The 288,358-nt window shown below is 38.7% G+C and overlaps 3 protein-coding genes and 1 long non-coding RNA gene across 9 annotated transcripts; 3 read left to right on the forward strand and 1 right to left on the reverse strand.

Moving 5' to 3' along the window:
* Positions 1-17,138: 17,138 nt before the first annotated feature.
* On the forward strand, positions 17,139-160,506 carry LOC134530659 (kinesin-like protein KIF11). 3 transcript variants are annotated; one of them, XM_063365693.1, is made up of 11 exons: positions 17,139-17,333; positions 137,430-137,612; positions 139,252-139,457; positions 142,028-142,167; positions 142,827-142,942; positions 143,941-144,126; positions 145,596-145,763; positions 150,227-150,475; positions 150,993-151,395; positions 156,550-156,665; positions 160,091-160,506. In XM_063365693.1, exons 1-11 carry the CDS (start codon positions 17,247-17,249, stop codon positions 160,184-160,186), a joined length of 1,950 nt encoding a protein of 649 aa, XP_063221763.1. In that variant the 5' UTR covers positions 17,139-17,246; the 3' UTR covers positions 160,187-160,506. The 3 variants fall into 3 exon arrangements, with proteins under 3 accessions (XP_063221763.1, XP_063221764.1, XP_063221765.1); XM_063365694.1 differs by having other exon boundaries at positions 145,617-145,763; XM_063365695.1 differs by lacking the exon at positions 17,139-17,333 and adding an exon at positions 85,774-85,853.
* A 79,717-nt stretch (positions 160,507-240,223) lies between these two features.
* Positions 240,224-243,284, forward strand: LOC134531442 (uncharacterized). Its single transcript, XR_010074996.1, has 2 exons — positions 240,224-240,397; positions 242,997-243,284. It is a non-coding gene; the product is annotated as an uncharacterized LOC134531442 (long non-coding RNA).
* A 4,055-nt stretch (positions 243,285-247,339) lies between these two features.
* Positions 247,340-255,753, reverse strand: LOC134530660 (uncharacterized). Of its 3 annotated transcripts, none has more exons than XM_063365697.1 (5): positions 255,312-255,753; positions 253,537-253,670; positions 251,356-251,530; positions 249,831-249,912; positions 247,340-247,959 (listed from the first exon to the last, which is right to left on the reverse strand). In XM_063365697.1, exons 1-5 carry the CDS (start codon positions 255,403-255,405, stop codon positions 247,869-247,871), a joined length of 576 nt encoding a protein of 191 aa, XP_063221767.1. In that variant the 5' UTR covers positions 255,406-255,753; the 3' UTR covers positions 247,340-247,868. The 3 variants fall into 3 exon arrangements, with proteins under 3 accessions (XP_063221767.1, XP_063221768.1, XP_063221769.1); XM_063365698.1 differs by having other exon boundaries at positions 251,356-251,470; positions 255,312-255,486; XM_063365699.1 differs by lacking the exon at positions 255,312-255,753 and adding an exon at positions 254,867-255,298.
* A 10,189-nt stretch (positions 255,754-265,942) lies between these two features.
* LOC134530662 (phospholipid phosphatase 5) lies at positions 265,943-288,016 on the forward strand. 2 transcript variants are annotated; one of them, XM_063365700.1, is made up of 6 exons: positions 265,943-266,342; positions 274,365-274,470; positions 280,885-281,032; positions 284,284-284,412; positions 285,112-285,282; positions 286,827-288,016. In XM_063365700.1, the coding sequence occupies exons 1-6, from the start codon at positions 266,266-266,268 to the stop codon at positions 287,003-287,005; spliced, it is 810 nt and encodes a 269-aa protein (XP_063221770.1). In that variant the 5' UTR covers positions 265,943-266,265; the 3' UTR covers positions 287,006-288,016. The 2 variants fall into 2 exon arrangements, with proteins under 2 accessions (XP_063221770.1, XP_063221771.1); XM_063365701.1 differs by lacking the exons at positions 265,943-266,342; positions 274,365-274,470 and adding an exon at positions 275,793-275,936.
* Positions 288,017-288,358: the final 342 nt, after the last annotated feature.

Below are 288,358 nucleotides of genomic sequence, written 5' to 3' on the forward strand. Positions count from 1 at the left end.
TCCATCCTTTCTGCTAGCGACTCTTCGTGAAACCGCGGGCATCCCTCTCTTCTACACCCAATCTTCCTGCTAGCTACTCGTCAGCACGTCCTCGGTCAGCTGCACTGGGCCGAACGGTCCACTCTCGCCTCAGAGTGTGAGGCTGCTCTACCCAAGAGCTGGCGGCGGGCAAACAACACAACAACTGAACGACCGAGCGATGTCCACCCCGTCTCCACAGCTTCACCAGAGACGAGGCCGCGACATTTGGCGCCCGAACGTGTGGCACTTCATCATCGAGACTACCAGAGTTCACGAACAGCCAGCAGCATTCGGCGACTCGAACTGTATATTTTCTAAACAAGTGTAGAAGAATGGGTGCAGGACAGAACGTGTAGAAATTCGTGACACAATGCTACCACACAGACTGACAACCACATGCGAAACAGGTCAACCACCAATGGACTTTGACCTAATGACAGGAGAGGGACCGTGGCACAACACATCTGAGGGCAAACCAGTGAGATCAGAGTTACCAACTGGTACATTGGTTTGGGATACAATAGCAACACCAAGGCCCACACAGGCACCAACACAGAAGGCAGGGGCAAACCTCATAGACTGGGAGGTACTTGCAAGCCCAGCAGTGCAACCAAACGTGCATATGGGGCGGACAGCTACCGCAACAGGACGCATAATGCTACCAGAGTTCAGTGGGCTAGCGCATGAGGACCCATGCGAGTTTGTGCAGTGGTGTCAGGGACGGTTGACACAATGCGGGGTGCAGATTGAAGAATGGACACAACGCACGAGTGAGCAATTACGCGGGCAAGCTCGTGAGTGGTGGAACCTGTGGGGACGCTATGACATGAAGTGGCAGGAGTTCGCTACCCGCTTAACACGGCGCTTCGACGACCGCATGGCAGTCATGAGCTGTAAGTCTCGCTTCTACGGCGAGTCCCAAAGGGACTCAGAGTCAGTAGAGCAGTTCGTCGCAAACAAGCTGAAGCTGTACCGGCGCATAGCTCCAGGATAAGACCCCGAGCAAGCTTTGCCAGAAGTTACTGCATTAATGCGAGAGGAATTGCAACCATTCCTCAGGCCATACTGCAATGGAACAGTAGAGGACTATGTACGACAGGCAACAGCTACAGAAGGCAACCTACAACACCTCCTAAGACGTCGGACCAGGACAACTATCCCCGAACGAGGACCCAGACATCAGGTTGGAGCACCTGCAGGGACAAGCAGGGCCATACCCCAGGAACGTCCATGGCGGACAGCAACACAGGCGATCGAGGGCCCACCTGGTGGGACAGACCAAAACACATCTCCAGGATGGCGGAATGCAGGCAATCGGCGCTATGGAGGCCGACCACCACAGTGCCGTCTTGGATGCCCACAGGGCACGTATCACTGGCATCAGGACTGCCAGAGACACCAACAGCAACAACAACCGGCGGGAAAATGGGCAGTAGGGGGTGTAGGACCTACAGACTTAACCCCCGTACCAGCCAATCCCCTGCCGCAAGCCACAGAGAACAACATTGAACAACTGGGGCAGCTCACCACTCTAGAAAACCGACTGATGCGGATCCCCATCACCCTGAACGGGAGACAGACTGCCGCACTTATAGACACAGGGGCGAGCCATGTATTCGTCGCCCAGCACTGTGTACCACCCGCAGATATCACACCCAGACGCTGTGCCCTGCGCCTTGCTATGAACACTGGAACCGGGACAGCCATTGGAGATGCCATCATCACTGTGGGTATACGGGAGATGGTGACCCAAACTTCAGCAGTCGTGGTAGAAGGACTCAGAGAAGATTTGGTACTCGGACAGCCATGGTTGGTAGAGCAGGATGCCTTTATTTCACCAGCATCAGGCCTGGTAAATTTAGGTAAACGTGAGCGCCTGGCAGTATATACACTAGGAAGCATACCACCTTCCCACAGGTCACACGACCACAGGCCAAGAGACATGACCTGTCGCCAGCTCATTGTGGGAGATGATGACCCACCTCCAACGGACCTGATCGAACTAAAACAACGAGTTCTCGACACCCAACGCACTTCCTCAGATGCTGAGCGTCGACGAGCAAAGCAAGCAGAAGGACTGGATGAGATATGGACCATGCCCAGCGAATGGACGGCCCACGGAGTGACAGATGAAGTGGAAGACCCCGAGGATCGATGTCGGCGGCAAGCGATTGAGCTGACAACAGCGCGAGAACACCAGAGGGCCTACACTCAGCAGATAACCCTGCAGACCACACGACAACTACCGGAGCTACAGCCCGGTGACCACGTGTATGTCCGCACACATCCCCTGTCCAATGCAATTAGGAACTACTGTGCTGGACTGAGCCCCAGGTGGTCGGGACCACACCACATCCTGAAGCAGCTATGTCAAAGTACGTATTTGGTGTGCCGGGGTAGGCAAAGGCGAAAAGTACACCGGGACCACATCCGGAAAACAGCACTCCCAGAAGGGGGCAATGCCATGGAGGATCCTACTCCAGATGTGATAGGACCGATACTGGACAACCACCAATCTGTCACACCCCAAGGGATGCAGCATCTGTTCCAGGGAACACCGAGCCCAAGGACAAGAATGGAGAGGCCTGCAGAAGCCCCTGCCACGACCCCGAGGCGACAGCACCGGAGGCACCCAGCACGAATTCAGATCTTTGATGTCACAGGGACAACAGAGGCGGGCGTAAACACCACAGAGGAGCAGCCCCTGGTGACAGAACCGGAAGACATTGAGACAACAGAACCACCCTCCCCTACCCGAGGCGGATGGGGGCATGGAGCCTCCCTCGCCGATGCCGAATTCCGGGTCAACGTGGAGGAACCAGCTGAGGACAACCAGAGACACCACCGACGACGCCGCGGGCCCCCACTGTACCTGGCAGATTACGTCACAGGCAGCGAACTGGACACACTGGTGAATGGCGACCCAGGGAGTCCGGAACCAGCAGGCCCGTCCTGACGCTCGCAACTACGAGGAGAGAAGGCATCATGCGCCTGCTGAAGGGCGCGCAGACGGCCTAGACCCGGGCTTTTCCAGGGGGGGGGGGGGCGTCTGACATCGTACCTCCTCTTTATTAAATAAAAAACCCGGGTCACAGTGCCATCCGCGGCGCAACACTCCAGCCATGGCCCTGGTAGTGCCACCACTCGTCACCAGATGGCAGTTGTAAATATAAAGAGACAATGTATTATAGTTATTTTATATATGTTATTATTGTAAATATTTAGGTAGATTATTAAGTGTATATTGTAAGTATGTTGTGTAGATGTGGAAATAATATTGTTAAATGCAAAAGATCAAAAGAGATAGAAATATGTAAAACTTTAACACAAATGATTGTAGACGAAACGTGTATAAACTGTGCGGGCTAACAAGCCTAGACAGCGTCGGTGGTCGTCTCTCGGGGCGTGCGCATCTCTCTCGCGGGCCGTTGGCTGGGAGTTCCCTGCGACCTATTGGGGAACCGAAGGCTGGCAGTGCGTGTTGATTTTGTGTGCGTGCTGGGGGCGGCCTAGCAGCGCCAACTGCTACCGACCGCGTCCCGCGGGTGGCGGATACGGGAGCCCAGCTCGAGAGTTGCAATCTCGCTGGGGTGGCTGTGAATAACCAATAGCAGTCCGCGGACCAATGGCCGGCCTGTGGAGTCGTTATCACGGCTGTCGGGGAGAAAGGTAGCCTGAATGTAGCTCGGCGCGCGGCAGAAAGCAGCTTCGTCGGCGAAGGCACCGCAGGGGAGCTCGATGTGCCCTGGATGCGAAGTGTAGACGAACTGCGGGCTGGAACTTGCGGAGCTGTGGACTGCCGCGCGCGCAACGGAACTGAACAGCATCGGAATTCTGAAGGAAGAGATGGCGGCGCCTTCAAGTTGGGGCCCTGTTGGAGCCAGTGGTAGCCTGGGCGGCGCGACCTTCAACCGACCCGGGAATTTGGGGGGCAAGAGGAACCGACTCGCAAGATACTTCATTCGCCTGAACGACTTACCCCCACCCTGGCTTGAAAGGTCGTTGGCTGTTGACTGGAAGAAGGAAGATGAAGATGGCACAATGTCAGGCTGCCTTTCGCTCCGAGAGCCAGCAGTTCGAGCCGGTTTACTGGCTCGTCTGCCCACTCTGTCTTAACTGTGGCTGCCTGGGCAGCTGTGGCTGGGCTGACGTGAAGTCGCCCGCCCCTGGGGGCGCATGCGCCCCTGGCTAATAATAACCCAGGAGCTCCCAACTTTAAATGCGGGCCGCAAGGCCCAAGCACCCAACTCCACCAAGGTTGATTTTTCAGCCCCTCCAACTCTTCTTGCCTGGACCCTTCTTCCTCTTGTCCAGTAGTTACCTGCTTGCTTAATGCATGTTAATTGATCCCCGCATGAACTGGCCCAGGGTTTTCCCTGTGTCTATGCAGGTTTTACCTGGGCCACACTTAGCTAGCTTTTAAGCTAGGCGACCAATGGGGCGTCAGTCATGGCGCCAATCGCAGCCATGGCTGGCCAATAAACCCCAATAAGCACATGATGCACGCGCCCTTGTCCTGCATGGTTAAAAACCCGCATGGTAGAGTGTATAGGCTTCGGCCTGAGACACACTTAGGTCCTCCCCTAACCTGGACCCTCCCCTACACACTTAGAATTAACTTAGGCTAGGAAAAAAAAAAATCGCCTAGACAGCTCTCATCTCCCAGACAACCTGGGAGAATATTTACCATTGTGAACTTTCCTCTCTCCCAGCCAATCTGGAAGAATAAATATTACCTCAGGCAAAAGTGGTATCATTGGCTTGAATTCCTCATCTTCCTTTCCTCTTTCCAACTTCCATCCTTTCTGCTAGCGACTCTTCGTGAGACCGCGGGCAATCCTCTGCTAGCGACTCTTAGTGAGACCGCGGGCATCCCTCTCTTCTACACCCAATCTTCCTGCTAGCTACTCCTTGTCAGCACGTCCTCGGTCAGCTGCACTGGGCCGAACGGTCCACTCCCGCCTCAGAGTGTGAGGCTGCTCTACCCAAGAGCTGGCGCCGGGCAAACAACACAACAACTGAACGACCGAGCGACGTCCACCCCGTCTCCACAGCTTCACCAGAGACGAGGCCGCGACAAGTTTAAATGGCTACTTGCAGAGTCGGCAAGTAAAAGTTAAGAAAAACTTTGCAGGTTAATCAAATTCTTGTAATGACTGTGCAAGTCAACTCTAGAGATTCGTTTTCACTCGGCACAATTCTGATTAGCTTCTGTTAACGAAACCTCGCATGGCTGGGTTACCTAGGCTAGGCTGGGCTGGGTTAATAAAAATAATGAAAATAATAAAAATTAATAAAAAATTTCAAAAACATCTACTACCAGTTTGTGAGCTTCTTGTTTGTTGAATAAGGGTAGAGTTCCAGCACAAGCCATATTTTTTTGTTATTTTTTTTTAAATTTATTTCTTTTTTATTTTAATTTTATTATTTTAATTTTTTTCTCTGATTTTCAGATATTAAGGAAAACGTGCGTTAATTTTCTTTGTATGCTCCTGATTTTTGCTGCCAATATTTTGATGGTAGTCGTGCTCATTATTCCTGTCGAGACTTCTACCCATACTTTCCTAGTGTTTTTGTTTATTTTTGAGAAATCGATCTCTGCATGAAAAAATTTGTTTTTACCTAATGAATCACGCAGTTACATTTAAATTGTGTAATTCTGGCACCAAATTATCACTAAAAATATTTTTTATCAGGTGGAATTCAAACAAAATATCCATTAGTCAAATAATATGCTTTGAGACAGCTGAGAAGCACTATCATGCAAGAAGAACTTCTCCTTGATTTCTAGCGAAGTTTTCCTTCTCTTGCGATCGTTATAGTGAGCGTCCCTCATCCCACATAAAATAAAAATAATTTTTACCTCAACATAACGAACACGTGGTGGATCTGTTGACAAGAATCGGGACTACTTACAACAAGTTCTTTTGCATGAGATAAATTAAATCTCGCAGATGAATGGAGTCAAAAACAATTAGAGCCAAGGAGTCTCGTCATCGTAAAGTTGTAGCCATGTAGTCATGTAGCCTCATAGACATATAGCCTGTCGACTTTGTCGCCGACCGCCAATGCTCCTCTATGTCGCATAGACCGCTATGCCACATCAATGCATCACGAAATAGTGTGCACCGAACGCGCTCGGGCGCGCACCGTAGTGTAGAAAGTGCAACGAGGCGAATGCCACGCAATTAGGGCCACATCGGCGGAGGAGACCGGCCGGGTGTGGCATATCCCTCCGCCGAACTATAACAGTGTTTATGTAATTATTCCACAGGAACATATTAGACTTTATTTTCATTCTTTAATAATTTGACGTCGTACCGACCATGGCCTTTAAGGCCGTGCTCCGCACCGCCAGTACCGTATCCCGTTTTCGGAGCGCGCCCCTTGCCCAGCCGGATTGAGTCAGGCGAGCGCCCCGGGCGTGACCCAAATAGACAACAAACCTCATTAACAGTTACCGCGGCCACTGGCCTTAATTAAAATGCCCGTGACTATGATCGTGTCAGATTAGAAGAAATCCAACTAAAACAGCTCACAGTGAGACAATATGGTGATAAATTTACAGTCGCCAACTTGATGCCACAATTCAAATAATTAAATACTACTATAAAACAGTTGTTAAGCCTTAAGCACACAATTACCAGATGCTACCTTTTAATTGAGCACCTGGAACGTGTTTTTAGCTTATAATAGAGCAAATTAAGTTAATATAAGTTTTTTGACGCCGACTCACAAAGAAGAGAAAGTTTCACTTCCTTGCGAGGCGGCCATGTCCGGCAGTCTCGAACCACTCCGCGCCGGGAACAGACGTGTGTCCGTGGGCAGCATCCAAGTTTTCTTTCTGTGATTATTTTATTCTGTATTAAATATTTAAATTTAAACCTCTTATTAATTCATAGCTGCCCACATCGACTCGGCGCGTATTTTACGGAACCGAGCCTATCCCGACCATCTTCATCGTGATACCGCGCTGCAGATCGTATCACTCACGTAAGTGTTTCGCCGAATTTAGGAGCCCGCTCATAGAGCCCCCCCTGCACCCGTTAATGTTCGGCACTGGCCGTCTCCAGCGAGCATCGACCCACGTCCCGCGAGACTGCCGCGGTAACCATTAGTGTCGCGTAGTGTTATGTTTTTTCTGTGTTAATTGTGTAACGGCTAGACGTCGCCAAGTGTTGGTGAGAGTGTTTTGTAGCGGGACTAGATTAAAGGTAATTCTCACCAACTCGTGTACACTAATTTTCCGGAGTCTCCCGTCCTCCACACGGCCGAGCGGCCTTCACAGTCAAGGGAGAGCCATTCAGGGTAGATTCAAGCCGTGTACCTGGCGGGGCACGCGGGGGCAGAGTACCAACGACCCAACACCAACGGCCTAGCAGCCCGCTAGCCTGGCGCCCCTCCGGACAACAAGAGCACCGCGACGCCCGTAGCACCCGTCAGGTACCCCCCGGGCCTTTCACATAGGTCGGGTGACGGCAAATTTATATTTTCCAAAATTATGTTTCATCGTGCGCCTTGTCCCGAACCTGGCCGGTTCAGTTTCCCGCGAAAATCACGCGTTTTGCGCGGGAGAGCTGGCGGGGAGGGGGGTCGCGCGTGGTGAGAAAGGCAGTATCCTTCCGGAGCTCACAGAGGCCGGCAGCCTCCGCGCGACACAGGACCAGCATATCTTATTTTCACTGATATGTAGTTTTCAATAGTTGTATAATTCCGTAAACCTTTTCTTCCAGTCCCGTGGTCGGCCTCGACTTACCGAGTGGTATGTAACCTAATTATTCAGTGCTCCAGGACGAGCATTCGATGTGATACTGAAAGATTATCTATAAGCGAAGAGGGGCCATAGCATGGCATGGACTAAGGAAATGTTGACGCCGACCGCCGGTGCTCCCTCTGGTTCGCACAGGCCGTTATGCCACAACAACACCTCTTAAGTGCGCCGAACACGCCCGAGCGTGATGTCCGCCGAGTGTGTGAAAGTGCGCCACAACGAACACCAAAGCGACGTCAGCGCCCGGCCGGGTGTGGCAATGTGCCTAATTAATTATATAATTATTCTGTCAAATTAAAACAACTAAATTAATAACAATTTAAAAGAGGATTCATGTAAGGGAAATTATGTCTAATTGTCTTATAAGCATATATTGTGTAACTTGTCTTTAAGTCCAAAACTGGCCGGGTCGGTTTTCCCGCGCTCCACGCGTTTAGGCGCGAGACCGCGGGGCGGTCTCGAACTCAGTTACCGTCGGGAGCTCGCAGGGGTCGGGCGCTCCGCGAACGTCGGGCCATCAACTTTCGCGCTTCATCTCCATATCAGCAATAGTGTAAGTCATTTAAAATCCTTTAACTTGCTCGGCGCCGACCCCACCTCAGTCGCACGATATTCCGTGCGACTCGTAACTTATTAATTTTTATCCCGACAGGGAATTTTCTCATGTGCTACGTAATATCATGTCCAGTTTAAGGACAGCGTATAGTGTTACGCAGTTTTCGGCTTCATAGCCGGTTAATCGTTATTACCGTAGGCTCTTTGTAACGAGTGTTGAATGCTACTGACTAACTTTCGCCTTTTAATTATCATCATTCTAAACGTGTAATTTGTAACGTGTGTTTTAACTAAATAACTTTCATTTCCAAGATACTTTAACGTGTACGTCTCCAGCTGGCGTATCCACGTAATTTTAGAGATATTAATATTTCGTCGCAGGCTAGACTGCAAACAATCCTGAACATAGGAACTTCTCTACGTATTTACATGTCAGCCTAAGTTGTGGCAACACCAGTTCCGTGACTATCTGCCAAACCTTTCATAGGGATGAGTATCCACCGTTTCAGCTTGTCGATATTACTTTGCAATCTATCTTGGTCGCGCGCGCCGTTACGTTCAGAGATACGCGTGTCACAGCAGTCCGACAACGGACGCGGCCAGTATCGGGACGAATAAGTGTATCAATACTGAATAAAGTGCAGTGTCCTGTAACTCGTTTACCATTCATTTACAAGGTGTCCTGGGTGGTCTGAACAGCCCAGGTAATTTCCGAACCGAGACGCGCTCCTGCCTGCAGCCACGAGGCCGAACCCCCGTTAAAACCCCTGAGATTCTTTCCAACGCTAATATTTAATTAAAAAACTAAAACAGGCAGCAGGAGTGGCGTCAATGTATCTGTGAACAGGGACTGCAAAGGGACAGATTATTTCAATTACATAAAGCATTTAAACAGTTATCATTTAATTAGGTGAGAAGCCTACTTAAGGTACACAATACATAATACTGACGGTAATACAATAACAATAAGTTGTGTTGTCTGTGAATATTAATACATATAAATTTGGTATACAGACTTCAGAAAATATGTTTGCCTTATGACACAATGGATACACACGAATTATTTAGGTAGACGAGCATTACAACTATCAAGGCCATGAACAACGCAAGTCACATCTGCATAACAGTGGTATGGTCCCTATACGGACAATCAAAAGGGCCGTTGTGTCCACACAAGGCAGACGCCACGAATACATTACATTGAATCTGAAGGCAAAGAAAATACGTGAACCACAAATTAATACGCGCGAGAAAGTTTACATACTGTTACAAGTTTACAACGACGATGTCTCGGGGGAAAACAGTTACTACCTGATAGAAATTACTGAACACACAAAAGGATAAACTGCAGAGAAGTTAATCGAAACATAATTTTCTAGGTGGCGACCGAAAGAGAATTTAAACAAGACAGCCAAAACGTTCAAGTAACATTAAGGCAAGGGCCACCGCCTCACTCACAAGAAAGAATACACGTACATGCTTTCCCCTGCCCTCCCCCCGAGGTCGCTCTCGCTCGTCGTTAAAAAAGATGACTAGCTGACTACATGCTAGTGACTGACAAAAGAACCTAATGAAGCTGGAGAACTAGGATCGACAAGACCGAATAAAACCCTGCCAGCTGCTTATATTAAATCGGCGTGGCACAGCGCGCATGCGCCAACCCCAAGAGGGGAGGCGAGGAGAAACAATACACAACACTAGGAGGGGAAAGGAGGGAGGGGAAGATGCGCCGACGCCCGCGGCAAAGCGTGAAGTTTGAAGGCAGCGGACCTGACCGCTGCAATACGTAAGTACTATGTACGAACTGCGAGATGGTATGTCGGCGCCTCACGCGATATCCTAGCCAATCGGCTAATTAGTTTCAGCCTGCACAGGGCAGCCAGTAGGCAACACGTAACAAACAATCTTACTAACGCGTCAATTTCTGGGACAGTCCTAAGATTCATGTAGCGTCGCCGGAGTTACGGGCCTACGCGTTCCTAGCCCAGTGTACTATGTAATTATAATTGTGAAGTGTAATTTTGCTCAGGATTCTAGTGCGTTATGTTAGGGTTTGTTTTTGTAATCATCGCATCATGTCCAAAGTGAATGACCTTACCGGGTAGTAAAATCGTGAGCCGCCACTGAGTGAGTGGTCGCGCGTGTGACGATTCGATTCGGGACAACCGTTATGACCAGGACGGGCAGCACTAAGTATAAGGCTGTGCCGGAATAAATTAATAAGAAATCAGCCGGTACTTTCTTGTTCTTTTCAGGCGTCCCGAGTGGCCGAAACAGCTCTGGGGGCCCTACTGTGACGAACCACTGCCTTTAGCCACAAGGCCGAACCTACCCTGAGATTCCGAACTATACTTAAGTCACTTAATTTCACATAGAGGTAGCGGGGTTCGCATCACATATTTAAAGTCGTTGTATGATGAACATTCTGTACGAGAAGTTACTGCATGTTTAGTGTTCAATGCTGATGAAAGTGGCTTTCCCTCTGATCCATCTCGGCTTAGAGCAATCGGTGCCAAAGGCCAAGCTCTTAATAGAGTGTCAGATGGTTCAGGGCGAGAATCAACCACAGTGCTTGCCTGTGTTGCAGCAAATGGGGACTGCCTCCCTCCTCTAACTGTTTTTAAAGGTATCTCGGTGCAACCACGTTGGGTTTCTGTAAAACATTTCCCAGGCACGATGTATGCCGCAACTTCGAATGGCTGGATGGAGGAAGCCGCCTTTTTTCAGTGGTTTTCCTGTTTGTTCATCACACATGTCGAAAAAACTCGAATGGAAAATGAACTGGATGATGAAACCACTGTGTTACTTTTTGATGGCCAAGCGAGTCACATAAGTGTGAGAATAATTCACTTAGCTATCGAGAAAAATGTGCAGTTAGTCAAACTCCTTAACAGACCGCCTACAGCCTTTGGACAAAACAGTGTTTGGTCCTCTTAAAAAAGTTTGGGAAAAAGTGCTTGTTGACCACGGAAAACCTCAAATGGGGAAAGGACCTAGTCGGTTGAAGAAAGATCAATTTTCTGAGCTTCTGGGGAAAGTTTGGGGTTCTATTTCAAACAAAATTATTTTAAGTGGATTTGTGTCTACTGGACTCTTTCCTTTGAACCAAGACAAAATTCCCAAAGACCTTTTCGATCCTGACGATCTTGAGCGCTTCAAGAAACGACTTAAAATAGCCTAAGAAACAATAGAGAAGATCGAAAACCCTTCTTTACCAATTGTACCTACATGAAGAACCAGAAAATCCTTGCAACATTTTTATTTATGTGGGGAAATATTCCCTACCGATGAAATGTCGTTTGGTGTCTTTGATTTGAGTTAAAAAAAAGATGCTGATATAAATAAGGCCAGTGGAACAAAAACTCATAATGTAGACTTGATAGACATCTTTTCTAAAAGGATCACCAAAACCACTGCAGCCTCAACCTCATCTGGAAGCCCCATAAAAAAAAGCAGTGACTCGGCTGAAACACCACACGTACGGGGAAGTTTTAACTTCTGAAGATGTGTTGAAAAGACTCAAAGAAGCTGAGCATAAAAAAACAACCAAGAGATCAAATACGGTACCGAAAAAACTAAAGAACCATTCAAGAAAGGCAATGCACCAGACAAGAAACACAAAAACCATAAGATAAATAACAGCTAAACTGAAGATGAGGAACAGACCGAAGAGATAAATCAACTATGATGACAATAGTGATGATGATTTAGATGCATTTCGTGAGAATATGGAGAACGAAATACTAGAAGAAGTTACCTACTTGGCACCAACTGCTTCAGAAATAGTTCCATCCATGTACGTGCTCAGGAAGAAAACTCATTTCTGTTATGCCTGTAGAGTGGATGCAGTAGTAGCTGGAGAGTTGGAGGTTATTGGTCTAAAAAGTACTGATGGATCCAAATCTAAGTTCGCATTGGTAGAAAATGACAAATTCTCCATCAACATGGAGCAAGTAAAAGCTGTTTTGCCTACTCCATCATGCATTACAGAAGGTAGAAAAAAACTGTACAACTTCAACGGTCATGTCAGTGTGAAGGAAATGTAAATTTATGTATGATAATTTAATGTAATTTGAAGAGTTGATTATGTGTTCCTCAGAATATCCTAGTCTTACAAACATTTCGTTTTTTCTTTGCACATTACTTTCATGTTACTTTTGTATACCCAATAAATATTCTGTTGAACATTATTGTAACTTATTGTTTCTCATCAAAGTGTGCATAATTTTCCCGTTTTCGCAGTCAAGTTTATGTGGTAACCTCTTGATGAGTAGATGAGTTGGGGTAATTATGAACATTACTTGGGGTAATTGTGAACAAAGAGCTAAATTGTTCTAAGTAGGTTAGAGACATAACAGACTTTCAAATCATTCTTAATGAGGATTTTGATTCATTTAATAGCTCTAGGGGAAAAGGTAACCATTCCCAACTACCCTCTACCCTATGGGGTAATTGGGAATTTTTGGGGTAATTGTGAACATGAAAAATAAGGCAATCAGAAAAACCGATTTCTATTTTAGACATGTAGGAAAGTTAAATAAGATGTTGACGACAGTCGTCGTACCCTCCCAGATACAGAGGCCATACCTGGCCACCGACGCGGGCCTGAGGGGGCCTGTTCCCCCCCCCCCCAGTGAACCCCAGTGTGTGCATCGGCTAGGGACGCACCCGCGTGTGCCCTAGCACGCCAGTGAACCAGTGTCAATATGTAAATGTTTCTGTGTGTATATATTTCTTTCCAAATGACAGTGACTTTGTTTTAAGTGCGTAAGTAATGTAATTGTCATGTATCAACTATCGTGTAGTAATTGTGTAATTCTTGTAAACGTGTCGCAGTGTCTGTATGTAAGCGCGGCCTGGCGCTCATCCGCGTCGCGAGGGGTGGCGCTCTCCCACGCCGGCCGATTTCCCCTCCCCTCCCCCGCAGCCCGCGCGCGACGGCCCGCGGACGGGCGGGGGAGAGTAGTTGAACTCAGGACTCGAGCAGTGGCGGACGTGCGCTCCGCTCCGCGCTGATCGCGAGACGGGTGTCGAGCTCACGGTCCGGCGACTCTGCCATAGGACGAGCATCTTTCGCAGCAGCCGTGCTGCCTACGACGTGCCGCCCACGCGATTGGGGGCCCGAGCTGCGAGTACGTAAGTTACGTCACGAGTCGGTCATTACGGGACGCGTAAGCTTCGTTACGCATCGCTGAACTTTCGCCGACGTTACGAGTCAGTACGTAAGAACCGCGCACGCATCACGTGTCTTTGTGAGGGACATAGTTACTCTCTGCCGAACCATCGCCGACGTTACGAGTCAGTACGTAGGGACCGCGCACGCGTCACGTGCCTTTACGAAACAGTTGACTATCAGGAACTTTGTTACGTAGGAGAACCGTCAGTACGCGTCGGGACAAGTGGGCCGTACGAGACGGTTACCGGGAGTCCGGGTCATCGTGGGAGAGGCGCGCAACCCGCGACGGATCCGCCAGGCCGCGGCAAGCTCTCTGAACGCAATAAAAAAGCTCGTGAACCGATTAACAGCGAGTGGTCCTTTCGATCTACCTGTCACTCTACCTCACCATCCCTCCAGGTCCCGCATTTCCAGGTCCCGGCCACGTCGGCCTGGACCCACACCTCTCCGACGAGAGCAGTACGGGCATAACGAACATTTCTAGCAAACAGGGAAATAGGGACCAGAAGCCGGGGGACGTCAATGTGTATTAACAAGTGTATGCATAAAATTAAGGCGTTAACATGGTTTGCATGGTCATGGTGTTAACGATAAGGTAAAACATTCCAATGGACTTTGAATGAAAATGGAAGATTTCTCCTCGCATATCAAATGTATGCCAAGTTTCAGAAAGCATACTATGGTCATGGACAATCACCGATACTGAGTCCCGACAGTTTCAAGAATGGTGTTTGATGTTTCAAAATAACATGCTCGAATAAATTCAAACAGCATCGACTGTAGGATCGAGTTATCGAGAAGTGGTAATATTCCACCAAATACATTTTCTTTTTGTCTAATACTTCACGATCGGCTTTCATCGATCAATTGCCTATGCAAGCTTGTGAAAATTCTCTCATAAATACTGTTTCGTTTGCGATAATAATTTAGTTACGACTAAGCATTGTTAGCAGCTATATGTACTGCAAGCTGCAAGGTTTCCAGAGCCAAACTGTATTCGTGCTCAAGGAAATTGCCGTTACCTATGGGGTCGATGGCAGTACTCAAACCTGCACCTTCCGGCCTCTGTATCCCTGGAAATTATTGGACGAAAAAAAAAAAAAAAAAAAAGCTCAAACGAATGGTTATGCGAATACTACCATGGCCTGGAGTGGGACGAAGGTAAAATTGCGTACCACCAAGTGAAAAACACTCTATACGATTTGCTACTGCATAATCCGCCTAGCATCATTTATGTCGTCGGACCTGAGCAGAAGAAATGGCTGAGAAAATGTGTGAAGCACCAGTTTAAATTGTAGACCTGCAAACTGACTACAGCTGTCCTTCCCTTCACAAGCTTAGTGAAATGTATGGTGTGCAGCTGCACAACAAGTTTGAACGAGTTTGTGCACTAACTCACAGGTAATGCGGAAATGGCACTCGCAGTGTGAGTAGAAGCCTGCATACATAGAAGGCGTGCAACCATTTGTGCCTTTAGTTGTCCTCCGACCTGCAAGAAGATGTTTTCGTTTCATCCTGCAAACATGTACGTGAGTGTTAAGACATAGCTTCAGCAGTGTCGAGTACAGCTACTGGGATGCTGGGTATCTGCACATAAATATGGAAACCTTTGATGGAGGCACTCAGCATTGGCTGGTTTTGTACTTTCCTGTGTCCTATGAACTGACTCAGCAGCTGCTAGATTGATGCGAACGTGGAAACTTGTTCGTCTATCACATGAGACCGCACACAATCCTTCCAGCCAGCATCGTCGAGGTAGTCGCCTCGTCTGCATGTGCAATACCAAAAATGGATGTGTTGCAAAATGTTGCGACCTGCGATGCATCCACGCAAATGTCCAAACCATATGCGTCTATACATCTCAGTTCAGTCAGTGAACCTGTCTCAACAAGCACCCATGCAAATACAACTCGCAGCTGTGGTCACAGACATCGTCGTCCATGTCTCACCGAAGCAGTTGTTGCTGAATATATCCAGTCGAAAACCTGTGTTCCTGAGCCCGTGACCTGCGAACCAGTTGGAACTGGAATTGATGATCCAGATGAACCGGATTCGACGAGACAGCACCCACAGTCGACATGGCAGTTCATGCCGCATTAAAGACTTTGCTTACGAAAATGCTTAATGCCTTAAGTTAATATGTATAGGTGTATTTTTAATAAATTTGTAAAATTTTAACTTGTGTGTTTTTATATCTAGAGTTTTGAGGTGCCTGCATTTTAACCTTTTAAAATGAACAATTAAACAAGTTGTAGTTTTCACTCACATAGTGTAATACCAGTAGACCGTGGGTATATATGTGAGGTCCAGACTACAGGACCATCAATCCACCTCTGGCCCTGGTGCAGTACGGATCGGCTCTCTTCAGTAAGTTTCGTGAGATTTAGTTGCTGTTCCAATGTCGACTTTGATGGACTGTCTATCATCGGCAGTGGGGATCACGATGACAGTAACGTTGATGGAGTCGGAGATCCCAATATCGGGATGACACAATAGGGGCTGTTCCATCGGTTCAAGTTCCACCAGCAACTTCAGAGACTTCAATGGATGGTGGACTTTCATCGCGGTTTTTAAAGATGGCAGAACGAAAATTGCAATGGTGATGTCATAATTCAAAATGTCAGAAAGTTCTAGGAAACAAAATGGCGGATTTAGAATTGGCAGAAATTTTGAGAAAACAAAATGTCGCAATCAAAATTGCGTCGACAATCCTCAATCCTCAGCCTGAAGCCTGGTGCAGGATCTGCTATTATATACTACTCCTTTACCTGCCTTCTCGTATTCAACATTTTCCGAAATATCCCCTTTTAAGTTGTAATGGGGGTTAATATTATTTAAAAAAAAAAATGGAATCTACTAATCATTATTGACAAAATTAATCTTAACTTAATATAAATATAAGTTTATTATATTTTATTTTGGACTTAACATCTGCGGTAAAAATAAAGAAAAGAGTTGAGTTTGGTTTTTGTTTGGTTAATATTTACTCAGTTACTAATTTTTACAATGGCAGGCCGACCTCCGTAGCGTAGTCGGATGCACACCGGCTTACGGTGCGAGGGGTCCTGGGTTCGAGTCCCGGGTAAGGCATGGGTGTAAAATATATATTTTCATCTTTGATAACGACTAGAATATAAGATTCACGCTGCATTTAATGACCCTTTGACTATGGGCGAAAGCTGTAGGCCACTTAACTATATATAAAAATTAATACATTGGCAACCCTGCTACCTGGATCCGCCACTGTATACTCTATGTCAATAAAATGTTCAACCGACCTCCGTAGCGTAATCGGATGCACACCGGTCTACGTTGCGAGGGGTTCTGGGTTCGAGCCCCGGATAAGGCATGGGTTTTAAGCTACGTACGGCAATTTGATCGATGAATTGATAATAAAAGACTTCGAATAAGAGAGAAATGACCCTATGGCCGGTGGCGCACAGCTGAAGACCACACCATATATAAAACAAAGGAAAAAAATGGCTTGTTCCGGACCTCCCCCACGCGCCACGGCCGGTTTTTTTTTTTTTTTGAACGGTGAGTAAGGAGTTGAGGTGGATGATGGTGGGAGGAGGAGCGCCGCCCGTGGAGCCATCTAGCGGCGCGGGGGCCAGTCGCGCTCGTGCGGCGGGCGAGTGCGGGAGCCGGTCAGTCGCGCGCGGATGTCGTGGGGCGGAGCTGCTCGCGGCCGGCGGGGTCGGCAGCCATGGCAGCGGCGCTAGCATGGGCCCTGCGTGCGGCGTCCTGGGCACGGCGGCCGTGGTGGCGCTCGCTACGCTGCTGGTCACTCTCGACAGGCTGGCGCACAAGGTCAGCTCTCCAATCTCTATACCCAGCACCTTTCGTTCTGCTCCGCTGTCTTCGGAGATACGATCAACTATGTAAAACCATACTTTTAACCACCAAGGGGTGGAATTTCGTAACGACAAAAAGCCTAGTGTTAAGTTAGCCAAAAGCCTTATTATAAAAAAAAATTTCATAAAATCGTTCAGTAATTTACAACTGATACCGGTGCCGGTACAAACATAGTAAAAACAGTATTTCGGGCGACCGCGGCGCTTACGTTAAAGCGCCAACCATCTTCTGTGCAATGGGTTCTTGGTTCGCATCCCCATTATTTTCATGGACGTATCGAGTGGGAAGGGGAAGCTGCTTCCCCACCCAATTTTCTGAAGTAGAAAAAGTGAATAAAACAAGGTGCAATGCCCTGTAGTTAGAAATTTTTTTAACTAAGCCTCACAAATTATTGTTAATTGTATATATACTGTTATTGATTATTATTGTATGGTTTATGAATTCAGGAAAATTCCGAATATTCTCTCTCACACACACACACACACATCTCTAGGTGTTGGTTTTCAGTTTTGATATCGAAGTAGGATAGTTCAGTTATTCAGACAGCCTTAAAGCGGGCCGGTTATGTTTCGCTCCTGCGATCACATACGAGAAAAACGTCGCAAAGTGTTCCGAAATAGTGTCAACATATGGTAAGGGATTAATTTTTAAACTGGGGTTATAAGTATTGTAAGGAGGTGCAAGTGTTATACGAAACGATTTGGCGAAATCCCCTCCTATCATTTTGAGTTCCCTTTATTTTTTAATGGTGTAAGTGTCGCCATATAATCTTGTTTCCCGTTCCTCTGCATCATGTCGCTGCTCCATGATACAGTTTCACCTCGTCTTACCTCTAGATGTCGACGAGACTTTCAATCCAAAATCATTATTAGGTGAGAAAGGAACCGAAATGCGCCAAATCAGTTAAAGCAGTTTTTTGCACCATACCTTATATTTTAGCTTTCAGTATTGAAAATTTGTCTTCGTCAAGGCAGATATCACAGGATATGCAAAGACCATAACACAGTAGCTTATTTACAGTATCATTACAGTTTGTCATTCCCAATAATGAACTTAATACCAAACGCCAATGACTTCTCAGGGGAAGCTACTTAAAGCAGCCAGTCAATATTGAATTCAGGCATTCCTCTTAATTATAACGCTGAAAGTAAGAACATAGTTATGGCCCAGAAAACTGTTGAAACCAAGATTGCATTTCTCGGTTCCTGTCCTTTCCCTTTAGGAGCGTTGGGAAATGAAAGGAGCAGTGAAACCTTTAATTAACCCGCCTGCCGTCGTACCTGCTTTGCGAAAGATAAACCGTCGGGTGAAGTGCTCCCACCTTCCTCATAAAGCTCACCGGGGCGCTTACAGTCCGGACGTAGTTTCCTCAACACTAACATTGCAGCTGACGGATCGACATTGCCCAGGCGATAGGCGCAAGGCAGCCAGTAGGATCTGCGTGTCTGGCTGGTGCACAGTCGCGAAACTTCCCGTTGACAACCCCTGAGATTACATATAGAGGGCGTATCAACATGTAACGCACACGTCGATTTTCAAGTAGCAAAAATGAAATTATTTACTAAAATGATAACCAGAGGACGCTACTGACCTGGACGCAATGCAAGATCTTGTGATTCCACGCACCGATAGCGTTCGTCAGCCACCGATAAAATGACGTTAGTGATTGCATCGTCAACTGTGGAGAAGGAACGAGCTGTGATAAGATTTCTTTGTGCAAAAGGAAAGGGTGTTGGAGAGATACGTTCTGAAATGATGGAAGTCTACGGAAAAGACTGCATAGGTTTATGTCTAGCAGTTTATTTCTTTAGTTGGACCTAAGTTCTCGAAGGGCCGGCTGCAGGGCAGGGCAGCCCGGGTAATCGCCCATGACCCTGCGTCGGTTACTTTTCATTTTAAACATCTTAGCTGGAATATAAGTCCATGAACGGAAATGTCACATAAATGGTGGACACACGTGTAGCAACATAAACCTGTATATGTTAGTCACTTTCGTAAAAATTAAGGGACATGGGCGTAAATCCGGGGGGGGGGGGGAAGCAGGTGGGCCCACCCCCCTGAAATAAAAAAGCCCCTCTCTGAAGGGGCCCGCTTGCACTTTCAAACTCGTAACTATGAAATGGGAATGATAAACTTTACCACCCCCCCCCCCCCCTTCACGGAAATCCTACAGTTCTCCCTTCGCCCATGTTAGGGGACATAACCAAACATACTGGTGTCCGAAATGAAACTTTATGATAGTAAAACTTTTGATAAATTAAAATAGGGTAAAAATTAATTCTAAGTTTTAAAATATGTAAGCAAATTGGCATTACACACATTATAACACATTTCCTGCTTTTAAATTCGCAAGAGGCTTACTAGCGCAGTGATAGAGCGCGCGCTTGTAGCAATGTTCAAATCTCGTCACTGGAACTTTTTTTTTACCTTTTTTTAAATAGCATTGTAATATAATAATGTAATAATAATGTTAAATTAGCTTAGTAAAGTTTGTCTGCAGAACACTAAATTACTGATTTTAGTCGTTTAAACAAAAACAAATATACAAACATATATATATATATATATATATATATATATATATATATACTGCGTGTTTTAAAATATTTCAGGTTGATATTTTAGTAATAACTGTTTAGTGAATTTTAACAAAATAGCCAGTATTTGAATAAAACTCATTGTCGAAAATCAGGTCCAAAACCGGTGTTTTATCGGAGCCGTTTCTAATTTAAAATTTCCTGTTTCGTACTGTTAGTTGATATGTGGCTTTTGCGATTCAGTCATCGAATTATAGCGGCGGGAACAGAAAATATATGTGTGATTCGCATCCAGAAATACTGGCAATTGTAAAGCGACAATTTTATTTATCACTTTATTTATCAGCTAATTGTGATCGAATTAAATATTTGTTAGGGCTTCATATTTCATATAAATATATAATGGTTTGGTTAGACGTGTGTTCCAGAGATAATTAGAGACAATAGGGGGCGTATCTGTAGTAATTGAACTAACCGGGGAATGTTTTTTGCATAAGCTAATATTTTTATTTTCTTGAGGGAGGTTGCGATGTTACAAATATATATTTTTTTTACCTCATAGTGAATAGTGATGAAAACTATGAAGTGAAGGGGTCCTTAATTTGTGACCGCACGCGCGGGCGCGACCCACGCTACGGGAGGAAGGCAGCGCCCCGGCTGGAGTGGGACTGGAAGCCGGGCTATCCGCCCACTGCGCCACCTCGCTGCGTGCCGGCGGGCTTGACTCTGGGCGCGGCGGTGCTGATGCCTTGTCCCGACCATAGGCGTGCCTACAGGGGGAGGGGGGGGGGCAGGTGGGCCATGCGCCCCCCCCCCCCCCTAATGTAATCACTCAGATCGGCATTTTCTCTCATGCGTTCGTTAATATTCGTATATTCCTGGCACTGTGACACTCAAACTGTTTTTCAGCAGTGTTGCAGCGTGCTAATTAACAATATATTTAAACATTTTATCGTTCTGGAAATACAGCCGCCTTAGTTTTTTTAAAACACGAGGTCATGGCCAAGCAAAAAAAAAAAAATATTAACAGGTTTGTGAAAGTTCTGTTTGTCTGAATTGCTGTGTTTGCATTCACTAAAAAGAAGTTCATTTCAAGGTAGATCTGGACCAAGCTATTGGAAAATTCGAGGGGGGAAAATGTGTAAGTACCTTTTAAACATTGTCTATGGAAAAAAAAAAAACATATTTTCAAGATTGTTAAAATTATACGGATATAAATATTAACTAGTAAACATATCTCGTTGGTACTGCACAAAAATATAAACACGGCAATGAGTGAATGTATTTAGGCTATTTAACATTCTAAATTCAGCTTCTGATTACCTAATGGAAATGTCTGGGCACGCCTATGGCCCCGATGTCATGCATGTGAAGTGCACCAGGTCGCATGAACGCCGCGAGCTCGAGGCGACTGTTCCACGCAGTGTTATAGCAGGAACATAGGTTGGATGCGCGGAGCGGAAGGTACTCCACACTTATTTGGATCACAAGTTAACCAGGAACGTATCCCCTCATCACCCTCCCCCCCCCCCTCCCTATACGAACGTCCCTGCAAGTTACACGGAGCAAAAGGAAGTTTCCTGAGAGGAAACATAGGAAAAAAAAAGTTCTTACTATGAGCATTGTCGCCTTTACCATACCCTTTGCAGTATTATATATAAATATATATATAATGTGCCGCGGAAGCATAAGCACTTTTTGCCATAAACCTGACCACAGTTTGACGTTATTTCTAGGGCATACAACCCTAAAATCTACATGTCAAAATTTACATATTTAGGGTAGAAAATAGTTGATTAAATAAGCGAGGTACTCTTTAAACCCCTTGAAACAGCTCTCATGAAAAAAATTTGTTTTTTGACATAGCGTCTCATGCCTCAGATACAGACACACACACATATATGTAACTAGTCCTAGTTAGTGTCTGTGACGAGTGTCTCTCAACTAAGGGTGCAACAAAATAAGGCTGTGTTGTCGCACGAGACTAGGCGCAAGCTCTGCATCCTCCGGCGAGGATTCCTGCGTGGTGCGAGCAGCGCCCTCGCCTGGGGCGTGCCTGAGGGTCACGTGCGGCGTGATGGATGGTCGTCGCCGGCCGGGGTAGAGGCGCGCTTGACTTCCATCCCCCCCCCCCCCCCTCGACAACCACCTTGTCGTAAATACCTTCAACAGAAGATGTTTATTACGAGCAACATATCGGGCATGGGCGTCGCAACCGCGGGGGACGGGGGGGGGGGGGGGGGGGGGGGACACGTCCCCCCAATAATATGTCTTCAATTTCGTCCCCTCCAATAATATATTTAGTTTCGTAGTTATATTATTAATATGATTTCTGTGATACAACCCATATGTTGCGCATGGTGCATTTAGTCCAATCGTGCTAATGTGAGCACTTTTTAATTCGATCTTCGTGTAAAATCAAAATCAGGTCCGATACCGAATACAGATAAATGTTAATTGTGTTTTTAAAAATTTGTTCTCTGAAAATATTTTTTATAAAAAATAAATAATATATTGCAATCAACTATAATTAGAATATTTAGGAAAGAAAAATGGCTAAAAACCACCTTTTTGCACTTTCAAACCCCAAATTTTCCCGGAGGAGGACCCCTGGACCCCAGCTTTTTTCCAGGGGATGGATATTCCTCAACACTAAATCAATTGAAGTCCCCCCCCCCCCAAAAAAAAAATATATATCCTTGCGACGCCCATGTATCGGGTGTTCAAAGTCGCGCAAGTGGTGGTTGCAAACATCCCCGTTGTATCGCACCTTAGAGCGAAGTGGAATTATCAACTAACTTGCCGTGTGGTACCGAGTCTTGACCGTAAAGTGAACTTAACTTAGGGCAGTTTTTTTTTTTTTTTACCAAATTGGCGTCAGTAGCGCCGGGCAGACAGTAGGTACTCTTGAGACCGCTTCCACTAGGATTCCAACCCGTGTTCCCAAACCCCGCTGCACGTGACTCTCCGTCCACGATGTCTGGGGGGCTGCCCTCGGGACAGCGCTGGCCTGATCGCGAGCCCGCGGGCTCTGTAGGATTCATCGCCCAGTTTTACAGTCACCGTCTCATTAATCAAACTGCGATCAGTCCCTATTACGGCTCTTTCATGAGTCTGAATTTGACCGACCAATTTCGGCTGCAGGTTCAACACGAAATACGTCTTGTGATCAAAAATGCTTCCCATGGTTAGAATACGCCTTTAAAGTTAATTGTAAACAAAACTTATTTTTATTTCTAGTAAAAATTTTTTAACATAGAACAATGAGCGTCGGGATTTTTCACTAAACAAATTTCTACACCCACCGCAAAATTTGTTCCTGTTGGAAAAATTGCCTTGAAATAATTCTGGGTAAAAATTTAGTTCCCATGAAATATTATGAAGATTTATTTGCGTGAATTAAATAACTTTTTCAATTAAACATCCAGACGCATGGTGCTCCGTCCTGTAATAAAAAAATATTGTCCAAATCCAACATTAATGGCATATACCAGCTTTGGGAAGCACGTTAGACCATAAGTTGTAAAATGTTTTCAACTTCTTTTGTTGTTGTGATAAACATGCAGCTGAAGTTTGTTGGTCGAATTCAGACTCATCCTGTTGGGCGGCATTTTGTCTTTTTCCTACATATCAGCGATTAAAATTTAACGGAACGCCCGCACCGAATCTCGAACTGAGTTGTTGTGTAGAGGACTGTTTTGTAAGTATGATTGACACGGTGGTGTTTATAGTGTTAGTGCTGGCTGTTTTTGTCGCTCTCTCGATTTACTTGCAAACAAAGCCTCCAACCTTTAAAGGATGATACTACAAATTAATGTAACAAGAAACTACTGTTGCACTGTTCGAAATTATAGTGAATTTTTTTAACTAAGAGTTTACTTGAAATAACCGAAGAGTTCTTCGTAATTTTATAAACTTATACTTATTCTGAAATCCGAGTAGTGAGATTCGTTTTAAACCAGGTAAACACCCGTGTGAAAGAAAGAAGAATGATTTTGTTTTGTACTTAAAAAGGTTTTTGGATGGTTTTGTTAAAATACTGAGATTATTCGTCTGGTTTCATGATCAAACTAAGTGATCTCAATACCCGTATATCGACAAAGATCCATGTATAATTTGTAACCAGAGTTATTAGTAAATTTAAGGTGAAAATATTTAATAGTGTGGCAGAAGAGCCATGGTGACAATAGTTCTGAATGTGATGGTTTCATGCGATTATGTACTACAAGCATAGTCCTCTAGGAAATTGATAATTTCGCTGTTTTTCAGTCGGTAAAGTTTTGGTGGTATTCCGAATATATTAACGAGGGATAATAAAACAGATCCCATTTGACTGCACGTCTCGCAAATGCACACAGTACCGAGCTGCCGGACAGCCACCCTCTTATTTATCAGCTACCGTTTTGACTAATTGGACCACTACACGTGAGCGATGATGTTGAATATGTTCAGCTACACCGCAGCGACTTCACTCTTTTAGACGCCAGCGAGTGAAAGTAGCCCACCTAATAGTGTGCACCCGACCTTAGTTTTTTTTAATGTGTACGTAACCTTTTGGCTCTCGGTATACGGCATTTGGTGGGAGTAATTTCGTGAATGCAGCCGAAGTCAAGGAATAGAAATGTGTAACAATCGCGGTGCTACCATCTGTTGCGGGTGGCGCAAACCATAGTTCACAAAGACAAAAATTACAGTACTGTTTAGTGAGTTTTAACAAGATGGGCAGTATTTTAATAACATTCCTTGTCGAAAATCATTCCCAAAGCCAGGATTTAGTATTTTCTCGAGTATTTTTTTCGCTTTTATCGCAGCCATTTCATTATGAAATTTAAAATTTCGGTCTGCTAATCAAATTATTCGATAGTCGACGTAGCTGCTCCTGCAATGAATTCTAGCGGCGGGTGCAGAAACTATGTGTAATTCGCGTCCAGGAAGGTAGTAAAAAAACAAGTATGTATATTTATCACGCTCGTCATTATTTTGAAGAATTCTACGTTAAATTTAGTGTCGGATTTTCGTATTATCAGTTTATTTGCAACATTTTAACACATGCATTTGCTTGTTACCATGGTTACATGTTACACATCACTCACTTTTTTTTTTTTTTTTAGTTCCAAGCGTAGTCCTAGAGTCTCCGGAACGAAAGGACGCTCGACGCGAGGTAAGAGGTCTCAGGTGTGCACACTCCTTGAGCAGTAGAGGGTCCCACTTCTCCGTGTAGTGCCTACGTGACCGTACATCGGGAAACTCGTAGGGTCAGCTGGTTGAACACCACAACCACCGCCTGCAGCTTGCCATGGTTCATTTACACGTTTTGTGAGTTAAGGTAAATGACAAGCATAATTACTTCGCGTGATTTACAGCAGTAGAGAAAACGCGACAATTTATTTATACGGTTAGGAGTGAGATTTTAATATGCGCCTAGCAGCACTGAAATCAGTAGGCGTACGGTCTTCAACGTGTAATGAAATTTCTAAGTCTATACTCGTAAGCAATGACCGAGGTAAAATACGAAACCAATGTGTAATTGGAAAGAAAAAACAACTTTAAAATCAGTGGGTTTTGACTGCAAACATTTCAAATATATTTTTTTTACCCTGAACAGTTTTAAGTTTTTAGTCGAATCTCACTGATTTGAAAATTTTTTTACAATCTAATGTTTAAAATAAATATTGCGCCTTAGAAATAATGTCTTCTCTCCTACTGCAAAGAATATATGCTACATATGACTCTTAATCAACATTTAAAATTTGGCTTTTGTTATGTATAGTATCGAAAAGTTAAATACATAAAATCGACTGTTTGAGTTAAATTGAAACAGAGTCGGTCATATTGTAGAAAATTTGTAGTATAGCAGATGACATATGTACTATGGTTGGGTTAGATTTGTAGGTACATCAAGTATCAAATTTTCTGGACGCGAATCACACACTTACTTTCTTCACCTGTCGCTAGAATTCGCTGCCTGAATCGTAAGCGTTGATTGCCACCATCACGTTAACATAGCATCACGATACAGATGAAAATTTTAAACTATTAGAAACTGCTCCGATTAAAAAAAAACTTTGAAAAAAAAATCCTAAACCCAGGTTTTGGACATGATTTTTTGACAAGGAATGTTATTAAAATAGTGTCAGTCTTATTAATTAAAATTCATTAAACAGTTAATACTATTGATGCATACGTCGGAAGATACGGGTGACCAAGTACAAGTTTACAGTAAGGCATACGAGGCGACAAAATTTATTTGACTCAAGGCGAACGATGCAAATAATATAGACCAAGAATATTCACAATAACTGCATTGAAGTCGTTATTCTATAGCGTAGTGGTTTCCATGAGGCCCCCAGCCGGAATGTGTCGCGGTGTGGAAGCTCCGTCAGGGAGGCCAAACTGTGGCGCGAGCCACCGAACAGTGCGCGGGAATCGGCAACGCCAGGGAGGCCAAAGAGCGGTGCTGCTAGGACGCCTTGTTTACGTGCTTACGCCAATGATGTGTCAACATCTAACCTTGGTAACGAGCAAATTCATTTTTTTTCTCACGTTAAATTTATAAATCTATACTTCTATACTAATATTATAAAGATGAAGAGTTTGTTTGTTTGTTTGAACGCGCTAATCTCAGGAACCACTGGTCCGATTTGAAAAATTCTTTCATTGTTGGATAGTACATTTATCTAGGAAGGCTATAGGCTATAATATATTATCAATAACATTAGGGATCCTTACTAAAAGTCCAATTTAGAATCAAATGCGTTGGAGGAGGTTAGATACAACATGCAGTACACGTACGAATTGTGTGTTGACAATGCCGCAGGCGCATAGAAGTTTATTTCCTATTGCCTATTAACATTGTTGCCACGCACTAGATGCCTTATCATTCTTAATTTTCCGATACAATAAAAAACACCCGTGTGATATTAACAACGAAGCAATCAGTACCCTCATAAGAGTTCAATTAGTATTTAATTACTTTTTATCACTTTAAATCGCAAACCTAAACTATTGTTTTTTTTCCTCTCTCTGTGTTTAATTTGTTTTTATTGCCTTTTTTTTCAAGTATATATATTTTACAGACTTGAAACTTCACAGTAATGTTCCTTATGTTACGCAGGATGACATTTTCCGAAAATTAGATCCCATGGGTGGTTAAAACCAGGCAACAGTGGGTACTTTGTCTGCATGAGAACAGGATTTTGCATTGTTCATGCCTTCTGCGTCTCCATGGCAACGGGCATCGCGCGGCAGTGGCGTACCCACAAGGAGGGGCATGTATAATGAGGGGCGCAAGAGTGATCTGCCTGTAGACTGCCGTAGCGAAGTACCGGTACATCAGTTGTACGTTGCGTGCACGAGTCGGGAAACAATCGGTGCTATTCATTTTCTCTCCGGTACATTATACAGCATTGTAATAAATTTTCACTGAATTTTTTTATTTACCATTACTGTAAATGGGAGATGTGGCTTAATTTTTTTCCATTAGTATAGCCGTGCGAAGCCGGGTCGGGCAGCTAGTAAACTTATAATACGATACTCTGACACTATAGAGATACCATATGTAAGAAGTTATACTTTTATGACATTACTGAAATACTAACCGAAAACATTTTAAAACACATTATAACATTAAGTTTATGTTTGTTTATTTGTTTTTGCCTAAACGACTGAAATAATTTTGTAAATACTTCCTGCAAACAAACCTTACCTTATTGAGCTGATTCAACATTATTATACAATAGATTATTAGTTAATTAAAAAAGTAATTTTTTTTTCTTACGACTAGGTTTGTACAATGTTAAAAATTCGTCCTTTGAATTTACAAGCGCACGCCCTCTATCGCTGTGTTACCGAGGCTATTGGGTCTTTAAAAGGGGAATGTGTGTTACCATCATTGTAACGTAGTTTCATTGCGTATTTTACAGCTTGTGATTACTTTTTAGTATTAATATTTTAGTTTACCAAATATATTCCAGGGTAGTTTCACTATCATAAAGTTTCGTTTGGCACACCAATACGTTTGGTATGTCCCCTAACCTTTAAGAAAGTGACTACACCGGTTTAATGTTGCTGCACGTGGGTCTACCATCTTTGTATAACATTTACGTTCATCGACTTCCGTTCCATTTTCACGAAATTACTTTTTAATTAATTAGTTTTTAAATTTATTTATTTCAGCAATAAAATACATATTTACAAAGAAAATAGCACGCTCCAGCTGACTCAGATCTTTCGTGCTTAAAAATAAATACATGATAAAGAAAAACAACACAAAAGTACAATAAATATCATCATTACAAATTCCAGGAAAAAGTATAAAAAACCCAGAACACAGCAAATAAATAGTGAACAGTAATGAATTAAAAAACGACCCGAAGTAATGAAAGAAAGATGGAGAGTCGGAAAATTCACGAAATTACTCCTACCAAATGCCGTATACCGAGTGCACACGTGTGTACACGTCAACAAAAAAAATCACAAACGGTCAAATAATGTCACGTTTCCGTACCACGAGCGCATGGGACGCAAGGCTCGGACGATGATACCGGCATCACAGTGATGGCTGTGCGTGCGACAGTTCTGGCGGACGCGAAATGTTTTGGGAAGGCGAAGGTCGCCGCTCGGGGCAATAATTATTCATCCGCCCGGACAGCGCCCCCCGGCCGCTGTGGCGCGGGCGAGCTCTTATTTCGCTCTGCGTCGGGAAGTGTGACGAATGGCGCGGCCTTTCGCTCTTCGCCGTCCCGAGCGTGCGGCCGGGTGGACGGCCGCGGCACGAGTCGAGTAGTCGAGTAGTCGAGTCGAGCACGCCGACTTCTCCGAGGCGTCGACGTCACCGGAGCGTGAAGACAGGGGACGCACCACAACGCCGAACGTACAATAACGCCGAATACCATAACGCCGAATGTCAACACAACGCCGACAGCTAGAAAACTGCTGTGTACCACAACACCGAATTACCACAACGCCGAAAAATGTCATTGCAGGACTGCCACAAAGGTTACGTTAGGTAAGGTTAGCACAAAAATTCGTTCAGTTTTTCCATTTTGCTCCTGTGGTCCCCCCCTCCCTGCAAAATCATTTTTCGGCGTTGTCGTTCACAGTAGTTTTCTAGCTGTCGGCGTTGTGGTCAATTTTGACATTCGGCGTTATGGTATTCGGCGTTATTGTACGTTCGGCGTTGTATTTCGGCGTTGCGGTAACGACCCGTGAAGACACGCGTGGCGGTCAGAGGGCAGCGGCAAGTGCATGCTTCAGCTACCCAGTTACCTGCCGAACACACAGGCGGCGGCGTTCCCATGGCATGTTTGCTTCTGCACTCGGAAACTTGCGCGCAATCTTGTGCACTCACCTGTACTCTTGTATACATTCTTAGAAACCACAGTAAATTTACTGTCTTTACAGCGAAGAATTCGTCGGTTTAAATATAGAGTTCTTCGTAATTTCTTATAGCTGAAAATTCGTGGAAACTGCGCCGTATAGGTATAAACTTCCAATTCTGTTTTTTTTTTTTGACGGGATAACGTCTTATAAATCGATTAACGTCGGCTGCGCGCACGAAAAATTGTCACGTTCCGCCTGAGCCGAGTGTGCAAGAACCGGCCAACCACCGTGCGAGAAAATCTTCTATAATATCAAACAGGTTAAGGCGGGCTTTTTAACTAATTGTTCATGATTATATAAAAAAAAATATTTAAATTAAATTTGCAAAAAATGTAAATAATATTTGAAAATTAAAAAGTAAAAAAGTATGCAATTTTTCATCAATGTTTTCTTATGACGTTATTACGTAAAATTATCGTCCGTAAACTGACTTTACAGGCGAACCCCCCCCCCCTTTTTTTTTAAGGAAACACATTTATAGAAAAAAAAATAAGAATGATTTTGCAGAGATATTAAGTTTTTTAATGTTTTGCTAGTATTCTAAATATTTTCGTGGATTCATAACCAAAGTAAATGAATAATAATAATATTAATAATATTATATATTAATAATAATTGTCCGCAAATTCACGAAGATAACGGTAATTTTAAGAAGATCCTTGAAGAAGTTGCAACCAGCGTTCTTCGAAATTTTAAGGTGAAAATTTTTAACAGTGTACTTGCACACTATATGTGAAGTAACACTTCAAACTTAAAAATGATAAAAAATTTATAGTCGATTATCTGCACAGGTCAGAAAAACTGTAGGCTAAATGGCACTGTCAATTTACTGGCTGTTTTACGAGTCATTTTCCTCTGATAAACGATGTGTTCTTCGTAGTTCCAGATAGCTGCATGCTGCATTTATGTTGTAAACAAACTGGAGTCCCAACTTCCAGCGCGCTGTGTTTCGATGTACAAAATGTAAACACGCCCATGGGAGAAGGAAAGGTCACGTGCCATGGACAATAATGTTTTGTTAACACTGCGAAAATGATCATCATGAGTTCGCGTTCAAAGACTCGAAGAAAGTAAACTCGGCACTCGTATATTTACGAAGATAGTCATAAACCCCTGGAAAAATGGTAACAAATATGATTGAAGTGATAGGATAATGACCCGGAAAAAAAACTGGAATGGCAGTATGAGCTTCGTTCCATAAAAAACAATATAATCTACATTCATGGAGCCAGGTGGCGCAGTTGCAATGCACTGGACTCGCACTCCAGACCTCGCTGGTGAAGAAGTAAAGGCAAAGTAAAAACGTATTATGTAACCTAAATCGGTCTATGGTTTCGCTTATGGTATGAATTCGAACGCTTCTGAAGTTTGCAATGCCGTATTTACAAGTAAAATGATTCCTAGGATCTATTTCAGCATGATTTTATCTTCATTTGCTATTGCGGACACGCACTTAGAAGTAATTTATAGTACGTATGTGTGAAACTTAATTAACTGATAATATTGAGTCGTCAGTATGGACCCATTTTCCGACTGTCATTTGCAAAGCAACACGAGAAGTTTATAAACACTGTGGACTGAACACCAGAGGCAGTATTACGTAGACTGTAAGTACTACTTTTGATAACTGTTAGATTTGACAAAAGTTATGTGACGCACACTATACCTAGCGAGAATTATTGCGGACTGAATGTATTCTTTAGGAAGTCCCGTACCTGGGTCCATATGAAGTGCAGAGCTTCGCAAAAAATATTCCACAGGATTTCAAACTGCTCAAGATATCCGAGTGGGATATGTTTACAGAAAGCATCTAAGAATTCGCTGAAGGCAGATAAGTAGTTCTAGGTCTGTATTATTTCATATTTAAACTGCATTTTCACAACAAAAACAAATTACTACAACGCGTATTTTCATAATAGTTTTCACCCTTGAAAAATTCCGTACAGATTCTTGATTCTTGAATTCACTCAACGGACTTGCATTACACCTTTATCTTAAAATCTCCGTCATATAATGTTATGGGTACAGCTCAAATCTCATAGTTGCCTCATGCACGACGAAAAGACTGCGTGCCAGTCCACAGACTTGCGCTTTAGGGGCTCGCCTATGGAGGGGTGTATTTGTGTTAGTGAGGTGGGATGAACAGCGTGACTATCGCTGGTGCTTCTAGCGCGGCATCGCCTCAAAAGCGCAAGGCTCTGAACTGGCGCGCAGTCTTCTCGTGCGTAGAGCAACAACTGTGAGATATGGTTGGTAACCATAATATTATATGGTAGCGAGATGATGATAAAAGTGTACTGCAAGTCCCTTAAGGGGCCCGCCTCGTCAGCGGTGTATGTGTGTTAGTGAGGCGGGATGATAAGCGTGACACTCGCTGGTATTTCTAGCACGGTATCGCCTCTAAGCGCAAGTCTCTGAACTGGCGCGCATTCGTCTCGTCGTCACAGGATAACTGTGAAATTTGAGCGGTGACCGTAACATTATATGGCGGAGAAATTAAGATAAAGGTGTTATGCAAGCCCCTTAAGTGCTTTCAAGAATCTGTACTGATTGTTTTATGCCTAAAAATTACTCTGAAAACACGCGTTTTAGGCATTTTAACGCTTCTAAAAATACAGTTTAAAAACTTAATCCGAAATTAAAAGTACTTTTCGGTCCTCAGCGAACTCTTAAATGCTATTCGTAAATAGGCCCCACTCGGATATCTTGAGTAGTTTAGAAATCGCGTTGTTTTTCCTGAAGCTCTGCACACCGTATGTGTGCCCAGGTAGGCGGGCCCCTTAAATGCTTTCAAGAATCTTCACCGGGTTTCTCATGCCTGAAAAGTATTCTGAAAACACGCGTTTTTAGCCGTTTATCACTCCTCTAAAAATGAATTTAGATGATTACGGAAACGTATTCTCGAATGCTTTTCGTGAACAGACCGTGCCGAGCGCGCCAGATGGCGGCGCTGCAGAGTTGCAGCGAGATGCGACCAGTCCCTCGACGCTGCGCTCCAAAACACTTTTTGGCCAGTGTGTCAGTGAACCGCCGAAGGTCGGTCGGTTTGCCGCGCGGGTGCGGGGCGCTCGCCGCGAGTTGCCCGTGTCTCCCGCCAGTCCGCGCTGCCGTCGCGTCCCACGCGCCAGGTACAGTCGCTCCACAATTACAACGTTTGCGGCGCGGCGGAACGTTGCTGTTGGAGTCGCTGTCGCGATTGCGCGCGGTTAGGACGTTCGTGGGCCGACCACTGAACGGCTCGCCAGCCAAAATAACTGTCGAAACCATGTGTTATGGCGTGCACGGTTGTCACATTGTGGAGGTTACAAAATCTTATGTCGCTTTATGTAGCCTATCAGTATTTAAAAAAAAAAGTGTTTGAAAGCTTGTAAGTAGTACATTAAAATATATAGCGTATCAAATTGCTACTCTGTGTTAAGTAATTTGAACAAAAGCGTGATCATCTTATTCCGTTTGAATATTAAATGTAAACAAACATGCGTCGTTGTTTACTTTAGCTGATTTGACAACAAATTCGTAAGGGCTAGTTGAGTTAGATTACGTAAGAATTTACATTATAAATTCATCCTGTCCTTAAAATATAACTCTGTATACGAGTGTAATAGCTTGTGAATGTCGTTGAGTCGTATGTATATCGTAAATGGGTTTGTGGTGTGCACTTAATGTGCGAATGGAGTGGAGTTCGATGTAAATCGAAGTATGATACTTTCTTCTCAGTAATACACGATTATGTTGTCTACGTACTTTACATAACTGATAAACAAAAGTAATTAATACCAATTTTAATTACACTCAATGGATAATTTAATATAGCATGAACATAACTCGATTCTCAAGAAAATTACACAAAACTCTACAATGAATATGCGTTACATTAATGCTCTAATACTGTAAGACAATGGCAAGCCAGTGGAATGTCATGAAAGTGATGACTCAATTAAACCCAATACTATACACAGTTCTATAGTAAATATTTGACTAAACTCACGGTGTACATCATATCATAAAAAAAAAAAACTAATATTCTAGTTTGATTGCATTTCACAAAGTAAAATAAAGTTCTTTTCGTCGATACAATGTTACAATTTACAAAAGTTCAAATGCAACTCAACTTATCTCTCGTAGTCTATATATTAACAAACATTCGAATGGCTTCAGTTTTTTTTTTAGACAGGCAGACATAATTAACCAATATATAAATATATTTTAGGGAAGACTTCAATAATATCAATTAATTTAATCACTAAAATACAGCCTAAAATCAGAACAATCAAAGGCTCTGATACCGATAGCAAATCACATTAAATTTCGTGATGCAGAATATGTACCTAAAATCAAACGATTGCAGTTCCCGTTGCCTAAGTGGCAGTGTATTAGTAGGACCAACTCACTCGGCGGAATACTTATATATAGAGCGATAGTTTAAAATAGCATTTCCTACTAATTCCACTATTTTAATTTCAACATCGTTAAAAACACTAACTTCAAAGTTTACTAACTGAAAATTCACAAAATAGTTCATAGATCTAAACTGAATGTTAACGTTACTCGTAAAACATCACTGACGTAAAATAAACATTGTTAAATTATTTTTCAAACAAGTTTAAGGCAGGTCTGCATGGTTGTGCCTCGAAGCAATGAAAAGTATTTCTCATTTTATTAACCTGCAAAGTTTTTGGTTAGACTTTACTTATTTGACTTTTCAAGTGGTTTTTTTAGATTCCAAAAGATCTCGAAGTTCGTAGAGGCTGCAGAATATAGAAGGAAAAAAGAAAAAGCAAGTACCAAAATTACGTAGAAATAATCACAAATCATATAAATACACACTAAAATTAAAAATTAAACAATACATCTGATACGTACCTATCTATGCCTACAGAGTATTCGTCATTCAGGCCATTATGACTTATGCATGGTATTGTGCCTAAATTCGTTTTCGAAACTTCCATTTGGGAATTTAGGCTATTGGGAGTTACGATAGCCGAATTCTAACCAAAGCTAGCTAGCAGTGGCAAACTTAAAAATATCGTATGCGTGATTATTTTGATTTTATAAAATGAAACCTTTTTACAGCCGTAGAGTAATATCAGAATCGGATCCGATGTTAGCATTATAATTATGACAATTCGTATAGACATGTCCAATATGGTTATGTATCATATTTTAGCTATCATATACACATTAATTCGTTCTTAAATTCCATCGAAGACGTGGACAGACACTAGTAAAAATAATGGTTTAACTTCAACGCATGGTTACACGTGTTTCAAATATTAGTGTACCATAAAAATGTCCTTACTCTCTTACGTGTGAAATTTCACTTCTAACATACATGGCGGCCAAGCAGCACATCTAGTGATTTGTGCGTTATTTTAATTACTAACTAATTGAAAGAAAAATGTAGGTAAATTTATTCATTAAGCTTTTTATCTTTCAAGGATAATGGATCAAACACACTTTGCAACTGTGTAAACAAATATGTTACAAACAAAAATAAATCGTCATAAATGCTGAAATTTTTGCTTTTCCTGCTAAAAGTTGCTTGGTACCATTTACGTGAAAATTGGCGCGAAATTGATACCTTCGAGTTATTTTTGTGCGGTATTAAACGAATTAGTGTAATTTGCCAGATTCTTTAATTTGCATTTTAAATCCATAAATGTATAAGCTGAAACGTGGTACTTTGTGACTTCAGAGCTTAAATGGCGAATTAGGTACAAGACTTAAACGAATAATAAACGCGTTCGTCTCGGCATTTATCACGACATTTAAAGTTCTTGTCCAAAACCTGAAATAAAGTAAAGCATGTTATATTTTACCGTGAACACGCTATTACATAGTATATAAAACACCTAAAACAATTTCTGCTTTCTTCATTACTGAGGTGAGCACTATATCATTATTAATTTCCTGCAGAAGTGACTCTCGGAAAACCTTTTAGGTTGCATTAGAAAACTTAACAAAAAAAAGCAAGAGCCCAAGGAATTTACACGCAACAGATACAATTAAACTACGTTAGTTTATAAAACACGCAAGTTCCAAGATAACACCAACCCCGCAACTGCTGATGAAATTTTCATCTAAATTTTTTCATTGTTATTTTTTTTCTTCAAAAAACCTGTTAATTTATTTTAATTTGAATCAAAGGCATTATTTCCGTTCACTGTGCATAGTTGTTTTTAAAAATGTAAACGTGATAAGTGTGATGAAAATAAAATTCTAGCCTTCTATAGGCCTACATATTTCGTCTACATTGAAAGTTTTCGGAACACTTTATTTAAAATATACAGTCATTTTCGCAACTTTCGGGGCATAAATTTAACGAGTGACATGAATGCCAAGACAAGAATTTGTTTAAAGGTTAATATGTCAGATAAAGAATCCCTACAAAGTTACAGGCACAAACAGTAGCGCGCAAATTTTAATTTTGCATGTTTCAAGGCTGAAAGGGCGCGCAAATTTGAATTTGGTGGGTTTCAAGGCTGAAAGGGAGCGCGATCATATTTCCTGCCATCTATTAAATTTATGTCACGCAATTTGCGATCATCCTGTAGAAGGCGGAAATGCAAGCAGTTTGAAAGTTTGCTGATTCGTGCATTGCGTTTTTCCCGTTTTATTTAGTTTATAACTGACCTTCGAAAACATCTTTATTGAAATTTTTGTGTATAGATTTTATTGTGTTCTTGCATTTATTGTGTAGACTATGAACCTGGCCTTTAACTCCATGGGAAATCAGCTTAAAATAATTCTACAAGAGTTTAGCAGCACTTTAATAATTTTTGGGGGATACCATGTGCTAAGTGTTTTTGCTGTAATATTATTAAAACCTTAGAACGAACTATAATTCAATGCTTTTCTTTTATAATTGAAATAAAATATAAACTACTGTATTGAATATTTTTGTAGGTACATTCTGGTCTCCGTAGTGAAAATGGCTAGTCGACATTCAATGCGCGATGCGCCCTTTCCAATCCTCTTAAGGTTAGTTTAAGTCTCAGTGAATTATCCACACAGTTAGAAATTACAGTAAATTTACGCACTTCTCAACCCAGAAATATCCTGAAATAAACGGAGAGTTCTTCGTAGGCTCAGATAACTACATCTTCGAGGAAAAACTACAGTTTCCACATTCAGAACTCTGTGTTCCGTTGTAAACAAGGTAAACACATACAGTAGCGGATACAGAGGGGGGGCTAAGGGGCTCAAGCCCCCTCCAAAAGCATCTGGGTCCACTATTGTTTTAGTGTTTGCCTTGATAAAACCTAGTTTTAGCTGGGTCAAGCCCCTCCCAAACCAAAATCCTAGATCCGCCACTGAACACATACACGGAAGTAAAATTTTTTTTCGGTAGGCTCTAAGCGTTTTTTGATGCTTTGATAATGTAATAAGGTAATTATTTTTGATTCTTGTTCAAAGTAAGTGATCTCACCACCATAAACTTACGAAGATAGCTGGCGTGGTGGTAAAACAGCAAGTACCTGGCATTTTGGATGTTTGGGGTTCAAATCCTAGTTAAGCCATCTTCAGTTGCAAGGTTTTCCCATCTTTCCGAGAAAAAAAAAATACAAGCAAAAGCTTAGAAAATTCGTTGTCATGGTCCGTGGCTAGGGGTAGGTATTTTAAGCGAAAAAAAAAAATTCAACGTCCATCAGACTACAATATGGTATGCTCGAGCGAATTAGTTTCCTTCCTTGCAATTAGTGGCCGTCTGCGAGAGAGGCCATTGCTTTATTTTGGCTGGGCCAGTCAGGACACGTTTGCTTTCGCAATTAATTACTGTAATTAGTGTGCTGGCAGTAGACGGGTACCTGAAATAAACTCACTCAAATCACGAAGCACAGAGAACGCTACATCGTTTTTTTTTTTTTTTTTTTTTAGCTCGCAGCTAGTCTCGAAATCTTTCCGCGAAAAATAAACACCACTAGTCATTAGTCACGGCTAATTCCTTCCCCAATTTCCCCGACTGCGTTCACTGCACGTGTCTTACCGTCTCGCTGCAGACTAGGAGTAGAACCCGAGTGAAATAGACAGACGACCGATGAAGGCATGTCAAACCAGGAGAGTGCTAAAAACATAATTTGAAAAAACATAAATTCAGCTATATAAGGTTGCAAATATATTTTGGAAATATTATTGCAATCCTTGGTGGGCAACATTAGTGTGTTTCCTCCACATTCCAGCCCTTTACACAGAAACTGCAGGAATTGTGTTCCCAAGTGCAGTCTATATTTCATGCCATTATGCTCATGTTTAAGTATGTCCTTCATACAAACTTGACATGTGTGTTTCATGTATTTATTAACATTAATATATAATTTATGTATGACTTGTCTTAACGTAATCAAACAATTGGCTTAGAAATAAAGTATTAAAACAGTCAAATAAAAATAAACAAAACATATGTCCAGTTTTATTTTCTCAAGCAAAATCATTACATAAATGTGTAAACGTTGGAGTACTGAAATTCAACTATTCCCTGAGATTATGGAGTCACAAACAATTTTCATTTTAAAATTCGAATATAAAGAATACTTGATTGTAAAAAAAAATATGTAATGGTTATCTTTCACAAATTCCTGGGAAATATACTTTGCTCATTAGATGGGACAGTGGTAGGGTGTGGTCGATATCATGTTAGGCTTGCTTCAGTTACTAACATGGCAGAGATCGCACGCAGCCGCTCTGACATATTGCTTGCACGGTGATGACACAGTCCGCGCCTGCGAGGCTGTGGCAGCTATGCTCCTGGACCCAAACCCCTCCCCTCCCCCGGACAAACAGTGAAAAGTATGCTGGAACCAGCGGGGCGCCAGTTGAGTTTCGAGGATTTTTTTCCAATGCTTGGGTTTAGCCTGACAGAAAGGAAATTACAAGTCTGTTGCTAATGTGATTCATCGGAAACGTTACAAGTAATGAGGTACATGCAGATCGCCTTTGCATTAAGTATTTGTTTATTTTTAAATTGTGGGGCTTTAAAAAGTTGTTCATTAGGTAATAAGAGGAGGCACTTGGGGCAATATTCTATGACGTTTGGGTAAGATAGCGAATAACAACTGCCTTGTTGGGAGACAAACCTAACCTAACTCGCGGTTCGTATGCCATAACGTGTCCAAAAGGAATCCTGTATAGGAAACAAATCGGCAACCGTTTTAAAGAATATGCCCTTCGAGAGGCTGTAAGCAGGAAGCAGGTTTCAACGCATTCTAGCGTACATTTCAGATCCATGGATACTTTTGCTACAGCTAAATATTAGTGATTGCGGCACCATTGCCCAAAAATAGAATGACATTTCTGATTATCTTGTTATTACCATTTAAGTGAACAAAATGTATTCCAGGATAGTTTTCGCTATCATAAAGTTTCATTTGGCACACCAACCAACACGCTTGGTACTTACGTCTCTCAATGTTCATGAAAACGACTATACAAGAGTTAATGGCGCCTGACGCGGGTCTGCCATCTGAACGAAATCAACGAAAAAGTGAGCTCTGCTCATGCGTGGAATTTGGACAGCAAAGCAGCAAAGGATGGAACACTTAAAATGAGGGACTGGCCGTGTCTTATCGTGCACTAGGAATACGGTTAGGATACAGGTGTAGCATATTCCAACACCTAAATCCTTATTTCGTGTCTTGGAATACCGGCCTTAGAGTCATTCTCTCGACGGCCCAGCGCGTGGCCCGGAGAGAGGCATAGGGCTATCGGCGCCTCGCGCTTTTTTGGGAACGCCATGTTTTGTAAACGCCCGTCGGAGCGGCTCTTCCGCGTGCTATCCGCACGTCCGAGCGTAAACTGACGGATCCGTATTGTCGCAGTGGCCCAGGCCGCATTCCGTAGCGCCGTCGGATGCGCGACTGCTTTCGGCGCGAGAAGTTCCAGGGTTCGAGTCCTGGGCAAGCGCGGCTCCAGAGTGTTTGGGAAAAGGGGGGAGGATGCTTGGGGCTTTAGCCCCTCCCGAGGCAAAATTTATTTACAGCCGGTAGAGTGATATCAGAATCATGAGGGTAACGGAAGGTAGTTGGTAAAGGAGCTAACGTGTGTAACGTATGTAAAGAATACCAATCGATGACGGGGGTTAAAAAAAAAAGTTTTCAATTTGAAACTTCTTAACAGACGGTTACAGATGACAGCACCAGCGTATGACTTTGTGTACTTTCCAATAATTTTGTAAACGTTTTCACGCTTCTGCAACCCGTAATTCGCAGCTCTAAACTCTAAACTCTGAGGTTTGATCCGGTTTTAGCATTAGAATTGTGACAATTTGTATTGAGATTTCCAATAGGGTTAAATATCAAGGTTTAGCTATTGTAAATCCATTAGATTCCTTCTTAGATTAAATTTTAATCGTAGACACACTAGTAAATAAAATGTTTATTTTCATTGCATGATTACGCGTGCTTAAAATATTAGAGTAGCTTAAAAAAATCCATATCCCTCATATCTGTTAAGTATCACTTCTAATGCACTTAACGGTTCCGGACCTTTTTAATTTTTTATTTTTATGGTACATTTATGTTAAATTCTAAAATTCATTTGTTTTACTTTTATTTCATCAAAGGTTGTGTTTAACTATTAAGCTGGAATCACAATGCCCCGACGGGTCCGACACGACAGGCCCGACAAACTGTCGTGCAGCATCTCAGCATGACAAGATTTAAAAGCGTAGGGTCACAATACCTCGACAAAATTAACCCGACAATTTTCAATTTGGCCTTCGGCAAATCGTGCCAAGCTAATTACTTCAATTAAAATGCATTATAGAATGCGCTAAAAACAAAGTAGGCTCTTTTATTTATTATTGACAGTTGAAGTGCAAAAAAAAAAAAAAAACATTTAGTCGTCTGCGATACGAAATAAGGTTGCCCACTTTTCGTTTTCGCTGCTCTCTTTTCTCTAAGATAGGAATCTCTAAGATGCCGCCATTTAGTTTTGCAGAATGATGCTGTTAAAGGGAAACATAATTACTAGTAACAGCTATCAGTAGTATGTAAATGACGGAACTGGCACTGGGTCCTGGGTCCGGAGCTGTGTGTCCGATCCACCATATTGGATTGTGACGTCACGGCGGCCATCTCGGAGGAGTGTAACGGGACATAGCGTAACGGGACAAGTTTGACCTTGACCCCGGCGGCCATTTTGGATCCGCCATCCTTGATCCGCCATTTTGGATGACGTCATTGTGTTCTCGAAAATTCCGGCATTGTGTTTTCCGCCATATTGGATGATGACGTCACCGTTGCAATTTTCGTTACGGCCGCCATCTTTAACTTTTTTATTAATTATCCGATTTTAATGAAAAAATTTTTAAAAATTATAAAAAAATTCAAATAATAAAATTTTAATAAAATACTTATACAAATATACTTTTACGACACGGAGGTCAGAGTCCTCGGTTCGAACCCGACTAGTGCAAAAAAAATTAAAAATGGCGACAGGCTCCTTCCTCAATGGTGGTTGTAGGCAGACTGACTCCCACCACTTTTTTCAAAGCATATTTATCGTCACCTAGTATGACGTCATGTCCGCCATCTTGAAATTTTGGACACCATCTTGAAAATCTTTATTTATTATCCGATTTTAATGAAAAAAATTCCAAAATTCATAAAAAAATTAACGTAATTGAATTCTGTTTGATTATATCGATGTACGTCCTTGGTTCGATTCCCGGCGAGAGTAAACGGTCGATCCTTCCTCCATGAAAGCTACCTAGACTGATCTACCACCACCAGTACCAAGGTATATATCATCAACTGGTATGACATCATGTCCGCCATCTTGTCTCCATCCGCTGGAGACCACCATCTTGTTTTCGTCTGCTAGAGTGTGCCGATACCATGTAGTATAATTATCTGGTCACCATACTTTTGTCCTCAACTGTTGACATTGAACATTGACCTTGACCTTGAAATTTGACCTTGACCTTGAAATTTGTCCCTGACCTTGAAATTTGACCTTGAAATTTGACCTTGAAATTTGACCTTGACCTTGAAATTTGACTTTGTCCTTGAAATTTGACTTTGTCCTTGTCGACCATCATGGATCCGACATTTTATGTTCAGTACATGCTACCAGGAGCTACCACCTGCTGGAGTACGCCATCTTGTGTGTGTACTTGTATTATAGAGTACATTTCCATCCGGATAATTTTATTCTAACCCGCTACAGTGCAGTAATCATTTATTATGGAAGTGCCCCCCGCCATCTTGAAATTCGGCCACCATCTTGAAATCATGTAATAATGTAGCTAGAAAAGCGGGAAAAAATCCAAAATTCATTAAATAAATTAGTAATCCATATAATGATTGATTGGATCGACTAAGGTCCTTGGTTCGATCCCTGGCCGATACAAAACAACTTTAATTTTAAAAAAATACTAAAAAAGTGTTAGGTTTGAAAAATTAAAAACACCACAAGTTCTTTTAAAAAAAATTTATTACATAAATTCAATACACTACTACAAGTACAAAAAAATACACAGACAAATTACCAAAGCCTTTTGGATTCCTCGATTCAAACAGTCTTCTTATTGTACGGACTAGGCCTTTTACATGACTTTAAATGTCTATCCGATCCGTTCATCACCACAGCCAGAGACGGACTGAAGTTCATAGCACTTATATATAGTCTTATTAGCCGGTACAACACATGAGTCAAATCAATAACCATGTTCATTATACGTCTCGGAGCATTTTTTATAATGACGATGTAAACTATCGAGACGCGAAATTAGTTTATTGCACTTATTGCACTGAAATTGTATTCTTTGAACATTATTAGAACAACCGCTTCTTTCATGTCTGCGAGCATTTGAGGTGATAGTAAATGATGCACCACAGTATTTGCACTGATGCGAAGTACGCTCTTCATTAATTGAAGTATTCAATGCTGATGAAACTTCAGCTGATGGTGGAACAGCACATATCGAAGTCTCCTCCAGTGTTGTCAGAGGCGTTGCCAACGGGATCTGCTCCAACATCGTCGGCGCCGAGGTCATGATTCCCGTAGTCGATGGTACATCCTCCATCGAGTACGACGTTAAAGTCGGTAAAGATGCCATCGAAGTCTCAAGAACAGGCAATTACGCGACTTATGAACCAGAAGAAACAAACTAGGTGATCCGTACACCGTCGACGACAGTAACAAACTGAGCGTCCTGCTGTCTAGGACTCGTTTATATACATTAACCGGTTTGAATAATACGCTAGTCAAATCAAGAACAATTTACTAAAATACTAGAGTCAAAACAACATTGAAAAAATAGAAGCACCATCAAAAAAAAAAGGAAGCACATTTGGAAGCACCTTCAAAAAAGTAAAAACAATAGGAAGCACCGACTACGAAAAAACAGCACATTTGGAAGCACCGTCATCGAAAAGGCAGCACATTTGGAAGCACCGACTACGAAAAGGCAGCACATTCGGAAGCACCGACTACGAAAAGGCAGCACATTTGGAAGCACCGACAACGAAAAGGCAGCACATTTGGAAGCACCGACTACGAAAAGGCAGCACATTTGGCAGCACCGACAACGAAAAGGCAGCACATTTGCAAGCACCGACTACGAAAAGGCAGCACATTTGGAAGCACCGACAACGAAAAGGCAGCACATTTGGCAGCACCGATAACGAAAAGGCAGCACATTTGGCAGCACCGACAACGAAAAGGCAGCACATTTGGCAGCACCGACAACGAAAAGGCAGCACATTTGGAAGCACCGACTACGAAAAGGCAGCACATTTGGAAGCACCGACAACGAAAAGACAGCACATTTGGAAGCACCGACTACGAAAAGGCAGCACATTTGGCAGCACCGACAACGAAAAGGCAGCACATTTGGCAGCACCGACAACGAAAAGGCAGCACATTTGGAAGCACCGACAACGAAAAGGCAGCACATTTGGAAGCACCGACTACGAAAAGACAGCACATTCGGAAGCACCGACAACGAAAAGGCAGCACATTTGGAAGCACCATCATCGAAAAGGCAGCACATTTGGAAGCTCCATCAACAAAAAAAAAGGCAAAGAGGAAGCACAAGTTACGAGATCTAAGTCTTAGTTAGAAATAAGAATACAAGAAATAAAAACATTAAATTCGTATAATTTAAAATATTTATTTTATTGCTTTACATTATACAAATGCAAGTAAAACAAGCCATTATTGTATGTAGCCAGCATTCCTCAGTTCCTTGAGTATGAAGGATATTTCTTTGATGCACGAATAGTTTCCTGCACAAAGCGAACCATGTAGAAGTCTTAGCCGGTCAACCAATATGTTTGGATCTTTCCACGATGTGTAATCAATCTCTTCTACCACCATCTTCCTTGCACCTTTATAAATATTATGATCTCTGGTGTCTTCCGTTTTACCACCAACCTCAGGGTAACTTTCATGTTTGAGACGGTGATCATCACAAGCTTGATCAGATTTATTTAATATATCACGTCGTTTCCATCGTTTCGGTCTCAGGACACCGCCACATTCTTCGATCTTGGCAGCTTTAGGTGCTTCATCATAGTCTATGTCTTTGTCAAGAGCCTCAGAGTCACTGTAACAATCACCGTAGAAGGAATCGTCTTCACCCAATTTACCGTAATAATTCGATGTTGATGATGTTGAAGTGTCTTCATCGTCTTCATGCTTCCTTTTTAGGAGTCCATCATTTTTACAAAGTAGGAAAGATCTACTTGAATTCGGCTGGAATATATTCTCACTTTTCACGTTAAGGATTCTTCCATTGTCTTCATTCTTCCGTAAATCATCAACCTCCTTCAATTTAAGTTCTTTGTCAAGATCGGAAGAGCCAAGAAAATTATTGTCGTAATGCAGATCACTCTTCCTTAGGCTAGTAGATTCATCGTTGTCCTCTAGCTTGTACGCAGGCTTGGCGCTACAAGTTCTGCCATGTCTTTTTAGGCTCTCTCTCCGCGTAAACGACTTGCTACATCGAACACAACTTATCATATTGCGCAGTGGATTTTTAACACAGTCATTCTTCTCGTGTTGTCTTTTATTCTTTCTCAAGATAAACTCTTTACTGCAAAACTTACACCTATGTTCTTTCGATACAGCGTCAGATCCCAAATCAGAATTCATATTAGTTACTGAGACTAATGCCAGATACCAATTGAGTGTTTTAAATTAGATCCAATACTTAAATAGAAATTTTTTCATATTTCATCAGCGAGAATTAATATATCTCATGCAAAAGTACTTTATGCATGTAGTTCTGCTTTTCAACAACAGATGTCGCCACATGTTGCTTGCAGGTAAATAATATTTAGTTCTTTTATGCGGGATGCGGGATGCTCACTAACGATCGCAAAAGAAGGATGGCTTCGTTAGACTCCAAGGAAAAGGAAGTTCGTCTTGCATGTTGGTGCTCCACAGATGTCTCATGGCATAATATTAATTTGACTGTGTAATTATATGTGTTAATTCCACCTTATAAAAATATTGCAAGTTTTGATTTAGTAGCAGAAATTATCGAATTAAATGTAACTCCAAATAAAATGACATGTCTCATTAGACAAAAAAAATCCATGCAGAGAGCGGTTTCTCAGAATAGTCAGAAACACTTGAAGAAACCACAGGAATGATTGCAAGAACACGGGAAAACCCATCAAAATATTGACAAGAATAATCAGGAGCACACGGAGAAAACCATCAAAATATTGACAAGAATATTCAGGAGCACTCGGAGAAATCCATCAGATGTCTAGTTAGGTATAATCAGAAGCACCCGGAGAAAACAACCATAATATTGTCAAGAATAATCAGGAGCACACGGAGAAAACCACCATAATATTAACAATAATAATCGGAAGCACACGGAGAAAACCACCATAATATCGACAAGAATAATCGGAAGCACACAGAGAAAACCACCACAAGTTTTCTTTGATATCATAAAAATACAGAAAAATAAAAATATTTAAAAATAAAAATAAATTAATAAAAAATTTAAAATGACAAAAAAAAATTTAAAAAATAAATAAACTGATTCTGCTAGCTTGTGAACTTCTCATTGTTGAGCAAAGATATAGTTCTAACACAAGCCAGAATTTTATTTATTTTTTTAATTTTTTTTTGTCATTTTAAATTTTTTATTAATTTATTTTTATTTTTAAATATTTTTATTTTTCTGTATTTTTATGATATCAAAGAAAACTTGTGGTGGTTTTCTCTGTGTGCTTCCGATTATTCTTGTCGATATTATGGTGGTTTTCTCCGTGTGCTTCCGATTATTATTGTTAATATTATGGTGGTTTTCTCCGTGTGCTACCGATTATTATTGTTAATATTATGGTGGTTTTCTCCGTGTGCTCCTGATTATTCTTGACAATATTATGGTTGTTTTCTCCGGGTGCTTCTGATTATACCTAACTAGACATCTGATGGATTTCTCCGAGTGCTCCTGAATATTCTTGTCAATATTTTGATGGTTTTCTCCGTGTGCTCCTGATTATTCTTGCCAATATTTTGATGGGTTTTCCCGTGTTCTTGCAATCATTCCTGTGGTTTCTTCAAGTGTTTCTGACTATTCTGAGAAACCGCTCTCTGCATGGATTTTTTTTGTCTAATGAGACATGTCATTTTATTTGGAGTTACATTTAATTCGATAATTTCTGCTACTAAATCAAAACTTGCAATATTTTTATAAGGTGGAATTAACACATATAATTACACAGTCAAATTAATATTATGCCATGAGACATCTGTGGAGCACCAACATGCAAGACGAACTTCCTTTTCCTTGGAGTCTAACGAAGCCATCCTTCTTTTGCGATCGTTAGTGAGCATCCCGCATCCCGCATAAAAGAACTAAATATTATTTACCTGCAAGTAACATGTGGCGACATCTGTTGTTGAAAAGCAGAACTACATGCATAAAGTACTTTTGCATGAGATATATTAATTCTCGCTGATGAAATATGAAAAAATTTCTATTTAAGTATTGGATCTAATTTAAAACACTCAATTGGTATCTGGCATTAGTCTCAGTAACTAATATGAATTCTGATTTGGGATCTGACGCTGTATCGAAAGAACATAGGTGTAAGTTTTGCAGTAAAGAGTTTATCTTGAGAAAGAATAAAAGACAACACGAGAAGAATGACTGTGTTAAAAATCCACTGCGCAATATGATAAGTTGTGTTCGATGTAGCAAGTCGTTTACGCGGAGAGAGAGCCTAAAAAGACATGGCAGAACTTGTAGCGCCAAGCCTGCGTACAAGCTAGAGGACAACGATGAATCTACTAGCCTAAGGAAGAGTGATCTGCATTACGACAATAATTTTCTTGGCTCTTCCGATTTTGACAAAGAACTTAAATTGAAGGAGGTTGATGATTTACGGAAGAATGAAGACAATGGAAGAATCCTTAACGTGAAAAGTGAGAATATATTCCAGCCGAATTCAAGTAGATCTTTCCTACTTTGTAAAAATGATGGACTCCTAAAAAGGAAGCATGAAGACGATGAAGACACTTCAACATCATCAACATCGAATTATTACGGTAAATTGGGTGAAGACGATTCCTTCTACGGTGATTGTTACAGTGACTCTGAGGCTGTTGACAAAGACATAGACTATGATGAAGCACCTAAAGCTGCCAAGATCGAAGAATGTGGCGGTGTCCTGAGACCGAAACGATGGAAACGACGTGATATATTAAATAAATCTGATCAAGCTTGTGATGATCACCGTCTCAAACATGAAAGTTACCCTGAGGTTGGTGGTAAAACGGAAGACACCAGAGATCATAATATTTATAAAGGTGCAAGGAAGATGGTGGTAGAAGAGATTGATTACACATCGTGGAAAGATCCAAACATATTGGTTGACCGGCTAAGACTTCTACATGGTTCGCTTTGTGCAGGAAACTATTCGTGCATCAAAGAAATATCCTTCATACTCAAGGAACTGAGGAATGCTGGCTACATACAATAATGGCTTGTTTTACTTGCATTTGTATAATGTAAAGCAATAAAATAAATATTTTAAATTATACGAATTTAATGTTTTTATTTCTTGTATTCTTATTTCTAACTAAGACTTAGATCTCGTAACTTGTGCTTCCTCTTTGCCTTTTTTTTTGTTGATGGAGCTTCCAAATGTGCTGCCTTTTCGATGATGGTGCTTCCAAATGTGCTGCCTTTTCGTTGTCGGTGCTTCCGAATGTGCTGTCTTTACGTAGTCGGTGCTTCCAAATGTGCTGCCTTTTCGTTGTCGGTGCTTCCAAATGTGCTGCCTTTTCGTTGTCGGTGCTGCCAAATGTGCTGCCTTTTCGTTGTCGGTGCTGCCAAATGTGCTGCCTTTTCGTAGTCGGTGCTTCCAAATGTGCTGTCTTTTCGTTGTCGGTGCTTCCAAATGTGCTGCCTTTTCGTTGTCGGTGCTTCCAAATGTGCTGCCTTTTCGTTGTCGGTGCTGCCAAATGTGCTGCCTTTTCGTTGTCGGTGCTGCCAAATGTGCTGCCTTTTCGTTGTCGGTGCTGCCAAATGTGCTGCCTTTTCGTTGTCGGTGCTTCCAAATGTGCTGCCTTTTCGTAGTCGGTGCTTGCAAATGTGCTGCCTTTTCGTTGTCGGTGCTGCCAAATGTGCTGCCTTTTCGTAGTCGGTGCTTCCAAATGTGCTGCCTTTTCGTTGTCGGTGCTTCCGAATGTGCTGCCTTTTCGTAGTCGGTGCTTCCGAATGTGCTGCCTTTTCGTAGTCGGTGCTTCCGAATGTGCTGCCTTTTCGTAGTCGGTGCTTCCGAATGTGCTGCCTTTTCGTAGTCGGTGCTTCCAAATGTGCTGCCTTTTCGATGACGGTGCTTCCAAATGTGCTGTTTTTTCGTAGTCGGTGCTTCCTATTGTTTTTCCTTTTTTGAAGGTGCTTCCAAATGTGCTTCCTTTTTTTTTTGATGGTGCTTCTATTTTTTCAATGTTGTTTTGACTCTAGTATTTTAGTAAATTGTTCTTGATTTGACTAGCGTATTATTCAAACCGGTTAATGTATATAAACGAGTCCTAGACAGCAGGACGCTCAGTTTGTTACTGTCGTCGACGGTGTACAGATCACCTAGTTTGTTTCTTCTGGTGCATAAGTCGCGTAATTGCCTTTGAGACTTCGATGGCATCTTTACCGACTTTAACGTCGTACTCGATGGAGAATGTACCATCGACTACGGGAATCATGACCTCGGCGCCGACGATGTTGGAGCAGATCCCGTTGGCAACGCCTCTGACAACACTGGAGGAGACTTCGATATGTGCTGTTCCACCATCAGCTGAAGTTTCATCAGCATTGAATACTTCAATTAATGAAGAGCGTACTTCGCATCAGTGCAAATACTGTGGTGCATCATTTACTATCACCTCAAATGCTCGCAGACATGAAAGAAGCGGTTGTTATAATAATGTTCAAAGAATACAATTTCAGTGCAATAAGTGCAATAAACTAATTTCGCGTCTCGATAGTTTACATCGTCATTATAAAAAATGCTCCGAGACGTATAATGAACATGGTTATTGATTTGACTCATGTGTTGTACCGGCTAATAAGACTATATATAAGTGCTATGAACTTCAGTCCGTCTCTGGCTGTGGTGATGAACGGATCGGATAGACATTTAAAGTCATGTAAAAGGCCTAGTCCGTACAATAAGAAGACTGTTTGAATCGAGGAATCCAAAAGGCTTTGGTAATTTGTCTGTGTATTTTTTTGTACTTGTAGTAGTGTATTTAATTTATGTAATAAATTTTTTTTAAAAGAACTTGTGGTGTTTTTAATTTCTCAAACCTAACACTTTTTTAGTATTTTTTTAAAATTAAAGTTGTTTTGTATCGGCCAGGGATCGAACCAAGGACCTTAGTCGATCCAATCAATCATTATATGGATTACTAATTTATTTAATGAATTTTGGATTTTTTCCCGCTTTTCTAGCTACATTATTACATGATTTCAAGATGGTGGCCGAATTTCAAGATGGCGGGGGGCACTTCCATAATAAATGATTACTGCACTGTAGCGGGTTAGAATAAAATTATCCGGATGGAAATGTACTCTATAATACAAGTACACACACAAGATGGCGTACTCCAGCAGGTGGTAGCTCCTGGTAGCATGTACTGAACATAAAATGTCGGATCCATGATGGTCGACAAGGACAAAGTCAAATTTCAAGGACAAAGTCAAATTTCAAGGTCAAGGTCAAATTTCAAGGTCAAGGTCAAATTTCAAGGTCAAGGTCAAATTTCAAGGTCAGGGACAAATTTCAAGGTCAAGGTCAAATTTCAAGGTCAAGGTCAATGTTCAATGTCAACAGTTGAGGACAAAAGTATGGTGACCAGATAATTATACTACATGGTATCGGCACTCTCTAGCAGACGAAAACAAGATGGTGGTCTCCAGCGGATGGAGACAAGATGGCGGACATGATGTCATACCAGTTGATGATATATACCTTGGTACTGGTGGTGGTAGATCAGTCTAGGTAGCTTTCATGGAGGAAGGATCGACCGTTTACTCTCGCCGGGAATCGAACCAAGGACGTACATCGATATAATCAAACAGAATTCAATTATGTTAATTTTTTTATGAATTTTGGAATTTTTTTCATTAAAATCGGATAATAAATAAAGATTTTCAAGATGGTGTCCAAAATTTCAAGATGGCGGACATGACGTCATACTAGGTGACGATAAATATGCTTTGAAAAAAGTGGTGGGAGTCAGTCTGCCTACAACCACCATTGAGGAAGGAGCCTGTCGCCATTTTTAATTTTTTTTGCACTAGTCGGGTTCGAACCGAGGACTCTGACCTCCGTGTCGTAAAAGTATATTTGTATAAGTATTTTATTAAAATTTTATTATTTGAATTTTTTTATAATTTTTAAATTTTTTTTCATTAAAATCGGATAATTAATAAAAAAGTTAAAGATGGCGGCCGTAACGAAAATTGCAACGGTGACGTCATCATCCAATATGGCGGAAAACACAATGCCGGAATTTTCGAGAACACAATGACGTCATCCAAAATGGCGGATCCAGGATGGCGGATCCAAAATGGCCGCCGGGGTCAAGGTCAAACTTGTCCCGTTACGCTATGTCCCGTTACACTCCACCGAGATGGCCGCCGTGACGTCACAATCCAATATGGTGGATCGGACACACAGCTCCGGACCCAGGACCCAGTGCCAGTTCCTTCATTTACATACTACTGCTATCCATAAAATACTATCATAATTATCTTGAAATAATGAAAAACAAGGCATTTATTTGGATTACTTTTTTTTCACAGGTTTATTTTTAAAAACGAACCCTTTATTTTACTACTTCCAATACCTCATTATTAATACAGAAATATAAATTATTAACTTCACTTCGTAAAATGGAGCGAAATAATTTAGTTAGCTGGTTTTACATTTGCTTTAAACATACCATTCACATCTTCATCAACAAATTGGTTGGCAATTTTCTGTCCACGCCTTATCTTCTTTTTTTTTTTTTGTTGATTTTTAAAGTCCTTTCCACGAATGTCATAGAGCTCTGGATATCTCTGTACTTTATAAATTTACTCTTCTTAAGTAAAACTTTCCATTTCTTTATTTACAATAATACAATACACCAGACCTGAACCACCTAATGCAAAGTTTACAAACAAGTAAAATTTCGTTTTTCTCTGTTTGACTACAATGTACCACAATAGGGACATTTGAGCGAAATTTCATTTTATTCAGTTCACATTTCTTTCGTGGCATGCGTCGTACACACCCCGACACGACGCAGAATAGAAATATTCTACTTTTGTCGGGCTGTCGGAACTGCGTTTTCGTCGGGCTGACGTCACTACAGCCTTGTTTCTCATTGGTCGCTGCTTAAATTCTGTCGTTGTCGGGTTGTCGTGTCGGACCCGTCGGGGCATTGTGATTCCAGCTTTACAGTTCAGTACCTATTTTAGGCCATGAATTTGTAAACTTTTCAAGCCTCTCTCTTGACGTATTAATTTTGTCTCTATATGAGTTATAACTTACGCTTACAACGTTTTAAACTATGTAATCTAATGCCAAAAATCTGAAGTAATATTGTATACACACAAAAAAAAACACGATGACGAAGCTGATGGATGAAAGAAAGCACCAGTGGATGCGAGATGTCGCATTCCTATAAATCTAAAGTTTAGTGGACGCATGGAAGGGCTGCATCGACAACATCCCTTGTGAGCATTCGGAAGCAACGCGAAGATGGCCGGCGTCCACTACGTTGCACTTTCAGCGGGAGCCTTAGCTAAGGGATCCGTTAGTTAGGCTAGTATCCGGATGCAGCTTTGGTAACCTCACGATGGTATCGCGCTCGCCTTCGACTCGTGCGAACCTCGCGGGGCCGTGAAGAGTCGTCCCGGCCTTCCTGCAGAACAATGCACCAAAGAACAAACGAATCGCGCGGGGCGGCGGGGCTCGACGCGACAACTGCACAACGCCGGTACTTCCACGAAGTTTGAACCGAACGAATCGTCCAGAATTATATTCCCCTGCAATATTTCCTTTTGCTTCTAAAATGCTCCAAATTGGTGAATCGTGCAGTATTTTTTTTTGTTTGTAACTATTGTTTTTGTTACCACTTCTCTCCCGAGAACATTCAAGAATAATGAAACCCACTGTTTCCACGGGCCCACAAGTGCAAGCTAGTGCTTGTCCTCCGCCTAGAGCAATAAGCACGAAACATGAACGTTCAGTTACTTTGTAAATAGTGCATACCTAAATTCATGCTCAAGAAAAATGTTCATGATCCTGTAGGTACTAACTACAGAGCCGTCGATAGTAACTTAATGTACAATTTTTCAAACCCCACAGTTATATACATATATTCAAATAGGTATGTATATAAATACTAAGTCACTATGGCCATAATTACTGTAAACATGATCTGGAAAAATCACATAGCTTGTAAGTTTTCCAATGAATTTCGTTAGCAGTAGAATTGTAATCCTACTATCCTACACAAGTATAAGAAATATCTCAGATCTCAAATGAAACCTGGGGATTCCCAATCCCCTCTTTTGGCCTTCTGCCCTTCCCCCCCCCCCCCCCCCCCCTTCTTTTTCCTTTACAGACGGCCCTGACTAACTGCGCTATATTCACGCAATAGCAATGAATATAAATTGAAAAAAATTTGCAATAAAGAATAGACAAAACATGTCCAACCAACACGAGGTTTACAAATAATGCAATTAGTAGAGAGACGGCGGTGGAAGTAATAACTTTTGAAGTGACCGCGGGACCGCTCCTCAGCCAATCACGCCCCACGTAGGTGGGCTGCCACGGCGCGGAGCCATCTGTCTCCCGCGGGCCGCGTCGGCGCTGGCGAGCAGCTGCAACGAGTCGGACCACGCCGAGATTGGAGAATAACACTGCCTCCTCGCCTCGCGCAGACCTCGGAGCGAATAGCGGGTAGGCGGCGCAGCGTTTCTGCTCAAGCGTCGAGCGGCTTGTTCGCCATGTCACGGCTCGGCTCCTACACCGCGAAGGATGTGAACAAATGCCCGCATCGTAGTTCAGATCGCGTGATTTTGGCATTTCTATGAAGAAAAAAAAATCGAGAGTCGAAGGTGTTGGGTAGGTCTAAATTTCAATTATGGACCTAGGCATACATGTATTAGTCTATGGAAGGGATATCTGGTATAAAGTGGAAGCCATTCTGGCTAGCAATTAGTTGGCAAAACAAGGTGTAGCAGCATAAAGGCTAATGCTACTAGTTTGTCCAATAGCTTTAAAGGAACTCGCTAGGAAGAATCGCAATACTGGCATCATGAAGTTAGTAGTGTTTAAAAAAGCTCTTAACACCGCACCAGCAATGCATTCGCATTTAACTTCATTATATAAAAAAAAAAATTGGTTGTCTGTAAAGTCGGTTTACGGACGATAGTTTAACGTGACGTCATAACAAAAAATTGATGAAATGATTGCATCCTTTTATGAATAAAATTGAATCATTTTTATTGAATTATCACTATTTTGTATGGATACACAGAAGGAGTGAATGGAATCTACAAATTAATTGATAAATTTACTTTTATTTGCACTCATTAATTCAAATATGTTTATTACTTTAACGAAGAGATTAATTTAACGATAACTTTTATACATGTTTGCTATTTAACTTCAAGATCGTCGAGAATGTTTTACGCTTTTCGCAATTACACATTTAACGACGAAGTTTGTTCGTCGTGAAATTAAACGTCGAATTTAATAAAAATGCCATTGCAGTTAATGAAATAAATATTAGTAAGTTTAAGATAGAATTTCGGCTTTAATCTCCAACCCAGACGCTTGTGATGCGCTGGGGCCGAGATTAAAATTCGTCGAGAATATTTTACGTTTTTATGTCTTCCAGTGGCCCCGGGAACGAAATTTTATTTATATTATAATCCATTAATAATAACGCCCCTCGCGATAAACAAAGGGAAATATGTATTAACGAGTGCCTGGTTTCCGCGGTAGCGGCTAGATAGCGCGATTCGTTCGGTTCCCGTCCGTCACCGTTGATGACAGCACCGTAGAGGAATAATATTATTTCGTTTTTATAATACGATTTTATAACAAATACGCATCCCAAATACACCAAACGTATTTAAAATGTGTTACAATATTTTTTCAAACATTGTGCAAAATATCCCGGATGTAATTTGAATTATTATGTGTAACTGTAAAACACCATTGTTCGTACAAAAATGTATTTGAAAATTCATCATTACTTTTAAATAACCGTACCGATTATGCTGAAAATCGGTGGACGATTGTTAAATTACATAATATTAATAATAATAATAATAATTCAAACGACGAAAACATGATTGAAAAGTCAAATCGATGGTTGTTCCAATCGAGTAGAAGAGAGATGCGGCGCAAGCGTACAATGAGCGTAACGGGACACATAGTAGTGGGACAATGTGCGTTACGGGACACTCTTTCGAGCGTGCAGCCGGCGTTCATCGATTTTTTAGACGTCACGTCAAAAAAATTCCATCCAGGTGAGAAACGGAATGTGGGTTCGTTTTCGTTTTGACTTCAATTCTTCAATTATTAACATGTCAAATGTTGCACACTCAATATGTTTTAACCTTCAGGGTCCTTGAAGCAGTTGTTTTAGGAATGGGCGTGGAGATAGGTTTGGGGATGTTTAGCAAGGACGAATCCTGTTTCTAGAAATTGTGGTGAATTATAATTTCTGAGGAAAAATTCTGGATTTGATAATCTAGGATCATACGTTGGAGAGAAGTCCAGGGTGCGGTTTATTATTTTATTATTCCTCATGAGGATATGAACGTTTAGGGGCAACCATCCCTGAGGCCAGTGGCTGATACATTAATTTATTTCAGGACGGAATTTAAAAATTAGTAATGTTTGTATTAAAAAAACTTACCGCCTTAGTGATTTGTGATTCCAAATGTTGTTACAGTTCACCTTGCATCACCAAAAGTAACATAATGCCTTCATCGATAACTTAAATTTTTTTTCCTAACTTCAGATGGGATATCTCCCCCATATCCCCCCCCCCCCCCTTGTTTACGCCACTGCCCAAGGCGAGACACGAAATCGAAACCCCTGGGTTATCAGTAGGTACAGTTACCACACCACCAAGGTCGGTTAATACGAAAATAAACTTCAACGAACATTAAAGTAAATTAAACGATTTGCACGTGACTCTTGGCTTCTGCGTTGAGGCCACCTCCATGACGACGCCTTGTTGCAACCATCTTCTAGAGCAATCAACATATATTAACCGTAAACTGAAGAGTGTTGCGACGAGGCACGCCGAAACGTCGGGCACGGACATGACGTCAACCCAGAACCCAAGAAGTAGTTGATTCTGCCACGAAAACCTACTATCTAGAGTTCTCGACATCACGCGTAGCTTGAACGTTTCTTGAAATGCTATTCTCGAAGCCATACATACTCGAGGGCAAAATGTTGGGTAGTTTTGCAACGGACGAATTTCGGAAGTTCTAAGTGCCTCTTCAAGCCACTAGTTGACGGGTTCGCTTAAGGCCCTGCCAACACTGTAAAATTTACTTCAAACACCTGCCTATATGTTTGGTCAAATAATGTTAGAGAGTTAGTGATGAATAAATTCGAAAAATGTGTTATTTCGCGAGCTTATTCACCACTCAACTCATTAGTGAATAAAGTGTAGTATAGGAAAGTGTAAAAAGTGATTTTTTTTCTGATATATATTTATAAACTTTTTAAAGAAAGAAAATTAAGTCATATAGAGTTTGGTACTCTATTAATGTCACTAGTGCAGCCATATTTGTTTGACAAGTTGGATGAATTGCTGTTCCATAAAATATTTTGAACATAGAACGGGTTCTAAAATATGTTGAATGTTGGCTGCAATAAGCCTAGTTAAAACGGAAATGACCCCCGTTTCCGTCACAACGAATCCTTAAAATGGCGAAGAACGCATGGGCTATTTATGATGTTACAAAGGCGAAATAACAAAAATAATATTAATGTGAATGTCGAATACGAAATTATTATTTATGTAAAAAGCATAACATATAAATGTAACATTTATAAATCACCCAACATTTAATTTACTATGCAACGAGAATAAATGGGAGTTGAATTCATAGATATTTTAAAAGATAACGATAAACAAAAAGCATAACAAGTTAAAAAAAAAATCCTTCCAGCACTGTGATGCATTATTTAATTTCAAAAAGAGATTAAAATTTAAAAAAGGTTTTACATGACTCAGATCAAATATAAAATTTGATAATGTGACATGATTTTAAAACATTTGAGGGTATCTATCAAAATTTATTTGACGGACAACATTTTACGCAATTTACCGTGGGTGTATAAAGTCGCGCGTCTAATTGTTTTCACTTGCCCGACTTTTTTTACAGCAATTATATCACATTTAGTAATAATCTAATGATCATATTTTGTGACAACTAATGAAAGAGAGGTATGTTAAATTTGGAGATATAACCCTTAACTTATAGTGTTGACTATATAAAAAAATCCGCACTGCGTCTGAGACCCCGCCTTGAGACAAGGTCTGCTGCTGCGCACTGCAAAACAGCCGTTGTAACTCTGAGCCTATCTTTAGCCTCCGGGGTAGCGAGCCGTTTGCTCTTGTTCGCGTCACTGGTGGAAGACTTAGGGGGGAGATTAACAATTGCGTTGGCGCGGATACACTTTTAGCTGTGCAGAAAATAGAGGACGGCTTTCTTCTCGCAAGCGTAAATAACTTGTTAGCGTAATAACTGTCGTCACACCTATTTTCAAATAAACCTATTCTACGCCAACGATCGCAGGCCGTTAAAAAGAGTACTTTAAGGAGGTTCCAATTAGGCCTGCAAAAATCGGGCCAGACAGCTGAACGCATCCCATCTTGTAAAAAATAAAATACATGCCAAGATATTTAATTCAAGTAGCAGCTGCATCGCTCTGTAGCGCCTCGAAGGTTAGCCAGAAATTTTAAACAAACAAGAGGAAACACTTAACCAAACCTTACATTTAGAAAAGTTACAGGTATTGTTTTGTTATTCTTAACTTCCCAGATCATTACACCAGTCGATTTAACTCGAAACTAAGTAGAAGTACTGTAATTTTGACGTGTGTGGACTAATAATTTGAAGCCTTTTGCGGCATTCTGTAAAATCAGAAGTACGGTATACTTAATTAATTTTTACGTGAGCGCTCAATACAACCTAATTATCGATGTTCTAATTAAAAAAAACATATAACTGCAGAAAACACTAACGCACAATAATTATGTAGTCATACAATATTGCAATAGTAAACGACCTATATATTAACACCCAGCAGTTTATCTACAATTTATCTACAGTTTATCTACAATAAAATAACAGAATCTTCCGGATGGAATGACATTTACGTTAACAATACTCTTTAATGTAGAAATTAAAGTCAAAGTATGTTAAATCATTTTCCTGATGACAATTATTCATATTATAGCTTCGACTGCTAAAATATTTTCAGTCACACACAACACAGTACTGAAAGATTTTTCAAACCAGCTTCTGCAACCACTAATGATATTATTATTTATTATTATTATTATTTTCAGCTGTTCAATGTTGAGCTCAAACTAAAATGTTAGCAGTAGCCTATATGAAATGCTGTGTATTATATTCAGTGTGTGATTGTATGTGTGTACTTATAAGTTATACATATATAAATATTATGTATAAACAAAAAAATTTATTACATATAGTTAATATTTATATTTATACATAATTTTTATTTACTTCTTTTTATAGTTTTAATTAGTCAAACTTACATTTAAGTTTCTATATTTTTAAAGTAGTAAAAGTGGTTTGTGTCGTTGCATCGCTGCAACACTACGTATTAAACAAGTCTTATGAAAAATTAAGAATATTGTAATCCCGCTTACAGTTTTATGATGTTTTTACAATCATTAATTTTTTTAAGTAACTACATTAATGAGTTACAGTACAATGCGCGTCAGTTATTTTTCATTGCAGTTATTTATTAACGTACTACGTGGTTGAATGAATAATGTATTTTAAAAAAGATACAAAAACTTATCCTGTCAACAATGGGTACGTATGCAAATTTTTAGGGCATACGTCTGTTAAGAACGTTGGCAGCAATTGCTAGAAAAAATATAAATAGAAAGCCAAAGTTAATAACTGTTATTTTAAACTACCTAGCATATAATTTTTAGTTTGAAATAGTTTTAAGAAATCGTATTCAGCCCAATTGGAAAGCTTAAGGGGGTAGTGTCCTACAATACGTTTCTTGTATTATTTCGTATTTTCATGCATGATTTTAAATAAACTCACAATATAACCATAATCAATTTTTTATAAATTTCCTTTTCAAGCAATTTAGTCCCTATTTAATGGATTTTGTGAATTAATAGGCAATTTTCTATGTCAGTTCTAGTATGTACAGTATACAGTTTTGGATTAGCCATTGATATGCAGCCTTCGTCTTAAAATATATTTTTGGTATATCATTCATTTAATTAATAAAAAAATAGGTTTTACTAAAACCATTTAAACCTGAGTTCAGCTTTTTTTAATGACGCTTTGAAATTTATGATATCTGCTTAAACTGTTTATGATTAAGACCGTTAAGTGATAAGAAAATTTTGCAGTGTCCCGAGAAAAGCCATAAGCCAATGGTTACATCTGCCACAAATTTCTTGCTCTAAACCAAATTCGCATTTAACCATTCTGGTAATGAAACCCTTATTATCCTAGTATAATGTAAATTGTCGCACTACAAAATCATAGAGACCCCTATTAAGCCTATGTAGTGTGAAGTTCGAACAAACTACCGGTTGTACACTGGATATAATTGTTTATGTTAATATTGCTTTATTCTTTGACTTCAGAACAACTAAAATGGGAACATATAACTCGATTCAGAAAAATAGGAAAGTAATCCGGTATTGCGTTATAATCGAACCCTGTATTCGATAGGAAAAATTTTGGGAAACTACGAAAAACTGTGGTGTTTAGAGGTTAGGGCGGTTCTAAACGTCTAAGTACTTAAGAGGCGAAGAAATTGATATGAATTGGATTGTAACCTTGCCTAAGTATTAAACCACGTGTTAAAAATATTCACCTGCAGGTATAATGAGAAACGTTTATTCAATCAAATCTAAGACCTTTGAAAAACAAGCAAAGTAATTTTTGAATGACTAAAATAGTGTTATTCTGTTATTGTTTCAGGCTGTGATTATTGCAGAAAGAACAGGCCAGTTATTATTATTGGGAGTCAGGAATAAATATTGTTGCATATGTGACAGAGCAACAAAGATTGGCATGGAAGCGAAACCTCATCTGTGTTACAAAAAATGGGATGAAAACAAACTCTCGACAGCAATAGAACAGGACATTATTGTCGAAGGTTTTAAAATGAGTGAGAAAATGCATGGTGTGAGATACAAATACTTTGTTGGGGATGGGGATTCGAGTGTTTATGCGAAGTTAGTCCAAAATGTTTCGTATGGTCGTACGATTCAAAAACTAGAGTGTGCCAAGCACTGCATAAAAAATTACGCTGGGCATTTGCACAAGCTGGCAGCTGACAAAACATTTACACCAGATTCAAGAAAGCTTCTCAAGCAGTCAATACCACGGTTAACTGCAGCAGCTCGAGGTGCCATTCGACACTATGCCGATAAAGGAGAAACAGTTGATGATCTAATCTGTGACTTAAAAAATGGGCCATATCATGTTTTTGGAGAGCATGCCCAGTGCAGAAATTATTTCCGTCAAAAGGTTGAAAGTAATGAGAATTTTAAAATTATTACAAATGCAAAATTATTGGATGAAATAACAGCACTGGTCAGTCGTCCAGAACAGAAGGCCCCAAGATTGATCAAGAACAAAACAAGCAATGCAACAGAGTTCTACATGAGCTTGCTGGCAAAATACAATTGTGGGAAAAGGATAAACTTAGGTCAGCGAGGGTCATTTCAGCGTAGGTGTTATGTTGCTGGGCTGCAGTTTCAGAAAGGTCATGTTTGGGAACAAAGCCCATTTAAAGCACTGACAGGCCATAGTCCAGGACAAACCCACAATAAGTTGATACTGCAGAAAACTCATCGACGCGAAGCAAAAAAATGCAGACGACTTGAGTACCCAGATGTCAGACCAACTAATCGATCCAGATTATCTTTCCCACCTGATGCCGATTATGGACCCGATGCCGAAGAACCAGAAGATACCGAATTATTGCAACAGAGATGCTGTGACTTTACTGGTTTCTTACAAGTTACTCCAGAAGAACGGGTTAAGTGTGTGAAGGATACCTGCTCACAAAGAGAGTCAATTGTGGCATGATATGAGACGCTCTCGACTAACGGCGAGCAATTTCGGAGCTGTGTGCAAACGAAAAGACACAACACCCTGCACAAATTTGGTTAAGAAATTGCTGTACCAACCACACGTAATAACACCAACTATGGAGTAGGTACGGACTTCGCAACGAGTATCTTGCCATTAAACGGTTTGAAAAGGACACTGGCTTAACTGTGGCCAAGTGTGGCTTATTTGTAGACCTGTAAAATGGATTTTTGGCAGCAAGTCCTGATGGATTGATACAAGAAGAAAACGCAGTGCTGGAGGTAAAATGTGTTCCTTCAGCTAGGCAACAGGGACTGATAACGACTGCTAAAGAGAAAAAAAGGATTTTTTTTGGAAGTAACTACAAAAAATAGCGTGAAACTTAGGAGGAACCATAACTATTTTTACCAAGTACAAGGTGTTCTCAACATAACTGACCGTGTTTTGTGTTATCTTGTTGTGATGACTGATAAAAATGAAAGCTTGTTCATTGAAAAAATATATAGAAACGAAAGATTTTGGAAAGATGAAATGCTACCTAAACTGTAAAAAATTTACAAGCACTGTCTTCTACCAGAACTTGTTTTGCCAATTTTGCCAACAAGATTTGCAATTTGAGAACCTGGTACATTTTAGAAGCACAAAAGGTGGCAGAGAAAATAAAAATTAAGAAGAAAACCCGGAAATAATATGAAATTGGAGTGAAAATGGCCAGACGTTTTGCATGACTTTTGTTGCAGTTTTCAAGGGGGGAAAAATGCTTGAAGTTGTATATTAATGACAATTCTTTCAGACGAAAACACATAATTTTTAAATTGTTCATAAGGTCTCGTCGACAGCGCGGAACTCGCACGCAAATCTCGCACCACAAGATGGCTTCCAACAGGAAGATAATTTTAGTTTGTTACTAAAGTGCCGGTACAACAATAAACTGGAAATTAAGATAATGTTAGTTATTTGTATATTGCTTGTTAATTTTAACGTCGTCGAACTAGATAAGCAAATCAGACAGGCAAACCATGTTCTAAACGTGTATGTACTAACTATTACTTTTAAGACCATTCTTAGTGTGCAATTTTTACGGTGGTTTCAAACACAGCTACAAAATATTATTTTTGGAATGTTTATGATATTTAACTACCTACATAGTCTCGATGCATAAATCAATTGTATTAAAAAAATTCCTATTCAATTTAATAAGGTAAATAATGTTGGCAGCTTTATTGCACATATGGCATGCACAATTAAATAATTTCAGTTCATTACATCTGCACAGTTTATTTGACAGTATATTCTCTTCTTTGTTATTACATCTTATTGTACACAATCATACTATGATTGGAGTAAATTAAATGTATTAGGCCTATCATTCTTGCAAGTAGCCTATCTTATCTGAAATGTATGATTTTAAACATTTGTGATTTATTTGTTTATTTCTGTTATTCTATGAGTTTCCATAATTAACTAGGCAGTGAAAGATACAGGATTTCAGTTTTGTAATCATGCACATTTTGATTGTTTTATTTTGTAAAATGTAAATATTTTTATTGTTGGTACATGTTTCACAGATTACATATTTAAACATATATAATTGTAATATGTTTTTGATATTTTTAAAGTGTACTATGTTTGGTGCATTATTACTAATTTGCTAGGCTTATGGCAATAACATTTTTTACATTTAGAGGAAAAATAAACAAAATACCAGAAAGTATAAAGTTTTGCAGTTTAAACATAAAATCTAGAAATAAATAAAAAATACGAGCAACAGATCTATCAGATCCAGGGAATTTCAAATACAACAAAAAAAAATTTATGTTATTTAATTGTCATGACTGATACTAAACAAGATTTGTTTGTTGAAAAAGTTCAGCGAAATGAAGATTTTTGGAAAACTGAGATGCTGCCCAAACTCACGCAATTCTATAAAGAGTGTTTACTTCCCGAAATTGTTGAATCACGAGTAATTAGAGGAAAACAAGCGAGAGAGCCAGAGTAGGTATATTTCAAAGGCAAAAGAGGAAATGGATGCAAGAAAGTCCAAGAAATCTTCGCTACGAATCTTTCATAACATATGAAGTTAATATGAATACACTTTTATTCTGTTCATCGCGAAAACTTAATATTTTTAAATATTTTGATGCTTAGATATATACTTAGTAAATTTGCCGTTTTTTCGTTTGTAATTTACAACAAAAATATTATCTAATACGTTATAAATACGCTAGAGAATAATAGAAACTCATATATGATATTCGTTAAACCGAATGTAACTGTAGTTATGATAACTTGGAAATTAATGTTACAAATAAATGAAACTAGGTATCTTTGTAATCAAAGTCGTTTGATTACTAATGCAATGTAAATATAATATACTGTTATTTTAAACCCTTTGATACAGATTTTTTTTTTAAATTAAGGTAATAAAAATTCTAGCTTATCGCGGAATCAAACCGCGTATTGTTCCGGTCTTTATCTATAAAGTGTGCGGTGATTTTTAATAGTAATAGGTACCTCTAATTAGACAATTTACTGTTGCAATAATTGATCTAAATTACTCAGTGAAGATTTTATTTTACATTTGTGCTAATCATTATTTATAAATTTGTTCTGTCATTATGATTTCTATTTATTTTACTCTTTAAGTATCAAGTATAAATTACGTCTCATAACTTCAGGCCTTCCCAAATTGAGTCAACCGTAAGAAAATTTTTAATTATGATATGTTGATAGAGCATGTTTTGAACGTCTCAATTCAAAATATATGTTTGAAATGTTAGTGAAAATGATAGTAAAATATATTTGAAATGTATATTATGATTTTATCTTGAACCATAGTTAACATCGAATAATATGTACAACACGTAAATGCTCCCAGCTCGCAGGTACTTATACTGACCGGGCGGAGTAGTCGGCTAGTTGATTTCGAAGGTTTTATTCAGATTTTACCAAAATTATCACGATTTAGAAGAGTAGCGATTTTTAGTCTCTGAACCCCCTTAACGAATATACTGGCGTGTTGGTGGACCTATGTGGAAAATACATTTTGAGCAAAATGGCCCTAGGGGCATAATTTTGATTGTTATATGTTTTATTAAGTTTTACCGAAATTTTACCTCTTAAACCCCAAAGCTTTTTTGTCAAATGCTTTAGGTTTGAATTTTTTTTATTTACGTTTGGTCGCTGATGCATCCTACGTCCATGCAAGCCAGTGTTATTTTCAAAGAACCACTAAAGAATTAGTTTTGAACTCATAAAGTCAGAAAAATGGAAAGAAAAAGGCAAAATTTCAACTTTAACTTGACTGAATAAGACTAATCGCGTTCAAGAATTTAAAATGCTTTAAAAAACCTTCGTAGTTTTTTTATTACACTGTTGTTCTAAATAGGTATTAAACTCTTCTATCAGCTTGGGTAAAAATATGAGATGGATACAAAAGAAAAATTAAGTGCAAACAATAACAATAAAATAATAATTTATTAAATAAAAAGTCACAAAGACTGTTCAAATACATCTATTCTGTTTCTTACGCTCGGCACCTTCGAGTCAGATTTGTAACATTTTGATCAACAAATAACAAATAATTCGTTATACAATAAAACTCAATTTTCTCCTTACGTCTAATTTTTTTTTACACAAACTGATATAGTTTTGTACGAATTAAGTACGCCGTTGTAATAAACAACAACTGGGGAAGTTTCTAAAAGCATTTTAACTTCTTTAACGCATTTAGTATTTTAAAATTAAGTTTAAGCTGACGTTTGTGCCTATTTGTTTCAATTATCTGACTTTGAGTTAAAAACTAATTCTTTAGTCGTTTGTGGATCAAAGACCAAACGTAAATAAAATTATCAAACCTAAAACACGTGACAAAAAAACTATAAGAGTTATGAGGTCAAATTTATGTAAATTAAGAAAAATATATAACATTAAAAAATTGTACCCTAGGGCCTTTTTGTGCAAAATGTATTTTTCTAACTGGGTCCACCAACACAACCGTTCAGTTTGTTTAACCCTCAACAAATCATCCTGTATAATTGTTAAAGGCATAAAAAATAGTAGAAACCATGTTGCGTCTTCCGTTTCCTATCACTTCCATTTAATTTCTATTACGTAAAGGCCTAAAGGTTCCGGGTTACGACAGAGTAATCTTTGCTGCACTTGTTTCACATCTATAGGTGCTGACATTGCTGGCGACGTGGTAAGTCTTTACTTCAATGAAAACAACTGATTGCCAAATAATTATTTACTATCGTCTTTATTGGTGGCGAAGTTAAGGCGACACACCTTTTCTTAAACTTAACCACACTGTCTGCTATTACATCATACATTTAAATTCTATAAAAAAATGAGCTCAACATAAACATACATTATAAAAATAAGTCCTAAGATAAAAAGCAAAACTAAACTTCAATAAAATGTTCAAAGATAAGAGGAAAACGTTAAAAAATTTTACCCTAAAAGCTAATTTATAGGAAAATTAAAAATGAAGCATAAGCGTACATGTGCTGGAAGGTAATTAACATTTAAAAAACAAGGTGGTAATAATAAGTAGTGTTGCATATCGACAAAAGGTCTATACGCAAGTTATTCCCTGACAAGGTTTATCGTCATTTTAAATGGTTTTGCTTCGTGGATAAACTGCGCGCCCTACAATCGCACGCGGAATCCCGCTTTACGAAGGAGGGGAAAGAAAAAAGCACGCCGCGCTGACGAGCGCGGAGCTGGAGCGAAGCTCGTTCCTAATCTGCACCGCGGCATCTCGTGCACCACGTGACCTGCCGTCCTCCTCGGCTGGTGCGCGTCTCCTCGGTCTCGAAGACATTCCCGGGTCCACTGGGTGGCTCCTAGGGACAACATCTTATTGCCGCATCCCGATATAAAAAAAAAAATTGGTTGTCTGTAAAGTCGGTTTACGGACGATAGTTTAACGTGACAACGTCATAACAAAACATTGATGAAATGATTGCATCCTTTATGAATAAAATTAATAATTTTTATTGAATTATCACTATTTTGTATGGCTGCAAAGAAGGAGTGAAATGAAATCTACAATTTAATTGGTAAATTTACTTTTATTTGCACTCATTAATTCAAATATGTTTATTACTTTAACGAAGAGATTATTTTAACTATAACTTTTGTACATGTTTGCTATTTAACTTCTTCCAATCTGTGTTATTCTGTTAAGGATAGGACGATGATAGGAAAAGTAGGAAACGAATGGGAGTGTTTCAAGTTTAATGTGCCTCGAAAAAGTCAAATCGATGGTTGTTCCAATTGAGTGGAAGAGAGAGAGAGAGAGAGAGAGATGCGGCGCAAGCGTACAATGAGCGTAACGGGACATAGCGTAACGGGACAATGTGCGTAACGGGACACTTCGTGCGTGCAGCCGGCTTTCATCGATTTATTAGACGTTATCACGTCAAAAAAATATATTCGCCAGTGACGTGAAACGTCTAACCTCGGTAACGATCAAATTCATGTGTTTTTTCATGTTGCAAATACACTCACAATACGAAACACGCACACGAAATTTAACGTAGAATCCATTAAAATAATTCCGAGCGAGATAAATAAACTACATTTCTTGAAGCAAATCACGCGTAGTTTCCGCACCCGCAGCTAGAATTCGTTGCCAGAAGCAGCTACGTCAACTATTGAATCATTCGATTAGCAGACCAAAATTTTAAACTCTGTAATCAAGACTTCGATAAAAGCGAGAAAAAAAAAAGACTCGATAAAATACTGAACCCCGGCTTTGGACCTGATTTTTACAAGGAACTTTATTAAAATACTGCCAAAAATGTTATAATTCATTAAACACTTAGTACTATAAGTTTTGTTTAACCTTGTGATCATTGGTTTGCTCTTTCCGCTGCTGTGGTTACACATTTCCGTTTCATGCGACTTCCATCCCATTCCCGAAATAACTTCTACAAAATGCAGTATACTGAGAGCTAATATGTTACACATTAAAACAAGAATTGAAACAAAACACTACTCTCAACACATAAATTTTAATTTTTAATATTTGAAAGTCAATAAAAGCCATTATTTTAGTACTTTGTTTGTAACAAAATACACGGACTAAGTAAATTATGAACATTAAGCTCCCAGGTTAATAACGCTTATTGATATACCTTGCAGATTATTGAAGTGACAACGTCTAATAAATCGATGAACGCCGGCTGCACGCACGAAAAAGTGTCCCGTTACGCACATTGTCCCGTTTCGCTGTGTCCCGTTACGCTCATTTTATATTGTTCTTTGCTAACCTGAACCTCCTAGCATTGGGACCGAGTCCGTTGCGTAATTTTGTTTTCATGCATTTCTATGTAACATATTCATTGCTCTTTGCTAACCCGTTATTCCTAGCATTGCTGCAGAGTCCGTGGCGCAAATATATTATTTTTGACTGCATTTTGGTGTTGGATAAGCAATTTTCCTTCACATCAGCCTTGAAACATTCCCATTCGTTTCCTACTTTTCCTATCATCGTCCTATCCTTAACAGAATATCACAGATTGGAAGAAGTTAAATAGCAAACATGTATAAAAGTTATAGTTAAAACAATCTCTTCGTTAAAGTAATAAACATATTTGAATTATTGAGTGCAAATAAAAGTAAATTTATTAATTAAATTGTAGATTTCATTTCACTCCTTCTTTGTATCCATACAAAATAGTGATAATCCAATACAAATGATTCAATTTTATTCATAAAAGTATGCAATCATTTCATCAATGTTTTGTAATGACGTCACGTTAAACTATCGTCCGTAAACCGACTTTACAGACAACCAATTTTTTTTATGTGTATGTAGTTTAAATACTCAAATAATTGGCAATATACATATTTTATTTTCTCTTAGCAACTATTTTATTTTAAAATGCGTTTTGTATTTCAGTCAAAAATTTAATATTTTCATGAAAATAGTTTTGATAAATATTTTGTCTGATATATTTAACAATCCTCCATCTTTATAAATAAAAGCTTTAGAAAATTAAGGATAATAAAAATGAAATTGAGAAAACACGGTAAAATCTTGACTTTACACAAAATATCATTTTAAGCTTCTTTTAAAACACTAAGATCATTTGGTTATTTCAAGGCCAGGAGCCAGACACAACTTTAATGTTTGACCACAGCTGTAGTGACAGTTGCGTTTGACGATTGAAACAGACAAGGAGGTGTAACAAAGTAAATAAAATACAGCATACAAGTATTCACAGAAAAAAGATTGTTTATTTTTTATTTTCATTTTCAAAATGCAACAATCTGAATCCTAAAAAATAATAAAAAAAACTATTTTCTACCGACGCCCTTGTTTCGAAACCTGGGAATGATAAACGTGTAATTTTACTTTAGGAAATACCTCAAATACATCTTAAACAAACTTATTTTATGAAACCCGGTAAATCGATAAGAGAAACATAAGCAAGTGTTTTTTTATGTTAGATCCTAACGAGTGTTAAAATCCAAAAACGAAACCAATAAATAATGATCGCTTGCTTACTTAACCCCCGGCCGAAAAGACACAGTACAGGTTGTAAGGTAACCGGTTACAGTGAACTGGGGAACGCCTCGCAGGTAGGCAATATGTGAAGCGTGTTTGCCTCCTTGGCGGCGTACAGCGCAGTGCCAAGCTTTGAGGAGGAAGCAAGTATGACAAGATCGTATGGTCTAGTCTTGAGTGAAGTGGCCGCATTAGTGAGGCGGGACGATACAACGAGCGACGCTCGCTAGCATCGCCTCCAAGCGCAAGGCTGTGGACTGGCGCGCAGTCTTCTCGTCGTGCATGGGGCAACGGTAACAGTAACATTATATGGCGGAGAAACTAAAGATAAATGTGTAATGCAAGTCCCTTTAGTTCTTTGAAGAACCTGCTCAGACTGTTTGCTTATCAGACAACACTGCGACACAGTGTGCCGCAAACTGTATTGTCATCATAGCAGTTGCGGGCCTCGTGGTCCGTATGCCAGAACAAAGCATCGAACCAAGGGCCCGCGAAGAGTTCCAGGCCGCGGATTGCCGCCCACTACCTCTTGTTTTAAAATAGAGTTTATGTGTGGATGTCTGTGAAAATATGATGCTGAGTTACTTCTATAGTGTTGTTTAACTTGTATCCTTTGGTGGGGGCGGTCGGGGCTTTAAAAACCTTCCCCCTGCTGGGGGCTATTTGTGGATAAGAAAGTGGGAAGAGGGAAAAAAAAAAAAAAAAAAAAAAAAAAAAAGAATGAGCTTTAGAAACGGGTTCGAGTCCCAATGTGAGCAGTAACGGGTTTTTACTGTCTAAAAATTATCCTGAAAACACCCATTTCCACTCTCCTAAAAATACAGTTTGAAACAGGAATACGGAAACAAAACTACTCGTCCACCCTTACCGTATTATTAAATGATTTTCGTATACAGACACCGCACTATATCTTGATCAGTTTTCTGATTGCGTGGTTATTTTTTACTGAAGATCTTAACACAATAGGTGGGACGGAGGGGGGAGGGGGGGGCTTGAGATAAATTACAAAAAAACAATAACACAAGTGTCTACCGACACTATATCCACGGTTGTAATCATTCCCAACATTGTGTTAAATTCTAAACGCCATGACTACACATCGTAAACAATTTTTAGCAGCGAGTTATTCTCAACCTCAGGCGTTCCACTAAATTAACGAAACCAAATTGTGAAAATCAATCAAAAGACAAAAAAAAATGGTTGTCTGTAAAGTCGATTTACGTACGATAGTTTAACGTGACAACGTCATAACAAAACATTGATGAAATGACGGCATACTTTTATGAATAAAATTGAATCATTTTTATTGAATTATCACTATTTTGTATGGATACAAAGAAGGAGTGAAATGAAATCTACAATTTAATTGATAAATTTACTTTTATTTGCACTCATTAATTAAAATATGTTTATTACTTTAACGAAGAGATTATTTTAACTATATATTTTATATATGTTTGCTATTTAACTTCTTCCAATCTATGTTATTTTGTTAAGGATAGGACGATGATAGGAAAAGTAGGAAACGAATGGGAGTGTTTCAAGTTTAATGTGCCTCGAAAAAATCAAATCGATGGTTGTTCCAATCGAGTGGAAGAGAGATAAATGCTGCGCAAGCGTACAATGAGCGTAACGGGACAATGTGCGTAACGGGACACTTTTTCGTGGGTGCAGCCGGCGTTCATCGATTTATTAGACGTTGTCACGTCAAAAATATATTTCTCTTGGCCTGAAAGCTGTTGAAACCAAGATGGAGTGTCTCGGCTCTAGCGCCGCGGCGGCGGATGGCTGTGCCGTCTTGCGGCCAGGCGCGGGCTCGTCGGGTCGCGAACCCACTTGCCGACTCCCGGCCGCGTGACGTCACCGGCCTCGTTCAGGAGCGGCGCAGACCGCCCGACCGGGCATTGCTTCCCTCAGACTGTTTGAAGTGCAGTAGGTAGAGTAATATTAGAATGAGTAGGTAATGTTTGTGAGTTGGTAACAAGAGTTCCGCGTGAAACGTTTGAAACGAGTTTTAAAATAAATATTCTGAATTGAAACATCTTAACAGCCGGTTACAGACGGCAGCAGTAGTGCATGATTTCTTATACTTACCAATACTTTTGTAAACGTTTACATACGTTCACATAAGTTTGCATTTTTTTTCTTACTTTTCCTTACGTTAGCATTATTTTGCCTACTTTCGTTACTCGTAATTCGCAACGTCAAAGTTTGAACTTTGTAGTTGGACCCGGTGTAAACATTACAGCTTAAGAAAATTTGTATAGAGATTTCCAATTGGGCTATGTATGCTAATTTAACTATAACAAACCCATTGATTCATGCTTCAATTCCATTGAAGACATGGCCAGACACTAGAAATTGATGAAGCATGATTACTCTGTTTCAAATATTAAGAGTTCCATAAATATTTCCTAGCCCTTTTATATGTGAATTATCTGTTCTAACGTGCGTGGCTACCACGCAATAGTGTAATAATTTTTTAAGTAATTGAACATCCAGTAGTTTGTAAGTTGAGCGATGACTTCATTACACAGTAACGGAACTGAGTATACGTAACTGAGGAAACTGAAATTGCTCAATTGCGCTGGGTTTGAAAATAAAGTTTTTGGAAAGGATGAGGAGGGAGAGAACAACGAATTAAGTAAAGAGTAAGATAATTGTATAACTCGGCAGATTTTTCGTTGAAATGTTTGATACAATATTGTGAACATTCATTCTGTTATTTGATTAATTTCATTGTTCAATTAATTTGAATATTTTCAAATGAAACGTTTTCATAACCGGTAAGACAGAGGTTTTTCGTCACTTTTGTTATAATAATTGTGAACCTACACTGTGTATTTTATAATGGAATTTTCAGGCTAAGCATAGTGCATATCTGTAATTAATAGTGACAAGCTTGTACAAAAATGTTTGTTTTTTTTGTAAAGTAGTGACTATATATTTTTTAGGATTAATGCAATTGTAATAATACATTCCTTGTAACTATTTTATAGCTTCAGAAAATCTGTTAAAGTTGTGATCTCTGTATTAACGAAGAGTAATTTTAAATGCTAAACGATAATAATTGATATGACAATAAAACTGTTGAAATCAAGATTACGTCTTTCTGTTTCTATTTCTAATTAAAAAAAACTCAAATTTTGCGGTAGGCGTTTTAACACAATTTCTCATCATGTCGTAATGTTTAAACACTTGAGATGTATTAAACAATCTCACCACAGTTTTGCTGGAATAATTGTTATGTAAGTAGAGAGTTTATAAATTATCTAACATGTAGTGATTAACAGGAGATAATGGCGTTTAATTGGCGACTTAAACCCTTTAGCTTGATAACGTACAGCAGCGGCAACGATTCTATGTCCGAACACGGGCTGCACTTCAAGTAACGAATGTTTGCTCACTAACTTCTGAATTCGTTGTTTGTTCAAACGTTGTAAAAAAAACAATCTCACATTCTGCCATCTGAAATACGAAAGGGTAGTGGGAAGAGGGAAGTGTTATCGGAAGGTATATACGCGAACGTGACTGTGTGAAATATCTTGTTACGCGGCACAGACAGGGTCAGTGACATGACACACCGGATATATATCTCTCTATCTCTCTCGAGGTATCCCTCTACTGTTACAGATAAGATTCTCGTATGCTTGTTCTTCGATCTGGCTAAACTTTCATGTGAGCGTTTTAAATTTCGAGCATGCGATCCTCGAGTCACGCGATGTTTGTTTAGAATCAATGACGTAACCATGGTTGGAAAGGTGAAAGAGGGGGGGGGGGGAGATCAGTAATCCTCCCTTCCAGGATTTAAAAACTAGCGAGCAAAGACGCAATAAGAAAATTATAACACTAAGCTATATAAGGTTACAGAGAAATTATTTTATAATAATTATTGTAATCCATAAAGGGATACTATACTATATTGTAATTCATCCATTTAATAATGATATATTTATGAATTGTTTTAAAGAAAACATCAAACAATTAATTTAATAACAAATAATTTAAAAATATATAAACGAAAATATAATATGTTCAGTTTTCGTTTCTCAAGTAAAATCATGACTTCAATTTCTTTGTGTAAAGGTTGTAAATCTAAAATAATACTATTCCGTGAGATTATAGTGTGACAATGTTTTAAGATCCAATGATAAAGAAAAATTACTCATAAAAATATCATGTTTATACTGAACCTCCTCCACAAAATCCTGGCTACGGCCTTGTTACAACACGTAGGCACGATGGCCAAAAACCTAGTTGTGCTACAAATATATAGTATGAAAATTTTCTCGTTTAAATTTATAATTTTAACGGCACGTTGGTGAAACTCGGAGCTGGATATAGTATCTCTCACAAAGTGGCTACTTAAAAATTAGCGGGTAAAACTGCAGCTACCCAATAAATCACACTGGTCACTGGCAACACCAAACACTTTTATTTAATGCGAAAATCCTTCTTGGACACGACAAAGACGCGAACCCGGTTCTCCTTGGCTGCAAAGGCGGATTAAGACACTAATAAAAAAGGAGGCCGAGGGGGGCTATTTCACACATCACATGATTATATTTTATTACGAGGCTACTAGAGGCGAGTGCCAGCCAGCCTGGTGGGATTCTCAGGAGAAACCCCACCTCCTCCTGGAGCGGGTGCGACACAAGTAGCACCCATCCCTTCCCCCACAACTACACGGACTTCCCATTAGCGAGCATCTCTCTGACAACTGCGGCAACTGCGCCCCCCCTCCATTGGCCCGGCCGCCCGACTGTCTGGAGAGTTCAACAGGTTCCTAGAGCAGCATCAAGAAGTGGCGTAACTAGGACGCCATTTTTATCGCAGCTTCGAGTGTTAAGTCGGGGAACTTTGGTGACGTGACGCTTCGTAGGACTAAGTCCTTTCCGAAATGTAAAAAAAGGGAAATAAAAAAAATTGGTTGTCTGTAAAGTCGGTTTACGGATGATAGTTTTTAACGTGACGTCATAACAAAACATTAATGAAATTATTGCATACTTTTATGAATACAATTGAATAATTTTTATTGAATTATCACTATTTTGTATGGATACAAATTTAATACAATTTAATTGATAGATTTACTTTTATTTGCACTCATTAATTCAAATATGTTTATTACTTTAACGAACAGATTATTTTAACTATAACGTTTATACATGTTTGCTATTTAACTTCTTCCAATCTGTGTTATTCTGTTAAGGATAGGACGATGATAGGAAAAGTAGGAAACGAATGGGAGTGTTTAAAGTTTAATGTGCCTCGAAAAAGTCAAATCGATGGTTGTTCGAATCGAGTGGAAGAGAGATAGATGCAGCGCAAGCGTACAATGAGCGTAACGGGACAATGAGTCATCGTTTTTCGTGCGTGCAGCCGGCGTTCATCGATTTATTAGACGTCACGTCAAAAATTACAAAAAATATATAATTATAAGTATCAAAGGCAGGGCTGACCTGCGGTGAACGGAGGAGGGGAGGGACTGGTGGCGATACCGGCGGATCCTCGGAGCGACACGAGAGCGAAGTCAAGAGGGCGAGTGATCCCTGTGGCGAGCGATAGCGGGCGACGAGAGATGGACTGCGTGTGCGAAGCTGGGACCAAGGTGCGAGATAAGATACGTAAAGTAGAGAACTGTTGAGCTGAGATTCAATGGGGAGAGTAAATAGTAGACTTATTGAATTGTGATTAATTTGTGGACAGTCATTCAGAATGTTGTAATTTAGGAAATTGTGTAAATGTTGGTAATAAATAAAACTCTAGTTAATTAATTTGTACTATCATTTTCGGACCTGTATTCCCACATGTTTGTAACTTATATGTGTAGCATTATGCATATATTTTGCACAAATTATATTTTATGTGTGTGTATTTTCATGGTTACCCAACATAGTAACAACGGAAGTTTTCTCATAATCAAAGCTTTAAAAAAAGTTTTGGAGGGGGGGGGAGGAGGGGGAATGTCTACACATGTATTCGCCGCTACCGCGGTGAGTGGCGCGTATCTTTTTTGCGTATGATTGGCTCTACCGATGACTGACATTCACGATTATGAGTCAATGGAAAAACATTTTGTTTTTTGACTTGCCGAGCTCCCCGCGTCCTACCCGAGCATGACGTAAACCTAGAAGAAGTTAAGAAGCCCAGTCAATAACTGAAAAGTCCTCTGGTATGCACACGACTGCGGAAGTTGGCCCGCAATTGAAATATGCTGGGAGATTGAAGGGCCGGACTAGCCGCCAAACGGCGTGTATAGGCTCTGGATGTTAAATCATAATTTGCAAACCGCTCAAGATTTAATGAAGGTCTCTGATTAAGTATAGCACCATTGAATATATATAACTTATAGAAGTCGCGAGGGGATAGGATTTATTATTCCAATTTTCGGATCCAAAACTGAGGTAGTTGTTAGCTCCGCCGCTAGACAGCTCTTCTTTCCACAAGAGGGTACTCGTAGTTACCAGCTTCCACGCCAGAGCGCTGTAGCGTCGCTTTTTTCAAGGTCGTGCGCGTAATTCTCTGTTTCACCATTGAATATATATAATGTATAGAAGTCGCGAGCCCAGGTTAAATTTTCTGTCCGGTTTACTTAGAAGAATTGTTGTAGTTCCAAGCTCCGCCGCTGCGATCGCTTTCATCGCTGGGTATCGGCCGTATACGCCCCTGGCGGTATTTGGCAGAACTAGGTTAACCAGCCCAGTCGTGACATCATCCTTCACCCCCCCCCCCCCCCCCCCTCATCGAAAATCCCAGACCAACGATTCAAATTACCCGGCAGGTCTTATCAGCATCGTTAGGCGACCTTGAAGAGGAGCTTCCCTTACCGTCGTTTGAGAATGATGAAATCCCAAAAGAAGCTAGCCACGGAAATCACTGAATGATGGAATTCTGTTCCCGAGTGAAGTGAAAATTAGCTATTAAAACTTTGTATTGGGCCAATAGTCAGTGTTACGTTCAAAATATGGTTTTATTTTAAAAGTAAAATACTTATTTAAACTATATTTCGCGTTTGTACAAATTTACTTTTAGATATTGGTAAGGAAAATCAAAATACCTTAAACAACCTTCTCTTATTCAACGTTATCTATTAAGTAGTAAAAGGGGTAGATATTATTTATAAAAAAAAAAATATGTAACCCACTAAATCAGTATTGGCAAGATATATATAAATTCAATTAACTTTTATAAATTCAATTAAATAAATTATATAAATTCAATTATATAAATTCAATTAACTTTTTTCGGTAATAAAAATTCAGGATGATTTTGGTTTAATTGGTTTACGTATATTGCTATATTTTCTAAATCACATAGAAAAGGGAAAACAGTGCATCAGTGAAAATTCAAAAATTTAGTTTAAGTAATACTAGCCATACCAAAAGATCAAAATGCGAGACAAGAAATTTGGTAACTGCTCTACATTTCAAATTAAAATGCATTGGTTTCATGAATACTGAAATGTATGCGTAATAAAGCATATTATGTTATTATACTAAGCATGACTATAACTAAAAAAATTACAGTAATTTAAAACGATGGCAGTCTTAACATACAATAAGTGCGCGAGTCTTAGTTTATTTTTTAATTGGCTTCTTCGTCAGATGGAAAAGAGTTAAGATTTCATCAAGGAAAAATATATTCTCAAAGTCACTAAACCGGGAGATAGAAAATAAGGTAGGTACTTAATTTTAAATAAAAGTTAAAATAGACTTACGCTAAACCAATTAAAAATAAGACGTAAAAATATTTTTATTTATTAAATATGTTCTATACTTGACAGTTCTTTGTGTATAATTCTTCAAAAATCTTTGAAATTTAATACATATTTTCTTAAAATGGTAGAATATCAGCAATACCCGGAAATTACGTGAGCAAAGCCACGGGTTATTAGATACACTTTTATTATAAAATAAAAACAATTATGCATTTGTAGTTCACGAATGTGATATTTTGTTTATTGCTTCACAACATTCATTTGCCAGTCTCAAATTTCATCGTACCACTTGTCAGAAATGTCACCAAAAATGAGAGATAGTTTTTTTTGACGAATTTCAATTACGAGGAAACCTTTCGCAAGACTTTTTTCTTCGCAGTAGTCACTGGGACACCATTAATTTAAATCCACTAAGATAATAAAATTGTATGTATAATTATTTGTTTTTGTATATTTATATAACTTCCCAACCAATTTTTAATGATTTTCATGTGAATAAAAACTTGTAAAGCAATTTAATTAACTGTGTCATAATAGGTACTTCTGATTAGATGGAAATACAATTTTTCATCAGTAATATACGATGATAACAATATTTATTATTGCAAAATAATATTCACTGTTCAAATGCAAATTTAAATAGATTATTCATACATGTTTCCTGCTAATTAATGGTTTAAAATAATAATTTTTTAGTATAAAATCATTTTTCTCTTGTGTTAAAATGGGTTGCTAAAATGAGGAATTATAAATATGTCACTTACTAAGTCCGTGCACAGATTTACACAAAACAGCAATGTAAACAATCTTTTTTGGTAGTTTCTAATTTTGTGCCCTGGATAACATGCATTTGGTTTAATTCATACCAAAGTGAATTTTTTGAACAACTTAAATTGATGTCATAAATAAATATTTATTTTATATTAAAAATCCACAAACAGTTTTTAAAATATAATATTTATCACGCCAGATGGAATAATAAACAAAAAATAGCTCTTATATGTTGTCTGTGTTTAAAGAATTGTATTATATTTCATGAAAATAATATTTACCTTTCGGTTATTAAAAGAAAATATATTTGTATTCAAAATACTTGCGCATCGTTTTTACGAGCATAAAGGCCGGGATACATTCGCAATAGCACGCAAACAGCACACAGATAGCACACACGCACAGAGATAGCACAGAGCTTGATGCTACATTCACGCACAACACAACACAAAATAATACCGGAAGCATTCAAAAAAGTTTTTTAAATGTAAAACTCCCGTTCACAATTTTGGTCACTGAAGTTGGCATACGTGACGTTTGTTTAGATTCGTGTGTTGTTATTGTGGTACGGTTTTCGTTAAACCCAGAAATATTTTAAATATTTCAAAGTTTACGTACAAAACACAATGAGCATTCAAAAATATATATCACTGTTTATTTCAAATCCGGCTTCTTTAACACATTCAGACACAGACTTCCAAGCATTTAATTTAGCTTCTTCATTTTTGTATCCTGCGGATCCCCTGTCATACAAAATATTTTTACTTTCTATTACAACTATAAAAAAGATATCAAATGTGCCTTCCATTTTTATGTTATCGTGTGTTTGAAAACAATAACAAACTACTCAAGTCAACAGCACCAATACTTTCGTGACAATTGTTCTTTATAAGCCCACTAGAGTAGTACTTAAACTGTTTGCTGATTGGCTACCTCCATGGTCGCGCACAGAAAATAACCTAAAAGTTAAAAGTTAATGAACTTTCTGTGCGCCGATCCTGTGCTATTTTTCTGTGCGCGTGCTATTTGCCAATGTGGCAGCTCATATCTAATAGTGTATGTTGAACTTCTGTGCGTTTGTGCTGTTTGCTTGCTATTGCGAATGTAGCCCGGGCTTAACAGGTGTATCTAACCTCAAATCAAGGAATATAAAGAGTGGGAACTCAATGCTATAACAAACACTCTTATTTTCTTTGGAGATCCGGGAAATGTGCGTTATTTATAAGCAACTTAACATAGTAAATCGTTAACTTTTCAGATCTATGTTGGCAAAATTGATTTTTTTTGTGGTCATTCGCTACTGGGAATATTCACCATATAACGTTTAAGATTATTTATTTTGAATTACGAAACAACCAAAACATTATGTAAAAATGCTTCATCTTATGTTAAAAAAATTATAAACTGCATAGCCACAAAGTATGACATCATACCATTAGTTTCAGTTACTAATAACAACACGTGCACGCGTTTGAACAGTCATCGCAGCCATAGTTGTTTCATAGCTACCAAAATCATTCAACGTTGTCAAGAATATTATTCCAAATTATGTTTTGCCATTTTACTCAATGCGCCACTCCGTTAACACAACATTTTATAAATTCTGAACTACGAATGTCAGTGGGAATGTACACTATACTGTACATTCCAATCTGATACGCTTTAAGAAATTTCTGTAGTTTTCTTATTATTAAAACTTAATTTTTGATGTTGGCATCTTTTAACCGCACTTTTTTTTTTTTTTTTTTTTTTTTTTTCGGTGGCCGTACTCCTCCAATTCAGTTGCGCCCGCCGGTATCTAAGCGCTCGGATTTCAACAAAGGGCACCGCCTCTCGATAGAGTGAAACAGAGAATTACGCGCACGACCTTGAAAAAAGCGACGCTACAGCGCTCTGGCGTGGAAGCTGGTAACTACGAGTACCCTCTTGTGGAAAGAAGAGCTGTCTAGCGGCGGAGCTAACAACTACCTCAGTTTTGGATCCGAAAATTGGAATAATAAATCCTATCCCCTCGCGACTTCTATAAGTTATATATATTCAATGGTTTCACTCTATCCAGAGGCGGTGCCTTTTGTTGAAATCCGAGCGCTTAGATACCGGCGGGCGCAACTGTATTGGAGGAGTACGGCCACCGAAAAAAAAAAGTGCGGTTAAAAGATGCCAACATCAAAAATTAAGTTTTAATAATAAGAAAACTACAGAAATTTCTTAAAGCGTATTAGATTGGAATGTACAGTATAGTGTACATTCCCACTGACATTCGTAGTTCAGAATTTATAAAATGTTGTGTTAACGGAGTGGCGCATTGAGTAAAATGGCAAAACATAATTTGGAATAATTCTTGACAACGTTGAATGATTTTGGTAGCTATGAAACAACTATGGCTGCGATGACTGTTCAAACGCGTGCACGTGTTGTTATTAGTAACTGAAACTAATGGTATGATGTCATACTTTGTGGCTATGCAGTTTATAATTTTTTTAACATAAAATGAAGCATTTTTACATAATGTTTTGGTTGTTTCGTAATTCAAAATAAATAATCTTAAACGTTATATGGTGAATATTCCCAGTAGCGAATGACCACAAAAAAAAATCAATTTTGCCAACATAGATCTGAAAAGTTAACGATTTACTATGTTAAGTTGCTTATAAATAACGCACATTTCCCCGATCTCCAAAGAAAATAAGTGTTTGTTATAGCATTGAGTTCCCACTCTTTACATTCCTTGCTTTGAGGTTAGATGCACAAGTTAAGCCCGGGCTACATTCGCAATAGCAAGCAAACAGCACAGACGCACAGAAGTTCAACATACACTATTAGATATGAGCTGCCACATTGGCAAATAGCACGCGCACAGAAAAATAGCACAGGATCGGCGCACAGAAAGTTCATTAACTTTTAACTTTTAGGTTATTTTCTGTGCGCGACCATGGTGGTAGCCAATCAGCAAACAGTTTTAAGTACTACTCGAGTGGGCTTATAAAAGAACAATTGTCACGAAAGTATTGGTGCTCTTGACTTGAGTAGTTTGTTATTGTTTTCAAACACGCGATAACATAAAAATGGAAGGCACATTTGATAGCTTTTTGATAGCTGTAATAGAAAGTAAAAATATTTTGTATGACAGGGGATCCGCAGGATACAAAAATGAAGAAGCTAAATTAAATGCTTGGAAGTCTGTGTCTGAATGTGTTAAGGAAGCCGGATTTGAAATAAACAGTGATATATATTTTTGAATGCTCATTGTGTTTTGTACGTAAACTTTGAAATATTTAAAATATTTCTGGCTTTAACGAAAACCGTACCACAATAACAACACACGAATCTAAACAAACGTCACGTATGCCAACTTCAGTGACCAAAATTGTGAACGGGAGTTTTATATTTAAAAAACTTTTTTGAATGCTTTCGGTATTATTTTGTGTTGTGTTGTGCGTGAATGTAGCATCAAGCTCTCTGCTATCTCTGTGCGTGTGTGCTATCTGTGTGCTGTTTGCGTGCTATTGCGAATGTATCCCGGCCTTTATGCTCGTAAAAACGATGCGCAAGTATTTTGAATACAAATATATTTTCTTTTAATAACCGAAAGGTAAATATTATTTCCATGAAATATAATACAATTCTTTAAACACAGACAACATATAAGAGCTATTTTTTGTTTATTATTCCATCTGGCGTGATAAATATTATATTTTAAAAACTGTTTGTGGATTTTTAATATAAAATAAATATTTATTTATGACATCAATTTAAATTGTTCAAAAAATTCACTTTGGTATGAATTAAACCAAATTCATGTTATCCAGGGCACAAAATTAGAAACTACCAAAAAAGATTATTTACATTGCTGTTTTGTGTAAATCTGTGCACGGACTTAGTAAGTGACATATTTATAATTCCTCATTTTAGCAACCCATTTTAACACAAGAGAAAAATGCTTTTATACTAAAAAATTATTATTTTAAACCATTAATTAGCAGGAAACATGTATGAATAATCTATTTAAATTTGCATTTGAACAGTGAATATTATTTTGCAATAATAAATATTTTTATCATCGTATATTACTGATGAAAAGTTTGTATTTCCATCTAATCAGAAGTATTATGACACAGTTAATTAAATTGCTTTACAAGTTTTTATTCACATGAAAATCATTAAAAATTGGTTGGGAAGTTATATAAATATACCAAAACAAATCATTATACATACAATTTTATTATCTTAGTGGATTTAAATTAATGGTGTCCCAGTGACAACTGCGAAGAAAAAAGTCTTGCGAAAGGTTTCCTCGTAATTGAAATTCGTCAAAAAAAACTATCTCTCATTTTTGGTGACATTTCTGACAAGTGGTACGATGAAATTTGAAACTGGTAAATGAATGTTGTGAAGCAATAAACAAAATATCACATTCGTTAACTAAAAATGCATAATTGTTTTTATTTTATAATAAAAGTGTATCTAATAACCCGTGGCTTTGCTCACGTAATTTCCGGGTATTGCTGATATTCTACCATTTTAAGAAAATATGTATTAAATTTCAAAGATTTTTGAAGAATTATACACAAAGAACTGTCAAGTATAGAACATATTTAATAAATAAAAATATTTTTACGACTTATTTTTAATTGGTTTAGCGTAAGTCTATTTTAACTTTTATTTAAAATTAAGTACCTACCTTATTTTCTATCTCCCGGTTTAGTGACTTTGAGAATATATTTTTCCTTAATGAAATCTTAACTCTTTTCCATCCGACGAAGAAGCCAATTAAAAAATAAACTAAGACCCCCACGCACTTATTGTATGTTAAGACTGCCATCGTTTTAAATTACTTTAATTTTTTTAGTTATAGTCATGCTTAGTATAATAACATAATATGCCTTATTACGCATACATTTCAGTATTCATGAAACCAATGCATTTTTATTTGAAATGTAGAGCAGTTACCAAATTTCTTATCTCGCATATTGATCTTTTGGTATGGCTAGTATTACTTAAACTAAATTTTTGAATTTTCACTGATGCACTGTTTTCCCTTTTCTATGTGATTTAGAAAATATAGCAATATACGTAAACCAATTAAACTAAAATCATCCTGAATTTTTATTACCGAAAAAAGTTAATAAAAAATTTTAATGTGCGTATTTTAATATTGAATTTATATATATATATATATATATATATATATCTTGCCAATACTGATTTAGTGGGTTACATTTTTTTTTTATTTTTAAAAATAATATCTACCCCTTTTACTACTTAATAGATAACGTTGAATAAGAAAAGATTGTTTAAGGTATGTTGATTTTCCTTGCCAATATCTAAAAGTAAATTTTTACAAACGCGAAATATAGTTTAAATAAGTATTTTACTTTTAAAATAAAACCATATTTTGAACGTAACACTGACTATTGGCCCAATACAAAGTTTTAATAGCTAATTTTCACTTCACTCGGGTACAGAATCCCATCATTCAGTGATTTCCGTGGCTAGCTTCTTTTGGGATTTCATCATTCTCAAACGACGGTAAGGGAAGCTCCTCTTCAAGGTCGCCTAACGATGCTGATAAGACCTGCCGGGTAATTTGAATCGTTGGTCTGGGATTTTCGAGGGGGGGGGGGGGGGTGAAGGATGATGTCACGACTGGGCTGGTTAACCTAGTTCTGCCAAATACCGCCAGGGGCGTATACGGCCGATACACAGCGATGAAAGCGATCGCAGCGGCGGAGCTTGGAACTACAACAATTCTTCTAAGAAACCGGACAGAAAATTTAACCTGGCCTCGCGACTTCTATACATTATATATATTCAATGATAGCACTTAAGAGTCAATATACCTTTCTATGGTAGTTTGGTTTCATGGTTCCTTTTTTTAATGTGTTTTTTTATAACGTTAAATGCTAGTTGGGGTGTTTTCACGAAATATGAAAAAGTATGGTACATTGTGTGTGGTAAGTGGAATAGATACTGCAGGATACCTTTATCTTTAACTTCCCAGCATCAGTTGATAATAAAGATTCGTTACCGACGCGACGTGAAGACGGCACGCCAGTTCGGTGTCTGACGCGTACAGGCTGGGAGGTGTGTAATGAGTGAAAACGCGATGCGTGTGATAAAAATAAAGCCCTTAGCCTTCTATACACATCACACTGCATCTTTAAAAGTTGTACTAACACTACACTTCAAGTGTAGAAGGTGTAAACTCCAGCTGAAAATCAAGAAGTTGAAAACTGGTTGATGCATAAGTTTAATTTTTGCGTTTTGCATAATTTATAAACGGGTATTCGGAAACGTTGGTATCCAGAATTTTGCTTCATGCGCAGTTAATAAATACAGCCTTACTGTTTCCCCGCTGCGCTTTTAGGCGGCCACCATAGGTTTTGGTTGCAATTAAGTTCTTCATCAATCAGCTTCATTCATATGAACATGGACTTATGTGGGGGGGGGGGGGAGGCATGGAATTTAAAAGCCCTTTACTGTGAAAGAAATCGTACCTTTGAAACGGAGATGATGAACTTAATAATAACGCAAAAAACTGTGTCCTGAGGAAATTTTTTTTTGAATATTATAGTTTTAGGTGATATTTAAATGCATTTAGGCCTACAGCGATTATGAACTTAATGTAACTCCACGCGTAAAGACCTTGAGCCTCCCCTGCAAGTCTTGCAGATTTGCGCCCTTGAATATGAAGCAAAAGGAATAAATTGCCGACGGAATATTTAGGTTTCGGCGTTGCTGCATGTTATCCCATTGCCGTCCGTAGAATGCCATTCTTCGACTCAGCCTCAGTTCACGCTGTAGAACGAGATGTCCGTGGCTGTTGGAGCACATCGGAGAAAAACGATCTCTTATTGGCCTCTTGTCTGTGATTCTAGAGGCCAGGCAGGGCATCTGTAGATCCAGAGCGATTGATGCGGGGAGGGTGCGGGGGTTGGGGGGGAAGGGGGACCGGAGGAGGAGAGGGTAGGGAATTATTTTTGGCCAATGTCAGGGTCGTAACCTGGATTTATTCCGGCCAAGGACTCCGGACCGCGGCATAGCGGCGCGGGTTCACGACACTCGTGTCAAGAGACTGACGCGCTCTCGTCTACCAGCGCGCGGTGGGCCGGGTGACGCGGAGATTTGTCGCGCCGCGCCGCGCCGCGCCGTACTCATCACAAACATATGGCTCCTTTTTGTCCGTCATTAAGTGAAGCAAACCAGCAGCGAACTAAACTAAACTGGACTGTCGATGGTCCGCCATCAGTCTGTCCGTCAAAAAGCCCAGAGATTCTCAATGATCCGCACTGCAAACTGTCAAGAATGCTCGCATTTTTTGAGACAATTTCTTTTGTAAAGTTTTTTTTTTTTAGTTTGACGCTAGGCTCATGAAAATCACTAAACATTTTTTCTCGCTCTTAATATTTATTTTTATATAGTTTAAGTTAACATTGAGTCATTTATTACGCTTTTGTGTCTCGTTCATTTTTTTTGTTCCTCCCCCCCCCCCCCCCCCCCCCCCCCTTCAAATATGAAAATTTAAAACTTGTTCAAACGCAAGTTAAAACATAATATGAATTAGCTAAGCATATAAACACACTAAAAAACATTTCAAATAAACATAATACTTTTCAAATATATTTGACGTTAAAATTTCATTCATCCGTTGGTCGAAGGATGAAGCTTGGAAAGGTTTTGACAGACGGACGGATGGGATTTATCGGGCTATCTGATTGGCTACAGGTTTCGTGGTTGACGGACGGATGAAACGTATCATTGTAACGCAGCTTTAGTTGAAAAAGTAAAAAGTATTTTTCAGTGGCCTGGATTTTGCGTGATTTTTTAAATCTTATTTACCTGTTTAGTGAAAAACAGTGTGTCCACGTTCTGGAAAGTCAGAGAAAATCAGGAAAACGTCAGGAATGTAGGTAATGGCCAGGGACAGCCAGGGAATTTACTTGAAATCCTGGAAAATTTCTCAGTTATTATTTGAAAGGAAATTGTATTCTTCAGTTTACCATCAACCAAACTATGTATGAAAACAGTTTTCCCCAGAGGATGTTTTAGTGCATCGTAAAACACATAATAAAATGGCGTATCAAGGTTCTGTTAGAAATAAAGAAAGTGAAGAAAAAACTATGCAAGTTATGGAAATGGTGGAGAAAGGATTTTCTTGACTTAGTTTTTCCCAGAAAATTTGAAGCTGTGCAAGTTATTACAAACAAAACAGGGAAATTTGCAGTTTTTGTCAATGTAACTAAGGGAAATTTTATTACAGATTTGTGTCGACTCCCTGTTAAAGTAATAAAAATATATAAAAAATTATATAATAAAAACAGTAAGAATATATATTAAGACAATTAACTAAAAAATATTAAAATAGGTATTAAAATCCATTCAAACACTTTTACTGATACTAGGAGTTTTTAATAGTTTAATTATTACTAAAATAAATTAACGTGTTGTTAAATTTTTACTTTAGTCTTTCTCGTAGCGATTATTCCAGTACGGTACGTGCTTCGTTTTATTTTTTATTTTTTTACTTGCAAACCTAAAGAACAGTAAAATTGTGGTTTTGATTTTTAACTAATCGGGGACTGTTTGCAGTAAAGTTTCACGGTTTACTGCACCTTCCTCTGTTCTAGCCCGAGTGCACGAGCAAGCCCTTGTTTGAAGTAAGGATGTGCTGCTAAAGAGATTGCTTGCCATTTGATGATTTACGTCCTGCGAGTCGTACCACAGCAGGTTAAATCTTCAACGTCACGGTATTTAATGTGATTTATGTGCGTGTTTCTCGGTACCGTGGCGCAAAACGGCATTCCACCGAGTTTTACGAGCTCGTAACACTGGCTTTGATAGGCGTAATTACTCTTTGCACGTCAGTACTTTCTCATGACCTCGTCGGTGCTCTTGAACCAGGTAACGCAATTTTCAACACTCTGAAAGACACACGATTAGGGGAAAAATGGAACCCGGGAGCTTTTTATCAGTTAATTCAGCGACCTGACTGATAGCTGGACTGAGCGGTGAGACTTTCAAAGGTTCTGCGCATGCGTTACCCGCCTAGTCAGGACGGCTGTTTGTGTTGGTAAGGCGCGACGCCCGCTGGTGCTTCTAGCGCGGTATCGCCTCTATGGACTGGTATCTATTCTTCTCGTCGTACATGGGACAACTACGAGATTTGAGCGGTGACCATAACATTATATGGAGGAGAAAACAAGATGCTACCTTGAGTGCTTTCAAGAATCTGTACAGGATGTTTCACGCCAAAAAAAAAAAACATTCTGAAATCACGAGTTAAAGCTATTTTAACTCTCCTAAAAATTAATTTTTAAAACTTATTACGGAATCAGAACTATTTGCTCCCCCTCACTGTATGCTTAAAAGTTTTTTTTTCGTAATCTGACATCACTCTCATATATTGAGCAGTTTTAAAATAGCGTGGTTTTCCTGAAGCTGTGCACACCGTGTGTGTGACCGGGTGGGCAGGGGCCTTAAGGGCTCAGTTGTTATACAGGGCGAGTCTTCTAAACCCGGCTCCATGGAACTGGTTTTGTTCTGAAGTAATTTGAGTGTGTGAGAATTGTTGCTATACAAACGTCCATTTAGAGTTCCCCACAAGAAGAAATAACACGGAGATAAGTCTGGAGAACGAGGTGGCCAAGGTTGTTTTACGTCAAGGCTGATGACGGGGCCTCTTGCAAAAGACCCACTCTTTAACTTCTGGACGGTGAGTTAAAGGTCCCGCGTTCGATGTCCGACCGGAATCTATATTTCACTTGTTGAAAAATTTCTCCGCGGTTCCGATTCTATGTGATGCGTTGTTGTAATTTCACCTCGCCTAGTACGCCCCACTCACGTGACAATTCAGAACCATGAGATTTGAAAACTGCTCAAGATATCTGAGTGGTGTCTGTTTACGAAAATCATTTAAGAATACGCTGGGGTTTTTAAACTATTTTAGGAGAGTGAATATATAATTTTTTTTAGAATAATATTTAGACATGAAACAGCTGGTATAGATTCTTGAAAGCACTCGAGGGACTTACAATACACATTTATCTTCATTTATCCGACATTATACTGGTTACCGCTCATATCTCATAGTTGTCCTATGCACGACGAGAAGACTGCGCGCCAGTTCACAGCCTCACGGTTAGAAGTAAAGCGATACCGCGCTAGATGCACCAGCGAGCATCACACTTATCATCCCGCCTCACTGACAAATACACCGTTGACTAGGCGGGTCCCTTTATTTGAAAAAAAAAAAAAAAAAAAATCTGGTGAGAAACTTGCAAGCACACCTAGTGAAGGGACGGGCTTGTGAAACTCTATAAATAGCCAGCTTGCTAAACGCGAGGCGTTTAGGAGCCATCTCGTAGACGCGCCCAAGAGAAACGTAGTCTTGTCTCGCGGAGGCGAATGCTGACGTGTCTCGCACGCAGATTTGAACCAACTGGCTCACGTCACCGCCCCTGCTCTTAACAATGACACTACGCGTTTCTTTTTTATTTCTCTCTCTGAACACACCTACAACCAACCAAGGATCTCACTCATGCTGGGGAAAACCGTGCATTCAGCCTTTGTAATACTAACGACCGTTATTTTAATTCAGTTTTTTTTTTTTACTCCTACAGATACGCCGCGCGCAAGAATTTTTTTTTTGTTTTAAATTAGTCTAGTAGTTTGAGTTCTCATTTCAGCTAAAAAGTTACCTAAATATACTTTTGAACGTTCTAGAATTTTATATAGTAATGTTTTTTTTGTTATAAAAATTAAAATTATGATTCTAAAACGGCGTAAAAAGGGCGAGAACGAAATGTGTATGAACTGAAATGTGCAGAATTTTCGTGGACTTTTAAGTAATCGTGCATCCCGTGACGTTAGACTTTAAAGCGTAGTACTTACTTGACATAAATAATACCTCAAGAGTTTTCTGTTGGAATTTTGTCTCTGTGTATTAGTACAAAGTATAAAACAATTGTCTAAAAATACTAAACTTTTTTAAGGAACTAAAATCAACACTTACCGATGGTGGCTGTCCCCGGGAAAAAAAGAGGGGGGGGGGGGGGGGGAGAAGAGAGAGGAGATAAAAAGGGGAGGGGGGGGAGATGATTTGGAAATCAAATAGTGAAAAAAATATTGCGTCACCATCAAGGTGTTAAAATATTATATTATCATTCTCAACATGTCATTTTTCTGTGTAGTTTGTAGTTCCAGGTTTTGTAACAGCGTTCCTTGCATCACGAAAAATAAGTCTTCAATGTAATAACGCGAATGTTCTCATAACATCCCCCTCCAAACGATCGTCACTACTTATTTAGGCTTCAAGCGAACGTATGACGTGATTGTAGACACTGAGATGTGGCCGCCAAAATTCTTTACTGCTCAGCCCCTGTCTAAACGCTTCCTCTGCAGTCACTATGTAAGGGCAGTCGTTAGGGGCAGGCATTATTCGTGAAAAAAAAATCTGAATGCTTATTAGACTGCAACAATGTGTACCTGCACCAGCAGTTTCTTCCTAGTGATTGCCAGCCGTCTGCGAGAGAAGTCGTTGCCTTATTTGCCAGAGCCATTCAAGACGCGTTTTTTCCGCACTGAATTACTGTGACTGGTGTTGTAACAATCGACACGTACCTGAAATAAACTCACCCCATCACGAAATGCAGGCGTTGCTACAGACTTTCAGCTAGTCTCTGAATTTTTTCGCGAAATATGTATGCCCCTAATAATCTTCTATTTGAACCGATCACAATTAAATGGCCTGGTGCCTTGTTCATTTAAAATGTTTGAACGTCCACAAGATATATAGAAATTACATAAATCCGTAAGAGATACTTATAGTATTGTTACGAACGTGAGCAGGGCCGCGGTGCGCGCGGCCCAGCACAACCACTGACGCCATGTGGCCGCTGCAACGTGAGGCGTGCCTGGTGGATTACACGGGTCGCCGCTTCAACCCCCCCCCCCCCCCAACCCTCATTCCTACGCTCACCGTGAGACGCTCTGTCTCGGCGCCGTTAATCTGACACCTGGCAGCTGTCGCGCGAGCTACCGACGTCTTTCTCGATAAATCTGGCGTCGGGTCGGCGCGGAATGACGCGACTGGCCCCAGCTACACTCGTGAATTCTAGAAGTGGCACCTGGGCCTATATAAGCCCAGGACGCCGGCCTCTGAGTTAGTTGGGAGTGGAGTTTTTCCCGTGGTGATAGTGCCGCGGGAGCGGCGGAGTTCCGGGGCGAGAGAGTCTGCGCGATAGTGTCGCGGGTACGGCGGTGGTCCTAAGCGAGGAGTTCCTCGGCGAGCGAGTTTCTCGGCTATAGTTGGGTGTCGAGAGTGCCGCGGGTGTGGCGAGAGTCCCAAGCGAAGTTCCGAGCGAAGCATCGAGCGGATTATCGGCGAAGGGAAGTGCGAAGGCGGCGGCGGAGTCCCGCGACGGAAGTTCACGAGGGGTGCTGCGGCGAGAGTTGCGCCAGAGGTGTGTCCCAGCGAGGTGTGCGGTGTGTAAAAACCGAGTGACTGGGGAATAAACATATTTTATGTGTAATTGATTATAAGGCATTTTTGGAGGATTATTTGTAGTTTTTACTAAATATTGGCAATCAATAAAACTGTGTAGTAAAATATTTAATTGTGCTATCCATTTACGAACCCAGTAGTTTCCCACACGACGAATTATTATTTTCATTATAATAATTCGTAACAGTATTTACTTTATTCCGTAACAGATATAGCAGTTACTTGATTCTATCACTTTTTGAGCTGATGGCATGAAATCTGGTACTTATTTCGAAAATTGGTAATCATTTAGGAAAGAGGGCTTTAAAAATTTACATTCTTAAGATTTTTTTTACTTTGTAATATTGTAACTAAACCTTTAATTGTGTCATTTAAACCTGAGACAGAATTATTTTTCAGTTTAATGTTTTGGAAGGATATGATTATCTCTGTTCAATAATTGGAACTATATTAGCATGTCGTTTGAAACGTGAATGCTGAAAACGGCTGGAAGTCGTTGCGAAGTTGAGTTTCTTCTTGTTTCTTAGTATGCCATACACATTTGTAATTGTTTGATTTCATTAATTTATGTTTCCAATATAACATTTTCGTACTAGTTGCTGTATTAGTAAAAAAAAAAAGAAGAGTTTGTGGAGTTAGGTGAGTTATATTAAGTAAACGTAGTGAATTCGTGGTATGTAGCTGAACTAACCGTTCACACAAATTTAAAGTAGTTTAAATGTAGCTAAAATAACCTAACCAACCGTTAAAAAGTTAAATACAGGGAAACTACGTGAAATATCGCAACAATTCCCATTAAAAATGCTTGACAAGAAAAATAAAACAATAAATGTTGTGTCAATCCACGTTGTACGCGACTAACTTGAAATACGTATTGCGGGGACCGACCATCGCTCAACCCTACTCTTGACTTTATTCGTCGCCATGGAAGTTTTTCATTCTGGAGCCCTTCCCCTGCTCTGTTGTCATAGTCTTGCAGTGACGGGCTGTCGCCCCGACGAGGGCCTGGAGCTATTTATACCAGGTGCCACGTGCGCCGCCATTGTGGAGCTGGAACTGTCATTACCCGGCGTGCATTGTTCGCTGAAGAACGTCGCTCGCGGCGCGATGCCCGCAGAGTCGGGCCGTGGTCGTCTGTCCCTCTAGACCGGTCCCACGCTTGGATGGCAGTACAGAGTGCCAGGCTGGTACGACTTCAATTGTTAGCATTCAAAATATTATTTTGTATACCATCTTCAGTTGTAATCATTATTTTTTAAATTAAAGTATTTACTAAGACCATAAACAGTATTATTAGGGACCGGAAAAATTCGCGGGTTCGTTGACCTCTCTAGGTAGAAACCGGAAAATTCTGCGGATTCATTTCGCGGTAGCCCAACATCCAAACAAGTATACCTTCGTAACGCTTCTGCTTCTCGCTTCTGCCCCACATTTTATCTGGGGAACTGTGAGCCAATGGGAAACTCTAAACTAAGAAAGTGCCGAATTACGGACAACCTAGCTGAGACGTCTCACGAGTCAGCAGCCAATGAACAGGTGGCATTTTCCCGAGTACGTGAAGGACTGTGGAGTCTATCATAGAGGTCAACTATCCCGCGAATTTTTTCCGGTCCCTACCGCTAGGATAGACTCCACAGTCTCTAGAAAATGTCACCTGTTCATTGGCTGCTGACTCGTGAGATGTCTCAACTAGATTGTCCGTAATTGGGCACTTTCTTGGTTTAGGATTTCCCATTAGCTCACAGTTTCCCAGATAAAATGGCGAGCCAATCGCAGAAGCGGTACGAAGGTATGCTTGTTTGATGTTAGGCTATCGCGAAATGAATCCGCGAATTTTTCCGGTCTCTAAGTATTATTACTAGAGACCCGAAAATTTCGCGGATTCGTCTGGTCTCAAGGTAGATTTATACAACATGTGTCTCAACCGATGTTTGTTTTCCCATTGGTTGACTTCTCTTAGCGAGAAAATTTTTATCCTTGTTAATCGACACGACCCGATTCGCTTACTTCTCTCCTAGCTGGGAAATAACTGGCTTCACGGTCGTGGAGGGGCGTGTCCAACAATGAACACAGTGCGAGAGTTGTGAAGGTTTGCATTCCAACTTGCGACTAAATGAATGCACGAAATTTCCGTATCTTTAATTATTTCAGTTGCTGTCAATTTGACAAGAGATACTCAATGCCAAAAACCAATTATTTTTTCACACGAAAAAATATTTGTAGCAGGTGGTCACTATTATTAACAAGGCATTCCTTGCAGTTATGTGCTGTGCTCAAAAGAGAAAAAAATTCAAAATTAAAAGATATAAAAAATTACTAACAAACAGTTGAAACCAAGGTGGCGTCTTTCAATTAAGTCTCCTCATAAATAAAAATTCAATATTATCAGATGTTCTTGATGAAATATAACAATAAAATGTATTTAAAAAAATGGTCCTTAAATTTTTTACTTTACAAAATAGAATGTTTCAGATACATTATAAAAAATGAATTAAATAGCAAAGTTGTGTCTAAATATTTTGAGCTCTATGATATATATCTGGCAACAGAACACCCTGAAGTAAAGAAAATCGCTAATGGTAGAAATCGTGAATTGAAAAGAAAGAGCTAAATGCCCATTTAAATGCCCACTTAAAACTAACGATGAGACGCGCTATAGACGGCCAGCTGCGTGCCGAGATCTACTGGTGAATTCAGCCACAACTACATATTTTGTAGCTTCATTGGGTAGCAAAGTAGACTTGCAGAACACAGACATCTGCTTCACGTTGATCATTGGACTACAGTGCTCTTGGCAGACCCTCGATGACCCCTGGACGGTTGTAACAACTACTTGTAACCCGCCGAAGGATCTGACCTTGGATCGACCAATGGAAATTCTAAGGCGGCTTGATTATACGTGTATGGGCAAATTGAGTCCGACAGTGAAGTGAAACCACGAAATAATCCTGGCTCTACTGATGAACCTTTTTTAATTAACTAAAGATTTACAGCCGTGACATGAACAATGAATAACTTCAACAAAATCCCTCCCAGTTGTATTTAGAATCGCATAACTTCTTGCAAAAAATGTGTTTTCAAAAGAGACAGCCGATTAAGCACCTTTTATTCTCTCTTATTTCAGGGCCAAACGGTCTGTCCAGCAGTAAAATCAAAGACATTAGAGTCTAGTGACTAGACACTTATACCGGACAGCGTCATGATTTTTGTGTGAAAAATGTGCCATTGTTTTCACACCGCTCCATTATATGGCAGCATGCATGTGCAGTTTTAACACTGTATTTGTTAGAAATATACGATACCAACTTTATTTTGATGAAAAAAAAAAACTCTTATTTTCTTATACAAATTTACTTTAAAACTGCGTTGCTCGAAATTACGAAATATAATTTTAAAAAATCAATAAAAAAAACATTTCTTAACTAACTAAAACTATTGTAATGTCACGGTTTGCCACCAGGTTATTTTCCACGCTGTCCTCTGTGTTGATAGTATAAAGCTGCCCGGAATTATTCTCTAGTGTATTTGATAATATATTGTAAGAAGTGTTGTGGGGATGCACAACACGCCTTCGTCTTTTTTGTTGACGCGAAAAGCGAGTAGCAAGAGCAAAGTCCGCTCGCCAGTTTAGCGACGCGCTAATTCGCCACGCTTCCGCGTTCCCCGACCTCTAGAACATACACCCCCCTGGCTGTGTATGCTCGGCCAAACAGGTGCAGGTAGATTTCTAAGTTCATATTTCTGTTCGTTGCCACAAGACAAAAAGTTAGTCCATTTTAATTATGAAACACCATCACTTGGCCGTATCAAAAATTCTTCCAGGATAAAAGTTTTCGATAATATTTAGAAGGTTTATAATAACTTGGAACGGACACGACACTAAATGCCCACCAAGGGATTTATGAAATTATTTGTCCTTCAACCCCTATTTTTTTTTTTTCCGTCCCTTGAGCTATCGTTTGGTGTTATAAAAAATTTTAATGAATGTTTTTTGGTAATACCCTCGGATTCATTTTGTCAAAATTATGTTTATTTTTTATTTTTAAGGGAGTTCCGGTGACTTTTTTTTTTCAAACACCTTCCCAATTTCTACCACCTTGGTATTGGCACGCAGATTTCTCGTTGTGCATTGGGCAACTATGATATATGAGAGGTAACAATAACATTACGTCGCAGAGAAATTAAGATAAAGCTGTTATGCAAGTCCCTTTAGGGCTTCCAAGATTTTCCATCAGGGGTTTCATATCTAAAAACTACATAAACACGTGTTTTAGTCATTTCCACTATTCTAAAAATACACTTGAAAAAACAAAATACGGGAACAGAACTACTCATCCGCCCTCGGCTCTTAAATGTTTTTCTCAAACAGACTCTACTCTGGCATCTTGAGTGTTTAAATAGCTTGTTTTTTTTTTTTCTGAAGCGCTGCACACCGTGTGTGTACACCCAGGCTCATGGCTGAGAGAGACTGTTAGCGTGATGGACTGAAAGAGACGCTGATTGCTCGCACTGTCCTTCACCGAGCGAGCAGCACCAGCCTTGCCCTCTCTTTCTCTTCTCTTTTTTTTTCTCTTTCTTCCTCTTCCGCTTTCTCTTTCTCTGCGATGTGGGTTACATAGATTTTCGGCTGGCTCTTTCGCGACCTGAGATCAACATAGGCCTACTGATTTTTTTGAAAAAAGAAACACTGTGCAAAGTACATTAATTATTACTTAAGTCGATCGAACTTGATAAAATCTTTATACACAGACACCATAATCGCCGCGCTACCACGTCTGGATCTTGAGTTGCACTAGAAAAGGAAAGAACCGAGAGCGTCGGTTTGGTTTGGATCGATTTACTGCATTATCCCCCCCCCCCCCCTAAAGCTCGCCCAGGTCATACTAGCGAGCTGATCATATAGTTATGCTAATAAACGACACTGACTCGCGTCTCCGACGCTTATGTATGAGTTGTTAAGGCGAGACTATATTGTTACGATTTACCAGGTTCGTAAAGGATAGCCCAATTAAAGATTTTTATCACACACAGTTTTATTGATGGCCACTACTTATGTCACAAATAATCTTATAAAATGGCAAATAATCAATTGTACTTAAAAATGTTGCTTCCCCAGTCACTTCAGTTTCCACACACCGCACACCTCGCTGGGCCGCACCTCTGGCGCAACTCTCGCCTCAGCAACCCTCGTGGATCTCCGCCGCGGGACTCCGTAGCCGCACTCCGCCGCCGTCGACGCACTTGCCTTCGCCGAGGATCCGCTCGACGCCTCGCTCGGAACTTCGCTCGGGACTCCGCCGCGCCCGCGACACTATCGCCCGGAACTGAACCCTCTGCCCTGGAACCTTCGTCCAGGGACTTTGCCGCTTTATCGCCAGGAAACTCCGCCGCGGGAAAGCTCCCGCATGAACTCTTAATCAACTCCACTAAAACTCTCCATGAGGCCGGCGTCCTCCGGATTTTATATCAGCCCAGGCGCTTTCCAGAAATCACGAGCGCGGCTGGGGCCAGTCGCGTCATTCCGCGCCGGCCCGACGGCAGAAATCTCTCGAAACACGTGTCGGCGGCTGCCAGCTGCGAGGTGTCAGATGTCTAGCTATCAGCGCCGCGCGGGTAGTAGTGGTCTGCAGGGAGGGGAAGTTGCGACCCAGGTGCGCACGGCACATCTCATGTTGCGGCGGCAGCCTGTCAGCCAGCTAGTGTTGCACCAGCGCGTGACGCGGCCTTGCTCACGTTCGTAACAACATAAACGTTTTCGTTATGCTTAATCGTTCTATCTTGGTACCCTTGTGTTTCGGTCTGATTTTAGAGACTCTCCTCTCAAAACGTAGATTAAAATTGAGTTAACGAGCTTTTGTAGCTTTGGGTAAGTTTTAGTGCTGCTGTGTATTAATGTATAGTTAATTATGCAGGACCGTGAAGGAAAAAAAAAAAAGAGGCCCGAAGAAACGCCATAGACGTGAACGCTGCCTGACAAAGGCGCGCTGGGAGATGTCAGTGGCCGCTGGCGAGATGTGAATGGTGTGCGCATGCGCGCGCGTGTCGGGAGCGTGCCGCGCGCCTGGTGCCAGTTTAGCGAACTAAACGGCGGGGCTGACGTCAGCGTCTGTGTTTCGCCGCCGCTCGGCGCGTGGGTAGCATCTCGATGGGAGTTCACGTGAAGGTCGATCCGCAGGCGTACAATGGGAAGGTTTTGTTGTATGTAGGATGTGATACACACACACACACACACATATATAGTTGCAAATGTAGAAGAATGCAGAAAATAACAACTGTGTATTATTATCGAGCGGGCGTGGTTATTTTGTGTCATTTTTCGGAATTTATTTTCTTCCACGGGTGATGAGGATCTTATGACTTCTCACAGATTGCTGAGTCTCTATACCTAGTTATAACATCGGGCAGCAGTAATTAAATTCCAAACACACACTCTTTCTTTCTTTCTCTATCGAAATTATTATCTTTGAAAGATTTGTGCAATGGGAGTGCATGACTTGATGTAAGTTTTTGGACATACGCCATTGCTAAGAACTTTTTCTGTTGAAGAAAACTAAAAACTAAAATAAAAATAAATAAATAAATAAATAAATAAAAATACCCAAAAGAGAGAAAACACAGATTAAGCAAAAATTTCTGTAGTCAACAGGATATAAACACCACAAAATATTCCGTAACAGGAATATGGTCAACAAACAAAGAAAAACAAAGAAAAATGTACTAAGAGAACGAAAAAAACAACCACATGAGGAACCCAAAAATATTGAACCCAAAAAAAAATCAGCACAACGGTTGAAACGAGATAAAAACACGACAAAACGAAAAGACGAAACAAACACAATAGTTTTCCAAAACAGAATATAACGATAAAAAAAAATTCACAAATGATGACAGCACAAAAATATTGAACCCAAAATAATTCAGCACAACAGTTGAAACGAGACAAAACACGACTAAACGAAAAGACGAAACAAACACAATAGTTCTTCAAAACAGAAACAAGCGACGTTTCGGGAACTGCTATCTGCTCCCGTCCTCAGGCCGTTCTTAGCAATGGCGTATGTCCAAAACTTACATGAAGTCTATCGAAATTAATTTATTTCTAAGTGTTAAACACCAACAACCAACATGATACTAAATTAATTTTAATTTGTTTGTATATATTTCTATTTTATTTTTCACTTGTAAACGATTTGACAGTTACAGTGTTTATAGGCTACGTCTGTAATTCCTGTCACCAGTGTACTTAACAGAAACATATGCTGCGTTTGCATGGTGAAGTTAAAATATTAAATGTATTTTATTTGTGTAGCTGTCAAAATTTTATATAATTCATTAAAAATTTACATAAAAATTAAACAAGGAAGTAAAAATTAAACAAGGAAGTAAACTAACTTCAAAGTTTCCGTCGTTATGTGGCTGTAGAAAAATTTCTATTCACAAGAACCTCGAGTAGCTGTAATTTTGGACGATGAAACTGTGCTACCAAGGGCAGAAAACATTAACAGAAACTGTTCAGTGTGAAGATCTCAGAGAAATAAACGACGGCGAAATCTAATTGGGTAACATTCCTGTGTGACTTGTCAGCTGTGCTCTGCAACTCTTCTTTCCCGAGTACACACACACGTTCAGACGAAGACACGGAGACAGAGCGATGAGAGGACGCTCCACAGTTTATTTTCTTTCCTTCTCCTTCGGCCCTTTCCCGTTTCTTGTGTCTTCTTTCTGCGTCACCATTTGAAGTGTTTTCAAAGGTCACGGAATTATAACGTGTCGCGCTATTGTGCTTCCAGCATCACTGTACGTTAAAGTGAACTTTTATTATTCACATTCAGGGTGGAAGTGGACAATTCTTTAAGGTAGCTTATCTAGTTTTCGAAACACACACGATCTTACGTCACCGGGACAGTGCATCTTTTGGCTGTCTCGATTGCTCGGAAAACGAAAGTGTGAAAGTACCTACAGTGATATCAAACATTTCTCTTTTCGACGCGCGCTCTATTGCATTCTGGCATCAGTAAATGCAGACTCAAGACGCATTAAATTATACAGGTACTTATTATGTAAACACAAGAACGGCTTATAAGTGATATATTTACATAATAGCCGAATGTATGGGCATGCAACATTTTATGGCACTGTGGATTTTGATTAAACACGCAAAGATAATTTGGTCGGACTCTAATCAAATTTATATAAACGTCCATAAATACAAAATGAGAAGCAGCGAAATTTGTAACCGTTATTTTCTCTTTCTTCAGAAGTGTCGGCAAAGATTATGAACTATTAACACCTGAATGAAATAGAGAGAGGATTAAGGAGAACGAGAAAATGAGAGAGATTAAGATGAGAGAAACTTTGAGAGAACGGGGAAGATAGAGAAAGAAAGAAAGAGTGTGTGTGTTTGGAATTTTATTACTTCTGCCCGATGTTGTAACTAGGTAAGTTACCCCTGCACTTCATCCACAAAATCTGGGAAAATTATTGTAAACGTTTGCCGAAAACATATACATTCCGAAGGGTTTTAACCATCTTAATTTGTATTTAATCTATGCGCATAGTTCATCATCATACCACGTACATGGAATCGTTTAAATTTTGGTGGTTTAAGTAGAAAGTGAGATATTTTTTTTGCTAGCGCACTCCGATGACGTAACTGCGTGACTGACGTTAGATGATGTCCAAGGCTGCCTCGATGTAGATAACTTGTTGCGCTCTGCCTGGAAGATAAGTAACTCTGGTGTCGACAGTGGTTCGCGCCTCTTCGCCTGCAGAGGTCGGTGATCCTCGTGGTCAGATCGCGCGCCTTCCGGAGGGTTTCTCGCAAATTGGGAAACTTAGGTGACGTTGCCGCGAGTCGGTGGTGTTTTCTCGGAGTACTCCAGCTTCTCCCACCCATCCACTCCTTGAATCACTCATCGCCTTGATGTCAACCCGTTTCATTTAATTTGGCATCCACAAGCAATGCACTAAATTGTTATTTCTTAGGTAAAGTATCTATTCGGTGGTAATTATATAATTTTACAGCGACATAGTAAATGAAAACTTTTCAATAATAACCTATGCCACTTACAATATTTCGTATCAAATGTCCCATACTTAAACACGACTGCAAAAAAAAAACTCGAAGAAAACGATAAAATGAAACTTGTAAGGCAAGTCTGAGACTCTTAACAGATAAACCAGGCGCCATAAAACAGTCTTAACAGTTTGTATAAGCTCCAAAACACGCGAAGATCTGTCAGGCAGTTTAATTTGAGGCGTAAAGTTAAACGGGAATTCACTGGCTGTTAAATAAAAATAATCTGCTGTGTTACGATAGAAGTTTACTGGCCGTTTTCCTGGACATTCTTGTTTTTGTCCGTACGCAATTTTCTTTTGGAGGTTCCAATAAATTTGAAAATTTAACCATTCGGGTCTAAAGGGCTTGTATTTTGTTGCTCCTAGAGATAGAGATATGCTATCGCTAGACCGATGAGTGTTTTTAAATAAGGAAAATGTGCTCTGTATAATATATATCATTTTTATATAAAGTTAATCATAATATTTATGATTTGACTCTTTATGGATGAGATTACGAATTTACACCAAAATCAAACTCGACAAGTTGCATAAACGAATTTTACAGGAGCTGTGAGTGAAATATCGTGTTTTATATTAGCCATGGAAACATATTGATAGATGTTTGCATGCGGAAAGTATACTTTTTATTGACCCCTAATCAGTTCGAACAAAAAGTTTTTGTGAGAATTAGTATATTTTCACGATTTTAGAATATTTAAAAATTTTCCTACCTAACATAACCAACATTTTATTTTAGTTACGATCACCTAGACGTGCGAAAACATAAACAAAAAAAACTTTTTTTTTTTAAATTATTTTTATACAGAAATACCCTAATCTAAGTTAAACTCGAAGATGCACGAACGCGGATTGTTGGAGCGACTGACTGAGTTAATGAATAGTGGGCCCACACGACGGCTCTGGGAGAAGTTGTGTTGGACGATGTTAGCTGGGTCTGTACTGCACCTCCCATTGTGGCTCACGGACTTCATAGTCCTCCGAGCCCCTAGGGGTTTCATTGCACCGATGCTCCGTTCCCGCTTGTAAGATCGATCGAACCACTCTGAGCGAGGCAGATGTAACCGACAAAGAATTCAAGGAAGAGCGGCTACAGTGGACGAGATTCCCGAAACCTATACGCTAGAGACTCATTCCTTACAGCTCCAAGATTCTTGTGTGAAAACCTGGCGTTGTAGTCGCGTCAGTCCGATAGATGGCAGCCGGTATGCCCAGTATGAACAATGTATATGTTTAATACCAACATTATGACAACGAAAATTATTATTTTTTTCTCTTTAATAAAGCTTTTTTGATGTGTAAACACTTACCTCTCGGTATACTGCATTTGGTAGGAGTAATTTTGTAAATGGAACGGAAGTGTCATGGAACGGGAATGTGTAACCAGGGTTCTGCCATCAGTAGCGGATGGCGCAAACAAAAAAGTTCAGAGGCAAGGAAAAACTTTATAGTATTAACTATTTAATGCATTTTAACAGGTTGGGCAGTATTTTAATACAAGAGACATTACGAAAGTTAGTTTCGTAATTTTTATTTTACATGGAAACTTTATTGCCAAAAAAATACACCATGACGTCATGAACTATACACCTTGCACTATTTTTCGACATTATCGCCACCGGCATTGAGACATTTGTCGTAGCGTGCAATCAGTTCGAAGAAACCACTCTGGTAAAACTCGGTGGCCTGCCATGCAAGGAATTGTCGCACAGACTGCTCCACCTTAGCCTCGTATTTGAAGAGACGTCCCGCAACTGCGGCTTTCAATGCAGGGATAACAGCACGCACTTCCATTTGCGACCACGTTGTCAGCACACGTCTGTCCGCCTCGTGATGTGTACTCGAATAACCTCGGGCACGCCGGTCTGCTGCTACTCTCTCTTCTTTGGCTTCATTCCTCCTCGGCTGACGCTACTTCCGTCGTTGAACCAGAAACGGGTGTGAATTATTATGGCAATATATATATATATTTTTTTTTTTCACCTGGTGTGCCATCTGCTTTTCCAAAAAAAATGATGAACCATACTTTCGGAACGTCCCTTGTAAAATTCTTTGTTGAAAATCGGGTTCAAAGCCAGAATTTAATATTTTTTCAAGTCTTTATCGCTTTTATCGGGGCTCTGTTTCATTAAATATTTTAACCTTTAGCTCTGCAAATCAAATGATTCTATAGTTGACGTAGCTGCTCCGGCAACGAATTCTAGCGGCGGGTGCAGAAACTGTGTGATTTTCGTCCAGAAACGTAGTTGCAAACACAATTTCGTATATTTATCACGCTCGGCATTATTTTAAATAATTCTACGTTAAATTTCTTGTCTTTTTTTTTTTGTAATATAATTGTATTTGCAACATGAGAACACATGAATCGGCTCGTTACCAAAGTTAGATGTTTACATATTAGTGGCGAGTACTGAAAGAGTAGCTCACATTTATTTTTAATCATTATAGATATTTTGAGAAAATTAAATCTCCAGCGCTTCATTTTTCTTAAAAAAAAGTTAATCATGTTTGACACCAGATAGTAAATTTATATAATTTAACACTTTATTTACACAATATTTGTGTAATCACACCTCTCGCCTTTGTTGTTAGTATGCGGAGCTGCCCGGTATCAAGTCTCTAGTGTACTTGCCCGAAGGTTTCTGGGTCTACACGTAATACATCATTAAACGCTTTAATCAATGCACATGATGCTGCGCGAGACGTGGTCATTATAGCATGAGTAGCTGCTGGTCATTTCCCGATAGTCAATTGCAGGGCAGTGTTTCATTTCACTCAGTAATCTTGATGACACTGATGGCGCAACCACGGGGAAAAAAAAAAGAAGCTTTGTATTTTACTTTTAACATAATATCTTGGACATATACCATTTCTGGCAGTTTGTCATTTTGGAAGTTAAAAATATGGAAATTGGGGTTTAGGGTTCTGTTTGTATAAGAGTCAGTTTTACCAACGTTTCTAGTAACAAAAAAAATGAGGATCAAATATTTCCCCATCAAACACACGTCAAGTTTATTTTAAACTTGATGTTCAGCTCCAACTTCAAAGACGTATACCAGCCTTGGGAAGCAGGGTGTCCAACATTTCATCCTAAGGGCCGGACTGACTCCTCCACTAAGCTCAAGGGCCACGACCTAGCTAGCTCGTCATACCAACATACCGTGAAACTGTGGCGGGCCGGATACCTGGCATGTAATTGTGGTGCTCGCGGCCAGTAGTTTGCAGACCCCTGCTTTAGACCATGAGTCGTATAGATGTTTTCAACTTATTTCGCCGAGTAATCGTGCAGCCAAAGTCTGTCGGTAGGATTAAGACTCACACTGTGAAGGCATTATTCTTTGTTCTGTGGTCATTTTTATCTTCAGATACATGTTACTTGATTGTAAAAATTCAACCAATCTATGATAGTTAAAATCGTTAACTGACTTATTAATTTACGGTTACTCACTGTACGTTTATTACCTCTGTTTCATTCAGCAGGGTAACGCATACAACATCAATCCTATTATCCCAGTTTAGAAATATTTCTTCATGAATATTCTGGCTTGTCTTACTACTCGTTTCTCGTACTATGCAAGTCATGCCGGATAATAGGTTCTTACCATAATCTGCCTTTATTAATTCTCATGGTATTTTATTGGCCATTATATTTCACATAATATTCTTCTTCGGATGTTTTCCGCTATTGGTTCCGCCTAGGTCATTCCACAATTACTACTTGGTTACTGGGTTGAAGTCCCGTTCGTGGAAACGATGGCTTGCCCGACGTTTCGGCTTGCATTGATGCAAGCCATCGTCAAGGGCGATTAACAACTGAAGGCTTGGTGTTCTGGCACAGTATTTATGTAGGGCCATTCACGGCCGAGTTATGATTGGTCCCTGTGTAGACGGCTGTGATTGGACTTGTTATACTCCCAGTGTTGTGGTGTGAGTCAAAGGAGAGTATATCTCCATGGGATACACTCGTAACTTAAAAACAAACAACTTAGTACAGTCTTAACTTAGAAGTATCGTAGAAATCCACATTACGTAGTACTGTCATAAGTTATAACGATCATAAATTAGAAAAACGTAACATGCAAACATGTAACTCAAACAAACAACTCAGATTGTCGTAACTTATAAATAATAGAAACATACCACGCCGAATCATCCAACTTAGAAACATCGTATCTTAGAAAATAATAACGTAGCTCTATCATAACTTAGAAACACTTAACTTAAAACTATCATAACTTAGAAACACAGAATTGTAACTGTCATAACTTAGAAATGTGTAACCAGATACACAACGCAAAACTACACAACTTAGAACTATCATAATTTAGGAAAACAACTTAGAAATGTCATAACTCAGAACTCATAACTCGTAACTTAGAAACACACAAGCCGAACCACACAACTTAGATTCGTCATAACCTAAAATCACGCAATTAAAAATTGGCATAACTTAGAAAATTCTATCGTGTGTGTTATTAGTTATGACAGCAACCCTTCCTCCATTTGATTAACTGTAGGGTCACGAAAGCCTACGATCTAGATTCATGCCATAATGTTTTCAATTAATTTCACAATCTGTATTTTAAGTATCGTTTACATATTGTGCTTGTACTGTTTGGTTTCTCATGACAAATGATCGCACGGTTTATTTGAACTGAAAGGAAATACTTCCGTCTCCCCTTTCCCCTGGAGATTAATGTTTCTAACCAAACAGGTTGATTCGTCATGCAACCTTCCCTGACATCAGCAGCTTGCGCTAAGAAAAAAGAGAGAGAGGAATGAGGAAGGGTGGCTTACCAGCTGAAGAGATGATATAAAACCTAATTGGTGTTTACGAGCGTGTTTACGCATAGAGCGCCGCGCTGCAATGCTGCCGCTGGCGCTGGCGGGCCTGTCGGAGCGAGCGTGCCTCGGCGGGCTCGCGCCTACAGCGAACCTGGCGGCTCGTCCAGCAACTAGGAGCTGCCGAGGACTAGCGAGGCCCGCCTCTGGTCGGTAGGCTGCCCATGCGTATTGCAACTTCCGGGACGTGAAGTGCGATCATGAAAAAAATACCTCAAAATTATATGTATTAATATTTAAGTCTACATTCACCCTGTAAAAAACAATGTTTGTCATGTATGATATTTAAGAGTGAGCAAGAGAAGGCGAGAAAGAAAAATGGGTGAGGGGGGGGAAGAAAAAAAAACGCTACATAATATACTATATTCGTTTGTTCCCGGGAGATCGATTTATTTGGTTTTGTTGTAACTTCTACTTAACATATTTATTGATGCTCGTTGTTAAACTTTCCGAACACATAACAAAGATCAACACTATACCACGGACTCTTCAGTCACGTGGTAAAGACACTTCAAGGATTTTCCAGGAACTGAGTGTACTTGTTCTGAGGATAAACTCACTTTTTAACTCCGCAACAGATCCACTTTATCCATCTGCGTGCATGTTTATTTACTCTGTTCAATACAAGGCACGTCATTTTATGAATAGTTACTTGACTGGCACCACGAAAGAATTATTGGAGATGCATTGATAGTTGAAGTCTGTAATTTTACTGGAATTAAAAAAAAAAAAGCAAGCGAACCGTGACCACAGGAGTTTTAAGCGCTCATTTTCATTGCAACAGAACACGCAAGGACCGTGTCGTTTCTAATTTATTATTTTTTGTTTATACTTTTGAAGATGATTTAAGTTTCATTTGACACACCAATACGTCTGGCATGTCCCGTAATGTTAAAGAAAGTGGCTATGTACGGGTTCATGTAGCTACAGGTGGGTCCGCTCCGGCACCGTGGTAGCACATTTCCGTTCCATTCACGAACTTTCTTCGACCGAATGCCGTGTACCGAGAGCTAAGATGTTGCCACGTGAGAGAGGGGACTTGAACCAGTCACGGGAGATTGCGCGCCTCTGCGCGGCCACCCATGGCGGGGTGGAGGTGCGTGCGTGCGTGCGTGCGTGCGTGCGCGCGTGCGTGCGTGCGGCGGACCAGCGGGGACTGACGGCGGCCCGCCGTGGGCGACCTAGGAGCCCGCACGGGAGCCGAGACGAAGAGTCACGCTCGCCCCATTACCTCCGGGAGGCGGTGGGTGGAGGGTTCAGCTGTCAGTTTTCTTTCGTTCCGTTCCCACTAAACCTGCAGGGCTCACATCACGATGCCCCCCACTCCCAGTACCCCCACTTCTCAGACTTTTTTCACTTCCCGCGGCGCCCCTAGTGAGAGAGCGTCGGTGATTCAGTCTAGTGAAATCATCATAAGGTGCAACGTTCTCCGTCCTTGTGTTTATAATAGTGCTCCTTCTTGATAATTCTCATCAATTCTTACTTGTCCTCGTTTGAACAACAGTTTTCTTGTTATCATTTAATAACATACTTCGTTAATGTAAGCGGGAGTTTTTATGCTACTTTTCCCTGCATTTAGATAGTATAGTAACCGTTTGGACTACAAGCATGACGTTCAATAATAGTGGAAGAAACCGTAAGGTATTTTATCATGTAGTTTCTAAAAGTAACAAATCTTTTATCATTAACGAATAAAGAGTTATTTTAAAATAAAAATCAAATCAACTGCCACATCACTGGCATTCCGCCAAGGCGACAGGGGTTCATTTCTCGGCGAGGTCGAACAAGGATGTTTTTTTTTTTTTTCGCAAAATAGAAACTAGATGGAAACTTGACGGACGTTTCCCTAACCAATTCCATCTCGCCACCGTTCATCGTCTCTAATGACCTCGCTGTGGACAAGACTTCAAGCCAATTGATTGATTTATTCATGTTGGTTTGTCTTTTGTTTCTAGGGTGCAACGTCAAATTGCCGTCAGGAAATTATTACCCTTTTGTTTTCACCCTGACCTTAGTTTTTTGGTTGATGCCTCCCATTGGACCGCCAGGATTATATTGTGTTTCGAACCACGTGGTTGTCAAATCGGTTATCTTGTTATCGGAACCTGGTACCTGGGAGCGAGTTTTAGTCAGCCTTGTTAAAATAATAGAAGCTTTTTCTAATTGTGTCTGGTTTAAAATATAATACTCGGCAAGGTGACACTGAACACGCATTCCGAACGGTTTCTAATCCCGGTCCGTGGTTTTCCAAAATAATTTATGGTATATGCTGGGAATTCTGGGACGGTTGTGTTATATAGGTCATGGCCCAATCCTTACCACAATATCCTTGAATTGTGTCGTGTGATGCCGTCTCTAATGACATTGCTGTCGTGACGTCAAGAACTACTTATTAAATGATAATTACATATATACTATTGTGAAATTACATCTAACATACATTTAGAATCGCTGAAGTAAAAAAAAAAAATTAATGTGGACAATAAATACAACCAATGAAATTGTCCACTTTCCTAGGTTTCTCCCCTACTCTTCAGGTGGGTGATACGTGGTATGTTATCCGTTGCGTGTATCGTTACTTATAACCCTGTAACATGACACGGTGAAGCGATGTTAGAATTCCCACCGTGTCATTCATCCGTTACAGCTTATCCGTAATAAACAAAAATGTTACATCCCGTAGATACACCAGAAGGGCAGTTTATCATTAGCCATGAGCGCAGGCCAACTTGCAGAGGCCGCTTTCGTTTTTATACATCTCTCGCTTAAAAGAAGAAAGAAGAAAAATCACCTCTTTGGTGGATGTCAAAAGTATTTACTGTGCGATGGTTCGAGTTTGTTGGCTGATATAAATTTATCAGTAAGTGGACTGTACAAAAAACGTTAAAGAGAATGAACCCGACGGAATTCGAATTTTCGCTGTGTTCAATTGGACAGAAAAAAATGCAGAAAAATAACACGCCACTCGTCCACACTGTTTTTTTCGTCGAGCCGTTACTTCCTTTTATGTGGCGGCGAAGTGACAAAACCCCCCCCCCCCCCCCCCCCCCCCCCCCAGAGTGGCGTAGCCAGGATTTGTGTATGGGGGGTGTTAAGAAGCATGCCCCCCCCCCCCCCGTAGTAAAGCGGTCCTCCCCGGAAAAATTTGGATTTTAAGGTGTAAAATAGTGCTATTTTAGCAGTTTTCGGTTCTTAAATTTAAATATTGTAATGGTAAAAATTTTATTAATTTTAATATGAAATTTGTTGAGTGATGAATAGGAAATTAATTAAATATTTGGTGCTAAAGGGGGGGGGTTGAACCCCTAACCCCCCCCCCCCCCTGGCTACGCCCCTGCCCCTCACCACCACCATGGTTGCGTATCTTCGTGTCAAGTTTTGACACGCAACGCTGCAACGAGCCCCGACCACATATGTACATTTTGGTTACGCAACGGTCGTTTGCAACTTTTACAATTCTCACTGTTTTAAAACGCAAGACCCTGGCAAAGAACAGGTTGGTATCTTCGCCACGTCATCACGGCGGTCAAGGACGGACCTGCCCGCCCGGCGCGGCGTCTGGAGTTCGTCGCCACGACTTGTTTACCCGGTGCGAGGCTTGACGTCTCCTCTTGTCGACGCCCTATGGCAGTGCTCGCCGTCTCCTGTTCCACCGCTGTCTCCGGCGGCACAGCGAGCCATTGTTACTACAACTCTCTCTCCCTCGCCTCGCCCGCATGCCGTCTTCCTCGTAACGAGGTGGCCACGCGTGCGATAGCGACGTTCTGTGCTGTGAAACTACGTTGTCTGCTAACAAGTGACACTAATAGCTTTGAATATATATACTGTATAGAAGTCGCCAGCCCAGGTTAAAATTTCTAATACGGTTTGAGGAAGTTGGTTAATTCACCGCCGCAATCGCCACCATCTCTAGGGCATCGACTTGTGGTGGTCCCTAGCGGACAAGTGTCGAACTCTTCAAACACCACTTCCCCACCCTCCCTCAAACATGCGTTGTCCTCCACACACCCTCTGCCCCACCTCTCATCCCTGCAGTTAGGTGACGCACAAACTCCCGTTGAACGACCTTGAGCTGCAGTGAATGTTGGGTGGAGGGTGCGGGGGAATGACAGCGGGCGACAGTGCTGCGCTCTAACGTGTAAATAACAACCTAAGACGATACAGGGCGTTACGGCAGCGCCCTGCAGCGGTGAAGTTCCCAAGCTGCTAGCATACGCTCCTCAAAAACGTAGAGTAAATCCTATCCACTCGCGACTTCTATACAGTATATATATTCAAAGCTAATAGTGTTCGCAGGCTTTCGCGGCCATTGCCTGAGGTAGCCGCGTCCTTGGCGAATAATTCACCGACGTTTTCGGTCGACATTGCAGTCGCCATCGTCAGGGAGCGAATTATTCGCCAAGGACGCGGCTACAACCCAGAAGCCAAGCTACTTCCAACAAGTGACACGTTAGCGCAAGGGTTCGGTTCACGTCCGAGCCAGCTAACTTGCAGGATAGGGATTTATATGTTTTACCATAAATGCACGCGATTCGGTCACTTTTTTATTATAGAATGTTCAAATAATCGTCAAATTGTAGATATTGTAAGCACGCAGGTCACTTCGTGGACAAGCTTAATTTTTATTTTATTTTTAATGATTGATAATGCGATGTTTGGTTTTATTTTCGTCACAAATTTCAGGCAATATGTTCATATCTTAATCTAAAAAAAAAAAAAAAGGCGTTGGCGATGGCATTGTATCTCTTTAAATATACAGTAGAACCTCGATTATCAGTTACTCGATTAACCAGTGATTCAGTTAACCGGGTCGGGGTGTGGTTGAGGGAGATTTTTGGTCGATATAGTATACCTCCCGGTTGAATGCTGGTTCTGCGATTTCGAAAACTATTAACCCCTCTAAAAGATTGTTGTAACGCATCTCTGACGTCTTGAGAAGTCATTATCAAAACTATGGTTTTATATATTTTTTTTAGAGTTATAAAGTTTAAAAAATATTACACATAGTATAAAAGCACTAAAAATATAAAATAACACATTTATCAAATAGAATAGAGGTCAGGTGCCGCCTGGACTCGATTACTTTTCGTTAACGATCGAGTATTCTTAGTTTTATGGGGAAATTGCAAGGAGTGGGAAGGGCTACGCTGCCATCGCCCCTCCCGTAGCGCTACCACTTGTGTGTCGTAGTTTGTGTCACGCAATTGTTCAAGGACGCCGTAGCTTTTTGCTACGGGTTCCGTGTTACCGGCTGACTTAACATTATCCGTCTCGCTTGGTTCATGCTAATCTCGTAATTACACGTTACTGATAATTGCACGCCTACGGGGTTATTTCACGCATAACAATTCTCTCGGAGTGTTGCGAATGCTAATAACATCCAATGTTAAAAACATTATAGCCTCATTTCTGCGAAGACGTGAAAAATCACGTTTGGTTAGTGTTTGCTATTATAAGTTATTTTATGACGCCCAACAACCGAATACACAGGCGTTGGTTAAAAAAAAAGTTGATATTCTTATTGCCAACATATATTGAATAAAGGAACGTGACTAGTTTGCAGCAATATGGTGTGGTGTGATGTCTCATTTTCAGCGGAAAGTTAGACACTCAAAATAAACCCCCAGGTTGGCAAACAAATGTAATCAAGTGTCAAATAAGTTCTCCGCTATGGAGCTGAACTGCTGATATCGACTCACAGCTGTTCATTTTAACTGAAATAAATCACTGCAAAGTCAGCGAAAATGTATAATTATTAATTATTTACTTAAGTAGAAAAGAGTGTCGTCTCTGCCTTTCAACTGTAAAGCTCACAGACTATCGTATCCAAATGCTCGTGGTACGACTGGAATCAAAACGCCCCAGATCTGGAAGCAAGAAAGGCTGCCCACAGAGGCTGGCTACTGCAATGTTTATAAAATAATTTTTAACTGGTTGGTGGTTAATGTGACAGTTTTAAAGGCATTTATAAATTATAAATCTAATGCCAATATGTAAGAAGCAATCAACAAATCAGTGATGGTTTTTTTTACTAGTATGTAAAGTAAAAAAAAAAAAACTTTATTTAAAAGAATTACACTTAAATTCATTTTAACTAGACTATTTTTTACTAAAGTTTGAAATAGAATACCAAATAACCAAACATAAATACGCTCTTATTGCCGAGCTTACTGTGCTGTTTTAAAAATGGTTATATTTAATAGTATTAAGCATTCAGTATCAATAAATATAGCTCAGTGGTTAGATGATTGCATGTTGTGGTATAGGTACTGCAGAGTGATATTATTTTGGGTTCGGTTCTCCAACGAATTGAAATTTTTTAACTCTTGAAAAAACCATTTAGTATTAATTTTTAGCCACAATAATAAGGGAAAAAATATATGTTTTTTAATTACGTGAGATTATAGACTATGATTTAAGTTTGTCGTGCCTTAGTAAATACTTATCGCATGCTTTGTCACCCATTGTCTGGAGTGGCTTGGCTTGTGGGTTGTAGCCGCGTCCAAGGCGAAGGTATCACTGACGTTTCGGTCGACGTTGCAGTCCGATTGGCCAAACCAACGGGTCAACCAGGAGAAAGGAAGACTTGATTGGCTCACAGCTGCAGTCAATCGAGAAACACTCCCCTCTCAGGCGAGAGTATTAAAAGGCAGGAGAACTTTTAACAACCTCGGTAGGTAACTGCTCCCTGATGATGGCGACAGCAACGTCGACCGAAACGTCGGTGATATCTTAGCCTTCGACGCGGCTACAACCCAGAAGACAAGCAACTCTTGTCGTGCCTTACTTTATTAGTGCAATCTCCTGTAATCTCGCATGACCGAATGAAACCTTATAACTTATTTGTTCCCTATTTGTTTGAATAAAAATGAATTTTTTAGAGCATAGTCTAAAAACAAAGAATATTTAATATTGTATGTCTTGAAAACGTTAGTTATAATATCAAGTAAGAAAATAATAATATAAAATAATATCTTAGTATGCTGATAAATCTGTGCAAGACAAGTTAATTAGTCTAGGTATCTTAAAAAAAGGGTAGTGTCTCATGATACTATTTCTTATGAGTTTCACCATTCCATTACATAATCCACTTAATAATTTATACCTTTCTTAAGCAAAGTGAGAAAACCGTATTATAAAATCTTGTAGCATATACTAGACTAATGTAGTTAAACACAAATTACGTAAATGTGTTTTAATTTACTTTAAAAATAATAGTGTCTAAACAGTGAATGCAAAAATATCCAGCTTATACTTAACTGTGGCCACCGCGCTTCCAAGTCGCCATGTTTGAAAGCGAGTTCGTGAAGTCAGCTTCCGACAGCCCAGTAGCAGTCGGGCTCTCCCGATAGGTGGCCAGCGAGAATCGAGACGCCACACGCAGCTAAGAATACCGAACACATGAAATCATCTGATAATCGTCATTTTTCGATCGGGAACGCTTTTCCGAGTAACTTAGAATAAACTTCCCAGAGCTCGTGAATTTCACAAAAAAAAAAAAAAAAAAAATCTTTTGCATGTGGGAACGTAATTAGAATGAAAACTCGAATGCGTCTCGTTCGAGTCGAGTTGTCGATACCCAAGAAGCCGCTGTGGCTCTGCCTATCGCCTGCGTAAGGATCCCGAAAGGGAGGTTGGGAGAAATTGTCAGATTTTTAACGACGGACGTAAAAAAACTCGTGCCTCGAATTTCGATAACGCATCCCTCGAACAGAGACAGGTTTACACGAAGTAAGAGAAATGACATAAACCCAAACAAGTTCCCTCCGCCCTGCTGTTTGCTTGTTCACGCGCAGCTGGTCTGCTTGGCTCAAAACCCAGCATGATCAGCCGTAAAGGCTTCGGCCTGGGACGCACCTAGTCTTCCCTAACCCAGACCCCTCCCAAACAAATAACTGGGTTTCAGGTTAGGAAATAAAACACGATGTCTGCCTCGTCTATGATGCACCTCATTGCCGTCTTCCCTTTCTCTCTCTCGGCTGTTCCTACTTACACGTGAAGCCAAGTACACACGAGTCTTATTTCTCGTACAAGAAAGAGTATGAACTCATTCTTGTGACGAACTTGGGCCTTGTGAACGGCCTGCCGTGTATGCTAGCGACTAGTTTACAAGGACTTACACAATGCCTGTATCTAGTACGATGGAGGCATATCTGTTTTTCTTGTTCATATTATTTCTAGTCCGTTTTATGTAATGCAATGGCCTACGTGCATACATGAAATAAATTTTATTTGAAAATTGTAAATCCAGCCAAAGACAGCAAGTACAGGATGAGCACAAAAGAAGTATACAAAATCAAAAATTCATAAAATCTAAACGGTACAACATACAGGCTTCGAACATTATATAGTTCATAGAGAATCTCTGGAAGTTTTTTTAACATATTACAGGGACTCGATGTGTGCTCCTCTTGTCACACGGCAAACGTCGAGACGATATTCGAACTCATCCCACACCCTGCACAACTTATCGGTAGTGATGGACTACCGCAACTGCAATTCGCTGTCTTAGCTGTGGCAAGGATTGTGGTAGGGTGTCTTTGATGTAACCCCACAATAAGAAATCACAAGGGGTTAGGTCTGGTGATCGTGGTGGCCACCTGCACCACACGTCATCACCAGCACCTGCTCGACCAAACCATCACCCAGACAGATGTGTGTTGAGGTGTTCCCGTACAGCCAGGTGGACGTGTGGAGGTGCACCATCTTGTTGAAAGATAAAGTTGTCGGAGTCGTCTTGCAATTGAGGCAGCAACCACAAAGAAAGCATGTCGAGGTACGTAGTGCCTGTGACAGTCTTCTCCAAGAAAAAGAAGGGGCCGTAAATCTTCTCCCTCGACACAGCGCAGAAGACATTGACCTTTGGCGAATCTCGTTCATGTGCGATGGTTTCATGGGGGTGTTGTGTTCCCCAAACATGAACATTCTGACGATTAACTCTACCGTTTGTGTGAAATGTTGCTTCATCGCTAAAAATTAACCTCTTTGATAGGTTTTCGCCATTCTCCATTCTTGCCAACATTTCGATGCAGAATTCCGATCGTGCTGCATAATCGGCGGGAGTGAGTGCCTGGACCATCTGCAATCTGTAAGGTTTCATGCGCAAGCGTTTACATAAGATTTTGGAAATTGTTGTTTGTGGGATCTGCAGCTCACGACTTGCGCGACGTGTTGATTTTTGTGGGCTTCGCAGGAATGCAGCTCGAACACGATCCACAGCTTGCTTTGGCGCAGGAGGGCGACCAGGACTCTTGCCTTTGCAAATGCAGCCGTTTTATTCAAAGTTTTTGTACCAGGCTGATATGGATACTCTGGTGGGTGGTTCTTGACGAAAGTTTGTGCGAAACGCTCGTTGCACAGCGGTTACACACCCCGTTTTTGCTAACTGCAGGACACACCAGCTCTACTGTTACGGTGTAGGAGCCATTTTCTACGCTAGTACTGTCTGGCGGCGGCAGTCTGCAATAAAAGAAGTGCGTCTATACGTCAAAAAAACTTCCAGAGATTCTCTATGAACTATATAAGGTTTGAAGCCCGTATGTTGTACCGTTTAGATTTTATGAATTTTCGAATTTGTATACTTTTTTTGTGCTCATCCTGTACATAAACTTCTGTCGTGTGTATTGCCCACGATTTTTGTTGCACGCTAGCTATAATTAAAAATAGCGTTTACTTTCTTGCTCACCTCCCATTTTATCTTTCATGTTCGAGGAAGATGTCCGTGTATACTGGGCTCTTACAATTGGTAACGCTTCGCTTTTGGCGAGAATTATCTTCTCACCGTCTTGATGATACGGACTTTACAGGTAAGAAACGGCTTATTATTTCCAGGAACTCTACGTGCACGTGTAGCTATGTTTTAGGCTGCGGTTGCAGCAGCTTCAATTTGAAATAGGTAGTTAAACATTTCGTGCCACTATATCCTGTTACACCGGTATGAGTTCAGACTATTCAGTTGTAAGCTTCGTAGGATGGATTTTGTGCGTCTTCAGGTAAATTCTTATGCACCAAGGTTGTGGTTTAGTTATTTTTTAATTGTTAATGAGTTATGAATATGAAAAACAAAATTAATTACGTACGCTTATTTAATATATGGGCGTAAATCCGGGAAAGGGGAGGGGCAAAATCAAAAAGCTCCTCACTGTGTGGGCCCGGCTTGTGCTTGCAAATAGTAACTGTGAAATTTGAATAATGAACGTAATTCTGCGCCCTCACCCTTTCCCTAGGAATCGTACAGTTCCACCCCTGCTTAGCAGTGAAAAGCACTTTATTACCTCTACTATAAACATATTTTTTAGTACAGATGGCAAAAAAAGGCAATATAAGTTTATTTTTGAAATTAATTGCACTTAATTAGATTTAAAAAATACAAAGTATAAACCTCACAGTTTCATATTTAATAATTAAAAAAAATAATATCACAAGGAAAGTAACTACAAATTAAAGTTGGCGTTTCTCGCCGCTCAGATGCCCAAAGCTATGTAAGTAAGGTTGTATGGTCTTATTTCAGGTTACTCTTCTCAAATTTGAAAGTTCTCAGAAGTAGTATGAATGGTCTGCGTGTTCTTCCGCCACTGTTGTTCTGTAAATAGGTTTCGTAAACGAACATCATGTGATGCTTTGTTGGTGACAGTTGGGATATAAGCACCATTGGTACAACTTTCGGAAACTGTCAGATTTTTAAACAGACAAGTTACTCGATGCAGATACTATGCATTGCCCATTTTGCTGTTCTTCCATTTTGAGACCCAGCGGCAAGGGCGCAAGTCTGTAGGATTTGCCGCAGATGGGGAACAAAAAGGGGGCAGGGGTCCGCGGAATCTGCGCCTCAAGATTTTTTTCCTTGGGGGTTGCCGACACAGGTCATCTCAGTAGGCGGTCTGGGCCAATGTTTTTGGCTTGATGATCGCATCCAAAGCGAGGGGATTTTTAAATGGAAGGGGGAGGGGGTGTCTGGGCCCCTCTCCTCCCGGGATACCACCACCTGTATGCTCAATAGTGCTGTACTTCATCGAAACACTCACCGGCCTGGCAATGTGTATCTCCGGCGTAGATTCCACTGATTTCACGTTGTGGTTCCATGCTATTATAGCAACTTTTTCTACTGTAAACATTAATAAATCCAAAATCGGTCCAATTTCACTGAGGACAAGAGAAGAATATAAAAAAAGAAGTATCACTCCTTTGATGAGTGTCAATATACACAACTCAAATAAAAGGTCACATGCTCTGAATTATATTGCAAGCATGATGCGTACGATTTCCAGATTCATGGCTCTGTTTTGTTAGTTTTTTTTTTTACATTAACGTGTGTGTTCTGGCGTCAAAGGAATGTGTTCTTCAGTTCAGTGTTCGCCGTTAACTTGTTTGTAGTGTACAAATAAAGCCGACATGAATTTATTTCCAGCGAATTCCAGCGCTTCGGTCGAAGACGTAGGTTTTTGGTCGTACTTTGTTTGCTTTTTTCCCTCCATAGTCGTTAGCATGTTAACAATGAATACTCAGTGGTTAAGTCCACATACTGAAATAACTGATTTCGGTGTAGTGTTAAGTGGCGGAAGAACATGCACGATGTGAAAGCAGATCTTTGTTTTAGGACTCAATAAACACTGGGTCCAGAAAAAAAAGTGGTCTTTATTTTTTTGAGAGAGAAAATGAGTTATATTGCTCTCCACCACTGAAAGTGGTGCCATCTTTTGCGAGTGTGCTCTTCTTCTAGACAGCCCTCAAAACACTTTAAAATGGCAAATGTACACGACGCTACACAGAAAACATTTGTCTATACTTTTACAAAAGATTTCTTTGGAAACCAATTGCCAAAATATAGTTTGTCATGCTACAAGAAATATATTTTAACTTTGTATACAACACATGGCTATGGTTATGTTTACATATATGCGATACGTTTTTCGAGATAATGATGATTATTTCTTACGAAATTTGGCGCATAATTTTTCATTTTAATTGATGTTTAATTCAATCATAATTTTTAAACCATGGAAAGATAGATTAATATTTAATAATACAATTTTATTTTGTTCTATATTTATTGATTATTGTGCGCAGTTTATACTGGATAGCTATTCAGGGAACGGTTTACAAATAACTTTTTAACTATTGGAGGAGCTGGGACAACACAAAGCATAAAAGCCCGGGTAAGAATCCGGACCCAGTATTACTGCGAACACTATTTTTGCAGCCGATACAGTTTTTTTTTCATGTAAAATATACAAATTTACATACATCTGTATTCGTACGTGAATATTTCTGTTACATTTACAAAAAAAAAAAAAATTACCGTGTAGACCCCGCAGAAGTCGGGTGGCAATAAAAGCGCGTGTTTCCTGTGTGGCAGCCGCGCCCTCGTACATTGCGCGTCTTTGTGCGAGCCGTCGGTCGTCGGTGGCCGTTCAAAGCCATTAAAGCGCGTTCGCTTTATTACCCTGGAGATGAAGTCCACTCTTGTTTGAGTGCGAAAAAAACGCGACCTTCGTGTAGCGCATTTGACCCCTGAACCGTCGGGTCCCAGTTATGGCAGAAGCTGTGCTGCATTTTAGATTGCAAGTTTTTTGTCCACTGATAGCATATACGCTGGTCGTTGTTTCAAAAATAATATTAAAATAGTTTATAAAAGTACGCATATTACATGAAAATTTATATTGGGGAGACAACAAAAATAGTCAAATTATTAATCATCGAACACCTCAGTCACGTACAATATTCTATAGCATGCGATAGATAAATAGTAAGGATTAGAAGAAATGTTTGTCGTTGAGAAAACTTACACAACAGTTCACATAGTTTGCAGTGCAATAAAATTGTTAGTAACTTAAGTGAACTATTAATGTATCAATTATCTATTGCATGCGCCCAAGTTTTTTGTTTGAAATGTTACTAGTATTGTACTCTAATTATTCACCTTAAGATTACGGAGAAAACTGGTTACAGATATAGGGGTAGTTGTAAATTTACGTATTATCTTCGTAAAATTATGAGCTCTGCGTCAATTCACAAGAATCGTCTTGTACACAGTCAACACATTCTTAAACCTTACACGTGCGTTTTCGCCCCTTTTTACCACGTTTTTATTAACTCGCTTTCTCGTCTGTCTGTTTTTCTGTTCGGTACAAATTTAGCAATTTAAAAATAGCTCAGAACTTGTTGACAATGCACACACATAAATAAAAAGCAGGAATAATTATTTAAATAAAATGGTGATGCAAGATGAGTTGTTACAACACCTGTAATCACAAACCACTAAGACAGTGATGCATGTTGAGAAAGATATGGTAACTGTCCAAATCCCTTGTTTTTGAGTTATATTTTTGAATACAAAAATTCTTATTATTTTTTTATCTCCTCCCGAAATGAGTTCCTGTACCTGTCGGAATCTGTTGTGATTTCTACAAAGATACAATTTTTATGGAACTTCGCGCTTTTTTATTTCATGTGCGTTCTTCGTTGAAAAGTCCGTGTATGAACTGGAATTTACAATCGTGTAATTAGAAGATTAAAATGAAAAAAAAAAAAAAAAAACTTTTTTCTCTCCTTTACAAGTTTTCTCAAGATGTAATACAGCAATTGTCGGTGAAATCAAAACATCTATGACGGACGGGTGTGACTGTAAGTCATCTTACTTTTTTAGATTTTAGAGGTAACCTCGTAGAAATGCTAACAGGGACACCAGGTAGGGTTGTGAACTGTTTGCGCCAACACAGGGTCGAATTACCCGCGCAAACACTTGCAAGTACTTCGAAGTACGGCTGTATGCATTTCTCAAACATGGGGACACCACCTGTTCAGGGACATTTTTTACTGAGGGAATAATTGCTACTAATTGCCCAACTTATTTTTAAAAAAGATCATATTTCTCGCAGAATATATCGAGCGCAGAAATGAATGGAAAAAAAAAATATTTCTGTGATGCTTATTTAGTAAAATAACGGTAATTATTGTTAAAATAAAAATAAATTAATGACGCAAAAAATGCAGTAGCACAACATGAAGGGTGAGGCCGGGCCTTAAAAGTCAGGAAGGTAAACGTAAGTTTACTAACTTGATAAAAATAAGGGGGGGGGGGGGGCGCGCCCCTTCGTGGAAGTCCTAAAAGCCCGCCGGAACGCGTCGTGTAAACATCCTCTGCCTCTGAGGGAAGTGGCGGGGACCCTCCAAGTTTACAGCTTCCTGAAGCTGGGCGCCAGTTAACACCTCTCTTCACTCACGTACACTGTCTGTGCCCTCGGTCCAGACGCCTGCAGAATCTCCTCCCCTCCCCTTCCTTCTACCCTCATTTTCCTTTATAGACGTGTCTGCGACCTCCGAGTGCCCGCTGGCGCTGAGTTCCGTCCGGGCGAGCGGCGAGCGAGTGCCCTTGGTCAGTGGTGGATATGAAGAAAAAAAAAGTACTATAAATTTAAGTTTGTGTTTTTAGAAAAAACTTAACGTCTATAAGTGGCTTGGACAGCTACAGTGTCATACCTAACATGAGTATTGAAACAGCTCACCCCTATATCACACAAAATAACAAATATACCGTCTACAACGAAATCTCAAAACATTTTTCATAACTGGGTGGGGGGGGGGGGGAGGAGGAATTTATACTACTATCACCTTATTCCTCTTTGTGTCCACCACTGCCCTTGGTTATCTGATCTTGAATTAGGGTTATTTCCAACGGAAGCTGGGCGTGAACTGTCGTCTTAAGCTTTAACCTTAGGGTCCCAAAATTTACTTAAGATCTCTACCAGTTTTAGTCAGCCTGACGAGAATTAAAGCTTTTCCCAACCTGTTCTATTAAAATACGGAGGAGATAGTGCAGTGGTAATACACTTTGGGGACTTAAAACCGTGACCTATTATTTTGCGCTGCACTTCCTATACAAATTAACAATACTGTTTTTAGTATGTTTCATACCTAAAAACATCCGTGAAAACACCTGTTTAAGCCTTTTTCATTGTCCAAAAAATAAATTTCAAGGACGAAGCCATGAAACGAAAGTGCAAATGCAATGGCTCTTAAAGGATAAGACCGTTAAAAAAAATGGCGCGTAACAGCCGGAACTCTGCACTCTGTTGATGCAGCCAACCCTTAGTCAGAGATGTGTTCGTATCAGTGAGGCGGTATACGTGCGACGCTCGCTGGTGTTTCTAGCGCGTATTCGCCTCTAAGCGCAAGATTCTGAACTGGCGCACGGTCTTTATGTCGTGCGTGGGGCAGCTGTGAGGTTTGTGCGGTAACCAATAACATTATATGGTGGAAAAATGAAGATTAAGGGGAAATGTAAATTCCTTGAATCAAGAATCTGTACCGGATGTTTCATGCCTAAATATTCTGAAATTACGTGTTTTAGCCATTTTCACTCTTTTAAAATTACATTTTTAACACATAATACAGAAACAGAACTACTCATCCGCCTTCAGCATATTCTTGAATGTTTTTTCACAAGCAGACTTCACTCGCATATCTTGAGCAGTTTTTTTTAAATCGCGTTTTTTTTTTAAATGACACTATTTGGTAACGGAGCCAATGTGTGTAACGCATATACTGGAGTGACGTGTGTAACGTATGTAACAAAAAGGGCTCGATAGTGAAATAACTTTACAGCCAGTTACAGTCGGCATCAGCAGCAGCGCAAAATTTTGGATTCTTTCCAATACTTTTGTAAACCTTTACATAGGTACTTGTCATACTTTCACGTACTTACTTGTGCGTACTTTTGCGTAACTGCAACCGCTGGCATACTATCACATACTTTTACATACTTTCACAACTCGCAATTCGCCACTCTGTACTCTCAATTTTGAGGTTGGTTAGCAGAATTGTAATAATTTTGTATGGCATTTTCAACCGGTACACATTTGAGCTATCACAGGCCCATTAATTCATTCTTAGATTTCATTAAAACACGGACAGACCTATTAAATAAAGGTATATTTTCAACGCATGATTTACGCGTGTTTCAAACATTAAGAGTACCTTAAAAATGTCGTATCCCTCTCATCTGCGAATTGTGTAGTTGAGGCCACGCAAATGTTTTTTTTTCTGAAGCGCTGCGCACCTGAGTGTTCCCGGGGTAGGCAGAGGCCTTGTTCGGACTGTTTGCTTGGTCAGACAACACTGCGACACAGTATGCCGCAAAATTTACTGTCATCATAGCTACTGCGGGCCTCGTGGTCCGTGTGCCAGAGCCGAGCATCGAACCAAGGGTCCGCGAAGAGTTACAGGCCGCGGAATGCCGCCCTCTACCTCTTGTTGTGAAATTGTTTATGTGTGGATTTATGTGAAAAGGATGACACCACTGGGTTACTTCTAAATTGTTGTTAAATTTTTTTTCTTTGGCGGGATTCGCGGGAGGGAATCGGAACCCACGTGCTGCTGAGGGCAATGCGATGAGTAAAGAAGTGGGAGGAAATAAATAAGCGAGATTTGAAAAAAAAAAAAAAACTTTTTAAATCCAAGTTTGAGCTGTTTCAGTCGTACTGCCTGCCTTTTGCTCTAATTGCCAAGTTGAGAGAGTGCATTAGTCTTTCTGAATTTGGTTTTCAAAGTCGTAATTACTGGGCTTGCAAAATGTGATGATGATGATGATGATGATGATGATAATGATAATAATTGGTTGCGGCACGCTGGAGTAAGAGGCCGAGCCACCGCACGCTTTGCAGTGCCAATAGGATTTTTTTTTTTTACCTCGTCCAGGAATATAAAACAAAACTTTTCCTAATACCATCTGCAACCGATGTAGGTGAATACGTGTGGAGATGAGTGGAATGACACACTGTGCAGGAATACGGCCCCTGGGAGCCGTCACTCTTGCCCTCCGCTCGCTCCAGGAGACTGCTGGCCAGGTGTTAGCACAGCCAGTGCTCTGGCTCGCTGCTCGTAGCGCACAGTCACGCGGTCGGGTCTCCCAACACGAGAGAGAGAGAGCCAGCACCACTGTCCCGCCTCACCCTGCACTCGTCGCGGTCAATGCCAGAGTCGTGACGCCAGATGTTCCTGTCTCGCCTTGAACTAGCGGCTTTGAGCCCCCGAGAGAACTCGCGGCTGTCGCACTGCGGGCGCCAGTACGGCCGAGCCTGCCTGCCCCGCACGCATTTAACGACTGCGTCCTCTTAGGTTTGCCTTTATCGACCTCCTGTGGCCGCACACTGCTGACCCGCAGGGCACTTGGAGTGGAGTGGCTGTGGCGCGAGTGTGGGTCGGCGGTGTTGCGTCCCCCCTTCCCCCTCTTTCAGGCGTGAGTGCGGAGTCTGTGGTGCGTGGCCCGTCTCCCGCGCGAGGCAGCTGTGGGCAGCCAGCCTCCGTGGAGCGCCCAGGGTGCTGCGAGACGTGGCGTAGCCAGGATTTGTGTATGGGGGGTGTTAAGAAGCATGCGCCCCCCCCCCCCCCCCCCCGTATTAAAGCGGGGGGTCCGGAAAAATTTGGATTTTAAGGTGTGAAATAGTGCTATTTTAGCAGTTTTCGGTACTTAAATTTGGATTTTAAGGTGTGAAATAGTGCTATTTTAGCAGTTTTCGGTACTTACATTTAAATATTGTAATGGTAAAATTTTTATTAATTTTAATACGAAATTTGTTTGAGTGATGAATAAGAAAATAATTCAAGATTTGGTGCCGGGAGGGGGGGGGGGTTGAACCCCTAACCCCTCCCCCCCCCCCCCTGGCTGCGCCTCTGGCTGCGAGACGTGGGTCTACTCCGGGTCGTAGCTCCCCAGTTCGCGAACCATAGCATTTCTGTGCGCCCTGCCAGTGTTGTAGAATTTGATGTTCCTATGGTGAGGATCAGCTGTGAGATGAGATGAATGTTTGTGAGTCTGTGAAAGAGTTCGAATGCGCGTGAAAACGATCCAAGCCAGTTAGGAGTCGTATAGGGCTTGGTGTTGTGCGACCTGATGGATTCGGATGGTGCGGCCGGCTGCATAACCCCACAACCTCGACGGCATAGAGCATTGAGTGCAGGACAGCTGCTTTTGTAAATGCGTACTTAAAAGCCTGTCTGGCAGCACTCGGCCCTTCAGTATAGTGCTTCCACTCTCTTCTTGCACTCCGCCACTCTCTTGGCCGCATGGTGCTGCCAGGTATTTAGCAGTGGACGTGTCAAATAGCACCAGAGGTGGTGGCGGTCCCGGCCGATGGCATGAGACTTCTCGGCGGCAGGGGCCTCAACGACTCAGGGGAGTTGGCGCGCGCGAAAGTCGCTAGCGCCGGAGACTCCTCGCTAATGCACACGGCTGACGGAGTGCTTCTCTCGTGGCAGAGGGGGAAGAGGTGGGTTTAAAGAGTTATCGATGGAAGCGGGCCGGCTCGGGAGGGGGGGAGGGGGCGTTTAACGAGCGGGGACGCCGCGCGCAGATTGCTGGCGTGCCGCCAGGAGCGGGGCCGGCGACGAAGTAAACAGCGAGGGCCACGTGAGCGCGGTGTCAATGAAGGGGACCCGCCGGGGGCGGGGCGGGCTGTTGGCGGTCAAGCCGCCGCCCCGCCTCCCCGGGTAGCGCACCACGAGATGCACAAACCTGTCAGCAGTTTGTCCAACCGAATTCTGGCATACAAATCGCGCGGCTCTTTTTTTTGAGGAATGCTAATACATTCCGCAACAACAGTTTGTTGAAGGTCTCGGAGGATTGTTAGTGCCAGGATCACGCGACCGCACTCGTTTTAAGTCATCTCAGAGGTGCTCAGTTGGGGTGTGGTCTGTACTTCTCGCCGGCCGCTGCATAACAGAGATCCCATCCTCCGCGGTGCAAAGATAGCGCCATATTTTGACGAGGCCGATAGTTTCAGTATTTTTCAGTGATTTTTATATTTCACTTAGGTGCCCTTCTACTGACGACAGTAATATTGTGGCAAAACATTGTCGAGATATTACAACGCTCAGGTGTATGTAATTCCTGCTTTAAAAATGAATTATTGCTATTAGTTATAAAAAGTCTCGAGCAACTAATATAAATAACACTATAAGTGTTTCGTGGGTAGAATAGAAAATTATTTTTTTTACATAACCCAAATTAATTTAAATGTTGAAAAACTGTGTTAACAAATTGCCGGCCAAATTACTTGGGATAATAATTTGGTAGTTAATTATAGTTACTTACTAACACTACCAACAGATGTCGGATACATCGCGAAATTTCATTGTCTGATGTTAATAGTAACGTTTGAATTGCCAACAGAATTCGCACAGGCCGCGTGCACAGTCGTTGTGCTCGGCCAGCTGTGCACTCGCTGGTGTTTATAAACTGTGAACCCAGCTTTACTCTGCGGCTTCGCGGGTCCTCTCGTCGGAGGACCTCGCTACCTCCCGTCCTGGGACTGGTGCTGCCGGCCCGCCTCGGGCGCCGCGGGCGTTCTGGGAACTAGTTAGTTCGTGAGCCGTCCGCCGCCCGATCCTTCCAGCCTGATGCCGGGATCATAATTATAGCGATGGACGCCACGTCAAGGACGCGACGCGACAACGAAATATCGCATTTTTTGTATGTGGACGTGGAATGTTTAACCGCGCGACAGACGGAAAAAAAACTCTAGAAAAAATCTAAATTCTATAAACTCTAAACCTTAATTATTCTTACTGTGGGGAAGATTGATTAAAGATGTTTACTGTCATTGCATATACAACCCATATATGTAATACGATACCAATCTAAGGGCGCGGTTATACGGGACTCGGAACTGCTTCAGGGAAACATGTTCAACTTTTTTTGCGGTGTTATTACTCAAGGTTTGATCATGTTTCGTTCGACATCTTTTCTCACTCAACTGAAACAGGTTGGTAAAGTAATTCAGAACGACATCTCTTCTACATAAACCTCTTATTGGCTGTTGAGTGTTAAGAGTATAAACAGTCCTTCGCGAAAAACCCAAGATGGAGGATGTTGCTGGCACAAGTTTGTGTAATATTTTACCGACAGCAACAAAAAAGATCAACAGCTATTTTTTTTAAAAAATTTGATGCTGACTGTAATTTTCTAAGTACAGTTACAATATCAGCGCCCGTCGCATGGCGTCCTCGCGCTATTGTTATTTCAGAATAAAGGTGTATTCACAATAAAAAAAATAGAAAATAGTAACTTGGAACATAGGTCGTGTACACGATATTTGATAACCTTGTTTTCGAACCTATTGATTAAAAACTGTGAATAGTAAAATCAAGTCCGGAGTAATGGAAGCAATAGCCTCTTTAATTCTGTGTCTAAACTCTGGAAAATTATTAGGTAGCGGCGGAACGTAAGAGACGAACTTTTTATAAAGCCCCTAAGGAAATAAAAACCGAACGTCGTTGTGTCAGGTGAACGTGGAGGCCAGCGAAACAGAGCTCTGTCGTCTCAAACTGCCCATACCATCAGCGGAGGTTTTTGTCACATGGGGGATCACAAACTTAAAACGAAACGCACGTTGAACTGAAATTACAGATTCACTCTTTGCAAATTGCAGAACACAAAACGCTTTACTATCAGGAGTCCCAATTTTGCGTAGGTACTCGCGCATGTGCTTATCAAAAACTGTTTGAGTTACTTTAATTGTGATCTTGAACCAACACACTACAATGTTTACAACGTTGATACTTTTAAAATGTATAGCTGAGGCGTTCTTTTATGGACAAACTGTGTTTGAATTATGTTACGGACGCATGGCGGAGTAGGGAGTTACGTGGTAATTAGGTAATTGCTGAGGTATTACATAGGCCAGGTAAGTTATAATTTAAAAATAATTCATGGCAGTTACCTGGAAATAGAGACTAGCAATAGATATGTCAAACAATTATCAAAAAAATATTTTGAGGCTATAATTGATTACAAAAATGTTTAATAACATCTAATAAATGTAGATGTGAATTTAGAGGCAGGTTAGTTGTGGTGTGATAAACATCTGATAGTTAAATATTTATATTCTTACACTGGCAATAAATATACATCGGATTCTTCGCGTCATTTCATTGGCTAAAATCAGTGCATAATAATTCAGTTGTGAACAGATTTTGAGCAGGTAATGTTCAGTCTTATGCACTCGCTTTTATTTATTAGTTGTGAAGTCAAGGACATCGCTTTACTTTATATATAAAAAACCACCCACTCAAGGGAGCCCCAAAGAAAAGGTTAAATGAGTAAAAATAGTGATTTTTAAGCAATTTTATGTTATATTTCACCATGTATTTTTATTAAGAATACCTCTGTACGGTTGAAATCTTTTGAAAGTGCAGCCGCTTCTGCAGCTCGCTGTAAGCCAGATCTTTCAAAATCATCCAGTTTAGGTATTTTGTATTTCAACAGATTTGATGGAACAAGATTGTATGCTGTAAAGGGGCAATCTTACAAAATGCTACACAGTGGTTACGTAGTGAAATCCTATTTTTCGCAAGTATAAAACGTGGTGGACGTTGCCGTGAGCCAGAGTTTTCTCGAGGTACGGCTGCTTTTTTTTCACACATACATTCCTTCAATGCTGTATTCTCATCTCGTCACAATCTCTAATAACTTCGATGTAGAACAGACGTTGTGTCCCAATAAAAAAAATATAAAAAGTCATTATATAATTCCTACTTGGTACTAACCATAAACACTTTCTGCAGTAAACGTCGTACGTACAAAATTTTACGTGATTTCATAACATCAACAACGCGCCAACAGCTCACTTATATTGAAATAGAAGCCGTTCAATGTTGGGTCCACAGATTTGTTGCTGCGTAGCTTACACGCGTGGTCTTACACATATGTACTTATAAAGTAGCAACTTAGAATAGTCGTGACCTGGAAAACCATTATTTTAGAAATACGCTTCTTATAACCGGCATAACCTAGAAACGTCATAATTTTAAAACACGTAACTTATAAACACGCAATTCTGAACCGCACAATTTGAAATCTTAATATCTTTGAAATAAAACACGCAACTCAACTTAACTGGCTTAAACTCAGAAATTTGTTTTTAAGTTGTGCGTTAATAAGTTGTGATTTTCCAAGTAACGACAGCATCTCTCTATCATCCACACCCAGCGGCGGACACAGAAGCTCGTAGCTGAGTTCAGGATTGTTTCTTTTTTGCTTATTTTTCTCTCCTCGTAAAAGTCATGGTATCGATTTGTCTTTGAAATATTTGTGCAATGGGAGTGCATGACTTGATGTAAGTTTTTGGACATACGCCATTGCTAAAAACTTTTTCTGTTGAAGAAAAACTAAAAAATAAAAAGAAAGAAACATAATTTTTTTTGTGTTTTTTTATATTTGTTTTATATTTCTTTATTTTTAGTTTTTAGTTTTTCTTCAACAGAAAAAGTTTTTAGCAATGGCGTATGTCCAAAAACTTACATCAAGTCATGGTATCGATTGTAAATTGGGTTCATCCGTCACCAGGAGCACAGATCGTTGGAACTGGCTTCCGAGTTGCAGTCGGCGGCTCTTGCTGGACACGGCGTCGCCCCGGCCCTTGAGCCGGTGGAGGGGGGGGGGGGAGGGGGGGGAGGGGGGGACCAGGAATCCACTGTTGCACCGCAGTCACCAGTCTTACACAAGACTTTGAAACGTTCCAGAGCAAGGAGCATACAAGTAAACAGATATTTCACTCCCAGGGTAAACATAATTATTTTTTTCCCCTATGAAATCGGTCACTGATGATTCTTGCACTACCAACCACACATCATAAAACTAAAAAAAATTAGTTTTGTCCCGAATTATCGAGATCTAAGCTGTTATTATTATTATTATTATTATTCAGGTTAATGATTTAGGCCTCTTTAATAAATTTATAAATTTTTATAAAATATCATCTAATTTGTATTTCATGTGACATAAAATTAAGGACTTTTATGACATTATATCGCATATGGAAAGTAGTGTTCGTTTGGGGTCTAAAACCTAGTTGTTTGGCTCGTAAAATCGCAATATTAATTTACATAAATGCCCATCTAATGCAATACACACAAAATGACTTTATTTGAAGTGGTACGTAGCTACAAACATCGCAAATACGCAAATATGAATCTACCTTCAACTGGTGCCTTCAAGACTCAACTGATCCATTCAAACACACATGTTGACTCCAACATTAACATAAATGTAGGTATTCAAACATAAATGTTTACTGAGATCTATCGATTCCTTTACATTTAGGCACTACACGTTAATTTATAGTCATGCAAACTATTTATTATTTTTAATATACGTATAAGGCATAGGCCTATGCAAAAAAAAAACGATTTTTTAACGATCGCGATTAAAAAAAGAGGGACTCCAGCCTGACAGTGTAACATTTGTTGATTCGCACCTTTATTTTAAAAAAAAAAATCGTTAAGTGGTCTCCGCAACATCAAAATGCTGCTCGAGTCAAAATAATTATATTAAGTAAAATGAAAAATCACGGGTCGCATAATTAAACATTATTTATGTCAGCTCTGAATGTGAATGACATTCTGATGTTAGTATAGACGGAATCCTTAGTGTACAATAAGCTTATCGTACGCCCTATCTGGTGACATGCTCCTGTTCCAGAAGATAGACAGGGCTTCAGCCGCCCCATACCACCTTCTTTTTCATGTGCCATCTCCTCTAAGAAGGATATCCGGGCTAGAACCGGGCCATGAAGCATATCAGCGAGGATCTTTGATGCTGTGGTTTCCTCTTGCCTTTTGCATCATGCAGTTCATCCGCCGCCCAAGGACAAGAGGATGCGGCACTGTACCTCTTGCCCGCTCTTTCGTCCTCCAAGAGGCCGCTGGCACTTGGTAGAGGTAGTCACTCGGCTGGCTGACGGCAGTGTCACGTGATCTCTACGTAACACTAAATAACACTACAATTTATTATAAAAAAAAAAACATGTGAGCGAGTACTCGCCAGATATATGTAACATCTTCGTTACCTCGGTAACGAACAAATTCATAGTTCTCATGTTATACTTGTAATAAGAAACTCGTACGCGAAATTGAAGGTAGAATTCTTTAAAATAATGCCGAGCGTGATAAATGTATACGCAGATTGCGTTTTAAAATAATTTCTGGACGAGAATCACACGTAGTTTCCGCACCCACCGCTAGAATTAGTTGCCGGAGCAGCTATGTCGATTATCGAATCATTCGATTTGCAGAGCGAAATGTTAATCTATATAACGAAACGGCTCCGATAAAAGAAAAAAAAAAAAACTTCAATCGTTTGGACCTTATTTTCGAAAAGGAATTTTATTAAAATACTGCCCATCGTGTTAGAAATCATTAAACAGTTAATACTATAAAATTTCTTCGTATTTGTGAACTTTGGTTCGTGCCATCAGCCACAGATGGCAGCACCGTGTTTACGCATTTCCGTTCTATACTACTTCCGTTTCCTACTCACGAAATCACCCCCACCAATGCCGCATACCGAGAGCTAAGATGTTACGCGCAGACAACCTAATAATGGTTTTATGTTTGAGACGTAGCGAGATGGTGCAGTGGTATGACACTAGACTCCAGTTCCAGAGGATCTGGAGTTGATATCCAGTCCCGGCCATCCATGGATTACCTTACTCGCTCCAGGCAAATGCTGGATCCATTTCCCAAGTTCTGCAACGCTGTGTGTTACTGTCTCTTCACGTCGCTGCCGGCGATTCATAGGGTCTGAGTTAAAAAAAAAATTAATAAAATATTGAGACAAAAATATTTCACTCGTTCTAAAGAACATTCGTCGTTATTCCCTAAAAACAAGTTGTCATTGCTGCTCTACGTCGTTTTTCAATCTAACAATCACATATTTCTTCAAAATTGTTATCTCCCTAGGCAAATTTTCATGACGTCATAACTTCCCCATATTTTTTCTCTCGCTAAAAAAAAAAACAATATTATCGATGACGCACGGTATTGAGCAAAATGTCTTTCTCAACTAACAAAAGTGCGTGATTCTGCAAGAATAACCTACGTCGATTACAAATTAAAAAAACGTTTTATGCTGTAGTTTGTTTGTTGTCACGCATGAGACCAGCAAATGCAATGACGGGCTGGACATGTTATGGCTGGTTAATTTCCATCATCTGCACCCGCTCGAGTTCAAGACAATCCCAGCGCCACCATCCGCCGCGAAGAAGTGTCGACAGTAACTCATCCGCCAAATGTCGTGGGTCGAGTTCGAGAGTGCAAGTGCGACCTTTCAGATGCATCGGCCCGCCTGTGCTTGTGGCAGTCGGCGCACGACCGCTCAGCCGTCGACCGCGGATAGCTCTGAGCCCCGTCTCGCCCTGAAGGCGGGTTCACCCAGGGGCGTAACCAAGGAGGGGGGGGGGGGGGTTAGGGGTTCAACCCCCCCCCCCCCCTAGCACCAAATTTTTAATTAATTTCTTATTCATCACTCAAACAAATTTCATATTAAAATTAATAAAATTTTTACCATTACAATATTTAAATTTAAGTACCGAAAACTGCTAAAATAGCACTATTTTACACCTTAAAATCCAAATTTTCCCGGGGGAGCACCCCCGGACCCCCCGCTTAATACGGGGGGGGGGGGGAGGGAGGCCATGCTTCTTAACACCCCCCAAACACAAATCCTAGCTACGCCACTGGGTTCACGTGTGGGCGGTGCGAACATATCTGGAGAGCACACGGCAAGGCAAAAAGTTCATGCACAACGCAGGACGCAAAAAACGAAGGAAAAAAAACCTTTATAAAGTGACCAAGACGCGAAAAACGTTAACGCAAGCATCGGCAGATTTCAACTTCTTGAGTTTTTGACCTTCCATTTTTGAAGTAAAATGTTCCGAAAACTTTGGCACACGATTCTCTTTATTTATCCCACAAATCCCGCTTTCCACGTACTAAACCATCGCACGTAGAAAGAAAATGACACACATGCGGTGTGCAGAGCTTCAGATAAAACCACGCGATTTGAAAACTGCGCAAGATACTGGAGTGGTTATCTTTTTTTTTTTTTTTTTTTTTTTTTTTTTAATCATTTAAAAATACGCTGAGGTGGATGAGTAGGTAGTTCTGGTTCCGTATTTCGTTTTTAGAAGTGAAAATAGTTGGAACGCGTGCTTTGGATAATTTTCAGGCATGAGAAACTCGATACTGACACTCTACAGGGCACCTTTTTTATTTCATTTCTCCGCCATATAATGTTATGGGTTCCACTCGTATCTCATAGTTGCCCTATGCATGAAGGTAAGACTACGCGCTAGTCCAGACTTGGGCTAGGATAACCAGCGAGACCTGCACTTACCATCCCGCCTAAATAACACAAATACACCAATGACTAGGCGCGTCCCTTAGAATTTTCACACGGATTAGGGGGGGGGGGGGGGGGGGCCTGGTGAAAACCTTTTTCTACAGATTTACAGTTTCAAGTTTTAGGGTCGTTGCTGTCTTACGACTTGCGTGTTTTATAAACTTCGTGGTTTTTTTTAAAGTTTTTTGCGTGTTGCGTCCTCGCGCTCTTGCATTTTTTTTTGCGCAGTTTATAAACCTGGCATAGAGGTTATCGGCGTTGGGATATCTACTCTTAAGTAGGTCGTCGAAAGAAGCTATGTTCCGGGGGGAAGGGGGGCTTTTATTTTCGAGAGCCCCTCTCCTCCCTTACTTAACGTACCTACATATCTACAGTTTTAAAAAAATTCCCGACTCTAAACGTTACCGTGTCAATAAATGTAAAAGTGATCCGCGCGTATTGAATAACTTGTCAAGGTTTCCAATGAATTGTATTAGAATTAGACTTGCATTTTACTGTCCTACCATCAGGGTGAATTTACACATTAAAAAAATCTGAAAGCTGAATCGGGCCTCGGGGATTTAGGCCCCCCCCCCCCCCCCCCCCCCAACATCCCTCACTAACGATGGCCGTGCACTTCAGAAGTAATTTTTGAAACGTTCAGCTACGTCCTAAATATCTGTTAACTAAATATCTCTCGCTAAAGTGCTACTTTTGTGCTTGAAATTCTGGCTCGAAAGCCATGATTATCTATGAGATTACATAGAGGTTTATTTTAATTTTTTCCTTCATAAGTGTCGTAGTTTTTTTTCTTAGTTAATACTTGCCTACATCAGATAAGTATTGCATCCTAGGTAGTCGTATTCGCCAAAACATCACACTTGTGAGGCGAGGGTCATGTGTTCGATCCCAACCTTTCTCCCCTGTTGACCCTTCCGAAATAACTCATATTTACAAGCATCGGTACGGTTCTGAGATCGCTGTGATCTTTGTGATGTGAATCCCTACCTATACCTTACCGTTCGGTTTGTAGTTGCACATCCTTGTCTCTCCTCTTCAGATTCACCTGTTTGCATAAAAGAAAGAGCCTCAATAAGCAAAATTAAATTATCTTTAAATAGTATAAAACCTTCTTTATCCGCGTCTGTTTGTTCCCTTATACCAAACCACTAAATGGATTTTAATGCGGTTTTCACCTTCATATAGCGAATTTCTTCCGGAAAATTAATGTGTTTGATGCATTCATATTAAATAGAGAAATCTCGATGTTTTCTAATCAAGTCGTAAAAATACGCTTTTAGGGCGCTAACATGGCTTACGCTGACTTACGCGAAATTGTAGGTATTTTTTAATTGGTTAAAACATTAATTAGTTATTTGCGAAGCTATTTTGACCGATATAGTATTAATCCTTATCAAATTAAATACGTTCGTTACCTTATGCTTTTAATTTAGATCACAATTGACCTTCAAACCGTATCATTTGCTACTTACAAGTACTTACATAATAAATGTAAATGACTTCACTTGAGTAGATAGCATACGTGTAAAGCCGGGACGGGTCGCCAGTTATGTAATATATTTTCTTAATGGAATATTTTGTCCTGATACTTGTTGCCAGATTTGCGCTGTTTAAATTTTTCTGAGCTATATGCCAGCTAGCTACGAGTGCTTAAAAGATAATACATTCTACGTGTATTTAGAACACTTAAAAGCTTCTTTGATCCGATTAGGTGTATGGTTATTTTTTCTACAGCAACATACTGCGGAAAAAATATTTCGGCAAATAGTCAACGAAGTATATTTATTCACTCAAGTAATCATCGATCATCTAGAATTCGCTAAGGTCTCTTTTAATTTGGCACTCACAACTGGGCGTGACGGCGTGAAAACAGCGGTTATTTACCGCGGCCTGAAGGCTCCGCGCGCTAATCACCCGGTCGATCAGCAGCTAAATACGCCCGTGACCGGTTTGGAAATAAATCCTCACAGAGGACTACACAAACGATAGTTAATACTTCTTTATGGGCGGCCGTGCGCAGTTTTATCTAATTAATTATCTTCGCTGTGAAACTAACGCGGTATCCCATTTTCGTCATCGATACCGATTCTGGCCATAGCACGTATTCTTTTGTAAATACGCGTCTCTTCCTAAAATACACGTTGTTCAAGTCAGTACTCCCAAACACAAAAACTCATTTTTTTTTGTTTTGTTTTAAGAAATCACATATCATAGCTTTAGACAATTAAAAATATTTTTTTTTATCCACACAGAAAATTAAAAAGAAAGGAATATTGTTTCATTATGTACAGGCAGGTCTTAGGAAATATTTTTTGGTATTATCTGCCAAAATTTTTAGTATTATCTGCCAAAATGTTTGGTATTGTGAGCACAAAATTTTCGGAGATGGTTAGAGGGGCATATCCCAATATTTTCTGCCCTTCACCTTGCTTCGTCCCTGGGTGCGGGTCGAGCTGCTTCATTAAAACTATCAGATCAAATTGAAATTCAGATTTTTCTGCCTTACAGCACATTATAAACGAATTAAGACACATAAAATAACAAAAAAAAAAACACATTGACACAAGACATACACTGATACATATCAATAACTTTGCGACAAAAAATGAGACAACACAACAGATTGATAAAGTTCATGTTAACTGGCTGATAACGCAGGCGCCTCGTGAGGTGTTCTCGAGTCGACCGATGCCTGACCACGAGGCGCGGGAATCCAGCTTGCTCCGGAAGCACGTTGCAGGGCCACCACAAAAAAAAAGGACCGATAATAAAAAAATTAACACAATATATAATCAATTGGCTCTAAAGTGCATTATTTTGAATATTTAAGTGTTATATTTACATTAAGACACGAATTTGGTAAAGTAATTGTCATAAATTCCCCGGGTAAGACCCTCGGATCACCTGGTAGCAGTAACGGCGACCCGGATGGGAAAAGGGGGGAGGGGAGGAGGCACCCCTGGCTCGCTGCCATCGTGGTCCTTGCGCGCGGCTGTCGTGAAGACGGTCCTCGTGGAACGCCCCAGAGGCCCTCGGCTCGCGTCGTTTGACCCGCCCGTAAATCCTCCGCAGCGGCCCGTCCCCCGTCCCCCGTCCCCCGTCCCCCGTCCCCCGTCCCCCGTCCCCCGTCCCCCGTCCCCCGTCCCCGTCCCAGCGTCTCTTACGTGACGTCCCGTTTGTTTTACGACTCTGTGCACGCACGCACGAGTCTCTCGACCACCGCGACAATGCGCTGTTATGGACGGCGCAGTTCAGAACGTCAGGGCGGGGATGTTGACAAAGCTAGGTCTCATCTACAATGCGTAGTCGGCAGTCGGAGATGGTTGTCCTCTTGAATGTTCGACTGCTTTAGGATGAGGTAGGAGGGGGAAGGGTAGATATTTATTTGATAAAGCGCGAGACACAGGGAGATAGAGAGAGGTATGGCGAGGAGGAAGCATGCTGGTTCACTTCTCACCATGTCGTGCTATCCCGGGTTTCCGCTGGAGAGGGCTACGCTGTCTGTGCCCTATACCTACAATCACTCCAGGCTGTTGGGTATTCACCCAATGAGCTGGCCAGTGGAAACCTGAGATCTAACACTCTTGAACCTTCTGGCAATCGTGCCTCAAAGGTCTGGAGTCGCTGTGAAGTGCCCTCTAACATGACAAGAGCGAGGACTCGTCAACTGGGCCTGGCTGATGTCTCTCTGAGCTGCGGACCGGGCCTATTGGCCCTCGTAACCCAATGGTGTTTGGTACGTGGAGTCTGTCATTAAAACACTCTTAAACTCAACCGCCCCTTCTCGACGGTGGCTGTCGTTTTTATTCTTCCGTCCGCGTCCGTGTTGATGTTCCGTGTTGTCCTCTTTTCTCTCGCAGCGGCGGTCGGCCTTCGGCGACTCGCGTCGCTGTTTCGCTGGCGGTGTTGAAACTGCTGACACCTCGTGTATGACTCAGGGCGAGCCTCGAAGCCGCTGCCAGAGTGCTCAGAGCGAGTCATAACACTGTGGATTATGTCTTCCTCTCCCTCCAGATGGCCCTGCTTCACAGTAAATTATTATGTAACCAAAGGCACGAAAGATGATGAGATTTCAAAGCGGTATTTATAGGCCTACAATTGTATTAATTTATACTTTATAAATAATCCTGTTTATTTCACCCAGTAAAAAGAAAGAAGAAAAAAGAAATAACCGAAACTAAAAACTCGTGTAGTCAGGTTCCTCTGACTTATGGTTAAGTTCATATATCTGTGCTTAGGAAGCATAATGCACTATGTTCACTTTTGGGTAACATTCACTTTTAACCGTGAACCCAACCATCGTTTGACGTTCTTTCCATACTATGTCAAAAATCAATATACCTATTCTGGGTAGAAAATAGTTGAGTAAATAAGTAAGATAATCTTTAAAAAAATTTCTTTAAAATGCTCTCATGAAATTTTTGTGTTTGTGACATAGTTTGTTATGCCTCCGAGGTACAGAGATATGACACGACCAGGACCAGTTTCACGGACAGGAGGCGAGCGGACGAGACGCGAATCTGCGCGCGGTATTTCCTGTCGCCTGGCGCCGGCCTCTCTTTAAAAGTGACGTTGCCGTGAAAATACCCGCACCATTATACGCCCCGACACCGCGACCGGCATGCTAATCAGCCCGCGTCCCGCCGCCGGATTTTATTCACGACGCCTAGCCGCCGCCTCGTTGGCGATGCGCGAGGACGTTAAGTTGGCACAGGCTGTCGCAGCGTCCGCGGTCGTAAAGACCCCGCCACACCCGCGCCTGTCCGATCTGTCTTTAAAGTGTTGTCCGGCTGTGCTGTCTGGTAGGTTTCTGTAGTAGCGCGCCACGTTCACCTGTACGGTACATCTGGTTCATACAACATTACACAGAGGGCAGCACGGTAGAGTACGTAAACCAGATTTATCATCACTGTCCTCGGAAATTTTAGACAATATAAACATTAATGTATGTGTATGAATAGAAATAGCGATACTTTTGATGAGAAACATTTTAGCTCTTGGCATACGGAATTCGGTGGAAGTAATTTCGTGAATGGAACGGAAATGTGTAACTACGGCACTGCCATCTGTGGTGAATAGCACGAACCAAAGTTCACAAAGTCGAAAGGGAATCGTTATAGTATTAACGGTTTGATGAATTTTAACAAGATCGGAAGTGTTTTAATAAAATTCCATGTCGAAAATCATGTTCAAGCCGGGGTTTAGTTTTTAGTCTTTTTCGCTTTTATCGGAGCCGTTTCATTACATAGTTTCAAATTTCGGTCTGCTAATCAAATGATTCAATAGCCGTCGTAGCTGCTCCGGCAACGAATTCTAGCGACCTGTACGGAAACTACGTGTGATTTGCATAAAGAAATATAGTTGAAAACATAAGCATCAGCATTATTTTAAATATTCTACGTTAAATTTAGTGTCCGAGTTACGTATTATAAGTGTATTTGAAACATGAAAACACATGAATTTTCTCGTTTCCGAGGTTAGATGTTACACATCTCTGGCGGATCTGAATGGGTCGCTCACAATTTTAAATTTTAATTTTATCACTGTATTAATACACATTTGGACCAAAAATGTTATTTTAGTTCATTTAAACGTTTTTTTTATCTATTTTTATTCTCTTTCCGTTTCAAAGCAGACGCAGGTGGTTCTGTCTGACCCATAGGCGTGCGCAAGACTTCAGTATTGGTGGTGCCAGATTACACAACAGCCCTGTCATTCATGGACCCCGAGCCTAAGACGGGGGGTCCTCCCCCGGAAAAATTTGGATTTGAAAGCGCAAAATGGTTATATTTAAGGTGTTTCCGAACAAAAACATTAAATACACAGATGTAAAAATTTTAACATTTTTTATGACAAATTATAGCTTTGAACGTTATAATCACCAGGAAAACTACTAAACTATTAACAGTTTTAAACTTTGTTGAGCCATAAAGTAAATTGCACAAATTGTTTGCACGGAATTCATGCTGGTGGCTTTGAAAAACCGTACTTGCATGTTTTCTGAAGACACCAAATAAATGATAGAAAAAACATTCTCAAATGTTAAGTTTTAAAATCAACAAATCAAGGGAGTTTTTGTAACATACCTTAAATATGTAAAATATTAAAATAATAAAAATACACAAATAAGAGTGGGCAAAATTTTTAACTTTTGGAATACAACAAAAATGTTTTGTCGGCGACTGCACATAAGTCATCGAGTAAGCCTATCCTTTTAACTAACTAAACTCTCTCTCTTTTTTTAAATAAACCCCGGGCGGACGGCGGCTGCCGAGTGGAGTGAACAGTGGACACCGAGCGCGCATTCTATGTAATTCGAGGAGAACTAGGAGAAGTATTTACTTTTCAGAAGTTTCGTAGCCGCGGCCCGCGTGTACAACACAAGTAATTGCAACTGGCTTGTTTCCGTGTGTATAGTTGGTTCGATTGATAATTGATATACTGATAGTGTTATGAGCACATATCTGTAACTCGATACGATTGTAAAACATATTTTTTTTTGGAAATAATACAGATTTTTGTAAGTATGTATTATTTATTTCTGCTTGTGAAAAACAAAATAACGTTAACCCTAATGGTGGTGCCAAGGCACCTGTGGCACCTACCGTGCGCACGCCTATGGTCTGACCTAAGGTTCAGTTCGCAAGCTGACAGATCCGCTCCACGCGTCTCTGCACCATCACCTGACTTCATAGGTCACGCGAATCAATCAAATGTCATATCCGTATCCGCACCATCAGCTTCGGCATATCAGATAGACGCGACTGGTCGAAGACCACCGTCGTCGTCTTCGAAACCACTCCGCCTCAGGAAGTGTCGCAGTGGCTTGGGAACGAGGGAGTAAAGGGCTATAATGTGTCCTTGCATAAAGGCATTTTCAGTAAGGGATAAAATATACAATTTGTACCACTCCAAAATTGAACCGTCACGATAAATTTTACATTAAATTATTCTCCAAAGGGGTTGTTGATCTTGAGATCATACTACCTTCAGAGCCCTTTGGCTGCAGAACTCTTGAGTGTTAAAGTTCAATTTCTAATCCGCTCAAGAAATTTTTAAGGTTTCCGATTACAAATTGCATTAAACATCCATTCCACTTGTCTGTATAAGTTTTGTTTCAAGGCTTCGCTTTCAACATTGTATTTTTTTTGGACATGAAAAAAATTGTAAAACTAGTCTTTTCACAAATATTGTTAGTTATCAAAATATTTAATATGAATAGTAAAGGAACATGCCATGTATCCTTTAGTTTTAATATTACCTACACAGTAAAATTATAGGTTAATCACATAAAATCTTTGAGGTGCGTTACCTCAAAGGGTGCATGCCAGTTTGGTGTCAAATGCATTGAGGCTGAGAGGCATGTGATGCATGAGCCAGTATTGCACTTACACCCACCCCACAAAACTTTTATAGTCATTCCATGTGGTCCTCTGTGGCCTGAGTATCACACTCATGTAGTAAGGGTCTCGGGTTCTATCCCGACTTCACTTCCAGACACTTACATTTATGAGCACTGAGTTGATATTCAATTAGTTGGAGCTCATCTTAACTACCCCTGTGCAAAACACTGTGTGCGACATACGTAAAAACCTTACCTCCAAGGTAAAGTTGGGAGAGGTCCTTTGTATGTGCCTTCCTCTTCTTCAACCAAGATGTAGTAGTTTCTGTACAGTATTACAGAATTTCTTTCAATGACTCTGTAGTAAATACGAATCTGATAAAGGCAAAACAATGTACTTTATTAAATGTCCATACTTTTAACTTTGGAGCATGATATTGTTACGAACGTGAGCAAGGCCGGTACACGTGCAGATGCAGCGCAGGAAGGAAACAAGGATTGTCGCTTTCCCCCCCTCCTTCTCACCTGACAGCTGCGGAGTGACGCGAGCTGCCGACACATGTTTCGAGAGATTTCTGCCGTCGGGATGGCGCGGAATGACGCGTCTGGCCCCAGCCGCACTCGAGAGTTCTGGAAGGTGTCTGGGCCTATATATATGTGCCCGGGACTATATATAAATGTGCCCGGGACGCCGGCCGAGAGGCAGTGGAGTTAAGTCAGTGAGAGTTCAGGCGGGAGCTTTCCCGCGGCGGAGTTTCTGGGGCGATAGTGCCGCGGGTGCGGCAGAGTGGCGAAGTCCTTGGACGAAGGTTCCAGGGCAGTGTGTTCAGTTCCGGGCGATAGTGTCGCGGGTGTGGCGGAGTCCCGAGCGAATCGTCGAGCGGATCCTCGGCGAAGGGGAAGTGCGTCGGCGGGGGCGGAGTGCGGCGACGGAGTCCTGCGGCGGAGACCCACGAGGGTTGCTGTGGCGAGAGTTGCGGACTAGTGAGGTGTGCGGTGTGTGAAAACTAGTGACTGGGGAAGCAACATCATTTTTAAGTGCATTTGATTATTTGCCATTTTAGAAGATTATTTGTAAGTGACATAAGTAGAGGCCATCAATAAAACTGTTTGTGAAGTAAAATCTATTAATTGGACAAGAGTATAAGAGTGGTAGGAGTTATTTATTCCATGCCATGAGTAATTATCCATCACTGACTATATGCATTAAGGTGATACATTGTATTAATGCTTTCAATGACTTGTAGAATATCTTTCTTGTATCATGCAAGTTCTGCTTCATGCTAGTTTACTTTCCAGCAGAACTTGCCTTGCCTACGTTACCAGTGCCAACATTGTTATGCTCCAGGAGTACACGGAAGAGATAGAGCGGCTACGCCGGGAAGTCTTCCTCAGCCGCGAGACATCTGGAGTGTTCATGTCCCTGGAGAACTACACTCGGATGGTGAACCAGATGGAGCAGCAGGAACAGGAGCTTGCTGGGAGGACGGCAGACATTGTGGCGCTGACCAAGAAAATGGATGCCAAGGAGGTACGTTTTCGTTTGCCCAACTTTCACTGATGTCGCTACATTCCTGATGAGACAGCCATGCATGAAGACATAATCCTTACATTACAAGACCAGAGTGGTAATGGTCCATGTTCAACTCACAGGACTCGTTATCTGAGACTTGTATTATTCCTTCTCTATATGCTTATTTTCCCAAAATTGCATATTTTGCTCAGTTATTGGATTCCTGGTTTAAATACTGCTGTCATTCAGTTATATGCATATTGAATAAAAAAATTAATAATATGATTTACAGAGAGGAACTTTTGTGGGTGTGATTAGATTCAAGCAGTTACAAATGTTATTAAAGGATAGTGAATGGCACAATTTACTCAAGTCATTAAAGATTTAGAGAGAGAATTTTTTCTTGTAGGCACTCATGTAAAGTGCAAACATACAAGTAGTCTGCAGAAATATATCAACCCTCAGCAATGGGAATGAAACTTAATGGGCAACAGTGGTTGTGTTGTCATATCTACGATCAAACCAGGTTTTTTTGCAAATGGAAATGTGCTAGTGGTTTTTCTTAGGGTATTCCTGTTTCCTCACCTATTTATTCCATCAATGATTCATTCTAATTTCATGACACCTCATCTCAAATTATCTTACGAGCCTTACTGAACCTTCTTAAGAGCCTTTTCAGATGATCTGTGGAGAAAGATAGCACTTATATTAATGGATGACAGTGCTTATCCTAACATAAATAAATTGTGGGTTGGATTTGTTTATGGGAAGATGTATAGAACTTAGAAAGATGGTTCATGTTACACCCATAGTTTCATAATAGGCTATTTAAGAAAACTGTTCACGTTGTTGTAACTCTCTGTTGATAAATTAAAAATTTAATCCTGTTCCATAGGTACACCTAAGTAGGTATTTGTTTTGATTTTGCACAGATTTATTTTTTAGAGAATATATAGGTAGCTGTGAAAAGTTATTCAATTCATAGTGTTTTTTTTTTGCCCAGTTTAAAGAGAAATAAACATTTAAGTAGTAGGGTTAAAAAGTAGCCTTATAAGTATGCTGGTCTGGGTAATAGCACTGTCATACTAACAAATGTACATTTTGCAAGTAATGCAGAGAGCATCTGCAAGACCAGGGACAAGATTATATGGTGAATTTCAATAAAACCGAAATAACACTGCAAAACATGTCAATACACCGCATAATGCCAAAATGTAAGTTACACCATATAGCAGCGAAATGCAAGTTATATGATGGAATGAAGTAGAATAAAGCCAAAACTTAATTCAAATCATAAAATAAGTAATTTTTATTGTTTGACATTCAAGGAATGTCATTATTACTGTACAAAAGATCATATTAAACTGCATGGATCAGATAAATTAATTTAATTTCTTCATTGTCTTATCATTTATTGAATAAATCTTTAACCACAAATGCTTACCAATTTATTTTTATTGTTCTGGAGGTATCTTTTTTAGACCAATTTATTACAATTTTTTTTTATCATAAGAATGCAACATATAAATATTCATTTATAGAAAAAAAAACCACCCAAAAATTTTCTGTTCTAAAAATGAAATTAGACTAAAAAAGTAAAAACCATAAAATCTTGTCTCTAATCGTGACATATCTGTGAAATGGCGAATGTTTGCAGAAAATGTGCCATCAGTTGATTACGAAGCTGGAAAGGCGAGCGGAGAGGCCAGGAGATGCTACAAACGTGACATGCGATACTGCTCAGCGCGTGGACCGGAGTCGGCCCCCAGCAGCGGAGCGCCAGATGAGCGACCAACCAAAGACTGAAGTTCCCGTGGCAGATGCACCACACGAGAACACTGGTATCCGGCTCTCCAGGAAGAGGTGTGTGCAGGTAGAGAAGCCACTGAAACTTTGCGACTCACTGAAGTTCGAGCCACTACCGAAACCACAATGAAATTCCACCCCTACTAGAGACAGGGTCGTCGAGAGAGAGGGGCGGTGGGCAAAATCCCCTGGGCCCCAAGCACCAGGGGGTACGTGTAGATATGTTTCAAAATATTTTAATGCATGCGTTAACCCTGATGGTAGGACAAAAATTACAAGTCTATTGCTAATATAATCCATTGAAAATGTAAGTTATGCAATATGCATGGATCACTTTTACAGTTATGGCCATGGTAATGTTTCATATTTTGATTTTGTTTTTGAATTTGGGGTTTGAAAAATATGTTTTGCCCCCGGGCCATCAGTTTATATTGATGGCCCTTAAAGTATCAGTGGTCTAGTGGTCAGTTCACTCACTTCCCACTAAGGCAATCTGGGTTTGATTCCCAGCAAGTATAGTTATTTGTGTTTATTGTGAGCCAGTGTTTTTTTTTTTGGTTCTCTTGTTTCCCTTACTCACTCACTCACTCATTCATTCAATTAATCAATGATCCATTCTCATCTCACAGTCTCTGATGATCCTAGTGTTGACAAGACTTAAGGCTGTGTTTCAGATGCCATGTTGATGTTTTTCTGTCATTACTTTTATTTAAGGGCTATTTATAAAATTTTAACTCGATACCTCCCTTGCATTTGCTATGCCACAAATGTGTGTGATGATAATCTCAAACACTTGCTCCCCTTCTTGCACTCATTATATTGTACTTAAGTGAATATCTGTTGAATTATTTGTGACAGCATGCAAGGGAAGTATGAAGTTATAATTTTAGAAACAGTCCCAATATAAAAGTAATGACAAAAAAAATGGTATGTGTGACTGTAATTAAATTAATCTTTTTATCCATTAGTCACTATGTACATATAATTCAATTTTTAAATGCAAATTTAATAAACTTTCACCAAATTCTGGGGTCAGTAAATTCCCATACTACACAAAAAAAAAGGATCAAAGTCATTTGCATGCAGTATGTTGTGAATGTACAGTGAAGTCACTGCATTACTTTCTCTTGCTGCTTGAGACAAGACATGATAATATTCATGGATAAACTATAGTAAGAAAACAAAATCCAGAATTTAATTCTAATATACTGAATCATCATTTGCAGGACATTTTTAGTGTGGTGGTCCTTTTGATACTCTTTTAAAAAAAAATTCACATGTAGTGTTAACAGTTGTTCTTCCCCAAATGGCTGTCCGATAATGGAGTGTGATATCTTTGAACCTCATCCAAATGTTTTATGGTTTGTACACCTCACATTAAAAAAAAGAAGTTTCAGATACAGTGTCCCAGCTGTGCTCTGTGAGCACTTTCCATCTCATTTTGTCTTGGGACATGTTCCTCTCGTGATAGTGTCCTGGTCCTGCCCTCAATCCCCAACAGCTTCCTCCGCATTCTCCGGCCAACACATCATCTGCATTCCCACTCACATCCCAATCTTCTCCTTTAGAAAGCATCAAATTGCATTCCTCATGTTCAGCATTAACTTTAAATTAGTAATGGATCAAATCCCAATTTCCTCGAATTTGAATCTCTGTCTTAAAGGTTTAAAATAAAATAATGTGCAAGAAATAAAAAATATAAATATCGAAAAATTGAAACCTTTAATTATTGTTTAATTTTTTTTTTCATTAACTAAGTTTACTGAATCAATATCAAATTTTATTTACAAATTCCACAAAATTCAAAATATATTGGGGAAAGGTGGTAGAAATGTCAGTTGAATCTTTGAATTTACTATATTCCTTCCAATATTTTTCTTTGAATCTATACCCTGAAATATACAATCTTTTAAAAATTAAAGATTTAATGGTATTTCATAATTTGATTGGCCCACCCTTACTTTAAATGCCAATACTATAGGATGGCTACAGTAAGGAAAAACATGGAAAACCGGTAAAAGCCGGGGAATTAAAAATTCACATGGAAAACCTGTAATTCTCAGGGCATTAAGCAAGAACACAGGGAACTTTTTGTTAAACAATGTTTAATGGGAAATTGTAGATAAGAGAAAGGTACTGGCCACATAATGCTGCACAAACGACATTCCTAGAGCAACTTAGCATACTTGAGGACCAAAAAAGTCCAGTAGGTTTTTCATATTAATATTGCAAAACCAAGATAATTCTATCACCAGACGTGAGCTTCAACTTTCCAATATAAATTGTTGTGATTTGCTCGTCAATTGATTGTCTTGTGTTTCAGTTTGATTTAAAAGTTAATCTAATTGTATGTGGCCTATTTTGATATTGCATACAAAATAGAGATTGTACACAGAGACCTTAATTGAAAAGTTAAACAAAAACTTGTACAAATTTTTTAGTTTTTGTGACTGTTCATATTATAGAAAAAATTTTGAAGTATAGAAATTATATATTTTTTAGAAAAAACACAACAAATTTTATTATTTATTTTATTATTTCAGTAAAGATTGACATGTTGTCTGCTAATACACTCCAGAATGGTTTTTGGTATGTTCTCAAAATCCACCCTGATGTGTTACGTGCAGGCTAGCTGAAAAAGAGAATGATCAAATAATCAGGGATTTTCGGATGAAGTTCAACCAGAATATGGCCCTGCTGGAAAACAGTATTCAGATGTTTTCTCAGAGCTACTACAAGTTCAACACGGGTTTCCAGGAAAGTCTGGGTGAGTTACAAGTTATACGTAAATACAGATGTATTTTTTAAATCCATAAATTGTTGAATATATTTTAAGAGTATTATTGAATTTATTTTTAATGAATTTTTCAAATAGGATTGTTTAACATTTTATAAGGTGGATAGTGCTGAATTAAATTACGCCTCACTTAAGGCAGAAATGCACAAAGCAAACACCTTTGAACCTTTAAAACAGTATACATCATCGCAAATGCATTTATGGTTAATAACAAATAATTTTCATGGATCATGCCCCTAACTATAATAAATTAAGAACAAGCTCATCTCAGGAAAAACTCAGCTTGAATCATGAATACATCCAAAATAAAGAAAAAAACATCTGTTGGTTATGTTTGTTTTTCATACTCATTGTGTGTGGTGTAGGCTTCAGGCTTGGCACAGCATTCCCAACAAAGCTAACCCGTTTACACTCAAGGTAAAATAAATTAATATAAAACAAACTAAGCAGAGTAGTTGACACTGAAAAACCACTCCACAAACTTGTAAATATCTAAAAATACATTTTTTAACACCCTTGAGTTAGTTATGAAAATTCATTAGCAGCCTTCACTTCACAAATTACTCATATATTACCTACTTACTACAGATTCAATTTTACACAATGTTTTAAGTGAACTGTTTTCCCAGGCAGCTATCTGGAGAAAGGTGTGGCCGACATGTCCACTCTGAGCGAAAAAATGTCATCACTCATCGATAGCCACGATGAGATTGTTCAGGGATTGGAGCGTATGAGCTCCGAAATGGTAAGTTACAATTTTTCTCTAGCATACTTAAGTGTAGGTACTTCTCAATTACCTAATTAATAAATTTACTGAATGTAAAATTTTATTTTTTTTTATTCACATTGAGTCAGCAAAAATAACTTTAAATTTAAGATTAAATGTAATGTAACACATACAAAAAACCCTTCTGTTTTTCTTTTATTGCAGTGCTCCCATACAATAAATAAATAAATATTGGTGTTTACAAAGGGAAAGGAGTACAAACATTTCCCATAATCGGAAAGTAGTATTATCAAAATGGCTCCGAATGTGTCAGTTTTTTTATTATTTTTGTTAAAATTGGACCCTGTGTTAGAAAATAGTCTGTCATGCAAGTGCAAATCATGAAAATTGTTTGTCAGCCAAGCGTTAGTTTTCTGATATTTTCTACTGAGATGATGCCATGCATATGGATGTTGGAATATGTTAGTAAGTACATGTTCCTCCTCGTCTGCAATGCTTAGCTCTTAAATATAATAAAACTGTGGTGACTGTAAAACCTGTGCATTTCTGTGCACTTCATGACTGTAAAATAAGAGTCTGTCATGTATAATAATTGCGAATGCTTTTGTCGGTACGTTCTTTGAAGTGAATATCTTGATTTTGTAGTCTATTGCCTGTGACGACAGCTTCTTCTCGTTCTGACAGGACACATCGAATAAGAAAAGAATCACAATGAATTTAAAATTTTTCCGGTGTTAGTAATGCCGACAACTTGAGTAAACAAGCAGATGGTGTTGCAGCAGTAATGCTAGGACGGCAACGACCCGATCGCAGATGACTGTCACTTGGGCGGAGCTTGTGAAAGGGGAGGGAGCAGCACGACGAATAAGAGATAAAGAAGGAAAATAATGTAGGGGTGGAAGCGCAGGGGAAGGCGTTGAAAGAGAGGCGCAGAGCGAAATCGTTACGAGTCGTTTTGTTTACTGTCCCATATGGAAAGTGGGAGACCTAAGATGCACGACCGCGACTGCTCGCAGGTGCACACCTCCCAGCGCATGATCCAGGGACACCTGCGGACGGCCCGCAAGGCTGCGGACCTGGAGGCTGGCAAGCTGCACTCCCACTGGACCGAGGTCGCCCTGCCCGAGCTGCAGGGCCTAGCGAGGAGCCTCCAGCTGCAGAAGGGAGAGACCGCATCCCTCAAGAGGCTCATGTCAGACCAGGTGCCGTCAGCCGATCAGCTCTCTCGGTTCTCCAATAACATTATTTGCCTGTGCACGGTGCTCTGAATCACATGCCATGTTTTTTTTTATCATCAATACTTTTTTTAAGGGATTTTTCTAAAGAACAAGGGGTTGGCAGTGTCTTATTGTGCACTTAGAATATGTTTAGGGTAGAGGTGTAGCATACTCAACACCTAAACCCTTATTTTTGTGTGTTGGAATACTGGCCTTAGTCTAATATCATGGGTGTAAAAAAGTCTGCAATCTTTGTAATTATCATCACTTGGCTGACTTCTTATATCCATGATATATCTTTTTTTTAAAAAAAATATTTGTGGTATAACAACAAATGCAAGGAAGATATCAAGTTAGTTATGGAAATGATCCTTAAGTGTTCATGAACATGAGTCATGCTGAGATGGGGATCTAAACACGAGTGTAATGCTTTAGCAATCACAGCCAACAAGGACCTGAGAGGTTGTTAGTGAAGGTAACAACATGACACAGACCCAGTGGGACAACTCAAAGCACCAAAGTATAGAAAATTGTATGAAATATAATTTTAAGCTATCTGAAATTCATACCAACTCTATCTTTAAAAACGTTCTTCTTGCCGCATGTAAGAGGTTAAACACTGCACTCACATTTTTTTTAGATACTCATGTTAAATATAGATTTAATTTGTCCAAGAGTACAAGAGGTTCGAAAATGACTGAACTGTTTTTAAGGAACAAAACATAAATTTGCATTTACTTATATACTTTTCAAGGTTGAGACCGACTTGCTGCATATTTAATTATTAATAATTTAGTGTTGGTAATACTGTATAGACTATTTAGGAAAATCATAACTGAACATAATTTGAAGCAATGGTGTAATTTTTTAAACAATTTTGTTTTAAAAGTATTACAATTAGAGGTTATATACATACGTGATTAGGCAGACTTCTTAAAAAAGAGCTCGTTGTCAGATCTAACAAACTTACATAACCATGTTAGCAGTGCCCCAGAGGGTAAAAATATTTATATTAACTTGATTCTGTGACCTTAATTTCTTTCTGTTGTTGATGTAGTTTCATGTTTAATTTTAAACATTTGTCAATGTGTCATAATACTATTAATATGAATAACGAACTAAATATTTAAAGTCGGAAGCCCATTTTCCTTAAGCATTTCCTTTCGATCTATCTGCTGCTTTATTTACATAACCGTTAATTAGGTTTTTTAAGTTACATTTTTTACTTTTCCAGAATGCTTAGAAAAAAACCATAGCTAAACCAGAAACTAAATACATTTTTGTGCACTGTATATATCTGTTTAAATTTTCCATATAAATGCCTAAACTGAAGTTTTACGAATTGTATTTTTAGTAGTTGCATTATCCCATTCTCTGCCTTGAACTTTGGTGTTATTTTAGTTTTATAGTAATATCTATTGATAGCACGGTAAGTAAAACAACTGTCTCCACAGTTCACACGGTACCTGCCGCAGTTGGAGAAGCACGTCTCTGACCAGAAGGAGCTGTGCGCGCGCATCAAGGACAACTTCCTCCAGTTCGCCCGGCAGCAGTCGCAGAGGGCGGAGAAGCTGCGAAACTTCCTGGCCGTGGTGCACGACGAGGAGAGTGCGGCTGCTGCCGTGAGTGTCGGGGGAAGCACCTAGCGCTGTCACTTTGTCTTTAGAACACCATATAGATACACTATATGCATGTTGAAAGAAAACTGAATAATTTACAGAAACCAAAAATTTTAGTTTTTAGATAAAAAAAAATGTTAAATACAGCGATATGTTTTTAATCAAGCATGTTTGTTACCACAGCCTTGGCGGATTAGAGATTTTGCCACATTATCAGACGTCTATATACAGTAGACTTGAGATGATCTGGCACTGAATGCTCACGAATGCCTGATGGTCCAGCACCAGCAGGAATTGCACGGACTCTAATTAGTCGGAAGCATTTGGCGTGGTTCAAAAGAGTTTGGTGCGGTTCACAAGAATCTGGTGCAGTTCGGGATCGCTCAGAAGTTATTGGCTCGATTCCTTTTCCATCAGTAGTTTTTGAAATGAGAGCTTAGCACCATTTTCTCATTCATTGCATAGTTCGATATTGTGATTTGAGAATATTTAATAAATTTAAACGGTTAACATGTTTTTAAAACCGCATCGACAAGAACAAACATTCTAACACAGGGAAGAAACGAAAACAGGCTTATCTGATTACTGCACTAGTCAGCACACCGGGTCGGCTGGCCTGCCTTGTTGCCTTGCCTCTCATTTGAATTAAAACTATGCATTTATAGAAACTATTTCATTAAATTAATTTTAATGTTCAGTTTGCTATCAAACTCATTGCTAACTGAATTTGAGCTTAAAGCTTTTAAGTATCCTGTACGTACAGTAGAACTTTTATTAACCGGGGTAATGGGGGGATGGAGGGGGGGGGGGGGGGAAGTCAGCAAGTATAAGCGAAAATCACAGAAAATCAAATTCAAATGTATTTAGTTATTTAGGAAGGGCAGTTGTTCTGCACTTGTAATCCAGCTTAACATGGACTAGTATTTCTTCTCACAGGCAATTCTAGTCTGTTTGTTTATATTTTTTATTAGTAGTTTTTAGTTATACTCCTTTCTTGTCCCTTCCCTAGTGAATTAAATTTCGTAGTCTTGGTTCCCCCCCCCCAACCCCCCAAGTATGTTTAATTTTTGAGAACCCGGTTAACTGAATTACAGATTAATCAAGGTTCTACTGTAATTACCACAACATGTAAATTAAATCGAAATTAGGTCATTTTGAAAAAAAAAATTTTTTATGTCAATGATGTACCATTTAAAAATCTTACTTAAATGAGCCATCTTTCGAAATAATTGCCAAGTTAGCTAACTATTTTATTGTATGAATAAGAATAGTCAGTTACCTGAAGAAAAGATAAATGTTTGCAGGATAAGAAGTGCAGAGATTTTTCGCCCCCTTAAAAGTAAAGCATATTTTATATTTAAAATTTTAATTAATAATTGGGTTATTCAGGATTGTATAGCAAAAATTAGAATAGTATAATACAGAAATTTGTAGTCACAGTCTCAAATAATTTGGTGTAAAGTGGGAACTTTTAATCTTTTGGGGAAAATCGTACAACTTGTATAATACTAAACTTTTTTTTTTTTTTTCCATTCAGAACCATCGTTATCTGTTTTTGGCTTGATACACCATAAAATATTTTGTATCAGCTTAAGAAACTAATAAAAAAAATGGGTGCATGTTAGAAGATATACTTGGTATAGTACAATAATGTAAGGACTGGAGTGATATTAATGTTAATTATTGTGCTTGTCATCAGCTAAACTCAGGGTGTAACTTTGTTAGCTATGTATTTGGACTTAGGTGTGTTTGTACTTTAGTATTAAGTATTTAGTATTAAGGCAATATGATAATTTGTGAAGATTTCCTTCGTTTTAAATTCTAAAAAAACACATTGGTGCGTAGCTGCCATGTATGTCAGAAATGCAACTTCACACATAAGAGGGACAGTAAATATTTAGGGAACTCTAATATTTAAAACACTCGTAATCATGCATTGAAAGCAAACTTTTACTAGTGTCTGTCCATGTCTTCTATGAAATATAAGAATCAATCAATGGTTTATGATAGCTAAAAATATGATTAATAACCTTATTGGAAATGTCTAGATACATTGTCAAAATTTTAATGCTAACACCGGATCCAACTTCAGAGTTAAGAATTTAGAGTTACAAAAGTATGGGAGAGTATTTAAAGGTTTACAAAAGTATTTGAAAGTATATGAAATCATATAGTATTTGTGTATCGTGCCATGGAGCAATATCTCACCGGCTATCTCTCTCACTTTCTTTTCCTCCTCCACGGCAGCGTCATAAGGTAATGCAAATGTTAAAGGTGAGAAAGAACTTCATATAAGAAGTATACAGTAGAATCCCGCTAATCCGAACTAATTGGGACCGAACCCTGTTCGGATTAGCAAAAATTCGGATTAGGCGGAATATTGTCATATAATGCCATATATTGTGTCTGATATGTCAAATATGTATGAAAGGTCAGACGAAAAATACACCTTTATTATTTAGCGTACATATTTAGTATCATATATTATTTTTAATTACTCACATAGCCTAAACTGCAATTTCTAACATTCAGAGTTTAACAAATCCAACAGCATACATTACGTGACAACATTAGGTTGAAATGAAGGGCAGTTCGTGAGTGTGTATTAGCGGAAGGGCAGTGACCTTCAACAAGAGTAAGCAAAGCACCCATCCTCGTTCCCGTATAGGCATACGCTGCGTCACATGCTTCTGTTGTGTCACCTGCTTCTGTTGTGTCACCTGCTACTGCACACTTGCCCTGTGTTTTGTGAGCCCTTGTGAGCGGTGTGTAGTGCTGTTGGTCATCATGACAAACAATCGTAAACATAACTCTTGTACATTAAAAGAAAAACCGGAAGTGCTGAAAAGACTTGACAAAGATGAAAGTGCCACTCTTTTATCGAAAGAATTCGGTGTCGGCAAAGCAACCATTTCCCATTGGAAAAAGAACAGAGGTAAAATTGAGCAGTTTTGTACTACGACAAGTGAAAAAATTATTAAAAAACGTAGCAAAACGAGTGTCTTCTTACGAAACATTGCACCAGGGTTTAAAATGTATAAACAAAGCCTAACTGTGTTAGCCTGCTGCAACGCTTCTGCCACAAATAAGCTTCCATGATAGTTATCAGCATATCAGCAAAACCACGCTGTTTTAAAAACATGAAAATGATTACTCTCCCTGTATTTTACAGAAACCAAAAGAAAGCTTGGATAAATAGTGTCTTGTTCCAAGACTGGTTAGAAAAACAATTTGTGCAAAAAGTAAAGGCTTTTAACAAAGAAAATGGATTGCCTTCTAGTGCTTTGTTAGTCAGACAAAGCGCAGTCACATCCTGAAGAAATGGAACTTGTTTGCGGTGATATCAAAGCCATTTTTCTCCCACCAAACGTTACTTCAATTTTGCAGCCAATGGACCACGGAGTTTCGCAGGCTTTGAAACAGAATTACAGAAAAATGCTTCTTCAAACACAAAAGGAATCTTTACACAAATCATGGACAAATCTCTGGCCTGATTTAGAGTTTGTCTAAGTGGTCTTCCCCCAGCAAAAGAAAAGTTTGAACTTCAACTAGTGAAAAAAATTGTACCAGGTTGCGAAAATGCAGAAGAGTGCTTTGAAAAGTGGACGGCCATTGACGACTGTGGCCACGAGGAATACACAGATGAAGATATCGAAGCAGCTGTGCAGGGAACGTCAACTGATCTCGATGCAGACGACAGTGAGGAGGAAGGGGACACGCCGACTGATGTTTCTCACACTGCCGCAACCAGTGCCCTTGATCTGGCTTTGCGCTATGTCGAGCAACATGTCAATGTAACCCCAACAGATGTTATGTTTGTGCGGCGTTGGCGAAACATTGCATCTTCAAGCCGATTTAGTGCATTGCGTCAAAGGAAGATTACTGACCTTGCCTCTTAGATAATGGTTTGCTTTTTTACGTTTTGTTTTGTGTCAATCCTGTACAGAACATGAATTATACATATAGTATGTAAGCAAATTCAAAAATTTTCAATACGTACATATGTATTGAAGTACTACGTACGTAATCCTATTTTTTTCTCTTTTCAGTTAGACAATGAAATAGATAAATTAAAAGTTTCTTATGTACATATTAATAAATGTACAACATTACTTGAAAGATCTTGTTTTTCTTTACTTTTCTTAGTTCTTAAATGTTATAAAAAATTTTTTTGTCCTAGCCCTGTTCGGATTAAGCGGATTTTCGGATTAGCAGGACTATACTGTGCCACAAAAAAAAAATAAACATTTTATTGCCTAATTAAATGTTTGGCAGAATAATTTTACTTCACTTTACATTTTTCTTTTAACATCCATTAAGCAATTCTGCTACTAACCTACCCATTGGAAATAGGATATTTTGTGATATCATGATGTCATTTTCCATTGTAAAGAAAGTAGAATATAGTAGCAGTTTTTTCTTCCTGTCATGACTTTGTGAGCAATAAATGTATGTGTTAACTCCAGGAGATATCATCCATTCTTCACGGAGTGACACTCGCGCTGGAGGCAAAGAAGTCTCAGTCTGCCAAGTTCCTGGAGCGCGTGTCCCGAGTCGGAGAGGAGTTCTCGCGAGAGGACGAAGCAAGCAGCAAGCTGTCGCGAGTCATTGCGGAGGACATCGATCGACAAGCGAAGAAGAACAAGGAGCAGCTCGAGCTGTACCAAGACCAAAGTGAGGAGATAAACATCAGCATAGATGGTATCATTGACAGGGTAAGATTGTGCAACTAATTCTATACAGTATATCTATGTCATGGGTTATTTTATGCATGATTTTTTTAAAATTTGGTTTTGACAGGAAAAATCTGTTGCAGCCATTAGGGTAAATCAAGGCAATTACATCTAAGTCACGAAAGTGTAACTCTCACAAGGTAACAAAAAGTGCAAAGTTCAGAAGTAGGGAGTTTGGTGGCAGAGAGAGAGGAATGGGGCACTCAACAACATGTCACACTTACAAAATTGCACACTTGCACACTCACAAACTTTCTTGTACATTTATATTTCTCTATATGTGAAGCTTCACTTCTAATGCCCATAGCGGCCACATATGCATGTACTTTTATCCTAAAAATAATTTTAAATACAGTGGTCAGAACTCTTGCTTTAAAAAAAACCTCCAAATAAATGTTTGACCTTTTTTTCTTCCAAAAAGTTATGAAATTGATAACATAAGACCTTTTGTTGTATGCTGAAGTTATGTACGGTGTCTGAGCGAGTGCATGTGGTGCAGTCGCTGGCGTGCGGGAGCGCGGCGGAGCGCCACCTCCGGGAGCTGGAGACGAGCGTGCAAGGCGCGCTGAGCGGGGGACAGGCCGCCTGGAGGGACCACTACCAGCAGACGGAGGAGCACCTGAGGGCTCACGCGGAGCACCTCAACGCGGGCCTGGACGCACGGCTGCAGCAGACGCGCTTGCTGACCGGCACGGTGCACGGCACTGCAGAGGCGCACGAGGCGGCACTCGAGGGGCAGCGCCTGGGGCTGGGCGACTTCGTCCGCGGCCGCCAGGACGCGGCCGAGGAGCAGTGCTCGCGCGTGGCCGAGTGGAGCCACGCTGCCACCTCCGAGGTCCGGCGTCTCGACAGCGACCTCGAGAGGTTCATCGGCGAGGACCTGCGCATGGACCTATCCAGAGGTGCGCTCTCACTCCTGCCCTCTTGACTGCTAACCCGCGAGTCGTTGTGGCCATCTCAATATCAGAGACATGCTATGTACAGCAGAGGTGCCAACCATTTACCAATGCAATCAGTAGTAAATATAAAAAAAAATCAGTAGTTTTAGAATATTATCAGTAGTGAATTAAATCAGGGGCGGATCCAGCTTTGGGAGGGGTGGAAGTAGATGTTCGACAAAGTTCACACACATGACCTATAATAAAACAAGAAAGGTATATAACTTACACATGTTGTTTGTATGAAACTTCTTCACAGTTAAGTCTAGGATTTCTGGAGCATATTGAGTGTTGCCTTCTTTGCTTTGATAAGCACATCACTTGAGAATTTCTGATCAAAGCAAGCTTTGCCACTTGTTAGCATGTGTGTCTTCTGGATAACCAAAGATTCTAGTAATTCAGAACCCATTGTAGGCCTGAATTCTGTCTTGTTTTTCCTAACCATGCTAAAAATTCTCTCGCAAGAAGCATTACTATGAGGTATCGTAAGAATTGCCAACATTATTTTAGGAAGGACAATGAATTTCTTATGTCCATCAGCATTCTTCAGTTTTGTAATCAAATGCCATGCAACATCCATTCTATTTCTGTTACATGATTTGATTTCCTGAGGAAGATCTTCACACTGATACCTAGCAAATTCCACTTCCAGATCAGAGCTCTCCTGCTCATTCAACAAGAATGAATGCTTCGCACAAAAATACTAGGCTTCAGAAACATGATAAAAAGCTCAGTGAGTAGTGACAATAGCTCACTATGGAGAATGTGAATTAGCGGTTCTTCACTTTGCAGCACCGTATTAATTCTTGTAAACACTGGGGTAGTGTTTTGGAGGAACAAACAGTACAATTTTGTAACAGGCGAAGACAAAGCCTGCTTAATCCTATCAAGTCGTACATTCACACTGTGATGCGTAGGCTTGGTTGCTATTTTTTTTTGCTGATTTTGGATTTTGACTGCTTGAGATGTCAATCTTGCGTTTTGATTGAGCTGGAGCTTCATCATTCTTTGACTTAGACGAAGCGTGCTTCTTAGTTGTAGACGTTGCAACATCTCGAGGTATGGAGTCTCTGTCAGGTGCATTTGGCCTCTCAAGAACGTACGAATTGGACTTGATATTGGTAACATTTGAAGTTTTTTGCCTTGCTTTGTCATTCAAAGGAACTAAAGTACTAGTAATTTCAGGTATGCACCCAGCCTCTCCTACTTCATTACCACCAGCTGAAATGCAAGCAGTATGTTTCAAATTACGTTCATCACACTTTTTTTCACCAAAAACAAAACTGAGTAGTGGAGGCCACTGTTCCAAAAACCTATCAATACAATTCTTTAAAGATAACCATCTAGTGCTTGTATGCTTTAGAATTTTGTGTGTGGCAGTATCGCACAGAACCTGACATTGCTGCAGCTTCTGATGACGAAGAGAACTTCTATCTAAGTAGTGGTACAAATCAACCAAAAGATCTTCAATACATACTGGCAATTCTTTTGCAGCATTCTGTGCAGCAATGTGTATTAAATGACAAGCGCAACCCTGCATGAACACATTTGGATTTTCTTTCTTTATGAAGGAAGCTGTTCCTTTATGTCTGCCAATCATTGTTGAACAATTATCTGTGCCAAATGACAAGCAGTTATTCCATGTCAAACCCCTCTTCTGTATCTCTTCATTAATCGAAATGAAGATGTTTTCTCCTGTGTTTTGAACTTTGCAAGCACAAACAGCAAGAACTTCTGAAACGATTTTTCCTAGATCAGATCTGTAGGCCGTTACGACGATGGTGTATAATGTAACCTCTTCATTGTCATTACTCCCATCAGTAGCAATACTGAAAACTGAATGCTTTAAGTTATCAATTATTTCGGCTTGGGATGTCTCTGTAAGTGATTTCACAATTGCAGTAGTCTTTGTTCGCTTGCAAGCATAATTCTGTGCGATATTTGAATCTGGACACATTGATTTTAATAAAGGGCTGAAATGATATGCAACAGCAAGTGGTATGTTGTGCTCGATGAGAAATGAAGTAAAAAGAACTTCGGCGTTTGTAGTGGGATCAGCAGTCTCAGTTTTAAAAAAAGACGTCAAAGTTTTATTAGCATTTTTTACTTGCAAATTGTCCATGTGCTTTTTACTACTTACGTGACGCTGGCAATCGTTTTTACCTCCATGTTGAACACTAAAATCGCACTTGCACAAATTACAAAACACGTGGTATTTAGATACACTAGACACGGCTAGACTTGTCCACAACTGCGAATATTCTTTGTGATACTTTTGTGAATTTTTTGGTTTGGAAGCCATGTTGAGTTCACACGCACGCAACATTTATATTTCCCAAATATTTAAGGTAACTTCAAATGTAAAACTTGATAACTACACATGACGTTTCCCGCACAAAGAACAACCAACAACTGGACGGATCGATGTATCGATGAATGAGTCGAAAAGCCAATCCACACGCCCGAAGCAATACACAGATTGATTGTATATAATAGATATTTTTCTCGTGCTTATACAAATACAAAAGTATCTTGAACAAGCGAAGCAGGACGTTGTACACCATACGCGTTTAAACAACTTATCTATACACAAAACACATAATTCACAATAATATGCTAACTCGACTAGTTCCACACAATTTTAAAGTGAAAACAAAACTCTCCCTGAGCGTGGGAAAATGATGCGTCATACGATATACACAGCTGTAGATGCGTACGTGCACAAGACAATGGCCCGTTTTTTTTATCTGAAGCTGATTATTCCGTAGCTTAAAAACGGAATCCGTACTTCCGTAGCAAGCCACAATAATTCGTATAAACTACGGACAATTCGTAGAACTTGGCACCTCTGTGTACAGTAGACTCGATTATCCGGAGTAATGTCTGGCAAGGGGTCCACGGATAACTGAAAAACAAGTTTAAAGTAAAGTAAAAAAAAAAAAATAATATAATGGTTTTTATACCGACTATCTAGTCACACTGTTAACAGACACCCCTCGAAGTAACACCCTAATTAGATCCAGTAAAACAGAGTGGTAATCAAAACGCACTAGTCAAATACATTTCTTCCATAACAGATTATTTTAACCAAAATAATTTGTTTTATAATCAGGTAAGTGTGCTTGCTGACTACGATTTTAATCAAGACACTACTCCTATTAAAATTAAAATAAAGTACTAATATAATTTATGTCTAAATATATTAGAAGTACATTTAAATAAATGTTGAATAACATTTTGAGATTAATTAATTTAATAATTCACGTATCACAGTGTTTACATGATACGGCTTGGTCAATACATTCCTATGTAGGTGCTACCAAAATTTCTGCAATACAAAATAATGTTTTTTATATAGCATATATATTTAAGTTATGATAAGATTTTAAAAAAGCAAAAACTTATAGTTTGAGGGCGTGCCGGTGTTAAGGTTTGAATACTGGTGGAAAATAATGGGCGCCACCACGTGAGTGGGCACGTGGACCCGGCTCGAAACTCTTAACTCAGGGCGTTACGTGGCCCGTGTGCGGCGAGATATTAAACCCTCCTAATTTTAAATGCAACACCTGTTCCTAACCAAGCCCACTCTCAGCGTCGGGCACGCTACTAATTAATCGCAGTGGGCTCTTAGGGCGTCCCACACGCCGCTGACTGGTTAAGGACCCACGTAGCCCCCCCGAACACAAAGACACGTGACTCAATTAAGTTGGTTTTTATTTACTCACGTTACACGCCCTTACACAATCCTTCCTTGATACTGTTATAAAATGCCCGAGGCACGAATCAAATTAGGTGAGGAGGCGAACCACGCACGTGGTCGCCTCAAGTTCTTACTGCTTACACGGATGACTAAAAACTCCGGAGAGTAAATAATTATTAATTAAACAGTCTCTCCGACCGAGAGAGGCCCCGAGGATATAAAGAAAACGATTTGGATAAATTACTTAACAGAACTACTTCTCGGTGAAACAACGGTGATGTCCTCGGGGTGTCTGCAGAGACGTCCGCTCTCGGCCGGCTGTAGAAGGAGACTGGGCTGAGACCAGGGCTTGCGGCAGGCAACATGGCGCCCTTCGCACCGAACACAATTACCGTTAACAACTTAGCTATTGCGTGCTCTGGGTTATTATTGAAAATAACATAAACTCTTTATAAAAATTAGCACATCACATCCATACCCAGACCGTCTGTAATAATTACTTATATGATAGAAAACAGTTTAAATCAAGTTACATGCTAGTTCCTCCGCCGCCTGCTGGGAGCGTCCTTGTCCGTGCTTGCACGTATTTAATTGCAAAACCTCATAATTTAATTAAACAAAAGACACTCACATACATAGCCGTCGTGACACTATTTTGGGGCGAAAAGAAAAGGATTACAATACTTATTAATATGCATAGGGGTGCGGCGCACTGCAGCTAAGCGCCCTCTTGCTGTAGTTCGTGGCGAAGTTTGAATCTCACACGGCTACGTACGTCACGATACAAATGCCGAGTAGGAAAGGGAACGGAGGATGATCAGGCTCGTGGGGCGAAGCCCCGGCTGACGTCAAGTTTTCTATCATGAGAAAGATTAATTCACCTGTTAATGTAATTCCCGACTCTATGCCAGATGGCGGAATATAAACGTTGGCTTAACACTCGGATGTCATCGGAAATAAATATGCAATGATAATGAAGGAAGCAAACAAAACAGCAAAATATTGTTTGATGATTCGTAAATTGTATTTAATGTGACACAAGTGTCATTAACATTGTGTAGGTACAGAAATAAAAAGTTCAATTAGCTATGTTTATGCTTTATGGAAATATGTATGACACATTTCCTGCACACCAGTAAACCTGCATCCAGATAATCGGGAGTCTACTGTATTTCAGTTGAGTATGTATGTATTTCAGTCTAAGTTCAAAAGGATGATGGAGGTAGTGGATAGGTACCAAGCAAGTAAAAATTTTTTTGTATACCTAAAACCATCAGATTGCATTTCAGGAATTTAAGCAGATGTGTGCATGCCAAAGAGACGTGTTCATGGAATCAATTCTTTTAAAGATTTAAAGACAGTAAAATATCTTGCATACCAAAATAGTAGCCAATAATCCTGACTCCTTGTACCGCCAGATCCAACTTCTCAAGGGGTCCACTACAGACTCTCATCAGTGCTGTCTTCTCGGGAGGAGTTGCTGGATGAGATCAGAGCCTACGCGCACATGATAGCAGATGAGAAGGCAATGGAGGTAAAAAAAAAAAATAGGGCTATATGTGTTAACAAGGAAAAGAAACAGCGAGGGTAGGGTTTTGTGTCACATGGTTATGAACAGTCTTAGTGTGACTGTTATCCATGAAATCTGTGCATATTATACTATTATATTCCTGGAAATTTATACCTAGTGAATGTTTCACAGCTTTTGAAAATCGAAAACCAAGGATCAAAAATAATTTTTAAAATGCTGCACAGAAAACTGGGGTTGAAATTAATTAACATTATCAATGGAAATCTTGGTTTAAATCAACATTTGCTGGAGAATGTATCGTAACCCAAACTGACATTTTCTACTGATTTACACAATACATATTAACCATCAACTAGTGTAGCAAATTTCCTTTACATGTTTACGTAGTCAGATCTCAATTAAGCGCAGAAAATGAGCGGACCAACATTAAAAAAAAAAAAAGTACTTGTGCATGGTCTGCATTTGTCTATTCATGAATTAATCATAATTTAATAAATCAAAATTATATACATATTCGCATACACAATGTTGATTTTTTTTTTTTCATTTTCTCTAATAGTTTAGGGCTATTTCTGTAACTGTAACACTATACCTCTCTTGCAATTATTGTTCTGTCACAAACATTTTAAACAGATATTTACTGTGTGATATAATTGCTGTAAAATGTTGTTGTGCAAGTGATAACAATTACAAACACTTGCAGGACTTTTTACACCAATTATATGTATTACTTAATAAATATCCATCAAAAATATTTGTGACAACAAATTCACGAGAGGTATGAAACACCACTTAACTACTAGTAATGATATGAAAATGAAGAGAGAAAAAAAGGGGAGGGGGAGAAATCATAATGGCCTGTGAGACCCCACCTTATGATTTTGAAGTGAAAATGTCTACCTGTTTAAACTTTAGTGATTAATTCGCCATTTCTTAGTGAGAAAAAATGCACGACACTTATGGGGGCACAGTTTGTGCAAGGGCTTGGAGCATGATGTGTTGACTGATCATTGTGATGTTTTTTTGCTGAATTTGAAGTTAATCAGTGTTGATATATACACTCCTTTTAGACATAATTTAACAGGAAAATGCATTTCTGTTACACTACTAATATTTCAGTGCTAAAAATCACTGGTTCTTGTGAAAACTCCATGTGGTGTATGTTTGGCCGAATCACAATCATGGTTTTTTTTTATCTAAATGTTAATAATCACTATGTGCTGTTTTGGGCTCTTATAATTTTACCCAAAGGAAGAAAAAAAAACATTACATTTCGTACCGAATTTCCACTTTCTTATAAATAAATAAATAAATAAATAAATAAATAAGCCATCATCAGGTGCTGATTCTGCTAATTAAAAAAATACTAAGCATTCATATTGGCGTAGTTGGTCATAAGTTTCCTAAAAACATATCGTCGGTATATTGCCACAATAAAACCAAGTCCAAAACCGGCAAAAATTATCAAGTTATTTTCATAAATTTTTTACAAACAATATTTTAGTTATTGAGACTTAGTCAGGATAGCAAATTGTAATTCCTTGTATACCGATTTATATACTGACTGGCATTTTTTGAGCTATACTTTTGGTCTTAATTAGGCACATTAGTAATTTAATCTCATTTTCGCCTCTATAAAATAAAATAAAATAAAATAATATTTTTCTGTTGGAGAGAAAGTTTACTTACATGCCATGAAAGATAACATGACTGAAAAAATAAAGAAATTAAAATTAAGCATTCTTGGTGTAACTTCCACCTTTTAAGAGGACAAGATGGTATCTGAAAGATGGCATCTTACATAAAACAGTTTTTAAATCATAACTTTTTCACTGTTTATTATTGAACAAGTGGAGAAGCACATATTAATAAATTTTACGAGTCACTAAAAATGTGATTGTTGATAATTAATAATAGGATAAAAAAATGTGATTGTGATAATTAATAATAGGATAACATTTTCAGTAACTCTTCTAAGGAAATAACTACAAATTTTAACCCCCAACAATTTTGCAGGGTTAAAACATTTTAGATATTCCATTAAATCATGGTTCGGTATACTGTAAATTCATATCCTGACTTCCCCCCCCCCCCCCCAAAAAAAAAGTGATAAACTATATTTGTTAGCACTGATGGTTATAGTGCGAGGAACCCCTTTTTTAACAGCATTCTATTTATTTCTGGTTGGAGGAACATTCATGTTTGTTGTTTACGGAGCCAAGATAAGCAGTTGGCAGCAATTTTAATCTGTTCTTTTTTGTGAGGTCACATAATCGCAAAAAAAATATTTTGTAGGTGTAAATGAAAAGTGAGAAAAAAAGAGTAAAGAAACATCAATTTAGTGCAGAATGCCAGAAAAAACAAATTAAAAGGTTTAAAAAAAAAAGTACACGAAGCTTTAGTTTAAAGTTACTTATTTAATTCTTAAATGATAAATGATCATTCATATTATGTTATATATAAAATTTATGAGATTTTGATTTGTTTTTACTAGTATTCAGTATATGAAAACAGAAAAGAGTACATAGAAGCTTAGCATATTCATGTTTTTTTTGTCTAGTGTATACATGCTTGGATAAAAGTTTTTTTTTCCTTCCTTGATACTAATTAGTTTTATATAAACACACAGGGGTGGGGATGGTTGCCATGTCAATGCGTGTTTGGGTTGCTCAGTCCTAATGCTGTATGTTTGTGGCCAAATGTTTTACGCCATATCCAAAAAGTTTTTTCTCTTTACAATGTTTTGACAAAAACTAATTATCGGACAGGTGCTGGTGACAAATGTGTTTGCACTCTCAACTGTTGAGTAAACATATCAAGAGAAAATAAAATAAAGTAACTTAATATAATGATAAAAATTTATCAACTTAGCCCCTCTCCCAACTGAAAACTTTTGCATCAGTGTTGTGTATCTAACCTTATCAATTGCATCTATTGCTAATGATTTGACAGACGTTACCAAATAAAACGTGGTTAGCCAATAATGCGAGTGTTAGTAATGTCCCCAAACATCCACGTTAAAAATGGGCCTTCACGGCTTACTATGCCTTAACAAGACCAAAATTGCAATAATAAACTATAATAAATTGTTATGGCAAAAAAAAAAATTTTCTTCGAAAATGGCACACTTCAAATTTAAAGTCGTCCCTTGCCCAAGATATCAGAGTAGTTTCTATTAACAAAAATTATTTAAGACTATCCTGAGGTTGGATTTTGTTTTTCAAGTGATGCCATGCAACATGCACCAGCGAGCGTTGCACTTATCTTCTTGCCTCACTAACACACATACACCCCTGACTAGGCAGACCTCTTAAGAGGTATAACAAATAAAATCTTTTTGGGTTGACAATGAAAGTGCCAAATAAAAATATAACCTTTAGGTCAGTATAAGTCTACTTGTGTGTGTCTCATAAACTTTCTTCTTGCAGGGCCCAACTCATGAGAGCATAAGCAGTATCAACAAAGCCAAAGTGAGCCAAGATTACATCAGAAAATTGGGCAAACACAAACGGGGAAGACAGTGACAAAAATAAATTACAAATGTTTCTACGCTTAGAAGAGACAATACCTATCTGAAGATAAATAAGCTGCAATATAATATTGTAGATGTGTTTTATTGTCTAATCAAGTGATTAACCACGGACAATGAATGTTGTATGCTGCATTTAATATTGTACCTAATTAAGTTATTTAATTCATTGTTAGGTCCCATAGTTTCTACCATCTTTTTTATGCCAAGTCTGTATTTTAGTATTCAGTTGTTTTTAAATGTAATTAGGTTTGGAAATTGTTTTGTGCATGTAACTTATGTGCTGTGTGTTTAGTAAAGAATTTTTTTTTTTTTTACATTTTTTTCAACATTTTTTTTGCAGATCTCACCCAGTGAATATCTATCCTAATTAGATACAAATTTTGTAGTTTAGAAATTTGGAGAAAAAAAAAACCTATAGCAAAGAAAATGTATAATACAAGTTAGAAAATTAGTTTTTTAATTGATAAAGCTAACATGATACTTTGGAATTACTGGGTACAAGTCTCTCTTGCCACATTTTTAGAAGACGGGCTTTGCTTGTTGTGTCAGGAGGAGACCAAACCTCTTCTTCAACACCACCCTCTCTCGCGAATACTTGTCTTCAGGTGTGAATCGAGCTGAAAACATTGTCACAGTGATTATCATACATGCTGTTTAAGGTAATTTTAACCTGGGAAATTCACATTAAGTAAACAAGGGGTGGGTGCACTATGTTAACTTTACTTGTCCAATTTTTTAATAATTTTGTTAACTCAGTTCATACTGAAGCTGGAATGTCAGGTTATGAGTAGAGACACGGAAATTTCGCGAATCGCGATATCGCGAAATAACACCGCAATTTACCTTAATTCGCGACAAAACACCGAAATCGCACAGCATCGAGAAATAAAACTGATAATAATGAATTAGACCACCCATGCAAGACATCGCGAAAAACAAGTAAACACGACGTTGACGGCACATCGCCATTTTTCTAAGTTTCAACATGGCCGCTTTGTAGTAATGAAAGTAAATAATGATTTACAGTATTCCCGTCACGTAATCATTACAATTTGAAACGAAAGCAGTAATTGCAATCATAAACTAATTAAAGAGAAAAATGTACCTGAGCATCAACACAAAGTTAATAAAAAATACCGGCGATGTTTTCAACACAATATAGCTGCCATGATTTTCAACCCGCTGTATTTACACATTAATCTTGTAGAGAAATATAAAATTTTAATTCTTCCTTTCATGTTGAACAGTTAACAACCTCATGCTTTCAACTACGTTTGACTGGCTTGGCAACCTACTCGTTAGAGCTGTAGGTGTAGCAAACCGTATGTATTCGGTACTGACTGAGTAACGGGTGCGCCATCTAGTATCGAGTAACGAAACGTTACACACGGCTGGATTTCATTACTCGCATTTTTCGTATGTTTTACGCATGCGCGCGCATATTCGATGAATTTACGTTACAAAGAACGATGTTTGTTTATTAAGTATAATATGGAAATTTGTCGTCCAAGTTTTTTACTGTTTATAAGAAAGTATTTTTTACAAATTAGAAATATGTATGTTTTTGTTATTTATTATCGCGTATTTTCACGTTTTTTGTTGTTTTTATCTTAAAAGAGATAATATAATAAAACCGCTCTAATGAGATTTAATTGTTTCTTGGTTAACAAAAACTGTTAATTATCAAATATTGTTAATTGTTTATATTCTATTTATTATTATTTACGTGACGTCATACTGTACGCAATACGACTCGATTCGTTGCTGCAACATAACATTGCATGTTATGCGGTATCAGAAGTAACGAGTAACGTAGCGACACGATAGTAACGAGTACTAATTGTTATAGTAACGAATACATACGGGTACACTTTTTTTCGTTACTTTTACACCTCTACTACTCGTAAACATGAACACATGGCACTACGCCGATTGATAAGCAAAATCAGTGACCTTTAACTGCCGTAACTACACTTCTCAGCAAATGCAATACGACCGCAGAGCAAGTGAATACGGCGTCAACGGGACAAAGAACAGCAGCAAGAAATATTAAAAGAATACTAAGTTGAGACATGCCGTGCCGAGGCAGCGCGCTAGGCGACACCGGGCCGTGCCGAGGCAGCGCGCTAGGTGACACCGGGCCGTGCCGAGGCAGCGCGCTAGGCGGCACCGGGCCGTGCCGAGCTGTTTCAAGCCTACAATTTTTATTTGCCAATAGTGTTGACTTTAGAGTGCAGTATACGAGTATACGCCGTGCCACTATTATTTAGCCAAGCAAAACTTGTAGGTCATAAAACCATTCTCAAAAGTTAAAGTAAACATGAAAAACCAAAACAGCGAAATAAAACCGAAATTTGATTTTTTCAAAACGAAATTTAAGGAAAAATAAAACCATTTTTACGGGACTCTAGTTATGAGTCCTGGAAAAGGCATCTTGTATATACAAATTACATTAACATCACAATTTCTGCATGTAGAATCTTATAATATACCCATATCTATAACTGATTACACATAGTTTTGCATAAATTTCACAACTTTTGTTTTTGATTTAGTTTTTTTTTGTAATGTTTATCATATTTATATGCCTGCTCACATAGAGATTAAATTTTACCTTAAATAGCCCCAGTGGTTGGCCTGTTTGAATATTCAAATACAAATTTGATTCAACTTTGAATTCTTAAGACTTCAAAATAATGAATATTAGACACAGCATACCTCGTACGTTTGTCATTACCAACGTTAAGTCATTTGTGCTACTTAAATATACAGTTATGATGATGTAACGGGATGCATTATCAAAAACATGAACAGTACTCTTGAGTGTACAGTGGTAACAGAAAAATTGCATGGGAAAATCAAAACAAAGACTATTTGTGGCATTTAAAACATGAAAACAAAACTATTATTTGTGTTAGTTTCATCACACATACTTGTAGTGGGGAAAAAGAGAGAAACCACCACCATGGCCTATAACACAAAACAAGGACACTCCTATACATGACCATTAAAAGAAGTGAACATGATAGTAGCAATGCCATATAAACCTATAGTCACAATCCATATACCATCATGTGCCACAGTTACAACTTACTTACTGTTTGATCTATTACAAAACAGACATTGGACTCAAAAAGTAAATTAACAAATGTAAATAATTATTCTGAACTTAAGAGTAAATTAGAAGAAAATGTGTTTGCAATATTCCTGAAGTTTTTGTTTTAACTTAAATATTTTAATAAACATTTTATAAAATTATTGTAGCTGTCTTCATCAAACCAACCTTTCACGTCAGTATTGTCTAATTTACCAGTAGGCACTACACTATTATTTTTGTTTATTCCCCTGAGTATGATGTGTAAATTTTTTTTAGTGTCATCCAATTCTCATTCTTACTATTCAAATTTGATATTAATATTCAAGAATAGGTTATTTGTTATTCATATTTTACTTGAACTAAAAAAACTGATTTGGACGGAATTACCCAGTGGACATCAGTAAAAATGCAAATTACATTAAAGTCTGATTTAGAGCTTGCAAACATTTTATTTTGTAAAACAAAGTTATTATAATTATTGCCTGGAGACACTAAACCATTTTATACAACCACAAATATTAGTTACTTATATTAATTAAAAACCATAATACATATTTTGCTCTATAACACACAGGCATCAGTCTGAATTTATACTATCATTGTAAATACAAAATTTCATACTACCTTCAGCTTGTGCAAATACATAATTTCCTTTAATTATATATAGCCTACATCACAACTTGCATAAATAATGCTTAAACTGACCTGGATGTGCAGAGATTGTTGGCATGCCATCTGGAGCCACTTGCTGGAATCAGAAAAAGGAAAAAATCAAACGAAAGCAAATTATGTACACATAAAAACTCTTAAAGAGTTAAATGTTAGGTTTTCAAATTGATATTTTGCATAAAAATCCATCTTAGATTATAGCATCTGCAATAAATAATTTTTTTTTTGGCTCAAATGGGAATAGCACCTAGCTTTGAGCACCTGTTAAAGTCAATATACACCAACTGTTGCAATGAGTATGATACTTTTGGTTACCCTCATAGAATAATCTGTTACTTATTCCTGGCGACCGACTGGGGTCGTACATCATGGGCGTAGATCCCGGGGGGGCCAGGGGGGCCCGGGCCCCCCCTGGAATTAATGGGCCCCTCCTTGGGGGGGCCCACTTCGTGATTTTAACGTTAATGGTGTACACAACATATATATATAATCAGATTATTGTTATTTTCCCTTACCCATTCTGCGAAAGCCATGGTATGGAGTTTTCCAGTGAGAACTTTGAAACCTTTAATTCCTAGAAACCGTTCATTCCAAAGGACGAAGTTAGGGTAGGGTTTCGTTAGCATTTGCTCCCCATTGTTACCCACACTACCTTGTCCTCTGAAACGACAGTATTATAGGTTTCAGGTAGTCTGTTTTTAAAGTGGTTTCGCTCTCGTGTGCGCCAGTCTTCTGCTTTCTTGGCAAACATCAACATGGATAAGTTCGTGACGCGGAAGAAACGGAAAACAGAATCTGATTCTCACCTGGTAAGCTTGATTGTTTTATAAGTAGTGACTATTATTTAGGTAATATATTTTATTTAAGTGATTATGTAACGTTATTTTTTCCAGTAAATATACAACTTAATACTTTAACAGTAATTATAGCAGAATTATTTTATTTACGAACTGAAACTTATATACCATTTTCTGTAATTTTTTAGCTCATATCCATTCTGTAAGGCTAGCTGCTCTGTACGTTACATGTGAATATACAGGGAATAATTTTTTTCCTCGTCAATATGGAATTTAAAATCTCTCCCCTTTTATTATCAACCGATCATTTTCACAATTCATGGCCGATAATCACTTTATAACATTTTTTATTTGACAACTGCAACACTGCACGAGTAAACAGAAGTAATAGTGAGAAATAAGTATTTAAACGTTACACATCCGTATTTAAGTTAATAAGGAAGCAAACGAGTCTCTTTGATAACTAATCAAGCGGCATATTTTAACTAAATAAATCACTGCCAAAATACTGATTATACTAAATATAAGCCGAGAAATGTATGTGGTTCAATTAGCTGTAGGATAAATTTCATAGTTCTATCTCCGAGATTTTTTATTTGTGTCATTAAGTTTTTTTTCTTTTTTACCTGGTTGATGCCTTTACTAAATAAAATAGTCTTTAAGGGTTTTAATAGGATTCGATCGTTCATTTGATGTTGATCCGTTTATTAGCTTTGGCGCTTTGGGTTTTTAGGGCGCATCAAAAACTGTGAACAAAAAATTTCACGAACAGCATTTGAATCGCAGTAATTATGTGATGTGGCATAAAAAACCTGACAAAGTGCGAGTCGAACTCGCGCACGAAGGGTTTCGTACCATTATCTATAAAACCGGCAAAAAAAATAATCATGTCTGTTGTATGGGAGCCCCACTTAAATATTTATTTTATTCTGTTTTAGTATTTCTTGTTATAGCGGCAACAGAAATACATCATTTGTGAAATTTTATTCTGTTTTCACGTTTGTTGTATGGGAGTACCCCTTAAATATTTGTTTTATTTTAATTTAATTATTTTTTTAAAGTGAATATATAACTAAATATTCTGTGAATATTTCAAGCGTCTACCTGTTGCCGTTTTCAATATCGAGCAAAAACGAACAAAAAATCACGTTGGTTTAAATATTTATTTTACTATGTTTTTAGTATTTGTTGTGTCTAACTATCACGGTGCATGAGATACAGCCTGGTGGCAGACGGACAGACAGACAGACGGACGGACAGCGGAGTCTTAGTAATAGGGTCCCGTTTTACCCTTTGGGTACGGAAGCCTTAAAATGTAACCCCACTCTTTTCATCTCAAACTTCGTCAGATTGAGATGATTTTAATAAGATCTGTTACCCTAATATTACATTTTTACTGATTTTCTTAGCAACTTAATCGGTCTCTATGGTGAAGCTGACATTTTATACTCTCAAGAGGATCGAAAATAATTTAAAGAATAATATGGCAAATAAAGGACTCATCACTGAAGTATATACATTATTCTGAGCCTTTTAAAGCAGAAGATGTATTATTACGAAAATGAAAAAATAAATTTTTTCTCACATAAACTTGACATTTTTGTTTCAAATGATTAATAGCATTAATATGTACGCATTTAGGACGTGTGATGAAATCATCACACAATTGAAATGAGTAAAACATAGGTATATCGAAAATGTGTATTTGGTAAAGTTCTAAATGACCACTATGCACTATTAGCTGGGATTTTAGAATGTCATTAGTTTCTCTGTCAAAATTTTACTCCAGAGAAAGTCGAGTATTCTGCAAAAAAATATAATTGAACCCTCCTTTATAACATTACGGCCATGTCTCATTGTTGCAAATATGTAAATGCTAAATTTAATTGCCTAAAATATAAATATATTTCCTAGAATAAGAAAATATCATGGTTATGAAACTTGTTGCTTACAGAAGGAGAATTGTTTGACATTCCATATTAAGATATTTGTATTAAATAAATGACCCAAAATATTTCAAAAATCTATTATTTAACGAACATAGAAGATTAGAAGAATAGACACAAACTTGCACCAAATAGTCTGTTGTAAGCCTGTAACCCCAATGTATGTCTGCAAGAGTGTCGTGTGTGTGTGTGGTATGACATAGTAGAAAAACTAAAATACTAACTTAAAGATTGGGGTAAACAGTCATTGGTAATGTATGAATGGGGTGTTATCTATTTGCATTATATTCACGTATATTATTTTTATAGATTTTTTCATGGATATTTTATGTATTTAGGTTAGAAAATTATTCAAAAATGTTTGAGAGATCACTTATTATAGTCATTAATTAACAATTTCTAAAACATATGTTGCTCTGCTTTATTGTTAATATCACTTACGTAAAAATAAAGTGTATAACATACGAGCTTATCATCCAGAGAAGACTTGTTTCGGTTGACCTCTAGCGCAAAATTCTTAAACCACAGAATTCACGGGCCCCCCCTGGAAATCCTACAGATTTGCGCCCATGTCGTACATAATAGTTATGATAGCATGGGAAAATATGATTAATGCAGTGGTTCTCAAACTTTTTGAAGTCTGTCAAGTTTAAAATCCTAATAATTGTTGTAGGCACATAATATACAAATTTCTGACAAATGTTACAATAATTAATGTAAGAGTGAATATGTGCAGTACCATACTGAACTAAATCATTGTTCAAGCAAAATTTGTAGTCGCTCAAATAACACAATAACAATGTGTTAAAAAGAGCAGTACATCCATAATGAAATGGTATAATAGAGTAACTCTTTGTCACACATTTCTCTGGAATACCACAGGGTGTACCAGTGTACCCTGGTATACACCTTCAGAACCATCAGATTAATGACTTGTAATGCCAAATATTTGAATAAATTACTCAAATTAAAATTCCAGCAAAAACAGTCCACAATGTTGAGAAATAATTTATGTTATGTTGTGGCCATGAGATCTGGAAACGCATGAGTGCTAAAGGCAACTGACTTACCGTGCCTTTACGCCTCTACATACAAGCGTGCAGTCTCTCTGCCAGTAACATGCCTCCGCAGGGTGTACCAACCCTTTCATCATTGTAGTGGAATAACAAAAATGGAGTTTTCACATGGTTCATGTCTTTATTAATTTATACGAATGATTTTTTTTAAGGAGCCCTTAAAGAATTTTAATGACTTCAGATATACAAGAGAATTAATAATATTGTACTCATAGAATTATACAAAAATTTTACTTATGAAAATCCTTTTCTTCACCGCCAAGTAGAGACACAAGAAATGCAGGCACAAAGAATATTTTAGGCACTTCACCTACCACCTCGTGTAACACTAGCAAATTGCAAGTGTGAAGCAATGTTTGCTATCATCATACTCTAAAATAAAAGAATAAACAATCCATGCAGAACAAGTTTTTAAAAGACTGGAATTAATTAGACATTAAGGAGTTATAAACAACATTTAAGGACCCTTGAGCAATAAAAGTCCAATTAAGGACTATCAAAGGGCGTACAAACCTACCTATAGGCTATATAGGCTACCATTCACACAGTGGCGGATTTACCAGTAGGCTGAGTAGGCTTGAGCCTAGGGCGGCAGATTTTTGGGGCGGCAAATTTGGGGACCGATTTTTTTTTTTTGCTACCTCATAGAAATCAAAAATATTTCTGCATGACGGTTTTCTGTTTTCTGATGTTTTACAAATAGAAGTCTGCAACAAATTTTGCCGATGACTTTCCCCTCTCCCTTGTCATTGTACGTTCCGTGAATCCGTGTAGCAAACTTCCATATTCCAGAGTAAAACAGCTAGTTCGCTAGTCAGTAAATGCGAATTTTAATGGACAAGGCCTCGGTTGGCACTACACGCCCAAGACAACTATGGTCCCGGGAAAAATGTGACTACCCAAGGTCAGAAGGGCCCCTCCGCCCTCCCTCCGCCGCTATCCCTTCCGCCAGACTGTCCCCTCCCTTCTCCTAGTCCGCCTCAAGGGTCGAACCGCGTCATGTCGCGGGTGGGGCGGCAATTAGAGCTGTTACCTCGGGAGTCGGGACCACAGTTGTCTTACGCGTGTATTGCATAACGAATTGATATTTCTACGTAGGTGTGTCGTGTGTACTGTTATTTTTCGAAGTGTTTCGTGAATTGTATCATTGTATGAATATTTTCACAGCACCGGTAAGTAAAAACTTTTTATAATCATAATACATTATAATAAAGCATCTGTAACGATAACGAATAAATTTATTGAAAAAGCCCTGCAATAATATTTTTCATTTTGAAGCTTGGAACATGGTCACGTTAAATTTAGAACATTTTCATATTAACTATAAATAGTATTCTAAAAGATTGCTCATGGTTATCTTGTCATTTTGTCTTTTTCAATGAAGCAAACATCAAAAAATAGAAATAATAATTCACAATAAACAATTCATCGGAAACCATGCAAAGAAATTTTAATTTTTTCGTGATAGCATTAAAAAAATACGTTTTTACGTTAACTATTTATTATGTGAATTCTGAATGAAGGATAGGGGTGAGCAGGGTAACGTGGCCATCCTAAGATAAAACGATACATAAATTGTATATTGTAATTAAAATCAAAATATAAAATAACCCTTCAATAATATAGTTTTCGTACAATCAAAACACCATTAAAATGTAAATATTGGAGCGACTCATGTTTGTTTTTTGTTTGCCCGTCGCACTAATCGGGTAAATGATATGACATTTTTTTTTTTCATTTTTCTTTTATCTTAAGGAAACTAAATCACGGGATACCATTTCCGGCCACCTGCACTTGTTTGTGAAATATGAGCCGTCCTTGAGATACTGCCACCTTATCTGCCAAGCCTCTCCTGCTGGCAAATTTTTGTGTAAGGTCGTTCCCCACACGAAAACAACACACACATTGCAAAACACGTTAGAAATTTACAGTGTAGATTAAAAAAAAAATGTAAAATGTTCAATAGTTTGTTTTATTATTTAGTAATACATAAATAGAGCTAAGTATATACAGTTCGGGCAAAGTGAACATGCGGTGGTGGCTGGCCACTTTGCCCTCTGAGACGCCATTACAAAAAAACTAGCAAAAAAAAAGACATCTTCTACAGTTATTAATATGTGGTATTAAAGTTTAAAACATGCTAATTTGGATAGGCTATATTAAATAATTATGGCATTACTGTGTATTTAATAATGATCAACAGTAATTATTACTTACCTTACATGTTACATCAGAAATAGTAAAACCAGTAAAACCTTAATAAAACAAATAACTTTCACTGCAAACAGACCGGGTGCTCTCAGAACACTAATGGCGTCTCTTACAAATGTTTCACATCCTCGCTACCAAACTTCATCACTCTCCAGCTGAGTAACAGCCAATGGCCACTTTGCTCACTCTGGCTACGTTACCCTGCCCTCCCCTATCGCTGCTTGTGTACGAAAAATAAACTTGTTAATTTAATCCTTTCCATTTCAGTTCCTGAAGAAAAAATTGTGAAAATGAGTGATGGGAGAAAGCGACTTAGTGGAGCGGAGTACAAAAAGAAGGCCAAAATAAAAAAAGAAGAACAAGAGCAAATTATACGAAAAACCACAAAAATTGACAGTTTTTTTAAAAATGAAAATTGGGTCGAAAAAACGGGAACTTCAACAATGCAATCTGGAAAGGATGAAACGGACTTTAATTCTGCTGCCCAACTGTCATCTGTTGAACTATCGACTAAAGAAAAAACTGATGATTATGTTCTTGACGACGAGTGCTCCAAAATTGAAGATGCCTCTCAGACCGAATCGTTAAATGATGACCAAAAGCAAACAACTGTAGATCAAAACAAAGATCCAGCTTTATGGGAAATTAACGATACTTTAAGGGAAATTATTGCAAGATGCGGCTTTTATCAAAACAAGTCTTCTGACTTCTCTAAAAGTGGAAAACTATATGCTGATCAACGTCGTTTCTTGCCAGTGAGTATCTTTCAAAGAAAAATGAAAAAGAATGAAGTGAAGGACCGAAATTGGCTGGTTTACTCTGAAAGTAAGAGTTCCGTATATTGCGGACCATGTTTAGCATTCGGTCCATTGGAGAATAAAACTCAGTTCGAGAACGAAGGATTTAATGACTGGAAAAATGCAGAACACCGAGTAGCTCAGCATGAAAACTCTGCGCGTCATAAATCCAGTATCCTTAGTCTGAAAGCTAGAAGTGCGATTGATGGTCGAATCGACAATTTACTGCATTTGCAAATTGATGAAGAAATTACTTATTGGAGAAATGTTCTGAAAAGGGTTGTTGCTGTAGTGAAGCGGCTGTGTTCAAGAGGTCTCGCTTTTAGAGGAAAAAGTGAAAAGTTCGGTGATCCACACAACGGAAATTATTTTATGATTCTGGAACTGTTAGCTGAGTTTGATCCTTTCTTAGCCAGTCATATTGAACGATTTGGGAATCAAGGATCCGGAAGTACCAGTTACTTATCGAAGACCGTTTGTGATGAATTTATACTTTTGATGTGCCATAAAGTCTTGAAGCAAATTGGAGACGAGATAAGAAGGGAGAAATACTTTTCCTTAATCATCGATTCAACACCGGATATAGCACATGTGGACCAGCTCACCTTCGTGATTCGGTATGTTTTAGAAACAGGAGAACCCTGTGAAAGATTCCTCAAGTTTTTGCCCTCAGTGGGACATAAAGCTGAAGAAATGTTTGCTGCCATTACTTCGGAACTAAAAACCTTGGGTTTGAACATTGAAGACTGCCGTGGACAATCGTATGACAATGCCGCAAATATGTCTGGCATATACAATGGCTTACAGGCTAAAATTCAAAGTCAAGCACCGTTTGCTTTTTTCGTTCCTTGCTCTGCCCATTCTTTAAATTTAGTGGCAACTGCGACTGCTGAATCTTGCACAGAAGCTTGTCGATTCTTCATGTTGCTCCAAGAAATATACGTTTTTTTTTCAAGTTCAACACAACGCTGGAAGATATTGATGACTGAAGTCGGAGAAGGCAAAACAGTCAAGAGAGTAAACCTCACACGTTGGTCAGCTAGAGAGGATGCATGCAGAAGTTTGAGAGATTCGTGGCACGAAGTCATTAAAGCTTTGGAAACAATCAGGAATGACTGCACCGAAAAGCCTGTCACAAGAAATGAAGCAATGGGAATTCTTTCAAAATTAAAAAAACTGGAAACAGCGTTAATGGTTGTTGTGTGGAATGTTTTTTTGGAAAGAAAAACAAAGTAAATGTTCAAATCCAGGCTTCTACCGTAGATTTGATTACTGTAGCCGATCTTTATGAATCTCTTCGCAAGTTTTTCGTAGAGCAACGAGAAAACTTCAAGTATTTCGAAGAAATGGCAATGGAATTAAGTGCGTCGAAGCAGTACACAAAAGACTTGGGAAAAAGACAACTGAAAAGAAAAAAAATTTGCTGATGAAACACCCGATGAAGAAATGAGTATGACAGCGAGTGATACTAGCGATACTTTCAGGGTTAATACATTTCTCGTCATCATTGATAGACTCGTATCCGAATTAGAAAAAAGGAAGAAGGCATACGACAATTTCAATGAAAAATTTTCATTTCTGACCAAAATGAGCGAGTTATCATTATCAACCCTTACGAAAAAGGCTCTGTCCTTAGAAAAAATGTATCCTAATGATTTAGAGACTGAGTTGGTTCAAGAATGCATACATTTTCAAAGCCACATATCTTCGCAAAGCATTCTGGTAAAACCAGATTTTACATCATTACAGAGTCTATCTTCGTTTCTGCGAAAACAAAGTTTGCAGAACGTTTATCCGAACTTGGACATAGCCCTTCGTATGGCCTTATGTACACCAGCGACAAATTGTTCGGGTGAGAGAAGTTTTTCTTGTCTAAAAAGGGTAAAAAATTATCTGAGATCGACCTTGAGCCAAGAAAAATTAAACGCTTTAGCACTTTTGTGCATAGAGTCGGAATTAATGAACAATATTACTTACGACGATATAATCGATGATTTTGCCAACAAAAAATCACGCAAAAAGGGATTGTAACGAACTTAATCTAGGACATGAAAATTGTAGAGGCAAGGGCGGCAAAAACTTTGCAGCCTATACCTGGAAAATTTGTAAATCCGCCACTGCATTCACAATATTTGACTGTCTAAAACCCCAACAGCCATTGACTAATGATGTCAAATAGACAATTCTATTCTTCTGCACATGAAGGCTAAAATTGGTTTATGATTTGTTCATTAGACCTGACAAAATCAGATGATATGATAATAATGAATTGTTCAATATAAAGTAGTAATTAGATGCAGAACATATTAAAATTCACCAGTAATGGAATGTCTTAACATTTACTTCGAACAGAACTTGGAAAAGTGATACTAGAATTTTTATAACCTTAACAACATATGAGCTGTACCCACCATGACACAGTTTTTAACAACACTATTGGCAAATAAGCAGTTAAAAAATTACATCTAAAAATGTTATAGCTACAGGACATGGTCTATATCCATATGTCTTCATACTAAAACAATTCATATTAATCAGTCAATTAGTAACATAAACAAAAATTTAGATTTCATTTACAATTGGACAAATTCAAAACTTCGGTTCCGCCCATAGACTTATCTACTAAATCAATTTCTAATAAATGAAGTAACTTATAGCTGGAAGGAGATAATATTCACTTCTCTAACATTGTAAGAAACTTAGGAGTTCTGATAAACACAACCTAAACCTAGATGAAGCATACAATGCAAATTTGTAGGACAGTACATTTCTCCCATCACTGCTTATGCCTCTTCAAAATTTTTCTCTCTTCCAGTCTTATATAATCAAGTTTTGTTAATGCCTTACTAAATCCTCATTTTGATTTTTGAATGTTTCTTCACCTTGATTTTAACAGAATATCTAGCAAACTGCATACAAAAGATTTAAACTGATGTGTAAAATTAATTATTAACATTAAATCCCGGGACCTTCAACCCAATAGCATACTATCAACACATTAAATAGTTACGAATCAGTCAAAAAAACACACAAACGTATTTACAAATATTTTATATACTTAAGCTTTGCACGTTTGAAGTTTTAAAACCATAGAATAAGATCAAATAACTAAACGTACAATAAAAATACAAAAACTTATTATGATTAATTTATTAATTTCAAAATCATCACAGATGTAATATGCACACATTCTTACAATGCACAGCATCTGTCTGTCAATCAACAGAAATAAAAATAAATAATTACGATAGCTATATAACACAAAACAGAGAAGAAAAAAAAAACTATTCTAACGATTACTGTACATTCATCTAAGGACAGTATTCCAAGATGTTCAGGTAAGGTAGCGAATAAACACTGCCTTACTTGATGTAAGTTTTTGGACATACGCCATTGCTAAGAACTTTTTCTGTTGAAGAAAAAATAAAAAATAAATAAAACCCAAAAAAAGAAAATGCCACAGAAAAATTACAAACTCACAACTGTGTGTATCAGATCCCCTGTCAATGTGGACGCATGTACATAGGTGAAACTGGCAGAGCTCTATCCACCCGAATAAAAGAACACAAAAACAACTGCAAGAAGGGTGAAACCCTAAAATCCAGACTTGCTGAACATACATGGGAAAATAGCCACAAAATTCTCTGGGAAGACTCCACACCACTCATACAGGAATCCGATAAAATAAAAAGGAAAATCAAAGAATCAGCCTTCATTATTAGCAATAAAAATATTTTCAGCCAGCAGAGCATTAATTAAAAAATATGTGGATCCCTGTGATAAAGAGAGAAACATCCCTGCAGCACAAAACAATAGCCAATACTCAACCTCGCCGCCGATCCATCATATTGCCATCCGGGGCAGTTAGTGTGTGCGAGACCAGAAACCGAAGTTTCTATAACTCGCTTAGTGCATTGTAAATCAGGTGCACCCCACACTTTTGTAGAATCACTTGGATCAACGGGCGGGGCGCGTGTCTTGAGGGATAAGTTTGGCACACGGGCCTGTGTGTGCGCTGGTAGGTTGTGTAATGCTAGAAAAAATTACGTGTACCTAATTCGGCGGGGGAGAGAAGCTCCCCACCAGCTAGATCGGCTAACTGGCGTGATGTAGTGTCGTGTTGGTGTGCAATAGAGGCTTGTCGGTGTGCTGTAATTTCAAGTGACCTAGTTAAATTCGGGTGTGGCGTGTAGTGTAAAGCTGTGCAAGCCGCTCCTACGAACCCCTGGGAACACAGAAACATGCTAGGGTAGTTAGCCCATTATTGCATGTAACAAGGTAGTTCAGGCCGTCACTTCACACAGGCATATCATCGTGTGGTCGTGTTGGTGATACGGTAAAAGAAATTACATAGATTAGTAAACACCTGGCCGCCTTAAGGACCGAACTATTGCGTTCCAATATAGTTCGGTCAAAGTTAGGCTAAACCAGTATTGCTGTAGCTAGCCCCCTGGCTGTTGTCTTCTAAACCTGAAAAATAGAAAGTGAAATTAATAAATGAAGGTCGTCCTATTCTATTATTGTTCGAGCAGAGAGATGCCCTCGTCCAGTATTTTTTTTTTATTTATTTAATTTTTTTTTTGTTTTTAATTTTTATATATATTTTTTATTTTATTTTATTATTTTATAATTTTTTTATTTATTTATTTATTTTTTTTTTAAATCTAGACTTAAAGCTACTGTACAAGCCCCCAGAGCCCTGCCCTGACAGGCATGCATGCCTCTCGGCCCGGATCCCCAGCGAGGGCTGGGGCAGCTCCTACTGCCAGTTCACCTGCATGATTCTGCCTTGACAAGGTGCTACGACATGTGTGTGGATTGTCGCGCGTGTTGTAGTGGTGTGGCTGTAAAATGTTACGTACCCCGGGGAAGGGAAAATTAATTAGGTGATGATGGATTTACGGAACTAGCTTTTTTAATTCAAAATCCCATGCCTTTCCGAAACGCGGCCGGCACTGGAGGTGAAGCCTGCCAGGCGGGTCTCGCCCTTCAGACATAGGGAGTCAGCCCTAACAACACAGGCAGTGAATCTCCCGGGAGCCAAAACCTACACCTGCGTGCTTCGGACCATTTTGAATTAGCTAGGAGAGAGAAAAATGCAGAGAATGTAAGAAATTTAATTTGCTATTATTAAGTGGTGAGCTATAAGTGTATTTTATTGTTATGATTCAAAATCCCCTGCCTTTCCGAAACGCGGCCGGCATTGGAGGTGAAACCTACCAGGCGGACCGCGCCCTTCAGACATAAGGAGTCAGCCCTAACATCACAGGCAGTGAACCCGAGGGGGCCGCACATACCTGCGTGCTTTGGACCATTTTGAATCGAAAGAAGTGGAGTTAATGATGCTGAAGTTATTTTGTAGCTTGTATTTATTTATTTTTATTGTTGTTATTATATATAGAAATTATAATTGTTTCACAATTCAAAATCCCATGCCTTTCCGAAACGCGGCCGGCACTGGAGGTGAAGCCTGCCAGGCGGGTCTCGCCCTTCAGGCATAGGGAGTCAGCCCTAACAACACAGGCAGTGAATCTCCCGGGAGCCAAAACCTACACCTGCGTGCTTCGGACCATTTTGAATTGTATAGGCCGTGTAAACTTTAAACTTTAAACTGTAGGCTCTGCGCGGTGTGAACACGCCCGGAGCTGGAATGCGACTGCCTTGGTGTCGGGGGAGAAAAACAGTTTTGTTTGGGGGCCCCCAGCGCCCCGACCAATCAGAGAGCTATTTTATGTAATTTAAAATTTATTGAAGACTTTTTTTAAAAACTGAATCCATGTCGCTTTCGTTTTGTAATAATTATTGTTTTAATTTAATCGAGGTTTTTTATGTTTTCGTTGCTCGGACGGGTCGTAAATCGCTATTGAATTTATCAGTGCGTTTTCGTGCTGTGGTAAATCTAGGTACATTTTATTATTATTCTTTGATATTATTTCGCGGATGTACGGAATTTTAAGTGCGTTGTGAATAGTTTCGTTACTCGTAAATCTGTTACAGTCTAAAATGGCCCTTAGGAAATTATTCTGTTTAACTTGTAGCCGATTTATATGGTGATTTGCAGCATAGCCCCAGACCTCACAACCATATAGCAACTGCGGGCGTACAATTTGAGTGTAAAGTTGGAGTTTTTTCCTGCGTGGTAAATTAGGTGCTTTTAACATTGGGTACAGGCTTCTTAAGGATCCTGTTGCAATGTTTGTTGCTCGAGTAATGTGTTTGCTCCATAGTAATGTCCTGTCTAGCGTGAGTCCTAGATATTTTGCCTGTGAAACATTAGGAATAGGTTGGTGAAAAATTTCTAGTTCCCTGTCTGGTCTGCCTCTACGTTTTGAAATTACAAGCGTCGTTGATTTAGCTGCATTAATTTTAATTCGCCACCGAGTGTAGTATTGCTCAAGTGCAGTTAGCTGCCTTTGGACGCATACCATGGCATATCTTAGGTTACCAGATTGTTTAATTATGGCTGTATCATCCGCATACATCTGTACGTAGGCGTTTGCATGCGGTATGTCGGCTGTGTAAATATTATAGAAGAAAGGAGAGAGTGGGGAGCCTTGTGGCACTCCAGCTGTAAGTTCGCGAGTAGTCGATTTAGCCCCGTCCAGAGCAACATAAAAGTTACGACGCCATAGATAGTGGGCCACCAGGTATATATATGTGTCTGGAAAATTGAAGTTTATTAATTTTTGAATAAGACCCGGAATCCAGACTTTGTCGAATGCTTTTTCTGCGTCGAGCATTGTCATTACTGTGTAGGCTTTAGATGGGTTATTAAATCCGTCGGTAGCATCTTCAACGATTTTAATTAAGGGGTGGATTGTTGAGTGACCTTTCCTGAAACCAAACTGAATGTCTGGAATCACGTCGTGTTCCTCTGCGTGTGTTTGAAGGCGCGAGAGTAAGGCTTTTTCAAAAATTTTACTCATACTGTTTAGAAGACTTATAGGTCGCCTGTTTTCTGGGATGGCTGGGTTTTTCCCTGGTTTAGGAATTGTGATTATTTTTGCAAGTTTCCAGGAATCGGGGTAAGTTTTGTGTGTTAGTATTGCGTTGAATATCGCCAGTAAATATTCGAGTGCCTCTAGAGGGAGTTTTTTAAGTGTTTCGTAATTTATTGCGTCCGTGCCGCCTGATTTGTTGTTCGGACTGGCTTTAATTAGCTTTAAAAGTTCCCTTAACGTTATGGGTTCAGGAACAGACTGCGTGCCTGTTTGTAAAAAGTTATTTACCGCCTGTGTTGTTGTTAAAGTGAAGTTTCTGTCATTTACGTCTGTGTTCGGGGAGAATTGTTTCTCCAGTAGGTCTGCGACTGCGTTGGCCTTGTCTTCTGCAATGTATTTAGCCCCGGTGGCTGTTATAATAGCTGGGGTTGAAATAAATTTTTTGTTGCCGCGGAGCCTGCGAGATAGTTTCCACATTTCCTGCGGTTTTGTGGCTACTTCGTTTATTAAGTTTCCGAATTGATTTATTTTTTCCTGTTTTAATTTGCGCTGTACGAGATTATTCAGTCTGTTGTATTCGTTTCTGGCTTCTGTTGTGCGGAGCCTTTGTGCTCTGTTTCTGGCTTGCCGCCTAAGAGAAATGTAATAATCCAGATCGGGGTAGTGTGTTCGAGTGAACTGCCTTTTTGTTTCAAAGCGAGAGTGTTTTTTAATGGCATTTTTTACTGTGTCCGTGAAAAGTTTTACGTGTGGATTTATTTCCTCGGGTGAATTTATTTCGGGGGGCTGATTTAGGGTGTCTATAAGTTCTATCTTAAACCCGTCCCAATCTGTAATCTTTAGTTTATTATTAAAGAGTTGTATGTTGGATGTAGCATTAAAAGTTATTTGTGTTAGCACCGGTAAATGATCGGAGTTTAGTTCATCCAAGGTTTCTGTATTTATCTGAGCGTTTGGAATGTTGGTTAGGGCTATGTCTAAAATTTCTGGGGTGCCACCATTTACTGGATAGCATGTCGGGGAGTCAGGCGCAATAATGATGTAGTTTCCTGCAACCGCGTGGCCGTGTAGAATGTTCCCGTTGGCGTTTGTTTGGGTGCAGCCCCAGTCAGTGTGTTTGCTGTTTAAGTCTCCTGCTATAAAAAATTGATCTTCGACTTCCATTAATTTATTGAGGTCCTGTGGTGTGAGTGGGTCTTGTGGCGTCTTGTATACCGCGGACATGCAAACATGCGAATTATTATTACGGACGTTTATGCTGGTGGCCTCAATGTGTTGTAGTCCATTTATTGTTATCGGGTGGTGGTGAATTCCGTGTTTTATTAGTATGGCTGTACCGCCGCCGTGGAGTGCGGGGCGGTCTGTTCTGTATATTGTGTAGCCGCATATGTACGCTCGCATGTGTGGTTTTAGAAAAGTTTCAGAGATGAAAGCGACATCGATTCCGTATACAAAAAGTAACTGTTCCAGTTCATATATTTTATTTTGGAGGCCGTGTGCATTGAAAATTAGGACCTGTAAAAGCTTCCCCGGGTTCTGTGCCATTTTAAGGTGTAGCGAGATTCAGGATTGCGGATAGTAAGATCATCTGTCGCTTCGATGCGTCTGTTTCAGCTCGGATGGCGGCGTAGTGTGGCGAGAGTGTAGCAATGAGCTGTGAGAAATTGCAGAGTTTCAGAATCTCTGCCAGCTCGAATAGATCACCGACGGTGTTACCTTCTACTCTGTTCTGCGCTGGAGTGTGTGTGGTGCGTGGTTCCTTCACGGCTTGCGAATATTTACGCTCCGATCGTGTCAGCTCGGTGGTTGTTGTTTGCGGCTGTGTCTGTGGCTTGTTGACCACCTGGGCGCGCGGCTGTGCGTGAGCGGGGCGGGTGGGGGGGAACTCCACCTGGCTGTGCGTGGCTGGCGGTTGTTGTTTTGTCTGCGCCTGTGTCTGCACGGATTGTCGCTGTGACCTACTCGTGACCATTTTCAAAAATACTGGACACTGCTTCCATGCTGCAGTGTGTCCCCGCACTTTACAGTTAAAGCAGAATTTATCTGCGTCGTCAGCTTTCGGGCAGTCCTTTCGGGTGTGATTTTCGCCACACCTGACGCATCGCGGTGGCTTACTGCAGCGAGTGTGGGTGTGATCAAATTCACCACAGCGCTTGCACTGGGCGATGTCTTGTGGGCGGGCCTGGTATTTTTGAATAGTCACTGTCGTATAGTGAAGTGTACGAACGGCGAGAATGTTGACGTCAGAGGCCGCGACTGTCGCGCAGAAAGTTCCCGACCTAAATCGTTGTTGCTGCCCTGTGGCGTCTGACCGGGTGACTTCGAAATTACGCACGTCATGAACTACGAATCCCTTCTCCGTCAGTTCCGCGGCAATGTCGGCCTCGACGACCTCCGGGTACAATCCCTTAATAACGACCTTTGTGTTGCGCTCGTCGGGATGCGCAAACGTGTGGTGGTAGATGTTGTGGCCTTTCAGGTATGAGAGAGCTTGAGAGTAGCCCTCTCTGTTCTCAAATGTCAGTCGCAGCTCTCTCCTGCGCGTGATCGTGTTCCTGAACGCGATTCTGTGTGTGTTCAGGAAAGTTGCGATCTCCTTGAGCTTCGCAACTTCCCTGACCATTATCGGTACACCCCTGTACCGTGTGCCGGCCGCGGTTGTGGTCTGTGGTTGTGCACTTGTCTGTGGTTGTGTGTCGGCAGGCAAATTTGCCAGCACGCCGTAGCTGTTCTGCAGCGGGATTGCGGATGTCGCTGCTGTGTGTTGTTGTGCGGAGCCGCGCCTCGAAATCCGCGCGTCCTCACTGTTCGCCAGTACCGTCTCCCGACGCCTACCGAGTGATGTGCTCCGGTTTCCCCTCAAGGCCTTTTTACCCGAGACCTGTTGGAAGTCGATCTCATCGTCAGCGCGTTCGCGTTTGGCGTTAGCCTGTTGGGTTTCCATGGCCTGTTCGTGTGTTGTTGTACTCGTACTCGCCATGATCCCTGTCCCTGTCGCGGTTCCGATTCGCGGGCTATCCGACCCGCCGGGTCGCCTAATACCTGAAGCAGTGGTGGCTGACAAACACTGATATGAACAGCGAAGCTAGGCCTTAGAGAGGCTGTCCTCTCTGCACCACTGCCTGGTGCGAAGTGATACTCAACCTACCATAACCAATCCGCTTTAACTCCATGGTGCACAGCCAATGGGGAGACAGCTCGTCTGCCATTGGCTGAGCAAGATGTAGCCCTTTCTCTGATAAATACCCTCATTTTTCCAGCCCCTACTCACACTTCGCACCAGGCAGTGGTGCAGAGAGGACAGCCTCTCTAAGGCCTAGCTTCGCTGTTCATATCAGTGTTTGTCAGCCACCACTGCTTCAGGTATTAGGCGACCCGGCGGGTCGGATAGCCCGCGAATCGGAACCGCGACAGGGACAGGGATCATGGCGAGTACGAGTACAACAACACACGAACAGGCCATGGAAACCCAACAGGCTAACGCCAAACGCGAACGCGCTGACGATGAGATCGACTTCCAACAGGTCTCGGGTAAAAAGGCCTTGAGGGGAAACCGGAGCACATCACTCGGTAGGCGTCGGGAGACGGTACTGGCGAACAGTGAGGACGCGCGGATTTCGAGGCGCGGCTCCGCACAACAACACACAGCAGCGACATCCGCAATCCCGCTGCAGAACAGCTACGGCGTGCTGGCAAATTTGCCTGCCGACACACAACCACAGACAAGTGCACAACCACAGACCACAACCGCGGCCGGCACACGGTACAGGGGTGTACCGATAATGGTCAGGGAAGTTGCGAAGCTCAAGGAGATCGCAACTTTCCTGAACACACACAGAATCGCGTTCAGGAACACGATCACGCGCAGGAGAGAGCTGCGACTGACATTTGAGAACAGAGAGGGCTACTCTCAAGCTCTCTCATACCTGAAAGGCCACAACATCTACCACCACACGTTTGCGCATCCCGACGAGCGCAACACAAAGGTCGTTATTAAGGGATTGTACCCGGAGGTCGTCGAGGCCGACATTGCCGCGGAACTGACGGAGAAGGGATTCGTAGTTCATGACGTGCGTAATTTCGAAGTCACCCGGTCAGACGCCACAGGGCAGCAACAACGATTTAGGTCGGGAACTTTCTGCGCGACAGTCGCGGCCTCAGACGTCAACATTCTCGCCGTTCGTACACTTCACTATACGACAGTGACTATTCAAAAATACCAGGCCCGCCCACAAGACATCGCCCAGTGCAAGCGCTGTGGTGAATTTGATCACACCCACACTCGCTGCAGTAAGCCACCGCGATGCGTCAGGTGTGGCGAAAATCACACCCGAAAGGACTGCCCGAAAGCTGACGACGCAGATAAATTCTGCTTTAACTGTAAAGTGCGGGGACACACTGCAGCATGGAAGCAGTGTCCAGTATTTTTGAAAATGGTCACGAGTAGGTCACAGCGACAATCCGTGCAGACACAGGCGCAGACAAAACAACAACCGCCAGCCACGCACAGCCAGGTGGAGTTCCCCCCCACCCGCCCCGCTCACGCACAGCCGCGCGCCCAGCTGGTCAACAAGCCACAGACACAGCCGCAAACAACAACCACCGAGCTGACACGATCGGAGCGTAAATATTCGCAAGCCGTGAAGGAACCACGCACCACACACACTCCAGCGCAGAACAGAGTAGAAGGTAACACCGTCGGTGATCTATTCGAGCTGGCAGAGATTCTGAAACTCTGCAATTTCTCACAGCTCATTGCTACACTCTCGCCACACTACGCCGCCATCCGAGCTGAAACAGACGCATCGAAGCGACAGATGATCTTACTATCCGCAATCCTGAATCTCGCTACACCTTAAAATGGCACAGAACCCGGGGAAGCTTTTACAGGTCCTAATTTTCAATGCACACGGCCTCCAAAATAAAATATATGAACTGGAACAGTTACTTTTTGTATACGGAATCGATGTCGCTTTCATCTCTGAAACTTTTCTAAAACCACACATGCGAGCGTACATATGCGGCTACACAATATACAGAACAGACCGCCCCGCACTCCACGGCGGCGGTACAGCCATACTAATAAAACACGGAATTCACCACCACCCGATAACAATAAATGGACTACAACACATTGAGGCCACCAGCATAAACGTCCGTAATAATAATTCGCATGTTTGCATGTCCGCGGTATACAAGACGCCACAAGACCCACTCACACCACAGGACCTCAATAAATTAATGGAAGTCGAAGATCAATTTTTTATAGCAGGAGACTTAAACAGCAAACACACTGACTGGGGCTGCACCCAAACAAACGCCAACGGGAACATTCTACACGGCCACGCGGTTGCAGGAAACTACATCATTATTGCGCCTGACTCCCCGACATGCTATCCAGTAAATGGTGGCACCCCAGAAATTTTAGACATAGCCCTAACCAACATTCCAAACGCTCAGATAAATACAGAAACCTTAGATGAACTAAACTCCGATCATTTACCGGTGCTAACACAAATAACTTTTAATGCTACATCCAACATACAACTCTTTAATAATAAACTAAAGATTACAGATTGGGACGGGTTTAAGATAGAACTTATAGACACCCTAAATCAGCCCCCCGAAATAAATTCACCCGAGGAAATAAATCCACACGTAAAACTTTTCACGGACACAGTAAAAAATGCCATTAAAAAACACTCTCGCTTTGAAACAAAAAGGCAGTTCACTCGAACACACTACCCCGATCTGGATTATTACATTTCTCTTAGGCGGCAAGCCAGAAACAGAGCACAAAGGCTCCGCACAACAGAAGCCAGAAACGAATACAACAGACTGAATAATCTCGTACAGCGCAAATTAAAACAGGAAAAAATAAATCAATTCGGAAACTTAATAAACGAAGTAGCCACAAAACCGCAGGAAATGTGGAAACTATCTCGCAGGCTCCGCGGCAACAAAAAATTTATTTCAACCCCAGCTATTATAACAGCCACCGGGGCTAAATACATCGCAGAAGACAAGGCCAACGCAGTCGCAGACCTACTGGAGAAACAATTCTCCCCGAACACAGACGTAAATGACAGAAACTTCACTTTAACAACAACACAGGCGGTAAATAACTTTTTACAAACAGGCACGCAGTCTGTTCCTGAACCCATAACGTTAAGGGAACTTTTAAAGCTAATTAAAGCCAGTCCGAACAACAAATCAGGCGGCACGGACGCAATAAATTACGAAACACTTAAAAAACTCCCTCTAGAGGCACTCGAATATTTACTGGCGATATTCAACGCAATACTAACACACAAAACTTACCCCGATTCCTGGAAACTTGCAAAAATAATCACAATTCCTAAACCAGGGAAAAACCCAGCCATCCCAGAAAACAGGCGACCTATAAGTCTTCTAAACAGTATGAGTAAAATTTTTGAAAAAGCCTTACTCTCGCGCCTTCAAACACACGCAGAGGAACACGACGTGATTCCAGACATTCAGTTTGGTTTCAGGAAAGGTCACTCAACAATCCACCCCTTAATTAAAATCGTTGAAGATGCTACCGACGGATTTAATAACCCATCTAAAGCCTACACAGTAATGACAATGCTCGACGCAGAAAAAGCATTCGACAAAGTCTGGATTCCGGGTCTTATTCAAAAATTAATAAACTTCAATTTTCCAGACACATATATATACCTGGTGGCCCACTATCTATGGCGTCGTAACTTTTATGTTGCTCTGGACGGGGCTAAATCGACTACTCGCGAACTTACAGCTGGAGTGCCACAAGGCTCCCCACTCTCTCCTTTCTTCTATAATATTTACACAGCCGACATACCGCATGCAAACGCCTACGTACAGATGTATGCGGATGATACAGCCATAATTAAACAATCTGGTAACCTAAGATATGCCATGGTATGCGTCCAAAGGCAGCTAACTGCACTTGAGCAATACTACACTCGGTGGCGAATTAAAATTAATGCAGCTAAATCAACCACGCTTGTAATTTCAAAACGTAGAGGCAGACCAGACAGGGAACTAGAAATTTTTCACCAACCTATTCCTAATGTTTCACAGGCAAAATATCTAGGACTCACGCTAGACAGGACATTACTATGGAGCAAACACATTACTCGAGCAACAAACATTGCAACAGGATCCTTAAGAAGCCTGTACCCAATGTTAAAAGCACCTAATTTACCACGCAGGAAAAAACTCCAACTTTACACTCAAATTGTACGCCCGCAGTTGCTATATGGTTGCGAGGTCTGGGGCTATGCTGCAAATCACCATATAAATCGGCTACAAGTTAAACAGAATAATTTCCTAAGGGCCATTTTAGACTGTAACAGATTTACGAGTAACGAAACTATTCACAACGCACTTAAAATTCCGTACATCCGCGAAATAATATCAAAGAATAATAATAAAATGTACCTAAATTTACCACAGCACGAAAACGCACTGATAAATTCAATAGCGATTTACGACCCGTCCGAGCAACGAAAACATAAAAAACCTCGATTAAATTAAAACAATAATTATTACAAAACGAAAGCGACATGGATTCAGTTTTTAAAAAAAGTCTTCAATAAATTTTAAATTACATAAAATAGCTCTCCGAACACCTCGTGCGGGGGCTTTCGGGGCCCCGGCCAATCACAGGCCTAGAAGCTCTCTGATTGGTCGGGGCGCTGGGGGCCCCCAAACAAAACTGTTTTTTCTCCCGACACCAAGGCAGTCGCATTCCAGCTCCGGGCGTGTTCACACCGCGCAGAGCCTACAGTTTAAAGTTTAAAGTTTACACGGCCTATACAATTCAAAATGGTCCGAAGCACGCAGGTGTAGGTTTTGGCTCCCGGGAGATTCACTGCCTGTGTTGTTAGGGCTGACTCCCTATGCCTGAAGGGCGAGACCCGCCTGGCAGGCTTCACCTCCAGTGCCGGCCGCGTTTCGGAAAGGCATGGGATTTTGAATTGTGAAACAATTATAATTTCTATATATAATAACAACAATAAAAATAAATAAATACAAGCTACAAAATAACTTCAGCATCATTAACTCCACTTCTTTCGATTCAAAATGGTCCAAAGCACGCAGGTATGTGCGGCCCCCTCGGGTTCACTGCCTGTGATGTTAGGGCTGACTCCTTATGTCTGAAGGGCGCGGTCCGCCTGGTAGGTTTCACCTCCAATGCCGGCCGCGTTTCGGAAAGGCGGGGGATTTTGAATCATAACAATAAAATACACTTCTAGCTCACCACTTAATAATAGCAAATTAAATTTCTTACATTCTCTGCATTTTTCTCTCTCCTAGCTAATTCAAAATGGTCCGAAGCACGCAGGTGTAGGTTTTGGCTCCCGGGAGATTCACTGCCTGTGTTGTTAGGGCTGACTCCCTATGCCTGAAGGGCGAGACCCGCCTGGCAGGCTTCACCTCCAGTGCCGGCCGCGTTTCGGAAAGGCATGGGATTTTGAATTAAAAAAGCTAGTTCCGTAAATCCATCATCACCTAATTAATTTTCCCTTCCCCGGGGTACGTAACATTTTACAGTCACACCACTACAACACACGCGACAATCCACACACATGTCGTAGCACCTTGTCAAGGCAGAATCATGCAGGTGAACTGGCAGAGGGAGCTGCCCCAGCCCTCGCTGGGGATCCGGGCCGAGAGGCATGCATGTCTGTCAGGGCAGGGCTCTGGGGGCTTGTACAGTAGCTTTAAGTCTAGATTTAAAAAAAAAAAATAAAAAAAAAATAAAAAAAAAAAAATTATAAAATAATAAAATAAAATAAAAAATATATATAAAAATTAAAAACAAAAAAAAAAAAAATAAAATAAAAAAAAAAATACTGGACGAGGGCATCTCTCTGCTCGAACAATAATAGAATAGGACGACCTCCATTTATTAATTTCACTTTCTATTTTTCAGGTTTAGAAGACAACAGCCAGGGGGCTAGCTACAGCAATACTGGTTTAGCCTAACTTTGACCGAACTATATTGGAACGCAATAGTTCGGTCCTTAAGGCGGCCAGGTGTTTACTAATCTATGTAATTTCTTTTACCGTATCACCAACACGACCACACGATGATATGCCTGTGTGAAGTGACGGCCTGAACTACCTTGTTACATGCAATAATGGGCTAACTACCCTAGCATGTTTCTGTGTTCCCAGGGGTTCGTAGGAGCGGCTTGCACAGCTTTACACTACACGCCACACCCGAATTTAACTAGGTCACTTGAAATTACAGCACACCGACAAGCCTCTATTGCACACCAACACGACACTACATCACGCCAGTTAGCCGATCTAGCTGGTGGGGAGCTTCTCTCCCCCGCCGAATTAGGTACACGTAATTTTTTCTAGCATTACACAACCTACCAGCGCACACACAGGCCCGTGTGCCAAACTTATCCCTCAAGACACGCGCCCCGCCCGTTGATCCAAGTGATTCTACAAAAGTGTGGGGTGCACCTGATTTACAATGCACTAAGCGAGTTATAGAAACTTCGGTTTCTGGTCTCGCACACACTAACTGCCCCGGATGGCAATATGATGGATCGGCGGCAGCCCCTACTCATTCTTTACCGCGTGCTGGTCGGAGAAGGGTCAGCCTCTCTCTTTGCCTAGCCTGGCGTTCCTAAAAAGGAAGCTCAGGTCAGTGGCCAGTGCGTAAGGTGCTAGGTCGTTAGCTAGTTAGGACGCGGCGAACAGATAGGAATACCACGCTAGTTAGGTCGGACGATACGCCTGTTGTGTGCCCTGCTTTTTTCAAGGCGGGGCACCTACTTGCGATGAGTAGTAGCGACGAGGAGATGGAGGTCGGCACCGCGACGAAGCGCACGCATGAGGGCAGCGACTCAGAACACTCTGTTCAGTCTAAAAAACCGTCAGGGCTCCAGCCCACCACAACCGAGGACGACAACAGTGGCTTCACCACTGTTGAGCGTAGACAACGCAGGCGTAATAGCGATGCGTCACAAGCGGTACCGACACCGCAACAACGGACACCGACTGACGAGGCTCCGCGCTACAAACGCGTACCATTCGTAATCCGCAACAGTCAGGCAATCGGCAGCTTGGGCCCTGCCTTCGCGCGACTCGGCATCAAAAACCGAATGACGCTGACGAAGCGTCAAGAAGTGCGCATAACTTTTGATGGCAAATTGGACCAAGACAAAGCGACCGCTTGGTTTAAGGCAAACGATGTGCCTTTCCACACTTTCTCCCAGCCCAGCGAGCGAGGGGAAAAAGTAGTGATAAAGAATTTGAGTAAATTCACGCCGGTTGATGCGATTTCTGAGGAGCTCACCGCGCTCGGGTTTAAAGTAAATTTCATCAAACAGCTCAGTCGGCGGCTAACAGACCGCAACTCAGGGCAAGAGTTTTTCGAGCCAACACCGTCATTCGTGGTGTGCGTGGCACCTAGCGCGCACGACATCTACGCCGTCAAACAACTATACTACACAAGTGGTATAAAGATTGAGCGGTACACGACTCGCGCGGAAGACGTCCCGCTCTGTAAGAGGTGTAGTTCCTTCGGACACACCACCGGAAACTGTTCAGAAGTACCTAAATGCATCAGGTGCGCGGGTTCGCATCCCCGCAGCGAATGCCCAGTCCCAGAGGAGGCACCAAAGGTGTGCTCGAACTGTAAAGAGACAGGCCACACCGCGGCCTGGCGACAGTGCCCCGCGTTTTTGAAGATCGTAGAGTTGCGGAGACAGGCCGCCGCGGAACAGGCAGCACAGAAAGCTGCGCGCACAGCCTCGCGAGCACAGCCGGCCGCACCGACGCGGGAAAGTTTCCCCCCTCCCCCCGCGCCCACCAGGGAACACGTGCACCGGGCAACAACAACAACAACAGAGCGCAGTCCGCGAAACGCACGGCCCAGCGAGCAGGCCAGCCAACCGGGCATAAATCAAACACAGGCAGTAGATTCCACGTAATACGCGGCAGCTACGTCAGGCGTAAGCGCACCACGGCGCACGGCAACGGAAATCGTGCAGGCTCGCGTCGAGAAGAGCCAGCAGCATAGAACAGAAACCGCGCCAGAAGCACAGCCAAATAATAATATCACTAGCCTCGCGGAACTCGCAGAGATCTTGCGCATGTGCGATTATTGGAATTTAGTAAAGGCACTCGAACCGTATTACGCACGCATCCGCTCCACCGAGAGCATTAAATACCGCCAAACCATTCTATTGGAAGCACTCGCGACAGTGCTCCAGTAAATGGCAGTAAACATGGGGAAAACACTACAACTCCTAAACTTTAATGCATGTGGTCTCCGCCTTCGGTCGTACGAGTTGGAACAGTGCCTTGTAATATATGGGATTGATGTGGCATTCATTACCGAGACTCACCTATCACCGCATCATCGATTTAATATTTGTGGTTACACCACTTACCGCACTGACCGCGCCACTCGTGGGGGCGGCACAGCCATATTAATTAAACACGGGATTCATCACCATCCGATAGAAATAACTGGCTTAGAGCACCTAGAGGCCACCAGCATAAATATTCGTAATAAAAATGCGCATGTCTGCATGTCGGCAGTATATAAACCCCCAGATAAGCCACTACTTTCTAGGGATTTAAATAAATTAATTAATCCACAGCAACACTTTTTCATCGCAGGCGATTTAAACAGCAAAAACGAAGACTGGGGATGCAAAAATACTAACCCAGCAGGCAGAAAATTATTAGATCATTCGGTAGCAAATAATTACGAAATTTTTGCTCCAGGCTCGCCAACTTGCTATCCAACGAATGGTGGCATGCCTGACATATTAGATATAGCTCTTACAAACATACCAGGTGCGCAGGTTATTTCAGAAAAATTAGATGAGCTTGACTCAGACCATTTTCCGGTACTTATTCAATTAACTTTTAATGCTCAATTTTGCGCAGCGATATTTAGCCGCACTTTTGGTATTCCCGACTGGGACAAATTTCGCGAAGACCTGGAATTAACTTTTACAGAAACTCCAGCGATAGACACAGCAGATGAGCTCGAAACTCACGTAAAACTTTTCACCGACACAATCACAGACGTGCGCAAAAAACACACGAAAATCGTGAATAAAAGAGAATTTACGCGAATAAATTACCCAGATGTAGACATGCTAATCGTTTTAAAACGGCAGGCGCGCAACACTTATCAACGAACGAGAACACCGCAAGCTAGGACTGAATACAATCGCCTTAAAGCTCAAGTCTCGCGAAAACTTAAAGATTTAAAAATAGAAAAATACGGAAACTTAATAACAGAGTGCGCAACTCAACCTCGGCAAATGTGGCGGCTCACACGCAATTTACGAGGGAAAAATAAATTTATCTCCACACCGGCCATTGTTACAAACGCGGGCATTAAATATGACGCGATAGATAAAGCAAATGCTATAGCAGACATTTTTGAAAAACAATGTTCACCAAACGAGGACATAAACGAGCCTCAGTTTACTAGGACCACGACAGTAGCTGTTAATAACTATTTACAAATCGTTCCACAAGCCGAGCCGGAACTCGTAACAATTAAAGAGCTCTTAGAAGCTATTCACTCGCGACCAAAAAATAAAGCAGGCGGACCTGACGGAATAAATTTTGATACTTTAAAGAAATTATCATTTCAGGCTATACAATACTTTCTTAAAATAATAAATGCTATTTTTATTCTTAAATCCTACCCAGCGTCATGGAAACTAGCTAAAGTTATCACCATTCCGAAACCGGGAAAAAATGCGTCACTACCACAAAACAGGCGACCTATTAGCCTCCTAAATAGCATGAGTAAAATTTTCGAAAAAATTTTACTCAAACGACTTCAACACCATTCGGACGAACACGAAGTCATTCCAGATAACCAATTTGGTTTTAGAAGGGGCCACTCTACCTCTCACCCCCTAATTAAGCTCATTGAAGAGGCCACTGACGGTTTTAACTCACGAGCGAAATTTACTGTCGCAACGATGCTAGACGCGGAAAAAGCTTTCGACAAAGTTTGGATACCTGGCTTAATTCAAAAATTAATTACATTTAACTTTCCAGACACGTATATTCATCTGGTGGCCCACTATTTATGGCGTCGAAAATTTTTTGTATCAATAGAGGGGGCGAAATCATCCACTCGGGAGCTGACAGCAGGTGTGCCGCAGGGGTCCCCACTCTCACCCTTTTTCTATAATGTTTACACAGCCGACATCCCGCGGGAACATGCCCACGTGCAATTATATGCAGACGACACTGCAATAATATATCAATCCCCGAATTTGAAGTTTGCTTTAACCAAAGTTCAGAGGCAGCTTACCTCACTCGAACAATGGTACACTCGCTGGCGCATTAAAATAAATGGAGCCAAGTCCACAACTTTAATTTTAACTAAAAAATACACCGCCCCCGACCGCGAATTAAAAATTTTTAATCAAGCCATACCATTTGTTAAATCGGCTAGATATTTAGGTTTAACTCTAGATACCAGGCTCACCTGGAAAGTTCACACCACTAAGGTGACACAGTTTGCGCGAGGCACTTTGCGCAGCCTATACTCAATGTTTAAGGCCCCCCCCAATTTCCTAGAAAGAAAAAATTACAGCTGTATTTACAAATAGTTCGCCCTCAATTATTATATGCTTGCGAAATCTGGGGCTATGCAGCAAAATGCCATATCGATAAAGTACAGGTCACTCAAAATAAATTTCTTAGAGCCATTGCAGATTGCGGCTGGTACACCAGCACACTAGAAGTACACCAGCTACTCAAAGTAGAATATGTAGAGGAATATATAAAACGGCAAAACAGGTCTTTTTATGGCCAGCTCCCTGAACATGCCAATACTTATATGAATTCACTTCCGGACTACGACCCAGCTGCACAGCGACAGTTTAAAAAACCGCGACTTGCCTAAGCCAGGTTATACTAGAATCCACACATCCCATGTACGCAGGGCAACTTAGCAAACATAGCAGACGTTTCACTCTGGCCCCGATGTGCCTGTCTACGTCCTGCGGTGCAAATAATCAACATTGGACTAGCCAATGATTGACATGCCCAGGACTCGTAAATATTGCGTCAACACTACTTTTGGCCCAGCGGGGCTCTATTTTATTGCGTCAACACTACCTTTGACCCAGCGGGGCTCTAATTATAAACCAGCGACAACTCGACCGCAGGCCCAAATTCCTTTAATTACCAAATCTTTCCTTCCCCCACCTCCTCCACTAGTCCTTGCTAGTTGTTTTCCCCAGCCATTATTAATTAATTCATTAATGTAACTTTCATTTTCTTGCTAATTCGAAATGGTCCGAAGCATGCAGGTGTAGGTTTTGACCCATGCAGCGGTCCACTGCCTGTGTGTTAGGGCTGACTCCGTATGCCTGAAGGGCGAGACCCGCCTGGCAGGCTTCACCTCCAGTGCCGGCCGCGTTTCGGAAGGCATGGGTTTTTGAATTGCGACAAAAAAAAAAAAAAAAAAAAAAAAAGGACGAGGGCATCTCTCTGCTCGAACAATAATAGAATAGGATGACATTCATTTACTAATTTCACTCTCTATTTTCCAGGTTTAGACGACAACAGCCTGGGGGCTAACTACAGCAATACTGGTTTAGCCTAACTTTGACCGAACTATACTGGAACGCAATAGTTCGGTCCTTAAGGCGGCCAGGTGTTTACTAATCTATGTAATTTCTCCTACACATCGGTAAACTTACACGATGATATGCCTGCTTGGTCAGCCGGGTATGTGCGGCCTTGGAGCTATACACTACACTCACACAACGAAATTAATTAGGCCATTTTTGCGCACACTCCACACGCCTCTAAATACAGACATCACGACACTCTCATGCATCAGTTAGCCAACTAACTGAGGGGAAAGGGTGACCTCCCCCCGCCTGACACCTACACTATTAAAAATAGAGCCAAGCAACATGCGACAGCTATTTTACTTCTTCTGGACCGTGAGCCACCTTTAATCTTAAAATCACACACATCGCGCCCCGCCGACGTTTCCAATGATTCGATCAAAGTGACGGGGTTGCACTATTTATATTGGCGACCACATAGCGAGTTATGGGAACGTAATAGTTCCCGGTATCGCTGTCACACGCTCCCGGCCGAGCATATGAGGAAACGGCGGCGGCCAGCCCCTACTCAGTCGCACCTGTGTTTCCGTACCATGTGCGTCTCTGCCTGAGGATGGGAGCAGATTGCAGTTCCTGAAACGTTGCTTGTTTCTGTTTTGGTAAAACTATTGTGTTCGTTTCGTCTTTTCGTTTTGTCGTGTTTTTGTCTCGTTTAAACTGTTGTGCTGAATTATTTTGGGTTCAATATTTTTGTGCTGTCATCATTTGTGGGGTTTTTTTATCGTTCTATTCTGTTTTTGAAAACTATTGTGTTTGTTACGTCTTTTCGTTTTGTCGTGTTTTTGTTTTGTTTCAACCATTGTGCTGAATTTTTTGGGTTCAATATTTCTGTGTCGTCATCATTTGTGGTTTTTTTTTGTTCTCTTAGTACATTTTGTTTTTCTTTGTTTTGTTGACCATATTCCTGTTACGGAATATTTTGTGGTGTTTATATCCTTGTTGACAACAGCAATTTTTTGCTTAATTTTGCGTTTTTTTGTCTTTTTTTGGGTTTTATTTATTTTTTATTCTTTAGTTTTTCTTCAACAGAAAAAGTTCTTAGCAATGGCGTATGTCCAAAAACTTACATCAAGTCATGCACTCCCATTGCACAAATCTTTCAAAGATAAAACACTGCCTTGTGATACAACCATAATCTAACTTGCAGACTGTTTTCCAGAATGTGTCCAAACCAAATCCTAGTAAGATAACAGACTGGCAACCGTTTTAATAAACGATTCCTTGAGTGAAGCTAGAAACTGGCCAGTATTCAAAGACACAAAAATAAGGGTTTAGGTGTTGAACATGCTACACCTGTACCCAAAACACATTCCAATTGCATAAAACCACTCCCAAACCCTTAGATATGACATGGCCAGTCCCTAATTTTTAGGGAATGGATTTTAATGTCCTATATGTTGCCCTAATTCTGCACAGAGCTCACTTTTTCATTGGTGGACTTGCAACTGGCGCTATTAACTCGTAAAAATCTTAAAAAGTTCTTGTGCGATGCTGCTGCTATCTTTAGGGTTTTTGGTGTAAAATTGTATCAATGGTTGCCCAATCCTCTAGAATGCATTGGAACCAGTTTCTAGCCTTGCGCAGGGCTGGCCATGTCCTATCTAAGGGTTTGGGAGTGATTAGGGTACAGGTGTAGCATACTCAACATCTAATCCCTTACTTTTGTGTCTTGGAATACCGACCTAAATGTTTATCAGGATACTTTGCAGCCACTAGTACCACTAGTAGCAGGCCAGTGTCTCACACATGGTACTGCCACCAGCCTCAAGGCTGTATTTTCCCAGACTCTCTAATCACACTTTCTCGGAATCATTGGCCAGGGCCTTATTTACCCTCCACGAACACCTGCCGATTGTATTGTGTAATGATTGTCTCCGCTGACACCTTTCTAAATGCCTATTGGCATCACCAGTTAGCTGATGACGCACGTGCTGCATAGGCGTATTAGCACTTGACATCGCTTCTTAAGCATGTGCAGAGTGGGGGTTGATTGACCGGCCACAGGCGATGATGCATGCTGCATACCATAGTGATACAAAACGTAAGCAGGGCCGTGGCGCGCACAGGTTCAGAGCTGGCTGGCGGCCCCCGCACGGCCACTGACGTCACGTGGCCGCCGCAACAAGAGAAGCGCCGCGCGCACCTGGTAGATTACAAGGGTTGCTTCCCACCTCCTTCCCTCCGCTCGCCGCGCGGCACCGTTAACCTGACACCTAACACCTGGGGAGTTATGCGCGCCACCATGCGAGCTGCTGACGCCTTTCTGGAGATATATGGCGTTGGGTCGGCGCGGAATTACGCGACTGGCCCAAGCCGCGCTCGCGAATTCTAGAAGTGGCACCTGCGTCTATATAAGCCCAGGATGTCGGCCTCGGGAGGGAGTGGAGAGTTTTCCTCATGATAAAGCTGCGGGTGCGGCGGAGTTCCAGGGCGAGGAGTTCCTCGGCGATAGTTGGGTGGCCAGAGTGCCACGGGTGCAACGACAGTCCCAGCGAAGTTCCGAGCGGAGCGTCGAGTGGATCCTCGGCGAAGGGAAGTGCAACGGCGGTCCACGTTGGGTGCTGCGGCGAGAGTTGCGCCAGAGGTGTGGCCCAGCGAGGTGTGTGGATTGTGAGAAAGAAGTGACTGGGGAATAAACATTTTTTAAGTGTAATTGATTACTAGGCATTTTTAGAAGTTTATTTGTAGTGATGTAAATATTGGCAATCAATAAAACTGTGTAGTAAAAATCTTTAATTGGGCTATACATTTACGAACCCAGTAGTTTTCCCACAACATTTATTATTTCATTTTAATAATTCGTAACAATAGGTTACGCTGGAGGGTGTGGTGGAATTTCCACCAGGCCGGGTGTGCTTGGGTAAGCGGGTTGGCTGTCCCATAACATTATGTTAAATTGTTTATTTTAAATAAGTAATGTGACAGTAGGTAATTAAAGAAAGTATTAAGTGTAATAGAAGGCATATTGCCTTAATTTAAAATACTTACAAAAAGTTAATAAATATATAACTATTTAGTTTTTAGCTTAGTTCCAATAAACCAAATCAATTATAACATCAATGAAATACATTAAATGAAAAATACACACAAATATTTTTTATATTTAAAATTTCGCTCATATATGTTTAAGGCACACACAAAAACAAAAAAAAACAACAACATAGTAAACACACAAAAACAAATTAATTTATTAATATTAATAAATGTGTTACTTTAACATTTTACTTTAACCATTTGGTATCCTTTACATTGCTTTGTTTTCTTAATTTTAGACATGGCAAACACTATGGAAACAGTATGAGTAAATAATCAAATACAAAAACGTTTCTTTTGGAGGTACATAACCACTTGTAATAATACAATGCAGCTAGGGGCAAACAACAAAATAATAATTCTAGATGTGATAAAATATTATTTTGTTATCCATCCTACTTTATTTCCAATAACTTGCTATTTTCAACATATACCCTAATTATAACCATTTGGTATCCTTTACATTGATTTGTTTTCTTAATTTTAGACATGGCAAACACTATGGAAACAGTAAATAATCAAATACAAAAAAGTTTCTTTTGGAGGTACATAATAATACAATGCAGCTAGGGGCAAACAACAAAATAATAATTCTAGATGTGTTCCACAAGCTGTACAAAAGAAACAATAATCTACTCTACTATGCGCAGTTCTCTCATTTTAGAAAATCTGTGAAATCTCTAATTAAGCGCGACAAAATCCATTGGACTCAATCGACTAACAACAATATCAAGAAAAACCCTAAAATTTTCTGGAGATATGTTAAATTAATGAAAGATGGTTATTACGAACAACTTTCTCTTAAAGTAAATGGTGATATATCAAATGATCAGAATGTGGTAACAAATGTGTTTGCTCAGTATTTCTCTAGTGTATATGTAACCCCAAATACTTCTCCCCCAATAACTACATCGGTCATGTCTTTTGAGACTATAGCTGTGCCTAAAATTTCTGAAAGTCTAATACTTTGGGCAATTAAGGACTTAAAATCAACTAAATCCACAGGTTCTGATGGCATTCCCAATTTTATTCTTAAAGGCTGTGCCCAACTTTTAGTACCTCTACTTTATCACATTTTTAACACCAGTCTGAAAATGAATATATTTCCCAATAATTGGAAAATAGCAAAAATGATTCCTATTCATAAAAATGGTTCAAAATTAGATGTCTCAAACTACAGGCCAATATCATTACTTAATGGGTTCTCCAAAATTTTTGAAAAAATTAAAGCTAAATTCTTAAATTTTCAACTTTGTAATATTCTCACCCATAATCAACATGGTTTCAGGTCCGGCATGTCTACTACCACTAATCTTCTTACCTTTCTTAATCCTGTATATAATATAGTTACTAATAGGGGTCAGGCCGATGCCTGTTACTTCGACTTAGCTAAAGCCTTTGATACTGTAAACCATTCTTTACTTCTTATTAAATTATCCCATTTAGGTCTTTCTGGAAACTATATCAATTGGTTATCAAGCTACCTATCCAACAGAAGTTTTTTGTATCGATCAACAATCATAGATCTTCTCAGTATAATGCGTGTTCTGGTGTTCCCCAGGGAGGTACTCTTTCACCTCTTCTCTTTAATATATTTATTAATGACATTACACAAGTACTTTCCTACTCTACTGGCATTCTTTTTGCTGATGACCTAAAAATCTATAAAATTATTTATTCATTAGAGTATTGTGAATTATTTATTACAAGAAGATATTATTAAAGTTAATAATTGGTGTCTAAGAAACTTGGTCAAACTCAACAAAGATAAAACCAAGGTCATATCTTTCACTAGGAAATACCATCCAATTAAATATTCATACAAATTAGCGAATTCTATTATCTCTCAAGCCCACTACACAAAGGATCTCGGTATCATTCTCGATTCAAAATTATATTTCCATAAACATGTAGATTACATATATTCCTATGCACGAAGAACTCTAGCACTTATAAAATTTATTACTTCTTATGCAACCAACTCAGACTCACTTATCTCTCTTTACATGGCACTTATAAGATCAAAATTAGAATATGGTTCTGTTATCTGGAATGGCATCAATTTAACAGATACTGAAAAAATTGAAAGTATTCAAAATAAAGTTATAGATTTAATTATTACGAGGAACCTCCAACGCCCCACTTGGACACCCCTGGTAGACCGTAGGGCCTATCATAATGCCCTTTTTGTTCATAATTGTTACATTCATAAATTCAGATGTCCTTATTTTCTTGACAATACTGCCTTAAGAATTCCTCAATTCAATTCCCGCTTACGCTCTACTCTGTGTACTCTTCATACTAATAATGATATTATTTATAGACTTATAACAAACTACAATAATCTATATTTGAATTCCAACAGTGTTTAATTATAAATTCTGATTTATGTCTGTCATATCTATATTATTTTTCCTTCAATTGTTCTCTTAACACTTAATGATATGTTTCGCGATAACGAATAAATTAAAAGGAAGAATGGAAAATTGGTGTAAATTTATAATCTACAAGAAAAGATGACAGAAAACAACTAGTGCCATAATGCTGAGAAAGGTAAGTGGTTTTTTTTATGGCTTTTAAATGTTTGTGATTTGTAATTTTATGTGAATTTCGTTTAATGTGTTAGGTAGGAGGTGTGTTGTGTTTCATTTGCTTTGGTTAGGTGAATCATATAAGTTATTAGGTAATGTAAAAATTGCTCGTTTGCCTATAGGTTTGTAGTGCATTCATTGAAGTAATAATCACAAAGCGAAAGGTTTGGTGAGCATAGATGGGCTAGTAAAAATTTCTTTGTGTATTTCATTTTAGTAAATTATTGGAAGGATATCGTAAAGGTGAATAAAATTCTACAAGGTCTAGTTTGTATTTCAGTTTAGCAGTAATTAATTTGTATAAAATAAGAATTTTCATGATTAAAAGTTTACGATATTATGAAATAGAAAATAGACCCACACGGTCTAGTCTATTTTGCAATAATGAATTTAAATAATTACCATAAAGATAATTATAGATAATATTTTGATCGGTATCATGAAGTAGAAAACAATCCCACCCCGTATATTCTATTTTACGATACCAGTATTATTACTCTGAAATTGAGACGGTTTCGAAATAATGTAGGCTCTGTATCAGGTATCATGAAGTGAAATACAGTCCTACCCGGTCTATCCTATTTTGCGATCCCGATATTTAATTTTTTTTTTAAAGTGAAGTGTTTCCAAATAATAATTTATTAATAACGTGAATAAGAAATGGTCCCACAAGGTCTATTCTATTTTGCGATACCACGGTATTGAAAAATAGACAACAGCGGAGGTGATTATAGTCCAATTTACGATACAGAAAATTCATAAATTCATAACAGGGTAAAAATGAAATATGCGAATAGTGTTTTTATTGTTCCCCGCCCAAAACTCCCATATTCCCAGGCTTTTTCCGAAAGAAAGGGTGGTAATAGAGATGGCGGATGTGGTATATGTGAAATCCGGTTGTGGTGTAATTTAGTGAACGGCTTAATAAATATACAGTGGTTTATAGCGAAATATGTTTTAAATCATACTAGGAACTAGGGAGTTACTGTGTATATATAAAATACGCGACGGGAGTGCGCATTAGGCGGAGTTAAAAGGGCGAAGGTCGGTGGCAAGCACGTGGCAATTAGGTTAGGGATGGGAGGTAAAGTGAAATGTAGGGGGTGTGGGAAAGCGTGGAGAAAGAAGGAGAACGGTGTTCAGTGTGATCGATGTGACGAGTGGTACCATGTAGAATGTGGAGGGATCACAGTGGGCCTAGATAGTCTCAAAGACAAGGAGTGGGAATGTGAACTGTGTAGGGGAAATTATGAGGAGGGGCTAATTGAAGGACAAAAACATTGTCCTGGCAAGGATTTTGAATTGGTGAAGGGGACAGACAGAGGTTCACTAGGGGGAAAGGAGGAAGAAAATATGAAGGGAACGAATGACATGCTTGAAGGAGAGGAGGTAACCATACAGGGGAAGGAGGTAGTGAGTGTAGGAGGAGTGATGAGAGACAACTGGGAGGGTATACAGGAATGGATAAAGGAGCTAATAATTGGAACTATAGTGGAGGGAGGAAAGGGAACACGGCAGGAGTGGAGTACCTGGAAGGGAGACGTAGAGAGGGAACTAGTTGGGAGAGAGAAAAACCTGGAAGGGCTAATAAAAGGTACCAAAAGGGAAGTGGACACCATAAGGGCGGGGAGGCAAAACTGGGAGGAGAGAATGGAGGAGGAAGTGGTTAAACTAAGACATAAGGTGAAAACTCTGGAGGGGAACATGGGTGACCTCCAGCAGGAAGTGTTAAGGGCAAGAATAGGAGAGAAGCATGAAGCAGGGAAAGCAGACAGGATGCAGGAGGGGCAGGGACTGGAGGTAAATGCAAGAGGTGAAAAAAGGACGGCATTGGGGCAAACTAGGAGTAAGGAGGCTGAATTGAGGAAGGAAGTGTGGATGTTAAGGGGGGAACTGGAGGAGGGGAGAAAAGAAATTGACAGAATACGCAAGCAAAACGGGAAGGTTAGGGATCTGGAGGAAGAGGTCAGCAACTTGCGGAAGCAAAAGGTAGCGCTAGAGGGTCAGATACAAAAGTGGAAAGATACAATCGAGGGGGAAGGTAGGGATGACTGGGTAAGCAAAATGGAGGGGACGAAATGCAAGAATGACGGAACCAAAAAGGGAGAAGAGAAATCATGGGCTGAGGTAGCCAGAGAGGACACAGGCAGGCTAAAGGAAGATAAGTCAAATAAAGGGGATGGGAATGAGGGGACTATGGAAGGTAGGGGAATCGGAAGCGTAAAGGTGGCATTATTCGGGGATTCGATGCTCAGATATGTAAACATACCGGGGGCGTATAAGGCAGGGAGGAGTGGTGAGAGGTTGGAGGATGTAAGAGATAGAGTTAAGGCTGTTAAACTTATTATTAATGGTTAAATAAAACATCCTAGTAACACAATATAACCACATTTATATCCGCCATTTCCTTGACTCGTTGCTACAACAAAACCAACAACTTCCAGTGCTGACTACACAAACAAAGGTTAAATCTCTACATCCCCCTTCAATTTTAAGTTATTTTGTTTTTACATTTTAGATAACTTTAAATTGCCCCTAAGTAAACAGGAAGGAAGTACAGTACAACTTTCAATCAATGGGCACAACAGATAGCATATTTCTAAACATTATGAATTTTTGAACAGACAATGCCTTTGTGAGCATATCTGCGACATTATCCTCCGATCTCACATACTCCACAACAAGTTGATTCTTTGACACAACATCTTTAATAAAATTTACTCTAATGTCAATGTGTTTCGACCTTTTTGAGTTTTCATGTTTGTTTATCATATGTATAGCACTTTGATTATCACAATATAACACAGGCACAGAGTCACTAGATGAGATGTTTTTCAGTAGACCATCAAGATGAAGAATTTCACATGTTGTCTGAGCTGCTGCAACATACTCTGCCTCTGCAGTCGACAGTGCTACAGTCTGCTGTTTTGTAGACTGCCAAGACACGAGGTTTCCTGCGAAGAACACTCCTGATCCACTGGTACTCTTTCGGTCTTGCTTATCTCCTGCCCAATCAGCATCCGTGTATGCCACCAGATTCTCGTGCTGATTTCTCTTAAACACTAAACCATAGTCTTTGGTGATACTCAGGTACCGTAGTATTCGCTTCGCTGCGTTCCATATACAGTTGGTTGGTCTGTCAAGAAATCTGCTTAGAAATGATGCTGCAAACATAATATCCGGCCTACTCACTATACACACATACATTAAACATCCAATAAGCTGCCTGTAGGGTACATTCACATTCTCTCCCATTGGGCGTGGGATTGCATCATGTGACATTGGTGTTTGCATCCCCTTGCATTTTTCCATGTTGAATTTCTGAAGTATATTTGCAATCAGATGTCTTTGAGATATCGTGATTTTTGTCCCATCATTTACAATTTCCATGCCCAAAAATGAATGTAATTTTCCCAAATCTTTGGCATTAAATTCATCTTTCAGGTGACATACAGATTTCTCTATTTCTTCAATGGTACCAACAAGTATTATATCATCTACAAACACAATTAAATGCAAGTCTTTCTTGAGATAAAAACAGGCATCACTAGCAGAACGTTCCAATCCTGACTTAGTCGCAAATATGTGAAACCTCTGATTCCAACATCTTGGAGATCCTTTAAGACCATACAGTGCTCTCTTCAGTTTTAATACTTCAGCATCACATACAACCCCTTCTGGTTTCTTAATGTAAATGTCTTGATTTAGTTCTCCATTGAGGAAGGCAGTGGGAATATCCAATTGCCTCAGTTCAAAGTTCTTTTGCAGTGCAAATGATAACAATGCCCTGATCGTTGTCATCTTTGCTACTGGAGAATACACATCGTAGTCACAATTTTCTTGAAAACCACGTGCCACCAATCTTGCCTTTTTGAGTCCATTTTGTTTTGTCTGGAATATCCATTTTGTGTCAATAGGTTTAACTCCCTCTGGTAACTTGGCAGGTTCCCAGGTATGGAATTTATTGTGAGCATCAAGCTCAACTTCTACTGCTTTTTCCCAGCCATTTCCTGTTTCAACTGCTTCAGAGAATGTAGTTGGGTCACCAGTCATCAAGCAATACGCACTATACAATTCATATTCACCCAGTCTTCTTGGTAGTGATGTGGTCCTCCTTTGTCTTTCTGGTAGGTTGCTCATAGTCGTTCTCTGTGAATTGTTGTCAAAACCTCTAAAATCTTCATTTTCATCCAGGTCCACATTTTCCTCACATCCATCAGTTTCTTCCATACTAACTATTAGGTTAGGATCGACAGTTACTTCCTGAAAAACCACATCTGTCTCATCAAATGTAACATCTCGTGACACTCCTACACAATTTGTTACTGGGTCCCACAGCCGGAATCCATTTGGACTATATCCGACCATCCTCACAGGTGTTGCTCTTGATTCCAATTTTCCTGTCTATGGCAACTTGACAGCCCAGGCCTTTGCACCAAAAATTCTTAACTTAGACAGATCAATCCTTCCATAATACACACCAGCTGGAATCCCCCCACTCAGCACTGTTGTAGGTGACCGATTAATCTGGTATGCAGCTGTTCTGATTGCTTCGCCCCACAGAAATTTTGGCAAGTTAGTCTCGACGAACATGCTTCTAACTTTGTTAAGTAGAGTCTTGTTCATCCTCTCACTTACTCCATTGCTCTGTGGACTATACGAGGCAGTGTACTCTAATCTCACACCTTTGTCTGAACAAAAGGATTTTAGTTCATTGGATGTGAACTCACCCCCATTGTCACATCGCACACGACTGACAGAACCTCTCCCAAGCTGAGAATTCAACTGGTTGATATACTTTATCAAATTTTCTCCTGCCTCCGATTTGTTTGCAAGCAAGTACACAACAACAAAATGTGAATAATCGTCAATAATAGTTTTATAGTACCTCTCGCCGTCCTTTGTTGGAGGATTTACTGGCCCCCCCACATCAGTATGCAGAAGTTCTCCAATTCTCTGAGACCTTGGTACCTTGACGTGAGGAAATGGTTGTCTCTCCGCTTTTCCTTGGCGACATGAGTCACACACTTTGTTTGAAGTGGGCAGGCCCATTGACGTCAAGCTCTTGCGGTTCAAATGTCCGAGCCTCCGGTGCCACAGGTCCTCTACTTCTGCCAGGGTACACTTTTCAGCTTCCCTAAGTGAGAAACTTATGACATACAGTTTCCCAGCCAACTCACAAGGAATTTTCAGATCACTATCATCTATTATTTCTGCCACATTTTCATGAAAGATCACCCTTTTTCCAGACTTTACAATCTTCACAACAGATAGTAGATTCATTGTCAGGTTAGGGACAATAAGTGCTTCTATTTTTATGACTAACCCATTCTTGTGAAGCCCAAGGGTTCCTACCTGTGTCGCCATCAACTCTTCGCCATTTGCAACTCTGATATTTACCGGCTGCTTGAGTTCCTTAACCTTAGACATATGATTTTTCATGTGCATACCAACTAGATGATCTGTACATCCCGAGTCTAGAACAAACTGAATTTCATGCGTTTCTTCACTACACAACACAGTCTCTTCACTAGTTGCCACAAACAAAACTTCTTTGGTTTGACCTTCTCCATCATCGTAGCATAGATAGTTACTTCTACTTGCGTAGCCATCTCTATTTTCATGCCCACGACTCGGGTGTCTTCCATAACCTCGGTCCCGCGAGATGTTAAGATTTCCCCCAGATGATTTATAATTAACCTTATAGCGTCTTGGACAATCTGCTATAAAGTGTCCTGTTTCACCACACTCAAAACACCTCTTAGGTTTAGACCTATTGTTAAATCGTGTAATAAATGAGCTCTCACCTACCTCACTTGTCTGCATATGGTTCAATTTCAATTCAGCATCCAACAACCTCGATTTCACAAAATCCAAAGTCAAATCTGTGTCTATCGTTTCCAGAACCGTAATTACTTTCTCATATTTCTCAGGTAATGTTAATAACAAATGGCACACAATATCATCTTGCTCGAGCTTTGAGCCCATCCCTTCCAGGTCCCTGACTAAGTTGTCAAACATATTAAAATGATCCTGAAGAGAAGTCGTACATTTTAGGCTTAACAACTTTTTCCGCACAAGCAACTTTGAAATAGTGCTTTTTCTTTCGAAGACGTTACTGAGGGCGGTCAACATACCCCTGGCAGTTTCACAGTCCCGAACATAATCAATATGACGATCACTCACACAGTTTATAATGATATTCTTAGCTCGCCTGTTTACAGCTTCAGCCTCTTCTTTCTTGGTCGAATCAGCCGTACATCTATCCCCTTCTTGATTCACAATCCACTTTATTCCCTTTTCGTCCAATAGGCACAGAACACGGTATTTCCAGTTTTTAAAATTTGTGTCTGTTAACTGTGGATATGAAGTTGTACTGATATTAGTTGCCATGCTTTCAGGCTCATATACACTCGAAAATAATTCTCAACTACGGCTTACAATACCGGCCACGACTTCAACATTAACAGGCTGACTGTTTATCTGTTTCACTGATTTACTGGGCCCATAACCTGTTAAACTTATTATTAATGGTTAAATAAAACATCCTAGTAACACAATATAACCACATTTATATCCGCCATTTCCTTGACTCGTTGCTACAACAAAACCAACAACTTCCAGTGCTGACTACACAAAAAAAGGTTAAATCTCTACAAAGGCTAGCCAGCTTGACGGAATAAGGAAGGTGATTGTGCATGTGGGGACAAACGACCTTGTTAGAGGGGGAGGACCAGGAAAGTTTGAGGAGGACATGAAGGGAATGCTTTGTGAGTTAAAAAGGAAAGTGAGGGGAGACATCCTGGTGAGTGGAGTGCTGCCTAGGAGGGGTGTGCCTATCCACAAGCTCAGGGCTGCGGAAGCCATCATGCTGAAGCAGTGTCAGGAGTGGGGAGCAAACTACATCAGCGCAAGGAGTCGACTTCAGATGAGACACATGGCAAGGGATCAAATCCATCTAAATAGGGAAGGTGTGGGAATCCTGACGCAGGTGATGATAGACGGTTTAAGAGCGGGTAACATGGGGCAGGGAAACGGGGTAGGGGGGAGGTCAAAGGTAGGGTGCAGCTAGTAGGAAGGAATGAAGTGAGAAAGGTGGGGGGGAGGGGGGAGGCAGGGGAAATAATCAAGAAGGGATGGAGAGAGGGAGGGAAAGACAAAAGCAGGATGGGGAGGGGAGGGTGCATATAGAAACAGGAGAAGAGGGTAGGAAAAAAAAGGGAGAGAGTAAATATAATGGTTGTTAACTGCAGGAGTATCCTAAACAAAGTGGACAAGTTCTGGACAGTGGTTGAGCTCTATGGGGCAGATATAGTGGTGGCAGTAGAGACATGGCTGGATGAGGATGTTGCAGACAACGAAATAAGGAGAGGGAGTTACATAGTTTTCAGAAGGGATAGAAACAGGAGAGGGGGTGGGATAATGGTTCTTGTTCGGGGGGAGTTAGATGCAGAAGTAAAGTGGATGGGAGAAAAGGAAGAAATACTTCACTTGGAGATCTCAGGGAAGAAGAGGAAAATGCAGCTGTTTGCGGTGTACAGGCCGCCGGGTGATGGGGGTACAGAGGTGGAGGCGGTACTCGAAAGGCTTGATATGCTGAAGGAGGACAGCATGGTAGTTGTAGCAGGTGACCTCAACCTTCCAGGGGTCAAATGGCAGTGTGGTAAGGAACTGGTGGGGCCACTGGGACAACGGAGGGCAACTAAACTGGTGAACATGGGGTTACAACAGATGGTGGTAGAGGAAACTAGGATGGGTGGGGGAGCTGGCGGTTCAATATTGGATGTAGTGCTGGTAAGACCCGAGGAGCTAGCCACTCACTCTAAAGTGGTGGATGGGATAAGCGATCACAATATTTCCATTGTGGAGATTTGCCTGGACAAGAAGGTCATGAAAGGCAGCAGCAGGCAAATATGGTTGTATGGGAGGGCAGTACAGACAAGGGTGGAGGAGTTTCTGGAAGAGAGATTCGACCAATGGAGCATAGGCATCGATGTGCAGGAACTGTGGAAGGATTTCAAAAAGGTGGTGGGAGATGCTCAAGAGCAATACGTACCTAAAAAGAGGATTAATGTGGGAGGGGACCCACCTTATTATGGAAGGGAAATTCGGAAACTCAAGAGGAAGGGTAGACTGTTATATGCGCTGGGGAAAAAGGAAGGAAAGAAGACTGTAACAGAGGAGCTGAAAGAAATAGGAAAGCAACTGAATAGAGAGATAAAGAAGGCGAAGGAGGCCTATCTCGGGGACCTGATGGTACAGGGGACAAAAGGCAACTGGCAAAAGCTATACGGGTTTGTTAGAAGCACGAAGGGCACAGGGACAGGGGTACCAATTTTGAGGAATCAGGAAGGTGAAATTGCAGCAGGATCCAAGGAAAAGGCAAACTTGTTGGCCATGCAGTACATGTCAGTGTTCGAGAAGGGAAAACAGTGGGAAAGGAAACATGCTGAGCATAGTACAGGGCGACACGAGAAACGGCTTGAGATCAGGAAGGAAGAAATTGAGAAAGTAGTGAAAAGGTTAGACAGCAGGAAAGCCATAGGTAAGGATGGCATAGGGAATGGGATGATAAAGCTGGGGGGGCAAGCCATGGTGAAGTACCTGGAGCTGCTATTCAGTAGATCGATGCAGGAGGGCAAGTTGCCGCAAGAATGGAAGGAGGCGGTGGTGGTACCGATATACAAGAAGGGGGGTAGCAAAGAGGACCCAGCCAGCTATAGACCTGTTAGTATCACGTCGGCGGTGGGCAAGGTGATGGAGAGGTTAGTGCACAGGCATGTGGTAGGGGAGCTGGATGGTAGAAAGTGGATTGACAGGAGACAGCATGGATTTAGAAGGGGATATTCGTGTGAGACTCAGCTGGCTGGACTGTTGGAGGAGTTGGAGGAGCTGGTGGAGGGGGTAGATAATGGTCTACAGATTGATGCCTGCTTCATCGATTTTGAAAAAGCATTCGATAAAGTTCCTCACGAAAAAATGATGGAAAAAGTGGAGGGAGCTATAAGTGAGAGGAGGGTGGTGGGTTGGATTGGTGACTTCATAAGCAACCGGACACAGAGGGTACGTGTGGAGGAGGAGTTATCGGAGGAAGGAAGGGTTACATCAGGGGTGCCGCAGGGCAGTGTGCTTGGCCCACTTCTCTTTACCATAATGATGAATGATATAGGAGAGAAGATACAAGGGCATATTAGGCTTTTTGCAGACGACTGCGTGGTTTACATGGATGCGGAGAGAAATGGGTTACAGGAGGATCTGGAAAGGCTGGAAGAATGGGTGGAAAATAATGGTATGAAAATAAATGTGGGAAAGACGAAAGTGGTCAGGTTTACCAGGAAGAGGAAGATTGTCAGGAGGGAATATCGCTGGAGGGGAGACGTGATAAGTGAGGCCGACAGCTATAAATATCTAGGGGTGGTGCTGCAGGGTAACCTGGGGTGGGGGGAGCATGTAGACAAGGTAGTGAAGAAGAGCAGACAGACCCTGGGCATGCTGGGACGAGTGCTCAGGGGGGGAAGCAGCAGCATACGTGACAAGGCCTATAAAACTATGGTTTGCCCCATGCTGGAGTATGCCGCAGCAGTGTGGGACCCATACACGGCAGTTTTTGAGAGGGAGCTGGAGGGGGTGCAGAGGAGAGCAGCTAGATGGGTGAAGGGCAAGTGGAGGAGAACGGACAGAGAAGGGAAGGGGGAGTGCAGTACCACAGAGATGATGATAGGAATGAGATGGGAGAGCTTAAAGGATAGAAGACAGAAGGAGAGATTGGTCAAGATGTACCAGGTGCTGAGTGGAGTGGGAGGATGGGGAGAGCTGGGGGGCAAAGTCAAAATGGGAATGCCTAGAAGTAGGAAGGAAAATACTAGGAAGGTTTTCAAAGAGAGGAGAACAGAAAGGGGAAAAAATGCGATGGTCGTGAGGACAGTAGGGGAATGGAAATGGCTGGAGGAGGAGTGTGTGGCGGCTGGGAGTGTGGACCAGTTCAGAAGGAGAGTGAGGGGGGAAGTAGGGAGAATGATTGCCACCGGGCACTTTGTACCCAATTGCAGCTATTAATTAATTAAATTAAAGCAACACCATCTTGGTGACGTCATAAGTATTATGGTATCGGAAAATAGAACAATCCCAGTTGTTTTGACTAATTTTTTTATGCCTTTTCTTTTACCTAATTTCATTTAGTATCTACTAACCAAAGATTCAAAATCATTAAGTTTTTAAAAAATAAAAAAACATGTGATTAGTGATTACCTAAAAATGATAAATATAGCAAACACGTGGTTTTTTCAAACAAGTTTTAAATATGTGTCAGCCCCGTCTTCTAAGGGAAAAAACATAAACAAAATATTAATACCTTGAGTGTGTACACGCGATGTCCTTTTTCATCCAAATAATATCTAAGAAACATTTTAAATTAAAAACATACAAATTTACGTTTCAGATCCTACCGCCTTTCTACTGTACCGGAGTCAAAATTATGCATTTGGACAGCAACAGCAACAGACACACACATACATTGTGGCCATGACAGTTTTCGCGTTTCAAAAACATTTACCCAAACATAAAATAGACAAAATGTAAGCCAAAATACAACTACGAAGTCATAAAGGCAAAACGTAAGGCTAGTTAATAATATTTTAAAAAAATGCATTTTTAAACGTAATGTTAAAATTATTTAAAAGTCAAACATGATATATATTTCAAAAACTGGCATTATATTATAACAACTCCAGGACTAATACCAAGTATTGGACGAACATCAGCCATGTACCAAATGAAAGCTGTAACATTTCTTAACAAAATATAGTTTTCAGAATTTTTGTCTGGGCCGACACTTTTAATGCCGACGGACAGCAACAAGATCGCGCGCCCTGTTTTCCTTGCAGGCAATAGCTTCACCCGCCCATTACAGGACCTGAAAAAACCATTTTATTTCTCTGTTTAAAACTGAAATATAAAATTCGACCTACTAGGTCCAAAACGCAAGATATGGCGCTTTGTATTTAATTTAAAAACTTAGTATTTGTTAATAATATTATTAAAATTATTTAAGGTCAAATAAGTTACATATTTCAAAAACTTGCATTATATTAAAATGACTCCAGTACTCATACCAAGTATTGGCCGAACATCAGCCATATACCAAATGAAAGCTGTCACCTTACTTAACAAAATATACTGTTCAGAATTTTTGCCTGGGCCGACACTTTTAATGCCGACGGACAGCAACAAGATCGCGCGCCCAGTTTTACTTGCAGGCAATAACTTCACCCGCCCATTACAGGACCTGAAAAAACCATTTTATTTCTCTGTTTAAAACTGAAATTTAAAAATCCACCTACAAGATCCTAAACGAAAGATATGGCGCTTTGTATTTAATTTAAAAACTTAGTATTTGTTAATAGTATTATTAAAATTATTTAAGGTCGAAAAAGGTACATATTTCAAAAACCTGCATTTTATAAAAACGACTCCAGGACTCATACCAAGTATTGGCCGAAAATCAGCCATGTACCAAATGAAAGCTGTCACCTTACTTAACAAAATATACTGTTCGGAATTTTTGTCTGGGCCGACACTTTTAATGCCGACGGACAGCAAAAAGTTCGCGCGCCCAGTTTTACTTACAGGCAATAGCTTCACCCGCCCATTACAGGACCTAAAAAAAACCATTTTATTTCTCCGTTTAAAACTGAAATATATAAATACAACTACAAGGTCCTAAACGAAAGATAAGATGCTTTGTATTCAACTAAAAAAAATAGTATTTATCAATAGTATTCTTTAATTTATATAAGGTCAAAGAAGGTACATATTTCAATAACTTGCATTATATTAAAACGACTCCAGGACTCATACCAAGTATTGGCCGAATATCAGCCATATACCAAATGAAAGCTGTAACATTTCTTAACAAAATATACTGTTCAGAATTTTTGTCTGGGCCGACACTTTTAATGCCGACGGACAGCAACAAGATCGCGCGCCCAGTTTTACTTGCAGGCAATAACTTCACCCGCCCATTACAGGACCTGAAAAAACCATTTTATTTCTCTGTTTAAAACTGAAATAAAAAATTCGACCTACAAGGTCCAAAACGCAAGATATGGCGCTTTGTATTTAATTTTAAAACTTAATATTTGTTAATAATATTATTAAAATTATTTAAGGTCAAATAAGTTACATATTTCAAAAACTTGCATTATATTAAAACGACTCCAGTACTCATACCAAGTATTGGCCGAATATCAGCCATATACCAAATGAAAGCTGTCACCTTACTTAACAAAATATACTGTTCAGAATTTTTGTCTGGGCCGACACTTTTAATGCCGACGGACAGCAACAAGATCGCGCGCCCAGTTTTACTTGCAGGCAATAACTTCACCCGCCCATTACAGGACCTGAAAAAACCATTTTTATTCTCTGTTTAAAACTGAAATTTAAAAATCCACCTACAAGGTCCGTAACGAAAGATATGGCGCTTTGTATTTAACTAAAAAAAATAGTATTTATTAATAGTATTCTTTAAATTATATAAGATCAAAGAAGGTACATATTTCAAAAACCTGCATTTTATAAAAACGACTCCAGGACTCATACCAAGTATTAGCCGAACATCAGCCATGTACCAAATGAAAGCTGTCACCTTACTTAACAAAATATACTGTTCAGAACTTTTGTCTGGGCCGACACTTTTAATGCCGACGGACAGCAACAAGATCGCGCGCCCAGTTTTCCTTGCAGGCAATAACTTCACCCGCCCATTACAGGACCTGAAAAAAACCATTTTATTTCTCCGTTTAAAACTGAAATATATAAATCCAACTACAAGGTCCTAAACGCAAGATAAGATGCTTTAGATTTAACTAAAAAAAATAGTATTTATTAATAGTATTCTTTAAATTATATAAGATCAAAGAAGGTACATATTTCAAAAACCTGCATTTTATAAAAACGACTCCAGGACTCATACCAAGTATTGGCCGAACATCAGCCATGTACCAAATGAAAGCTGTCACCTTACTTAACAAAATATACTGTTCAGAATTTTTGTCTGGGCCGACAGTTTTAATGCCGACGGACAGCAACAAGTTCGCGCGCTTAGTTTTACTTGCAGGCAATAGCTTCACCCGCACATTACAGGACCTGAAAAAACCATTTTATTTCTCTGTTTACAACTGAAATATAAAATTCGACCTACAAGGTCCAAAACGCAAGATATGGCGCTTTGTATTTAATTTAAAAACTTAGTATTTGTTAATAATATTATTAAAATTATTTAAGGTCAAATAAGTTACATATTTCAAAAACTTGCATTATATTAAAATGACTCCAGTACTCATACTAAGTATTGGCCGAACATCAGCCATATACCAAATGAAAGCTGTCACCTTACTTAACAAAATATACTGTTCAGAATTTTTGTCTGGGCCGACACTTTTAATGCCGACGGACAGCAACAAGTTCGCGCGCCCAGTTTTACTTACAGGCAATAGCTTCACCCGCCCATTACAGGACCTAAAAAAAAAAACATTTTATTTCTCCGTTTAAAACTGAAATATATAAATACAACTACAAGGTCCTAAACGAAAGATAATATGCTTTGTATTTAACTAAAAAAAATAGTATTTATCTATAGTATTCTTTAATTTATATAAGGTCAAAGAAGGTACATATTTCAAAAACTTGCATTATATTAAAACGACTCCAGGACTCATACCAAGTATTGGCCGAATATCAGCCATATACCAAATGAAAGCTGTAACATTTCTTAACAAAATATACTGTTCAGAATTTTTGTCTGGGCCGACACTTTTAATGCCGACGGACAGCAACAAGATCGCGCGCCCAGTTTTACTTGCAGGCAATAACTTCACCCGCCCAAGACAGGACCTGAAAAAACCATTTTATTTCTCTGTTTAAAACTGAAATATAAAATTCGACCTACAAGGTCCAAAACGCAAGATATGGCGCTTTGTATTTAATTTAAAAACTTAATATTTGTTAATAATATTATTAAAATTATTTAAGGTCAAATAAGTTACATATTTCAAAAACTTGCATTATATTAAAACGACTCCAGTACTCATACCAAGTATTGGCCGAATATCAGCCATATACCAAATGAAAGCTGTCACCTTACTTAACAAAATATACTGTTCAGAATTTTTGTCTGGGCCGACACTTTTAATGCCGACGGACAGCAACAAGATCGCGCGCCCAGTTTTACTTGCAGGCAATAACTTCACCCGCCCATTACAGGACCTGAAAAAACCATTTTAATTCTCTGTTTAAAACTGAAATTTAAAAATCCACCTACAAGGTCCGTAACGAAAGATATGGCGCTTTGTATTCAACTAAAAAAAATAGTATTTATTAATAGTATTCTTTAAATTATATAAGATCAAAGAAGGTACATATTTCAAAAACCTGCATTATATTAAAACGACTCCAGTACTCATACCAAGTATTGGCCGAATATCAGCCATATACCAAATGAAAGCTGTCACCTTACTTAACAAAATATACTGTTCATAATTTTTGTCTGGGCCGACACTTTTAATGCCGACGGACAGCAACAAGTTCGCGCGCCCAGTTTTACTTACAGGCAATAGCTTTACCCGCCCATTACAGGACCTAAAAAAAACCATTTTATTTCTCCGTTTAAAACTGAAATATATAAATACAACTACAAGGTCCTAAACAAAAGATAATATGCTTTGTATTTAACTAAAAAAAAATAGTATTTATCTATAGTATTCTTTAATTTATATAAGGTCAAAAAAGGTACATATTTAAAAAACCTGCATTTTATAAAAACGACTCCAGGACTCATACCAAGTATTGGCCGAACATCAGCCATGTACCAAATGAAAGCTGTCACCTTACTTAACAAAATATACTGTTCAGAATTTTTGTCTGGGCCGACAGTTTTAATGCCGACGGACAGCAACAAGTTCGCGCGCTTAGTTTTACTTGCAGGCAATAGCTTCACCCGCACATTACAGGACCTGAAAAAACCATTTTATTTCTCTGTTTACAACTGAAATATAAAATTCGACCTACAAGGTCCAAAACGCAAGATATGGCGCTTTGTATTTAATTTAAAAACTTAGTATTTGTTAATAATATTATTAAAATTATTTAAGGTCAAATAAGTTACATATTTCAAAAACTTGCATTATATTAAAATGACTCCAGTACTCATACTAAGTATTGGCCGAACATCAGCCATATACCAAATGAAAGCTGTCACCTTACTTAACAAAATATACTGTTCAGAATTTTTGTCTGGGCCGACACTTTTAATGCCGACGGACAGCAACAAGTTCGCGCGCCCAGTTTTACTTACAGGCAATAGCTTCACCCGCCCATTACAGGACCTAAAAAAAAAACCATTTTATTTCTCCGTTTAAAACTGAAATATATAAATACAACTACAAGGTCCTAAACGAAAGATAATATGCTTTGTATTTAACTAAAAAAAATAGTATTTATCTATAGTATTCTTTAATTTATATAAGGTCAAAGAAGGTACATATTTCAAAAACTTGCATTATATTAAAACGACTCCAGGACTCATACCAAGTATTGGCCGAATATCAGCCATATACCAAATGAAAGCTGTAACATTTCTTAACAAAATATACTGTTCAGAATTTTTGTCTGGGCCGACACTTTTAATGCCGACGGACAGCAACAAGATCGCGCGCCCAGTTTTACTTGCAGGCAATAACTTCACCCGCCCAAGACAGGACCTGAAAAAACCATTTTATTTCTCTGTTTAAAACTGAAATATAAAATTCGACCTACAAGGTCCAAAACGCAAGATATGGCGCTTTGTATTTAATTTAAAAACTTAATATTTGTTAATAATATTATTAAAATTATTTAAGGTCAAATAAGTTACATATTTCAAAAACTTGCATTATATTAAAACGACTCCAGTACTCATACCAAGTATTGGCCGAATATCAGCCATATACCAAATGAAAGCTGTCACCTTACTTAACAAAATATACTGTTCAGAATTTTTGTCTGGGCCGACACTTTTAATGCCGACGGACAGCAACAAGATCGCGCGCCCAGTTTTACTTGCAGGCAATAACTTCACCCGCCCATTACAGGACCTGAAAAAACCATTTTAATTCTCTGTTTAAAACTGAAATTTAAAATCCACCTACAAGGTCCGTAACGAAAGATATGGCGCTTTGTATTCAACTAAAAAAAATAGTATTTATTAATAGTATTCTTTAAATTATATAAGATCAAAGAAGGTACATATTTCAAAAACCTGCATTATATTAAAACGACTCCAGTACTCATACCAAGTATTGGCCGAATATCAGCCATATACCAAATGAAAGCTGTCACCTTACTTAACAAAATATACTGTTCATAATTTTTGTCTGGGCCGACACTTTTAATGCCGACGGACAGCAACAAGTTCGCGCGCCCAGTTTTACTTACAGGCAATAGCTTTACCCGCCCATTACAGGACCTAAAAAAAACCATTTTATTTCTCCGTTTAAAACTGAAATATATAAATACAACTACAAGGTCCTAAACAAAAGATAATATGCTTTGTATTTAACTAAAAAAAATAGTATTTATCTATAGTATTCTTTAATTTATATAAGGTCAAAAAAGGTACATATTTAAAAAACCTGCATTTTATAAAAACGACTCCAGGACTCATACCAAGTATTGGCCGAACATCAGCCATGTACCAAATGAAAGCTGTCACCTTACTTAACAAAATATACTGTTCAGAATTTTTGTCTGGGCCGACAGTTTTAATGCCGACGGACAGCAACAAGTTCGCGCGCTTAGTTTTACTTGCAGGCAATAGCTTCACCCGCACATTACAGGACCTGAAAAAACCATTTTATTTCTCTGTTTAAAACTGAAATATAAAATTCGAACTACAAGGTCCAAAACGCAAGATATGGCGCTTTGTTTTTAATTTAAAAACTTAGTATTTGTTAATAATATTATTAAAATTATTTAAGGTCGAAAAAGGTACATATTTCAAAAACCTGCATTTTATAAAAACGACTCCAGGACTCATACCAAGTATTGGCCGAAAATCAGCCATGTACCAAATGAAAGCTGTCACCTTACTTAACAAAATATACTGTTCGGAATTTTTGTCTGGGCCGACACTTTTAATGCCGACGGACAGCAAAAAGTTCGCGCGCCCAGTTTTACTTACAGGCAATAGCTTCACCCGCCCATTACAGGACCTAAAAAATACCATTTTATTTCTCCGTTTAAAACTGAAATATATAAATACAACTACAAGGTCCTAAACGAAAGATAAGATGCTTTGTATTCAACTAAAAAAAATAGTATTTATCAATAGTATTCTTTAATTTATATAAGGTCAAAGAAGGTACATATTTCAAAAACTTGCATTATATTAAAACGACTCCAGGACTCATACCAAGTATTGGCCGAATATCAGCCATATACCAAATGAAAGCTGTAACATTTCTTAACAAAATATACTGTTCAGAATTTTTGTCTGGGCCGACACTTTTAATGCCGACGGACAGCAACAAGATCGCGCGCCCAGTTTTACTTGCAGGCAATAACTTCACCCGCCCATTACAGGACCTGAAAAAACCATTTTATTTCTCTGTTTAAAACTGAAATATAAAATTCGACCTACAAGGTCCAAAACGCAAGATATGGCGCTTTGTATTTAATTTAAAAACTTAATATTTGTTAATAATATTATTAAAATTATTTAAGGTCAAATAAGTTACATATTTCAAAAACTTGCATAATATAATAAAGCGACTCCAGTACTCATACCAAGTATTGGCCGAATATCAGCCATATACCAAATGAAAGCTGTCACCTTACTTAACAAAATATACTGTTCAGAATTTTTGTCTGGGCCGACACTTTTAATGCCGACGGACAGCAACAAGATCGCGCGCCCAGTTTTACTTGCAGGCAATAACTTCACCCGCCCATTACAGGACCTGAAAAAACCATTTTAATTCTCTGTTTAAAACTGAAATTTAAAAATCCACCTACAAGGTCCGTAACGAAAGATATGGCGCTTTGTATTCAACTAAAAAAAATAGTATTTATTAATAGTATTCTTTAAATTATATAAGATCAAAGAAGGTACATATTTCAAAAACCTGCATTATATTAAAACGACTCCAGTACTCATACCAAGTATTGGCCGAATATCAGCCATATACCAAATGAAAGCTGTCACCTTACTTAACAAAATATACTGTTCATAATTTTTGTCTGGGCCGACACTTTTAATGCCGACGGACAGCAACAAGTTCGCGCGCCCAGTTTTACTTACAGGCAATAGCTTTACCCGCCCATTACAGGACCTAAAAAAAACCATTTTATTTCTCCGTTTAAAACTGAAATATATAAATACAACTACAAGGTCCTAAACAAAAGATAATATGCTTTGTATTTAACTAAAAAAAATAGTATTTATCTATAGTATTCTTTAATTTATATAAGGTCAAAAAAGGTACATATTTAAAAAATTTGCATTTTATAAAAACGACTCCAGGAATCATACCAAGTATTGGCCGAATATAAGCCATATACCAAATGAAAGCTGTAACATTTCTTAACAAAATATACTGTTCAGAATTTTTGGTTGGGCCGACACTTTTAATGCCGACGGACAGCAACAAGTTCGCGCGCTTAGTTTTACTTGCAGGCAATAGCTTCACCCGCACATTACAGGACCTGAAAAAACCATTTTATTTCTCTGTTTAAAACTGAAATATAAAATTTTACCTACAAGGTCCAAAACGCAAGATATGGCGCTTTGTATTTAATTTAAAAACTTAGTATTTGTTAATAATATTATTAAAATTATTTAAGGTCAAATAAGTTACATATTTCAAAAACTTGCATTATATTAAAACGACTCCAGTACTCATACCAAGTATTGGCCGAACATCAGCCATATACCAAATGAAAGCTGTCACCTTACTTAACAAAAAATACTGTTCAGAATTTTTGTTTGGGCCGACACTTTTAATGCCGACGGACAGCAACAAGATCGCGCGCCCAGTTTTACTTGCAGGCAATAACTTCACCCGCCCATTACAGGACCTGAAAAAACCATTTTATTTCTCTGTTTAAAACTGAAATTTAAAAATCCACCTACAAGGTCCTAAACGAAAGATATAGCGCTTTGTATTTAACTAAAAAAAATAGTATTTATTAATAGTATTCTTTAAATTATATAAGATCAAAGAAGGTACATATTTCAAAAACCTGCATTTTATAAAAACGACTCCAGGACTCATACCAAGTATTGGCCGAACATCAGCCATGTACCAAATGAAAGCTGTCACCTTACTTAACAAAATATACTGTTCAGAATTTTTGTCTGGGCCGACACTTTTAATGCCGACGGACAGCAACAAGTTCGCGCGCTTAGTTTTACAAGCAGGCAATAGCTTCACCCGCACATTACAGGACCTGAAAAAACCATTTTATTTCTCTGTTTAAAACTGAAATATAAAATTCGACCTACAAGGTCCAAAACGCAAGATATGGCGCTTTGTATTTAATTTAAAAACTTAGTATTTTTTAATAATATTATTAAAATTATTTAAGGTCAAATAAGTTACATATTTCAAAAACTTGCATTATATTAAAACGACTCCAGTACTCATACCAAGTATTGGCCGAACATCAGCCATATACCAAATGAAAGCTGTCACCTTACTTAACAAAATATACTGTTCAGAAGTTTTGTCTGGGCCGACACTTTTAATGCCGACGGACAGCAACAAGATCGCGCGCCCTGTTTTCCTTGCAGGCAATAACTTCACCCGCCCATTACAGGACCTGAAAAATTTTTTTTTATTTCTCCGTTAAAAACTGAAATATATAAATCCAACTACAAGGTCCTAAACGCAAGATAAGATGCTTTGTATTTAACTAAAAAAATAGTATTTATTAATAGTATTCTTTAAATTATATAAGGTCAAAGAAGGTACATATTTCAAAAACCTGCATTTTATAAAAACGACTCCAGGACTCATACCAAGTATTGGCCGAACATCAGCCATGTACCAAATGAAAGCTGTCACCTTACTTAACAAAATATACTGTTCAGAATTTTTGTCTGGGCTGACACTTTTAATGCCGACGGACAGCAACAAGTTCGCGCGCTTAGTTTTACTTGCAGGCAATAGCTTCACCCGCACATTACAGGACCTGAAAAAACCATTTTATTTCTCTGTTTAAAACTGAAATATAAAATTTTACCTACAAGTTCCAAAACGCAAGATATGGCGCTTTGTATTTAATTTAAAAACTTAGTATTTGTTAATAATATTATTAAAATTATTTAAGGTCAAATAAGTTACATATTTAAAAAACTTGCATTATATTAAAACGACTCCAGTACTCATACCAAGTATTGGCCGAACATCAGCCATATACCAAATGAAAGCTGTCACCTTACTTAACAAAATATACTGTTCAGAATTTTTGTCTGGGCCGACACTTTTAATGCCGACGGACAGCAACAAGATCGCGCGCCCTGTTTTCCTTGCAGGCAATAACTTCACCCGCCCATTACAGGACCTGAAAAAAACCATTTTATTTCTCCGTTTAAAACTGAAATATATAAATCCAACTACAAGGTCCTAAACGCAAGATAAGATGCTTTGTATTTAACTAAAAAAAATAGTATTTATTAATAGTATTCTTTAAATTATATAAGATCAAAGAAGGTACATATTTCAAAAACCTGCATTTTATAAAAACGACTCCAGGACTCATACCAAGTATTGGCCGAACATCAGCCATGTACCAAATGAAAGTTGTCACCTTACTTAACAAAATATACTGTTCAGAATTTTTGTCTGGGCCGACAGTTTTAATGCCGACGGACAGCAACAAGTTCGCGCGCTTAGTTTTACTTGCAGGCAATAGCTTCACCCGCCCATTACAGGCCCTGAAAAAACCATTTTATTTCTCTGTTTAAAACTGAAATATAAAATTCGACCTACAAGGTCCAAAACGCAAGATATGGCGCTTTGTATTTAATTTAAAAACTTAGTATTTGTTAATAATATTATTAAAATTATTTAAGGTCAAATAAGTTACATATTTCAAAAACTTGCATTATATTAAAATGACTCTAGTACTCATACCAAGTATTGGCCGAACATCAGCCATATACCAAATGAAAGCTGTCACCTTACTTAACAAAATATACTGTTCAGAATTTTTGTCTGGGCCGACACTTTTAATGCCGACGGACAGCAACAAGTTCGCGCGCCCAGTTTTACTTACAGGCAATAGCTTCACCCGCCCATTACAGGACCTAAAAAAAACCATTTTATTTCTCCGTTTAAAACTGAAATATATAAATACAACTAAAAGGTCCTAAACGAAAGATAATATGCTTTGTATTTAACTAAAAAAAATAGTATTTATCAATAGTATTCTTTAATTTATATAAGGTCAAAGAAGGTACATATTTAAAACATTTGCATTTTATAAAAACGACTCCAGGACTCATACCAAGTATTGGCCGAATATCAGCCATATACCAAATGAAAGCTGTAACATTTCTTAACAAAATATACTGTTCAGAATTTTTGTCTGGGCCGACACTTTTAATGCCGACGGACAGCAACAAGATCGCGCGCCCAGTTTTACTTGCAGGCAATAACTTCACCCGCCCATTACAGGACCTGAAAAAACCATTTTATTTCTCTGTTTAAAACTGAAATTTAAAAATCCACCTACAAGGTCCTAAACGAAAGATATAGCGCTTTGTATTTAACTAAAAAAAATAGTATTTATTAATAGTATTCTTTAAATTATATAAGATCAAAGAAGGTACATATTTCAAAAACCTGCATTTTATAAAAACGACTCCAGGACTCATACCAAGTATTGGCCGAACATCAGCCATGTACCAAATGAAAGCTGTCACCTTACTTAACAAAATATACTGTTCAGAATTTTTGTCTGGGCCGACACTTTTAATGCCGACGGACAGCAACAAGTTCGCGCGCTTAGTTTTACTTGCAGGCAATAGCTTCACCCGCACATTACAGGACCTGAAAAAACCATTTTATTTCTCTGTTTAAAACTGAAATATTAAATTCCACCTACAAGGTCCTAAACGCAAGATATGGCGCTTTGTATTTAATTTAAAGACAAAGTATTTGTTAATAATATTATTAAAATTATTTAAGGTCAAAAAAGGTACATATTTAAAAAGCTGGCATTATATTATAACGACTCCAGGACTCATACCATGTATTGGCCGAACATCAGCCATATACCAAATGAAAGCTGTCACCTTATTTAACAAAATATACTGTTCAGATATTTTGTCTGGGCCGACACTTTTAATGCCGACGGACAGCAACAAGATCGCGCGCCCAGTTTTACTTGCAGGCAATAGCTTCACCCGCCCATTACAGGCCTTGAAAACCCCCTTTACTTCTCCGTTAAAATGTGAAATATGAAAATTCAACAACGAGGTCCTAAACACAAGATATAAGGCTTTTTATTTAACCTAAAAAAATTGTATTTTTAATAACATTTTTTAAAATTATTTAAGGTCAAACAAAGTACATATTTAAAAAACTGGCATTATATTATAACGACTCCAGGACTCATACCATGTATTGGCCGAACATCAGCCATATACCAAATGAAAGCTGTCACCTTACTTAACAAAATATACTGTTCAGAATTTTTGTCTGGGCCGACACTTTTAATGCCGACGGACAGCAACAAGATCGCGCGCCCTGTTTTCCTTGCAGGCAATAACTTCACCCGCCCATTACAGGACCTGAAAAAAACCATTTTATTTCTCCGTTTAAAACTGAAATATATAAATCCAACTACAAGGTCCTAAACGCAAGATAAGATGCTTTGTATTTAACTAAAAAAAATAGTATTTATTAATAGTATTCTTTAAATTATATAAGATCAAAGAAGGTACATATTTCAAAAACCTGCATTTTATAAAAACGACTCCAGGACTCATACCAAGTATTGGCCGAACATCAGCCATGTACCAAATGAAAGCTGTCACCTTACTTAAGAAAATATACTGTTCAGAATTTTTGTCTGGGCCGACACTTTTAATGCCGACGGACAGCAACAAGATCGCGCGCCCTGTTATCCTTGCAGGCAATAACTTCACCCGCCCATTACAGGACCTGAAAAAAACCATTTTATTTCTCCGTTTAAAACTGAAATATATAAATCCAACTACAAGGTCCTAAACGCAAGATAAGATGCTTTAGATTTAACTAAAAAAAATAGTATTTATTAATAGTATTCTTTAAATTATATAAGATCAAAGAAGGTACATATTTCAAAAACCTGCATTTTATAAAAACGACTCCAGGACTCATACCAAGTATTGGCCGAACATCAGCCATGTACCAAATGATAGCTGTCACCTTACTTAACAAAATATACTGTTCAGAATTTTTGTCTGGGCCGACACTTTTAATGCCGACGGACAGCAACAAGTTCGCGCGCCCAGTTTTACTTACAGGCAATAGCTTTACCCGCCCATTACAGGACCTAAAAAAAACCATTTTATTTCTCCGTTTAAAACTGAAATATATAAATACAACTACAAGGTCCTAAACGAAAGATAATATGCTTTGTATTTAACTAAAAAAAATAGTATTTATTAATAGTATTCTTTAAATTATATAAGGTCAAAGAAGGTACATATATCAAAAACCTGCATTTTATAAAAACGACTCCAGGACTCATACCAAGTATTGGCCGAACATCAGCCATTAACCAAATGAAAGCTGTCACCTTACTTAACAAAATATACTGTTCAGAATTTTTGTCTGGGCCGACACTTTTAATGCCGACGGACAGCAACAAGTTCGCGCGCTTAGTTTTACTTGCAGGCAATAGCTTCACCCGCACATTACAGGACCTGAAAAAACCATTTTATTTCTCTGTTTAAAACTGAAATATAAAATTTTACCTACAAGGTCCAAAACGCAAGATATGGCGCTTTGTATTTAATTTAAAAACTTAGTATTTGTTAATAATATTATTAAAATTATTTAAGGTCAAATAAGTTATATATTTCAAAACCTTGCATTATATTAAAACGACTCCAGTACTCATACCAAGTATTGGCCGAACATCAGCCATATACCAAATGAAAGCTGTCACCGTACTTAACAAAATATACTGTTCAGAATTTTTGTTTGGGCCGACACTTTTAATGCCGACGGACAGCAACAAGATCGCGCGCCCTGTTTTCCTTGCAGGCAATAACTTCACCCGCCCATTACAGGACCTGAAATTTTTTTTTTTATTTCTCCGTTAAAAACTGAAATATATAAATCCAACTACAAGGTCCTAAACGCAAGATAAGATGCTTTGTATTTAAAAAAAAAAAATAGTATTTATTAATAGTATTCTTTAAATTATATAAGGTCAAAGAAGGTACATATTTCAAAAACCTGCATTTTATAAAAACCACTCCAGGACTCATACCAAGTATTAGCCGAACATCAGCCATGTACCAAATGAAAGCTGTCACCTTACTTAACAAAATATACTGTTCAGAATTTTTGTCTGGGCCGACACTTTTAATGCCGACGGACAGCAACAAGTTCGCGCGCTTAGTTTTACTTGCAGGCAATAGCTTCACCCGCACATTACAGGACCTGAAAAAACCATTTTATTTCTCTGTTTAAAACTGAAATATAAAATTTTACCTACAAGGTCCAAAACGCAAGATATGGCGCTTTGTATTTAATTTAAAAACTTAGTATTTGTTAATAATATTATTAAAATTATTTAAGGTCAAATAAGTTATATATTTCAAAACCTTGCATTATATTAAAACGACTCCAGTACTCATACCAAGTATTGGCCGAACATCAGCCATATACCAAATGAAAGCTGTCACCTTACTTAACAAAAAATACTGTTCAGAATTTTTGTTTGGGCCGACACTTTTAATGCCGACGGACAGCAACAAGATCGCGCGCCCAGTTTTACTTGCAGGCAATAACTTCACCCGCCCATTACAGGACCTGAAAAAACCATTTTATTTCTCTGTTTAAAACTGAAATTTAAAAATCCACCTACAAGGTCCTAAACGAAAGATATAGCGCTTTGTATTTAACTAAAAAAAATAGTATTTATTAATAGTATTCTTTAAATTATATAAGATCAAAGAAGGTACATATTTCAAAAACCTGCATTTTATAAAAACGACTCCAGGACTCATACCAAGTATTGGCCGAACATCAGCCATGTACCAAATGAAAGCTGTCACCTTACTTAACAAAATATACTGTTCAGAATTTTTGTCTGGGCCGACACTTTTAATGCCGACGGACAGCAACAAGTTCGCGCGCTTAGTTTTACAAGCAGGCAATAGCTTCACCCGCACATTACAGGACCTGAAAAAACCATTTTATTTCTCTGTTTAAAACTGAAATATAAAATTCGACCTACAAGGTCCAAAACGCAAGATATGGCGCTTTGTATTTAATTTAAAAACTTAGTATTTGTTAATAATATTATTAAAATTATTTAAGGTCAAATAAGTTACATATTTCAAAAACTTGCATTATATTAAAACGACTCCAGTACTCATACCAAGTATTGGCCGAACATCAGCCATATACCAAATGAAAGCTGTCACCTTACTTAACAAAATATACTGTTCAGAAGTTTTGTCTGGGCCGACACTTTTAATGCCGACGGACAGCAACAAGATCGCGCGCCCTGTTTTCCTTGCAGGCAATAACTTCACCCGCCCATTACAGGACCTGAAAAATTTTTTTTTATTTCTCCGTTAAAAACTGAAATATATAAATCCAACTACAAGGTCCTAAACGCAAGATAAGATGCTTTGTATTTAACTAAAAAAATAGTATTTATTAATAGTATTCTTTAAATTATATAAGGTCAAAGAAGGTACATATTTCAAAAACCTGCATTTTATAAAAACGACTCCAGGACTCATACCAAGTATTGGCCGAACATCAGCCATGTACCAAATGAAAGCTGTCACCTTACTTAACAAAATATACTGTTCAGAATTTTTGTCTGGGCTGACACTTTTAATGCCGACGGACAGCAACAAGTTCGCGCGCTTAGTTTTACTTGCAGGCAATAGCTTCACCCGCACATTACAGGACCTGAAAAAACCATTTTATTTCTCTGTTTAAAACTGAAATATAAAATTCGACCTACAAAGTCCAAAACGCAAGATATGGCGCTTTGTATTTAATTTAAAAACTTAGTATTTGTTAATAATATTATTAAAATTATTTAAGGTCAAATAAGTTACATATTTAAAAAACTTGCATTATATTAAAACGACTCCAGTACTCATACCAAGTATTGGCCGAACATCAGCCATATACCAAATGAAAGCTGTCACCTTACTTAACAAAATATACTGTTCAGAATTTTTGTCTGGGCCGACACTTTTAATGCCGACGGACAGCAACAAGATCGCGCGCCCTGTTTTCCTTGCAGGCAATAACTTCACCCGCCCATTACAGGACCTGAAAAAAACCATTTTATTTCTCCGTTTAAAACTGAAATATATAAATCCAACTACAAGGTCCTAAACGCAAGATAAGATGCTTTGTATTTAACTAAAAAAATAGTATTTATTAATAGTATTCTTTAAATTATATAAGATCAAAGAAGGTACATATTTCAAAAACCTGCATTTTATAAAAACGACTCCAGGACTCATACCAAGTATTGGCCGAACATCAGCCATGTACCAAATGAAAGTTGTCACCTTACTTAACAAAATATACTGTTCAGAATTTTTGTCTGGGCCGACAGTTTTAATGCCGACGGACAACAACAAGTTCGCGCGCTTAGTTTTACTTGCAGGCAATAGCTTCACCCGCCCATTACAGGCCCTGAAAAAACAATTTATTTCTCTGTTTAAAACTGAAATATAAAATTCGACCTACAAGGTCCAAAACGCAAGATATGGCGCTTTGTATTTAATTTAAAAACTTAGTATTTGTTAATAATATTATTAAAATTATTTAAGGTCAAATAAGTTACATATTTCAAAACCTTGCATTATATTAAAACGACTCCAGTACTCATACCAAGTATTGGCCGAACATCAGCCATATACCAAATGAAAGCTGTCACCTTACTTAACAAAATATACTGTTCAGAATTTTTGTTTGGGCCGACACTTTTAATGCCGACGGACAGCAACAAGATCGCGCGCCCAGTTTTACTTGCAGGCAATAACTTCACCCGCCCATTACAGGACCTGAAAAAACCATTTTATTTCTCTGTTTAAAACTGAAATTTAAAAATCCACCTACAAGGTCCTAAACGAAAGATATAGCGCTTTTTATTTAACTAAAAAAAAATAGTATTTATTAATAGTATTCTTTAAATTATATAAGATCAAAGAAGGTACATATTTCAAAAACCTGCATTTTATAAAAACGACTCCAGGACTCATACCAAGTATTGGCCGAACATCAGCCATGTACCAAATGAAAGCTGTCACCTTACTTAACAAAATATACTGTTCAGAATTTTTGTCTGGGCCGACACTTTTAATGCCGACGGACAGCAACAAGTTCGCGCGCTTAGTTTTACTTGCAGGCAATAGCTTCACCCGCACATTACAGGACCTGAAAAAACCATTTTATTTCTCTGTTTAAAACTGAAATATAAAATTCGACCTACAAGGTCCAAAACGCAAGATATGGCGCTTTGTATTTAATTTAAAAACTTAGTATTTGTTAATAATATTATTAAAATTATTTAAGGTCAAATAAGTTACATATTTCAAAAACTTGCATTATATTAAAACGACTCCAGTACTCATACCAAGTATTGGCCGAACATCAGCCATATACCAAATGAAAGCTGTCACCTTACTTAACAAAATATACTGTTCAGAATTTTTGTCTGGGCCGACACTTTTAATGCCGACGGACAGCAACAAGATCGCGCGCCCTGTTTTCCTTGCAGGCAATAACTTCACCCGCCAATTACAGGACCTGAAAAAATTTTTTTTATTTCTCCGTTAAAAACTGAAATATATAAATTCAACTACAAGGTCCTAAACGCAAGATAAGATGCTTTGTATTTAACTAAAAAAAATAGTATTTATTAATAGTATTCTTTAAATTATATAAGGTCAAAGAAGGTACATATTTCAAAAACCTGCATTTTATAAAAACCACTCCAGGACTCATACCAAGTATTAGCCGAACATCAGCCATGTACCAAATGAAAGCTGTCACCTTACTTAACAAAATATACTGTTCAGAATTTTTGTCTGGGCCGACACTTTTAATGCCGACGGACAGCAACAAGTTCGCGCGCTTAGTTTTACTTGCAGGCAATAGCTTCACCCGCACATTACAGGACCTGAAAAAACCATTTTATTTCTCTGTTTAAAACTGAAATATAAAATTTTACCTACAAGGTCCAAAACGCAAGATATGGCGCTTTGTATTTAATTTAAAAACTTAGTATTTGTTAATAATATTATTAAAATTATTTAAGGTCAAATAAGTTATATATTTCAAAACCTTGCATTATATTAAAACGACTCCAGTACTCATACCAAGTATTGGCCGAACATCAGCCATATACCAAATGAAAGCTGTCACCTTACTTAACAAAAAATACTGTTCAGAATTTTTGTTTGGGCCGACACTTTTAATGCCGACGGACAGCAACAAGATCGCGCGCCCAGTTTTACTTGCAGGCAATAACTTCACCCGCCCATTACAGGACCTGAAAAAACCATTTTATTTCTCTGTTTAAAACTGAAATTTAAAAATCCACCTACAAGGTCCTAAACGAAAGATATAGCGCTTTGTATTTAACTAAAAAAATAGTATTTATTAATAGTATTCTTTAAATTTTATAAGATCAAAGAAGGTACATATTTCAAAAACCTGCATTTTATAAAAACGACTCCAGGACTCATACCAAGTATTGGCCGAACATCAGCCATGTACCAAATGAAAGCTGTCACCTTACTTAACAAAATATACTGTTCAGAATTTTTGTCTGGGCCGACACTTTTAATGCCGACGGACAGCAACAAGTTCGCGCGCTTAGTTTTACAAGCAGGCAATAGCTTCACCCGCACATTACAGGACCTGAAAAAACCATTTTATTTCTCTGTTTAAAACTGAAATATAAAATTCGACCTACAAGGTCCAAAACGCAAGATATGGCGCTTTGTATTTAATTTAAAAACTTAGTATTTGTTAATAATATTATTAAAATTATTTAAGGTCAAATAAGTTACATATTTCAAAAACTTGCATTATATTAAAACGACTCCAGTACTCATACCAAGTATTGGCCGAACATCAGCCATATACCAAATGAAAGCTGTCACCTTACTTAACAAAATATACTGTTCAGAAGTTTTGTCTGGGCCGACACTTTTAATGCCGACGGACAGCAACAAGTTCGCGCGCCCAGTTTTACTTACAGGCAATAGCTTCACCCGCCCATTACAGGACCTAAAAAAAACCATTTTATTTCTCCGTTTAAAACTGAAATATATAAATACAACTAAAAGGTCCTAAACGAAAGATAATATGCTTTGTATTTAACTAAAAAAAATAGTATTTATCAATAGTATTCTTTAATTTATATAAGGTCAAAGAAGGTACATATTTAAAACATTTGCATTTTATAAAAACGACTCCAGGACTCATACCAAGTATTGGCCGAATATCAGCCATATACCAAATGAAAGCTGTAACATTTCTTAACAAAATATACTGTTCAGAATTTTTGTCTGGGCCGACACTTTTAATGCCGACGGACAGCAACAAGATCGCGCGCCCAGTTTTACTTGCAGGCAATAACTTCACCCGCCCATTACAGGACCTGAAAAAACCATTTTATTTCTCTGTTTAAAACTGAAATTTAAAAATCCACCTACAAGGTCCTAAACGAAAGATATAGTGCTTTGTATTTAACTAAAAAAAATAGTATTTATTAATAGTATTCTTTAAATTATATAAGATCAAAGAAGGTACATATTTCAAAAACCTGCATTTTATAAAAACGACTCCAGGACTCATACCAAGTATTGGCCGAACATCAGCCATGTACCAAATGAAAGCTGTCACCTTACTTAACAAAATATACTGTTCAGAATTTTTGTCTGGGCCGACACTTTTAATGCCGACGGACAGCAACAAGTTCGCGCGCTTAGTTTTACTTGCAGGCAATAGCTTCACCCGCACATTACAGGATCTGAAAAAACCATTTTATTTCTCTGTTTAAAACTGAAATATTAAATTCCACCTACAAGGTCCTAAACGCAAGATATGGCGCTTTGTATTTAATTTAAAGACAAAGTATTTGTTAATAATATTATTAAAATTATTTAAGGTCAAAAAAGGTACATATTTAAAAAGCTGGCATTATATTATAACGACTCCAGGACTCATACCATGTATTGGCCGAACATCAGCCATATACCAAATGAAAGCTGTCACCTTACTTAACAAAATATACTGTTCAGATATTTTGTCTGGGCCGACACTTTTAATGCCGACGGACAGCAACAAGATCGCGCGCCCAGTTTTACTTGCAGGCAATAGCTTCACCCGCCCATTACAGGCCTTGAAAACCCCCTTTACTTCTCCGTTAAAATGTGAAATATGAAAATTCAACAACGAGGTTCTAAACACAAGATATAAGGCTTTTTATTTAACCTAAAAAAATTGTATTTTTAATAACATTTTTTAAAATTATTTAAGGTCAAACAAAGTACATATTTAAAAAACTGGCATTATATTATAACGACTCCAGGACTCATACCATGTATTGGCCGAACATCAGCCATATACCAAATGAAAGCTGTCACCTTACTTAACAAAATATACTGTTCAGAATTTTTGTCTGGGCCGACACTTTTAATGCCGACGGACAGCAACAAGATCGCGCGCCCAGTTTTACTTGCAGGCAATAGCTTCACCAGCCCATTACAGGACCTGAAAAAACCATTTTATTTCTCTGTTTTAAAACTGAAACATAAAAATCCACCCACAACGTCTTAAACGCAAGATATGGCGCTTTGTATTTAATTTAATAACTTAGTATTTGTTAATAGTATTATTAAAATTATTTAAGGTCAAAAAAGGTACATATTTCAAAAACTTGAATTATATTAAAACGACTCCAGTACTCATACCAAGTATTGGCCGAACATCAGCCATATACCAAATGAAAGCTGTCACCTTACTTACCAAAATATACTGTTCTGAATTTTTGTCTGGGCCGACACTTATAATGCCGACGGACAGCAACAAGATCGCGCGCCCAGTTTTCCTTGTAGGCAATAGCTTCACCCGCCCAAAACAGGCGCTGAAAAAACCATTTTATTTCTTCGTTTAAAACTTAAATATAAAAATGTAACAACAAAGTCCTGAACGCAAGATATGACGCTTTGTATTTAACTAAAAAAAATAGTATTTATTAATAGTATTCTTTAAATTATTTAAGGTCAAAGAAGGTACATATTTCAAAAACTTGCATTATATTATAACGACTCCAGGACTCATACCAATTATTGGCCGAACATCAGCCATGTACCAAATGAAAGCTGTCTTCTTACTTAACAATATATACTGTTCATAATTTTTTTCTGGGACGACACTTTTAATGCCGGTGGACAGCAACAAGATCGCGCGCCCAGTATTCCTTGCAGTCAATAGCTTCTCTCGCCCTTTACAATCATTGAAAGAAATAATTTATTATGGCGTTCTCCTAAGTAAATTAAAATAAAATCAAAATCATTTTATTTAATGTAGGTGTTAAGCTTCATATTACAATGAACAAGTTCGTATTTTTATAAGATTGGCTTACTTTCTGTCTACTGATTTTTTTCTAATGTTATCGTACTAGTACCTAGTTTGTTATTGTTGTGTTTAGATTGTAACGTTGCACGCTGTCCTAATTATTTTTATATAATTTTTCTACTGATTTATTTTATTATAATTTGACTGTTTGATTTTAACCGATTTATTGCTCATATTCAAGGTTGGCTGAAAGTTTTAAGTTCGGAAATTTATATGTATCTTTATATTTTAGAGTATAATCAGCTATTGGTGATTTTAGTTCTAAGTTATATCAATAACTGTTTTGTTTTTCTTTTCTTATGAAGAATATCATTTTTGTTTATATATATATATATATATATATATATATATATATATATATATATATATATATATATATACATACCTACACAATTAATGATTTTGTAAAGTAATGTTAAATTTATTTTTTTAATAATTTTTGTATATGAATGAATTTTATTTTGTTTTGGAGGGGGAAGGATTAGAAATGTTATTGTAATGTTTTAGACCTGTGTTAATAGATAATGAAAAATGCATTCAGATGTGTAAATGCTATTGCAATAGTTCTGATCACATGAAACACCTAAATTAACACGTTCATCTCGGTTGAGATTTCATTTAACAACCCTTCGAGTTACGCACTTATCTAAAGTTTTAGGAGCCCAAATTGCATTCCTTGTTCTAGACCGCGATAATATATTTTCTACTGCTATTCGGTTCGTCGGCCTTACCTTCGGCTAACTCCGTGAAGATTCGGCAGTTGAAACCTGTTGCATTTCTGTGCTACTCTTCCCGGTATTTCAGTTCCCCCTTGGCTGCGGGCAGTGGCACACGCACTGTTGTTGAGCTTGCTTCTGAGTGAAGGTATTTGATTCCAAGTTGTAATATAAGTTATTTTAATAACGCTCGTTTTTTTTTCAGCATATTTTTATTTCCGCTTTTACGCCTTCGAGAATTTTTTTCTTTCATGTTTGTTGAAAAACTGCATTCTGAGTTAATACTTAAGTTGTTATTGATGACTCTGTGATATTTTTGTCGTTTTGTATATTTGCGATCGCTTAATGTTAGCGTACTGTAGATAAAAACATTTAGGATGTCCGGGAATAAAAATAATTTTGTAGACTTGCCTCTACTTGACCTGCCAAATGAAAATTACTGTAGTATCTTGCTCGGCGATCGACTATTGTCTGACCACATAAATGATTTTGCGTCGGTTTTTAACAAAATAGTTAGGCATGTGATGTTACCAGTTGACAGCATCTTTGCATTGGAACCCGCAGCAATTCTACCGATACGAGATGGTCACATTCAGATTTTATTTAATTCTGAAAGAATAAATTCGGGTCATTATATTACCGTATATTTTGATGGAAAGAGTATTCACGTCTACGACAGCTTGAATGAAAACTCTTTAACAAATTCAGCGACTTCTTGCTTGAACCGTTTGTACCCTGCTAACACTCCAATCGTATTTCATAAAGTTCAGGAGCAACACAATACGATAGACTGTGGGGTTTATGCTGTTGCATTTGCTACATCTTTGGCATACGGTGTTCAACCCGAAACGGAGACTTACATGCATAAAGGTAATGTGATGAGGCAACACCTTGCTAAGATTCTCAGCACTCGGCAACTGTCACTCTTTCCTACAGCGCCGCGCTTACAGCTTATTGCTGCAAAATCTTTTGCCGAAGTAACTAAGATGCCACAACGTATTCTCAAGGGTATTGCGTACGGAAATAAAATGACTGTAATTAGCCAGCCCCACCATCGACATGACATACCCGCACATAGTCTGTCCGACCATTCGTATTACAAAAAAAGTCAGTCTTGCAAGGATTCGTCAGCCAGCGCTACCAAAAATCACTTTCAACCGCCGCAAAGACAAGAGAAACGTAGAGTTAATAACCCTATAACTATAAGTACTGAAAACAGAGAGTTTAGTTTAAAACTTCGAAATTATTTCTCTCCCCTATCTAGCGAAAAAGTTGATGTCAGTTCTAGTTCGAATGACATGGACATCATTAATGAATGTGTAACTCAGAACCGTAAGAAGCCGGGGAAAAAAAATAGATTAGCAGTAAGAGACAGTGAAATATTGCCCTTGATAGAAAAATATGGAGTTATTTCTTCGAATGTGCATGATTTCACGCGACCAATTTTAGCAGATTTACATATTAAATGTACGTGTAATAATATAAGATACGTGGCCAAATTATGCAACAACATTCTTGCGCGTAGAAAGTCTCATAATTCTGCGGATTTGCTTATAAACCAAATGGGATCTGATCTCCCAGCGTCAGATGATTCAACATTGCCACGCCACCATACTGATGGGTACATACAGCGTTTTCCGAGTAACAGTTGTAATTCACCGCATGTTTGTTCATTTTCTTTGGAATCTGATTATACAACCATTTCACAAAAAACACTGCGAGGAAAAATACGAAAATTGTTAAAGTCCAATTTAAATTTGTCTTGCGTTGTTGTTTTGCCCGTGATTCGACCGTTCGGAACATCGTGTTTCCATGTGTACGGATACTGCGCACGCACACAGCTATCGGCTTCACGTAAATCATTCAAAGTTGAAGTAAATATCATTGACAGCAATATTATTTTTAAAACTACCATTGCAGGGATTTGCCAGTGTGACGTTGTAGGGACTAAACACATTAGTAAATACAGCACACACGAAGGTAACTTGTTGTTACAAGGAGAGAACATCATTGACGGGGGAAATAAAGGTGAGCTAAATAAAGAATTCCTTCGAGACGAGATTCGAGACGGTATGTTACATAAGTTGAAAAAAACCTGCGTTCTTCGTTTTAAAAGTTTTAAAAAAAATGGGGACTCCAGCTGGTTAGGCTACGCTGTGTGCAAATATTCCACCAAGCAGCGTGTATGCAAAACTTTCAAGTTCGATGTCAGCATGCCTGATGGGAACATTGAAGTAGACATACATAGTATGGGTTGTGTTACAGAAAACCACACCGGAGATTACGTTGCGTTCACACAATTGCGAGGAATAAAGAGGAAACAAGTTAAAGAAATTTTGCGGCATGCGACTCCTAAACAACTAATGATGGAGCAGATCCGTTCCGCGTCTAGCGCTGGACTTACAGGCAGAAATATGCAAGATATTAAGACTCTAAGTGTTCTGAAACAAGCTCGGTACGAAATGTTAACAGAGAACGATTTTCACCACGATGATGAAATGGATATGCTCTTGCTTTTCCGTTCACAGCCAACAGTTGCCGAACGATACATTCGGTTGTTCCGCGTTCCGTTTACAGTTTATCTAATGAGTACTGCACAGTTGGACGTTTTGAAGCAACATATTTCTGAAGTAAATCTGGTAGTTTTACATTTCGATTCAACGGGGGCTGTTGTGCGAAGTACTCCGTCGGGAGAAACGATATTTTACTACGCTGGCGTAGTAAACATCAAATCTACTATCCTTCCTATTTTTGAAATGTTGACTTGCCAACATGATTTCAACAACATTGCAGCGTTTCTATTATACGTGAAAATTGAAATAAACAAGTACCTGCGGAGGTGGCCTATCTTTGGGTGTGTTGTCGTAGATTGGAGTTGGGCATTAATTAAGGGATTCCTGTCAGCTTGGAACGAAATGGATCTACCTAGTTACCTTACTTTCACGTTTCAATATTTACACGGAAAAGTAGCTAAAATCGAAGTAAAACCGGTCACATTTATACATTCCTGCTGTAGTCACTTCATGAAAATGGTCTCTCGAGCTTTCCACAGAATGTCGAAAAAGAAAAAGCTAAAACATTTCGTAATGAAAGCCATGGCCACCCTTGTCATGGTGTCTGATCTAAGTAACATGTTGCGTATATTCCGTCTTTTAATGTTGGTACTTAAATCCCAATATGTAACCGCTGAAGTCCTTTCGGCTATTAGAAACATATTTGCTAATGCATCATACTCAGTTGATGTCGATACAGGCGAAGAGATTGGTGATTTCAACGATGTGGATGTAGATACACTTACAGGAACGGTTTACTTTGACAGTCCGTTTTACAAAATATTTAGTAACGAATGTGACAAGATAGAGAAAACTCTTGAATCGGAATGTAATAATCACTTTGAGAACACAAGTAACGAATTCTGTTGCCCTGAATTTGCTGACTATATTACAAAACATTACATGCCATTCGTTCCTTTATGGTCTGCTCTGATCCCAAACGCGCAACATCTAAGTACATTGCGTTTCAGTAATGCGGTGGTTGAAAACTGGATGGGAGAGCTTAAATCAGATGTTCTTGAACATACTTTGCGGAATAAACCTGGTCGTTTCATAGCGAAGGTCAGAGAGCGTATCATGGCGAAATGTAAAACTCACCAGTACAGCATACCTAAAGTGTCTCTGAAACGTACACATTCAATAAAAAGGTTCCGGAAATGCTAGATGAAGCCGACGATCCCGATGTCGAGGAACATTGGTCAAAGCGTTGTAAGAATCCCACTACGTATTTTGATAGAGCGTTCAACAATATAGCTGTAAGAGAAACTCAGAATTTAACTTTAGATAAACTAAATATCAGTTCCGAAAATACATTTCCAGAAATACATAGATCGGATATAATCCTAAAGAGTGGAGGTGATTCTGAAGTTCTCGCGAACCTTCCATCTACTACCACAAATCATTCTTTCGTTTCCGGTATGAAATATGTGACAGCACCAGTTAATGAACCTACTTCTGAAATTACCAATGAATTAGAGCTACCTTCTTCAACAAATACAGTATATAGAAATACATGTACTACAAATGGTGAATACGAAATAGTTTCAGATATAAAAAATGTTTTGGCATCAGATGAGCATAACGACATTACGGCACTTGACCAAGCTAAGGGAACCTATACACAACCTTGCGAAGAAATTGTGAATTTTCACAACGAAACTGTTAATTCGTCCGGCAGTTCAATAACTTACTCAGGTGACACGCGGCCATTATCATGCTATATCTACCGTGTCGCTTCGAATATACAGGATAACGGGCTGATAGCAATACCAGAATATTACGTAGCAGAAATAGGAAGGGATTATTTAGTAGCATACTTTACAAACGACACCATCGGTAAACCGATTGTCCAGAAATTGTGGAGCAGATCGTACAGAACACTCTTTGAAAGAAGATGGTTAACAAACTACGTAATAGAAATATCATTACTTGCCATTTTGAAACTTTCAGGTCGTAAAGATGTTCTCCTTTTAGATTGTGATGTTACTAGAATAATGTTTGGAAAAGACTTAAGCTTCCCAAAAAGTAAAATCTTACAGAAAACTAATTTATGTTCAATTAATGTTATTTTAATGCCATACAACGTTGATGGAAATCACTGGATTCTAATAGTTGCCCATGTGAACACAAAATCATTGCAGGTTTATGATTCGCTGCATAGGAAAATAGACAATAGGAAAGTGCTTAGTTCATTTCTGTCATTCATTAGGTCAAATGACAATAACGGCTTGTTTGACACAACCAAGTGGCGGATAGGAGAGGAACTTGACCACCCAGCTCAGAAAGATAGTAGTAGCTGTGGAGTGTTTGTTATTTATTACGCGGAAAATATTATCACCGAAAAAGCATTCAGTAAACCACTTGATGTACCAAGTTATAGGAAATATTTACAGGTTTTAATCATCCAACAATCTCAGGAAGTCTTAAATGTATGTTTATTTTGTGGAGAAGGTGAGACTGGTTCTAGCTGGATCCAGTGTGACGTGTGTGAGCGTTGGGTACATATTGAAACTTGCATTGCAGTAAATACTAATACCGTAGACGTTAACTCACAGTACATGTGTGAACTGTGTATGAAATATTTGTTCAAGAAATCTGATCTTCCCGTAACTGAAGCAAAATGTTTACCCTTCATTGATTAAATTTTTTTCCACTATTTGGAGAAGTTTGACATTGGTTCAACAATATTATACTCAATAAAGAATGTATTATATTAAATAATTAACTATGGTTACTTTTTAAATTCATTTACCATGATATAAAAAGCACGAAAAAAAAATCAATACATAATTTAAATTATGCACTTTCGCTGTTTCGTGTAGTAAGCCCCTATTCAAGTGGCAATGCGGGTATCAAATGTATACTATTAGATTAATTGGTAAAACGGGACACTAATAAAGAATAAGAACATAATTTAAATGATGGCATTTACCTATTTAGTGTAGTAAGCCCCTATACGAATGGCAATGCGTGTATCAAGTGTACTATAATATTTGTTGGTCCACCGGGACCCTAATAAAGAATCAGAACATAATTTAAATGATGCAATATCTCTGTTTGGTGTAGTAATCCCCTATACGAATGGCAATGCGTATATCCAGTGTACTAAAATATTTATTGGTCAATTGGGACCCTAATAAATAATAAGAACATACTTTAAATGATGGCATTTACCTGTTTAGTGTAGTAAGCTCCTATACGAATGGCAATGCGTGTATCAAGTGTACTATAATATTTGTTGGTCCACCGGGACCCTAATAAAGAATCAGAACATAATTTAAATGATGCAAAATCTCTGTTTGGTGTAGTAATCCCCTATACGAATGGCAATGCGTATATCCAGTGTACTAAAATATTTATTGGTCCATCGGGACCCTAATAAATGATAAGAACATACTTTAAATGATGGCATTTACCTGTTTAGTGTAGTAAGCCCCTATACGAATGGCAATGCGTGTATCAAGTGTACTATAATATTTGTTGGTCCACCGGGACCCTAATAAAGAATCAGAACATAATTTAAATGATGCAATTTCTCTGTTTGGTGTAGTAATCCCCTATACGAATGGCAATGTGTGTATCAAGTGTACTATAATATTTGTTGGTCCACCGGGACCCTAATAAATAATAAGAACATACTTTAAATGATGGCATTTACCTGTTTAGTGTAGTAAGCTCCTATACGAATGGAAATGCGTGTATCAAGTGTACTATAATATTTGTTGGTCCACCGGGACCCTAATAAAGAATCAGAACATAATTTAAAAGATGCAATTTCTCTGTTTGGTGTAGTAATCCCCTATACGAATGGCAATGCGTGTATCAAGTGTACTGTAATATTTGTTTGCCCACCGGGACCCTAATAAATAATAAGAACATACTTTAAATGATGGCATTTACCTGTTTAGTGTAGTAAGCTCCTATACGAATGGCAATGCGTGTATCAAGTGTACTGTAATATTTGTTGGTCCATCGGGACCCTAATAAATAATAAGAACATACTTTAAATGATGGCATTTACCTGTTTAGTGTAGTAAGCTCCTATACGAATGGCAATGCGTGTATCAAGTGTACTATAATATTTGTTGGTCCACCGGGACCCTAATAAAGAATCAGAACATAATTTAAATGATGCAATATCTCTGTTTGGTGTAGTAATCCCCTATACGAATGGCAATGCGTATATCCAGTGTACTAAAATATTTATTGGTCCATCGGGACCCTAATAAATGATAAGAACATACTTTAAATGATGGCATTTACCTGTTTAGTGTAGTAAGCCCCTATACGAATGGCAATGCGTGTATCAAGTGTACTATAATATTTGTTGGTCCACCGGGACCCTAATAAAGAATCAGAACATAATTTAAATGATGCAATTTCTCTGTTTGGTGTAGTTATCCCCTATACGAATGGCAATGTGTGTATCAAGTGTACTATAATATTTGTTGGTCCACCGGGGCCCTAATAAATAATAAGAACATACTTTAAATGATGGCATTTACCTGTTTAGTGTAGTAAGCTCCTATACGAATGGCAATGCGTGTATCAAGTGTACTGTAATATTTGTTGGTCCATCGGGACCCTAATAAATAATAAGAACATACTTTAAATGATGGCATTTACCTGTTTAGTGTAGTAAGCTCCTATACGAATGGCAATGCGTGTATCAAGTGTACTATAATATTTGTTGGTCCACCGGGACCCTAATAAAGAATCAGAATATAATTTAAATGATGCAATTTCTCTGTTTGGTGTAGTAATCCCCTATACGAATGGCAATGCGTATATCCAGTGAACTATAATATTTATTGGTCCATCGGGACCCTAATAAATAATGACATACTTTAAATGATGCAATTTCTCTGTTTAGTGTAGTAATCCCCTATACGAATGGCAATGCGTATATCCAGTGAACTATAATATTTATTGGTCCATCGGGACCCTAATAAATAATGACATACTTTAAATGATGCAATTTCTCTGTTTGGTGTAGTAATCCCCTATACGAATGGCAATGCGTGTATCAAGTGTACTATAATATTTGTTGGTCCACCGGGACCCTAATAAAGAATAAGAACATAATAAATGTTGGTATTTATATGTTAGTGCAGTGATGCTCTTACGAATGGCAATGCGTGTATCAAGTGTACTATATTATTTTTTGGTTCATCGGGGCTCCAGTAAAAATAATAATCATAACTATCATTACTCTTTTAGTCTTCTGTGAAAGTTAATTGCAGTGATGTAAATGTGCGAGAGTTGAAGTAAGTGATATCACTTTTTTTTGTACGTGTTAACGAAATAATTTTTATAATTGGAATTGATTAGGCAAACAGCTATTTTTTTTTACAACTATTTACTTTTTGCTAAATGTTACTGCTGTTTTCCCTTAATTTTGTTTTTCATTATCGGTTAATGCTATATTTTGTTTTCATAAAGGATTTTTTCCCCTCTTATTCGTTTGGTGAGGTTTCTCCAGCATGTTAGGCGATGTGTCTGGCTATTCTAACATGCTCCTCTTTTCCACACCAAACTTTTTTTTAATTTTTTTTTGAAAAGAGGCCTCCGTCATCGGTTGGGACTTTGTCGTTAGTGACGGAGCTTTAAACAAACGCCAACCGCCAGACTTTTCACTATTTGTTTATATGTACGTACTTTGTGTTTGGCTTGGTGTGTCAAGACAAATGCAAATTAATTGAATATAAGTGCCATTGTTGGCTGTTTGAATCACGTTTTGGTGACCGAATGGGTTTGCTGGATATTCTCGTATTTCCTAAACCCATTCATAATATAAATATTTTAAATGTTGTATTCCTATCCACCTTAAGGCGCAAACACGCTCAAATATTCATATTTGATACTAATTCTTAAATTACACATCAAATGTCATCTGAAACAATTTACACTATTCTTAATTCAAATTTATTAAAATTTATTTTCTATTTTTTAGTTTGGTTTTCTATATAAAGCGTGTTTTTAGTTTTTGAAACTATTATTTATATTTTTATTTAGAGAACTTTGCAACCGAGAGGCCCGAGGTACAGGACGCCTAATGCAAAGCGGGAAGTCCACATGACCTGCGATCGCAGTACATCTGGCCATGCATTGGATAACTGTACACCTGTTCTACTGTATGACGTAAGAGACAGACGCTTCCTCTGTGGTAGTATGCATTCACAGGTTTCTCTTGGAAGGCAAAATGGTCGGGTACGGAATGCAATGGATTAAAACTAAAATGGCGCAGTGCTATGCACGCACACATTAGACCACTAGCACACCGGCGAAACATACTCCGTAGTGGGAGTCTACAAGAATCCTGATGAGTGTGTAAGCAGTCTTCAGAGGATTTGTGCTTGGCAAAAAACCGTCACATAAGCTGAAAATTGGCTTATATTTCATAAATGCCTATAATTAAAATATTACCTTAGGACTGCCAATATCTGCAGATACCAAATCGGATAAATGTAACCTATTCGAAACATGACCAAAACAAAATTAATACACTAACTTCTGAACTTGGCCACCATGTTCGCGTGTAATGCCCGTCGCGCCGGCTTGCTGCAGCCAGAGCACCGCTACAGAACGGCACACACTCCAACGCGTATGTTACTCTAGTAATTCAACTAATTGCACTAGCCTATTTATAGTTATACCGCCTTAAATCTTAAGGGCTTAGGAAAACCTTTCATATAAATGTATTGAATATTTTTTCCTATGAATGATTAAAACAATTATTAACATTTTTCGGTATTTACCACATATTGTATTAATACTTGGATTTCTCACATGAATGTGTATAATAAAGTTTCTAGAATAATTCAATAGTTTTACGATAGTCTACGGTATAAACTGCGTGTATGGTAAAAATTTTACTGGCTGGTGTAAAACACCGTCATAGACTTACTGCATTATTTCAGTGTGCTGCCCAAGGTGTACGGCAGTAATTATTTGGTATGTTATAAATCATAGTCGACTCTAACACTTAAAAAAAAAGATTTGGATAAATTTTTCACAAGTTTGTGCCATTTTTTCTCGTTCATTCCTGGACTATGGCTATGTTCGGTATGTGCAAGAATAAGGACCTAAAAATTCACACGTAGAAAAATCTTCAAAGCTGAATTTTTGCACAACGGTTGAGTTCGATTTATGCAGTTATAGGCTGTGGTTCACAAGAAAAATTATCTGCAGCAGCGTTTGCAACATCTATGTTCATAGGCAATGTACCTAAGCAGTAAGTAATTCAAGAAAATGCCTGACCAAAAAAGCTGTACGTATTTACTCATTAAAAATGCCCTGGTGAGAATGCGTTCATAGCTGCAACATTGAAATGCTTAAAAGTTTATCAAGGTTGATACAAGTTATTGTGACACGACTATGTGTTTATGCGTCCTGCATTTTTCAACAAATGAAAATAATTTTATAATCGAAGAAGTCTGTTTATCAAACAAAATTTGCCACAGCATATATTGAGATTTATACTATCTCATTTTTGTTCGTCTTTACTTATCCGTTCTTTCTTATAGGTACTTCAGTTCATTTTCACTAAGTGCACAGGACACTTCTATTTTTACTTCGTAAGTAGATAATATTTATTTGGCTGCCCTATCAGTCATTTTTACATGCACTGAAGAAACTTCAAAGGATATTGTTTGTGTATTAAAAAAATATATACAATCTGTGTGTAACCACACACACACACACATCTAACAGGATTATTCTAAAAAATTCCAAAGTTCGTTTGACAAATCCGATGTTTGTAACGACAACTTATCCCAGTTTAGCTTGTAATCATACGATAAAAATTTCGCTCGAATAAAAATACATAGTTATTTGCACGAGCCTGGGGAACAAAGAAGTCGCATATTGGCAAGAATGTGTGGGTGACCAGTTCATTATTTAGATGCTACAACAGTTTTATGTTTTATGGTTAGAATTATATTAGTAAGTTTTGAAATAAATGAAGAAAGTGCGCTATATATACATATGTATGTGTGTAGGTAGAAAAATATATGACAAGCGCTCCCAAAATTGAACATCCACACAAACCTAATGAAATTATTTCTACCAAAAAATGATAGGAAATAATATTGGAAAAATTAACTGAAAGTAAAAATAATTAAGATAAATAATATTAATTACTATCAACTTGTGAGGGATATTAGAATTTTGTATGAGTTTCGTTTACACTTGACATTCCATTTATTCGTACCTACTTCGGGTTTGGTTGGTCAGATCATTGAAGACACTCCGTCTTTTATTTGTTGGTAGGCCCTCGTGCGTAAAACATCAGGTCAGAAAACTACTAGTTTTCTATCGCTGGGAAAATATTTTCTCGAAATATAAATATCAAATATATATCTATTCAGGATATATGGTTGAAATTTATATGTCTCATGTTATAATTTCAAAAAGAAACGAGGTAGGCTATATTGCATGTTGCGCGGGAGACCAATGACTATACCTAGTACACGTTAACCAATGTTATATATAGGCCTTACTTAATAAGTTGGAACACTAGATAACTGCTTCATTGACGCACTGCAAGCAGATGCGAAAACAATTACGATTTTTTTATCACACGAATTATCACACCAGAACAGATTGTTTCCTAGTTGTAACACGTACCCACACTAGATAGATAGGTCTTTATTTTCTATTTGGCATCACAACCTTGATGTAGTTCTTGTATATTAAAGATCGACCAAAACATAAGCGGTAGTATTAGTCATATATTTGTATTAAAAATGTATTCATTCAGTTTGGTATTTATTTCATATGAATACGTTACTCTCTAAAACATTTTCTTCTGAGTCGTTTAATTTATTCTTCTAAACAAAACATGCATCTTTAAAAATTTAAACTGGAAGAGTATTTTTCTCTTACCATATCATTCCTCATCTACAATGTAGAGAAGTGTGTTCAACATTTATAGTATATAACTGTAACATAAATAGTGATATTGTATTCACAATCCATACAAACTTTTTAAAAAATGGTATACCAATTTTAAATCCTGCTTGGGGTACCTATTACAAGTACAGTTGACTTGGCGTCATTTAAACATATTTGCATTATAAATACGTATATATTGTTTTTAGGTGTTTCTGTTGATCAGCTCAAACGAATTGGTAAAACTACGATTTATAAGTCTAAATCAAAAATCTTTCACTAGGGCAAGTCCTACTTCCATGAACATAAATCAAGTGTACTCAATCAGATAAACTATATGTGTTCGCAGTGATCTCTTAATAAACCAAACACTCACATTGTTAAATATTTGGTCATCAATCTCGAGTGTGACGAATGCTGCGCGGTATTGCTGCGGTCCACATATCGTCGCGGTACGGTGGACTTGACAATGCATGGGCCACTTTAGTGATCAGAATACTTGATTCTTTGAAAAAATACAGCTAAATCAATAAAAAAAAATATTTATATGATTTCGAAATCGATTCCTTTGTTTTAAGGAAATCAAATTTTTATTTCTGGAACTGAAACAAAACAACTCATTTGAAAATTTTATCAATTTATAATTCATTTTAATAATGAAACTTTTGGATTTCCATAACACTGTTGTGTACAAAATCATTTCACTAATATTTTGGATTTCTTTAACTAGAGTTTATACAGTAGTAACTGCGTTAGTAAGAAGCATCTTAATGGACGATGTAGGATGCTGTCGTCTAGGTTTTAACTATACTTTTTCTTTGTAACTCATAAAATATATGGTGGTAGAACTTTAATATGTTGTTTAGTATAGCCGACTCTAACTGTGTGCAAGAATTCAATTATAGACTAATTTTTTAACATGTTATTTTCTTTGTTTCCAGGACACGTGCATCGCTGTCTAGGTTTCCTCTACACCCCCCCTATAACCTTGTGTAAATTGTCTATGAATATTATTTCTTGTTTGTTTTGCAAAACGTTATCTATTTAGGTGTATGCTTTGGATTTTGGTGAAGGAGGAGTTCCTGATTAAAAATAAGGGAATATGATCCTGCATGATGAATGTGCAAAATAAAATGATATGTAAGAGTGATGAGGACAAATTGCTGTATTGTACTGAATAATTGTAGTCTACAGCACTACAGTGGGAGCTGTATAAATATTTGAAAGTGCAACATGGTTCATGATGTGAATTTTATTTCAACATAAATATTCCCGAGGGTAAAACTTATTATAGTGCGCCCATTAATCAAAAAATAGTGAGTGGTTGGGTTTTATAGTTTGCGAATATTTATATTATTTCTAGGGAAGCCAGAAAGATTGTGTTGTTCAGCTAAGTAAATAATTATCATAGCTGTGCATATGATTCATGCCACGAAGACAGTTTACTACACTTATTTTGTTTAATAGAACAGAAGGCTGAATGTTATCAATATTCATTTATAAAAGCAATATCCTGTAGCGTACAAAACAAACCAGTGGTAACTCTGAGATAACAAGGATCTTTTGTTAGAGCTAGTTGGGATATTTTTTTTTGAAAAGAACTATTGATAATTTGGTGCAAAAACACAAAAAAAAAGTCAGAATTGTGTTACTCTGAACTTATCTCTAGTACTTTCTCCTTGATTGGTTGGTTGCTTTACGAAATGTAGTTAGCTATAATAATGTAAAGAATAATACTAATACTGATACTACTATGTGCAGTGTATAGTTCATTAACTCTCCGGATTTTTAATTACTCTGTCGAGTATAGACTCTTTGATTAAATTTAAATATGTCTCTGGGCGCCACCCTTATGTAATGTGGTACATAAGAGAAAAAAAATTAGAATAATTTCACACTCCAAATCTAGGGTTAACATGAGATTGGCAACATGTAAATTAAGGTCATTAAGGAAAAACAAACATATACACTGTAAAATAACAACAAGATAACATAAGATTAAAACAATTAATCTTTAATCAAATAAGATATATATGCTTATTGGTTGGACCAGTGGTATACCATCATGTTTTCTTAAGTAGCTGGAGGTATGTTGCACACATGATGAAACACAACAAAAGTTCATACCGTTCAAATTAATTAAGTCTGTTGCTCTCAATCTACAATCGTAAATTAGTGTGAAATAAAAATAATAATGTTTATTTATTATGTTCGTAATTCAAGTTAATTTTAACGTACCGCGGCTGAATTCAATGTGTAAATTGCGGTAGAGCATCGTGAGAACTCCGTCTCATTTCACCTCTGGGTGTAAAACTAATTAAAGTGAAGATCAGGATACGTAATTGGCTTTAACTGTTGTTTATTTCAATAAGTCTTTAATGTGTTCGGCGTAAAATTCAATGTTTATATGTTCGTCGACAATATCAAATTACGTGTATGTATAAAACAGTTCACTCAGGATAGCATCATGAGTCGGTATTTTACTCACGGTAATTCACTCCTAAATACACGTCATACAGAACGTGCCCTAATTAAACAATATGTAACTTATATTTAGACGACGATTTAAAACATCCTAGTAATAGGATAATCTACTTAGCTTGTAGATATTTCTCATTTTTCAGGGGATTGAAACCCGGGCTATCTATCCAACGCCGTCGTTATTCCAAGACTTTTTTCCGTTAATTAGTAATGACGCTTATCTTAAGTAACATGGCCTCTCATTGGCCGAGACACACTGATTGTTGACTTAATTATCACGTCAAAACAAAATACAGACACTTAACAATACAACTTAATATGCTAAAATGTCTTAAATTTAAAACTGGATTTTTCAACAATGAAAGTTTTGTTATACAAATTATGTATAAAAAGTTCAATTTGCCGTTTAAGTCAATTGCTCCCTAGAGGGGTCTTGCTAATTGAACTTCAAAGTCACTTGGGCTACGCCATAGAGTATGGTAGTCGTAAATACGTCCAAATACACAACAATAGAACAAAACATAAAAATGTCAACAAATAATAATAATTAAAAAAGTTATTTATAATAAAAACAAAACACTTTCTGTGTGTGGGACAGACATGTATGTAACATACACACCAAAACGTTAACATATTTTAAACCCCACAACCACAGAAATATAATCTACAGACTATAAATGGTACTGTTGCATTAACTGTAAAAGTGAAATGTGCCTATCGCATGACTTGTAAGGTTTCCTATGAATTCTAGTAACAATAGAGTTGTCATTTTCATCCTATGCAAATAATTTTAAAAAAATCTCGACATCCTACCGAGGCCTTTCTGGTGCGAACCCTGGTGGATTATAACCCCTCAGCCCCCTCCAACACCATTACGGACAACCTGTCCCACCCTCTTGACTTCCCTATTTTCTCGTCAGCCCTTCGTGTCAACAAAGCTCTGGCGCTGAGCGAAGGCGGATAAAGAAGATGCGTTGAAAAACTCGTGGTTGCCTATATTACGCGTCGCCTGAACTTCCTGAACCACTTTTGTGACTGAAATAATGCCATTCCTTCAGACGACAGATTCCCAGACGTTTAAAATACAAATGAAACGTGAATGCCTTTAAATGAGCAAATGAATATCACGTTATTTAGTAAGAGCTCGTTTATCAAAATTAGAATTGTAAATACATAAACTTACCAGTAATTACACCTGTAATTATAGTTATAATCCTATCTCTCGTGTCTGAACATTGACCTGGTGCACCAATCTCCTCAAGGGCGCGTTCAGACACTAAAAGTTTCTATTCTAACAAATGTCTTTAATATTGGTAAAGTGTGAACAAACCCTTCGTGAACAACTGCCCGACCACCTGCTCCGCCAGTATAAGTGTCTGCGAGTCTGGAACCAGCGGTCACTGGTCTAGTCTCTCGAGGTGTGAGCACCGCTCCTGCGGGCTGTCGGCCTGTTGGGTCACCGAGGGCTGGCAGTGCATGGTTGCTTGTGAGTGCTCCGAGGGCGAGGTGCTGTGCCAGCTGCTACCAGTCGCGTCCCGCGGGTTGCCCAGCACGAGGGTAGCAACCTCGCTGTGTCGGCTGTGAATATATCAGAATAGCAGACCGCGGACAAATTGACCGGCTCGGCGGGGTCTGTAATAGGGCGCTCGTCGTTCGCAGGCAGTCTAGATGTTGATCGGCACGCAGTAGAAATCAGTCTCGTCGGCGAAAGCTCTCGGGGGTATCTCGAGGTGCACAGGTGCCGCGTGCGCAACAGAATTGAAAAGCACCGGCGGAACTCGGCAGGAAAATGTGGCGGCGAACTTCAATTCGAGGGCCCTGTTGGAGCCAGCGGTAGCCCCAGGAAAGTGTGGCCTTTTAGCCGACCTGCGGGAATTCCGGGGACAAGAGGGGCCAACGTATCAAGATACTTCATTCGAGCCGCGGACCTACCTTCACCCTGGCTTGAAAAGTAGTTGGCTGCGGACTGGAAGAGGTAAAGTGAAGATTGTGACTCGCCAGACTGCCTGTGATCGTCGTGCGTCCGCCGTCGCAGAGTACCTCGGCTCTCGGCCCTTCCTCTTTCCACCGCAGCTGGGCGGGCCGACGACTAAAGTCTGCCGGAAATTGCAACCCAGTACGCTCAACAATTTAATGCGGGATGCAAGGCCCAAGCTCCCAACTGCTTGGTAGTTTTCTGCCCCGCCCCACACTTCTAACCTGTACCATTTTCCCTCTTGTCCAGTGTTTACCTGCTGGCTTCAATGCATGTTAATTGAGCACCGCATGTCCGGTCAAGCGTTTTCCCTCTGTCCATGGTGGGTTTACCTGGGTCACCTTAGCTAGCTTTTGACTAGAGCAACCAAAGGGGCATCAGTCATGGCGCAAATAGCAGCCATGACTGGCCAATAAACCCCAATTAGCAACACGATTGCACGCGACCTCTCCCTGCATTGTTAAAACTCGCATGTGCAGAGTGTATAGGGCTTGCCCTGAGACACGCCTAGGTCCTATCCTAACCTGGACCCCTCCCACACAGCCTAGATTAACTGAGGTTAGGAAAAAATATCAATTGTCATTCGAGTCAGGCTGTTCAGGGGGGTTTATCGACGCTCCTGGCTGGCTTTAGACACGCGCAGAACAGGGCTGAGAGTCGCAGTGTTGCCAGTTCTGCTCGAACCTAAAACCGGACGATTTGACGGCCCGCCAGGAAATAACTTCTCTCACACTCCAGAGTTAACACATTTTTTAAGCACATTACCATGTTGTACTCATTAATGGGGGTTAATAATGTTTCGAAATAAAACAATAATACACCATGTCATGCACTTTTTTAATATACAATATTTTATTAAAGTTTCACTAACACCACCACACACGCTGACGTCAGAACTTTTCCAAGGTAACCTACTTAGGGACGTCTCTGTAGTAATAATTTATGTATAACCCATTTGCAAGAAGTCAAAGGAATCGAAAACACATTGTCGAAACAAATTAATAAGTATTAATTAGCATAACTGTGACATCTCAATTGTGTTACTTAGATACAATGTGCAATCTGTACAAGAGTAAAATTTAACATTAGAGGTATGATAATTCATAAGATTTTAAGATAAATTGTACTTTTTTATACCTACCTATAAATAATTACAAAATAATGCAGGTTTTCCTAGTTAAATCCACAAATAACACGGATATTTAATAATATAATTCATTTATTATTCACAGGGGAGACATTGAAACAAACATTTTCTTTCAATTACTATACATATATGTGCAAGTATTCATGTGTGTATATTTAAAGTCCTCATTCGGCATTATCAATATGTATGTAATTCGTGTAATTGTAATATTTACAAACATTTCTTCAGGAAATGCACAAGTGCCTTCATCCCTTTTTCGTTCCAGTGAATGTTGTCAGGTCTCCTTTCAGCACCCATGAACCTGAAAATAAACGCATTAAACCACTCAAGTACTAACGTATAACTCAGAAATTATAAAGAAGTTATTATTTTAAGTATTTAGCTATATACATATATTTGACTTTGTGCTTCCCAATCAACATCGAATTAATTAAAACATCAGTTACTGTTATGAAAATAAGATTGGATCAATATTAAGTTGAATACGGAATCAAGTAAAGTGCAATTCATTAATATTCACTTGATGACTATCAATACTTTATTTTAATACAGTGAACTTTTTATTTTCACCAGTATTAAAATATCCCACAAATATTACACACATTCATACATAGAAAACAGTGCAATAAAAGTCCACACAGCTTACGAAACAGTTTTTCTAGCTGTAGACATAAAGTTTTTCACAGGAATGTATTACTTTTAATGCAATTTCAATTGTAACTAAATTTTAGTTTTATGAAAATAGTATGATCAGACCATATAACGACAACATATACTGAATCTCTACGTTTTCTAGTCGATTTTATTATATAAATTGCTGGTAAACCATTTTGCGAGTTGGGGTTCCGGATTCTATGCAAACACGCGTTGACCTGAATGTAGCTCGCCTGTCACACTCCTCGCCAAATGCGTCAACAGCTGCAAGACGCTTGGACCACACTATATTTCGCTATTTGGTGCCATGGAAGTAATCATTCAAATTATTGGGTAAGTTTGTGGAATGACGCCAGTAAATTACAAAAATCTGTCATAATTTCAAACGTTTTGATGAAACATTCGTGAAAATATTTTGAGATTATTATCTAAGCTTTATACAAACATTTAATGATAAGTCTACACAAAAGTAGTAATTAAAAGTGTTTCCCTTATTTCCAAATTTTACCATACCATGGCTTTACTTACAGATATGTAGGGTAATAACTTATAATCCATATCTTAAGAAAGAAAATAATTCCTATCATCAAAAAATTAGTGAAAGCAACACGAACATCTATTCCATACTCGTAATTGTTAGACTACAAATTAGAAACAATGGCCTATTTCTAAGACTAGCGGCAGCAAGATTAGCCGTTACCTATATAGAACAATTGCCCAGTGATAAAGACAAAATGTTCCTGCTGGCAAACAATTGAACGATAAAAAAAACTGACGTACTTTAAGGATGGGGAAACGGTATAGATCCTACAAACTTACCGACTTATGACAACGTTATTAACAAAGCCCATAAATAGCCTTACTAAAAAAGAGATTAATGGAAAGAACATATAAAAATTTACCTCAATATTATGTTCTTTCTATATCACTACCAGTTACACTAAAATAACTGCTGCAATTGGTAAGAAATAAATTTTCACTATAAATAAAATATATTTGAATAAACGTTTCTTATCTATAGAGGTAATACAACACTAATATTTATACTTGCCTGCGGAAAAAATAAAATGGATAAGTTCCACATTAAACAAAGTAAACATTTCCTACATATTTTTATAAGGATGTGGGCTAATTCAACAAAGAAATCTACATGTAGGCCCTAATTCATTAATTACATTTAACCCACTTTTATAAATATGTAGGCTACAGTGGTGTAATTGCTCGACACACACGAAATTACGTTTCTTTTCGGATGACATTGATTTTTTTTTGTTTGTTTTTTTATTGACAAGACAAAAATATATGGTATGAAAATATAACGACGATTAAGAATATATAAACATTGACAGTGTAAGTAAGTGTTTTACAGCAGAATTACTAACAGATGGTAGCTAATATTAAGGGAGCTGGAAACTACATGTCATAATTCTAATGGCGTTATTATCCTCCTGACATTATTCCAAGAACTGACCGTGCCATAAGTGCATCACATTTTCAAAAGTTCTTTATTCAACTTACCTCTCAAAAAACTCCGACTTCACGGAACCATCCCATCTACGAAAAATCGTGTCTGCGTTAATTACGCGCATGTTCATGCTTTCTGAAATGAAAATATCACATTAATTAGTCAATATCCTTTCGTAACTGCACCTAATTGAAAAACGCCTATATATTATATTGGGAAATAATTAATTTTTACCTCTTCACAAAAATCTAACCTACAGAACGATTAACGTTGTCATGCAGTAAAGTTTAACGATGCATATACTTTTCCCCCTGTGTGAATGAACCACTTAATTTGTCACACATATTCGTTCCAAATCATCGAAAAATTAGCTTAGACTGCAGGTAGATATATAACTTAATCACATGTGGCGTTTGGAAGAAATATAAAACTGTAACAGTTTCATAATTTATTTATTACAGTTTACGGAATTGCCCACGCGAAAAAATATAAATCTGCTAAGTGTTACTGTCTGAGATTATCACCGCAAACTGTCAAGCCTGATAAATAATTCTTCGCTGTTTTACGTGTTAACCCTACCGTACATTTGAAACACTAATATATTATTATGGACCACAGTGGTTACATCAAAAAAATTTCATCCCTAAGTCATATTACATACTAATAACCCGTGGATTCACTCTGTACAATAACGCCTATGATGGCTCTGCCACTTTACTGTGCAGTTGCCCAGCCCGAACAACCTGAGAACTTCTTAGAGGTGGCATAGCGCAGACTCATGAAGTCATGATGACAATGTATAAGTTTTCCGGAATAAATTAACTACATAACATTTGCTAAAAGAGAGCTTATCAAGCAACCGTTATTCCCTTCAATTGCATATTTTCAACTGGCGGTACTATTCCCGGGGAAAAACATTTTTCAGTCAAGGCATACATATTGTACATAGCAATTTGTCAATATACTGTTGCATTTGGGACATATAATATCCCCTAAACATACGGGCCAGTTGCTGTTGTGTTATCACAGTAATCTGACCTAGTCTTTCCTTGGATATTGTACGTTACATGCATAAACGGAAGCACAAGTATGGGTTATAAAATGTTTTCTCCCCCCCCCCCCCCCCCAAAAAAAAAAAACTAAACTAAACAGTACCAAATTTTCCACTATGTGGCGTAAACATTCCACGAATCGTGAATATTAATCAAATATTTCTTCTCTGATTTGGTCTCCTAGTCAAAGCTTGTGTAGATATAATGTTTTTTTTAAATTGAAATTTGTTGCCGAATATTCATTGATAATGTAAATTATATGTGTCTTAAAATTTAGCAGTTGCATGTTTAAACTGTTTCACTTCATGATTATTATTTCAACATAATGGCTCCTAATGTCTGGCTTGCCAAATAGCTCCGCTGTCAGTTAATGGTACCAATTGGTTTCAAATGCCGGAGAAGTAAATATTCCAAATTTACGGTAGACCAAACCAACATTACCAAAAAATTTTCTATGTCATGCTTCGTCCTAAAAATACGATGCTTTTTGAAGGAAAAAAAACAGGATCCCCAGGTAGAATATTACCTGCGGTGCTCTGCATGTGGCAGTTGAGCCACTCGCGGTACAGCTCCTGCCTGCTGCCCGGCTGGAAGCGTGGCACAGGGGGCAGCAGCATCACCACTACGTTACACTCCCTCTCCTGCAGCATCCGGAGGAGGATTTTAAAATCCCTCGCCGCATAGTCAGATCGGGTGCCCTTCTGTAATACCACATTATTTCATTTTCACAGTTACATTTAAAACTTAAAAAAAGGCCCCAAAACGATTGGAAAAACACATTACATACATAACGTATACGTAGTCATGTGTGACAAATATTACATATATTAGTACTTTTTCTTCGTCGAATATGGTAAAAAACAGCCCGGAGAAACATTTCAAAGAAATATCAGGTATACGAGGTGCGGAAGATTACAAAAAAAAATTAAAGTGATATGCAATACATTCAGATTACCGCTAATGTTTGTTTTTTGTTACAAACATAGAACCATAACAAACTTCTCAAACTGATTATAGAGACATTTATACAGTTAACTGACTTAAAGAACCTCGTGTAATATGCCGACCGCCTTTCAATGGTAATTCGGTGTATAATTGGCGGGGTAGTGCTGTGCCAAAGCAATTGGTTATTTTCACTTCAGTTGGCATCCTGGTCACCTACCGATTACCATTGTACTGTCAACCTATAGCAGAGCTATCGACCGTTGCAAATGACAAGAACCAATATAATGCACTATTGAGATGTGCAGGCTAATTTACAAATGGAAAGTTAAAGAATTAAAAACCATTAACATCTTACTCAAATTTGTATGTTAGTGACTATAGTTGCTAACGAGTCACGTTAATGTGGCTGCGACTCTGCTCAGATCCTATCACTAAATGAATCAAATATATTACCACTGAGTCGTATTTGTGCTATACTTAAGTCATAATAATATCAGGAAAAAAACCATAGTAATATTACAACATGGTGAAAAAGCATGTTATACTAGCTCGCGGTCGGCAGCAATGTAATAATCGAACTACAAAACAGTTCATCTCATAGCCTCAACCACATTCAGTTGCAGGGAAAATGTAATATATGAGTATATATGACGAACCTACTGTGATACTTTGAACAGTCTACAGTTTTGTCAAGATTATAACTCATAATATTCTTCTGTTAATCAAAAAAAAAACATATGAGTGACTAACATTCCCCCAAAATATTCAATTCAAGTTATGTGCGCAATTATTTGCTTATTAATGTATTAAAAATTAATATATGCCTTTAAAGTGAGGCTGAAACTGCAAAAAGAGTTCAAACAAATGTAATTTACGCAAAACAAAGCTTACAAAGGTATCGACACCCGATGTTGTTACTAAATTAATAAGGATAGTTCGTAGCTGGTTTTTGTATTTATTGGAAGTTTAATTCCTCGTAAAACAGGGAACGGTACTAATTAATGAAATAAAGCTTAGCAGATATTTAAAAAAAATTCACTCGAAATAAAGGTCGATTAACTTTGATGCGCTTTATATAACTGGGTGTCCGGTAATTTTTGGGCATAGATATAATGGGGTGCAAGGAATGCTGAAACAAGTATTTTTTGTTAAGGAATATCAGTTCTGAAACACAACCTCTGCAAAGTTACAAACGGAAAGGTCCATGCAAATTTGAATTGCACGCGCATCTATGTGCAACTACCATGCAACGTAACAAACATACTTAACAAGGAGTATAGTAAGAAGATACACATGATTGTGTGAGTGCTAATTCATAGAACTGAAGGCATGGTATTCAGCAAAGCGTTTTGCTGGCGGAACTTGACAATCTTGACTGAAGCCCGATTTAAAAGTATTTCCTTACATGGAATTGCTGCAAACACCCTGGCAATAAGTATTAAATGATATGTGTTTCATTTAAGTGACTAAGAAAAGTAAGAACAATTTATTATTAGCCTACCATTACTCTATGTACATTATTAATCTAATTATGTACTCTTAACGATTTGGCGTATCTAACGTTATACAGTATAATTGTGTAATTTTTTTTATTTCTTGTAACAAAGTAATACATTTTATTTTGTTAGTCATTTATATATGTATGCTCCTTTTAACTCCAACGTATTCACGCGAAGTGCGCGCTTAACGTGAGCAAGCTATCTTATGAGTGCCTTCATCCAGAGGCATTAAATAACATCGCCTTATCACGATATGTACTTACCAGCACATCGTTCAGTCCCACCATCAAAAACACGCGTGCTTTTTGAAACAACGATTTGTTGTGTTTTATTTTTTGTACACACAATTTCACTGTTGCCCCTCCAGTGCAGTTGTGATACATCTGCTTGCCTCTCTCTGGAAAAGTAGAAAGTACATCATATATAAAATTACTTATAGCTCTTGCAAATTGACATAACCATAAGTTAGGTACATAAAGAATTGATATCTATTTCAAAGGTTGCATATAATTTTGGTAGAATTTGTATACTTGTATTTCTCCCATGGTAACTAGGTAGGTACTTCATTCAAACCTACAATTTAATTTCACTCAGATTTCAAGAGATATTGCCACAATGATTGCCATGTCCAGTGTCGATATGAATTTAAATCTGATATTTCTTGCTGATAACTGGTCAGAATATCGTTAGAAAAGACGGTTCATATAAATATAGACAAAGGAGGTAGGTAAACGTTTTGCGAAATCAAAGTACAACTAAAAGTATTAATGACATGTAACTGCATGTATGAAATTGTTATGAATGCCTTTCAACAGGCATGTAACACAATTTTTAAATAAAATTAATTTATTACGTTAAATGTTATTGTTTAAATGATAAATTAGAAGTAGCAATACATATATTACGACTTTGCGTATATAATAATGTATGGTTTAGATAAAATAACCTGTACTGCAAGCGCGCCTGTATGCGTGGCAGCGCCAGGGACACGAGGCTTTCCCTAGGCCTTTTCTTTATTTTGACTTGACAACGTCTAATAAATCGATGAACGCCGGCTGCACGCACGAAAAAGTGTCCCGTTACGCACATGGTTCCGTTACGCTGTGTCTCGTTACGCTCATTGTACGCTTGCGCCGCATCTATCTCTCTTCCACTCGATTGAACAACCATCGATTTGACTTCATCGAGGCACATTAAACTTGAAACATTCCCTTTCGTTTTCTACTTTTCCTATCATCGTCCTATCCTTAACAGAATAACACAGATTGGAAGTATTTAAATAGCAAACTTGTATAAATGTTATAGTTAAAATAATCTCTTCGTTAAAGTAATAAACATATTTGAATTAATGAGTGCAAAAGAAGGTAAATTTATCAATCAAATTGTAGATGTAATTTCACTCCTTTTTATCCATACAAAATAGTGATAATTCAATAACAATGATTCAATTTTATTTATAAAAGTATGCAATCATTTCATCAATGTTTTGTTATGGCGTTGTCACGTTAAACTGTCGTCCGTAAACCGACTTTACAGAAAACCAATTTTTTAAATTAAAAAGAGTTTATTAATGTTTCGTCTTTACTAACTTACAGACAAAACCAAAACAATCTCGCGAAATGTCACAGAAATGTCCTGTTCGTACGTGGAGTACAAATGTTCAAGATCTGTTAGAGAAGACTTAACAATAAAAAGTGATGTAAATAGCTCCTCCTGAAAATCATTGATGCTGCCAACCCTAAACGACTGGGCTTTAAATACACACATTGTAATATAAGAGAAAAAAAAATATTGCTCGCAAAAAAATACTTAGATTCTTACACCTCCATGGTTTTTGCTGCGAAATAATGGGTACTGATATTTATTTCATTTACTTTGCCTATTCACCACATTTTGGAAGCACTAAAAAAGGACAAGACTCGATAATAATTATATCACAATTACTAAGCCAAAAGTTAGTTTATTTATTTTTTATTACACTGTCACGCCAAAAATAAAGAACTCTTTAAGGGAATGGCACATCCTTGAGTCTACTTACTGTTAACGTCAATTCGGACTGGAAATCCTTGGCAGCTCTCTATATATCTGCCGAGGCGCACGAACATGGACGAGCCCAGCAGGTTGTAACCCATGAAGGTTCTGGCATCCTAAAATAATCGTTACATACACTAAAACAATTCAGTGTTATTGTACATGCCGATTTAAAATATATATATATATTCTATTGTAATTGACACGAAATACAATTACTAAATTGCTGTGGTTGTGAACTTATGAATACGGCAAAGAACTTTTTAAATTATGAGTTTCCTTGTGTGCTGGAACAGGCCTAGAGCTGAGTTTATCAAAGTGAACTTCCAGTAGCCGCGTCTCGTGAAGAGACATTTTTTTTATATTCATTTCAATGTTAAAAGAAATAAAACATAGCGTCAACCCAGAAAATTGTTGCGGAGATATCTTTCCTAAGTGATAAATTTTTAAAATTTATTTTTGTTTTCTTAAATATATAAAACTTGTGCTGACAAGCCTTAATTGTAGGCTTGTTTATACATTTATTGAAAAGCAATACACATTAGTACACGTACTGTGATACTACATCAGATCATAAAACACTGAATCTTTAATTTAAATAATTTATTTATGTTTTCAGTATTTGTTTACGTTTTTATTTGTGCCAAATTTATATATCTTTCATGTTAATTAACTTCTATATTTGTTTTGGATACTTATTTGAGCTTTGAAACCTTTCTCTATGTTAATAATGTTAAATGTAATATATTTTAAATGCTTAATTCAAGGCCGGTGATTGGCCGATAGATCGGCGGATCTTTTAAATACATTATTGTTAGAGACGCTATTAATTTTTGTAAGATAAGAAAAAAACTTCGGGGTGCCATATTGTGGCTTGTGTGTGTTGTCGCGTCGGGCCTTGCCGACGTGACATTTTAAATATTATATAGCATCGCTACGTCTCTCGTATTGGCGAGAAAAATACGCCCCGAGCTTCGGTGAAGCTCTGAGAGTATTGGTTATATTGGGGCTCTATATGAAAACCATATATCGTCAAATCATCAGGTATGACGATATGCTATGTTAAATACTGAACTGCCGCGTCACCGAATCATAGTCACGAATTGTGTTAGTGACCATCTGCTGTCTGATTAAGCTAATTGTTTTAAGTCAATCGTCTTTGAATCATATTAAAGCCTCTAGTTTTCTTGGAATTATGGCACAATTAATGTTTTGTATGACTTCACTCATAAGTCCTGAAAGATTTTGAATTTCATGCGAACCGACGAATACTGAACTAGCTAAATTATTTTTTTTTATCTCCTAACTAATGAACTTTTGTATCTGTTGTGCCCAACGTTATTTTATTAGCTAAATAATATGTTGTTTCCCTTTTATTCACAAGTGTAAGCAACCTGGTTTGTCATTTATTTTTTTATGTTAAATAATAAACATATTATAATTAGTATTAAACTTATTCTTCTATGTAATAAACAATTTAGTTGGGTAACTTGGGGTACTGGCGCCCATTATAGATTCAGAAGCGCATGACAGAGAGAATTATTAATCTGTAACTGTAAAGTGGCTCATTTATTATCATAGTAAAGTGGGTACACTTCCACAGGGGGCATTACAGTACACAATCCATATCGTTAAATTGTTGAAGATATCATTGATTACTTTTGGAGTACATGTTGGTGACTGCTGGATGTAACAAGTAAATAAAGAATGTGTCGCATAAAATCATATTCATTGAAAATAATTCTTAGATTTACCATACATATTGAATTATATAATCACCTACGTCATCATAAATTCAACATAAACCAATTTTTATATTTCATGTACGTCAAAAAAAGATAGAATATATTAAAAAATCATGTAATGCTTCGTATTGCACACACATGTTGATTTATATAAAACAATTAATATATACAAGTATCTTTTCATTAGCTTATCATGACATCATCCAATTGAAATGTATATTAGCCAACATACGTCTTTCCGCAAATTATTATGACACTTTTTTTTCCTACCTAACGGTAGGCCTACAGCCAAGTGTTAGCAGGTAGAAAACTCTCACGTTACAGAAAATCTCCTAGACCTAATTCCTGAAATGATTGTTTGTTAAGCACTTTTCACAATGGTGGGGAATCCATATAAATAATGTTGAATGGCTGTTGCAGGTTTGCAGAAACTCATAAAGATGTGATATTAACTTGTTATTTACGTGTCTGAGAGTATATCACTCCAAAAATTATGTGTAGGCCTATTTTATACTCAAAATGTGAGTAGCAGCGGAGTCTCCATCTATGTCAGTATAATTTTACACCTTCATATGTTGATGTATTTTTTCTCTGCTGCTCAGGTAAATAACATCAAATTGCCATGGTTTTATAAAGAGAAATAAAATGGTTTTTTCAGGTCCTGTAATGGGCTGGTGAAGCTATTGCCTGCAAGTAAAACTAAGCGCGCGAACTTGTTGCTGTCCGTCGGCATTAAAACTGTCGGCCCAGACAAAAATTCTGAACAGTATATTTTGTTAAGTAAGGTGACAGCTTTCATTTGGTACATGGCTGATGTTCGGCCAATACTTGGTATGAGTCCTGGAGTCGTTTTTATAAAATGGAGGTTTTTGAAATATGTAACTTATTTGACCTTAAATAATTTTAATAATATTATTAACAAATACTAAGTTTTTAAATTAAATACAAAGCGCCATATCTTGCGTTTTGGACCTTGTAGGTAAAATTTTATATTTCAGTTTTAAACAGAGAAATAAAATGGTTTTTTCAGGTCCTGTAATGTGCGGGTGAAGCTATTGCCTGCAAGTAAAACTAAGCGCGCGAACTTGTTGCTGTCCGTCGGCATTAAAAGTGTCGGCCCAGACAAAAATTCTGAACAGTATATTTTGTTAAGTAAGGTGACAGCTTTCATTTGGTACATGGCTGATGTTCGGCCAATACTTGGTATGAGTCCTGGAGTCGTTTTTATAAAATGCAGGTTTTTGAAATATGTACCTTTTTTGATCTTATATAATTTAAAGAATACTATTAATAAATACTATTTTTTTTAGTTAAATACAAAGCATCTTATCTTGCGTTTAGGACCTTGTAGTTGGATTTATATATTTCAGTTTTTAACGGAGAAATAAAAATTTTTTTTTCAGGTCCTGTAATGGGCGGGTGAAGTTATTGCCTGCAAGGAAAACAGGGCGCGCGATCTTGTTGCTGTCCGTCGGCATTAAAAGTGTCGGCCCAGACAAAAATTCTGAACAGTATATTTTGTTCAGAAAGGTGACAGCTTTCATTTGGTATATGGCTGATGTTCGGCCAATACTTGGTATGAGTACTGGAGTCGTTTTAATATAATGCAAGTTTTTGAAATATGTACCTTATTTGACCTTAAATAATTTTAATAATACTATTAACAAATACTTTGTCTTTAAATTAAATACAAAGCCCCATATCTTGCGTTTAGGACCTTGTAGGTGGATTTTTATATTTCAGTTTTAAACAGAGAAATAAAATGGTTTTTTCAGGTCCTGTAATGGGCTGGTGAAGCTATTGCCTGCAAGTAAAACTGGGCGCGCGATCTTGTTGCTGTCCGTCGGCATTAAAAGTGTCGGCCCAGACAAAAATTCTGAACAGTATATTTTGTTAAGTAAGGTGACAGCTTTCATTTGGTATATGGCTGATGTTCGGCCAATACTTGGTATGAGTACTGGAGTCGTTTTAATATAATGCAAGTTTTTGAAATATGTACCTTTTTTGACCTTAAATAATTTTAATAATACTATTAACAAATACTAAGTTATTAAATTAAATACAAAGCGCCATATCTTGCGTTTAGGACGTTGTGGGTGGATTTTTATATTTCAGTTTTAAACAGAGAAATAAAATGGTTTTTGCAGGTCCTGTAATGGGCTGGTGAAGCTATTGCCTGCAAGTAAAACTGGGCGCGCGATCTTGTTGCTGTCCGTCGGCATTAAAAGTGTCGGCCCAGAAAACAATTCTGAACAGTATATTTTGTTAAGTAAGGTGACAGCTTTCATTTGGTATATGGCTGATGTTCGGCCAATACTTGGTATGAGTCCTGGAGTCGTTATAATATAATGCCAGTTTTTTAAATATGTACTTTGTTTGACCTTAAATAATTTTAAAAAATGTTATTAAAAATACAATTTTTTTAGGTTAAATAAAAAGCCCCTTTATCTTGTGTTTAGGACCTCGTTGTTGAATTTTCATATTTCACATTTTAACGGAGAAGTAAAGGGGTTTTTCAAGGCCTGTAATGGGCGGGTGAAGCTATTGCCTGCAAGTAAAACTGGGCGCGCGATCTTGTTGCTGTCCGTCGGCATTAAAAGTGTCGGCCCAGACAAAATATCTGAACAGTATATTTTGTTAAGTAAGGTGACAGCTTTCATTTGGTATATGGCTGATGTTCGGCCAATACATGGTATGAGTCCTGGAGTCGTTATAATATAATGCCAGCTTTTTAAATATGTACTTTGTTTGACCTTAAATAATTTTAATAATACTATTAACAAATACTAAGTTATTAAATTAAATACAAAGCGCCATATCTTGCGTTTAGGACGTTGTGGGTGGATTTTTATATTTCAGTTTTAAACAGAGAAATAAAATGGTTTTTTCAGGTCCTGTAATGGGCGGGTGAAGCTATTGCCTGCAAGTAAAACTGGGCGCGCGATCTTGTTGCTGTCCGTCGGCATTAAAAGTGTCGGCCCAGACAAAAATTCTGAACAGTATATTTTGTTAAGTAAGGTGACAGGTTTCATTTGGTATATGGCTGATGTTCGGCCAATACTTGGTATGAATACTGGAGTCGTTTTAATATAATGCCTTTTTTTTGAAATATGTACCTTTTTTGACCTTAAATAATTTTAATAATACTATTAACAAATACTAAGTTATTAAATTAAAAACAAAGCGCCATATCTTGCGTTTAGGACGTTGTGGGTGGATTTTTATATTTCAGTTTTAAACAGAGAAATAAAATGGTTTTTTCAGGTCCTGTAATGGGCTGGTGAAGCTATTGCCTGCAAGTAAAACTGGGCGCGCGATCTGGTTGATGTCCGTCGGCATTAAATGTGTCGGCCCAGACAAAAATTCTGAACAGTATATTTTGTTAAGTAAGGTGACAGCTTTCTTTTGGTATATGGCTGATGTTCGGCCAATACTTGGTATGAGTACTGGAGTCGTTTTAATATAATGCAAGTTTTTGAAATATGTACCTTTTTTGACCTTAAATAATTTTAATAATACTATTAACAAATACTTTGTCTTTAAATTAAATACAAAGCGCCATATCTTGCGTTTAGGACCTTGTAGGTGGAATTTAATATTTCAGTTTTAAACAGAGAAATAAAATGGTTTTTTCAGGTCCTGTAATGGGCTGGTGAAGCTATTGCCTGCAAGTTAAACTGGGCACGCGATCTTGTTGCTGTCCGTCGGCATTAAAAGTGTCGGCCCAGACAAAAATTCTGAACAGTATATTTTGTTCAGAAAGGTGACAGCTTTCATTTGGTATATGGCTGATGTTCGGCCAATACTTGGTATGAGTACTGGAGTCGTTTTAATATAATGCAAGTTTTTGAAATATGTACCTTTTTTGACCTTAAATAATTTTAATAATACTATTAACAAATACTTTGTCTTTAAATTAAATACAAAGCCCCATATCTTGCGTTTAGGACCTTGTAGGTGGATTTTTATATTTCAGTTTTAAACAGAGAAATAAAATGGTTTTTTCAGGTCCTGTAATGGGCTGGTGAAGCTATTGCCTGCAAGTAAAACTGGGCGCGCGATCTTGTTGCTGTCCGTCGGCATTAAAAGTGTCGGCCCAGACAAAAATTCTGAACAGTATATTTTGTTAAGTAAGGTGACAGCTTTCATTTGGTATATGGCTGATGTTCGGCCAATACTTGGTATGAGTACTGGAGTCGTTTTAATATAATGCAAGTTTTTGAAATATGTACCTTTTTAGACCTTAAATAATTTTAATAATACTATTAACAAATACTTTGTCTTTAAATTAAATACAAAGCCCCATATCTTGCGTTTAGGACCTTGTAGGTGGATTTTTATATTTCAGTTTTAAACAGAGAAATAAAATGGTTTTTTCAGGTCCTGTAATGGGCTGGTGAAGCTATTGCCTGCAAGTAAAACTGGGCGCGCGATCTTGTTGCTGTCCGTCGGCATTAAAAGTGTCGGCCCAGACAAAAATTCTGAACAGTATATTTTGTTAAGTAAGATGACAGCTTTCATTTGGTATATGGCTGATGTTCGGCCAATACTTGGTATGAGTACTGGAGTCGTTTTAATATAATGCAAGTTTTTGAAATATGTAACTTATTTGACCTTAAATAATTTTAATAATATTATTAACAAATACTAAGTTTTTAAATTAAATACAAAGCGCCATATCTTGCGTTTTGGACCTTGTAGGTAAAATTTTATATTTCAGTTTTAAACAGAGAAATAAAATGGTTTTTTCAGGTCCTGTAATGTGCGGGTGAAGGTATTGCCTGCAAGTAAAACTAAGCGCGCGTACTTGTTGCTGTCCGTCGGCATTAAAAGTGTCGGCCCAGACAAAAATTCTGAACAGTATATTTTGTTAAGTAAGGTGACAGCTTTCATTTGGTGCATGGCTGATGTTCGGCCAATATTTGGTATGAGTCCTGGAGTCGTTTTTATAAAATGCAGGTTTTTGAAATATGTACCTTCTTTGACCTTATATAATTTAAAGAATACTATTAATAAAAACTCTTTTTTTAGTTAAATACAAAGCATCTTATCTTGCGTTTAGGACTTTGTAGTTGTATTTATATATTTCAGTTTTAAACGGAGAAATAAAATGGTTTTTTTTAGGTCCTGTAATGGGCGGGTGAAGCTATTGCCTGTAAGTAAAACTGGGCGCGCGAACTTGTTGCTGTCCGTCGGCATTAAAAGTGTCGGCCCAGACAAAAATTCTGAACAGTAAATTTTGTTAAGTAAGGTGACAGCTTTCATTTGGTACATGGCTGATGTTCGGCCAATATTTGGTATGAGTCCTGGAGTCGTTTTTATAAAATGCAGGTTTTTGAAATATGTACCTTCTTTGACCCTTATATAAATTAAAGAATACTATTGATAAATACTATTTTTTTTAGTTAAATACAAAGCATATTATCTTGCGTTTAGGACCTTGTAGTTGTATTTATATATTTCAGTTTTATACGGAGAAATAAAATGTTTTTTTTTAGGTCCTGTAATGGGCGGGTGAAGCTATTGCCTGTAAGTAAAACTGGGCGCGCGAACTTGTTGCTGTCCGTCGGCATTAAACGTGTCGGCCCAGACAAAAATTCTGAACAGTATATTTTGTTAAGAAATGTTACAGCTTTCATTTGGTATATGGCTGATATTCGGCCAATACTTGGTATGAGTCCTGGAGTCGTTTTTATAAAATGCATATTTTTTAAATATGTACCTTCTTTGACCTTATATAAATTAAAGAATACTATTGATAAATACTATTTTTTTAGTTAAATACAAAGCATATTATCTTTCGTTTAGGACCTTGTAGTTGTATTTATATATTTCAGTTTTAAACGGAGAAATAAAATGGTTTTTTTTAGGTCCTGTAATGGGCGGGTGAAGCTATTGCCTGTAAGTAAAACTGGGCGCGCGAACTTGTTGCTGTCCGTCGGCATTAAAAGTGTCGGCCCAGACAAAAATTCTGAACAGTATATTTTGTTAAGTAAGGTGACAGCTTTCATTTGGTATATGGCTGATGTTCGGCCAATACTTGGTATGAGTACTGGAGTCATTTTAATATAATGCAAGTTTTTGAAATATGTAACTTATTTGACCTTAAATAATTTTAATAATATTATTAACAAAAACTAAGTTTTTAAATTAAATACAAAGCGCCATATCTTGCGTTTTGGACCTTGTAGGTCGAATTTTATATTTCAGTTTTAAACAGAGAAATAAAATGGTTTTTTCAGGTCCTGTAATGGGCTGGTGAAGCTATTGCCTGCAAGTAAAACTAAGCGCGCGAACTTGTTGCTGTCCGTCGGCATTAAAACTGTCGGCCCAGACAAAAATTCTGAACAGTATATTTTGTTAAGTAAGGTGACAGCTTTCATTTGGTACATGGCTGATGTTCGGCCAATACTTGGTATGAGTCCTGGAGTCGTTTTTATAAAATGGAGGTTTTTGAAATATGTAACTTATTTGACCTTAAATAATTTTAATAATATTATTAACAAATACTAAGTTTTTAAATTAAATACAAAGCGCCATATCTTGCGTTTTGGACCTTGTAGGTAAAATTTTATATTTCAGTTTTAAACAGAGAAATAAAATGGTTTTTTCAGGTCCTGTAATGTGCGGGTGAAGCTATTGCCTGCAAGTAAAACTAAGCGCGCGAACTTGTTGCTGTCCGTCGGCATTAAAAGTGTCGGCCCAGACAAAAATTCTGAACAGTATATTTTGTTAAGTAAGGTGACAGCTTTCATTTGGTACATGGCTGATGTTCGGCCAATACTTGGTATGAGTCCTGGAGTCGTTTTTATAAAATGCAGGTTTTTGAAATATGTACCTTCTTTGATCTTATATAATTTAAAGAATACTATTAATAAATACTATTTTTTTTAGTTAAATACAAAGCATCTTATCTTGCGTTTAGGACCTTGTAGTTGGATTTATATATTTCAGTTTTTAACGGAGAAATAAAAAATTTTTTTTCAGGTCCTGTAATGGGCGGGTGAAGTTATTGCCTGCAAGGAAAACAGGACGCGCGATCTTTTTGCTGTCCGTCGGCATTAAAAGTGTCGGCCCAGACAAAAATTCTGAACAGTATATTTTGTTCAGAAAGGTGACAGCTTTCATTTGGTATATGGCTGATGTTCGGCCAATACTTGGTATGAGTACTGGAGTCGTTTTAATATAATGCAAGTTTTTGAAATATGTACCTTTTTTGACCTTAAATAATTTTAATAATACTATTAACAAATACTTTGTCTTTAAATTAAATACAAAGCCCCATATCTTGCGTTTAGGACCTTGTAGGTGGATTTTTATATTTCAGTTTTAAACAGAGAAATAAAATGGTTTTTTCAGGTCCTGTAATGGGCTGGTGAAGCTATTGCCTGCAAGTAAAACTGGGCGCGCGATCTTGTTGCTGTCCGTCGGCATTAAAAGTGTCGGCCCAGACAAAAATTCTGAACAGTATATTTTGTTAAGTAAGGTGACAGCTTTCATTTGGTATATGGCTGATGTTCGGCCAATACTTGGTATGAGTACTGGAGTCGTTTTAATATAATGCAAGTATTTGAAATATGTACCTTTTTTGACCTTAAATAATTTTAATAATACTATTAACAAATACTAAGTTATTAAATTAAATACAAAGCGCCATATCTTGCGTTTAGGACGTTGTGGGTGGATTTTTATATTTCAGTTTTAAACAGAGAAATAAAATGGTTTTTTCAGGGCCTGTAATAGCGGGTGAAGCTATTGTTTGCAAGTAAAACTGGGCGCGCGATATTGTTGCTGTCCGTCGGCATTAAAAGTGTCGGCCCAGACAAAAATTCTGAACAGTATATTTTGTTAAGTAAGATGACAGCTTTCATTTGGTATATGGCTGATGTTCGGCCAATACATGGTATGAGTCCTGGAGTCGTTATAATATAATGCCAGTTTTTTAAATATGTACTTTGTTTGACCCTAATTAATTTTAAAAAATGTTATTAAAAATACAATTTTTTTAGGTTAAATAAAAAGCCTTATATCTTGTGTTTAGGACCTCGTTGTTGAATTTTCATATTTCACATTTTAACGGAGAAGTAAAATGGTTTCTTCAAGGCCTGTAATGGGCGGGTGAAGCTATTGCCTGCAAGTGAAACTGGACGCGCGATCTTGTTGCTGTCCATCGGCATTAAAAGTGTCGGCCTAGACAAAAATTCTGAAAAGTATATTTTGTTAAGTAAGGTGACAGCTTTCATTTGGTACATGGCTGATGTTCGGACAATACATGGTATGAGTCCTGGAGACGTTTATATATAAAGAAATTTCTAAAAAATATGGGCTGTGTTTATCTTGATATTTCAACAATTTATGTTTTTTATTGTTTAAAACTTTTTTTTTAATATTATGGTACTTATTTGTTGTTATGTTGTATATTTCATACATTTTTCTGTTTTTTATATGCTTTTATTTTCGTTAAATTATGTTAAAATTGTGATGTTTTCAGCGTGTGTAGTAGAATTCCCTCCCATACAGTATGGCGCCATGTTTTGCTGTTGCTGTCCAGCGCATTTACTTGACCACGGTTTCTAACGTTTGTATTGGCAGATTTGTTTTTTGTTCAACAACAAAATACAGCATGCTACCATCTTTATAAAAATATTACAAACTAAATTATCGAATATAATGAATGATAACAAATCAAAAGAAAACAATTTTTACTAACAGTTTCTTTTTTTAGCTATTTTAAGATATTTTAAGAGTCCACCTGATTGGTTGAACTGGTTTAAGCCAAAACAACACATTACAAAATTTCATATATATTACTAACTAGGACTAAGTCAAAAGTTACGTTTTGTGAAAATTTTGAGGAAATATCCTTACTCTAAATTCCTGGCTCCCAGTGATGTTCAGATAAGCAGCAGTGCAGTAGCTTTCCCCGGAATTATATAATTAATTTTGATAATTTTTTGCTTATATTATACTATTCAGATCACGGTCATGATTGATAAATATTAGTAATGTATTTACAAATCTCTGGTTTCATAAAAATCAAGTTATGGCTGCTTATATTGGCTAATAGCCATTATGGCAAAACAAGTGGTTCCAAATTGTTCCAAATTGTTCCAAATGTAAATGACGTCAAATGCGGTGACGTTTTGATGGAATTTTACAGCTGTGATGCGTGATTGTCAAATAGGGAAGACGAGCATGTGTCAAAGATAAACAAGTATGTCAAATGTGAGGGATGTTCAAGGGAGTGTTTGGTTGGAAATTGGAGTTCGAGCTATATTGGCTTGGATTTTCATGTATGTATCTTATAAAATGTATGAATGACATATATAATAGCTGTTGAATAATTTTTATGTGATTTCAATCAAAATATTTGATCAAAACAATATACATCCTGTCAAATACACTGTGCAAGCTGCCTTGACATTTACAACAAAAATGCTTCCAAAATATACAGCTCCGGGTAGGTTTATCCATTGGCAATAAATTAAGACTAGAGGTTTGTTTTACTTGAAGTCTCTTTTTGACCTTTTAACTCTCGGGGCGCCCTTGCGCGTTTTACATGCCAGAAATAGTTTGGAGGATGGCCGTTTTACTCTAGAGAGCAATATGCTCTCAGGTCCTTCATGCTCCTCTCGAGGAAGAATTGCGAGGGTAAGTCGTTTGCCCATTGTTTCAGCCAAATCATCTACTTCTATGTTCGTAATGTTCAGTGTATTTTGATTTTTTTAAAAATTTATTTAACTTGTATATCATGTTACATATGACAAGGATGTTGGCATATTTATATCTCATGATATTTTGATTAAATTGATAACATGTTTTTATTTCATTACTAAAGGTTGATTAAGCTGTGATCATTTGTGGCACAATATTAGGTATTGCCTAAGCAATTTCACTTTTAGATGAATCTTGGTCCACAATTATATTTTTCAAGATGTGTGACATGTAAAAAAAATATATATAATACACTCGAAGACATTCTCTTTGTATATATGAGAGTTACCCACTCTTTTTGACCTAGGTTCATTTGCTCCTAACTTACAACTGTAGGGAACAAAAAAGACTGTGTGTAAAACAAACCTTAGTTTACATCCCTATACCATAAAAATATTAATGATATCACCATAGTGTTGCTTGCATTATTACCACCACAAATTTCTTATGATGCAAGCACAGGGATATGAGTGTTTTTGTCAGAGAACTTTTAAATGCTTGTTTTCATTAAATTTGATTTTTAAAGAAATTACATTTCTGGTATTGTGAACTATACAACAATTCTACCTATTCTAGTAGGCCCTATACAACACAAACCTGAAGATATGTACAGTATCATACTGTAAACAAGAATCCTAGCTGTTCTAGTATTTTTGTATTACCAATTATATATGATGTAATTTTTTTATTTTTACATTTCGTTATTTTTAAATTTCGGATATCATAAAATATACTATAAAATATACTAGAATTCTAGTATAGAACACAAAACAAAGATATTGTACTTAACATAATATAATACATTTTCCTTAAAACCAAATCTAGTGTAAACAAGTATGTGAATGTTCGTAACCCAAAATTCCCAATGCTTTGATTGTGCTAGCCTTAAATACTTCTGCAATACACTTACACATTCTGAACTACTTTACCTCACCTACTTTATTTCAGGGTTGTAAAAAAAAACAGCTTTTCCACAAAATAGGATTTTTTTTTGTTTAAATAATAAATTTAGGTACCGTATTTATTTCCTCTTTTCTTTTTTTACACTTTTGAATATAACATACTTATTAATTTAATTTTAGATGAGTAATTAGCTGGGTATAATTTATTTCCTACTTATTTAGATAATTTTGAAAAGTATATAATAAATATAATAGTATATATTATAATAGTATATAAATCTTGATTAGTATATAATTATTTGTACCTGTATCACAAGAAACATCAATGAGCAAACTATTGTAGATTTTAGAGTGGAATTACACCTTCCAATAAAATTTATTGAGATATTGTATTTAAAAATACATTTTTTAAAGAAACCACTTGATTTAAACCATGGTTTAAACCATTGTGGTTTAAATCAGCCAACCCTGATTCATTGATGCTAATTACGACTTTCATCTAATCATCTAAATTGCTCTAAATTTTCGGTTTTTAGAACAGTCCTTTCACATAGCATATAAGTCGTAATATAATTTATACCTATATTTCCTTCTGTTTTTATTCTATTTTAAAAACCATTCTTAACATCATCAGCCACATGTTATAAGAGATTTTTTTAACTCCTGCATGTCACTTGTAGGTTGTGAACATAAAATTATATCAAAAATGCCCATTGCTGCACTAAAAGTAACCAACTAACTACAGTAGGCTATGTGCAATTTAGTACAGTAGAGCACCCCCTCAACCGTAATTCCCACAAACGGAACTCCCGATATCCGGAACTAATTTTCCAAAAATCATTAAAACATTACAAAACATCTCCAAAACATTTCCGCACTGGAACGAGACTTTTTGCTTTTGCCTGACTGTACATGTCTTGTAGGCGCGTACGTCTGTCAGAGAGCTAATTATAGCCAGTCTTTCCTACGCATTGCGTAAATACACAGCTGGTTTTCGCGTCGGACGTGAATTACTATAAGGATGTTTATGCTATAAGTAGTTATATTGTTTCACTTTGTCAAGTAAACGGAAAATTCCGGCTGGCCCAAGAGTATGTACACCGACTCCCACTACACACGCTGACACACGTGACAGCGAGTAACATTTACTTCCAACGTGTGATGCTTTCAGTTTGTAGACAATAATTTAGTGTACAAATATGTATTATGTACATATTTATACGTTAATATATAGTTAAACAGTCTACATTTACCTGTATTTCTCTATCTCTGTGTTTTTAAACGAGATGCTCGAAGTGTTATTCTTGTGTATGTGAAATGTAAACTGTGCGTGGCAGTGACTAAACACTCTCCAGGAAGTGTGAATCACTTGCACGTCAACACAGAAGTAACACAACACTGCAGCTGTAGTCCTACTACAGTAGGGTCTCGATAATCCGAGCTCCGATAATCCGAGTTCCCAATAATCCGAGTCAGTTTCAGGGGTTATGAGAAAGAAAAAAAATATGAATTTTGCAAACACAGGGACGGCCAGGGCTACGTTGAGGAGGAAGGCCTGATGGGGTGAGTTGGGTAAGTGACTGTACATAGCAGGTAGCGGCTCACCCCTGTCAGAAGTCGCAAGAATCTATTTTTAGAACATTGGGGGGAAACCCTTTCCTCCGTCGGCCTAGACCCTCCGCCCCCTCGTCACTTCCCCGAGTTCCCTCCAGAGTAGGGTTACCAGACGTCCGGCAAAAGGAGGACATGTCCTCCTTTTTATGTATTTTTTGCGTCTGGCCGGATTTTCCTTAATGCTCCAAAATGTCCGGCTTTTTTATAAAGTGAGATAATTCCTGCAGTTACACTCTCGCCATTGTTGTTGAGACATTGGGAAGTATTTCATGTTTTGGTGTCGCTACAGACGCCAGCAACCATGGATCAATGAAGATATTTCCCATTCTTATTCAATATTTTGATTGGAAAGAAGGAGGGACAAAAACCAAGGTAATTGAAATACAAGCCCTAGGAAACGAACAGTCAGATACTATAACAAATTTTATTTTGATGACAGAAAAATGTGGCCTTGCCTCGAAATGTATTGCGTATTCTGGAGACAATGCAAATGTTAACTTTGGTGGGCTGAACAGAAAAGAGGGACGAAATGTGTATTCATTTCTAAAAATCAAGCTCGGTAGAGACATCGTAGGAGTTGGTTGCCCAGCATATCTTTTGCATAATACGTTACAGCATGGTACTGACTTGCTTAAATATGATATTGAATCAATAGTCATGAAAATTTTCAATTATTTTTCCGTGTATACAGTTCACACAGAATCTCTCAAGGAATTCTGCGACTCAGTTGATCTAGATTATCAACAACTGTTATCGCACAGTGAAACTCGTTGGTTAAGTCTTTTCCCAGCTAATGAGCGAATACTTAAATTATTTCCAGCTTTGAAATCCTACTTTCTTAGTCAACCACAGCCACCATACATAATCAAGAAATTTTTTGAACATGAATTTTCAGAAATTTACTTGTGGTTTCTGCACTCTCTTACGTCTGTTTTCGATTCAAAAATACAGGCTATTGAAAAGGAAAGGAATTGTATTTTGGAAGTTGTGAACCATCTGGAGGCAACACTTCATTGCCTCAAAGAAAGGCACCATCACACCTTTGTTCCTTTGAAAGTGAGAGAACTGATTAATAATTGTAAACAAGCCTGATTGTGTACGGAAGAACACTGTTCTGATTTTTTAGGTGAATGTCAGATTCTGTATGAAGCATGCATAAACTATTTAGAAAAATGGACAACAAATGTATAAGAATTTCAGTGTTTCAAGTGGATGTATTTGAAATACAGACTAAATATTGAATTCAACGATTTGTTACCAAGCATTACATATTTGAAGAACAAGAGTATTGCTGTCGATGATGTCAGACTTTTTGATCAGTACTGTCATTTGACAGCATTCCTCAAGGAACAAGATGAAAGTTTCTTTGATGGGAGTTTGGATGTGATATGGAAAACATTTTTTAGTGAATGCGCTATTTCAGACCAATTCTCAGAACTTTTGAAAATATGTGAATTTTTTTTTTCTATTCCAGGACACAATGCGTCGGTTGAAAGAATTTTTTCCATGATAAGCAGTCAGTGGACAAAGGAGAGAAACCGACTTCTACTAGAAACTGTCAAATCCATCACCACAGTAGTTTACAACTTCAAAGAAACAACCTGTGAAAACTTTTACTCATATCTGCTTAAGAACCCTAAAATCTTAAACAAAATTATTTCATCGGAAAAATATTAAATGCTTATGTCTGCTAATTATGTAAATATTAAGCTTATTGGTGTTCCTGCAACAAACTATAACATTAATTTGTCATGCACTAGAAATTATGTTATTTTGTGTGATATATGTAATATTATGTTGCGTTTTGGATATAGTGTGTTTATGCTGGGTTATTCACTTTTTGAACATGTGTTTTTTTTTTGTATGGGATTGGTGTTCTTGGTTATTCACATAATCCATTGTATTCAAAATAGTTATCACATAAAAAACATGTTTTTAATATGTTGTATATGCGTAGTTTGTTTGATTATTTATACTGAAACTGTATTAAATGCCAAAACATTGTGAAATATCGTACTCCATTGTAATTAATTCATGGCTTTTAAAAAAAAAATATTGTCCTCCTTTTTAGTGAAATGTCCTCCTTTTGGGAGATAAATGTCCTCCTTTTTTATTATCAGTGTCTGGTAACCCTACTCCAGAGGGGAATTTTTAGTTCCTAATAAGTTCTTCGCCATGAGCACATCTATGTAGTTACGTCCCAGTTCTATTACGAACCAGTATGAGTAAAAGAAAACATACTGAAATATCATTAAGTGATAAATTAGAAGCACTGACGCGGGTTGATAAAGGTGAGCCGCTAAAAACAATTGCGCGTGAGTTAGTAGTGAGTGCTGTTACTGTGGGTGACTGGAGGCGCAACAGACAGAAATTGGAGTTATGGCATACTCAAAAAAATCTTTCTCAGGCTACAACATCCAGATCTCGTATGAAAAAAAGTGAGTACGAAAAAACAAGTGAAGCTTTGTTTTCATGGTTTTTAGCACAGCGGCTAAAAAATTTTCCCTCTTTCTGGGCCTATATTACAAGAAAAAGCGCAGTATTTTCATAATAAATTACAAGAAGGTGAAAGCAATTTTAATGCCAGTAAAGGATGCTGGATAAATGGAAAAAAAGATACAGTGTGGGGCAATTGCATATCACGGGAGAAAAGCTTTCAGCTGTTGCTGCTGGTGCTGAAAACTACGTTCAAAAATTTCAAAGCATGATCGAAGAAGGGAGCTACACACATGATCAATTATATAACTGTGACGAGACTGGGTTAAATTTTAAAATGCTACCTGACAAGAGTTTAGCATCCAAAGACGAAATTTCCGCTCCTGGGCATAAAAAGAGCAAGGAACGAATTACTGTTCTGCCATGTTCCAATGCCTCTGGGACACATAAGCTTCGTCCCTTGGTGATAGGAAAGTCAAAGAAACCTAGAGCTTTTAAAAATGTAAATATGATTGCACTACCTGTCGCATACAAAAATCAAAAGAACTCATGGATGAATACGACCATTTTTAAAAATTGGTTCTTCGAGGAATTTGTTCCTTCAGTAGAAACTTTTTTAAAAGAACGACAATTACCGAGAAAAGCACTGTTGGTTATTGACAACGCTCCATCCCATCCAAACGTAGAAGAGCTGTCAAGTGATGAAATTAAAACTGTTTTCCTGCCCCCAAATGTGACTAGCCTCATTCAACTTATGGACCAAGGCGTCATTGCAACAATAAAGAAAACGTACAGACGCATGCTTCTGACATTTATTTTGCAAGAAGAAGAAATTTCATTAGTAGATATGCTAAAAACAGTTAATATAAAAGACGTTATCTATTGGTTAGTTTATGCGTGGTCAGAAGTTAAACAGGAAACTATACAGTAGTCCTGGTCAAAACTTATAAAACCGAGAGTTTCACAAAGTGAAGAAGAAACAGTTGAAGATGACTGTGATAATATGACTCTATTGAATTTAATGGTGGCAATCCCTGGCTGCGAAATGGAATCCAGTGCTGAAGAGGTTAAGAAGTGGTTAGACAGTGATGAAATTGAAGAATTGACAGAAGAAAAATTATTGAAATGGTCAACAACCTGGGTGAGGGCACCGAAAAAGACGAACAAGAGGAAGAAGAAACCAACAAAAAAATTAGCCATGCAGATGGGTTTCTACGCTTAGAAAAGGCACTCGAATACGTGGAGCAGCAAGATGACGTCACGCCAAATGACGTAATGTTTTTTAAGAAGTGGAGCACACGAGCAGCTGAGAAGCGAGGACCATTAAAAAAACAAAAAACAATAATAGATTATTTAAAAAAATAATAATTATGTATATATTTCTATTCTGCCTTTTAATATGTTTGTATTTTCTTTTTATTAAAACATCGACATATGTATTAGAAATCGATTTTGCGTGTTTTTATTCGTATTTCCAATAATCCGAGGTTCTGATAATCCGAGTTGGCCCCGGTCCCATCCAGCTCGGATTATCGAGGTTCTAGTGTACCTCCACCGAACCCTCTTTATCGTCCTCTTCGCTCACGCACGCACCCACCCACAGAGATAAGAAACACGTGCCTGCCAGCTTGCTTGAATGAAGGTCATTCAACCGGCCCGGAGGCCGGCCCTACCGCAACTCCCCTTACCCGGACTTTTCCCATAACCGGAATAGACCTCCCCCCAATGATTCCGGTTGAGGGGTGCTCTACTGTATTCCTAATATTGTGTGTATCAATGTTACAAACACATCTTTCTTATCAACTCATATTTTTTCATCAACTTCCATGACATCATATATTTCCCCAACTTTTTTTTTCTTCCACCTACACAATATTAGTGGCACACTGTATAAAAATTTAGACTTCACCAAACTTACTTTGTTTATTTTTATTGATATCAACATCCTTAGTCGTGCATAATTTCTATAGCACTAAAGGACTTAGTAAATATCATATATGAATCATCATTCTGCCTTACTAACACCCATGAGTAGGTGGGCCCCTTAACAGTAAAATAAACATATAGTTCTGATTGCTCAATTGACTTTCATCTGCTGTAGCAAGCTAGAAAATTTTTTTCTTGTTATTGGTAAAATGTGAAGTTTTATCCATTATTAACCAGCAGCATTTGTGGTTCTTTTTAATTTTAAGTAATATATTAATTAGTTTTTGGTTTGATTTAATAATTTAAAATAATTCTATTTGAACATTTAAGTAGAACATGTGTTTATTTTCCATCACATAGTCTATTTTTTTTCAGCAGGTTTATTCTATTGTTATTATTAATCTTTATCATAAGTAATTTGTTACACATGGAAATAATTTTTTTTGGTGTTATATTGCAGAAAAAAATCAAAAAATCTCAATAAACCTAAGCTTCACAATGTTAACATTTTTACATTTAAATGTTTGGTGAATGAGTGCAGCTTGCTGTTCTATTGGTAAAAAATTATTCAAAAAATTAATTAATTGATGTATCAATACAGTATAAAATTATTCATGAATATAAAACATTTTTCGAATACTCCCTATCCCTACTACTCTCATAGTTTGGTTATAACAGTTATTTGCTATTTGCAATCTTTAGGTGTATTTCCTTATTTTCCAGAGAATTGGAAGGGGTCGCTCCTTTCAATAGAAAAATCCACCCTGACGAGTTGTGGCTGTATAAAAACCCAAGAATAGACAGTTATGTTCCAACGACTGTTTTATGGGTTTGTATTAAGTTGAAGTTTATTGTAGTTACACATACATAGTATCATTGGTGTTGATGTACTTTGTGCTAGCACGCCATGTTGCACTATGGTCATTTGATGTTGGTGCTCATTGGACCTGGAAGTGGATGTCAAGTGTGTGAATTAAAACGCATGGTGTTAGTGGTTGGTGGGCTTTGTCTCAGTGCATCAACTTAGCCCACCATTGCATTTTAAGTAATGTAGAGTTCAGGGACTTTACTGGGGAAAAAATACAAAAAAGAGTATTTTTGAGTACTGTGAACTCCCTGTTAACCAGCCACCCGACTGGGACGTTGACTCACGGGTCTTTCGCCACGTGTGTCTAGCCACTAGCCTATTTGGTTCAGTTGAGGTTTAATTGCCGTTTTAGAAATGCCTAATACACAGGCATACTGTAATTGTTTACTTAAAATACAGTAGCCTAGACTCTAGAGTAACATTTGTTCACGTAGTTCTTTCTCCTCAACAAAGGGAGTTCTTTCATGGTTGATTTTCTTAATGATACTTGCATACTATTATACTATTAACCAGGGACGGATCCAGGATTGACTTCTGGGGACAGCACCGGTAGTCTGGACCTAGTATGGATCTGTGTCTCAAAGCGAGTGTACTACCAATGTTGTTTGTCTATTCTGCCTGGGGTCTATGAAACTCATTAGTAGAGACGATTATGAAGAACATGAAAATGTGGGGTAATAACTGAAAAGGAGAAAATATATATGGAACAGTACTTAAAATAATTATTATGAAATCTCTTTACACAGTGAAATTAGTTAAGAACAAAAATAATGCAAAAACATTATTACAATGGAAAATAAAGTTTACTAATCTCAAGGTAAATGCAAATCTGCAACTGGATGCTTCTAAGAATGTAAGCAGAGATAGTGCAGAGGACACACTCTTCTACTTGTAGTAGCCTTTCATCCCTTTAGTTAACAAATTAGTTGAATGAAAGTGATGTGGGAGGTTATGTTAGGAGATATTCGGATTGGAGTTCTTTTGGTGGTAATTGTTGAATGCAAGTGATAAAAATACCTTTAATATACTTTATTTCGGCTAATTATTTCTTTTATTTTTAAGTTATTTTTTATACAAAATTTTAACTAACATAAAATATCTCATTAAAATTTGCTTTTGATGTAAAAAAATTAAACTTGACATGTGGTTTTCCTGCCTGAGGCAGGTTCTGCATGGCTGGAATGGGGCTGACACCCACAGCAGCCGGCTGCCCTACCTGAGAGACAGACCGGCCATCTCGGCCAGCCTGGGGAACATGTGAGGCGAGATGAGATGGGGTATGGAGCAGCGACAGAATGAATTGGTGGGGGAAATGGAAGTACCCCAAAAAGACCTACAGGCCACGACAACATCTGCTGTGTTTCCCTCTTGCAAAAAATTTATGTTCGACCCTGCCAGGAATCGAAACCGATCCGGGTTGGTGGGAGGCAAGTGATCTGACCACTGTTTAACCACAAAATTTCCATCTTCTTCCTGACCCTTCTTTAGGGATGATTATTTTCGGAATCCTTTTGGAATTAAATAATTAAATTTAATCTAATAATGCGTATAATATATTTTGACTTAGGCTGACCTTAGCGAACTACTATCTTCGTTTACGTACAAAATCACACATCGCTAGCCTATGATTGTGTATGCTTCAGAAAAATAACGGCAAGCAACGATAACACAAAACGAAATCATACACAATTTAAGAAATGGGAACAAAAAACATTCACCTATGTCATTGGTATAATATGTCTTTTCTTTAGTTTGCAGTATGCATTTAAATAAATTTATTTTCTTTTTCCAATGGGCCATTTGTGCCGGTGTGCTCCGTTACCAAATTTTTCACTGTAGAGTACAAAAGTTTTAGACCCAACTTTTTAATATAATGGAATTTCAGCACTCAGCGAAGCTATTAATCTGACTAACCATTTAATTTTGAATTAAGTTATGTGTTTGGCAAAAATTTAAAGACACCTGGTTTAAATAACACAACAAAAATATACTGACTGCAGTACACTTAGAAAGAAATATTGGACATTTGTATTTTATTAATTTCCAAATACACCAATCCCTCACCTAGCAAGTCTTCGAATTGCGCGAATTCATTTAGCGCAATGTTAATTTTACTGCCCCAGTCTTGAATATCTTGAATAGCACATCTGTAAATTTTAGTTAGCACGAAAACGCCATGAAATCTGCTTCAACAGTAAACAACAGATGTGCCGTGGCATACAGTTAGCTATATGAGGGGGGAAGTATATATCATCCAAAGTATTCGATGGTAGGCTTATAAGTTAAATAGTGGGACATATTTATTGTTGAGTGTTATTCTACGGATTTATATTACGTAAAGAATATTTTCCTGCACATTTTGGAACACGTTAATTAAACTAGCCTTGCTATTTATGGAGACTAATGCTTCAGAATATGCTATTTCAAATAAAACAAACATTTTTAGGAACACATTTGTCGTGCTAAGTGAGGGATTGGTGTATCTTAAATAAGTGTTCGTCACAGGCATGAATGACGATTATATTGAACTGTGTATAGCCATAAACATGGCGAATAGGTTTCGTTGACCATTACACAGCAGAGAAATATTACAATTTATTAAAATTTAAAAAAAAATTAGTCAGGTTTTTTAAATAAAAGCTACTTAACTCAGTTATTAATAGATTTTAACTAAAAAACGGAGATAGAGCTGAAACACAATGTGTAGACAATATTGCCCTGTCTGCCTCGCTCACTCATGCTTTGGGATATAGAGTTGTGTAGGTACCTATATTTGCAATTAAAAATAAAAAAATAGATAAAATTAAGAGTTGAAAAAAAATGAGTTGACACGAGACACTTAATAAAATATTAGCGTAACTAAAAACATAATTTTGGTATTTTTTATTACTTTGCTCACAGTTTTATTCCCTGCAGGGGCACATTCAAATTTTACGCACGTGGAAAACGTCGTGAATGTTGCCATGAACAGGTGGGTTTTATCAATGTACTTCTGTTTTTTCCACTAACATATTCTTTTACTATTCCGTTCTCATCACATCACCTCCTGTGTCTATGATGACAGAAGTGTCAACAAAACAATAAAACCTTAATAAAGTAATTCATTGATATTTTATTTTCAAAAAACATTTAAATGTCACAGTTACTGCAATTTATTAATGCCTCATCCTAGGGTTTATTTCATGACAAGTTTTGGTATATTAGTAAGAGTAATATGTGAATTCACCTTAGAATTCTTAATAAAAATAAAAATTTTATTTTCTCCTAACTGCAAGTTTAAACCCCTCTTTTTCTGTTCTTATCTATACTTATATTATAAAGCTGAAGAGTTTGTTTGTTTGTTGGAACGTGCTAATCTCAGGACCCACTGGTCCGATTTGAAAAATTCTTTCAGTGTTGGATAGTACATTTATCGAGGAAGGCTATAGGCTATATTATATTATCAATAACATTAGGGATACTTACTAAAAGTCCAATTTAGAATCAAATGCGTTGTAGGGGGTTAGATACAACATGCAGTACACCAATACCTCACTTAGCACGACTAATTCGTTCCTAAAAATGTTCGTGTTAATCGAAATCGCGTATTCTGAAGCATTAGTCCCCATAAATATAAGTCTAAATTATTTAATGTGTTCCAAGATGTGTAGGGAAGTAATCTTTACATAATATAAATGCGTAGAATAATACTTGAAAATGCATATGTCATATCATTTATCTTTTTAAGCCTACCACCGAATACGTTAGATAAAGAAAACATGGCACAGTGTAACGGGAGATAAGTGGTAACATATTTACCGTCAGTGAGCAGGTTGGCTTGCCCGCCCAGGCGTGACCTTCAACACGCGCGTGCGTCTGTCTGCCTGCTGTTGCAAGCAGCTGGATCCTTTGTTATTACGTTTAAAACTTAACAAAATTAAAACACTTTTATGAAATTAAGAACCGGTTTTATATACCGTATATACTCGTGTATAGCGCGCCCTTTTTTCCCCTCAAGTAAAGGAAAAAAATAAGGATGCGCGCTATACATGGAAAAAAAAAGTTAGTGAGGGAGGCGGGGAGGGGTGGATGTCGTTAACTGCCGGGTGACGGGTGACGTTTCTGGCCAGCCCCCACACATACGCACAAGCAACAAGGCCTCTGTTTCACACACACACATGCACACGCGCGCGCAAGCTCGCACATCATGGTCGCTTGTTTATTTTTAGACCTCCCCCCTTTACAGAAAGCCAGCTCAGAAGCTAGTAAAAAGAGAGAGAGAGAAAGAGAGAATGTTGTCACCAGTTCCCCCCCCCCCCCCCGGCCACCTTCTTCGCTTCCTCCATTCCTCATCCCAGCAGCGACCGGTGAGTCATCTAGTTCTCCGCGCCAGCTTAGCAACGTAGCGCGGCACGCCTCCCTCCCTCCCTTCCAACCGCGTACCAGTTGTGACGATATAGCGCTTCATTATCTTCCGTTTACACAGCAGAGTTTATGTATTTTCCTGACGCATCACCACACATCAATTTAAATAATCAGGTACCACAAAATGTTAGTAAAATTTATTTATGGGGAAAAAAAAATTTCAATTTTTTTTCTTTGGAATTAGTTGCAAAAATCGTGGTGCGCGCTATACACGAGGGCGCGCTATACACAAGTAAATACGGTAACTTTAAAACACACAGCCATATGTAAACATTTAATTTGTTATGCACACCTCTTATAAAAGCGGCTATGTAAACAAATCAGTTAACAGATAAACAGATTTAGATTTTCCCTAGAGCACAAACATAACATTAAAATATGTACAATATGTACATATACAAAACATAAAAGTTAGTTAAATATTTTCTGGGGTGAAATTAACACTATCATCTTGCTTTTTTTTAAAAAACGTGTCCAATTTCATCTGCTTTGGTTTCTGTACGGTACAGCCTGGTCTGCAGCCGGGCATCAACGGTACGGCCTGGTCTGCGGCCGGGCATCAACAGTACGGCCCGGTGTTTGTTTATCTGCGTGCGCATCTCTTTCCCCTCGCATTCCAAACCACTATTCCCCCCTCAAATTCCATACCTGACGTCGCGTCGTTTCCGAGATTTTTTTTAGCCTGTGGCGATTTCTTGCTAACTGAAATTTAAAGACGTGCTATTCGAGACTAGGGCAGTAAAATTTACATCGTGCTAACTGAATTCGCATTAATTGAAGACGTGCTATGCGAGGGATTGGTGTACACATACAAAGTGTGTGTTGACAATGCCGCAGGCGCTAGTAGTTTATTTCCTATTGCCTATTAACATTGTTGCCACGCACTAGATGCCTTATCATTCTTAATTTTCCCATACAAGTAAAAAACACCTGTGTAATATTAACAATGAAGCAATCAGTACCCTCATAAGAGTTCAATTAGTATTTAAATACTTTTTATCACTTTAAATCGCAAACCTAAACTATTGTTTTTTTTCCTCTCTCTGTGTTTAATTTGTTTTTTTATTGCCCTTTTTTTCAAGTATATATATTTTACAGACTTGAAACTTCACAGTAATTTTCCTTATGTTACGCAGGATGACATTTTCCGAAAATTAGATCCCATGGGTGGTTAAAACCAGGCAACAGTGGGTACTTTGTCTGCATGAGAACAGGATTTTGCATTGTTCATGCCTTCTGCGTCTCCATGGCAACGGGCATCGCGCGGCAGTGGCGTACCCACAAGGAGGGGCATGTTTAATGAGCGGCGCAAGAGTGATCTGCCTGTAGACTGCCGTAGCGAAGTACGGGTACATCAGTTGTACGTTGCGTGCACGAGTCGGGAAACCATCGGTGCTATTCATTTTATCTCCGGTACATTATACAGCATTGTAATAAATTTTCACTGAATTTTTTTTATTTACCATTACTGTAAATGGGAGATGTGGCTTAATTTTTTTCCATTATTATAGCCGTGCGAAGCCGGGTCGGGCAGCTAGTCAGAACATAACCTTGCAATGAAGCTATAAGGGAATTTTTTGTTTGTTATGGGTCCAAAATTTTTGGGTCCATTAAAAGTATAATTGAAGACTTTGGGTGTAAATAGTGATAATTGAGATGTGTATACAATCTGTGTTTTGGTTTAAGAGGTAAACATTCTGGGAAAAATACGATGAATTCAGCTTCTTTAAAAATTTGCTGCCACTGACTTCTTGTACATAAACTTTATTGTGTTTAAAATTCACAAGAATATTTATCACTTTTTAACCTGAGGTCTTCAATTAATTAGAAATTAATAAGAACCTTACTTGCAATAAAATATCCATCAGTACAATCTGCTTTTTAACATTACAGTGGTGTTATTTTTCCCGTGAGTAAAAAAAACTGGGTCACTGCACTTACAGTAGCGTTTCTGTATTTTTTTTCTTCCAGCCTCTTGTCTTCGGCACCCCGGCTGTAATAATCACAGCTGTGTTCCTCGTACAGAAAGACAAGGTCGATGCCTTCCAGGCAGTTCTCAGCTGCTCACTTGGGCTGGCGTTGAATGGAGTGTTCACCAACTTCATTAAACTAATTGTGGGTAAGCAAGAATGTGGAGCTGGAATGAATATGTAGCTCTTAACTTATTGCCACATTGCAGTGCTTATGGCAATGGATGATTTTCAGTATGCCTGTATTTTTTTTTAATTGAAACTTCTTTGCTGAGGAGAACAGCTGGAAGGTGAGAAGGCAGGGAAGAGGTTGAAATGATGCAGCAGTGATGCTACGGAATTCTCTTAATGCTGCTTTTGTTTTCCTACTCAGTTGTTTATTTTTTTTTTCATTTGAGATCATACCTGCATCCTTACTATTCTCAATTGTTATCTCTTGATCAATAAAAATACTAATACTTTATCTCTATCTATAGCAATAAGTTTCACTTTTATCGGTTGTGGACTCTACGTACACAATATTTTTTATAAAGTCAGTTCTTTGATGCCACAAACTCTTTAGTTAATAATTAGAATCAAAGTCTTAAGCTACCAATTTAACACATTAAATATCCACACAAAAATATAATCTCGTGCATAAGATGTTGTACACTAGGTGCAGTGAAAGGTCTTAACCCAGCAGCTTCTGGATCGCGGTCATGCCCAGTTACAGAGACCTGAAAATGGGATGTTATTTTTTCTGTAAATCAGTGTTATTTTTTTTTTCAAAAGCTGTGTAATTTTATAAAAAAATTACAACAAAATGCAAGGTAATTTTTGCACTTAGGCTTGATGACTTGGAATCTTAAACAAAAATAAAATCATAATCTATTGTGTGTAAATAAGTTAATATGATTTCTATTTCATAAATGTCTTCCCTTACTATATCTAGAACTTAAAGATGCAGAAAAATCATAACTGTCAATTTTCAATTTAGTCACCAGAAGTATAGTGAACACGTCAACACTGTTTTATTTATTGTTTAACTGTATGTCCGAGAGCTTTTTTGGTGCCACTTTCATAAGTATGAGTGATTTACACAGCATCATTTAAAACTAAAAGTGGCAGGTATGAATAAAAAAAAATTGAGTTGCTGCAGAAGAAATGCTGCTGTTCAGAAATAAAGCATATAAACAGTAAAAGTAAAGAATGGTCGCCCGGGCGTGAGAATGAAGAGGGGGACGGGGTGACCTTCGCTGAGAAAAAGGATAGCAGAGAGTGAGGAAGTGGGATAGGACTCTGCTCAAACTCCATTAGTGCAGGCTCTCTTTCTGGTACTAACTCCATGCTAAATAATTTACATTCAATGAATTTAATATATTAAAAGATTACATTTTTGTAATCTAAATTGAGTTTTGATTAAATATGCAGATTAATTTCATGATTTTTTGTTGTATTTCAGTGCTTTAGAGTGTATTAACTTGCATTTGGGGGTTATATATGTGTATTTACATGTTTTTCTGTGTTATTTTGGCTTTATCGCAATTCACCATATAATCTTGTCCCTAATAATAGCCGCACAGCAAGGCATATGGAGATTTGTCAATAAAGTTAAAATAATTAAAGATAAAAAAAATTATTAGAAACATTTTTTGTTCATAATTAATTTGCAACAATTTTCATTCTATGCTTTGTTTTCACTACAATGCACAGTTTTCGAGATACTTTTGCTGAGCAAGTTGGGAAAACCTGTCATTTGTAAATTTAGAGCATAGTTTTGTAGGAATTTGTGTATAAGACGAAAAACTAGGAAATCACATTTTAACTTTAATGCAACAGAAATCATGTAATTTTTCGAGTTTATAGTGATTGCGAAATTTTTTAGGTATCTACGGATGAGTGATTTTTCTGGATTATCAAACATCAGTATAGTTGTAATGGGAATAACAAGTGTGAAAATTTAAATGTAACCTGTTAGAAAACAAGAAATGAATGGAATGAAAACTGATAGTAACTAAGATCTCCAAGCAAACTAAAAATTATGTCAGAGCATTAATATGACCTGGCAGCCAAAGTTCCGGCTGGGATCCACCTGAAAAAATGTGAACGTGAGAAGCTCTGTTGGAGCCGCTCAGATCGTGCGGAACAATAGGATGCTGGATTAAAGACCTTTCATTATATTAGGAAATCTCAATTATGAGATCATCTGCATATTAAATTATTTCAAACATAAGACATTGCTAAGTTTTTATAACATGACCATGAATATTTGACTCTGAAATATCAATCAGTTTAAAAATTAATTGTTAGTAAATTTACATTCATCTTTATAATTAATGTACACATATGTAATAAAAAATAAATTGAGAGTAAAAATCCGTGAATCATTGAATAGTGTCAGAATCAGCTCTAATAAAATATTGGATTTAATTTATCATTATAAATTTTTCATTTGTTGAAATAACTTATGGTTTTTAATGTAATGTGCTCTATGGTGCTTAGTTATGTTACACTTAATAGTGCATTGACATTTTATAGTAGAAAAGTTCAGAAAATCAAAGTTTATCCAGTATCAAGCCTGCATAGTGAGTGTTTAATTTCGTCTTAACTTAAGAACACTTTATGTTACCCGGTAATAGTTGTGTGTCAGTCGTACTTAATAAACTTTACAGAATTTAATTTGTTTGTTACTAAGAAAAATGTGGTACCTGGGCACTTCTGGTACCAAGACAGAGTGGATGCATTGCAGTAGGTTTGTGTTGGTGTTCACTTGGAAAATGTGAAATAAACTATTATAGCATTGAGAAAATATCAATTCACTTGCAATTGACGGTAACAATTGTCTGTTCTTAACTATCAGGCATGCACTATTGACACAATGAAAATGTACCCTATATGCCAAATATGGTTCTCTTTTTTTATTTAACATGTTATACACTATTAATTTTGATTTTAGGCACCGATGGCATGAAACAAATTATATCTGTTAATTGGCACTTTTCACACTTTGTAGGTATGGCCTATGTAGATTAAGAGAGAAGAAAGCAATTTTTTGTGATGACATTTGTAAAAATTTTATTTGATGTCACTTAAAATTCATTTTTCTTTATAATGTTTGTGTTTTGGTTACATGAGGTTTGGCCTAATGGTGCTCTGAATGATCCACTTGCTTATTTTGGTTGTGTGGTGTCAATTGGATGTTGCTACGATAAACCCACAGTAATGTGAGTGTAATTACTAACTATGTACCTAGTAGAATATCTTCTTGGTTAAGTGCTCTTGAAGTGTTCTGGTTAAAATCGTTGGTCTTTTTTTGATCTGTTCTGCAACAATGGCTTGTGGTTGTGAGATGATCATAGGCAGATCTGTGCAGCTCTCGGGAGCCTCACGTGTCACTGACGGGCTCGTGACTGCTGCGCAGGTCGGCCACGCCCGGACTTCTTCTGGCGGTGCTTCCCCGACGGCCAAATGAACCCCGAGCTGGTGTGCACAGGCGAGGAGGCAGCCGTCATTGAGGGGCGGAAGAGTTTTCCAAGCGGCCATTCGTCATGTGAGTTGCACAGACACGTGTGTTGGCCACTTTTCAGAGCAACATTCATGTAGATGACACTTTGGTGTGTTCTAGTGGTGAATATTGGTACAAGAAAAATTGCATATTTTTGTAAAGTGAATTAATATTTTTTATCATTATTACATTATTTTAATGTATTTTAATAGCATTGAACTTAATGGCTAAAGGTTGAAAAAAAAAATCTTATAATCTTAATGGTTTGGTACACTGTAAGACTTACGTATGAAAATGTGACTTGCAAAAATTTGTAGATAGTACACATGATTCCATTCACATAGATGCATTTTGTACTTATCCATGCACTTGTGTGAACCTAATAGTATTAAATGCATAACTGTATTTCACAAATAGTTTCTTTGTACATACTACTATTGCTTAGCAGATGGTGCATTCTACAATGAGAGTTTTGAGCTTAGAAAGTCACCTGATCATTGTAGAAGCTTCAGTAAACTTTAGTATTTGCATCTAGGATTTTGTCTGGTGTTGCATAAATAAATAGGACTTGGTATGTCTCCTACTTTTGGAGAACACTGTGTGAAAAATACAGATAATTTGTTGTACAAGATGAGAAGCAGATTTGTAACTTTATTGTAAATGTTGCTTTCATCTTACATCAAGTGAACAATGGTGTGCGTTCAAGAGAACCATGTAGATATGTGTTGTTTTTTTTTTTTGCAGTTGCTTTTGCTGGCATGGGTTTCATAGCATTTTACATGGCCGGTAAGCTGCATGTTTTTAATGCCATCGGACGAGGAAAGTCATGGCGACTGTGCATTTTCCTTTGTCCGTTGGTTGTCGCGCTGGGTGTGGCACTTAGTCGCACCTGCGACTACCATCATCACTGGCAAGGTAAGCTTATTTTGGTCGCAATAAGTGATGTGTTTTGACAATGGTTGGGACTATATACTGTGTGACCTTTAGTTATATATAGATCTATGAACACTGACTGATGTGAAAAGTTAAGCATTGACATGTTAAACATATGTTAATTCAATAGATGGATGTGTTTATGATAAGGGTTGTAATGAGTAGGAACAAGATTGTATGGTGAATTGTGATAAAACCGAAATAACCCCACAAAGTGTGTCAATACACTACATATATTATAACACTGAAGTGCAAGTTAATACCGTACACCTTTTAGCACCGAAAAGTAACTAAAAATATGACATTAATCAGCAGTTTTCCAAAACTCAACTCAAATTACAAAGATTTTATATTTTATGATGGTTAATTCATTGGATGTAATTTATTTAGCATGAATTTTGTTCCAAAATATATGAACAAAACAGATTGGAAAAAATTAATATTACATTGTTTGATCTTGCATCTCTTTTATTAATAGAATGTTTTACGTACATTACTGACGTTCACAAATTTGCCAATATATTTTTCTGATTAGTTTTGTTCTAGACATGCTTACTGTTATTACCATTGGTTTTGGTGTATAAGTGCATCTTGACTGTGTCAGTCAATTTGAGATATTTTGGTGAAATAAGAACTAAGAAATATTTTTAGTTTCATATTTTTTGTATAATACAGTATTTTTATGAATGAAGACAGTGTTAAAAATAAAAACAATTACACCGTAAACTCCTGTATTAAAACCAAAATTTACCTAAAAATAAAACCATAAAATCTTGTCCCTAGTCCTTGTCTGACCAGTGGTATCCACAACTGCTACCAGAGTGCCCTAGTAATGCCACTACAATTTGATTTGATCAGGCTGGCATGCTAACATGACACCTGGAATCAATTGTCACAACATGGCATCTTAAAATGAGCAAAGATATTAAATCCTTGCAGAGTAAAGAAACTACTAAGGGTTAAGTATGTAAAAACTAAAATAACAAGCAATTAAATGATATAGATTATATTTATACAGTCAACCACAGTAATTAAGTGCTCAGACAATCTGCCTCCAACCAAAGCAATCCGAATTCGATTCCTGGTGTCAACGTATATAACATCATACAGATGTGGTATTGTGGAATGTGCCGTCATATGAACCATTCAGATGTCAGTGGCCCTCATGTTGGTACTAATGGTACCTACTAATGGTACTAATGGGAGGATCTCCGTGTATTTCACTGAATAATGTGCAACCGTGACATCAGGGAGGGGAGTGTATCCTGACATTGTGTATATTATGACATCTCAGGGGTGGTTTTCTATGTATGGGGATGGAAGCAAAGTTGACCTGTCGTGATAAGTAGTAAATGTATGAATTTTCATGCTATGAAATTATCTGAGTGGCTGAAATAAACAGTAATCCTCCGGCATTCTGTCTTATTTGTCTGTAAAATGTTATTGCTGTGTAAGTATTTTGTTAGTTATACTATAATCAAGAATACAAACTTTGTTTCTACAGTATAACAATTTTTTTCTTGCAGATGTGTTATGTGGTTCCATTCTCGGCATATCGATGTCATACATGTGTTATCGCCAGTATTACCCTTCTCTGGCATCGTTGCAGTCACATCGGCCTCTGGTCATGATCACACCCCATCTCGATATCGACGGCATTGGAAGTACGCATTCTGAGAAGGAAGAAGAAATCAAATGGATTTGATCCCTCGCTGTTCAGTTCCTAAAAAAAGTTTGGTTTTTACCATTTGTTCCATTTTGTGTTCATAAATTTTTCTGTGTGTGGCTATTTCATGTTAAGATCTTTGAAGATTATTTTAATTTGTTTCTAGTGCTGTGACTTGGCATTTATTTTTTTGTGATTGTTATTGTGAACCTTATTAACTACTCGTATTTTGTATTTAAATGGACTAAAATGGATAATTTAATTACAGGCAGGATAATTGTGACTTGCATTCAAGAAGTATTAACCGGTATGATGGGTGAAAATATTTATGAACAATTTTTGCTTAATATTTCAGGCAAGTGCTGTTGCAAGGCATGGTGTATTACATAATTTTTATATATGTATGTGGTAATTTAAGTTTTATTTTCATAATTTGTTTATTGATTTAAGAAGTACAGCTTTATTGCTGGAAGTTTTAGTCACTTACAGAGTACTGTTATATTTCCTTGTGACTGCATTTAGTTTTTGCATGTCAAATTACAATGTATTTGTTGACTGTACCATATCACTTAAAGATTGCAAAGTATTCAGAAGACATATAAACTAAAGAGACATAAATTTGTATATTGGAGCATTTTAAATCTCTGATGCCTTTGCTACTGAAGGTTTTATTGTTACAGACACAGGTGAGCATCTTTGTTGTACGGATTTGTAAAAGTGTTATGTTAGCTGCAGCTCACACTGTGGTGGTTGTGTTGTAATTGATGGAGGGATTTTTATGCATTCGCTTGACAAAGGAAAAACATTGATGCAGTAGTAATATACATACTTTGGCTGTGAACAATGTTACTTATTAACATGGTTGTATACAACTGGAAACATTTTATGACTAATGTGTATTGATTTGCATGCTGGGCAATGATTCAGTTGGTGATGATGATGATTATGATGATAATGATAATAATAATGCTAGTACTTTGCAGTCCATATATGTACAGATTTTTGGCTTAAAATATGAAAATACGCCTGCTGCACACAGGCTGACTAAAATGAATCCATTTCTTGTCCTGCTGTCAGATAGCTGCTCACACTGTCCGATCCTAAAAATTGCTACGTTTCGTATCACTCACCGATAGAAGTGTTGATTCCTTCAGTCGTGCAGTATAATTCAAAAGGATGCCGGATAAATTTTTTGTATGATTAAAAGTTGTGTGTGAGCACACACTTTCTTTAAATTGTCACCCAATTTACATTCTGGTGTTCCTAGTCTGTGCAGTGTTTTTCCTGTTATTATATATATATTTTTTAAATATAAGTAGTTCATACATTTTGGTACAATCTTCATACTTAATAATAATTAATTGAATTTTAGTATATTAAAAGATTACTCTT

This window comes from Bacillus rossius, chromosome 3 (assembly GCF_032445375.1).
Source record: "Bacillus rossius redtenbacheri isolate Brsri chromosome 3, Brsri_v3, whole genome shotgun sequence".
NCBI classification, from domain to species: Eukaryota; Metazoa; Arthropoda; class Insecta; order Phasmatodea; family Bacillidae; genus Bacillus; species Bacillus rossius.

Coding starts and splice junctions, on each gene's coding strand:
- LOC134530659 (XM_063365693.1), top strand. CDS start 17,247: ATGGGCCCTGCGTGCGGCGTCCTGGGCACGGCGGCCGTGGTGGCGCTC. Junction 17,334..137,429: donor TCGACAGGCTGGCGCACAAG/GTCAGCTCTCCA, acceptor GTTATGCTCCAG/GAGTACACGGAAGAGATAGA. Junction 145,764..150,226: donor AGGAGAGTGCGGCTGCTGCC/GTGAGTGTCGGG, acceptor TGTTAACTCCAG/GAGATATCATCCATTCTTCA.
- LOC134530660 (XM_063365697.1), bottom strand. CDS start 255,405: ATGGGTTACAACCTGCTGGGCTCGTCCATGTTCGTGCGCCTCGGCAGA. Junction 251,531..253,536: donor TGGGACTGAACGATGTGCTG/GTAAGTACATAT, acceptor GTGGTATTACAG/AAGGGCACCCGATCTGACTA. Junction 249,913..251,355: donor CCACATGCAGAGCACCGCAG/GTAATATTCTAC, acceptor TTTTCATTTCAG/AAAGCATGAACATGCGCGTA.
- LOC134530662 (XM_063365700.1), top strand. CDS start 266,266: ATGTCAAATGTGAGGGATGTTCAAGGGAGTGTTTGGTTGGAAATTGGA. Junction 266,343..274,364: donor ATATTGGCTTGGATTTTCAT/GTATGTATCTTA, acceptor CTTATTTTCCAG/AGAATTGGAAGGGGTCGCTC. Junction 281,033..284,283: donor CTTCATTAAACTAATTGTGG/GTAAGCAAGAAT, acceptor ACTGCTGCGCAG/GTCGGCCACGCCCGGACTTC.